Source organism: Melitaea cinxia, chromosome 10 (genome assembly GCF_905220565.1).
Source record: "Melitaea cinxia chromosome 10, ilMelCinx1.1, whole genome shotgun sequence".
Lineage (NCBI taxonomy): Eukaryota > Metazoa > Arthropoda > Insecta > Lepidoptera > Nymphalidae > Melitaea > Melitaea cinxia.
In genome coordinates this window covers 12,296,578-12,584,935 of record NC_059403.1, presented here as the reverse complement: position 1 = coordinate 12,584,935, position 288,358 = coordinate 12,296,578, and the positions used below count along the sequence as shown (strand labels likewise).

At 34.2% G+C, this 288,358-nt stretch overlaps 12 protein-coding genes and 3 long non-coding RNA genes across 17 annotated transcripts; 5 read left to right on the top strand and 10 right to left on the bottom strand.

Annotated features, from left to right (window-relative positions):
• Positions 1-80,836: 80,836 nt before the first annotated feature.
• LOC123657328 (facilitated trehalose transporter Tret1-like) lies at positions 80,837-89,442 on the bottom strand. The gene is made up of 8 exons (XM_045592896.1): positions 89,289-89,442; positions 88,707-88,804; positions 86,129-86,263; positions 85,811-85,894; positions 85,396-85,665; positions 84,189-84,309; positions 81,913-82,047; positions 80,837-81,646 (listed from the first exon to the last, which is right to left on the bottom strand). The coding sequence occupies exons 1-8, from the start codon at positions 89,329-89,331 to the stop codon at positions 81,063-81,065; spliced, it is 1,470 nt and encodes a 489-aa protein (XP_045448852.1). The 5' UTR covers positions 89,332-89,442; the 3' UTR covers positions 80,837-81,062.
• Positions 89,443-104,858: 15,416 nt separating this feature from the next.
• LOC123656835 (eukaryotic translation initiation factor 3 subunit D) lies at positions 104,859-112,387 on the top strand. The gene is made up of 10 exons (XM_045592454.1): positions 104,859-105,051; positions 105,192-105,382; positions 105,919-106,072; positions 106,859-106,968; positions 107,947-108,085; positions 108,616-108,776; positions 109,384-109,515; positions 109,962-110,168; positions 111,506-111,701; positions 112,108-112,387. The coding sequence occupies exons 1-10, from the start codon at positions 104,859-104,861 to the stop codon at positions 112,266-112,268; spliced, it is 1,644 nt and encodes a 547-aa protein (XP_045448410.1). The 3' UTR covers positions 112,269-112,387.
• Positions 112,388-134,150: 21,763 nt separating this feature from the next.
• On the bottom strand, positions 134,151-150,734 carry LOC123657432 (facilitated trehalose transporter Tret1-like). The gene is made up of 8 exons (XM_045592978.1): positions 150,686-150,734; positions 150,381-150,478; positions 142,377-142,511; positions 142,215-142,298; positions 141,667-141,945; positions 140,234-140,351; positions 136,974-137,105; positions 134,151-135,527 (listed from the first exon to the last, which is right to left on the bottom strand). The coding sequence occupies exons 1-8, from the start codon at positions 150,732-150,734 to the stop codon at positions 135,031-135,033; spliced, it is 1,392 nt and encodes a 463-aa protein (XP_045448934.1). The 3' UTR covers positions 134,151-135,030.
• Positions 150,735-156,827: 6,093 nt separating this feature from the next.
• On the bottom strand, positions 156,828-158,038 carry LOC123656886. The gene is made up of 2 exons (XM_045592502.1): positions 157,656-158,038; positions 156,828-157,337 (listed from the first exon to the last, which is right to left on the bottom strand). Exons 1-2 carry the CDS (start codon positions 157,811-157,813, stop codon positions 156,989-156,991), a joined length of 507 nt encoding a protein of 168 aa, XP_045448458.1. The 5' UTR covers positions 157,814-158,038; the 3' UTR covers positions 156,828-156,988.
• A 1,267-nt stretch (positions 158,039-159,305) lies between these two features.
• Positions 159,306-163,906, bottom strand: LOC123656915 (60S ribosomal protein L29). The gene is made up of 4 exons (XM_045592528.1): positions 163,802-163,906; positions 163,615-163,669; positions 163,438-163,502; positions 159,306-159,522 (listed from the first exon to the last, which is right to left on the bottom strand). The coding sequence occupies exons 2-4, from the start codon at positions 163,649-163,651 to the stop codon at positions 159,403-159,405; spliced, it is 222 nt and encodes a 73-aa protein (XP_045448484.1). The 5' UTR covers positions 163,652-163,669; positions 163,802-163,906; the 3' UTR covers positions 159,306-159,402.
• A 1,923-nt stretch (positions 163,907-165,829) lies between these two features.
• On the top strand, positions 165,830-171,635 carry LOC123657431 (signal recognition particle subunit SRP68). Its single transcript, XM_045592977.1, has 6 exons — positions 165,830-165,929; positions 166,920-167,041; positions 168,099-168,326; positions 169,333-169,521; positions 170,345-170,475; positions 170,564-171,635. The coding sequence occupies exons 1-6, from the start codon at positions 165,830-165,832 to the stop codon at positions 171,591-171,593; spliced, it is 1,800 nt and encodes a 599-aa protein (XP_045448933.1). The 3' UTR covers positions 171,594-171,635.
• A 2,376-nt stretch (positions 171,636-174,011) lies between these two features.
• On the bottom strand, positions 174,012-182,703 carry LOC123656874 (E3 ubiquitin-protein ligase ZNF598). Its single transcript, XM_045592487.1, has 10 exons — positions 182,595-182,703; positions 182,337-182,522; positions 181,689-181,937; positions 179,865-179,950; positions 179,253-179,491; positions 178,973-179,087; positions 178,136-178,278; positions 177,490-177,603; positions 175,233-175,429; positions 174,012-175,151 (listed from the first exon to the last, which is right to left on the bottom strand). Exons 2-10 carry the CDS (start codon positions 182,505-182,507, stop codon positions 174,012-174,014), a joined length of 2,454 nt encoding a protein of 817 aa, XP_045448443.1. The 5' UTR covers positions 182,508-182,522; positions 182,595-182,703.
• A 2,611-nt stretch (positions 182,704-185,314) lies between these two features.
• LOC123657291 lies at positions 185,315-187,666 on the bottom strand. The gene is made up of 2 exons (XR_006743678.1): positions 187,623-187,666; positions 185,315-185,909 (listed from the first exon to the last, which is right to left on the bottom strand). It is a non-coding gene; the product is annotated as an uncharacterized LOC123657291 (long non-coding RNA).
• Positions 187,667-187,766: 100 nt separating this feature from the next.
• LOC123657290 lies at positions 187,767-190,063 on the bottom strand. Of its 2 annotated transcripts, XR_006743676.1 has the most exons (4): positions 189,785-190,063; positions 189,508-189,621; positions 188,841-188,899; positions 187,767-187,963 (listed from the first exon to the last, which is right to left on the bottom strand). It is a non-coding gene; the product is annotated as an uncharacterized LOC123657290 (long non-coding RNA). The 2 variants fall into 2 exon arrangements; XR_006743677.1 differs by lacking the exons at positions 187,767-187,963; positions 188,841-188,899 and adding an exon at positions 189,267-189,294.
• A 1,042-nt stretch (positions 190,064-191,105) lies between these two features.
• Positions 191,106-194,274, top strand: LOC123657304. Its single transcript, XR_006743684.1, has 3 exons — positions 191,106-191,145; positions 192,314-192,388; positions 194,108-194,274. It is a non-coding gene; the product is annotated as an uncharacterized LOC123657304 (long non-coding RNA).
• A 7,264-nt stretch (positions 194,275-201,538) lies between these two features.
• Positions 201,539-212,333, top strand: LOC123657004 (protein abnormal spindle). The gene is made up of 8 exons (XM_045592607.1): positions 201,539-201,550; positions 201,633-201,830; positions 203,417-203,614; positions 203,747-209,506; positions 210,063-210,249; positions 211,042-211,223; positions 211,653-211,772; positions 211,851-212,333. Exons 1-8 carry the CDS (start codon positions 201,539-201,541, stop codon positions 212,160-212,162), a joined length of 6,969 nt encoding a protein of 2,322 aa, XP_045448563.1. The 3' UTR covers positions 212,163-212,333.
• A 2,838-nt stretch (positions 212,334-215,171) lies between these two features.
• On the bottom strand, positions 215,172-228,626 carry LOC123657002 (H(+)/Cl(-) exchange transporter 7). The gene is made up of 15 exons (XM_045592606.1): positions 228,120-228,626; positions 227,916-228,020; positions 227,613-227,811; positions 227,159-227,268; positions 226,430-226,573; positions 226,163-226,340; positions 224,750-224,899; positions 222,855-222,996; positions 222,093-222,231; positions 221,659-221,922; positions 220,277-220,453; positions 219,320-219,529; positions 217,925-218,095; positions 217,193-217,354; positions 215,172-215,764 (listed from the first exon to the last, which is right to left on the bottom strand). The coding sequence occupies exons 1-15, from the start codon at positions 228,249-228,251 to the stop codon at positions 215,663-215,665; spliced, it is 2,385 nt and encodes a 794-aa protein (XP_045448562.1). The 5' UTR covers positions 228,252-228,626; the 3' UTR covers positions 215,172-215,662.
• A 1,682-nt stretch (positions 228,627-230,308) lies between these two features.
• LOC123657281 (nitrogen regulatory protein NUT1) lies at positions 230,309-257,726 on the top strand. Its single transcript, XM_045592859.1, has 11 exons — positions 230,309-230,635; positions 231,296-231,448; positions 247,688-248,467; positions 251,754-251,865; positions 252,190-252,320; positions 254,556-254,638; positions 255,085-255,088; positions 255,891-256,197; positions 257,169-257,183; positions 257,220-257,368; positions 257,601-257,726. Exons 1-11 carry the CDS (start codon positions 230,483-230,485, stop codon positions 257,679-257,681), a joined length of 1,968 nt encoding a protein of 655 aa, XP_045448815.1. The 5' UTR covers positions 230,309-230,482; the 3' UTR covers positions 257,682-257,726.
• LOC123657282 (chondroadherin-like) lies at positions 231,454-247,516 on the bottom strand. Its single transcript, XM_045592860.1, has 8 exons — positions 247,480-247,516; positions 247,206-247,380; positions 246,502-246,684; positions 243,802-244,025; positions 242,672-242,870; positions 238,259-238,437; positions 231,998-232,167; positions 231,454-231,872 (listed from the first exon to the last, which is right to left on the bottom strand). The coding sequence occupies exons 1-8, from the start codon at positions 247,495-247,497 to the stop codon at positions 231,599-231,601; spliced, it is 1,422 nt and encodes a 473-aa protein (XP_045448816.1). The 5' UTR covers positions 247,498-247,516; the 3' UTR covers positions 231,454-231,598.
• Positions 257,727-264,295: 6,569 nt separating the features above from the next.
• Positions 264,296-288,129, bottom strand: LOC123657038 (WD repeat-containing protein 3). 2 transcript variants are annotated; one of them, XM_045592637.1, is made up of 17 exons: positions 287,829-288,129; positions 287,384-287,593; positions 286,483-286,680; positions 277,165-277,338; positions 276,742-276,938; positions 275,062-275,282; positions 274,477-274,597; positions 273,006-273,207; positions 272,114-272,203; positions 271,221-271,358; positions 270,206-270,307; positions 269,482-269,649; positions 268,560-268,724; positions 267,981-268,046; positions 267,238-267,383; positions 266,049-266,271; positions 264,296-264,490 (listed from the first exon to the last, which is right to left on the bottom strand). In XM_045592637.1, exons 1-17 carry the CDS (start codon positions 287,997-287,999, stop codon positions 264,332-264,334), a joined length of 2,751 nt encoding a protein of 916 aa, XP_045448593.1. In that variant the 5' UTR covers positions 288,000-288,129; the 3' UTR covers positions 264,296-264,331. The 2 variants fall into 2 exon arrangements, 1 of the variants encoding a protein (XP_045448593.1); XR_006743641.1 differs by lacking the exons at positions 266,049-266,271; positions 267,238-267,383; positions 267,981-268,046; ... (11 more) ...; positions 287,384-287,593; positions 287,829-288,129 and adding an exon at positions 264,747-264,866 and having other exon boundaries at positions 264,398-264,490.
• Positions 288,130-288,358: the final 229 nt, after the last annotated feature.

Genomic DNA, 288,358 nt, shown 5'->3' with positions numbered 1-288,358 from the left:
GATATCTTCATTCTTTGTTCGATTTCGATAACGATTAACGAATGAATAAAGAAAATTCTTTTCAAGTTTAATGCTCTGGATTTTTATCCTTTCGTAATAATTATTAAACGTCCGTTTTGTTCTCAAGGCTTTCAAAGTTTTGGTTAAACTTAAATTTATTTTCGTATAATAATTTGATAGTAGGTATTTATTTATTTATTTTATTTTATCAAAAGACCTATTTGAAATTGTATCTTAAAAGTCGAATATAATTCATAGTCAATAATTATAGGCGTTATATTTGTTGGTAATTTATTACTATTACATTGGTGTTTCCATTAGCTCTAGACTAATAATAGTAATAACTAATCATCTCTACTGTCCTTGCTGTGAAGTCTAATCCTTATGTTCTTAGTGAGACATAAAGGGGACAATTTGTATCTTCTGTAATTCTTTTTGTAATTGTTTCTGTATCGTTTTCCAAATAAATAAATAAACACTCAATAGCGTCATTACGTGATCATTATGGCTTACAGCGTCGTGTTATCGACCAGTCCGTACAATATCTACGTTAAACAGTCAAATACGATTTCAATTTTACTTTTTATAATGTGTACTTTTTTTAGGTTCTTCTTTTTATTTTTAGTTCTGTACTAGCACTGGAAGTTGATAATGTATTATTTTTTCTATTATGGTTAAAGAAAAATATAGGGGTACGAAGTTAGATAGACATAAATCACCTAAATGATCTAAAAATATATTTAGCTATATACCAGTCTGCTGTTACCTATAACACAAGCATTAAGCTGCTCACTTTAAAAAAGACGACCGTGTATGTATTGTGTATACTATATTTATTTATTTATTAATCTCTATGCGCATAACTTCCGTACAATCCGATGATTCATCTTTATTTTTAGTCTTCATTACTACTTACTTACTTTACTTCATTCACAGATATGGTTTGTACAAATGAAAATTAAAAAAATCAAGAAATTGCAAAAAATATATGTGACGGTTCAAAGTAGGCCAAGTCAGCTTGTACATTATATATAAATATATTTATCATAGTTTATTCACAATAGTCTGTACAGCAAAAAAAATTTACACATTTTCAGCATTATGTGTTATTATTATTTTTTATACTGCTATTCATAGTCAAATAAATTGACTTAGATTAATGATACTATATCTACTATACCTACTCATGGGACACTAAATTGTCCAATAAAATTGTGTCACGTAAGGACCCCCATCTAAGAGCTGTCACTAGTCCAATAAAAACGTGTCAATTAAGATGTTCTATTATTTTTCAAAGAAAATAGAAGTTGGAAAGTTTATACAAATGCTTGTTACATTTTATTTCAGTAAAAACATATAGTAAATTAATATGTTATTTTTGTCTCCGTAGTAAATTGGAATACAGCAGCAAAGTTGGCTATGCTTTAGATTAAAAACCATCGAATTATGGGGTTTTAGGGGGTGGAGGGCAGGAGGTGGAGAAGGAACTACACTAGTAACACTGCCATCATTCGGAAACCAATAGCTATGGAGATATCATGGTTAAAGTTTTGAGATTAGAGCAAGAATTTAAATTTATTATAATACCTTCGAGCTCCGCGTCTGACTCCACCTTAGCTCCAGCGCTGCTAGTAGTGCCACTCATGCTCCGTTCCGCAACTTTAATAAGTTATTTTCGAACAAGAGTACGTAAAAACGATCTCAACTCCAAGATCAACAAACGATACATCTTACGTTACTCATACTCCGTTCCGTAGCTTTCACATGCTATTTTCACATTTCGCACGTTATTTTCACATTTCACACGTTAATTTAACGTTTCCACGCGGTTTTTTAACAAACGATACAACTGATGTTTAACGACAGAGAGATAGATGCTTTAAAAAAATAGCGCGCTACTTATCGTTTCGCTCCAAAGCAATGTAAGCATAAATCCATTGTTTTAGTCTAAATAAACTGTAAAAGGCAAAGGTCTAAGACTATACAGCCTTATTTCATGTTGTGTTTTTTTTATTAAATATATTTTATTAGCTACTATATTAATTTATTTTATTAGCTCTGGCGTTATGGGGAGTGCCACCCATGCACCGTTTAAGGTGAAGTCAGACGTGGAGCTCAAAGGTATTATAACAGCTTTAAATTCTTCTTCTAACCTCAAAACTTTAACCATGGATATCTCCATAACTATGGGGTTTCGAAGTGTGACAGTGGTACCAGGGGTAGCGTTCCCCACCCTCCACCCCCCCTTCCCCCCACGGTTCCAAAATTCGGTTTTTCCTAGTCTAAAGCTTTACCTGATGATGATGATAATGATGAAATCTATTCGGTGGAGAAAATGAAGTGCGTCTCTGCTTGCTAACCGGCCGAAGTGCAGTGTGCTGTGCCAAGGTCGCTGAGAAGACTGTGGGTGATTACCAGGAATGCGCGTCCGCTGCATGCTGGTGGTCAGGATACCCGTAGTAGCCATAGATGCTGGCTGGCTATATGACTCGTTGTTCAAAAGCTTGAGAAAATGATGATGACGTCACGATGATGTAGCTTGCAAAGGCTGCGCCGATGTTCAAATTAGGAGAGCGTGAAGAATTACGTCGGGGTCACCAGTTTGGGGGTGCGATGGACAGGGTGTTAAGTTACTCATACCCCATTGAAAAGGGAGGATCCTCCGACCAGACGGGTGTTGTGTCTGGTGGGCTAACGCCCCCACGATTGTTGTCGGGTTCTTGTATAATATACTCAATCGCTCTAATAACTTTGATATTGCGATGTAGGATACGTCAATTCTTAGTTAGGTAGTTCGTATGTCCCGCGATAGATGTCGCCACAATCAAATATGTATTCGTAAGGATTTGCGATAGGCAGGAAATTTAGCTGATTGCCCTGAAAACTCTGATTACTTGTATTAACATTTTTATCACAATATTCAATCATATATTCAGTCAGATTTTATAATATTTTTTTGTGATGAGTGCGGGATCCCGCACGGGATTGAGCAATCCTGCGTTTCAATTACGTGGGATTGAATGAGCTACGGGATTGTAATTCTTACATGAGATAGATTGGATAGGAGACGACAAAAATTGGTTGTTTTATTATTACACAAGTTACTTAAGATCGACAGCTCATTTCTGCTGAATAGAAACAACTTTTTCAAAAAACACTCCGCAACAATAGAACAAACAGTTCCCCCACTCATCGTAATAATATCAAAAAATAATTATCAATTGTCCAAAATGACTAGACAATACATTAAGTTGCTCAGATATCATGATTTAAATATAATACGCAATAAAGTTTAAAAAGTTACTTGTCTCAGAGTAACTCTGAGGATCTATTTTGTAAATGAGATTTGTGTGTTTAAAACATTCTAAATCTTGTTATGAAAGTTTACACTTTTTCGCACGACAGCATAAAAAGTAACAAAAATTTAATCAAGTAAACAAAAATATAATTCATTTCTTTCTTTTTTTTAAAATTGAAGTCGTGTGTCGTCTTTTAAAGTGATGTATTTTCCGTTGCTGATTCTTATTCAGTAAATATTTTACGACAATTTGACGAGACGTTGGCACAGCGGTACTGACCGTTGCACTGGCGGTCGCGGATTTGATCCCCGCTCACGGATATTTGTATTGGCCATATAGATGTTTTTCGTGGTCTGGGCGTTTGTGCTTGTGTATTGTGTGTTTCCGGACCCCTGACACAGAATAAAATCCTACTGGGGGCCATTGAGTGTGAAGCGTTAATTTATTTATTTATTTATGTATTTAAATATCCTTTTTCTAAAATTTTGAGCGTTTATCACAAATCGATATCATATCATAAATAGATAGCTATTTATATAACACAACAAACACTGGACTCGCCGACAAAAATAACTCAAAAAATGTTAGCTTGTTATTAGAGAAACGGTGAAATCACTGAATTTATCATCTGGGAATATTCGAGATTGTTTCACGAGAAAACCTCTTATATTCTGGGTACTGTTTTTTCCACCCGCTTAAGTTCGTTCATAAAGTATGATACAACGATTTATATGAGTCTTTCATCTCGAAATGTTTTATGAGGAGACACTAAAAGTAACCGCAATCTCTTAGTAATGGTGATAACAAAAATTGGCTCTAATTGAACACTCAGTCTGAAAGTCGTTTAAATTCAAAACCACATAACCTCGTTACTATCCTTACTAATATACTTTTTCCACTTATGTAATCTTATTTACAAACATAAAATAATTGTGTTTGCAGGCAAACGAAAAAAAACCGACTTCAATTATATCGACAAGTAATACAACGTAGGTAGACGAAAGTAATCAAGTAAATACGCATTATCAAAGATTACTCCAAAAGTTGTAATCAGATTTCAATGAAATTTAAATGTAACCACATAATAAACATCGGCTTTCCTTTAAATTAAAAATTATCAAAATCGGTACCCCCAGTAAAAAGTTATGCGGATTTTCGAGTTTCCCTCGATTTCCTATCATTAGATCCTCGTTTCCTTATCATGGCACTACACCAGGGATATCTCCTTTCCAACAAAAAAAAGAATTATCAAAATCGGTTCATAAGCGACGAAGTTATCCTCGAACATACATAAGATATATATATATATATAAACATATTAAAAAGTTTACATTACTTTTAGTAACAAAAAATCAGTACAAGTAAGAGGCAATTTCTCGATTTTGTCACTATACACATTATTTTTCTACAACTCGGTAGTCAAACAAGCGTACGGCTCATCTGATGGTAAGCGATTGCCATAGCTCATAGATGCCTGCAACACCAGAATCATCACAAACACACTGCCGACCCTACCCCTAATCCCTCTAGAAGCTCTTATCGCCTTACTCACCACATGAACCAACACTGCTTGAAATCTATTATGTTATGGCTATGATCTTCTCTAAAGTTGAGGTACTTCCTTATTCGGACTGCTCCAGATTCTGAACAGTAAAACATTATCTATATATTAATATGTGAAGCAAAAACTTTGTACCCTTTTTCTCTAATTTATTTTTTCTTCTTTTTTTTTTATTTATTTCACTTGTTAAACATAAAAATAAAATATAATTCCTATTCAGCATTAAAAAAAATGACCATTTTTTATAAACGAAATGACGAGGTTTATAATTTTATTTACCTAATGAATAAATAATGACGGTAGGCGAAAAAACAAGGTAGAAATAATTCATGGTATAAAATTTTTACTAAGTTTTATAGGTTTTAATATTAAACGAAATACGCGTTAAAAATAATAATAATCCTTCTTTGAATTTTTCTAAAATCACTTGGGTTCTTATTATAATATGTATATTTAATATTTTCATAGAATTTTTGTAAGTAAAGTGTTACACGTGCGTAGCTTGTATAGGCAAGTCAGAATAAATTAACATGTTTAGATCCAATTATTAACCGACTTCCAGAAAAGGAGGAGGTTCTCAATTCGATTATTTTTTTATGTATGTTACTTTACAACTTTTGAATGGTTGGGGCAATTTCTCTGAATTATTTTTTTTACGAAAGGTGTTGCGTGTCATTTTGTCTCATTTAAATTTAATTGAGATCTAAAAAGCACTTTTTGAGTTATATCTAATAAGTAAATATACTTGACTATTTTTTGTCGACCTACGTTATATCAAACCGTATAACTTTTTACTGGATTAACGGATTTTGATGATTCTTACTTTAATCAACAGCTAATGTTTATAATGTGGTGACATTTAAATTTCATCGAGATCTGATTACAACTTTTGGAGAAATCTTTGATAATGCAGATTTACTTGACTATTTTTTCGTCTACCTACATTGTATTACTTGTCTATGTAATTGAGGTCGGTTTTTTTTTCGTTTGCCGGCAAACACAATTATTTAAACTACTCTATATTATTTTATTACAGAAAAGCAACGGCTTCCACAAATATTATACTTCTGTAATGAAGAAAAATACATTTATGACAACACCTTAAGTAGTATCATTAATGCTATTAATTAAATATTTTCTATTAGCTCAAGTCACCTATCGACGTGAAATCGATTCAGTTTCTCTTTTATGTTATTATTTATTCCAACTACCTGAGGCTACTTGAAATATAAATTAGGATATCTTGGAACTTATAACCAGTATCGTAGAACTTTTAATAATAATCTAACTTAACCTACGTAACGTTTTAATTTTAATTATTAAATTAATTATAATTAAACTCTAAGGGTAAAATATGTCCAGTTCTGCAAGACACTGCCATCGTAAATTAACGTTGATAAATTTTGTCTGCTTTTGTTGACGACGTATTGGCGCAACGGTCACAGCACTGGTTTTTGGCTGTTACCCTGGCATATGCAGGTTCGATCCCCGCACATGACAAACATTTGTGTTGGCCATACAGATGTTTGCCGTGGTCTGGGTGTTTGTGCAGTCATTATAGGTCTCCCCACAGTGCCTTGTAGAGCACGTTAAGCCGTCGGTCCCGGTTAAGCTAATATATCTGCCAACCCGCATTAGAGTTGCGTGGTGGATTCAGCTCTGATCCTTCTCCTACATGGGGAAAGAGGCCTATGTCCAATAGTAGGATATTACAGGCTGAAACGGATAAATTGTTTACCCCAATAACGATAAAAATGCGATATCAATGTCAGTATTTATAAAACAAATCAATAAACAATCACTTTTATATTTATTGACACCGGGCAAAGATATAGATGTCTATCAAGGTTGAAGGGAACCCACCTTTGTATACCGTATATCCTTTCCAAATACCGCGGTCTTGTAAAGGATCAATTTCCTCTACCAAATGCCCTCCGACAACAAGCTTGCAAATAATCCCAGGTAGGTAAATAGTTTGATTATGACACGTGTGCCTTCGGAGTTTCGGAGTACCGCTTATCTTTGTATCAGTAATTTATTGTTCGACATTCACGTTTCAAAGGATTAATGTAATATAACATATATAGTAATGTAAATATATATAACCAAGCTTAAGATATTATATCTGAACACACAGATCTTTACAACCAGCAACTGACTAGATAATATTTTTATTGATTAGGTTATTTAATTAGGAAGGGAAATTAAGAAAAAGTAGTAAAGGTTGCGACTGACTGGACTAGGAAGGTAGTCATAACCATTAACTTGCATATATAGCTTGAATGGAATACAATAGCAACCCTTATCCCGCAATGAAATAATAAATTACTAAGTCTTCTACGTCATTATTTATTGATTCTAAACCACCATACTAAGGTAGTATAGTACGTTGCTAAGGGGGTGTTCATAAAATACGTAAGATGTTTAAGGGGGTGAGGGGATCGAGTCAAATCTCATCTTATCTTACGTTGGAGAGAGAGGGGGGCCTCGGCAAATATCACGTCATTTTTTCTGATTGAAAAGTATTATTTAAGTATTCTATTGTTAAATTTTTATTACACTTATAATTACACTCTCAGCAATATTGATTACTAGTCTTAACTAGTCGTAAATAAAAGCACGAAGCATTTTTTTTTTCTTTTTACAATAACAATCCAACGCGTTTACGTAAGAAACCCACATTTTGAAAAATCTCACATGAGATTGGGGCATAGGGGAGGGAGTTGAATAAAGTCTCACGACATCTCACCAGGGGGGGGAGGGACAGAAAATTTAAAAAAAACACCTCACGTAATTTATGGACGCCCCCTAAGTTCAAGTTACAACTTTCTCATTCATGTTATTCTCTTAACAACCACGCTGGTGTAACAACCGCTCTGGGTGCGTGTGCCGTTTCGGCGCTTACACACTTGAATTTGCGGGTTCAATGGACAAAGCTGATTTATTACAAGCTGAATTGTTATTCTTATAATATTTGTTACTTGTGATTAACCCGTTAATGAACATATTCATGTTTTTGGAGTACGTATAATGTATTTTACATACAAAATTATTATCAAATACTATTTTACACCGCATATTAAGATTACAGTTTAACAAGCAGATATAAATTTAAAATTTTTGTCTTTTTATATACGCCTCTAATTTTAAAATCGTTAAAAATGTGACGTGACAAAAAAGGTTGATAATCATTATTCATTATAATTGTCAATAGTTATATTACTTTACCAACCCACTAAATACAAATATTCATAAACAATATTAAGACACACAAAAATACAATTATTTGTTTAGTTTTATTTCATTACCTTATTACTTTTACTAATTAAATGGTTTGATGTTGACCCTCGTCCGCTCGAGGCGCCATTTGTACTTATTTGTCATCCTTATCCTGAGAGAAAAAGTTGTCAACACTAAACGTAAGAAGGAGTTTCCTGTAAAAGTTACAGAAGACATAAATTAAATAGAATAAATAATACTTAAAAAGACTCTTCACTGTTCATATATATATATATATATATATATATATATATATATATATATATATATATATATATATATATTTGTTAGGGGATCACTCCGTCGTTTATGAACCGATTTTGATAATTCTTTTTATTTTTTTTTGTTGGAAAGGAGATAGCCCTAGTTTGGTACCATGATAAAGAAACCAGGATCTGATGATGGGATCTCAGAGAAATCGAGGGAAACTCTCGAAAATACGCATAACTTTTTACTGGGTGTACCAATTTTGATGATTTTTAATTTAATCGAATGCCGGTGTTTATCATGTGGTCACATTTAAATTTTATCGAGATCTGATTACAACTTTTGGAGTAATCTTTGATAATGTGTATTTACTTGACTATTTTTTCGTCTACCTACGTTGTATTACTTGTCGATATAACTGAAGGCGGTTTTTCTTCGTTTGCCTGCAAACACAATTATTATATTACTTGCCGTTTTATTACACGACAAACAGAGTGATGCGTTTTTCTTTCCTTTACAATTTTGTTAATTAGACCCTTGTTTTAATCATGCCAAATTAAATGTTACCATAAATGTCACTTAACGTGGTAAGGAAAATAAAATATAATTTAATGCTCATTTTATGTTTTCACACAATCAATTTCGATAAAAATCGAAGCATTTTCTCAGGTCGTTATGGTGATGAAGCCGTTCAAATCAATTGAGCGAAATGTATTTGGAAAGTAATAAAATTATACACTGATAGGCGCTCTTTAAAAAACCATTTAAAGCCTGTTAAAGTAACGGTAATAAAAGTCAAAATGTACTTTTGATACATTACAGTACAACAAAAAAAACATCATTTAGTTTTTGACTTTCCACTTATATCGTGGTTTCCGTTCTAACGCCGAGTCTAGATGAAATATTAATCTATAATACACATATATGTATCATGTATTTATTACAAAAATGGAAATTAGTATTCCAGTCGGTTAGTACTTAAAACACAGGCACTTCAGCATTAAGGTGCCCGTCTTAAGAACACCGACCGTGCATTGTATATTAAAAACATTTTTTATTATCTCTAACTCATAATATTTTTTATTTGAATCATTATCCATTTATTTTTCGAAATGCCGACTAACGAAGACAATGTATCAAATGTAGACCTTTTTTAATTTCCTTTTTGATGTTACTAAAAAGTACAGTTGTAGCGTCGGTGTCGGTTAGACTAGGTAACGAACCGTCAGAATATTGGCAGTTCTAGCTTGAGTTTTCCTTTTCAAAAGCACCTTTACAAAGGTATACGCGAATGACCGTTGATAATGTAAAAACGTTTTAAAATTTCCGTTTCAAATCAGCATTCCATTTTCAAATTTGAATGTTCATTTTTCGAAATGTTACTAACGATTTTTCGTTAGTCAACAGTTCTAATTACTTCGACTCTAGCGATGTTAACCGTATGTCAAATTTATGGGGACGTTATCGGTTTTACATACTGTGTTTGGGTAAAAAGAAATGTCAAACGTATGAACGGCAAACGCTGATGTTTGAAAAATCTCTTTGAAACGGGACAACGATGTTAGATTTTTTATTGCTTCAAAAGCACTCAGTGATATTCTATGTGTATTCCTACCGTGTCTTGGTGAGCACTTAAACCTGACGGTCGGGGACGTTATTAGATACCTGACAGCGATCGTTACTCATGGTAGACCAACCTGCAGTGAAGCAGCTCGGAGAGTTAGTCACAATCCTTCTCCTAAATTAAGAGGATTTTTTGCCCCGCAGTAGGCCATTTACGTCCTTATTCGATTTAATTCAAATCAGATAATTTTTGTTTTCTTTTAAACCCACACACACATAAACACGATAAATTAAAATTACAAATTGAAGTAGGTTTTTAAGCTTTAAAAGCTGGGCTTCTTAATACGCTTTCGCTAACGTGAAAAATTATCCACTAAAAGAATGTCATCGTTTAGTGGATATAAAAATGGTCATTATGCATATCATGATCATTATACATATAATTTCATTGTTAAGTAATTACATGTCATTTGTGGCAAAAATTGACTTATTTTAATGTAAAAAGTATTTTACGCCCATTACTAAGCATGCCATTTTAAGCCGTATTTTATATAAGTTCGAAGATAAATTTTCCCTCAAAAAATGTTATTTTTAGACGCATAGTTTCCCACATATCATACACGATCATAGTATCCCACATTACCAGCACCGCTTCCCTTTACGGCAAATTACCGCCTAGCTAAATAGGCACGGGAAATGTTTTAAAAGTTTTATGACTAAAAGAATATTACAAAGAATGCAACAAAATAGGTATGATTTCATTTATTTTCTAAGAAATCTAGAACACTTTTTATTTGAAGAATAAGAAAATGTACGTTGATAAATTAGTCGATATATTTTACATTCATTTTTGTGCTTAAGATGTCAAAAGAATTCTCGACTAAACGGCCGCTAGCGCTACAAACGCCGAAAAATTCCTCTAAAAATCGTTTGAAGGAAAAATAACATCCGTCACACACATTTACCACATGTTCATATTTTTAAAGCCAAACTCAATTGGTGATGCTTTTTTTATAGGTTAGTATTACGCAAAAAAGAATCATTCAATTTAGTGTTGTCATTCGGAAGTTATGTGTATATACATAATATGTACATTTCGGCGATATATTCTAATATATAAAATTCTCGTGTCGCGGTGTTGTAGTTAAACTCCTCCGAAACGGCTTGACCGATTCTCATGAAATTTTGTGTGGATATTGGGTAGGTCTGAGAATCGAATAACATCTATTTTTCATCCCCCTAAATGCTAAGGGTAGTCCACAGCTAATTTTTTTTTTTTAATTTTTAGATACATTATTTTTTTTATTTTATTATGATTTGGCGTTGAAAAATACATACAACCGTAAATTTTCACCCTTCTACCACCAATCCCTATTTTTAAATAGCGTTTAGCGGCAAAACAACGTTTGCCGAGTCAGCTAGTCTAATATATAAAATTCTCGTGTCGCGGTGTTTGTAGTCAAACTCCTCCGAAACGTCTTAACCGATTCTCATAAAATTTTGGGTGCATATTGGGTAGGTCTGAGAATCAAACAACATATATTTTTCATACCGCGAAGTTATAAGGGGGGGGGGGGGGGGGGGGGGATTAAGGGGGTTAATAACATATATGGCAAAACAACGTTTGCGGGGACAGCTAGTATATTTATATAAATAAACACTATTTGAACATACCATAATTACAACTTTTTAATGGATAACTGAAAATTATACTTAGTATGAAAATTAAACTGTATGTTTTATAAAAAATAAAAACGGTAAAACGTGTTTCAAAGAGCCATTTTTTAAATATTTTAATATCAAAATCCGGATAGAAATGGTCTGTTTTATTTTGAAGAGACATGTTATTGAAGTTTTTGTATATTGAAAACGTAGTTGATTTGTTTATTCAGCCCGCGCCGCTGGGCGATTTATTTCAACTATGAAATCGGAAGTTATTTACAATAGTGACCATGTATAAATGAAAAACTCGGATTTTCGGATTCAGTTTCGATTAATGTATTTTTGAATATTCATCGTAAAACGCTGTGAGAAGCTGAGGCATAGCGTCGGGGGAAGCTTTGATAAGTGAGTCGTATGAAATGCTGAGTAGCTTTTTGTGGTGTCAGTGACAGGACACGAACCCAAGCAGAATCTCAGCAAGTCCGAATCATCCACGTCCCTGTCATCCATCCTGGATCTTACTACAACCGTGCCGCCGCGCAACTGCCAACATCTGAACTGTATTTGCGAAGAATACAGTGCAGCGAGCAATTGTCCAGCGCCTCAAAACAGAACCCAATCACTAGGGAAGATACCTAAAACAAATCGAGGTTACCTGCGCCAGCAGCCTAGGACACATCGGCCTAATCACCCGCTCTTCTAAAAGTAATGATTCAAGAAACAGAAACAGAGCGAAAACCGGATTGATCATTCACCGACGATCTTCGCATAAAATGACGGACGCGATTTTTCTTATGGAATATGCGAACGCTATCGAATGCCAGTGGACTAGCACAGTTGGAGATCGAAATAGTCAAGTTGCGCATACTCAGCCTAAGAGAAGTGCGAAGACATAGACTGGGGAGCTGAAAACTTCCAAGGGGTTAACTTTTCTCTTCTCCGGCAAGGAAGATGAGGAAGAAGTCCGTGAATACATTTTCGATTCGATTTCTCCTCTCTGACATTGCGAGGAAATGCCTCTTGGATTGGAAACCGATTTTAGATAGCATCAATACCGCTCATTTTAACTCTAGAGCACATAAGGCTTCAATAGTACAGTGTTACGTCTCACTAATGATTTCACTCAAGAGGATATAAGAGGAATTACTTAAAAAATTCTAAAATATGTGTCACGTACGTGCTGGGTATATTGCGTGTTATTTCTGTGTTTTAGCTATTGAGCTAATGGTACAAATAATTTTTTATGTAAATAGTCCGACTCGGTATCGGACCATCCTAGCAATTCTAGACACTTTTAGAACAGATAAACATGCTTTATAGAGCCTACTTCAAAAAACCTTGAAGAACATACACCTGCATGATATTATTATCATAATGGAGACCTCAATGTTGACTGTGAAAAATATATGGAGAAACATGGACTTGGAACAATCAATGCCTGAGGTTCCTCGAACTCTGCCAGAATAATAACCTGGCCATCGGAGGATCCCTTTTCTTGCATAAGGACATACACAAATACACCTGGACATCTCCCAACGTGTCTCTGACAGTCGTCAGCGACACGTAATAAATATGACGTTACATTGTATTTAGGACAAGTTGTATCATTTAGGTATATAAGCATAATTTCTATTTTATTTTATAAGTTGAATATAAATAAGCTGCTTCTAATAGTGTGATTGTTTTTGTACGTTCTCTTTACTCCAGCATTGTTCATTTTATTTTTAAAATCTTGTTAAATAATTACTACAAAAGTATAGTTTGTTAACTTCTAAAATATCGTAACCAAAACCAGCCAAAGCTATAATTTTTTTGTACAAATCGATTTCGATTCCTAGAATTTATACAGCACAGATATTAATAAAGTCTCTTTAAAATGGCGCAAAATACATGGCTAAAATTGTAACATTTTTACACAGACTAGTGACATCAAAGGCTGGTATTCATATAAAAATACTGAACAAAATTCTTACTTTTTAATAAAAAGCAACTAACGAAATCGGTTGAAATATTCAGGTAATGATCATACTGGTACGCGACATATAATTCACAGAATTTCAAATATAAATGTTGAAAAACACGATTAAATTACTAACTGACACGTTTATTCTTTATTCGAATATGTCGCATTTTCTTCAATTTTCTTTTATGCAAACCTTGTCATGAAAAAAACGAATATTAAAAAAATCCCATTATGCGCAGTCGTTCGGAAGTTGTGCGCTTGTATTTTGGCAATTCATTTTTATTTATATTATTTATTTATTATATTTTATTTATATACGAGTATAAATAAACGAGTATAAAATTTATTAAAATATATGTGGAGTCTATATTCAATTGCGCCATCTATAATCTAGAAATAGAAATACAACGCCATCTATCTGATATCTGTGCAACTTAGATGCCGAACCGTCATCTATTAGGATTTTATAGAACTAACCGATAAATAGACACTAAAATCGTATAATAAACTTTTAATTTGCAATAACAAATACTGAGATCAATAATTAAGATGTTTTTATCCAGCCAGAGGGTTATGTCAGACTTCCTACTGACTAAAAAACCACCACGTGGGAGCAGTTGTCCGCCTGGGTGTGCAAGATAGGGTCGCGCTAGCAGTCGCCACCTCGCCCCCGTGGTAGGCCCGGGCAAAGCTTCCGGGCCCCGGCACAAAACTTTTATATACCTAGTCCAGCCATAAGTTCAGTTACAAAAAAAATGCATTTTTTTTTAAATGAAGTAATATAATATTGTTAAAATTTATACCTACATATTTATTAACGTCTCGGCAAAAAATAAAAAATATTCTATTCGAAATGGCCACCTTTAGCTTTTATCTGCCGGCCTTTAATTTGGCCACGAATCTATGGATTTATGCACTGTTTCCAAGGGAAATTTCGCGACTGCTTGCTCCAAAGATTTTTTAAGAGACTCAATGTCACTATGTCGTTTAGAGCAGGCTATGTCCTCTAAAACTGACCATAATTTGAATTCTAAAGGGTTGAGGTCTGGGCTAGATGAGAGCCAGTCTTCAACTCTTATAAAGTCCGGAACGTTGGTTTCAAGCTAGGCTTGGGTAGTTCATCCCTGTGACCAGGTGGAGAGTCCTGCTGGAAAGTCAACGGTATATTTTTAAAGTGTAGAGCTGAGAGGTTTCACAACATGATCCAAGTTTGTATCTTGCTTCACACTTTGGCTGAAGTTTTCACTCCTTTTTCACAAAAATGTAGTTTTGTGACTCCTTGATAAGACACACCCCACCAAACCATCACTGACGCAGGATGATGACTACGTTGTACCTTTCCGACAACTTGAGCAGGTTCTTTAGAACTGTGAGCGTACACTTTATCATTTTGCTTATTGTAGTGTTCTTCAATCGTGAAAATTTTTTGATCGGTAAAAAGGATATTTCTGTGCCTTTCACCTGCGTACCGCGACAAAAGGCGTTTTGATCGATCCACTCTCTTTAATTGTAAAGATTGATTTAGGTCAGGTCCTGTATATCGGCGATAAGCACCGAGCTTCAGGTCTTGTTTTATAATACGTGACAGAGTCCTAGCGGGAATCTTCATTTCTCGCGATATGATTTTTTGCTTCCTAATGGGGTTTCGACGAATTCTGGCTTTAACAGCATTAACAACCTTTGTAGTTCTAACAACACGCGGCCACCCCGATCTTTTCTGGTCTTTGACAGACGAAGTGTTGCTGTATCTGTTGATAGTACGATATACGAATATACGGCTGATATCAAGCTTTAGAAGTGTCTGGAATATGATCGACGGCTCCATACCCACTTTGTGCAAGACGATCACTGCAATCCTATTTTCTTCAACACCCATTCTATTTTGTAATTTGATAATGAACACGAAGAAATATGTGAAATGGCGCAAAATCGAAATAAATTTTTAAAATAATATACGTGTTCCAATTTCAAACTTCAATTTCATACGTGTTCCAATTTTAAATTTCAAATTTCAAGTACTGTGTGACTACGGTACTAAATAATATAGCCACCCCCTCTCTTCCCGTGGGTTTCGTAAGAGGCGACTAAGGGATAACACAGTTCCACTACCACCTTGGAATTTATAAAGCCGACCGATGGCAGGATAACTATCCAACTACTGGTCTAGAAATACACGGGCCGAAGATGGACAGCAGCGTCTTCGGTGCGACAAAGTCAGCCCTGCGGTCACTAACCCGCCTGCCCAGCGCAGAGACAATGGGCAACACAGAGAGTTCACACCATTTTTGGCGCGAACTTGTGGAGGCCTATGTCCAGCAGTGGACTGTATAGGCTGTAATGATGATGATGATCCAATTTCAAAATAATTAAAAAGTAGAAAAAAAAAAGTTTTATGTAACAGTATTTATGGCCAGACTAGTTACAAAGATAATATTCAATTCATCCTATTTAAGCGAGATATTCAAGTTAGTTATGCGAATTTAATCAAATCATCAATTTTAATGATTCATGTCAGAAATATGTAATAATCATAGATTTAGATTTAATACAACAACTCTATAATTATTTCATAGAAAGAGAAACATTTGCTTCGGGCGTCATTATTATATTTTAATTGAAATATTGCTTTGGAACAAATCGAGGTAAATAATTTTGAAGTTGAATTAATATTTTATTTACTATATCTGTCACCTTTATTAATATTTATAGAGAATATGTTTTTATAGTATATAACGGTAACGGTATGATGCGAAGTTGTTGATTTTTGTTAAGTAAATCCGACTCCCTGAGCTCATACTAAAGGCCAAGAAAATCAAAAAATTTCCTTGAACCATTACTATTAGATTTTTACAAACCTTATAAGAAGCAGTTTAAAATAAGCAATTTAAGAATTTGTTTTGTTTTTTTTTTTTACTACATCATTTAGTCCGAGGTGAACTTACTATAATCACTGGACTAAAAGAGACAGAACATGTTTTGTATAGACTCCTATTTGTTGCAAGTTTCAAATACAATACAAATTGAAAATAAAGCCAAAACGAAAACAAGAAGAAGGAGAAACTATAACTTCTCCATTAGTACTCTGTAAAAAACGAGGTGAAAAGTTTGATTTTAAAAATCAATGTTTATTTTGTGACGAAGTTGCTGATGAGGCTGCAGAGGAAAAAAAATTTTACCACCTGCTCCAGAAGATTTACTAAATACAATTTTCTGCAACTGCAAGAGTGGTTGTAGTTCGCGATGCGGATGCAGGAAAGCGTGCTTGCTATGCTCTTTAGCTTGTGGCCAATGTAATGGATAAGCTTGTCTCAATGCTCTACCATATCAGAGCGACATTAACGAAGATGGAACCTTTGACCCCGAAATCATGGAAGAACTTGAGACAAATGTCGTTGAAGACGATAATGAAGACCAGTTTGAAATTTACCAGCAGCCGGAAGACGACGATGAAAAGAAAGAAGATGATTAAAATTATAAATTGTAGTTTTTGTACCCTTTATTCCATTTTTTACTTTTAATAAAAATAAATGTATTGAATGATATTTTTTCAATAAAAAGATTAATTCAGAATTTATTTGTTTTTTTTTCAACATGTAAAAAGTTATTAATATTAATTGGGTTAAAATTCAAACATAATTCCTATATTTTAATTAACAATTCTGCAATTACATGGGCAGGTAAGTGTTGTTAAATAAATTAATACTGAATAAAAAGTGGATAGGTTAGGAAAAAAATGATAAAATTTTTAATTAATGTTAAAATGTTAATAAAAATTGACAAATATTTATAATCATTGGTTTATCGATAGTTCATCAACTATATATGGCGCATTTTTGACCGGAGGCCCCGGTTGACCTGAAATGATGCTGTGACCGCGCGCTCTCCGCCCTCTATCTCGAAAACGGTTCACCGTATAAAAAAAAATTAAACAAAATTTGTAGAAAATTTTGTATTCAACAATACTGATAATAAATACAAATAGCAAAAAACCAATAGGAAATGAGATATTTACAAAAAAAGCGCAAAAAACCGATTTTTCTGACGTTTGACTTGACCTTGAAATTTAATAGTTGCGTATACCCTACCATAGGTTTGGAGACCACTTTTAGGGTGTCAATATACAAGTATTTACAGACTTACAGCTGGGTATCTCGAATTCCGAGGTGAACTTACTATAATGACTAAACTAAAAGACAGAACATGTTTTGTATAGACTTTATTTGTTACAAGTTTCAAATAGAATGCAAATTGAAAATAAAGCCAATGGCTTTCATAGTCACAAACACTGACATATTTGTTAAATTCACTAGGATTTACATCGATACAGCTCCTGCGAAACGTGGCCTATATTAACTCTAAACCCTCCGATCGCAATATCATCACGTTTTGGGTGCGATTCATATTTTAGTAAAATCTCGATATGGAAAAATCGTTAATTTTACTCTGAAAAATATATACTAATTGTACCCCACCAGAAACATTTCACATGGCTCACAAAGACACACATTTATCAGATCTCATGCGATGATTAAGCCAAGCTTCTAACTCTACACGCCCTAATTTCACGAATTAAATACCTTTGCCAAAATGTGTGACTTGGCGTCGCTTGATTTCGCTAGCGTGACATGGGTAAAAGGTGAAAAATTTATACACTATTGATTACTTTCCATGGATCATATTTTATTAATTTTGGGAATTCAACGCATTTTTAAATACATGTTCTATTTTTTTTTTTATGACACTAGGTCGGCAAACAAGCGTACGGCTCACCTGATGGTAAGCGATTACCGTAGCTTATAGACGCCTGCAACACCAGAAGCATCGCAAGCGCGTTGCCGACCCAATCCCCAATCCCCTCAGGAGCTCTGGTCACCTTACTCACCAACAGGAACACAATACTGCTTGAAAACAGTATTATTTTCCTGTGATCTTCTGTAAGGTCGAGGTACTACCCCAGTCGGGCTGCTCCATATTTTGAGCAGGAAATTCCTGCTGTGCCCTACCTCAGTTATCTTGACTGATATATGTTCAAAAGTCTCGAAAACCTGAAATGATCTCAAACTAGACGACTACTGAGTTTACGAAATAGTTTTTAAATCTAATATAAAGTAAATATAAATATAGGACGTTTACGTTCATTTTAATTTTTATTACGAAAATCGGAATTTAGTTAAGGGCGACATTAGTAAATATCTATTTTATTTTTTCAAAGAAGTAAATGTGACCAGTAAATACTATTTAAATCAAACTTAACATTTACACTACAATCAGGAATATGCATGATTTATTTATATCTCTAATCAATACATCATCATTTTCATCTTTATAATGTAGAAAAAAGAAAATAAATAGACTTAAAAATATTGACATTATTTTAAAACTGATATTTAAAAAATTTAATAAATTTGAGCCGTTCAAACGCGACATTTATTTATTTATTAGACATGTCCCGTGTTTGTTTACTTAAAACGACGAAGAAGCTAAAAACCTAACCTATAAGTATTGTCTACCGAAGTGCAAAAACACTATTACGAGTACAACCGATAAAGAATTGTTTGTATTCCAAACAATGTCAAAGTACGAAAACTTTAGAATAAGATGATAAAAAAGGATTATGTATTTCTAAGATGTGTTTATATTGTTGTGAAGATCATTTTAATAACACTCCAAGTAATAGCATAAGATTTCTTTCAGATATAATGCTCAGGTATGAATAGCATAAGATTTCTTTCAGACATAACGCTCGAGTATGATTTGAGTTTTAACCACACATATATTTCCATTTTTGTTGTGTGGTTAAGACAGTAAAGAATATAACAACTCCCTTTCTTCCCGTGGGTGTCGTAAGAAGCAAATTCAATTAAGGGATAGCACAGTTACACTACCAGCTTGGAACTTAAAAATCCGACCGATGGTGGGATAACCATCCAACTGCTTACTTTCAAATACACAGGCCGAAAACGGCAGCAGCGTCTTCGATGCGACAAAGCCAGACCTGCGGTCACCAACCCAGCGTGGTGACTATGGGCAAGACAAATGAGTTCGCGCTAATTTTGGCTACGTAAGTAGGTACTCAAAGAAAATTAAATTGCATTGAATCGGAATATCAACTTATTGTAATGATATAGGCGTAAAATAGGAGTTTCGGAGCAATCTTAATGACAAATTAAGCTTTGGTTATGTATTTGTACATTGTAAACTGTTGTGAAAATTGTGTGCTCGGGTCTAAAATATAGCATATAACATAATAATTACTCTGCAGGTGTCACTACTCTGCGCTGTAAAATCAAGATTTGATGCAAAATAGTATATCACCGAAAATGTATCTATTACCGGTAGATTATCCGACTGTACTTTGATAAAAACAATTTTATTCATCGTCCTCGATTGGTGATAAATCTAGATTTACTAGAGATAGGCACAGGAATACAGATTTAAACATTTTTTTTACCGATACTATTAACTTAGTATGAACATCGACTCCAATAAATCCAATATCGTGTCATCTGACGTCATGTTTCATTTCGACCAATAGTGAAGCGTTTTAAAAAATAGTTAGTTATATATATTTTGTTAATATTAATTAGTTATATTATTTAAACTACCAAAATATTTATAATAGTTATAAATATTTTGGTAGTTCAAATAATAACTGAATAAAAAATTACCTTTTAATTAAAAAGAATCGAGAATTTTTTTTGATATTTTTTTTTTTGCATATTATGTAAAAATACAAGTACCTTTAAGTTCACATATTAATTCGATTGAATTAATAAATGTACCTGTGTTGTCTAAAATTTGATAAATGAAAAAAAACCGTCATAATTGTTTTTAAGTAGAAGAATTGTCCTACTACGTGATGAATATTGTAAAGAGGAATACGGGAACCCCGACTATATTACTAAAAATATAGCAATTACTTAAATACAATTAACCAAATCACTTTAACTGTCTTCAATGCCTATATTATATTTATTCTTATAACACGTGGTTCAATAAGTCCCGAGACTAAGTACTAAAAAAAGGTCTTTTTTAAACGGTTTTATTTAGCTCACCCCGTTTGTTTTATTTTTTATTCTTGGGTCAAATTTAGTAATTCAAATTTCACCCTCTTCCTGTCAACCGATTAATCTGAAATTTTGTATACACTTTGGATTTTGGTGACAATACAATCATGTTTATTCATTATCATTATAAATTCAAGATGGCCGCCGCTACAAAATGGTGGATAATTTATGTTTTATTAATCCCATCAATATGGGTATCAAATGAAAGGGCTCAACAAGCAGAATACAATATACTATAAAAAATTGAAATCGAAGATGGCGGCCGCTACAAAATGGCGGATAACGTAGGTTTTATCAATCCCATCAATATGGGTATCAAATGAAAGGGCTCAACAAGCAGAATACAATATACTATAAAAAATTGAAATCTAAGCTGGCCGCCGCTACCAAATGTCTGATAACAATTTTTTATCAATCCCACCAATATGGGTATCAAATAAAAGGGCTTGACAAGAAGAATACAGTGCACTATACAACCTCAATATTTAAGATGGGCCTTGCAATAATGAAGCACTAAATGAATTAAACAGAATGTGAAATAAAAACTAAAAACTAGAAAATAAAAATAGGTAAAAAAACTTTTTAAGTTAAACGGTTTTATGTTAAACATACATTGCAATGTTTAAGATAAATGTACTAAAAACCAAAAAATAATAAAATAGATACAGTCGTGGGAATTATAAACATATGCATAGACTAGACTAAAATAAAACCGTGGGGCACGTCAATTGTCTACAAATTATCGACTTAATGTGCGATAGAAGAATCGTTTAATTCGTCGTTAAAATAGGCAGTTGGCCCGCAGACGGTGAGTAAATTACTTACTATTTTCTTGCTCATGGAAATTCCAATATTTATACTCTCCATGTAAATAAAAGAGATGTTTCAACTAGTTTATCGTTGGACATTCACACTGCTGGCTGGCGAGGAATCGTTTCACTGCTCGTAGTTTGTCTTTAATCGACAAAACATATGATAAAAGTACTACTCGCTCACCACTATGAAACCCTAAAACTCGCTTATAATCGAGCTTGCTAGCTTGTTTCCACATTCTAGCCCTACTTATCACACGTCCATCGTTGTCGGTTGAACAACTGCCTAATTATAGTGTAACATTACAAAACAAACATTTTAATCAACGATTGTAGACAATTGACGTGCCCCACGGTTTTATTTTAGTCTAGTCTATGCATATGTTTATAATTCCCACGACTGTATCTATTTTATTATTTTTTGGTTTTTAGTACATTTATCTTAAACATTGCAATGTATGTTTAACATAAAACCGTTTAACTTAAAAAGTTTTTTTACCTATTTTTATTATAAAATTAATTTTTATTCATCAACATAGTCTCCTCCAAGAGCGATACAGTCCCTCCAACGCTTTTCTAACTTTTCTATCCCAAGTGTGTAGAACGATTTGTCTTTGGCTTCAAAATAAGCCTCCGTTGCTGCGATAACTTCACTATTTGAGTCAAATTTCTTACTATACGGTTTTATATATATACGGTCGAATTTAGTAAGTTGAATTCGGTTAAAAATAATTATAATTTAAGACAATTTAAAACTTGAATCAATAAAAGCTCATTTCACTGTAATTGAAGTGAAACTGCGATATGTCCCATTATCAGAAAAAATTGAGTGCCATTAAAACCAACATGCTAGATAATGATGATAGCCATAGCGATTTCCCCCGATCGGGATTAAAAATCTAAGTGCATTTTAAATATAAACTTAATAGCGTGGTATTGTGCTATAAAATCTTAAATCTGTAAAACGCTTAGAGAAATAAGCTTGATGTTAAAGTGTTTATCATTACACAACGATAAATCGTCTCCAGTAAATTTTCGGTAATGTTATGTTTCACGATTTATCTGCAGTGTGTTTACTGTATGAATTATAAAATTATAAATAGACGTTTATTCTTACTGCTTAGTTTAAAGTATTTGATATTTTATTTTTCTTTATATAACTAGGTCAGCAAACAAGCGTACGACTGATAAGCGACTACCGGAGCTTATGGACGTCTGCAACACCAGAAGCATTACTAGCACGCTGCCGACCCTATCCTCAATTCCCCCCAGGAGCTCTGGTCATCTTACTCACTAGCAGGAACACAACACTGCTTGAAAGCAGTATTAATAATTTTCTTTTTGTGGATTGTTTAGCTTTTTATTCTCTACACTGTTCTATCTTTTTGTAAATGGAGACTTTTTTGGTTTGAATCTTATAATTAATTTATGGATAAAAATAAATTACGTTTCGTTTTCATAAATACAAAATATTAATCAAAAATAAATAAAGTCACGCAATGTCAGAACATCGACGATGATGTAATGACATGAAATTGTAACATATGTTATCAAGAGAGTCATAAAATAAAATTAACCTGATAAGATGATGAAGATAAATTCAATGATAATATAATCTAGAAAGAAAAAACCTTATTTGTACGTTATTGTAGCCAATAATCCGAGCAGTAATGATTTTTCGTTTATGAAAAATAACTCCAATGTACGATATTATTGAGTTTGATCGCAAACGAAAAAACTGATTTCAACTATTTGCATCAACAAGTTATACAACGTAGGTAGGCGTAAAAAACAGATACACATTCTTAGGGATAACTCTAACTATAACTATTCTCCTTCAAATGATATCACACGAAAAGCACTAGCTTTAGGTGTGATATCCCCTCAAAATCAGTACACCCAGAAAAAATTATAAGGCAAGACACAAAAATACAGTCGAATTGAGAAGATTCTCCTTTTTAACCACTTCCTAAAAATGAGGAGCTTCTCAATTCGATTATATTTTTTTTAAATCTATTACTTCAGAACTTTTGACTGGGTGGACCGATTTCGATAATAAAAAAATTATCGAAAGGTGGTGCGTGTCATTTAGTCCCATTTAAATTTATTTGAGATCTAACAACTACTTTTCGAGTTATATCTAATAATGAATTTTTACTTGACTATTTTTTTGTCAGCCTACGTTGTATTACACCGCATAACTTTTTTTATTGGATGTACCGATTTTGATGATTTTTAATTTAATCGAAAGCTGATTTTTATCGTGTGATCACATTTAACTTTTTGAGTAATCTTTGATAAGACGTAAACTTGTTTAGACGTAATTTTTTTATTTTATTTTTTTATTGATTGATGGTTTGCTACCTTGACTTTTTGTTATTTTTGGTGAGGTTTTATTTTGAATGTAATTTTTTTCAACGTTTGTTAAGTGGGTGTAGTTGCCTTATGGCAAAAAAAAATATGTTCATTTCATTATATTTCAAGGAACATAAAATAGAAATATTCTTAGTTTCATTTTCGTTGAATCCTTCAAATGCTTTCAGCAACTGAAAGCATTCTTGACAGTAGGAAGGTTCTACTTAAGCGTCTTGCTGACGTTTTTGTAATCAAGGTAACTGTTTCTACATGTTTCTAAGTCTACCCCTGTATTTAAACACTTCACCACCCCTTCTTCGCACCGCTCCATTACCGAAAGTACTCAAAAGCACCCTTTAATAAATACTTACCCTTCTTAGAATGTAATTAGAATATTGTATTGCGCTAATAGCCTATTCACGTTTTGAAATACTATAATAGTTAGTAAAGTAGAACATTTGTTTTAATTGTCTTTACAACAAACATTACGTTATTATATAAACTCATATAGGTTTGATAACTATTGTTTGTTGTATGTTGTTGACATTTAGCTATCGACTCAAACTTTCTCTTTGGATTTTTATCCAAAGGGTTCTTAAAGCTACGAATATTTTATATTTAAAATTAAAGAAATGAAACGTGAATCATGTACCCGATTCGGAGACTGTTATATTTCTGACTCCAATAAAATATATTAGTATATTCATGACTCTACAAAACAAATCAAAGAATTAATTAATATCTATGTTTTGACTCTGTATTTAATTCTATGAACTGCCCGATGGCAATGCTAAGTCAGCAGAACAGTAACATACTAATCTAAGACGAAGGGCTGGGATGCATGCATAACTATCCATCGTCATATACCTATTTATATCACAACCGACTTAAATTTAAATTGACAAGTACACTTCGGAGAGTGTGCGCAGGAACTCCACGACCTGATTCCTCCCAACCCCTTCCACCTTCGAACAACCAGACGCACTGCGTTACGCTACCCTTATATGGTTGATATACCTACTATACGCACTAAGCGATTCGCTAGTAAATTCTTGATGCGTACGGCTAAAGAATGGAACTGTCTACCAGCGTCTGTGTTTCCGGAAAACTATAACCTGGGGATCTTTAAGTCGCGAGTGAATAGGCTACTTCTAGGTAAGCGTGCTCCATCCTAGACCACATTCTCACTTAACATCAGGTGAAATAGTGGCCAAAGGCAAGCCTATCTAATTATAAAAAAAGACAAGTAATCGGAGTAGGTAGTCGAAAAATAATCAATAAATGGGCATTATTAGAAATAACTCAAAAAAAAAAAACTCGTCAGAATTCGAATTTAGAACGTCCTCCTTTTTAGTTGGGTTAAAAATCTGTTACTTAAGCACCATCGCTATGAATTCTATATAGGGAATATTAACCTTACATAACATTAACATTTATACGCACGGATATTATTAAAAAAATAAGTGAGAGCGTTACAAAAGTTCGTGAATATTACATTCGGTTGACCGCGGATAGTCCGAAGGGAAATTAGGATTCATTACTGCGAGATGAAGTCACTAAAAATTTCCTAGAAATAACCGTTATGAAGATTAGTTTTATTACTAACAAGCTCTCGACTTTTCACAATTACAACTCTCTCATTTTTAAATAATAAATAGTGTTATTTGTTAAAAGTCTAGACATTTGTGATCCTTATTAAGATACGGTATTGCTACGTAAAAAGTTTTGAAACATATTAATTGTACCATCATCTAATCAGCATCTAAATTACCTGTTATAGTTGAAAGCATCTTTTTAATATTTAATTTGATTATCTTATACAATTAATATATTACGTAACTAGCTGCGCTCACGACTTCGTTCGCGTAGAATTTAAGATAAAAGTTATTGTTCAATTCGCAGAGTTATAAAATAAATATATTTCTTAAATAGAATTAGCCTAAATTGCTCCTTATTACATCAGCTATCTGCCGGAAGCCGGAACAAATAAAAGGGACAGAATTTTTTTATGTTATATTGGTATTATGTATCGTGTATCCATATGCATTTAGTAAAAAGCGGTTCTTTAATACTACAAACAGACACTTCAATTTTATTTATTTTAATAGATGAAAGTAGAATGTCGTTCAACTCTGTGTAATTTAATAGTAATAAAAGTTTAATAACATATGAAATCCTTATCATGCGGCTTTGATATAATTCTATATTTATAATATTTTATTATAATATTATAAAAAACTGACTTTCGAAAAATTCTTTCGACTTCAATAGCCTATTTGTTAAAGAAAATTACAGGCAACACTTGATAGTACTAAATATCGTAGTAAAGGAACAAAATCAAAGACCATAAATCCTAAATTGGATTGGCTAGAGGACGGTTCTCTCCATTTTGATATCCCTCGGGATAATGATGTGCTTCCATTAGCGAAAAACTCAAATGCGAGAAATTAATGAGATATTACAACGTCCTCGGTAAGGTATACATTTTTAAAGCTACCCTACCCTTAATAGTCGTAAAAATGACGTTCGCGTCTAAAATAGACTGTAGAAAAATTAATAATTAACAAGTGTTTTTCAATTTTTGGAAACTGTTCTTGTTATGGTTTACTAAATATGTGCTATTTATAAAAATCAATTTATAAAAATATCATATTCTGTTTGTTTCCATGAAAATAAATAAATGAAAATCACACATATTATTTTATACATTTAAATTAAATTTAACTAAGTTAAGGATATTTTAATTAGATTTATGGCTTATTGATTTAGAGTCGTTGCAGAGATCATAATACCGAGAGTTTCAAAAGTCACGTATTTAGTTTGGGAAGCGTTGATTATGTTCGTAAAAATTTAAAAACTTGTATATAAATTAAAGATTAACGATAAGTTGATGTCGTTGTATTCAATTTATGTTACTCTTTCATCCTTGTAATATATAGTAAAGCTGTAAAATTGTTGACGAAATATATTTTCAATACTTAGTAATATCTGAGTTGCTTTCCAAACCACTAACCGTCTGTGTCTTACATGTTATACACCCTAAGAAAAAATCTTCTGCTAGCCTTATTAATATAATATCAAGGGAGTGGAAATTCTAAGATTTCAGAGCACCTGAAGTAATTAAAATGTATACTTATAAATATAAAAATAATTTCAACAAAGTTACAAGGATGTATTTTCGTATACTTCATTTCATATTTAATCCTGCGCTATGCCCCGAGACTTTCGTATTTATAATTCAAAAAGGACGAACTACAGACAAACTTTTCTCTTCTGATTATTGTATTCTACCGTCTCATTTTATATATGTTCCCGGTTTTTAAAAAATTCTCTCACTATCGCGGTTAACTAAAATGTTATCACACACTCCTAATTTTTGTTTACTTGTATATTATTAGTAGGTAGACAATAACATTTTAGACAAATATCTAACAAGAGTACTTACAGAATCATAATAACCAAAAAGATAATACCACAATGATAGACATGCACACTTTGAAGGAAATGTTATTTTAAAAATACCTGGTCAATAATAAAATATAGACGGCGCTTCAACCGAATATAAAAGTCATCATATCAAAAATTTCGATCTAGCGGGTACATCGTCTCATGGGTTAATTGGCTAGAGTGCCGATACGGTTAGTCGGAGACGCGGGTTCGATCCCCGCTGGAGCAGTCAATTTTTGATATGATATTTAAAAATGTTTAGAATACCTACCTGGTCAATTAAACAGACGGACAGACGACAGGACTGTCATGCGAACTATCGAACCCGTGGAGTTTAAATAATCGTATCATCGTCATCATTTCAGCCTATCACAGTCCATTGCTGGACATAAGCCTCCACAAGTTCGTGCAAAAAAATAGTGTAAACTCATGTGTTTTGCCCATTGTCACCACGTTGTTGAGGCGGGTTGGTGACCGCAGGGCTGGCTTTGTCGCACCGTAGACGCTGCTGCCCATCTTCGGCCTGTGTATTTCAAAATCAGCAGTTCAATGGTTATCCCACCATCCTACGACACCCACGGGAAGAGTGGGGGTGACTATATTCTTTACTGCCGTAGCCACACAACAGAATAATTGTATGTATACTGAAAATTTGTACCTTTTTTAAACTTTACTTTTTTTACATTTAAAAAAAATATATTCGAATTTGTAAAGCCCTTCTCGACTTTTTCGCTTAGCATTTGTATTGAGGTAGGGCACAGCAGGCTACTCAAAATCTGAAGCAGCCTGGCTGGGAAAGTAACTCAAACTTACAGAAAATCACAGCTTATACTGCATTGTATAGTGTTGTGTTCCTTTGGTGGGTAAGATGGCCAGAGCTCCTGAGGAGGGTGCTATGTGTGAGGTGTTGCAAGCGTCTATACGCCTTGGTAATTGCTAACCATCATGTGAGCCATACGCTTTTTTTTTTTGGTATCGCAAGGGAACCCATTTACGGGTGACATCCAGGACGCCCAAGTAGGCAGTCTTAGACCGTATGTTGACTTCAGCACTTGGAGTGCAATACCGACCAAATCCCTGCGGGTCCCGGATCTGCTGGCAACAGGATCCCTCCAGCGATTGTCGACCTAATCGTTTTAGTATAAAAAGTAATACGTTTAACAATATATATTTTTTTATTTGTATAAATTACGGGCGGAAATCGAGATCATAACTTCAATTTATTTTTATTTGATATCCAATATCAAATATGTTACATATTTTTAGCATGTAGATCAAACCGGTATCAAAAATTATAATAATACATGCTCAGTATCAAAGCTACAAAGGCGCTCCGTCGGTAACGATTATCGCTTCATCATTACAGCCTGTACAGTCCACTGCTGGACATAGGCCTCCACAAGTTTACGCCTAAAATAACGTGAACTCATGTGTTTTGCCCATAGTCACCACGCTGGGTAGGCGGGTTGGTGACCGAACGAATATCGCTTGTTAATCAACAAAAAGGAACTTTGGTCGTTTAAGCGGTTTCGAATAAAATCATTTTATGGTAGCTTTTCTCTTTGATCAGGACTTAGAAAGATAATCCATTTATATAAATTATAAAGTAGTAATACTTTCTTGGAGGATACGTTTTTTTCCCGCTGAGTCTTATGAGGATTGAAAATGTTTTCGATTTTTCCAATCGATAAAAAGGGGTTTAGGTGACTTAAAAGTTTTGTAAAATAATTGGAAAAATAAATTAAATGTTACTTTTTCAATATTATTATTAATTTGGTTACCGTTTTCAATAGAAAAAAAGAAAAAATCCTCTTGAAAAAATAAAAGTAATAAATAGTCTAACATTATAAAAGTAAAGAGTTCTAAGAATATTAAAACTGAAAACAAATTTCGTTGCCCCAATATTTATGTAACCTTCCTTTTTATTTTTGAAGATTAAGCTGTAGCGTATTATTAAAACCTTTGACCCCTTTTCTACAAAAACTTTTTTAAGAACAAGACAAATACTTAAAAACTCGGACAACAGACGCATTCATAATTATCTCGACGAAGAACTACAAAGTTCGCGAAATTAAAGAACATCAAAAAGTACCTATTGTAAAATTAGTAAGAACAACTGTCGTAATAGCCGCCAGAATCGTAAAATTAATGATACAGACACTTCTTAAATTTCCGAGATATGAAACTGGTTGAATCATTATTTTTATGTAAATATTGTACCGCGAAGCCTTATGATTTTTATCAGAAAATAGTTACCTCTACGTCTGTCGTACTATTCCGCGGAATATGGCAAGAAATAAAACATGAAATGAGAAATCTTTGTTCATTTTATTAAGATAAAAAAAAATTTATTTTCCAGTTATGAGAAAAAAGCGGTTCTTCGAAACTCGCTCTGTTTAATTTCATGTGATACATTATTTTATGAACTTATATTTATTTCTTGGTCATTGCCTGAAATATATTTACCACATTTCTTTTGTTAGACGATCGCTTTGATATAGTGGTACATAAAAGCGCCTAAGCACCGATGGTTGTGAATTCGATTCGTACTCGAGATTAACATTTGTACAAATATTTATTTCCGGTCTGGGTGGCTATCCTTGTGAGGTACCACAGAGAACACGTAAAGCCGTCGTTTCCTGTTATTATCATACCTGATAGCGATTGTTACTCATAGTAGGGAATATTTCAGCTAGCCCGTAGTGGAAAAATGTAGTGGATTAAGCTTCAACATTGTTGCGCTGGCTGTCGCGGGTTCGATCCCTTCGTCTGAATGTTTGTGCTTGTGTATTGTGTATGTTTCCGGTTCCCTTACACAGGAGGTAATCCTAGTGTACCGTTAAGTGTGAGGCGTTTATTAGAAACATATCTTGTACTTGTATATGAGTTGATGGAATTTTTATAACAATTTTTCTGACACAGTTTTATTTTATTGAAATAACAAAAAGTGTGGTCGAGATAAATATTATTTTTCATAAAACGAAAGTGGTTATCACTTAAAACAATGAACGTATAATACCTTTTCGTACTTTTTTCGAGGTTCATAAGGAAGTTATAAATTTATTTTTATGTGTCCCTTTTTTTAGCTTTTTAAATTACTTTTAGAAATATATATCGTATACAATCTCTCTACGGGTTTAAAGACTTTTTGTTTAAGCTTTTAACTACAATGCCATACAAGCTTGGAGAACTATTTTATTTTACGAAAGATCTCTAAAATGACATTTTTCTTATTCATAATATTTAATATGTAAGATGAAACACGAGTATTTCAGCGAAATCGAAATAGTCGCATAGTTTTATATTCGTGAAGTCAAATATAAAGCAGAAATGTTGTAAAAGGAAAATAGTAAGCTTTTGATAAATAGATAGATAAGTTGATTGTTTGAAAGGTTTAATGGCTTTCAGTTGTGACAGTGGAGCACGGTTGATTCCGAAATAAATCTTAGAGTGGAGAATACACGAAGATAGTTGATCGGTGTGACTGATATAACAGTCTTAATTTAGTTTTGAAAATAGTCGAAATAGTCAGGCTTTCATTGTTACATCATTACAGCCTATACAGTCCACTGCTGGACATAGGCCTCCACAAGTTTACGCCAAAAATAACGTGAACTCATGTGTTTTGCCCATAGTCACCACGCTGGGCAGGCGGGTTGGTGACCGCAGTACTGGCTTTGTCGCACCGAAGACGCTGCTGCCCGTCTTCGGCCTGTGTATTTCAAAGCCAGCAGTTGGATGGTTATCCCGCCATCGGTCGGCTTCTTAAGTTCCAAGGTGGTTGTGGAACCTTGTTATCCCTTAGTCGCCTCTTACGACACCCACGGAAAGAGAGGGGGTGGCTAAATTCTTTAGTGCCGTAGCCACACAGCACATTCATTCATTTCATTGTTACACTCTGACCTAATATGATATAATATGACTTCTATGTAGACGCAAATATACATATATGATTTAATAAAAATATACAATAACCGTTATTATGAGCGCTACAAGGATAGGACAGTTGAAACAATTATTGAATATTAAAATTTAAAAGACAGATTTACTGTAAAATGCTTTATAATAAATTATTGCCTATGGTTATATTCACTAAAATAATTTTAATTAAAATATTAATAATACACATTAACGCACAAATAAAATTGAAACTTAATAAATTTTCAGTACAACAAAATTTCGTATAGTTTTTTACCTATACCCATGTTCCAGCCTTCATTGCAGCGCTTGGAACTCATGTAAACAAATAAATCTTGAGCGCATCGATCAGTAGATACGGTCCCAATATACGCTTCAATATAACGTGAAACATGTCAAAATCAAATTTTGAACCACATTAAAAATGTTTCCATTAGATGCAGGTTCCATCCCCGCTGGAACGGTCGATTTTTGATATGATAATAAAAATGTTTAGAATCCACTCATGTGTGGGTACACAAAAAAAAATAGCACGATGTTACCAGTTGCTATAAATAGTAATTTGTAAAACTTTCAATTTTTTTTTGTGTCATTTAATACATTTTAATACATTTTGTTTTGTCAATATAATGATAATTATTACCTTAATAAATGAAACAATTTTATTGAATATAATATTATTATTTATTGCTTAACTCTTATGAAGCAATTTAATAGCAAAAAAAAAAAACATTAAATAAACTATAAAACTTTTTACAGAAGAAAAAGCCGTAATCATCAGTTAAAAAAACTTGAATAATTTCTGCTATCTGGCAATTTATTCTAATTACCTCCCATAAAATGTTTAATGTAGCAACTTTGAATATTTTTTATTTAGTCTTGCTTGCTTTTTTCCTCTTTGCATTGGCAATTTCTCCATCCTTTACATTTTTTTTTTAAACAAGCTTACGACTCACCTGATTTTAAGGGATTATCTTATAGACACCTGCATTGCAAGTGCTTTGCCGACCTTATCCCCAATTACCCCAGGAACTCTGGTTACCTTACTCACAACAGGAACACAACACTGTGATCGTCTGTAAGGTCAAGGTACTTCCCCAGTTAGGCTGCTCCAGATTTTAAGCAGGACATTTCCCGCTGTGCACTACCACAATTAATCTGCTTTCTGAATAAATGGATCACGTTCATCATCATGCCCTTATATAAGAGCTTAAACAATAATTACAATTAACATGTAATATTATTAAATAAATCGATTACTGCTATGTTTCTGGTAGCCTTCCAAAATCTTAATTATAGAATAAGCTGTTAAGTTGTTTTCATTGATCAAACGATGCTTCAGCGCTGTAGCCCACTTGGCGCAATTTCAACAAACTGGACAATGTGAAATATTGAGTATCACGCGTAACCCTGTTCATCCAATAAAGTGAATTGATGACTACATCCACTTAATTGCTAAGTGAATATGTCATATAATAATTAGTACTACACGATCATTTTGCTATAAAACAACTTTATAAACAAAAATAAAAACTTTTTTATTATATTAACTTTTATACAATACATTTTGGTTAAGTCTTCCCAGTGAGTAGTCGTAGACACTCGTTTGGGGAATAGCTCGCTAGTTTTCTTTGTTGTAACAAAGATATTGAGATTAAATAATATGCAATTATATATATAGAAAATTATAACATAATTAAATTATTTAAATATGTTCTCTTCTCGACGAGTTTAAGTACATATGTTTTTGACTGGCCCGTTACGGCTCGTGTATGTTAAATATTACAAAAAATTGGACTTATTTGATCTACAGTATTAGAACTTGATGATTTAATTTTATTAACCTAATAATACTTTGAAATAAATAAGAATAAGCTAATAGAGAAGCTAATAAAGCAAGACAAAGCCATGAAATAGTATTTTAACAAAGAATAATTGGGAACAAACTAGCATATTGGAATTGTAATTCGTAGCACGTTTTCTACGAAGCCAATGCATCGTTTGTAATTACGGTCTGCGAAAAACAACAAATGATCGCAATATTTGGAGCGATTTGATTGCCTTTTTCGTGATGTATATCACTAATCAATCTGCTATCATTTCACAGCCAAATCGTTAGTTACTCTTTTATTAAAACTATATCAATAAAAATGTAACACTGAAACGTATGTGATTTTCGAAACAAAGAACCGAATTGGATAATTTTTATGTGTTTTTTTTGTCAGAACTAAAAATAAATAAAAGAATAAAAATCGATACATCCAGGGGAAAAAAGATAGCTGTAATGTTATAAGTTCACCGGCTTAGCTCGTTAAACATAGTATGATGAAACGTGAATTTTATAACATAGAGAAAGATTTAAAAAATTAAGGAACAGTTACGAGCGGAATATTACAATGTTATTATTTATAATGCTTCACCAGGTATATTAGTTGATAAAAGAAATAATACATATATATAAATACACGAGCAATAATATTATTTTAAATTCAATCTATTTTTTTATCTTTTCTGTCCGCAGTAACATCAGTGTAAGTTTTTCTTTGGTAATATATAAACAAACATTACCAACAATCTTCAATTTTATTTAACCGAAATCCAAAGAAGGAGGAGGTTCTCAAATCGATTGTATTTTTAAAGTGAAAACTTCTTTAGCGGCGTTGTGCACCTTTTTTGTGATAGGTAAAAAATGACTAGCCCGTTGGCGCAGTTTGTAGTGGCCCTGCTTTCTGTTCTGCGGGTTGCGGTTTCACTTATTTTATTGTACTTAATCAAATTATTACTACGTACTTCCACGTTGCATAATATTTAACTTTAAACGATTAAACTCTTATAGTATTATTGTATAAATATTATTTGGAACTCAAACTTTAAGCTAATCTTACAAAATTTAATACAAATTGAAAACGCTACTATAATCAATCTTACAAAATAAACACTTTCATTGACGATTAAACTAGACCAGAGGGTACGTAAATGTGCCACAAGTATTCTGCCATCCCTTTGAACTCCTCGCACATTGTTTTAGATGACATACAAGCTATTTTCAAACTTAACGTATGCGAGATAAGATCTATAGTTCTGTTCGCAGTAATGTAGATGTGCAAAATGCAATGAACAGGTACATTAACCATCCCTCCGCAAACAATTCGGATGCAACATTGAACAGCGAAAATTAGGAGTGTAACTCTCTATACAGAGAGAAAAGTTATTTAAGGCGCTTACTGGTTTTAACCAACTTTAAAAAAAGGAGGAGCTTCTCAATTCAACTGTATTTTTATGAATGAAGTAGCATAATTTTTTACCGTGTGTATCTTAGTTTCCTTCTATATTTGCCTGTCGTGTGGTCTCATTTAAATTTGAACGAGATTTGACAAGTAGTTTTTGAGTTATCCATGATAATGTGCGTTATACTATTTGTTTGCCAATTAAAATTGAAGTTATTTTTTTTTTGTTTAAGAACAAATAAATTTATAATAATAATAATTAGTAATTATTAGTTAGAAAAACTACGAATAAAAATTTAAATATGTTGTATTTTATTTTTATTTTTCGAATTCTAATCGAAAAGTTTGCTAACAATACAAAGCAAATGCAATATTATTACTTTCTGTACCGACGTAGAATAACCAAAAGGTGTTCTTAGAAATATATTTAAACAATAGGTTGTTGTTTTGCTAGAAACAACAAAAAATAAAAGTTTACTTTTATCTGTATCCTAAATAAATTATCACGAATGTCAGCGTATTTTCCAGTTTAATTAGAAGGCTGTGGGCGCAAAAGGAAAGAGCGCTCCATTAATCTAATGGTAACGTTTAAATTGTTGACATTTTTCTAATTTTAACTTTAGCTTTTCACGAACTGCATCTTACTGTATTAGTAACCTCAATAGACGAAGCCCATCGGCCTCACAACAAGAGGTAATTCCGAATTAAAAATGCTTATATTAAAAAGATAGTCTGCTTAGTAACGTATACGATATTGAAGGAACACAGTGACTAAAATATATGTTAACTAGCTGTTTTGTGGTAGATTAGTATCTTATTGATACACTATAATATTTTTATAAGTATGGAGGCTTTAAGACGCAAGAGCTACCTAGTAGTCCGGTAAGATTGCTCGCAGTGCTCGATCTCGATAAAGCTTCAGAAAAAGAGTCTTCTCTTAAGTCTACTCTAGTCATTTCAAGTAATTTCATTAATACAGAAAATACCCCTTAAAAACGTTATATACTATTTTACCATCAAGAATTTCTGCAAACGCTGAAATATTTCTTTATTTCGTATGCAAATAAAACTTTCTATATAACAGAAAAACTTGTAAGATATTCTGTGACTTAAAAATTCAATTAAGAATATAATTTTAAAATCACTACAAAAATAAAGGACTGATATTCGGTATTTAAATGATGAAAAAAAATTTTGCAAATTATTTAACAGCGCTAAAACTTGTACATATAATTTTCACATGTTATTTACATGTATATAAAAATATAGATAAAGGTCACGAACAATAAAATACAAGAGCACTATCGATGCACCACGCTTTAGCTAACACCGCGCAAAACTCAACGAACCGAACAGTTTGAAATAAACGTCTAATTAGTTTACCCGGTAATGGGAATTTATGAGTGCATTAAGTAAATTACTGCAGTGACAATGTGTGATCGTTAGTTACAAGAATCGATCGACCCAAGACACCACTAAATCTGACTTTGTTTACCGATAAGAAAAACTTGATTGTGCGTCTTGTTTTTTAAAACGTCTAGAAACTTTATAAATATATATATATATAAAAAGGTTTTGTATTTTATATTATTTATTTATACAAATATAAAAGTTATACATACAGGAGCGTACAAATGGGGGGCAAGATGGTGCATTTTTCTCACCCTGTTTCGAAGTTAACAGACTTTTTAGATTTATAATTTATATTTAAGATATTCTCGAAATAATTATATAGTAAATAAAAAGAGCATTTTAAATTTTTACATAATTTGCTTCTGCCCTATCTTTACAAATTTCTGGCTACATACATAGAACATACAAAAATATATTTAAAAAACATATTTTATTTCACTTCAGCCTGTAATATCCCACTGCTGGGCATAGTCCTCTTTCCCCATGTAGGAGAAGGCGCTATCAGGTATACATGATAACAACCGGGACTGACCACTTAACGTAGAGCACGTGAAGCACGGTAAGGAAACCCACAAGGACTAACAATCAGACCGGATATAAATATTTGTCCAAACACAAATATTCACACCGAGCGGGAATCGAACCTGCAACCGCCGGTGTTTAGGCACCAGCGACATGGCTCACGCACCACTACACCAGAGAGGTCGTGTTTTGTGTCGTGTTTTATTTATTCATCTGTAATATGAAGTAAACAAAAGGCTCACGCCTGCTTACCGAGCGACAAAAAAAACAAAAATCAAATTACCATCTCTCGAATTCAAAAACAAAATCTTTATAGGGACTTCAATATTTTTGCCTATTTCAGGTATAACGAATCAAAGTTTTTGATTGGCTAAAAATACAGCGAACTCAAAGTGAGCAGAAAGCCCAAAGTAATTTGTAAGAAGTCTGTGAAAACGAAAGAAAAAGTTGTAGGACTAAATCAGAATAATAATGTGACTACGAAACCGCTACGTGCAGTCTCTTGGGTCGATCCAGATTGCGAGAGATAAATAACATTCTAGTTTTAGTAAACATTTAGCAAATTATATTCATATATATCAAATTAAAATTATGTTTAAATATTAAGAAAGTAAATTACATAGTACCACTAAAATACACACTTTTTTTGATTATAAGACAGAGTACTAATAAAAACTATATTGTTGCGAACAATCGAATTTGTTTCAATCACTTAAGCCTTTTAATTGACCTAGTTTTTACGGTTTAAGGGTAACTACGGCCAAGACACATGTGTGTGTGGTGTGTGAACAACTGACAAACTTATAATATAACCGTATATATCTATCTCCTTAACCTTACCTATACCCTTTTTTTGAAGTTTATAAATATAAACACACTCATCTAACTCTTACACAACAATTTACACTAACTCATATCTTATGGTGTCGCCTTGGCGAACCTAAAAACTTTTTAATCTCATTTATATTCATAGAACCGCACGAACAATGAATGATAACAGACCTTTGGGAAAACAATAAGGATACAAAAGAGATGAGCCTGTCGTTGGGATTTTAATTATGCGAAATTTTTGTATTTAATAAAAAATTTAAATTGAAGAAAATCCCTAAAAATAATATAGAGTATCGCACACATTGAAGTAAATAACAGAGTAGACGAAAAAAAATTTGATGATAAGATTTTAGACATGTGCTCGAGAGATTTACTCACTTGATTGACAGAAATACTATACATGTATTAGGCCATCACTCCATCGAAATTGAGATAAGATGAGAAGAGATGGAATATTTTTAAACAATAGCCCTGAGATATAATACCACTGACACCAGGGAAGTACTATACTTGTATGGCGTTATCGATGACAAGTAGTGAGATTTTTTGGTAAGAATAAAAAAAATTGTATAGCTTGTTTTATAATATTAACGGTGACGTATACGGTGTATAATAATAATACAATTTATTGTACACCAAAAATAGAAATATTTTATAGTAAAATAGACTTTTTTTTATATAAATAAAGTTATGTCCACAGGCTTAAAGTGCCCATGCTTTTGTTATTCCGATTTTTGGTTTTATAACTGATCGTTTACTTGTTACACTACTGCAGCTTACATTAAGAGAACTAATTATTCTGTCTTAGTATCCCTAATGCAGACGTGAGTCCACCGACCAAAATTATGCTAAACTTAATTGATATCTTACATGCAAAAAGACATAGAATTATATTGCGCCTTACTTTAATTATTGTTGTCTAATAGAACATAGTAAAATAGACTTAACACTTTCTAATTGTTATCCAGTATTCCCACGCTATCGGAAATTAGGCGGATGAAGCCGCGCGTTTCAGTTAGTGCTATATATAAATTGTGTGTAATTATGTGTTTATAGCAGGAAAAATTCTGCTCTAAGTTTAGACCAGTCCAACGGGGGAAGTACCTCGATCTTACAGAAGATCACAGCTTAATATTACTACTTTCAAATAGTGTTGTATTCCCGTAGTGAGTCGGGTGACCAGAACGCCTGAGGGAATTGAAGGTAGGATCGTCAACACGTTTGAGATGCTCCTGGTGACTTCTGCAGAGTCTATAAGCTACGGTTATTCACTTACTATCAACTAAGCCATACGCTTGTTTGCCGACATAATTGTATTTTTAAATTAACCTACGACGAACTGTTCGACGTATTGGCACTTTACTCAAAACTAATACTTCCCTTTTTATTTTATTTTATCTATAATCACTAGTAATGAACCACTAAACAAAAAGTCTACTTTTTGCGTTCATCTAACTTGTGTGAGTTGTTCCTCTAAAAGGATAAGAATATTACTAAAATAATAAAAAAACGAATGTGTTTTAGACAACAGGACTGAAGTTAAACTTACGAAACGTAACTCTTTTTCTATAGTCTTCGCTAAATTATAACTCTCCCTCAACTTCCGCTCGCCTGATCACACTTTTCGTAAAGCTCTTGTCACACATTCACCAGCTCACTCCCCAATTAAAATATGCGTAAAGAAATTCTACTTCAATAAGTCTCATCTACGGAAATAGTATCAAGATACAGGTCAACAAAATCGCCAAACAAAAATAGTTAACTAAACATACTAAACTAATTTTGATCCTACAACTAATATGATAAGGCAAAAAATTATAGAACAAAAAGATAAATAGCAGAAAAAGTCTAATATATATTATTAAGTAAACAGATACTTTTTACGTTAACGGTAGTAGTATTTGATTCGCTCATGTAATCAAAGCGCAAACGAACAACGGAACCCGGGGAGATATTTGCATAATAGCGTTTGATCTCAGCAAGAGAATGCATCAAAGACATTATCGACGATTGCCTTAAAGCTCCGAATTATGTCTTTTTATAAATTCGAGGATCCTTTGTTTTCAATTGTATTTAAAAAAGAAATGTGATTGATTTTTATTTTTTGTTTTTTTTTTTTAAGTTTTATAAGCTCTGTGATACAGAAACAAGATTTAGCTATCCACTAATCTATTAGATAAAAGCCTGATCGATTAAGCTCTAATTATTTTAGAATAAATAGTAAGGCTTTCTTTTACCCAGCAAGAATATATAAACATACTATTTAAATAGTTTATAAATATACAGTGTCATTTAACAAAGAAATAAGACTCAGATCTTTCTAAGAGTCTTTGTGGAATTAGAATTAAATTATATTGTCTCTTAGCATCGAGATAGACATGGCTTACCACCACCTGCACTCCGTCCCTTCTTTAATAAAACTCTGTCTTGAAGCAGCTGAGTTTTATGTTAAAGAAATTGTTTAATTTCAATAAACTTACGTATGCAAATACACTCCTTTGATTCAATTGCCACATATTAAACACTTTTTTAAAATGTCACAATATTATACAAAGTAAAATCTTTGTTTCTTTTGTAGTAATAATAATAAAATAGTTCTTACTCGATTGCTAAATCTTTAAGCTTGAATATATTTCTAGGCAAGTATTGTATTTATATTAGGTCATTTTAACTTACATTTGCTATTTTGTTAACTCAAGATATCAAAACCTGTTTTGCCACCAATACATTTAATAAAACACGTAATAAATACGGCAATTCTAGGAATATTCAAGTCCTTGATATTAACATTTAATGATACGACGGCATTTTTCTTTTAGGGTTAAAATATAATATCCAAAAGTAAGAGCGTTATCTTACGTTTTTTCTATACTTATATTACAAAGTGGAAAGATTTGATTTTTGTGTGTTTTATTGGATAAAATAAAAACTAGTGGATCGATTTTAAAAATTCATTCATCTGGTGAATGCTCCGTTATTACTGAATGTCATGGGCTATATTTTAATGACAAAAAATGGAACGACAAAATTATGTAATCCACGCGAATAGAACCGTGGACGGAAAGATAGTTCTATATAATATTAGATTACGTATACTTTATACATAGAAAATATTACTATTGTGAAGATAATATGCTCATAATTTTCAGTATACACAATGTAAATATTTAACTAAAAGAAAAACATTACATTATTATTTTTTTAATTGTACAAAGTAAACAGAAACCCGACAACTGTGAAAAACACTTTTTTATAAGACCTACATCTGTTACAAAGAAAAAAAAATTCTTTGTATTAAGTGCCTTTTAAAAATATGTTTCTATTTTTATGACTTGATCTTAATGTTAGAAATGACAAATGTTTCGATTCCAGAGAGTTAATTTGTAATTAAAGACAAAAGTCTTATGAAGTCTACTCACGTTTCAGCAAAAGGTTAAAATCATTAATTCTCCAACACGACATACGAAAATTTTCCATTTGAACGTTGAAAGAAGCAATGTTTAAATAATTGCCTAGTCGTACTTGAAACTGTAACTGCGTGATACATAATTCCATGCCTAAAATTACAGGGCAGCAATATAAATTTTGAACGTGAATGTATAACTTTAGCAAATAAGTAGATAATTGTTGAGAATTCTTAAGTAAAATGAGGAATGGTGTATAAAACTTTGTTTATTAGGTACACTTATTTTTATATTTGTTAACCATGTACATATGAATATAATTATGATATAAGCTGAAAACGTTTAATTAAATCACATGTTCTAATAATATATCCACATATATACAGACTTTTTATATAGAAATAATATAGAAACCTCATTTCATTTTTTATATATTTGATAAAAATATTTTTGATAGATGTCAAGAATTTGCATTTTGAATTCTTCTTTATAATTGATATTTTACATTGCATTAATTATATTTCATATTTTACAACGTGCACGTTGTTTTGGAATTCTATTGTACATTTTGCTACGTGAACATTGTTTTTTATATTATTATTTTTCTTTAATAAAAAGTCGGTGGAGATATATATCCGTTAAATAGCTCATTCGCTAAAATAGGTTTGACAACTAAAATGTAGCTGTTTCTGTAGATAACTTAGAAATGGTATGTAGTATAATAATGGTGTTTAAACTAATGCTTCTCTCTGGTATTTACCCTGTACAATATACGACTAAAAATTTGTTTATGAAAGACAAAAACTTGGTAAGTCTTTAGATGAAAAACCGTCGAATTATCTAAGCTTAAAATTAGACAGTTTATCGACATAACTTCATTACAAAAAAATAGCCCTACCCTATCTAACTTCAAAAGGACGGCTCTTAATCTAAAGACAGGCCGAAAAACCTTTATAATGACAATTTTTTAAACGATTTTACTACCTTGTCACTTTAGAATTTAAAATACTGTATTTTTTATTTGTAGTTTTCTAAAACAATTTAATAACAACTCAATGTCTTAAAGTAAATCTGAATTTTTTCTATCCGTTGTCGTATAAAAACTTTTCCGATTTCCAGTTTCCAATAATGCATTAGCGAGTCTCTTCCATTAGGATTATTCTGTAAAAACTGAAGTCATATAGACGTCTAGACTTTATGATCGCATTATTAATGTTTTATTACAAAATGTCTTGAAATTTCAATCTTATATCGTTAAATTGATAACCGAATTTTCAATCAAATTTATATATAATGAAAAATTCTGATGAATGAACTGAAAATGAACGTTAGGAATTTATAAGCAAATAGAATTATATATTACTCTATATTCTCAATAATAGAAATTCTTATTTAAACTTTTGCATTATATCTGATTCATGAACATATTTAACACATATAAGCTAAAAAGTTTTTTTTATATTTGTAATTTAGTTGTAATTTTTCGAAATTTGAAAATAAAATAAAATAAAAATATAACACATTTACCGATATTACAATCATGTCCAATCTGAGTAGAAACGTATAAAATCTTTTAAACGTTTTGGCCATGGCAATCCCACGATGCATTAGTTTGATTACATTTCGAATTCGATCTTGAAAGCGGTTGACACTTCTCTCTACGCTCTGTCGCTTAAATACTACATAATAACATTACATATAAATCATTTGTTTGCTTACGGAAATCTTCGAAAGAGAAAATATACATATAGTACCTAACATTGTAACAACATTACGTACGTGTTTCACTTATTTCTTATTCTATAAAGATTATAGCTCAATTCTTACACCACAGCGGATTTATAGATATGGTCATATATTTTTTATGTTGTGACCATGGTTGCTGTTTAAATTTAATGAATCGCGATAATATCCGAAAAAGTTGTTTCATTATAATGGTCATAAAATTTTCGCATGATATTAATTTTAAAATTAACATACTCAGCAATTCTAATCCTGATTTATAATATTTTATGGAGCAATACATAAGTACTTCGATACATGATGATTAGCTCCCTAGTGAGGCCTACGTCCAGCAGTGGACTGCGACAGGCTGAAGTGATGATGATGATGATGATGAAAAAACAGTCTCAAAGTACTAAGTCGGTGAACCTAAAGTTAAATTAATTTTATTTTATTTTTTATTCTGAATCTAAACGCTTTATTATAATCGATGTAAAATAGTATGTATTGTGTTCCTAATACAAAATCATCATCGTAGTTTTCTAAGACACAAATTTCAGAGACAATAATACAATCAGTGGTCTCGACGTATTTCCGAGAGTTAACGCGCATGCAGCGTAGCAATTGCGGTACTCAACTTTCAAGGAAACAATTCTCTGCGCAGAGCAGGTTGTAATTTTGAAACGAGAACTCAATTAAGATGACAATTTAACTATATTAATTCAAAGTTCTCTATATTATCATTAGTGTACTACGAATATGTTCTTTGAGCACACATATGACACCAAAACATTTGTCAACTACTATTTTATATAATTGTGTTTGCTAACAAACGAAAAAACACGACTTCAATTACATCGACAAGTTAAACCTTAGTAATACAGTGCTAATGATCCAGAACATATTTTAGTTAAACACGAAAACACGAAATAAAAATCGATATTATGTACAGTTTTTTATTAGTAATTACAATAATTTTGAAAATAAACAGATCACAGCATCGCCAGCATTGCGTAACTTTCACGACCGCCTGTGGTTACTCGGTGAAATAGAGCATGAAATTCAAAGGAAACGGCGCAGTGTTCTCCTTTGACAGCTCTAATATCAATAAATTAAACTTCCCCTTCAGAACCTGTAACTATTTGCCGCTCCTAGCTCTAGATTCACTTTTAATAAACATAATTACGTCAAACAGTTCTTTAAGTTAAGCCATGATCTCCATTTACATAAAACTACTGTTTCAAGTTAAACTTCTATCGAGTTAATAGGTACTCGGTTTTTACATTTACACAATGGTATGATCAACAATGAATGATTTGATAATTATCGAACAAAATCTGCGGCTAGCATCTTTCTTTCCTATCATCTTTCTTAACTATTCAACAGATTTTTACGCGATTTATATATGACTAGCCCGTTGGCGCAGTTTGTAGTGGCTCTGCTTTCTGTTCTGCGGGTTGCGGGTTCGATTCCCGCCTGAGTCTCGGTGTGTGTATCTGGGTGTATGTATGTGTGTCTGGGTATTTGTATTTATATATTTATATATGTATTATTTCTGTGTACGTTTATCAAAAACAAATATATAGTTCTAGCAGTTGGCTGTTACCTGTAACACAAGCATTAAGTTGCTTACCATAGGAACAGACGACAGTGTGTATGTTAAATCATATTTATATATATATATATAATTCGTTAAGGTTTTTTGTTAATTTATTGAAAGATGATGATAATTTTTAACAAGTATTAATAATTTAAGCCCTCTGACAGGTATCATTGAAAAAGCTGTATAAATTAAATGCTTCGCAAATAAATATTTAACTTATTTAAATCATAACGTCATATAATTACGTAAGTTATATAAAAGATTAAAACACAGCAATGTTAATAATTAGTTTGAAACTAATAATAATTAGTCTAATCTCAGATAGTTTAGACGTTAGGTACTTCACGATCATAAGATTCGATTAGAACTTACTCCGTTTAAATGCTAATACGATTATTTCAAGAGTTATGGCATTATGTGAGAATAAGCTACGTATAACATACGTCGGAATAAATTAAACAAAATAATCATAACTTCAGCCTATCGTGGTCTACTGCTGGACATAAGTCTCCCCAAGTTCGTGCCAGACATCCCGGTTTAAAAAAATGAAATAAATTTTATTTTAGTTTTAAAAATAATAATAAATAATATTATATTTTAACATTTGCTATTTCGTAATATATTTCTAGCGGTTTCACACGTGGTACTATTTCATATATAGGTAACAATTTTATGTATATGGTAACTAAGACAGAAAAAGTTTTCATTTTCACCTTTTTCAACACAAGCTTTGAAAAAACTATCAGACCAGTACTTTTATTTTTTCTTTTATTTTTTTTAGCTTTATTGATACGTTTTACCGCCGTTTTACATGTCTTGAAAGACCTTAAATGCCAAAATCATTGTCGATTGAGAATTTAATACATTAATCCAAGAAGAGATGTTATGTAAACTGTTTTAATAACAAACGGATGAAAGTCCTAAGTCGTTGTGATTTGAAACTTGATGAAAATAAATTGCGTCATGGTAAAGAAACAAATACATAAACGAATAGGAGAGAATAATAATAGAGTGAAAAATATTGTACCCAATGTACTCTAACATTACACAGTATTTTATATTTTCGATGAAAAAAATCTCTCATAGGCTAGCTAAGTTTCAGAAATTTCATTTATACTGTGTGTTCATTGCACACACACACACCCACACACACACACACACACACACACACACACTCACTTTACCCACACTTATTTTTCTTTATTAAAAGGTATATAGATAATTACACAAACATGAAGACATTTATTTCATAATAACAAAAATTTGTCGATAACAAAAGAACTAAAATTTCTAAATAATAAAGACATTTACGAGTTTGCCTCAAAAGCAGCCGCTACGCAAACCCAAAAGTCTTATTTTCTAGACTCATTCTCGAATATTCTCGAAATAATTCTAACTCTGCAATCTAATTTCACAAGCCTCTCTGATCCACAAAACGACATGAGCTCGATTCTCTTGAGAGCACTCAGTCTTCAGTGCTGAACACGCCAGAAGCGCCCCTTTTCAGAAAATCTGAAAAAATAATGTATTTGTTAGAAATTTCCAGAAAAAAGAAACTATATTTATACCAAAAAGATCGTCACGTCTTTCTGTTAATTACAGTAATATTATATTAATTTATATGAATGTTGTACTTATTTCGACAAAAACATAAAACGAAATATATAATTCTATTCTGTAATGTGAGAAATATTCATGAATAAGAAATCAACTACAGCTAACTTTCGAATTTTATTTTATTTTGAAGCAATAATTTTGATAATGATTTTTTTATTTATTAGATATCTTGCAATATGATACATGTGGTAAGTCATGCTTACCACGTGCATCAGAAGTAAAATAAGCAAGAAGGAAGTAAGCCAAGATTATTTCCAGTTCAAAGCAAATGCGTATATTCTTCTAAATGTAATTATTTTTTCTGGTAAAATCTTTTATTGTCGTATCATAACGTCTGACAAGACGTTCGATTTGACACACATACAAACGTCGAACTGATAATATTATAAATAGAATTTTAAAATATAGTTATCCTTGTTAGGCGACTTGTATGATACAAATATAAACACTATCTATATACAACCTAAACGCTAATTTTTCATTACTCAATCGCCTGTTTTGTTGCTACTCGTCGATGCTTGTGTGCATCCCCGAAACTCATGTCAAATGTGTTTGTTTCAAATGGTCATTAAGGCTGGGAAATTAAAAGAAAGTTAATTAAAAGGAAATTTAAAGAAAGCAGCAGCTTTCTTAGCAACTACTTACAAACGTCAATGTGTTCTCAAAGTTTCAAACTTTTTCCCTCAAATTTTATTTAGGATATTTTAAAAATTTCCGTACAATTTTTGACAAATTTTCTTTTACATAAACCTTATTCTGACAATACGAATACGAATAAAAAGAATTATCCAATTAAGTGCAGTTGTTCAAAAGTTATATGCGTACTTAAATTTCGACAATATTTAATTGTATATATATAGAAGTAGAGAAGATAGATATGTAGCACGTTAATTCCTTACTTTAGAACAAAGGCAAAACTATATATTCTTGTCGCCTTAATAAAAATAAATTTGTTTCTTTGCTTTATTTTTTTAACAAAAAAAAATCATTAAAGATGTTTTGATTTATTGCCTGATTTACGCGTTTCCTCCCAATTTCTTTAACAATAACGCCATACTGTTAATTAATAAGCCAGACGAGCTATTAATAAGTTAATTATAACTCAAGGGAAAAACAGTCACATAATACTGCACGCATATTACAGTTTTCCTGTAATTATAATAAATATTTATTACGAAATTCTCCCAAAATTTTTTTTTGCTTCTTCATTTTTTCCACGAAAAATATAATTTCTATCATTAATCTTAGTAAATAATTACACTATTATTTATTTTATGAAAATGGCGGACTTAAACAAAATATAAGTAACAAACATTAGTAAAAAAAAATAAATAAAAATCGATTGAAAGCAACAAGGAATATTATTTATATTTTTAAATTTTTGTTGTCACAAGCATAAATAAATTTAAACTTTGAAGAAAAGAAATGAAAACAAATAAAGATATTCAAACTATACTACATAGAATATTCAGGTAGGGCACAAAATCTTGAGCAGCCAGACTGGGGAGGCACCTCAACCTTACAGAAGACACGGCTGACTAAACTGTTTTTAAGTAATGTTGTGTTCCTGTGGCGAGTAAGCTAGCCAGAGCTCCTGGAAAGGAATAAGGTCGGCAACGCGTTTGCGATGCTTCTGGTGTTGCAGACGTGTATAAGCTACGGTAATCGCTTACCATCAGGGGTACGCTTATTTGCCGACCTAGTTGTATAAAGAATACTCTTCCTTTCCCTTATTTGACAATAATAAATATAATTGTATTAGCTCACAAACGAAAAAAAAACGACTTCAATTACATCGACGAGTAATACAACGTAGATCGGCGAAAAAAATAGTCAAGTAACTGCGCGTTATCAAAGATTACTCAAAAAGTAGTTATCAAATCTCGATAAAATTTATATGTGACTACATGATAAACATCAGCTTTTGATTAAATTAAAAATTATCAAAATCGGTACAACTAGTAAAAAGTTATTCCGGATTTTCGAGAGTTTGCCTCGATTTCTCTAAGATCCCATCATCAGATCCTAGTTTCCTTATCATGGTACTAAACTAGGGATATCCCCTTTCCAACAAAAAAAGAATTATCAAAATCGGTACATCCAGTAGAAAGCTATGCGGTATAATACAACGTAGGTCGACGAAAAAAGCGTCAAGTAAAAACGCATTATTAGATATAAATCGAAAAGTCATTGTTAGATCTCAAATAAAATTAAATGAGACCAAATGACACACACCACCTTTCGACCAAAAGAAAATTTGTCGAAATCGCTCCACCCAGTCAAAAGTTCTGAAGTAACATACATAAAAAAATACAGTCGAATTGAGAACCTCCTCCTTTTTTGGAAGTCAGTTAAAAAGACTAGACATAATGCAATAGATTGCATAATGCTCCTTTAAATTAAAATCCTAAAGGACATTTAAGCCTCCTGTTACAGAGGTACCTAGTTTAGGCCTCTTGCTTTGGAGTCCGTATACTTTAGACTTAACTTTAGGTATTCTATTTACCAAAGAATAATCCGTTCTTTGAGAGAGGAAATGCTAACAACTTATAAAAGACTTACGTTTTATTTAAAAACATTAAATAATTACAAAATCGTTAAAAACTAAAGAAAAAAGATTTCATGGAAAATTTTAATAAAAATAAGATCTAAATTAATTTTGCAATAAGTATTTTAAGAAATGCGATGCGGATTTTTGCACAGTGGTAAGAGAGTTGCTGTGAAGTAACAAACTTCATTCTAAATAGCCTTTAATTTAAATAATTTGACTTATAAGACTTTACCTAATAAATAAATAAGTAAAGTCTAAAACTTAACTGCTTCGATTATAAATTATTTTAAACTAGTGACCTACCCCGGCTTCGCACGGACACAGTGCTGATACTAATGATATAAAATAAATACTTGCAATGTTAGCACAAAAAACTGTGTTTATTTACGACATTATATGATATCTATTATGTTATGCATGTTTTATAAATAATTATACACCTTTCTCAAGAGTCACTTTATTAACTAAAGAAGACCGCATCAAAATCTGTTGTGTAGTTTTAAAGATCTAAACATAGAGACAGCGGGAAGCGAATTTGTTTTATACTATGTAGAGATGTATTATAGACTCACATAACTTTAATTCTTAATAATTCGCTCGCTTCATCCTGTAATGTGCCCATACCCATATAGGCCTCTTTCCCCATGTAGGAGAAGGATCAAAGCTTAAACCGATTTTTAAAATTTATTACTATTTCTTTTTTTTTTATATAAGTATATATATAAATTCAATGTTTGTTTATTTAACTTTTGCAGTAAAGTGTAAGAGAATGTATTGCGACAGTTGATTACTCTTTTGGTCATCACTATAGAAATAATTATTTTATAAGTAAGAAAAAAGTGTATATTTAGATAAACGCGATAATTCAATGAAACCTTCGCATCGGTTTATTAGTTTTATTGTGTTATATAACAAACTAGTAGGCTGCCCCCGGGACCAGCGGCGTAGGGTTGAACCCGATACTCCTTAAGGAGTATGATTTTTCACTTGTAAATTTATATACAATATCGAGTAAACAAAACTACTTTAGTAAAAACACGTTTTTTTATCGAAATACAGATCTTATATTATAAATATTTATTGCAAAATTTATTTTCAGACGCCGCGTTGGCGCAACGGTTACAGCCATGGATTGTGTCTGTTTCGCTGGCGGTTGTGGGTTCGATCCCCGCACATGACAAACATTTGTATTGGCCATACAGGTGTTTGCCGTGGTCTGGGTGTTTGTGCAGTCCTTGTGGGTCTCCCTACCGTGCCTCGGAGAGCTCGTTAAGCCGTCGGTCCCGGTTGTTATCATGTACAACTGATAGCGATCGTTACTAATAGTAGGGAATATATCCGCCAACCCGCATTGGAGCAGCATGGTAGATTAAGCTCTGATCCTTCTCCTACATGGGAAAAGAGGCCTATGCCCAGTAGTGGGATATTACAGGCTGAAGCGTAATTGCAAAATTTTTTTTTTATCCATTTTAATGAAGAAAAAAAATAACAATTAATTTTTAACGCAGCAATTATATAAAAAACCATTTAGAAAAACAGTTTCCAATGTTTAATTAGCTTATCACATCGTATGAGGAGTAGATAAAAAACCAACTACAATTTACATTCTTATGTAATACAATGTAATCAAAAAAATAATCAATTAAATACGCTTTCATTAAGAAAAACTCAAAAAGTACCTACTCGCCGTAGAGCTCAATCAATTTTTGATATTTTACATTCCTAGATGTTATTGATTTAAGGACCATTATGCAATGCAACTAAAACAATTTCTGAAATGTCTCCTATTACATTCCGCAATGAAATAATTTTAAAGTTTATTTAAATACTAGAAGTGAATTAAATACGTATTATTAACGATAACACAAAAAGTACTTACCAAATCTCGGTCAAATTTATATGGAAGCACATGACAAGAACCAGCGTTCCCTTAAAGAATGATCAAAATCAGATCATCCAATAAAAAATTATGAGATTACACGCATAAAAAATACAGTAGAAACAATAACCTTTGTATAATATTTATTGAATTTGGTAATGAGTTATATAATTTATAAAAATAAAGACTTACAATTAAAATAAATATTAATACCTGTTCGACAAACCTCTTTGATTAAGGTAGAAGCTAAAACACCAATAATACTTCCCCAGTCAAATTTAATTCCTTGAAAACTTTCGTACTATCGTAAAAATATAACAGATATATAACTGTTTAGTTATATATTTGTTATATTTTAAACACGAATAAATCAAATAAATCTTTCTGTACAAATTTATTATATTGAAATAAATCGAGGATGAATCAAAATATGCTTAGTGAGGATAAGATTTCGTCCTTTTTAACCGTCCCTAGCTTTTACTGAGATCGTAACTGAGTTTGTCGTAAATATTCGGAGATTGGATGTAAAAATGGTCGTAAAAGTAATATCGCTAAATCACTACGACCCCTAATACCTTCTATATAATATTACCATAAGCCTATGAATACGACTGAATACTCAAATTTAACTTTTATAAGGGGAACTTTAAATGATTGTTTACATAACGATTAACGGACAGACATAGAACACAGCGTCTGACAATGGTTTAGGATTTATAAAAATCTCATAGGAGAATTTTATGGCCTCCTTTTAATATTACGAGCTTTTAGAAGTCAAATCCGCAACTGTAAATCTTAAACAGTAGGTATTTATTGTTTGGACACTACCCAATCGTTGAATATATTATAAACTAGCTGTGCCTGCGACTTCGTCCGCATTTTGGGTATTTACATGTTCAACGTGATTTTTTAAATCAGCATAACTTTTTTATTAATTAACCGATTGACATGAAACAAACATTAAATATTAAGTAAAACTTACCATAATGTATTAGTGCAAACCACATCTAAATCGAATCAACCATTTCTGAAATTTGCGTGCACAAACGCACAAACAAAAAATTCTAACAATCATTGTTTTGGCTGCTATTTGCGTTGATTAAGTCCCAATAATATTTATTCTCATATATCTTCCATGTACAGACAGCGATCTGTTACATTTTTATTATATGTATTGATTAAACAACCGGACGCTTGAATATAATAATAATAAAACAATATAATAATACGTAATTTGCTTTCGGGTTGTTCCGCGCTTGCTAATACTGAGTATTTGCACAGACACAACCAAGTGGCCAAGATTCTCCACCAAGAGCTTGCTCTTATGTACGGTCTTCTGGAACAGAGGATGCCGTATTACCAATACTCACCGGTGCCAGTACTCGAACGCGACGGAGTCCGGCTCTACTGGGACCTGCCTATCGCCACAGACAGGACGATACTGGCGAACAAGCCTGATATCGTGGTGATGGACAGGGCACGGTCGAGGGTATTTTTAGTGAACATCACCGTCCCGCATGACGAGAACCTCGTGAAAGCCGAGACTGAGAAAAAACGTAAATATCTGGATCTGGCGCACGAGATTGTCGACATGTGGGGTGTGGGGTCCGCTGAAATAATCCCTATCGTAATATCTGCCAACGGTTTGATCCCGGTTAGCCTCGCTCACCATCTGAGGCAACTGGGGATCCGGGACGGTTCGCTCGCAGCCAGGATGCAGAAGGCGGTGTTACTTGACTCGGCTAGGATTGTCCGCCGGTTTCTCAGCCTACAGCCCTAACCCCCGGCCGTTTGATCTCCCTGCCGGAGCGTATTCCTCCACCCGTTTATATTTATATATGTAAGTATAAGTAAATTTACAATATTATTTATATAAGTAGTTATTATAATATATGTATCTATTATGTATTGGGCGGGCGGAGTGACATTCAGTGACATAATAATAATAATACTACAGTTCAATTTTTAACAGTACGGTTACCCCCTGCAGCTACTGTACTAGTTTAATTTGCGTAGTTTTGGTTAAATGGACAAGTTTCTTGTTGTAAAATTAAATCTGAAAGTTATATTCAGCTCCTTCAGCAACACGGTCGTTTATTCTTAAGGTTGGCAATTTAAAGCTTCTCAGAAATAACTTATTCATATATACATTATACAAAGACTATCAACTATTTTAACATGTAAAAATTTTTTTACCTACGAGTAATAATATAGTAATAATAATAGTATATACATTATAAACACTCGGTTATAGAGCTACCGAATCCCTTCCTTACATGTTCCTTACATGTCCAAAATTTCTACTAACCTTTTTATTTTAGATAAAAAAAAGTAATAAGCATGTAAAAAAATTAAAATCGTAATGTAAAATGCAAACTTTTAATTATCGAATATCCATTATCTTGAAGTTCAAAAGGCAAACGTTTGAAATAAAAAAACTATACCATTTATTTTTATAAATAAATCATATTTATTTTTAAATAACAGGCACTTGTGGAATTTAAAGCGTTTTAAGGGTCGGTTTCAACAGTTACAGCTAAAGTTATCCATCAAATAGATTACGAATAGATTTCAACAGCAGGAGGTTAAATCGTAGTCATTGGGACTTATCAATTAATAAACACTTAGATTAATATTTGCGAATAGAAATATCTTTCTACTACTAATATATAAATATTACGTTAGAAGGTTATGCAGCTAGCTCTAAAGAAGTTGGCATGGCATTCAGGTGTTACAGGTCCTTTTCATGACCAATTCGGCTGAATACGTCGCTAAAATATTCAGACCAGGATACCAATATCTCGCCGTGTACAGTAAAACACTGAGATCTGTCAATGGTGTAAATAGGTGAAGCTTTCTTCCTTTGCGTTCCGAATGTAGATATGAGACATTCAAAAAAATGCCAGTTTGCTTTGAATCAGCTGAAAGCCCCAATAAAAGCAGACAAACAAAATACAAGATTCTATGATTTTAATCGACCTCAAAAAAAATCTCAACTGCACTGTATTTTTGTGATGTACAATGTTTACCACAAGTTTACAGCAATTTAAGGTTAGTCACAATTTAAAGGTCGCTTCATATTTTTTATATTTTCACCATATGCCGAACATCTGCCAGAACTCGTATGAAGCGTAAGATGATGGCGCGACAGCTTTGTTCAGTTAACGAGCAATTAGTAAAAGTTTATTCAACTTGGGTATTGTTTGCAGAAAATTTGTTGTAGTTTCATTTACGTTATTATCACTAATATTCGTTTTTTGTTGGTTTACATAGCGTATGCTCCGAAGTATATGCAAGTTAGATCAACCTACAGTATAGGCTTTATTTAAACTCCTTTTTTATATATAACTAGGTCGGGAAACAAGCGTACGGCTCACCTGATGGTAAGCAGTTAGCGTAGCTTATAGACGTCTGCAACACTAGAAGCATCACAAACGCGTTGCCAACCCTATCCCCAATTCCCCTAGGAACTCTGGTCACCTTACTCACAAACAGGAACACAAGACTTCTTAAAAGCAGTATTATTTAGCTGTAATCTTCCCTAAGCTCGAGTTACTACCCTAGTCGGGCTGCTCCATATTTTTAGCAAGAAACTTCGTGCTGTGCCCTACCTCCACGTTTGGTGTAGTAAACTGTATATAATTTTTATTTTTACACAATAATGAGCGACGAATATAATAACTAATAACGATAGAACAAGAAAGCCTCTGACATGGTTCGCGAGTGTCGTGTCTCATTTCGCCTTCAATCGTATGCAAGCAAATTAAATTTTTACTACTGGCCATTAACAATAAGCTATAATATTTTTGATATTATTTTTCCATCTGACTTATCGCCTCGTATAAAACAGCAATAAAATATAAAGTAGATTTTATCTCTAAAGAGGAACTCGTCAACTTAATAATATCCTAATTTTATACAAATTAAAAAAAAAAAAAAACATAATTCAATACGGCGATACGATTTTACAATTCAACCTGTAACATCCCATTGCTGAGCATAGGCCTCTTTCTTCATTTAGGAGAAAACATTCTCCTAATACAATAAGTACAGAGCTAATTCATTTAAAGTACTTAAATTTTCACCTTCTTTCATATAATATTCACATACACTCCAGTTGTCAATTTATTTAAATATTGTATTAAAGAAAAAGAAAATTTCCTTGCAAGGGACATTTACTTACATTACGAGTTGAAGGGTTCATTTAACTTAGAAGATATCTTACTGAGGCTTAAGTGTTTCGTACCAACTGAATTCCCGCAGGTCCCCCATAACTTGTAACAAGCTTTTATTGAGCCACGCGCTGCTCGTTTGTTAAACAATTAAAACGTAATTCGTGCCACAAGGCAATACTATCGTTTGGTCTTAATTAATTAAAAACTTTTACAAAAAAAAACATTTATTGCTCAATAAATCTACTTGTAATTAGTCACGATTTTTAAAAATAAGGTATAAAAGTCCAGAGAAATTAATTATAAAACATTTTACAAAAACTGATAACTAATGTCGCATAATTGAAGACATTTTTTATCAAATCCTGTTAAGCTTAACACGCAAGCAAAGGTAAAACTTAAGGATAACTTGCAGTGCTCATAAAAAATATAAACTTTATATATATTCCCATAAACAATTTCAAAAGTGAATACTAAGTAATTTTTTCATAAAATAATGAGGATGGTCTAATGGAAGCTTTGCTACGTCCGTTCAAATAACTTACAATCTCTGTGCAGACTAAGAAAACAGACCAAGTAAACTTAAAAGCTTCAACGAACGACACTGATAATAAAATATAAAGTTTACGACCCACATGGACTTAATACGTAAACGTTTTATTAGGAATATTGTCATAACACAAATTTTTTTATGGCCCCCAAAAACAACAGACTAGTTAGAAAATAGACATAGCCTGAGGTCCTTTTACTTAAATAAAATTAAATGGTTCCCTATAATACTCTCAACATGGCTAATAAGCCTTTGATTTTCTCAATAAAATAATTACGTGAACAACGATGAAAATTAAACGCAATCGTACACTATTGGAATACACATTATATGAAGTTATGTAATATCCTTTCCATGGAGAAATAACTGCTTATTCGTTTTGTTATTTTAGATGTAGAATATTTCAAAAACTTGTTTGTGCCTTATACAAATAAATATTTTAACGAGCAGCTAGAGGTTATTCTCTTGTAACCATTATCTTTCGCAAACTTTGTTATTGTATTTTGTTACAAATATTAATATAATTTGCTTACAGTTAAATATAATACAGAAAAATATAAGATTAAAGGAATAATAAAGATTTTTTATTATGGCTTTTATTTGTCACACTAAGATTTTGATTATATACAATAACCGGTGACAACGTATTAAACGATATAAGACAGCAGAAATATGAATGAAACATGTAACAATTCACGAATATAATTAGAAACGCTACGATACGTGCTTAAAACAGAAACAGAAATCAGACGGCGAGACTAAACTCAGCAAATGCTACTACGAGAAAAGTCTTCAATACTTTCATATCTTCTTGCCTCATCTAAACCCTTCTATAAAAAGAAAATAATTGTGTTTGCTCACAAACAGAACAAAACCGACTTCAATTACATCGATCGTTGGCAGTGGGTAAAACAGTCAATTAGATACGCATTATTAGAAATAACTCAATAATTGTGTTTGCTCGCAAACGAAAAAAAAACCGACTTCAATTACATCGACGAGTAATACAACGTAGATCGACGAAAAAATAGTCAAGTAACTACGCGTTATCAAAGATTACTCAAAAAGTAGTTATCAGATCTCGATAAAATTTATATGTGACCACATGATAAATATCAGCTTTTGATTAAATTAAAAATTATCAAAATCGGTACACCCAGTAAAAAGTTATTGCGGATTTTCGAGTTTCCCTCGATTTCTCTGGGATCCCATCATCAGTGCCTAGTTTCTTTATCATGGTACCAAACTACGGATATCCCCTTTCCAACAAAAAAAGAATTATCAAAATCGGTACATCCAGTAGAAAGTTATGCGGTATAATACAACGTAGGTCGACGAAAAAAGCGTCAAGTAAAAACGCATTATTAGATATAACTCGAAAAGTAGTATAGTTAGATCTCAAATAAATTTCAATGGGACCAATTGGCACACACTATCTTTCGATTAAAAAAAAATTTGTTGAAATCGGTCCACCCGGTCAAAAGTTCTGATGTAACATAGATAAAAAAAAATAAAAAAATAAAAAATAAAAATACAGTCGAATTGAGAACTCCTCCTTTTTTGGAAGTCGGTTAAAAAGTACCCGTCAGATCTCAAACAAATTAACTCAAAAAGTACCCCTCAGACCTCAAACAAAAGATGTGTCTTTCAAGGACAGCAATGAAACAGATTGGAAGAATAACTTAAAATTAGACTTCAGATTTCAGACGGGATGTTAGAGATAGTGTTGTTATAGATAGATAAATAAAAAAATACAATCGAATCGAATCGAATTAAGAAACTTCTCTTTTTTTTAGTTCAGTCGACAAACTCTGATAATAATTTTCATTTAATTATCTATCAAATAAAACAATATTTTTAAAACAAGAATAAAAATAATATTCTAGCGCTTTTTTCTCAACACTTGGTCTGTATTTGTTCGACATGGAAAGATGCGACGCCCCATTCAAGTTACAAAGATTTTCATCTTTATTTTATTACTAGACAGAGAGCTATGATGTTTTCGTTGAGATTATATTTAACATAATTTTAGAAATAACCTAAAACACTAATAATGATAATTGTGTTTGCTCGCAAATGAAACAAAATGACTTCAATTACATCGACAAGTAACGTAAGTAGACGAAATAAATTAACAAACGCACTAGTCATCACCACGATATTCAAGGGTTTCCCTCGATTTCTCTGGAATCCCATCATCAGATCCTGGATCCGTTTTTGTATCACTTTCATATTTCAATTATTAATTTCAATAATTAATTTACCTTATATATGTAGAAATTAATTAAAATGTTAATTGATTGCTATTTAAAAACATTTAGTTTCTCTGTAGGTATTAAAATTCAACTAATGTATATAAATTGACAAAATGTGCCAAATAATTAGTAAAATTAACGCAAATATGAACACCGTTCTATGCATGAATGCCTACTTAAAACACTTTTATATCGGTTTATAAATAAGTATATTAAATAATTAATATATTACAATTTATTTTAGTCAATTATTTAATTTCATTAAGGATTTCTTTTAGTTTTTTAATTGAATTTATATACGAAACAATTATGATTTGTAAGAAAATGAAAAGTAAGCAAATCAACAAAGATACCCTTAACTTTGTCTTAGCCAACGAAAATTTTCTAGAATATGTTAAGTAAAGCAGCAAGAAGTCAAATTTAATCTCCCAGATGGGTTGAGAGCCATATTACAAACATTTATCTATCAATGATAACAAATACAAATAATAAATTTAGATACAATTTCTTACCTAACAAGCCTCACCAAAATATAACAGGCAACATAACACTGAAAAATGTCAGTTAATTTCACGGGCAAACTACAGAAGCCGTTTTCTTATATCACAACAATAAAATGATGTCCAGTCGACTCGGAAAGTATTGAAACGGCAAACGGCCACTTATTGGAAAATCAAATTTTATCTTCTCGACAACGACGTCTACGACAAAAATTTTAAATTCAAGAATGCTTACATTTTTACGACTGGCAATATTTTTCAAAGGATGTCAGTTTGATAGTAATTTTCCAAGAAATATTTTTTACATATTTTTATGAGTAATCAAAGTCAATAATTATAGAAAATACATACAACAAATATGTATTTCTACGTGACATTGGCGAAATCATCTGTGCTCATTGGCACTATCGAAAGCCATTTTAACCTGAAGAAGAACAAATATGTATAGGAACATATATGTAAATTTTAAGGATAGAGTTAAAATGAATGTAAGTAGAATTGAATATTTTACTCTTTAATACATATTACAAATTTGCCTTATTTTTATTTTATCATATCATATTACTTTGTATTAAAAGAGTGAAAGTGAGAGAGTGTTATCTATCGCTCGCTTCAGCCTGTAATATCCCACTACTGGGCATAGGACTCTTTCCCCATGTAGGAGAAGGATCAGAGCTTAATCCACCATGCTGCTCCAATGCGGGTTGGTGGATATATTCCCTACTATGAGTAACGATCGCAATCAGGTGTACACGATAACAACCAGGACCGACGGCTTACGTGCTCTCCGAGGCACAGTGGGGAGACCTACAAGAACTACACATACACCCAAACCACGGCAAACACCTGTATGGCCAATACAAATGTTTGTCATGTGCGGGGATCGAACCCGCAACCGCCAGCGCAAGCGGCACAATCCATGGCTTTGACCGTTGCGCTAACGCGGCGTCTAGAGTTATCTATACAAATAAATAAAATTGACGATTTTGACGGGACTTTCCCTGGCAGATATCTGATGTTATAAGGTGTAACTAAGGCTATTTTATTTAAAAAATATTTATTTTATAACTCTGCGAACTAATCAATAACTTTTTTGCCAAATTACACGCAGACGAAGTCGCGGGCACAGCTAATCATTAACTAAAAATCATCATTGATGATGTTAGGGCAACAAGAATTATTATGCGTACGTAGAAACACGTTATATCAATTGTCTTTAACCGAAGTTACTCACTGTCTACCAAATTTTCCTTTGCTTTTACGTTGAAGAAAAAACCGATCCCATCTCACATCAATATCATGCATTGAAGAACAAGTCTACCATGTGTCCATACAGACCGATGTTCGCACTCAGCCGAGCGCGTAACTCCCTTTGTTACGTACCAAGTTGAACATCTCGCTTGAGAAATCATATTGCTTGTCCGACAAGCTGTCCTTCCGAACACTGAAAGATTTAATAATAGTCTTACATTACGTAAACACATTTTTTACTATTTCATTTCTTTCCAGAGCGAATAGAATAAAATGAGATATGTCTGAAAAATTCAAACATGTAAGCGTGTTGTTCTCAAACTAAAAGAAAAACGATTTCGATTTACATCAAAAATTCATAATATGAGAACGTCATCAACGTAGATGAAGTGAATTAAATACGCATTATTAGCCAAACATCAAAACGATTTGTCAAATTTAGCTCAAAATTCCCCTAATTTACGAATAAAGAAGAATCGTCAAAATGGGTATAGTATGCTTCAGCCTGTAATATCTTGTATATGTTCATTGCGGGTTGGTGAATACATTCCCTACTATGAGTAACGATCGCTATCAGGTGTACATGATAACCGGGCCCGACGGCTTAACGTGCTCTCTGAAGCACGATGGAAAGGACTGCACAAACACCCAGACCACAGCAAACATCTGTATGGCCAAAACAAATTTTTGTCATGTGCGGGGATCGAACCCTTAACCCCTACGCAACAGCCACAAACCAGTGCTGTGACCGTCGTGCCAACGCGTCGTCAAAACGGGTACAACTCGTAAAATGTTAAGAAGAAACACACAAAAAGTACAGTACTTTTTTGAAGTCGGTTTAAAAAATGTAGCTTTAACGTAATATTCTGTAAATCATACTTATCAAATCTCCTTTTTTAATACAAAAAATCAGTAAAGATTAAAACTTTTCGATGAATTGAAAACTTTATTCATTTTAATAGGTCTTTTATTTTGTAGAAAGTTCTGCTTCAGTAATTGTTGCTGGATGTTTATTATCAATACAGGAAGACTATAATGGGTGACCCCATTATATTCGTATTAGTATTTATATTGAAAAATGTATTCAATACAATGCAAAACAGTAATTACTGCCGAAGTTACCACAAGTGATTTTAAATATTGACCTAAAAGTAAACGTTATTTTAATAAATTGTACGACAATGTACATAATATAAAAATAATGATTAACGATTCAGCCTGTAATATCCTTAGGCCTCTTTCTCTATGTAGGAGCAAAGATCGAAGCTTAGTTCATCACGCTGCTCCAATGCGTATTACTACTATGACTAACAATCGCTATCAGGTGTATATAATAACGTTTAGGACCAGCAGCAGTCAGCGTAAGGCGCTCTTCGAGGTCCAGTGAAGAAACCCACAAGAACAGACATCCAAACAGCAAACAAATATTTGTACAAATACATACATTTATTTCAAACAGGAATTGAACCCGCAATTTCTACTAACTACTTGATTAATGGAATGTATCAACTGCACGCTGTTTCGGCGTACTTCATACTGTCATATCATACACACCAGGACCATAACAGCACGTAGGTGACCCAGCCCCTGACCGTCTCTGATAGGAACGCTGGCTACCTTCTTCACCACAATAACGTAACACTATTTGAGAGTACTATTATTTAACTGTGATCTTCTATAAGGTTAAAATACTTCCCCAGAGAGTCTGGTCCAGATTTTGTGCAGGATATATCCTGCTATATATACTATACCTCAAAAGTTGATGAACATAGCAATTTCTTTTTTCTTTTAAGCAAACAAAAAAATAAGAATAATTATCCAATTTGGTGCTATCGTTTGGAAGTTATTTGCGTACATACATTTTGAGGATTCGTTTTTATTTATAATGATGATATATCAATTTGCTGTGTGGTTACGGCAGTTAAGAATATAGCCACCCCCTTCCTTCCCGTGGGTGTCGTAAGAGGCGACTACGGGATAACGCAGTTTCACTTTCACCTTGGAACTTATAAAGTAGTTTTAACTGAGGTAGGGCACAGCAGGAATTCCCTGCTCAAATATGGAGCAGCCCGACTGGGGAAGTACCTCGACCTTACAGAAGATCACAGCAAAATAATACTGTTTTCGAACAGTATTGTGTTCCTGTTGGTGAGTAAGGTGACCAGAGCTCCTGGGGGGGATTGGGGATTGGATTGGGGATTGGGTCGGCAACGCGCTTGCGATGCTTCTGGTGTTGCAGGTGTCTATAAGCTACGGTAATCGCTTACCATTAGGTGAGCCGTACGCTTGTTTGCCGACCTAGTGATATAAAAAAAATAAAGTCGACCGATGGCGGGGTAACCATCCAACTACTGGCTTTTAAATACACAGGCCGAAGACGGGCAGCAGCGTCTTTGGTGCGACCCAGCGTGGTGACTATGGGCAAAACACATAAGTTCACTCCTTGTCTGCGTTGCCTTGCGCGAGGCCTATGTCCAACAGTGGAATGCAATAGGCTAAAGTGATGATAATATAATAGATACTACTTAAAAAAAAAATATTAACTGACTCATCAGATTTTTTATAATTAATACCGAAGTAAAAAATTCATTTTCAATCACAATATGTAAATTAAAGCTGAAAATTATTACCTATAAACAATTCTTAGCGTAAAGCACGGGAAATTCCCTAATCAATTTAACAAACTTCAGAAGAAAATTTGAATTGCAGACGAAATGAATGATTTCATCTCGACACGGTTACGGAGAAATTATGAAACGCGAATTAACCTAAGGTACGTAGATACTCGTGTAACTCACTTACAAGTTCACTTTACAAACATTTCCTTTCCTGGTTTTACATTATGCGGTAGGTACATATTTCAATTTATTTTCAAAATATTTCAAAAAAGGAAGAGGATCTCAATTCGACTGGTTTTTTTTTTTTGTATGTTGCCTCAGAACTTACTGGCCAGAGGTTATTCTTTTTTTAATCAAAAGGTGGTACGTGTGATGTAGTCCTATTTAAACTTAATTGAGATCTAACAAGTGTTTTATGAGTTAACTCTAATAATGCATATTTACTTGACTATTTTTTCGATGACCTACAATGTATTATACTGCATAACTTTTTATTGTTTTAATCATAAGCAGATGCAGTTATTTGCTGAGTATCATAAAGCTCATTTTAACTAATTTTAGAACTCAAAATCTCATTTACTACAAACACAAAAATTACTTCCTTTTTATCCTGTCATTGCCTCAAGATAAAAGGCAATCCCTTCGTAAACAAACTTACCGATAATAAAGTATGGGATCAGCATCCGCTAACAACGTAGCTTTGAATAATGAAAATATCTCTCGCTGGATAAAAAAAATGATTGAACACGCATATTATTATTATATATTGTAATTCAGTTAAATCAAATTTCTCTAATGTGATTTCCTAGCTTCTGTGGCCTGGAAGCACTTTAAAGATGCCTCAACATCAAATACTGTAGAAAATACCAAAAAACTTATAATTTGAATCTTTATAAAAAAAAAAATTATTTTTTGGGCACTATAGCCTAATCGAAAGAAAAGTGAATGTATTTTTTAGAGTTTACTGCTTAAGGAACAAAATAAGGAGCGGAGTGAATTTGTGTAACAACAAAATCTATCTAATACTATTAAACGAGTAATTCTTGTATATATATAATCTGAATCTCGGAAACGGCTTCAACGATTGTGATGAAATTTAGTATGCAGGGAATTTCGGGGGCAAAAAATCGATATAACTAGGATTCATTTTTAGAAAATGTCGTTTTATCCCTGTTTTTAGACAATGAAAAAATGGCTACAATATCGTTAGAATACGAAGGTAAATTTCGCATTTGTCAATAAAGTTGTAATAGCTCAGGCAGGAAATCGACCGATCTGGATCGACCGTCAAGACCCCAGTTCAAATCTCTAAAATCGATAATTTTTTCTTTTTTTTCTAATTGCACTCATGATTTTTTATTTAAATAACCAGTTCATATTTTTTATGATTATGTCGGTAGAATCTGAAAATATTAAAATTAAATATTTTATCTAAAATTAAAATATGATATCCAAAAAACACGATTTACTAAAAATACCGAGGTACGATCGGTCACCCAGGTACTAACAGCTGATGCAACGGACGACGCTGAGATTACATTTTACGATTTACAGTGCTTTTAGCAGTAGCGAGTTATAACGGTATACCAGTATTTACTGTACCAATAAATACGAACGGCAAGCGTCAATTTATGTTTTGATTTAAGAGTTTTATTGTTTCAATTAGTTAAAACTTGATTCATCTAATAACACATTTATTTATTTTTAATTAAGTTATTAATTATTAAGGAGTACACTCCATTTGGATGTCGAGTCTGAGCTGTTACAAACATTTTTTTTCACTTTCGTCATCACCTTAGACTAGTTTTGTTATATGTAACTGGATAGTTTTCATCCGATAATTCAACACGATTTCCTGAGATATTAAATTAGAGTTTAAATACCTCCTTTAGTTGTAATTCATTCTTTTCTATTAGAAAGAAAATGTTTTAAAGATTGTTACGTAATTATTTCTAAGTGTTGATTTGTTATTTCAGAAATTATAGACAAAACCTGCATCACTTAAAACCGGCAAAATACAAAAATCCTTGAACGTAAAACTCGTCTCAAGCGATCCAGCTAAATGTGATCTGTTATCTGTATATCGTATATAAACATGATATACACACATATATCCATATTTAATATCGATATCTTAAGTGTACCTTTGCATATTGTGTTTTACCGCAAATATACTTACGTAAAATATGTAAAACGAGGATATAAAAGGGATACCAGTGGTCAGGATAAATGACAATCTTTCCGATTACATTCCGCTGTCCCCACTAACGTATGGTGCTAGCGTCTCTCCGACATTACTTATACACACTCGACATGTTTCTGATGTGAGGAGGAATGTTATTTTATCCAAAACATTCCAAATTCATACTGAGGTTTTGTTACTATCCCGAACAAAATATGTAACGAAAAAAATGCCTTCTTATTTTTCATTTGCGAAATAAAGACCGTCTTTCATGTTTGAATCAATTTTTAGTCTTATAAATCGTTTATATTTTGTCCTCTCAGGCCTAGATCATCAAAATATAAACATTTTTTGTAACAATTTTATGATTAATTACAGGTTTTACAATGTAGTTTCTAAATATATTAAAATACCGAATCGGTGTAAAAACCTTTTATGACTATAACAAATTATTCTACTATTTCACGTATTAAGGACATACAATTTAGAAATATCAAAGCTAGGTCTGCGCCTAGGTTTGCTGTCTTTGTATAAACTCGTATTTTGTCGTAAAGGTGGTTTCGATAATTAAAATCGATTTTTAGAATGTTTATATTTCACTAGCTAACTAGCATCTTTCACGTATACTAACTTTGTCCTAACAATAACAAAAACAAAAAAAAATTATCCTATTACCTACTCCTACTTTTTGCTGATTTATTTTATGATATCAGATAGATAGAAATGATAATCTGTAATGCGTATTAATAAATTTTAGAATAATGATAGTTCAAAAGGTTTATTTGCATGTACCTTCTACGTGAAACAGTTCCGCGAACAACTGATTGCTTAATATATTCAATATACAAAACTTTCACTAATATGTAAAAAATTTACTACTTCACACACTTGAGAGAAATAACACAACATGAAACCAACCTGAAAAATATTTATATATACATGTAGATATTTATTTTTAACTTTCTAACTTAGAGAAAGCTAAAACGTTACACGGTTGGTCGGCTCTTGTGAGAAAATTTTATCTATTCAAAGGCACTTAGAAAGTTCTCATCAGAGAAATTAGACTAAAATCCGACCTTAACATGATCTTCACCCACATGCTTAATGGTAAAAATTATTTTATATCTACTTTAGTATGTTAAAGATAAATCGTGAAAGAATTTTTGGAAAATTCCTGCTCAGGCTATATTATATTCGTCAACCGCCAATCAAACCAAATTTTCAGCAGACAACCCTAGGTATGTCATCATATTCGCAATGAAGCAGTGCACATTTTGATGTAAGATTTTTTTTATTAAGCATGTGAGTGAAAGTAACTTGTATCAATGTATTAAATAATTATATCTGTTTATACCTGCTAAACCAGTAGTTATTCCAGGAAAATAATAGACGATCCTATTATTATTATTAAAGGCTTCTTACTGTCGGTAGGTATTAAATAATGTATTCTTTAAATTCGTAGGGGCATTTTTAATTATTTTTTTCTAGTATAGTAAAATAAATATAAAATAATTTTCATCAATTAAGCAGATGAATGAAGTTCGTCTCTAGTTCGGATCTCCTCCTATAAGTACAAGTATATTACATTGCTTAAGAACTTTAGAACTTAACGAAAGTTACTTAGTTTAGAATATCTACACTGAAATTAATAATATTACTTCTTGTAAATGTATAACAAATTATAAAATAATCCAATAACAAAATGAAAACATTAACATTTTATTAATTAAAATTATTGTTGCATTTTTAACTATATTGAAGGGAAAAACATTTCGCCGAAAACCAGCCAGCCAGCACAATTGAATTAATGTCGAGGTTTTGTGTTTCGAGATCACCGTATAATTATTGAGTGAATAAATAATAAAATCAATTAAATAATTTATAATTACCTGTGAAATGAAATTCCATCCTCTTTTTTTGTTTTTGGGAACAACTTTTACAATGTTTAATAACACAAGACGGCATTTTTTGACAAAAATAAAGAATCACTCGAGACGTTTAAACAATACGACGCTATTTTTAGCACTGTTGCGACTTTGTATTCGCTTTTGAATTTGTATTCGCTTTGGTAGCTTCACTCGCATGTTCGGCGCGCTCCATCTGCCTTTTGTCTATTAATCTGAGATCAAAGCATTAACATTTTATTAATTAGAATTATTGTTGCATTTATAACTATGGTTGCACACAGTCACATAAAATATATCTACAAGTAGCTCATGAGAATAACCAACTCCATTTCGTAGAAGGTTCTATTGATACAACAAAGATAGATTCAATTGATATTTTTTAAAGTAATTTAAAAATTAATTCGCTATTGATGGAGATGTTTTGGTGACTATTAATTGCGTTATATAACTGATTAATTACATCGCCATGCAATTACTGTATCAAACACGCTACGCGTTGTCTTAGACTGGCCGTAAGGCATTATACTCATCGGACTGTAACCACAACCATATCAACTGTTTGATGAAAGCCTATACAATGCACAGATGTGGTCGCCTGTCAATGGTATATATAATTAATAATTACTATTACTAAAGCATTGATTCTACCACAATGACTCTGATGTAAAGTCTAGAGAGCAAACACTACGACGTCAAGGGGTCGTTTCAAATTTATTACCAGTATGAATGTTGCAAAGGCAATATCAAAAGCAATATTAATAAAATAGAAAGCCTAAATAGTATCTAACAGTAAAGAGGGATGTTTTCCGCTTGAGAAATGAAAATGCATTACAACTCTGCAGTAATAAAAGCGTAATGTACTGTAATTTACATTTAATTTAATTTTGTGAATGTAACTCTAGCAACTTTGTAAAGATATTTCTTTCCAGTCTGGCTATTTGTCCTTGTTGGTCTTACTCATAATAGGAAATATACCCGCCAATCTGCAATGGACTAGCGTGGTGGGTAAAGCTCGGTCCTTCTTCTACAAGGAGAAAAAGGCCTATATTCAGCAGTGGGGTGTTATAGACTGGATCGATCGATCGACTACTGGTAATACTTACTAATATTAAGTTCTACTTGCATTAACTATAAACTAATCTCGTACTATCATTTTTCATTAATATCAAGAATCACATAATCGACACCAACAATTTATACTACGCCAATTCGACTTTTCGATAAGTTTGTTTTTTAAATGCGAACTTGATAAAATGTGTTTTTATATGTAATAAAAAAATTGTGAAATTGCAATGTAATCATTTAATTTAATAATTAACTATTAAAGATACCAAATTTCAAAAAGGTTTCTTAATTATTATAAAAGGTATCACGTTTTTCCCTTTTATAAGCCTCTATTGTAAAGTTCACTTTTAAGAGTTAGCTTAGTATAAATTGCTGGTGTCGATATAGAGTTAATAAATAAACGACTCACACTCAACGGCCTTCAGTAGGTTTTCGACTTCGATTTTTTGATATGTATTTTAGAGCCCAGTGTTAGGAGCCCTAAAATACATATCACATAGAGACAAACACCCAAAAAACGAGTACTAGAAAATTTTATCAAGTAAATACGTAATAAATTAACTGCGTCGTTGAAATTTCAAAAGTTTATCAAACGTAACAGATCTCATCGTCATCACAGCAGCCTTTTGCAGTCCACTACTGGACTTAGTCCTCTACAAGTTCACGCCAATAATGGCTTGAACTCATGTGTTTTGCCCATAGTCACCACGCTGGGCAGGCGGGTTGGTGACCGCAGAACTGGCTTTGTCGCACCGAAGACGCCCTTCTCCCCTGCTGCCCGTCTCCGGTCTGTGTATTTCAAAGACAGCAGTTGGATGGTTATCCCGCCATCGATCGGCTTTTTAAGTTCCAAGGTGGTAGTGGAACTGTGTTATCCCTTAGTCGCCTCTTACGACACTCACAGGAAGAGAGGGGGTGTCTATGTTCTTTGATGCCGTAACCACACAGCATAACAGCATAACAGATCTAATCACATTTAATTATATGTACAATAACTTTTATAAAATATCATTGTCAAATAGTACGCTTAATACTAATTACGATTATTTCAATTCGACTGTAACTCTGTTATATACTGCCGAATGGGCCTATTCTAATTTTCTCAAAAGTAAAAAATAAAGTTGAAAAAGGACTCCTGATGTACCCACGCAATGTCATTGTACTCTTTAATCGGAGCTAATGGGATATTAGGATAACAAACCGCAAAAACATGAATGTGAACGTAATTCCTTTTATGCCCCTCGTTTTAGAGCTTTGAAACGTTTCATGGTTTACCGAATCCACCGAGGAAAATGGCAGCTATTTAAGTCGCTCAGAATCTGAATTGAAGATAAGACCCTAATTGCTGACGCTTTAATGCATTTCCGATGTTGGCATTAGTCTAGGTACAAAAATGTTAGTGATTTTTTTATTAATACTTAAGGTACATTAATTTATAATTAACCGACTTCCAAAAAAGGAGGAGGGTCTCAATTCGACTGTATTTTTTTTTTTTTTTTATGTATGTTACATCAGAACTTTTGCCCGTGTGGACCGATTTCGACAAATTTTGTTTTAATCGAAAGGTTTTGTGTGCCAATTGGTCCCATTTAAATTTATTTGAGATCTAACAACTACTTTTCAAGTTATATCTAATAATGCGTTTTTACTTGACGCTTTTTTCGTCGACCTACGTTGTATTATACCGCATAACTTTCTACGGGATGTACCGATTTTGATAATTCTTTTTTTGTTGGAAAGAGGATATCTCTAGTTTGGTACCATGATAACGAAACTAGGATCTGATGATGGGATCCCAGAGAAATCGAGGGAAACTCTCGAAAATCCGCAATAACTTTTTACTGGGTGTACCGATTTTAATAATTTTTAATTTAATCGAAAGCTGATGTTTGTCATGTGGTCACATATAAATTTTAATGAGATCTGATAACTACTTTTTGAGTAATCTTTGATAACGCGTAGTTACTTGACTATTTTGTCGTCGATCTACGTTGTATTACTCGTCGATGTAATTGAAGTCGGTTTTTTTTTCGTTTGCGAGCAAACACAATTATTTCAGAAAGTTGTTTTTATATTGTATATTCGTAAAAATATCAGTTAGAACTAATGAAGTGAAGGCTCATTTGGTTCATTTTTATGATTTATTTTGAGGGAACACCCGTCACAGTCTAGATTTTGGTTTATATTAGATATTATTTAGTTGGATACATAATGTGTACCCAGTATTTAAAATGCTATTTAAATATTTCATTTTTTTACTTTTAACCCTTTACAGAAATCATCGAATCGTCCGAAACATATTATTTTCAAATAAAATTATTTATTTTCATTATTTAACTTTTTTTGTTACTTTTTCGCCTTATTGCCTACGCTGATAACAAGGTATTTGTACTATTTCTGATCTGATTTTGGAGGAGTCTATAGTCTAAGGTAAACGCTTACCATCAGGTTGGCTATATGCTTGTGTGCAAACCTACTCTAAAAAAAATTATAAATTAAACTTTTTTTCAAAATGTATTTTTTCAACTTTTAGAACAGTTACCAACAAAACAACATATAATAATTAAATATCAAGTATACATATTATAATACATATACACACGGTGGTTTGTTCGTATGGTAAGCAAATTCATGCATATTTTTTTTTTTTTTTTTTTTTAACAAGTCTTATACATCCACGGGCTTATGAACCCATGTCCTTTTTTACTCTTTTTTTTTTTAATTTAAATTTTAACATCCATAGGCTCTTGAGTGCCCATGCCATTTTTTATTTAAAACCTTTTTTTTTCCTTTTTTACTCTAATACATGCAAATTTTTTTTTTTTTTTTTTATTTTTTTTTTTTTTTTTTTTTTTTCTCTATTTCAAGGTAGGCGTTTGTCAACAACATCGCTGTTCAAGTCAGACTATATTTGTTTTTAATGTCTCCAAAAGAGACGTGAGTCCACCGACCGGTTCTTAATCTAATCTATGGTACATTTTTTTTTTGTATTATTATTATTTCCTTATAATACTATACTTATATCTAGCTAAATCTTACATTATTTAGAAATATATTTTTTAATATTGTCTATATTACTACCAAACTTACTCCTCCCAAGCAAAGCAACCTATTCGAATTTTATTTTGACATCTCGAGAATACTCCCAACGACGGCGGTGTCTCTATTATGAATCGCCATCTTGAGACCATGCTCGAGGATGTCTTTTTCCGTAGCCTCCGCCGCCCTCCCGACGAAACGACAGATCGCGTCATCTCTGTAGTCGGTGTAGTAGACACAGGCCTTGGTGTGTCTAGTCACCGCGACTATCGCGTGCGAAACGCTGTCATGTATTCGCATCCTCCCACTCCTCGTCTGGATGACGATGACACTCTCACTCGTCTGGCCCTGCGCCTCGTGGATAGTCAAGACACGCGACCCCTCCCCTTTCCCGTATCCCCGGTCCACCAGCAACTTCTTCTCTTCCTGCGTGAAGACCAGGTATAGGGTCCAGTTCTGTCTTGCAGAGATTTGCGCGCCCGTGAAACTTTCCACGCGCAGGGAACGGATTATTGGGCTTGAGCTATAAATATCTTGTAATTCATGCATATTCGATGTTATAGGTAACAGCCGACTGTTATAATTTTTTTTTTTTGATAAATTACATAGAAATAATACATATATAAATACATATATTACACCCAGACACAAGCGGGAATCGAACCTGCAACCCGAACAGAAAGCAGGGCCACTACAATTAGGCGGGCTAGTCAAACAGACAGATATATTAGAATATATAAACATAGATAAATAATATATGGCACCTCACTAAAGGTGTATCAGAAAACACAACTGATTTGAATTTGCATCTGTTCGGCTGGTTATTTTTCTTGACGGAGCTTTTGCCAATGACCTAACTGATTCTGGCGAGAACATATTAGAGACGGCATAATGGGGATGACTTTGGACTGTAAACGTTGATGCAACAGTAGTATGGCATTGTTATTCAGAGCTAATTCACCTCTTAACAAAACCTCTTCAAAGGCTTTTGTATATATAAATTGTAGATTTATACACTGGCAGTTCCTTTATTAATCTTTCGTTTAAAGTGATTTGGTATTATGAAATCATAAAATGAGCCAGTCAGCATACAACATGCACACACCACAAGATCAAATGTTTTTATCGAAAATACCTTTTTGAAACAAGCTTTTATTGCACACTGTACTCAAGATTTATCAGATATTGTGATTTATTAGATTGTGTTCAAGGTTTTGCCTCAGTATTCTAATAAAAAACGGAAAAACAAACATTCTCAATTTAAATAAAAGCATCGTTGAAATAACTTAGCGACAAAATTAAGTCAAATATGAGAGTTGTGACAAACTGTCACAATTATGCTAGGTCCTCAAAATGACTACTTGGTCCGTATAACAATTCATTCTAGTCATCGCCTAGTGGTCGAAATACGACCATAATTAATTTAATTTATAAGTTTGAACGCAAGATTCTTAAGATTCTGTGATATAAAATCAGTCAAAATTTTGAAGAGATACTTTTCATATTTTCCCGCTTCTCCTGTAGAGGCAGCGACTATTGAGTCGAGTAGTGCAACTCCAAAGCAACAAACGAGCTGTGTCGCTATCGCACTTATTATCATAGTAGGAAGAAATCGTCTTTGTCACAACTCTCCGAGGTCTCTTACTTAACGAAAATATTATATGCTATCAAACCCTATTATTATCACAAACATGTCGCATAACAAATCAACATAAGCTTGAACTAAGTAGGTACAGTACGAACGAATTTCGAAAAAATTACGATATTGTTTTGAGAAGGAGTGCAGTTGTTTGATAAGCTACCGATTGCTATTAAAGAATGTAATAACATCAAGATATTTAAGCGTAAACTCAAGGACTATGTACAATGTAACAAATTCCAACATTTTGGAGACTGGCCGTAGTAGAGCAGTGTGGATGGTGATTTGTTTCTACCCTTTTCCTATGGAGGAGGTAAAACGTACCTCTAGGAAATAAAAACAAAATATACTACTACCTATACTGTAATAAAATGTAAGCAGCCACTTTAGCTGTTAAAGAAAATGTTGGAAATCACCACCCGAATCTTATTCACTTTAGATTAGCTTATGAGGAAGACAGTACTGTGTCTATATGGAAGCATATATTTAAAATTGAATAAAACAAATGATTGGTCTAAATAATATCTAAGATTTTATTTATTTTTTTTTTTTTTGTGTTACCCACATTAGGAATTCTAAACATTTTTGAGTATCATATCAAAAATTGACCGCTCCAGCGGGGTTCGAACCCGCGCCTCCGACATACCGTGTCGGCGCTCTAGCCAATTAAGCTATGGAACGATGCACCCGCTCGAGCGAAATTTTCGATATGATAATTTTTAATTTCGGTTTAAGCGAACCGTGGCGCCGTCTATAGTGAGCTCTTTACAGAAACCCGTAACTATTAAAAGTTTCATATTACAATGAAAATCTTTGACAGGAGACGACACCGTGCTATTTTTAATATCTAAGATTTATTTTTTTTTTGTGTTACCCACATTACAACATGAAACGCCAAAGAAATAATCGATAAAATAATATTTATCGTTAATCTTCCGTATAACAGATCAATGTCAACTGTATTGAAAAGTTGTTTATTCATTCCAAATGGCTGCTTTTGGGAATAAGGCAAGTAATATATATTTCTTCTTTGCCCAAGTGTAATAAAGCAGTGAAACGATTTTATGTCAATGTTTAACGAATAAACGCTTTTGTATAAATAATAAAAAATCTTTTGTCTTTTAAACCGGAAAATATTTAAGAAAAATAATTATAAAGAATGGACTGAATGCTTCGCTAAATATAATTTTAATTCTTTGAGATTTTTCCGATTCGCAATCACAAATTAGTTTCAATGTTTAAACAAAATTGTTAATTTTATTTTAGTAAATTGCTTTGCATTTTTTAATAATTCTATTTATGAAATAACAATCTGAGATTTTAACAAATCTAGCCTTTGAGATTGCTAGCTCCTTTCTGTTGGATAGTCTGGAAGAGATCACATATTATAGTGATAAGACCGCCCATTGCACTCTGTGTATTTAATATTAAGGTTTGCTATGTAATCTAGTTTTAGTGCAATAAAGTTGTTTATCTAATACTATTAAACGAGTAAATACCAAAAATCCCAACTTTTGTGAATTATGAAAATAAAAGAAAACTCATAATTTGAATATTTATACGTAATCGACAGAAAAGTGAATGTATTTTTTAACCGACTTCCAAAAAAGGAGGAGGTTCTCAATTCGACTGTATTTTTTTTTTTTATGTATGTTACATCAGAACTTTTGACCGGGTAGACCGATTTCGACAAATTTTGTTTTAATCGAAAGGTGGTGTGTGCCAATTGGTCCCATTTAAATTTATTTGAGATCTAACAACTACTTTTCGAGTTATATCTAATAATGCGTTTTTACTTGACGCTTTTTTTGTCGACCTACGTTGTATTATACCGCATAACTTTCTACTGGATGTATTGATTTTGATAATTCTTTTTTTTTTGGAAAGGGTATATCCCTAGTTTGGTACCGTGATAAGGAAACCAGGATCTGATGATGGGATCCCAGAGGAATCGAGGGAAACTCTCGAAAATCCGTAATAACTTTTTACTGGGTGTACCGATTTTGATAATTTTTAATTTAATCGAAAGCTGGTGTTTATCATGTGGTCACATATAAATTTTATCACATATAAATTTTATCTAATAACTACTTTTTGAGTAATCTTTGATAACGCGTAGTTGCTTGACTATTTTTTCGTCGATCTACGTTGTATTACTTGTCGATGTAATTGAAGTCGGTTTTTTTTTTTCGTTTGCGAGCAAACACAATTATTATTAGAGTTTACTGTTTAAGGAACAATATAAGGAGCGCGGTATGAAAAAAATATGGAGAGTGAATTGGTGTAACAACGAAATTTAATACTATTAAACGAGCAATTCTTGTATATATATATATATATATATATATATATATATATATATATATATATATATATATATATATATATAATTATATATATATATATATATATATATACAATCTGAATCTCGGAAACGGCTCCAATGATTTTCATGAAAGGACCCCGCACAATTTGTATGGAAAATGGCTCTCGGCTAAATTGGCTGAAATTTTGCATAGGGGTAGTTTTCAACATGCTGATCAAAACTCTCAAGGTACAAACCCCCAAATTCAACCCACGACCCTCTACAACCCCCAAACCCCTCAAAATGCACTTTGCAATAATCGACTGCAGTTTTGCGAAGAGATAGGCACCAACATGCTTAACATAACTCTAAACTATACCCCCTCAAAATAGACCCCCGACCACCTACAGCTCGACCCCCCACTCCCACCAACCCCCACACACCCTCCCTTAATTCACTTTGCAAGAATTAGCTTAAGTTTTTAAAAGAGATGGATATCAACATGCTGGTCGAAATTCTCAATCGACACCCCCCCCCCTAAAATCAACCCCGACCCCGCACACAAACCCCCAACCACCCTAAAATTGAGTAAAGACTCGTGAATGTACCAACTGTAAAGCTATTCACAGAGAATACTGCTATTCTAAAAATAATTTTCTTAGGGTGCGCAGAATACGGTGATTCAGCAGTCCTTTTCAGGATAGTAGACCCGATCTTCATCACTTTTGCGAACTTACCAAACCCTAATGAATATGGTTGAGGAGATAGCCATTCTTGTCTAAATGATGACCACAACTGCGAACATTATCCAGCACAAAAATATTTCTTTTTACGAATTGCATTGCATAGACAATCTCTGGATGTTATTTTGTTCGTTACAAATAACGCACGAACGCGATGCTGTTTGCATTAGAACGTTCAATCGCAAACAACTCGGATCGTCGTTAATTAAACTTATTTCATCTATTATCGATCTATTGCAGTTGATGCAAAGTCTTGAATTTTCATTAAGAACTAGGGGTGGATGGCCATGATCATCCCTTTTAGTAATCGCAAGTTGACGTTTATCAGCATTGTCATCACCGTTCATAAATGCCAACTGTCGCACGTTGAATTCTCCATTAAAACCGTAACACCGCATTTTTGTAAAAAAGTTTGTTTAAAACTGGAAAGGACTGCCTCGCGAACACGAACTAAAGTTCGCAAAAGTGATGAAGATCGGGTCTACTATCCTGAAAAGGACTGTTGAATCACCGTATTCTGCGCACCCTTAGAAAATTATTTTTAGAATAGCAGTATTCTCTGTGAATAGCTTTACAGTTGGTACATTCACGAGTCTTTACTCAATTTTAGGGTGGTTGGGGGTTTGTGTGCGGGGTCGGGGTTGATTTTAGGGGGGGGGGGGGGGTGTCGATTGAGAATTTCGACCAGCATGTTGATATCCATCTCTTTTAAAAACTTAAGCTAATTCTTGCAAAGTGAATTAAGGGAGGGTGTGTGGGGGTTGGTGGGAGTGGGGGGTCGAGCTGTAGGTGGTCGGGGGTCTATTTTGAGGGGGTATAGTTTAGAGTTATGTTAAGCATGTTGGTGCCTATCTCTTCGCAAAACTGCAGTCGATTATTGCAAAGTGCAATTTGGGGGGTTTGAGGGGTCGTAGAGGGTCGTGGGTTGAACTTGGGGGTTTGTGCCCCTTGAGACTTTTGATCAGCATGTTGAAAACTACCCCTATGCAAAATTTCAGCCAATTTAGCCGAGAGCCATTTTCCATACAAATTGTGCGGGGTCCTAATTCGATATAGCTAGAATTAATTTTTAGAAAATTGCTAAAATATCGTAATTATAATATACAATAAGGTAAATTTCGCAATCGTCAATAAAGTTGTAATAGCTCAAGTGGGAAATCGGCCGGTCGGGATCGATCAAGAAGACCACGGTTCAAATCCCCATGTCTCCAGATCAATATTCGTTCCTGTTTTTCTAATTGCACTCATGATTTTTTATTTAAATAACCAGTTCATATTTTTTATTATTATGTCGGTAAAATCGTAAAATATGATTCATATTTTATCAATATGTAATTAGTATTTAAATATGATTTCCGAAAAACACGATTTACTAAAAATACCGAGCTAAGCTCGGTCCCCTGGTACTTATTATTATTTTTAAATAATGTACATCGAAAATATTTTAATATCTTACATTCATCCAAATCTATAACTAACTCTGAGAGTCTACGATTAGTGTTTACTAAACCCCTCTAATGCCTAAACGCCTCTGATGATTAGGTCCCGACTGTGGCCAACATTTGCTCTGCAGACTGATCGGATTCTTAATACTTCAATACTAACATTTTATGCAATTTTAAATGTAACGTAAATTAAACTAAACAATAGTTATAATAGAGTTAACACTTAAAATTTCATAAGCTGTTAAGATTAAAAAAAAATGTCTTGTTATTTTATAACAAAATTGATAGAGCTTTGCGTGTGCAATATATACATAAGAAACATTAGACAGAGCTTTCGTTAAATTCCACGCGGATGAAGTCGCAAGCACAGCTAGTAAAATCGATAAATTTCTTATTACATCAGCTATCTGCGAGCTATTAGCCGGAAAAAACAGATAGACAGACAGAAAGACAAAAATTGTAAAAAATGTTATTTTGGTATACGTATGTACCGTGTCTACATCTATATGCATTTAGTAAAAAGCGGTTATTTAAATATTACAAACAGACACTCCAATTTTATTTATTTGTATAGATGTTAGCAAAAATGCTATATCTGTAGATGTATATTATTGCAATCAAAAAATAAAATTATTTTAAAGGCTATCTTTCTGGTCTGGACTTCGTTAAGTTTTTATTTCACCTGAAAGTAACGAAAGGTTTCTGTATTTTTTATTATAGTTTTAAAGTCAGTGAAAGCGCTGATAGTTAATTTCTCTTCTTTTATCGCACCACTTTAAAATTACAAATTTGTTTTTTTTTTTCTTTTCCTTTTTACAACTTTTAAGAATACCTTAAGGCTGTATATATATATGTATATGATAATGAATACAAATGGAGATATTAAGGCCATAATTTAGAGTCAATCCGAATTGAATATGTATGCATGAAGTTGGGGTAAAACCTAATTAAACATATGCTTCTAAAATGATATGCCTTCATTCCGAAATTCGTACTTTCTACTAGTACTTAATATAAAAAAAATTTTGCTCTGTCACTCTAATATAAAATAAATCGTCCGTTCATCACAAAATCATCGTATCATTTCATTATAATAACACTTGCAGCAATATAAGGATATTACTCAATCAAGGAAAAATGCAAAGATAGCGAGAAAGTAAATAAACAAGCAAATAAAAGAACAATATTTTCGACGTATATAAACGATTATCTGGTCACGATAATTGGATTCTGAAAGATTATTCAGAAGAAGAATCTTGGCGACAATATCCGGCATGTCGTAAAGTTGAGGTAAAATAAACATGTGCGTAGACGGAATATTTTTGATGTTGTTTTCAATATATATAATCACTGCTGTAAAATATCAATCTATAAAAGTAAAGTCGGCTGCAACAAAATAGACATTTATTTTGTTATTATCAGTACAATCCATGACATAGTATAAAACAAAGTTGTTTCCCGCTGTCTATAGTATGTTTAATCTTTAACACTACGCAATGGATTTTGAAGCGGTTTGCTTTAGTAAATAGAGTGATTCCAGAGGAAGGTTTATATGTATAATACATGAGTAATATAGTAGAGGAACACTGATAGTTTTTGCAACTGAGCGAACCCGGGGTGGGTCGCTAGTGTTCTATAAAAAAAGTATATATTCACGTAAAAAATGACGGTACGAAGTTTGCCGAGTTAGCTTGCTATAGTGTAAAAAGAAACGGTTTTGTAAAAACAAAATGTTAAGTTGCAATTTCGTTTCTTAGTCTAGTTAGTTTTTGCATCGTTCGATAGTCACCTACCCTCACTCATTATATTACTCGAGTTATGTGATGAGTATATGTGATTTATTAGAACGGGGCAACCGTGGCTAAGGCAGTCTTGGCTCTGGCTTGGCACGGTGCACTTGTACTATCCTGCTAGTAGCGTAACCTAGACTCTTTTAATAATTAATTTGTGAAAACGAGTTAATTGTTACATAATGATCTATAATTTGGCTAGGCAGGGCGGACAACTCGAGCAGTGAAGGTGAGCGTTGATGCGGGTTTTTTTTTAATAAATATTTACGTAGATATCGATATTGGTCTCACAATAAGGGATTTGTTAAGTAATTTGTAAATTAAAATATATTTTACGACTGTTTATGTTCCACATAAACACAACAAAAAAAGTAATAATGGGGTGGTATATAATAAAAAGAAAAAAATATAATAACATTTTAATGTATAATTTTACAAAATTACTAATCTTAAAAAAATATAATAAGTAGGTATTTTAAAAACCACAACTGACCGATGCTATAAAGTTGAACAGGTTATTGCTTAAACTCAGGTAGATCTACGCGTAAGTCATTGAAAGTTGGATCACTCGGATCCGTGCCACCGTAAGAAATCGAGGCGGCCAATTGAACGATGTTATATTCCATACTGAATGAAATACATAGGCCTTTCAATTAAAAAAAGAATTTTGTTAATGCCTTACACACAGCTTGTTTTATTTCATATTAACATCTACTGGCCCTTATAGGAAAACCCTAAACAACGACAAAGATTCTTAAGAATCGTATATTCAATAGTAATTCCACTCTAACTAAGGAACATATAGCAAAAACGTATTGCATTCCTACGTTCCTGATATGTATTTATTAAGTTTTTTTTCCATTACTGCCTGTATCTGGGAATAAAAATGATCAACTAAAGAAAATTCAAACGTTCAGTAAATCAAATAAATTCTAAATGCTTGTGATTTATTTATGTGAATATTAATAATTTAGTCCTTTCTTCCGTGTTATGCGTAATTAAAGCTCTAATACCTGTCTTCATCGGGCATCAGCGTCCAGTATAATCCTTTAAGGTAATATAATAAGGGGATTAAAACATCGTAACACGAATCAACGAGAGCCGACACGGCTCTCACGGTCTTGCTAAAAATAATATATGTGGCCTGTATTATTGTGTATGTAAAAACGTCGTCTTGTATAAAAATAAAATTGTCTTCTTCGTTGGAGAAAAATAGTATAATAAAAAATTGAAGTATTTTATTTGTGGAATGAAATAAACTATGAAATACGACACTCAAATGTTGTAAAGATTTGTTAATTAAATTTTTTGAACTAGAAACTTAGGAGAAGATCATTACAAAGTATTACACTTCAAAGAAATATACTTTCACAAAATACTCGAGATCATAATCTATACATATAGTAAATTTGTATTAATACTTAATTAATAAAATAATAGGGCGACTATTTTATACGATATTTTTTTGTGACATTCACGAAATATTTTTCCACTTGACAAGAATACACTATATAGATATAAATATAGAGTCATACAATTATAACATTAGAAAGTAGCTACAAGGAACACTGTTACATATTACATATTTGTACTAACTGTGTAAAAATAGCTCTTTTTTATTCTCTTAATTAATCAGTCGACCAACTTTACTTTTTAACCGATTCATAAGAAATTGTTATATGAAACTAATATCCTCATTTAAGTCTTAAAATTAACATTCGGCTTCTACTCAGTAGAATCGCATACAACATTAATAATTCAGTATACAATGACTAAATACTATACAAACTATAAACTATACAATCAATAAATTTGTTAAAAACATAAACAAACAAAACATTGTTTTTAAAGTTTGAAAAATAAAATTAATTAGACCTTATTTTCTCGACCTCGACCTTACAGATGATCACAGCTAAATAATACTGCTTTCATGCAGTGTTGTGTTGCTATTGGTGAATAAGGTGACTTCGGGATAGGGTCGGCACCGCGCTTGCGATGCTTCAGGTGTTGCAGACGTCTATAAGCTACGGTAATCGCTTACTATTAGGTGAGGCATACGCTTGTTTGCCGACCTAGTTATATAAAAATAAAAAAATTATTTATAAACTACTCAATAGTATAATCCGAAACAATGTTTACACATTAATTGTGGTTTTTTTTTTCTTAATTTGACACGACATTTAACACTTTTCGTCAGTGGTTTCAGTTCTATGCATAATATATAATAATACACATGTAAAAAATTATTCATTCATTCATAGTTAATTTGGTTAGATTGATTTCAAATGTGCAAAAATAATATTAATTACTTCACTAATGTCACGTAGAAAGTAGAAAGCACAAATTTGGTATGGTCGAGATTACAAACTGATTCCTTTATTATTGTATTTATCAAAGAGGTGACAGTAATAACTTTCTGCAAAACTAACCAATTGCCTTTCTATTAAGATTTACTTTGTAATCCGTTAATTCTAAATTCTATATATCTTTTATTAAGATTATTTAGAGGTAAAGAGAACCATCTCTCTGTATGTAAAAGTGTCCGTTAAAATGCGCTTAATCAATAGCGCTTCTATCACAGATAAATTTAAGTTTAATTGCTTAATAACTATTATATAATAACAAAAAATAAAATGTACGGAAGGAACCCTAAAATCAGAAAAAAAATCACTATCGAAAATAATCATCACAAAAGCTATATGATGTATTTACTAAATAATTTGAGCTACGTAAATCATTACGGTTCTGTATTCTACCGCTTAGTAACAACTTTAATCACTGAAAACATTAAATTTTTTCAACCTGCACTTTTGTCGTCTGTATATACTAAATGCTCTTGCAGCCACTGTACTGCTATGCCACTGTGGGCAGACTTTGAACTACTATTTGTTCCTTACAACTGAACAGTTTTTCAACTAGTCCCTCATACCAGATAATTCTCGTTACCTCCTTCTATAAACTAGATGTTTAAATTTTTTTTCTGTTTGTAACATTCAGAAAAGCTTACATCAAATTATGTTTACGTGCAAAAGCCCATAAACTTGTCCGCAAGTAACAGTCTCACACATTTTACATAAGACTTGTAATATATTGCTATAACATTTACAAACTACAGTGGTTACAAAAAACATATTTATACTACGCTTAGATAATTTTTGCTAAACAAAGTTTTGCGTCTACCCTACTTATTAAAAATAGTTTCTTCTTTATTAATTAAACAATACTATCATCGACGGTATGGTCACAAAAACGATTACAAAAAACATACGGGTGTAAGCGAGATAGTTAATTTGTTTTTATTTTTACTTAAAATGTCTTTTTAATATCTGGATGATACTTAAGAGATAAGAAAATAGACATTGATCTGTCAAAATATTGAGTAAGCTTTTTCCTTAATATAAACTTTCTATGGCTTATATATTACAAGCTATTACAAAACTTCATGAGACGAAAATAACTCTAAATGATAAGTATCTAATTTAGAAGTCACTGTATTATTACATTCTTATTAACTCCTCTATAATTACCTAATATAAAGTTACAATTCTTACCTAATAGCTTCGAGAAAACACAGTGCTATAAAACCATAAAAATTAGTACTACACTTAATAAACTTTTGGTAAAAATTCTCAGTTCAAATTTAAATGCTTAATTATTTAGTTTACACTCGTATACTAAAAACGAGATCAATAACAAATTTTAATTTTTATTAACATCAGTCTCCTTTTGCAGTTGGTTTAACTCAATACGTTCTTCCTTCTCAATATTATTGTCATTAATTCTATTTTCTTCATCGAGCCCACTGTTGGCACCAAAATTTAACATATCTTGGATCTCACGCAAACTTTTACCTCTAGTTTCAGGTACAGTGAAATATGTAAATGCAGCACCAAAAATTGCTATCGAAGCAAATGTCCATAAAACACCATAAAGACCCGAAACATTTTTGATCGCTTGGTAACCTTTTGCGACTGTAAAACCTAAGAAACCTCCAAAAACGTTTAGAGATGTCATAGCGAGCGCTTTTACGTTTAAAGGGAAGATTTCCGCGTGTATTATTCCTATGATTGAACTGAAACCAACAGTTGATATAACATTAGAAAGGATTAAGGCAATAAAAGGAATGTATCCAAAAGAACGCAGTGATGATTGCTTAACGTGGGCAACCTCTTGTAAAAAGAAATATATGCCAGCAATGACCAAGGAAATTCCGGTCCCTAACAAAGAATATATGAGAAGAGGTCGACGACCAACTTTATCCACTAAAAAAGATGACATTATACCTGAAAAGAACAAAACTAATCAAAAAGCTAATCATAATTTTCTATAATACAATTCACTAACTGTCAAATTATTTTAGTGTGTTAAAAACTCAATAAACTACTAGGTTACTTAAAATTCTTTCTTTATTAGTTTAAAAACTTCACATTTAACAAAAATGAGACTTCAATGGATGTTCAATATTGATTTTGTTATTTATACCATTCAAAATTAAAAAAGAACATTATTTATTTATTAAATTAAGTTAGAAAAACTATGTACAACTTACCAACACTAAATTTAACCGCGCCAAATATAATAAGAAAGGTAGAGAGTTTCATGTCGGTGTTAATTTCTTGCATTATCCTTCCGAAGTATTGTTGAACTGTCGTGGTTCCTGTCATTATCTGCGTCACTTTTAACCCTTTAAAAAAACAGTACATTTTAACATTAAGTTATTATTTATATTACCGTAACTACCGACTTTTAATCATGAAAGTTTAGTAATATCCATAATATATGTTAAATTATTTACACTCCAGATATTTCCTTGATTATTGGTGAATCAAATCCTCTAACCCAAATACATTCATAATCGTATCTATAATTTAGGCTTCATATGGTTACATCCATTTAATAATGAATCGTTATGAAGCAGAGTTAGTTTTGCACGGTATATTATTCTATTATTATCAATGATCTCAACGAGATAGTCTGTGTTAGGTTCAACAAACACACACAAATCACCCTATAGGTATAATATCCAATACTACTGAAATCACAAATAAAAATTTGAATAATTAGGCAGCTCTAATTATTTAATTGTAGTTTTTCGAACTAAAAATAAACAAACTGACTCGGATCGAAACGAAAACGGGATAGTTGATTTTTGCGGAGGGTTGGCGAATATATTCTCTACTATGAGTAACGATCGCTGTCAGGTGTACATGATAACAACCGGGACCGACGGCTTAACGTGCTCTCCGAGGCACGGCGGGAGACCCACAAGGACTGCACAAACACCCAGACCACGACAAATACCTGTATGGCCAATACAAATGTTTGTCATGTGCGGGGATCGAACCCGCAACCGCCAGCGCAACAGATACAATCCATGGCTGTAACCGTTGCGCCAACGCGGCATCTAGTATATATATAGTAGTATATATTTATCTGCCAACACGCATTGGAGCAGCGTGGTGGATTAAGCTCTGATCCTTCTCCTACATGGGGAAAGAGACCTATACCCGCAGCGGGATATGAAATGATAGACAATATTACATTCAAATCAGAAACAATATTAGTACAAATACAAATATCCAATTCGGGCGAGAACAACCCTCAAACAACCGGTGTTTACGCAAATATGGCAATAACATTACTCAGAGCCGTTGTTTTAAACTATTGGAACGCTGTAATTTCGCAATCTGATGGACATTTTAGGATATCAATTTTTACGGCAAAAGCTCTATTAACCGACTTCAAAAAAGGAAGAGGTTACGCAAATATATATATATTTTTTTATGTATGTTCCGGAATAACTTCGTCTTTTATGAACCGATTTTGATAATTCTTTTTTTTTTGGAAAAAAGATATCCCAAGTGTAGTACCATGATAAGGAAACTAGGATCTTATGATGGAATCCCAGAAAAATCGAGGAAAACCCTCGACAATCGTAGTGATTGGTGCGTTTATAAATTTTTTTCGTCTACTTACGGTGTGTTACTCGTCGATGTAATTGAAATCGGTTTTTTTCGTTTGCGAGCAAACACAGTTATTAAGAAATATGGGCGTTAGAAAGCTTGAGTACAGAAGGTAAAAGTTGAATATTATAAAATATCAAACTTTAACTGAACCGCAGCTTTATAGAAGATCACAGATAAACAATATTGCTCTCAAGTAGTGTTGTTGTGCTCTTATCAATACTAATATTATAAAGCTGAAAATTTTGTTTGTTTGTTCGTTCGTTCGTTCGTTCGTTCGTTCGTTCGTTCGTTCGTTCGTTCGTTCGTCCGTTCGTTCGTTCGTTCGTTCGTTCGTTCGTTCGTTCGTTCGTTTGTTTGTTTGTTTGAACGCGCTAATCTCAGGAAGTACTGGTCCGATTTGAAACATTCTTTCAGTGTTAGATATAGATAGCCCATTTATCGAGGAAGGCTATAGCCCATTTATCGAGGAAGGATATAGGCCATATATCATGACGCTAAGACCAATAAAAGCGTAGCACCAATGAAGAATGTTTCAAATTCGTTTTTTTTCCTTTTGAGAACTTCCGCTGCGTGCTTGGAAAAATTACGTATGACAGAATCGTTCCTATTCCACGCAGACGAAGTCGCGGGCAGAAGCTAATGGTGAATAAAGAAGCCGAAAAGAGCTCCTGGAGAGGGTCGAAGGCAGGACAAAAAAACACTTGTGATGTACTTGATGACACGTCCATCCTAAGCTACGATTTCCCCTTATCATCAGGGTGACCGCACGCTTATTTGGCACGCTAGTGTAGTAGATATATATACAGAGCCAAAACATAATAAACAGAATCAGAGGTTATCATCTAGTTAAACAGTATACCTGCAGCTATGATAATTGGTCGTCTATATTGTGCACCCGTAAAGAGCTCCTTGGCCGAGCTCGAATTTTTCATCTCCTTAGACACATCCTGTTTCAACAATTCTAACTCGTTTTCAATATTCTGCAACAATATATTATTTACTTTGTATTTGAAGGCATATTTTTTGATAATTATTTTACGACGCGTTAGCGCAACGATCACAGCGCTGGATTACGGCTGTCATTGGTTGCCACATTTGTATTGGCCAAACAGATGTTTGTCGTGGTCTGGGCTTTTGTGCTTGTGTATTATGTGTTTCCGGAAGAAGACATAATACACAATATAAGAAAAAATCTTAGTGGGGGCCGTTATTATTAACTATTATTATTTATTTCGAGAAAATGTAGAATTTAGCCTTGAGTGAGTTAAACACAAAAAAATACATAAATAATAATACATAAATCAAAAATCAAAATGAGAGTTTAGGTGTACTGAAGCAGAACAAATTGGTATAAATAAATATTAAACATTAATGAATATCACACTAGAACACATTTTCTTTTTTTGTATTTGTACAAATATTTCTTTCAGGTTTGGATGTATGCTCTTGTGGGACTCTCCACAGTCCCTCGGAAAGCTCGTTAAGCTGTTCGTTCCGGTTGTTATCATAAATACTCGATAGCGATCGTTATTCATAGTAGGGATTAATTTACCAAAAAAAAAAAATGTTATTTTGGTATATGTAGCATTTATACATACATATGAATTTGGTTAAAAACGGTCATTTTGATATTACTAACGGACACTCTAACTTTATTTATTTGTATAGATTTGACAGCCAACGAAATACGTATTATCGTGTACTGAATAGTAAAAAATATCGTACAATCAAAGGAAAGTTACTTCTACATGTATAAATTAGATAAAAATGATGAAGATTAGATAAAATAGATAAATTAATATGATTTTTACAATCAGTTATAATTTTTAATCCTATTGCGACAAAAAGAGCGAAATATGTTTGACGTTTTTTTGTTTTTTATATTTATGACATCTGTTTTGCGGTCCAAATACCTTGTGTATTGAAAATAGTTAAAATTTAAAAAAAAAATCTGTCAAAATAACATTAAATATCAACTACGAGTATCAAAATTAAACACTTATGAAACCGTTAAGAAACTCTAGCTAATGATTAATTTAGATTTAAAAAAAAACTACATATCTTACCTCATGATTTTTCAATCGTAACAAAGATTTTCTAGCATTTTCTACTTTGCCCTCCTTCAGATAATAGTAAGGCGACTCCGGTACCCACAGACAGACCGTAAAGAAAATGAATGGTAGCACTAATATGGTGTAATTCAGAACTTCATAGGACAAAAAGGGCCCAACAGATATCATTATAAGATTCCCGAAGTTAAACATAAATCTTGTGCCCACTGAGAGAGTACCACGTAGATCCTTATCCGATATTTCAGCGAGATATATCGTCGCCACCTGAAATTATTAAAATACCTTTATAATTTTTAGCGAACGGAAGAATATTAAGTATCAAACTGTTTCGAAAACTACTAAAATTTAAATAAATATTTTTTTTATGAAATCTTAAATTTAGTTAATTAAATTCAAATAAAATACGTACGGAGGAAACCATTCCCGTCCCGAAACCCCATAGAAATTTCATAATATACAGTAGCCAAGGTACCTTCGCTGTTGCAGCGATAAACTGAAAAATAGGATACAATATTTGAATGAGCTTATATAATACTACATAAAAAATAATATATTTTTAAATATCTTGCTCGAATTGCGAATGCCTTGTTTTCATTTACGTTCGTGCTCCGCAAAATGAAAATAAAAAACATGGTATATCTCCCGTTTTTGAATAGTTTTAGTAATAGAAGTAACCATATTAATCTATAATCTTATATTTCTAATTAGTAGATACAAAAATATATACCGTTCCACATGCAAAAGGAACTGCGCTAGCGAGAACCGTTGATCGCCTTCCCATCATGTCTGCAATAAACCTCGTGGCGAGACTGCCAACTACAAAACCAGGAGCAGACATAGCTAGCATTGTTGATATCTGATCCTGTAAAAGTGAGTTGTAAAAATAAGTAAAAGTAAATATATACAAATGTAATTTTTTGATAGTAACACTTATAAATGTGCTTAACAGAGAAACCAGTGTGTTGGATTTTTTTAATAGTTACGTAAATAGTAACTGTTGAGTATATTTCGCACATGATATAAAATAATAATAATAAAATAGTATAAGAGAGATGATGGGTGATAAACTCCGGCTAGACTGAGTAAGAGGGATAGAAGTAAATTGTAAGACTAAGATTTGTAAAAGAAGAAAAAGACGAGTATGTACAATTAGTAGCTCCGGTGGGAGTCTTAGGATGAAGTGATGAATAGCTACGGGAAATAGTAGCCTGTAATTTGATACAGTGGACTCTCACCACTTATCCTAGACAACGCCTATGATGAAGTGGTGATGTGTTACTTTAAACATCCAAAACGTATCATATGTTTTGGATGTTTAAAGTAACAAAATACACAAATAAGAAATAAATCCACAAAATGTGGTGATTAGTCCTAATGGCACTATGGCAGCACTTGTTATTGTAATAAATTCAATTTTTTGTCTATTTTTGAACAGCGAAAATATTATAGCTTGACTCCGAAAACAAAACTTCAAATCAAACACCATTTGAATTAATGACATACTGAATTTTATCGAAGATTATACGACGGCACATCCCAAAAAACTTTTAATTAATTCACTCACTACTAGCACTCACCAAAGTAACCCAAGAGAAGGGCTAATCAAAGAATTTAATGAAAGATTAGACCTTATCACCCAGGAATTCTTAATTTTAGTAACGAAAACAAGCTTTTTATTCCTACTATACGCACTAAGCGATTCGCTAGTACATTCTTAATGCGTACGGCCAAAGAATTGAACTCTCTACCAGCGTCTGTGTTTCCGGAAAACTATAACCTGGAGATCTTTAAGTCGCGAGTGTATAGGTTTCTTCTAAGTAAACGTACTCCATACTAGACCGCATTTTCACTTAACATCAGGTGAAATAGTGGTCAAATGCAAACCTATCATTGCATAAAAAAAACTTAATATAAGTTAAATTTAGCCTTATGTAAGATAGGCTAAATAGGTAAAGTAGTGCCTACTGTAGTTACCTGCTTGGTAGCTACAAACTCCTGACAAACCTTGCTTTATCACGCTACAGCCGAAGCTCTATTAACTATGAAGCAATTTAATATCAAGTTTTAGTTATGTACACGATTTTGAGTTTATTTTTATTTTGCAACATACTCTCCTCTGAGCTCAAAACACTTTTTCCATCGACCCGGTAAGGCTTCGATACCCGTTTTAAAAAAATCTTCGTCTAACTCCTCAAAATAAGCGTCCACGGCGGCTATGACCTCTTCATTTGTAAAAAAATGTTTACCACTAAAATTTTTTTCAACGTCAAGTCGGACGGTGCTAAATCCGGTGAATATGGGGGATGAGGTAACAATTCAAAGCTACATTGATGGATTTCTGCCATGGATTGCACAGAGGTGTGAACGCGCGCATTGTCCTGATGAAACAAGACTTTTCTTCTCAATAAACCTGGACGTTTTTCTTTGATTTCTTCTCTCAAACGACGCAACAGGTTACAATAGTAATCGGAGTTTTTTGTTTCACCCTTTTTTAAATAATCTTTTGCATCCCAAAAAACGGATGCCATGACTTTGCCCGCCGATAAAACCACCTTTGCCTTCTTTAGGGTGGGCAATCCTGCTCTTTTCCATTATTTCGACTGTTCTTTTGTCTCGGGTGTTTTGTGGTGAACCCAGGTTTCATCCATGGTTACAAATCTTTCAACAAATTCTATTGGTTCAGCTTCATATAACTCTAAACAGTCGCGAGAAGTTGTGAGTCGGTTGCGTTTTTGTTCCACTGAAAGCAGTTGCGGTACCCACCGCGCAGACACCTTAGAGAATCCAAGTTCAGTAGTAATTATATGATGTGGTCACTCAGATGAGATGCCTACAGTCTTAGCTATCTCCTCGACAGTCAATCTTCGATCAGATAAAATTAAATCACAGATTTTTTCTTTGTTTTGATCAGTGGTAGCAGTCGAAGGCCGGTAACTACGGAGCTCATCTTGAATGGTCTCACGACCACGTTTAAACTCTGCCACCCAGTTTTTAATAGTTGCATATGAAGGAGCGGACTCACCCAAAGTAGCAGACATGTCTTCATGTATAGCTTTTGGAGTTAAACCTTTCAAATTCAGGTATTTTATCACTGCACGATGTTCTATTTTATCCATTTTCAAAAATAGCTCTGACTTGACTTACGGTATCACGTGTAAACGAACAATGAGTTACTGTAAATAAACTAAACTGTGCATACTTGTTGCTAAATAATGTAACTCCAAAATGAGGATAGTTATAAAAAACCAATGACTTTAACCATGTTAGGCTAAGAACTTTTCAAATGACCCTCGACTCCTACTTACCTCTGTTATATTCAAGCTCGTCTCATTGCTGTAGAGTTTTGGTATGACAGGGGTTGGCCACGCTGATGATACTCCCATTGTAGCCGTTGCCAAGGACACTAGAAGTAAATTTTCATGTCACACAATAATTATAATATATATTGTGTTTATGCGACAGCTTTTTCGGACAATTTAATAAATATGCTGTATATAACTAGCTGACTTGGCAACTTCGCACCGTCATATATTTTCATTTTTGGTGAATATATTGTGAGTTAAATTTGTTACAAAATTAAAATTCATTTTTTTTTTTTCATTTAAGCGCATTAAAATGTTGTTTAATTTACTCTTTATTTTATAAAGCTAGGTCAGGTACTTTTGAAGATATTGAAGATTTTCTAACCCACCCTTTTTCTTTGCGGTCCAGTGTATATATATTTTATGTGCTCTTTTTTAATTTTTATACAAACTTTGTTTGTTGTTTTGTGTTTGTAATTTTGCGCAATTGTGAGGAATGCGCGTCCATACATTGCAACATTTCCTTTTTATTTATAGGTACAGATTTACGGGACACAAATCAAATAGACAGAACTTAAAACTTACGAGCAAATGCCGCAAAGTATTGCACACCTCGGCCTGTCTCCATCGTCTGAAACAATGAAATATCATTAATTTAAAAAACAAACATTTACTAATAATCATGTTAAATATGTCGGCACCTGTGCTGTCGTAGGCAGTTAGCAAGAGATTTATAAACAACACATGTAGCGATCACGCCACCTAGCACATCGTTCGATAGTCACCTACCCTCACTCATTCTATTACTCGAGTCATTCTGACGAGTATAAAACGATCGGTGCAACCGCTGCTTAGGCAGTCTTGGCTCTAAATTGGCACTGTGCACTTGTTGTATCCTGCTAGGAGCTTAACCAAGACTCTTTTAATAATTAATGTGTTCAAACAAATTAACTGTTACATATTATATTACGATCTATAATTTGGCTAGGCAGGGCGGACAACTCAAGCAGTGAAGGTCAACGTTGAGCGATGTACATCTCATAGGGGATCTCCTTAAACCTACACCTAAGTCGCAGGTCCTAGGAACTGCTCTGGGTTTCTCCCTCTGCCACACCATGGACCCAGCACCCGCACGGTGAATCCATCGAATGCTAAGAAGTTCGTATCCCCCGTTAACTAATAACTATCTTGTGTTACCTTACATTTTAATTAACCATTTTTACCTCTTTCCTACAAATACTTTATTTGTGTAACACCAAAATTGAGTTAAATATCCTTATTTAACAATACTGTGTGGCTACGGCAATAAAGAATATAACTATCCCCTCTTATCACTTCAACCTATCGCAGTTTACTGCTGGACATAACCCTCCACAAGTTCGCGCAAAAATGGCGTAAACTCATGTGTGTTGCCCATAGTCACCACGCAGGACAGGTGGGTTGGTGACCGCAGGGCTGGCTTTGTCGCATCGAAGATACTGTTGCCTGTCTTCGGCCTATGTATTTCAAAGCCAGCAGTTGGATGGTTATCCCGACATCGATCGGCTTTTTAAATTCCAAGGTGGTAGTGGAACTGTGTTATCCCTTAGTCACCTCTTACGACATCCACGGGAAGAGAAAGGGTGGCTATATTCTTTACTGTCGTAAACAGACACACAGCACTTGAACTTAATTATTAAAGATTAAAGATTCTACCCTAACAAACATTCATGCATACTTACATACATTACACGTAAAACAAAAGCTTTAAGAAAATACACAAAATGGCTAATGATTTGTCTGATATTTTTTGCGATTTTCAATGTTTTGTAATTTTTATGTTTGTTTGTTGATGCATGTGTATGTTTCTCTTTTATGTCCGCCATTTTGTTTACGTTGGTATGATTAAAAATATGATAAAGTGTATAAGGAGTATAAATTAATATTAAATATAGGTATCCTTTCTTCGGTGTGTAAAAATTGAAGAATCTTTGTTTGTGCGGGATGACGATTTGCAATCTCATTTTAATTGCTTACAAATTAAAATAAATACGCATCAGCCCTAAAAATCGTGTCCCAAGCTACTAATTCGGGTGGCACCAGCGTATGCAGCTCGAAATCGCCTACCTTCATCTCACCCCTTCCACGATTGGGCAATCGTGCAGGGTGTGAAGTGTTTGTTTCACAGGTGATCTGTGGTTTGTTTAAACAGTTTCATTGCACGACTGTGTAGAGTTGTAGACCGTGCTAATACTCTCACAAAGTCAGCCTTTTTTATTGTTTTTGTAGACATTGACAGATTATTAAGATTTATATAAACATTTTTTTGACAAGCTCGATAGCACAGTATGCAGTGACTCCGTGGATTCATTTGTTTCTCCTCCCTAATATGGGTGTATTATTGTTATATTATTCGATATTATTATTAGCTCGCTATTTTTAGTAAATCGTGAAGGATTAGTAGAAGAGAGAGCCTTTGCTGCCGGTTTGGATGAAGTCTTTTTTAATAATGAATTAACGCACGATGTGTAACAAAAACAATGTATAACATAAAAATAAAAAATAACGGTAAATTAAAAATTGATATAAATTACAAATATACAAGACTGAAAGTAACTGCTTCTCAAAAACTGATAGGCGCTCCAATAAATCGTATTTTTTGAAAACATTTTTATATACGAATTACATATTTATAAAATATGAATAATATTTTTTGCCAACGACAATAATAAAAAATATAAATAAATATAAAAGATCAAAAATAAAAATATATAATTAAAAAAAATAATGATAAAATATGAATAATATTTTTCGATTTTACCGACATAATAATAAAAAATAAGAACTGGCTAATTAAATAAAAAATAACGAGTGCAATTAGAAAAAAAAAAAGAAAAAATAATAATCGCAATTTGAGGATTTGAATCGTGCCGATTTCCCACCTGAGCTATTACAACTTTATTACAGATGCAAAATTTACCTTCGTATTCTAACGATATTGTAGCCAGTTTTTCATTGTCTAAAAACTGGGATAAGACGACATTTTACTAAAAATGAAACCTAGCTAGATTTATTATCTACCCCGAAATCCCCTGCATACTAAATTTCATGAAAACCGTTGGAGCCGTTTCCGAGATTCAGATTATATATATACAAGAATTGCTCGTTTAATAGTATTAGATTTACACTTTACATATGAAAATATTTATCGAAAAAAAATGTAGCTCTATCATTCGATTTCGGTCCGTATCGGTCATTGTTACCTACATACAAGAATTAAGTTGTTTATCTTAGGATCAGGCGACCGTGTGTGTACGTCAAATATATTTATTTGATAAATACTCATTATGGATTTTGACCTTTTTTTGATTTAGGAGTGGTTACTGTTTCAAGTCAACAAGTTTTAAAATTAAGTGCAGCTTATTAATCGATCGTCGTTTATTAACCGATTTTGATAATTCTTTTTTTGTTGGGAAGGAGATATCCCAAGGGTGGTACCATAATATAGAAACTAGGATCTGATGATGGAATACAGAGAAACCCTCGAAAATCGTAGTGACAACTCGTGCGCTTGTTATTTTTTTTTTTTCGTCTACTTACTAGTCGATGTAATTGAAGTCGGTTCTTTTTCGTTTGCGAGCAAACATAATTATTGAAGTTACACTTCTTTTGGCGCGTTAGATAAAAATTATGAGAATTAATTTCAACAATGCGCGCGCGCACCCACACCGTCACAAAATACCGACACCCTGAAGTTAGTTAGTTAATGAAGAGTTAGTAATGTAGAATTAGCTAGCCAATGAAGTGCGTATTGTGTTACGTTATTAGGCAAAGGCTTATGCGCCGGTCGTTGTGTCAAGTTTTTGATAAAACTGCGTACGTAAAATAATCGTTACATTCGTGGTTATTAGCTTCGTAACTAGAGACTAAAACCGATTACGTTAAATAACGCCCAACGCTACAATGAAGTATACCTTCTTAAGTGCGTGTATATAAGTACACACAAACTTTATTTTATTAACCGACTTCCAAAAAAGGAGGAGGTTCTCAATTCGACTGAATTTATTATGTATGTTACATCAGAACTTTTGACCGGGTAGACCGATTTCGACAAATTTTGTTTTAATCGAAAGGTGGTGTGTGTCAATTGGTCCCATTTAAATTTATTTGAGATCTAACAACTACTTTTCGAGTTATATCTAATAATGCGTTTTTACTTGACGCTTTTTTCGTCGACCTACGTTGTATTATACCGTATAACTTTTTACTGGGTGTACCGATTTTGATAATTCTTTTTTTGTTGGAAAGGGGATATCCCAAGTTTGGAACCATGATAAGGAAACCAGGATCTGATGATGGGATCCCAGAGAAATCGAGGAAAACTCTCGAAAATCCGCAATAACTTTTTACTGGGTGTACCGATTTTGATAATTTTTAATTTAATCGAAAGCTGATGTTTATCATGTGGTCAAATATAAATTTTATCGAGATCTGATAACTACTTTTTGAGTAATCTTTGATAACGCGTAGTTACTTGACTATTTTTTCTTCGATCTACGTTGTATTACTCTTCGATGTAATTGAAGTCGATTTTTTTTTCGTTTGCGAGCAAACACAATTAATTGTCGATCGACGTTGAATTACTCGTCGATGTAATTAAAGTCGGTTTTTTTTTCGTTTGCGAGCAAACACAATTATTTTATAACTATCTATTTAATTATAATAATAAATTAAAATTTCGGAGAATGCATGGATATATAAATTAATAAATGTTTATAATTGGTGTTCTTACTCATTCACGCAAAAAGTTTAGTAAACACATACCTATAATGTATAACTATATTTTATTATACGTATATTTAATTTGAAATATTTATTTTCATATCTCTATCTATACATCAGGGAGATCTAAGTAAATAAACCTAGAGTAAAATATATATTTATTTTTTCTTGTAAGTAATTTTTGACAAAAAATATAATAACTTAGAAACGATCTGTAATTTTAAAAAGTTATTAACAACAATACAATACTGATGGCGATTTAATAGTATTAAGATATTAATTTATTAAAAGTAAAATAAGAAATATAAACAAACACATTGCTTATATTGTTAAAGCATTGTGTTTATTATAGTTTGTAAATTATAAAAAAGCCCTTCATTACACGTACTTATGATTAATAAATGCTGTTTTATAAATACATATCTTAAGACAGACTTAAATAATTATATTTTATAACAATTCAATACAAGTACTTACGATTCACAGATGTATCACGTTTCACTAAATTCGCACAATCTTATCAGTGTAATCGCGATTAACAAAGAAGAACTAAAATGATACAAGTAACAATATATTTTACCATGTTTATATGATATTATTTTAAAAGTAACGACATTGTATTAGAATTTATTAGTATGTATGAATAAGCACGTCATTTCTGTACCGGGGTCTGCACACTACTGGCGTCTCCGTCTGGCCATGGCCAGTAAATATATAGGTATGTAATAAGTATTAAGTACTATCTATGCAACTGGATGTGCGTATATATACCCACACGCCATAATACCTACATTTTGTTACTAACTGACTAACTGACTGACTCATTTACTGTAACATATGAGCTAGCTGATATCTTTAATAATGCTCATTTCGACATCTCTAAAACAACTAAGCTCCGACAGACGTAAAGAGCAAGTTTTTTTATTATTATTATTTTGATTGGATAATAGTGACTTGGGGACTATAGTATATATTTAACTGGTTTACTCGTTAAACTTCGTACCGCCACAAAATTAGCTAATTTGTCAAAGTTCAGTAACCAAAAATTAACAGAAACTCAAAAAATTTACGTAATTACATTCTCTATAAAAATACATACAAATGTCAATTTTCATTTAGTCCCCTATAAAAGTAGTAAATAACACAATGGAAATTTATGAAATATTAAATATGTGCCCTACATTAACCGTACGTTAAAATTTGTTTGTTGACAAATGTTTCATTTCACGTGGGCTGTTTTTTTTTTTAATGCTGGATTGAATGCATCCTGTTTGACAGGTACGTACAGTTTGTTGGGAAAACAAAATCGATGCCTTTAATACTTTCTTTGCAATTTATTTTTACTTTCTGACCTTTTAAGCTCAAGGAGTGGGTTGCTATAAATATTTCTAAACCAAAATTAATGAATCAAAATTACTTAATTTTTTTATATTGAGTTACGCTAGTCTAACTGCTCCCTAGCTCTTGTAACGATGGGTTTGGTGGAAGCTCTTATCTAATGTTAATGTTTACAATTGCCCACACATGCACCAATAAATCTACATAATATAACGATGATTAAATATATTTTAATCGTATTTACTAACGAGATTGAATTATTTTTGACTACGAAACACTTCACTTTTTGTATAAAAAATTAAGTGTTACTAGTTGACCCAGCGACCTTTGTACAGCCATTTCCCTTTTTACGTAAAACCTTTAACTAACTTCAAAAAAAGGAGGAGATTCTCATATCTACTATTTTATGTACATATAGGTACGTTAACTCAGAACTTTTGACTGGGTGGACTGATTTCGTTGTTTTTTTTTTTTTTTTAATCCAAAGGTGATGCGTGCCATGTAACCTATTTTAATTTAATAGATCTGACTAGTGCTTTTCGAATTATCGCTAATAATGCATATTTACTTGACTATTTTTACGTCGATCTACATTGTACTTATACCTCATAACTTTTGCTGGGTGGATTGATTTTGGTAATCTTTTTTTAATCGACAGTCGGTGCTTGTAGATAGAGCAGTAGATAGTTACATCCTTGAAACTTATCGATACTGCTTCACCGAATTTGCAGATAAATATATTTATTTGTTTATTATTGACTTTACGTGGCCGCATAAGCTTCTATCAACTTAATGGATAAGGAGGCTTTTATTCACCAGGGGGATATTTATTGCAACAATAAAGTATAGGTCGCGGTACATAAGTTGAACAAAAATGTCTGTCGTTTGCACAGGTACAAGGTGAATGCTCCACGAACCTTTACGTATCCCCGAGATATTCAAAATACATTATAAAATATATTCTAGTGTAAATTTGTCAACACAGTGGGATAGGTACTCTATTCCAAGTAAATAGCTTTGGGAGCGATATTAGATGTATATAGGATATTAGGTTTTATTACTGTAGCACTTGAATTGTGTCCATCTTTCAAGGTTAAGGATTTCATTATTTGAACTTCAAGTTCAAGCATACGCTTGACCTTCACAAACATGTCTGTCTATTTATTTATTCTCTCTTAGTTACTAAATGAAGATATCGATCACGAAATTTTGTATTTTGATTCATTAGACTCATTTTGGATTTGAACTGCAATTCGAACATAAATTCGAACTACTATTGTAACTTTTATAAGCCAGTACGATTATTTTTTTTAAACAAATAAAGATGTTACTGTAGTTTGACTTCTTAACTATTACAAATTATATAATAATAGAATATGTTGTGTCATGGGACACCAGGTAGGAACGAAATTCCTTCGGATAGTATAGAAGCAACACAATTTGAAAAAAAATGTTGATTTTTATATATATATTCTAGTTATTGACTTTTTTTTTAAATTTTGTTGATTGGTTTTTTAATTAAGTACATAAAAGTATTTAGGAAATTAAGTATTTTAGAAAATAACAAATACCGTAAAATAAAATAAAGCAAACAAAATAATAATAATAATAATAATAATTCAAACTATTAAGTGAAATAAATAAACATATGTCTTTATTTATTTTTGTCTACAGTATAAAATTATATAAATAGTTAAAAAAAAGTTTAATTTTAATATTTTAGTTTTACAAACGTCATATTATATTACAGTCGTGTGACTGATATTACGTCACTTCCGTTATATATTTTTCTTACGGTTTTAGTATCACATTTTTTCAGTTCGGTCGCCCAGCCAAACGTCAAGCCTGCCGTAAGGAACTTCGTTCCAATAAAAATAAAATATTGTGTAACAGGACATAATATCTCAAAAAATATAATATTTTACGAAGTTTTGTATTTTTAAATTCATATTTTATGTGTGTTTTGCCTTAAAAGCAACCTTTCAAAGCACTGATGTAGACAGTGCTACATGAAATGTAGATTGACTATATAATGAACATCGTGTAATAATTAATAATAAAGAAACTCTCGGTTATATTATTTTCTTTTGTAAAATATGTAAAGATATCAAATATCATTTTTCTTTTTGTCGATTTAAAGTTGGATGAAGTTGAGGCATTATTTTAACACAAAAGTAAGTTGTCAATGAAATAGTCAAGCAAGTCAAAACTTTCTCCTTTTTTTCCTCTCGATTTCTCTGGGATACCATCATGAAATCCTGGTTTTCTTATCATGGTATTGGAATATCTCCTTTCCAACAAAAAAGAACTATCAAAATCAGAACGACGAAGTTATTCGCTAATATACATAAAAAGTATATATATACAGTCGAATTAAAAAACCTTCTCATTTTTTGAAGTCGCTTAAAAATAAAAAAAATAATAAGAAGAAGAAGATTATTATGGAATACTGTACTGTGTTACTCGCTAATACTTCTAAGAACTAAGATAATCTATGAACAAATACATTGTCAGTAACAAAAACTTTATGAAGCTTGAATTTTATATAACAAACACATTACTATTTTCAACAATTAATCTTTGTTATAATCGATTGTAGTCAAAACATTCTGACTCTTCTGAGAATTATATTTTCAAGCATATTATATTACGTTTGTTTTGTTTATTACAGTTTAGAGTTCCGTAAAGTTGACAAGAAAAGAGTACGAACAAGATAAGAGGACGTCACATCATTGAATATGCAGTTCACATTATGGTGGAATGTGTCCGAAATGAAGATATTCGAAATCATATGCTGCAAATAACTCAAAATTTTAAAGAGGTTGGAGGTTGTAATTCAATTTTGGCGTATCCTCTCTCAGAACCGGCTAAACTATTGTACAAGATTGTAAACATTGGTATGAGACGACGACCTCATTAATTTCTTGTATATAAATGTGTGATGTTCCTATGGAGTGGCGTAGTCCTTATAGACTAAAACTCCTTAATTAAAGGAAAAAAAAAAAAACAAAAAGGTTGGTAGAGTTTTCGTAGTTTGTACAGTTGTTAGGTGGCATCCAACTATTTTTCCCCCGATTATCCCCCCCTCGGTTTAAATTTCAGAGATTTAGTGAGATTTCATTGACCCCCCTCCCCATTTTGAGTTCACGTAAGTAATGGATGCCCCCTTAAGTAGTAATGGCTGTTAAATTAAATGCATATATATAAGGTTACCAAAGACGATTTCATACAAAGTTTTCTCTCAGTCTTCAAGTCGATTTTATAATACGCAACATAATGCTTCGGAACACTGTGTATGCGTCCGATTTACACTTGGCGGTTTTTTAGTTGCGAGCTCACAAACAATGTTAATGGTCCTATAAGTGAGGCCTTATGTCTATTTAAGAAGCTACTTAAAGATTTTTACCTAAATTGTTAGTGAAAAGCTGGTCTGTGTTAGTAAGTTTACTCGTAGTTATTCGTAAATGTGCTGTCGATAATTATTCAATTATATATATATATATATATATATTGTTTAATATTATATGTATTATTTGATTTTAGGATCTACTTTGTTTTTGATTTTCTGTTTTGCCTTTTAATAACCCTAGTCTTTTTATTTTAAAATCTCCTCTACCCCATGGTTGTCTGGAAGAAATCGCTTACCTAGCGATAAGACCGCCTTTGTGCATAATATTGTTTTGCAAATTTTATTTTTAAAGATGTATGTTATGTTAGCTTGTAATATGCACAATAAAGTATATTTCTTCTTCTTCTTCTTATGTCTAAATTAGCAAGGAAAGTCTCGATTGTAGGGCTCTGTGCAAACATTCAACTTTATAACAACATTAATTTAATTCTAACCACAAGAATTTGTGAGTATTAGTGGTGAAGTAATAAGAAATCTTTTGACGTGATAACGTCTTATACTTAAATCGATGAACACCAGCTGCACGCACGAAAACGTGCCACATTCCGCCGGAGCCTGAGCGTGCCAGCTAGAGCGCGGAACAAGCGATAGAGAGGCACGATCGGTCCAAGCGTTGGCTTTTAACACATTTCTCTCTTCTCGCGTGACGTTAGAGCTATCAGTTCAAAATAATTCAATTCAATTCATAAAAGTATGCAATTTTTCATCAATGTTTCTTTGTGACGTTATCACATAAAACTACCGTTCGTACACTGACTTTACAGACAACCAATCTTTTTAAATATTTTTTTATTTACAACACTGAATGATATTACTGAGAGAAAAAGGTCAATCGCGAAAGACGCTTGAACTCAATATCTCTCCCAATAACTTCCCTAATTATCAGGTTTTTTTTTTGTTATTCCTCCTATAATTACTAATCACTAGATATAAGTAAGTGTTGATACTGGGTGGGCACAGTTAGTCCAAAAGTCAACTTCATTAATCCTTAAACAGTTAACTAAAAAGTTAACTTTGATAATCTTTAAAGGGTTAAATTTTCGAAATTTTAACGCCAGTTAAAGTTAACCGTTAAAAGTTAACCCTCCAAACATAGCTAAGTAAATAATACAAAAACAACAAAGGACCAGGACAAAAAAGGAAGAAGAATTAAACACCTTTATTTATTTTTTTGAAATCTTTTATTAATTTTAACCTTTTAATTATTATTATAAATCTTAATCTTGCATTAGGTGTATGTTCCCCTTCATGAAAATAAGCATATTAAAATTATCATCCGCCAGCAATGATCGTTTAGCCCGGAAAATATCTTTGCCTGTAGAAGAAAGACGCTCTACTGCAGTCTGCAGCACTGGATGAGATCGTAGTGTTATATTTAATAAAAAGATTTAATAGAGCTGGTTCACCTAGAAAATCCGCATCTGTAAAAGATTCTTTTGACTTTGTGTCTAGCCAAGTTATAATCAAATTCTGAGCTTTGGTTTTCAGGCATCTTGGCTTTGGCTTCTACTAGACCTATTTTCTTCACACTGGGTAACAGTGCTGTAAAAATCATTTCCTTCTTCTTCATTATTACTGCTACAACTGATACTAATTATCCTATAATAGTCCCTTTCTTTAATTAGAGCCTCCTCGACTTTTGCTTTCATATGCTTCTTTACGTTATGGATGAGTCTGCTGTCATACTTCTGCAGCCACACTAGTCGAAACTTAGGATGGGAGGCCGCAGCCAGCTTGCATGCTTCATCTTTCAAATCTTTTTTTTAATTATTATTATTCCTGATAACAGGGAATGCCCTGTACACAAGAATGCACCTGCTGGCCAAGCTCTTGTAGTTTGATCATAGTTATAGCAATTGTTGGCTGCAAGATACCAAGGAATGCCTGAACGTTACCTTGTATTAAATAGAGTTCCCTAGCAATTACGATTAGTATAGAGTAGGTAAAGTAAATGGTTGAATTGGCTAAATAAAAAAATGTCACGAAGTTAAGTTTAAGTAAATTATGTTATATGGATATTTACCTTTATAATATATTCCTTCATGAAAGTAATGTTTGACTCGTCCTCGCCGAACCATAGCTGTATAGTGTGGAGCATAATTCAAACAAAAAAAAATGACGATATAAACAAACGACTAATGTAACCGAACTAATGGACTAAGTTAAAGAAAGTTCAATTTAACAGAAGTTAACAAAAACGTTAACATTTTTTGAAGTTAACTTAAAAGTTAAGCCGTTAAGCAACGACGAGTTAATGCTCACCTTTGGTGTTGATATAGTTAATATATGTGTAAACATTCCTTATTTGGATTTGCACAATAGTAAAGATCATTTATATTTCCTAAATAATAGCTTACAACTGCTCAATTTAATAGTTTTTTACACACCTTAATTAAATGGATTTCATAATTTTATTAATGTTCGTATTTTCCTTTTTATAGTAAATTAAACAGCGAATAAAATTGTGCGGGTCTACATTTTGTCCAAAGTATAGTACCTATCTGCTCTCTAGTCTATCTATGTTTATATAAATCTATATTTAGTAACGCCTACATAATAAAGCTAAACCTATTTACGTATTTTATCTGTAGTCGCGTTTTTTTTTCTCGTACTCTGTAGTTTTTACCTACTGCACCCCAGCCTGCAAAATAATGATATTTGTAATGAAAAAATAGGTTTTCAATCATTCGTCACTGTTTGTGTGTATGCGCAGCTCTCACTTATTATATAAACGTTAAGTTTGAACCAATTTAACGTTTATATAATAGAATTATTTATATGTATTTAATAATTAAGGAAAGTGGAACCGTTCTTGAGCAATTTTAAATGCAACTTGAGTAGTTTTCAATACTGAGCAATTTAAAATATTGTATACATATATCAAAAGATATAGGAGTTTGAAAGTATTAATAAATTATTTCTTTTTCAACAACTTTATTGAATTTAAATTAAATAATTTAAGGTAAACAATTTTAAAGGACAGCGTAGTTGAATTAAGCTATTGAAAATCTATCGATTAGTATTTTTTTTTTTTTTTTTTATTACAAAATATTATTTTGCAGGCTGGGGTGTCTTGGTCTTGCAGTCATTCTGATCGTTTAGTGGAACGCACCCAAAAGCGTAATTTTGTAGCACAGACAAGTAGCCTAGTTGACAATTTGACAATTAAAATTTGTAAGGACACGGTAGAAAGTGATCCTATCCTTCTCTCTCTCATTCTAAGCTCCCCACCACTTTCCACTACAGTCCCTTCCCTTAAAAAGTATAAACTCCACAATCCAGACTGGCATTCTTATGCCGCATCTGTTGATAGCATGTTAGATTGTCTTCCGGATTTTGTAGATGATAAAAATATCTTTTTTTATTACAACCATTTCTATAATGCTCTCATTTCTTCAGCTGACAAATATTTTAACAAAATTAATTTTAATAAAAAAATTTACTACCCTTCCACTCCCTGGTGGGATGAGGAATGTAGCTTTTTGATAAGGGAAAGAACAGAAGCAGAACAAGCGTACACACTATCTATGACTGTTGAAAATTTCATCAAATATCGTCATATCGAGGCAAAGTGTAAAAAGGTTTTCCGTAAGAAGAAAAAAAGTAGCTGGATTAAGTTCTGTGAGTCCCTTTCCCCCAGATCTCCCGCACATATAGTTTGGTTGAATCTTAAGAAATTTCGTCGATCCATTAATTGCGCTAATCCCACATCCAATGATCCAGTGGCATGGCTTAACGATTTCACAGACAAACTCGCCCCTCCTTATGTTCCTTTCAAGGACAGCTTTCCAACTCCCATAATTCCGTCTGTTTCTAATACTATGGACGCACCATTTTCTTTCGCTGAATTAGAATGCGCATTGAACGGCCTTAAAGACTCTACTCCTGGGGAAGATGGTGTTCCCTATTCATTCGTATTAAATTTAAATGATAAAGCTAAACAAAATTTTCTGAATATCATTAATGCTTGTTTCACGACAGGAATCGTCCCGCAACCTTGGAAGTCACAAATAATTATTCCAATTCTGAAACCAGGCAAAGACCCACTAAATTCTAATTCATATAGACCCATTGCTTTATCATCCACTTTGTGCAAAATTACTGAACATCTTATCAAAAATCGACTGGAATGGATAGTGGAAAGCAGAAAAATTCTCTCGCCCTTTCAATTTGGCTTTAGAAAGGGTTTGAGCACCATAGATAGTTTGAGTATTCTATCAACAGACATTCGAACTGCTTTTGCAAAAGGTGAGTTCCTGGTAGGTATTTTTCTTGACATCACTTCTGCATATGACAATGTACTGCTTCCGGTGCTCAGGCAGAAAATGCTACAACTGAGTATTCCTCCGAGGATAGTGCATTTCATTTACAGCCTGTTGTCTTGCAGAACCATAGTGGTTAAACACCAAAACCACTCTTTACTCCCCAGACTTGTCTGGAAAGGTCTACCCCAGGGCTCAGTCCTTAGTCCTCTGCTGTACAGCATTTACACTCACGATCTTGAACTGTCTGTTAATAGTTTTTGTAATATCCTTCAATACGCGGACGATATTGTCCTGTATCGTAGATCAAATTCCCAGGATGATACTACTTTTCGGCTAAATTCTGCTTTGCACTATCTTGACCAGTGGCTTTCAAACCATGGCTTATCCCTTTCCGTCCCTAAAAGCCACGGAGTGGTGTTCACAAAAAAGAGGAATATCCCGTCCTTTGATTTGTATATTAGGGGTCAAAGCATTCACTTCACGGATAAGGTCAAATTCTTAGGCATTGTTCTCGATTTCAGACTGAGCGGATTTTCTCATGTAGACTACATTATTAAAAAATGCGAAAGAAACATTAATTCCCTTAGAGCAGTATCAGGTGTTTGGTGGGGTGCCCACCCTTACACTTTAAAATTAATTTACAATGCAATAGTACGAAGTCATCTAGATTATGGAACATTTATCTTAGACCCCTTTAACAAAAGTGACTCAGAAAAGTTAAATAGAATTCAATATAAATGTCTAAGAATTATTGTTGGTGCAATGAAATCTACACCAACAAATGCCTTACAAGTAGAGTGCGTTGACCCTCCTTTACATCTCAGAAGGAAATATCTGTGCGATCGTTATGTCATTAAAACTCTCCAAATTTCTTCCCATCCCTTATGGTCTCGACTAAACGAGCTTTCCCTTCTTTGCTCCAATAGTATGAGAACCCTCCCATCCTGCCTATTAGACAGCTTTCTTAAATTCACCAGATTACCCCATCCTCTAGCATCATATCCCTCTAACCCTATTTTTAATACTTCCTATCAAGCTTTAGTATATCCCCCTCCCGTCATCACAGATCTTGGTCTAGTTAAAGGTGCATCTGATACAAAAACAAAGTTTCAAGAAAAGACGTATCAAAATTGGTCAGACTATCTTCACATCTATACAGATGCATCAAAGCTCTCCCCAGATAGTTGTGTTGGTGCTGCCTGCTGGATTCCTAAATATAAAATTGTCCTACAATTCAAATGTCCTCCTCATTCGTCAGTATTCACAGGAGAAGCTGTGGCACTGTTGGAGGCAATTTTATTTACACTTTCTCATAATATTCCAAAATCTGTAATTTTTAGTGACTCACTAAGTTCCCTGTTAGCGATTAAAGCTAACCCGTTTCGTAGTAAATTAAGAATTTCTATCGTTTTAAAGATAAGGGAGGCTTTACTCTCATGCTATCATAAAGGCTTAGAAGTTTTACTGGTATGGATCCCTGGCCATTCTGGTATTCCAGGTAATGAGACTGCAGACTCTTGTGCCAAGTCAGCGGTTCAACTTGGCTCATTAGAACATTTTTGTAACTCAAGTCAAGACCTGCGATCGTTGGCGAAAACTCATCTGGACAAATCCTGGACTTCATCATGGGTTGAGTCAACATCGGTTAAGGGAAAACACTACTCTGTCATTCAGCCTAATATTCCAAGGCGCCCTTGGTTTTTTCTTCATAGACATGCCGACCGCTGGGTAACATCAACAATTTGTCGCTTGCGCCTTGGTCACTCATGTACTCCAGTGCATTTAGCAAAAATTAGGGTGCGTGATCACTCACTGTGCGAATGTGGCCTCGACGAAGGTTCAGCATCCCATATCCTTTTCAACTGTCCCAAACTCCTTTACCCTATTTATGATGTCCTTCCCCCTGAAATCCCCCGTCCTGTAAATATTGTTTGCTTATTGATGCTTGTATTTAGTCCTCATTGTACATTCTTGTGTAGATATATCAAACGTAATAGAATTAAATTGTAATTAAATTAGGTGATTGTTCTATTATTTAATTGTTTATAGTGTAGATGTAAATAAATTATTAAAATATTCTTGTTTATGTATATAGTATATTTAGTGCTTGTGTTGTTTTAGGTTCATAGTTTGATATATAATACCTACTATTTTGGCAGTCTTCAAAATTCTACTGAGGTTGCTACCTCTAATTCACCGACCAATCTCCGTCGTGTCTTCTCCATCTTACGTGACATTGGCGAAATCATCTGTGCTATTCGGCACTAGTGAAAGCCATTAATTCTAAATTCATTCATTCATTCGGTAGAAAGTGTCGTGTGGCATGTTAAAAATTATTTGATGTAGAAATAGTTTAAAATAGTATTTTGATATATTGTAGTGATGTCAGAACACGTATTACCGGCAGAAGAGCCGATACGATTTGTTGCCCCAATTATTCAGGATAATCCAACAGGATGGGGACCGTGCGAAATGCCGGAACAATTTAGGGACATGCCCTATCAGCCATTCAGTAAAGGCGACCGCTTAGGCAAAATTAGCGATTGGACTGTCGTACAAGACAAGAAGTATCAAAGTAAGAAAAATTTGCTTTGCTTGTAGTCGACTGTTTGTTAACATATTTTTTTATTTGAGGTTATGACTTTCATTCAATGTTGATTTATACTCAAGCTAGTTTTTATGTACTCTACAATTTATTAATTTATTATTCTCTAGATAAGTATGCCTCACCGTTTGGCGCTGGTTCGTCATACGCTTACTTCCACGATGAAGACGAAAGTACGTTCCATCTGGTGGACTCGACAAGAGAGCAGAAGCCACCGTACCAACGCGGTCGCGCTCGAGGCCAGCGAAGCCGTGGTGCGAGAGGTGCTCGTACTCCGGGTGGCATGACCACCCTGAATAAGGTGAATCAATAGAAATCATACAACTAAGATGGATCACTCAAAATCATAAAACTAAGCTAACTAAACTGAGGTAAGGCAGAGCAGGAAATTTTCTGCTCAAAAAATGGAGCAGCCCTACGGGGGTAACCTAGACCTTATAGAAGACCACAACTAAATAATACGTTGTGTTCCTGTTGGTGAGTAAGATGACCAGTGCTCCTAGGGGAAATTGGGGATGTGGTTGGCAACACCCTTGCAATGCTTCTGGTTTTGCAAACATAATAAGCTACAGTAATCGCTTACCATCAGGTGACCCGTACGCTTGATTGCCGACCTAGTTATAATAAAAAAAAGCTAGGGACTTCCTTCCTGCTTTGCTTTTTCTAAAATGATGTCTGGAACAGATTGTTTCTCTATTATATATTGTTATTTTGTTTATTATATAGAACACAGAGTTTTAATATTATTTTAAATTGATAAACTTCACATGAAACTGCTATTCTGTCACTAGTGCTGAATTATTGATGTTAAACTGTGTAAATAATTTTGTTCAACAGCAACGTGACCGTAAACTAGGCAAGAGATGGGGCCCAAGAGGAGCACCTATGAAAATTCGTGATGCTTCGGTTACTGTGAGACCAACTTGGGTCACGATAGAAGATATGGACTTTCCACGTTTGGCTAAGTTATCCTTACCAGGAATTAAAGAAGGTACTGTTTATAAGGCTTATTTTCCAGGGTAATTTTTACTACCTAATATTTACATTCTAAAAGGTGTATGATTAAGTAAAAATTCTTATATGATTAAGTATTTTTTTTTTTTTTTGTGGAGCTGATTCACATGGTATTAGTTATTGAAATAAGGTTTTCATGTAAATGTAAAAACAAATATACAAAAGAACAGCACAGTATATTATGCTCCAACCCATGGACTGTAATGGAGAAACACCAATGTGGGAATTTGCATGCTTTTTATATACGACGAGGGTAGCAAACAAGCCTATGACTCATATGGTAAGCCTTTACCACAACTTCAAGTGCCTGCTATACCAGAAGAATCTCAAGAATGTTGCCAATCCTACCCCCAACTCTCCCTAACTATGACTGCCTTACTCACCACAGGAACACAACACTACTCGAGAGCAAAATTATTTGGCAGCAATTTGACTAGCCCGTTGGCACAGTTTGCAGTGGCCCTGCTTTCTGTGCCGCGGGTTGCGAGTTCGATTCTCGCCTGAGTAAGGGTGTAATATTTGTATTCATATATTTATATATCTATTATTTCTATGTATGTTTATAAAAAATATATATATATATAGTTATAACAGTCGGCTGTTACCTGTAACACAAGCATTAAGTTGCTTACCATAGGAACAGATGACCGTATGTAAAAAAAAAATTCTGAAAGGTTGAAGTACCTGCATATTCGGGATACTCAAGATTAGTAGCACCTGCAAGTTGATAGCTCATATTGTGATTATGTTTTATTATGTTTAGGTGAAGACATTGTGTGCTGCGGTACACTGGAATACTATGACAAGGGCTATGACCGTGTCAATGTGAAGCATGAGAAGCCTCTTCAACGAATTGACCGCATTTTCCATACGGTAATTTGTTTAATATAATATTTGAATATTTTATAATGAGTTAAGATTTAGAAAAGTTTAGTTGTACTTAACTACTACATAAAACTAACTACTACATATGATTATACTAAACATTAGGTGGCGTTAGGTGTATTCCTATATTATTTTTATAAAAACTAACAGTACTGTAGTTTCAATGGAAATATATGATATTTATTTGTTTTTTAATTTTTGTCTAACTTGGGCTAGCTACAACAAGTTTTATTCAACTTGTATACTTTATTATCCTTTTGTGATATTTGGCTTATCATTAAAAAAAAAGTAAAACAGTTGCAATATATTGACTGAATGTTACAACATATTTCGGTTCGAATATCAACCGCTCTGGTGTAGAGGTGAATGTAGTCGCCTAAAACACCGATGGTTTGCAGGTTTGATCCCCACTTGGGATGGATATTTGTATTTGTACAAATATTTCTTGTCCAGTCGGGAAGACTATCCTTGTGGGTCTCCCCACCGTGTTTCGGAGAGCTCATTAAGCTGTCGTCCTAGGGAACATATCCACCAACCTGCAGTGGAGCAGCGTAATAGATTAAGCTCCAATCCTTCTCCTACATGGAGAAAGAGGCCTATGCCCAGCAGTGGGGTGTTACAGGCTGAATACAGAATATCACAAAAAAATAAATACTCACTATACATTTTGTTATGTAATATGAGACATTTTAGTTATAGTTTTAGTTGCATTGTCAAAAAAACAGAATATAGTAACCGCAAAACTATGCAATTACATAATATATGTTTTAAATATCCTAATCTGTACATCAAGGAATATAAAATGTCAATAAATTATTAAACATTTTTATTTTAACATATTGCACTGAGTATTTTCAACTAATACTATTGATTTATTTTGATGATCGATACACATCATCAATTGAAAAAATAATAATATTTATTGAAAACATACAGTATAATTACAATAAGTCGTAACTTTATCAGGTCACAACCACTGATGATCCTGTAATCCGTCGTCTCAGTAAGACTACTGGTACAGTCTATGCAACTGACGCCATCTTGGCAACTATAATGTGTTGCACTCGCTCTAACTACTCATGGGATATTGTCATTGAGAAAATTGGTAAGTAGACATTGACTTTTTATTTAAGTAGTAACAGGCATGTGCCCACTTCACTGTAACACTACATACTTTTGCTGAAAATTTTGCAAATTTTTATTCAATTTGCTTAGGGCTAAAATTATTGTAGAAAGAGTTTTTTCTCTGACTTGTTTTACGTATCTCTGTCTGAAAAATTATTATTACAATAATAAAATATACCCAATAATACTCGGGAATAGTGTATCTTTTTATTGGAGAAAGAATTTTCTAATTGGTGCAGTAGTTCTAGAGATAGTTCCTAACACCTACAAAATCACAACATTTACTACTTTTCGTTAATGCAGTTTGTAGTGGCCCTGCTATCTGTTCCGCAGATTGCAGGTTCGATTCCCATATGAGTCTGGGTGTAATATTTCTATTTATATACATATTATTTTTATGTCTATCTGTCAAAAAATATATTTACCTATAACAGTCGCCTGTTATCTATCTACACAAGCATAAGGTTGCGGTTGTTAAAAGATATTTATTTCTTTATCTAAATTTTGTAGGTGATAAGCTGTTCCTTGACAAGCGTGACAATACTGAGTTTGATCTACTGACTGTCAACGAGACGTCAGTAGAGCCTCCAGCAGATGATGGAAACTCCATCAACTCACCGCGCAACTTGGCCCTAGAAGCTACCTTCATCAATCATAACTTCAGCCAGCAGGTTTGTAAATAATTTAAAAGTGATGTTTAACAACAATGACAAGAGTAAATTACATTTGCAGTCAGGTTAAAAAAAAAATCATTATTAATTATTTATTAATTACATCATCACTTCAGCCTATCGCAGTCCACTGCTGGATATAGGCCTCCACGGGTTCGCGCCAAAAATGGCGTGAACTCATGTGTGTTGCCCATAGTCACCATGCGGGGCATTCGGGTTGGTGACCACAGAGCTGGCTTTGTCGCACGGAAGACTGCTTTAGTCGAAGTGGGACTAAAGATTAATCAAAATAATATTACAATTAATAAACTTAGAAATTAAAACAATGGTGCATTGAAAGGCTAATACGGGAAACTTGTAAGGTGGTCGCCTGGGAAGCTCCCATCAGTTTGGTACGTCAGCATATTCGCGGTATTAGGTTTATGTAACTAGTACTACTTACGTTATTTGTAGATATTGACGATTTTAATATCCAGAGTTATAATATTTTTAAACAAATTATGGAAAAATGATAAAGATTAATTCTAAAAACTATACTTTTGGGTCAAGCTTGTTCAACTAAAGTACTTAGAGCGATTTAGCAGAATCTTTTTTTTGTGTTATATAGGTACTGAAATCTGGTCCAAATGAACCCAAGTACAAGTTCCCAGAACCAAATCCATTTGTGTCTGAAGAAGAAGAAGGCGAAGTGGCGTCGGTCGGCTACCGATACCGCAAGTGGAACCTCAACAATGGTGTTGTAAGTATAAGTTGTATTTATGATGAACATGCTGCTGTATCGAGACAAAAACGAATGCTAAATATTAATTCAATAATAATCAATGATTGAGTCTTTCCTAATATTACACAATAATATGACATTTTCATCAATTTCTACATTTATACATCACAGCCTCTTGTTTTATAGTCATTAGCTTTTTAAAACAAAGAAATTTTTTTAATAAATTTCGCAGTATCCATGCCTGTTCAAAAACATATTCTGTCTCCATCACAGGCACCTGCTTAGTAAAATTGTGTAGTGTGTTAAATCAGTACTTGGCTTTCTATAAATTAATAATAATAATAATACACTATTGTACACCAAAAAATTATATTGTTTACAAATATACTACTTTATATGTACGCATATCTGACAGGATTTTTATAAAGTAAATATTTCATATTTTCTTATGTAACAATAAACAGGTGCTAGTAGCTCGCTGTGAACATGATGCAGTGATGCAAGGTCCTCAAAATGAAACTCAATTCCTGAGCATCAAGGCTCTGAACGAGTGGGACTCAAAGCTCGCGAACGGAGTGGAGTGGCGTCAAAAGCTCGACACTCAACGTGGAGCGGTGCTTGCTAATGAACTCAGGAACAACTCTTGCAAGCTTGCAAAGTGGACCGTTCAGGTATACATTACTTTATTTAACTACGTTTTAAATTTTTCTCATCATCACATATTAAATATTGATATTCTTAATACAATTTATATGACCTTGATAAACAAGATTTTTTTATAATTATTTTTATAATAAGAACTGTAAAGACCCGAAATTGGCTTTGTGTAATTATAATTCTACTACATATAAAGTAGTTAAAAAAAATCGCAACTTTAGTATGATATATCAAACTTCTAAAGAATACACTACTAGACCACAATACTGTTTCTGGTGTCACAAATTAACATCAGGTGTATAATTGCATCTGTTTCTGGTATTTTAAATTTTAAAAATATTTTCATATTTTATTAATAATATAAAATCATACAGAATCGTGACTTTTTTTTAAATCTTAACAACAATATCTCTAATTGAATTTATTTTCTAAGATACCTTTTAGATAATGATAACCAATATAATGCATCTATATAATTACAAGCTTCGCCTTACGCGTTTTATCCCTAAATAGTTTTTCTATCTTTTGGTCATATATCTATATACAAAATTTTAGTCAGATTTATTCCGCCGTAATAACGTAATTTGGTACACTTCAGTCTGTACCTCACTCCTGGGCATAGGCCTTTTTCCCCACGTAGGAGAAGGATCAGAGCTTAATCCACCACGCTGCTCCAATGCGGGTTGGCGGATATATTACCTACTATGAGTAACAATCGCTATCAGGTGTAACAACCGGGACCAACGGCTTAACGTGCTCCTCAAAGCACGGTGGGGAGACCCACAAGGACTGCACAAACACCCAGGCCACGGCAAACATCTGTAAGGCCAACACAAATGTTCGTCATGTGCAGGGATTAAACTCAAAATAGACACACAAGCCAGTGCTGTGACCGTTGCGCCAATGCGTCGTAATTTAGTAACGAACATCAAAACTTTTTAATGTTTAATGTTTGTAAGTGGTCCATTAATCATGTGAGGCTCGAATCGGTATAAAATAGCAAAATATTACAAGGAGAGGGGAAGAGGTAATGAGATATCATGTGCATTAATTTTTCGTTAAACGTTCGATTTGTAAACAAAAAAATACCAATACACTGCAACCTTAATGTCTATTTAGAAATTTGTATCATGATACTTACTATATCAAAATTTAATCAGATTATACCTACCGATTTAAAAGACAATTTCTTGGAAATTTCAATTTACTGTGCGCAAAAATATACATGTGATTTTTGGGTTTGGGTGGGAGTAGTCTAAAACCTCATCACAAATGTGGGTAGGGGCCTAAAAAGTTGCTAATAAACATGACGTGATTAGTAAAGCACTAACAACGTTGTCGAACGCTACAGGCGCTGCTGGCGGGCTCGGACCAGATCAAGTTCGGCTACGTGTCGCGCGCGCAGGTGCGCGACAACTCGCGCCACGTCATCCTCGGCACGCAGCAGTTCAAGCCGCACGAGTTCGCGGCGCAGATCAACCTGTCCATGGACAATGCCTGGGGCATCCTGCGCTGCATCATCGACATCTGCATGAAGCAGAAGGACGGTGAGATGTTCTCGCTTTATGTCTTGGTTCTGGTTGACTTCAAAAAACCTCTCCGTTCTCCCAGTGGAAAAAATCTCATAAACCTCATAAAAACACAGACAAATGCTGAGTTATGAATGAGATTTCATAACTCGGTATATTTTTTATTTTTTGTGTTACCTCACAAATTTTTAGTTGATGTACTGATTTTAATGATTTTTAACGTCATTTAGCTTCATTAAAATTTGAATGAGATCTGTTTTTAAAGAGGAGTTTTAAAATTTTCTCTGTGTATTCTTAATGTGTATTGTACTACACTTGTTGATGTAAATTTAAATCTTTTTTATTTATTTATGGTATATAAATATTTTATATTTAAGGGTTTTCAATGGTTATTTGACTTACGTCATTATATATTTGATTTCAGGTAAATATTTGATTATGAAGGATCCAAACAAGCCTCTGATTCGTTTGTATGATATTCCTGACAATACATTCGAGTCTGACGGCTCAGAGGAGAGTGGGGATGAGCCTGTTGAGACGCCGTTTGCACCGCTGTACTCTTACGGAAACAATAAGAGGATTTAGTACCACAACCACAAATTCAGTACTACAATACTGGTATAATTATACTTTCCTGTAGCTCTTCTCTTAAGTAATCAGTATGTATTCCATATTTTTCAGAAAATACAACCATTTTTAGTAAATTTATGTTTTTTATTTAACAAACTTCAAACACACAAACTGTATCGCTATAAAAGAAAGGTAAAAAATATGATTTATATGAAAGTTATTAAGAAAATGATCACAATTTTCTCAATGTCAAATCATTGAAAATAATGTTATTCTAAAAGTGCTTTACAATAATTATATCATAAATTTATTTATAATCTATCGGTTTATCGGCATAAGGCGTTTAACCGATTGATGTGTGAAGATGATTATATAAATTTAATAGATGCTCTGATAGTAGAGAGATGTACTTCAGCATTAAGTCGAATATGTACCTAGTGACCTGTTGATAATATCGACAACACTTGAAGTCCAGTTAAACTCGAATTAGTATATGTGGCAAGATGATTATTAGTAATTGTAATTTATACTCTTTCGTGTATCTTAATAAAGTAAATAAACTAGTATTGTTTAAATACAAACATATTATCGCCAATCAACTCTGTTAAGCATTTAAATAAAATTTATTTAAACATCAGCAACCAATTGTTCTGTTTCACCGGTTAATAAAAACAACAGGCTTTCTTCACCGGGACAGTTTGCTTCCGGGGTCACATTATTTTGGCCTGATGGACCAGGGTCCTGTGACTTTTAAGGTTTACGTCTGGGTATAGCCTTCCCACCGTCAGGTCATTCCCCGCCAGGTGGTCCCTCGCTTGTTCACAGTGGCGTCGTCGGAATGTCCTCCCCCGCGCAGTCCAGATCGTCGCCATCGCTGTCCGCTCTAGGCTCGGCGGTGACTGCAGGAGCTCACGGGGTAGAAGACGCCCTTCCGGCGGTCCCGCTTGGAGCGAAGCAATCCCGTGGAGGTGTACGCACGCACCGTCGTCCGCGCGAGGGAAAATAGCGCGCGCTATTCTGCGGACATACACCTCCACGGTGGGCGTCCTGGTGTCCCGGCGGATAATGTCGTTTATCACGTACCACGGAGCTCCTACAATCGAGCGCAGGCATCGGTGCTGCTGGACTTGCAATTTTCTAGCCCGGTACGCCGAGTAGAGCGCGTTGGTACGCGGCCTGGTGGCCGGGGCCGCATACGGGCCAGGGGCAGTCTCGACATACCTATTTTACGCACGATAATTGCGACGACTACAAGCCAAAAGAATTAAGTTATAACCAATGACGTGGATGGCGATGCAAACCAATGCGTTCGATGACGTTTTTAGCCGTTCAGTAGCTTTATTCATAATTGAAGAAGCTTTAGGATAATGAAATCAATAATGAATTTAAAACCACTTAATTAAATTTAATTAAAGATAATAATTTCCCAAATACTTTATAATAAGGCTTATACAATCTATACTTAGCAATACTCCTCTTCGTATTGACAGTAATATTGAACTTAATGAAGACATATACCATCAAGTAATGACAAATCATCTGATTTGGCAAGATGGTATTGATAAATGGCAAGTCCTTGCTATTTTTTTTTAAAAAATTTAACTTGATATACTTGTCTAGCCATATTATTAAAAAAAATATTTTAAGGGTAAACGTTAGAATCTTAATTTTTAGACTAGTAGCACATATCTCTATACTTAAGGAATGAAATATTCTATAAATTCTATAAATTGGTTTTTTTTCAGTAGAATCTTTATCCTTTAACATTTTAAGTCAGCTGCATTGCGCGTCGGGTACAACAATATATAGGTATATACAACAACATATCAGAGTACTTTAGTTAATTTGCCGATCAACTTTTGTTTTAGAGCATGACTTCAACGTGGTTAAAAAACTGATCTAAAACCTATTCTCAGTACTTTCATAGTAAGATACAAGAGATTCGGGTCAAATATTGTGTGATGGTTGAATGTGAACTATCATGACTATTAATTTTATTGATGATAAGTCGAGTTACTTATCTTAATTACTGAGGCGAAGAACCCTGCCATGTATTTATTAATTCATTTATTTAATTCATCATTTTCATAGATCTTCCATCATAGTGACTTATTGCATTTCATCTTCAATGCGCTTAATAATTTTATGTTATATCTACCTTATTTTTAGAGCATTAAGAAAACGCATAGTACAAATAATATCAATGGGAGCTATTATTTTAGTCAATAGTGTTCTACTTGTCAAACTTTTGTTATTTATTATAGCAAAATTAATTACTATTTATTCGCTTGAAAGTGTATTAGTCTGATTTTAGGAACCAGATGTGGAATCAAAATAAATAATTGTGTTTGCTCGCAAACGAAAAAAAACCGACTTCAATTACATCGAAGTAATAATAATACAACGTAGTTCGACGAAAAAATAGTCAAGTAACTACTCGTTATCAAAGATTACTCAAAAAGTAGTTATCAGATCTCAATAAAATTTATATGTGACCAGATGATAAACATCAGCTTTCGATTAAATTAAAAATTATCAAAATCGATACACTCAGTAAAAAGTTATTGCGGATTTTCGCGAGTTTCCCTCGATTTATCTGGGATCCCATCATCAGATCCTGGTTTCCTTATCATGGTAGCAAACTAGGGATATCCCCTTTCCAACAAAAAAAGAATTGTCAATATCGGTACATCCAGTAGAAAGTTATGCGGTATAATACAACGTAGGTCGACGAAAAAAGCGTCAAGTAAAAACGCATTATTAGATATAACTCGAAAAGTGGTTATTAGATCTCAAATAAATTTAAATGGGACCAATTGACACACACCACCTTTCGATTAAAAATTTTTTTGTCGAAATCGGTTCACCCGGTCAGAAGTTCTGATGTAACATGCATTAAAAAAAAAATACAGTCGAATTGAGAACCTGTTTCTTTTTTGGAAGTCGGTTAAAAATACAGCAATTAATACTTACAAGCTTACAAGCTTTTATCGGAAGTCTAAACAAAATGTGTTACAAAAATAAAAGAGTGCTAACGTCTAAATAATTTTAAGGAATACTACTAAATTACAAAAATAGGCAGATTGACTCTCCAAACGGACAAGGATTTCCCTTATACTACACGAAACACGTTTACAGTTCACGAAGTTCGTCTCCAGTAATTCAAAAATAGTCATACAAACTAACGCCATATCTTGGACGAGGAGGGTGAGTTCGGTGTGATATATTAATGTGTCGAAAATAGATGGCAGTAGCAGCAGTAGAGTCGAGAATTTTCGCAAATATAATTAATTTAAATAATCATTCAAACATGTTTTGTATGATTCATAGGTATAAAAAGATAATATAATAAGAAAATATAAATATATTTTAATTTGTATCGTATATCGTTCGTTAGTCGGCCATATTTGAATTTTGAATTACTCCTCGTTTTTCTGTTTAGTAACTAATACTTAATCTGTGGTACTCTCTACCGAGAGGCCAAAGAGTAAAATAACTTGCTTACGAGAGGCTCCAAGGATGGCCTTTTGAATGGCGATGGCCTATGCCCTTTGGTGGCGTTCATTAATTAGTAGATAACTAGATACAGTAGCTAAGGCTTGAGGTTTTATACACGATCAACAAAAATTCAAATAAAACATGCCACTTATACAAACTACTACTTACGCCTCGCGATCTCAGCTACATAATTTCAGATCCCGTGAGAATGTCGGGATATTAAGTACTGGGACACTTGCCCAGGTAGCAGAGATGCTCCAGTCTGATTATATCATTTAAATATTTGCGCTATTTAGTTTGCTGAATGTCTAGCAAGAAAAAAAGATTTTTAATATTTTAACATTTTCCCGACAAATATAAAGATTAAGCAATAAGTTTCTAATCATTTGGGTTAATAAATTAATAAGTATAGTTTTAGGATCGCAGTGTGATTCAATAATAAGTATGATTTCACATTTTTCTGTAATCACGTGCTAAAGTGAGGAAGGCGAAGTTAGGTTAGACTTGAACTATGATTGGTGCGGGAGACATGATCAGTGGTTTAACAGCCCCTCGGATAAGTTTTACAGAAAGTTTATTATTATATTATATATCATAACTAGCTGAGTCTGCGACTTCGTCTGCGTGGAATTAAAAAAAATTGTTCAATTCAGTAATAGAAACTTCGTAAATAATGTATTATTTTCAATTAAACTCGATTACCGTGAAAAAAGTTATAATTATAAATATACACTAGCTACTGTATTGTGTAGTGTTAGTACAGTAGTACTAAGTAGTCATGGTAGGTAATTAAAATACGTCTGTTTAGCTCGTAAGGGTAAAATTTTTTTTTATTAAATAAATTTTTTTAAACATATGCACTTAGTTAAAAGAATAGAAATTAAAATTAAAAGCTATTCCTTATACAATTTTGTTCTATTTTTATGAACAATTACAGTTTTTCCATTCATGTTTATTTTTAGATTAGGACCCAAATCTTCAATTACAACATATGGTCCTAAGTACAAAGTATCTAATTTACTGCCGGTTTCATTTTTCTATAGTAAGAAATCACCTGGCTTGTATACAATTGGATTAATTGACTTATCGTACTTATTTTTTCTAGTCTCTTTACTTTTAATTAAATAATTTTTGCATCAATTTGAGCTTTTTGCAATCGATACTTAAATTCAAATACATAATTATCGAAATTATACAAAGGTTCCACTTTTTGAAATAAATTGCTTGGTATTCTACATAAATGTCCAAAAACTAACTCGTATGGAGTATATTTCGTTTCGCATTTAGTATTATATGAAAAACTCCAATATGGTAACCATGAACTCCAACATGACGGGTGATTACTTGTTTGTAAATAAGAACCCAACACTTTATGTGTACTCTCTAAAGCTCCGATACTTTGATGATGATAGGCTGATACTATTGTTTGTTTTATATTCAAAAGGATACATATCTCTGAAATTACCTTAGAAACAAACTCTGTACCTCTATCACTAGCTACTTCTCTTGGGATTCCGTACCGTCTTTAACAATAATATTTTTTAACATTATTAAGCATTCTTCTCACACCTACGTGACCACTACTAGGTAATAAATGAAAATCATTCATCACCACTTTCTTTTCGTCTTCTGTGAATATTCTTTGAACGTCTTTTACAATACATATTCTAGGTATATTCTTTTCTTTATTTTTAGCAATATATTTAGCCAACCATTCAATAAATGCTTTATTTTTACGCGTTTTCATTAATACTATTTCTTTTATTTCTAAGTCTTTGCACAAAATTGCCAGTTCTTTCAATAAATCGTCTCGAGAGTTTATTGATAAAAAAGATTAAATTTACGGTAATAATTACTAAATGCAATAAAGCGCTTGACGTCATCCGCACATTCCGGTGTCGGGTAACGTTCAATTACGCAAATCTTTTCAGGATCCGGTAACATGCCTTATGCATTATTTTAAATTTACTTTTCGTAGTCTGGAAAATACATAAATAGTCATTAGGTTTTTTATTATGTTCGATTAGGTTTCTACCGAATATTATTAAATCGTCCATATAAACAATACATTTTTCATAGTTTAGGCCTGATATTGCTATAGTCATTAATCTACGAAAAGCTGAAGGGCTGATTTTTAATCCCACAGGTATATGTCACAATCATAATTAACGTGTGTAGGTAAATATTTTATTACTTCACATCGCGGTCCGATTGTTAAATTATGATGATAGTAATGCATTGGTAAAGATACCTCGTTTTGACCTACTCTTAAAGATAGTATAGACCTATATTTATTTTAAAAAAAATTTTGACCTAATATCCCTTTACATGGACCTATAGCTTTACATGGTAGATTCCTAAATTCGTAGAACTTATGATTAAAATTAAATCCGTCCCACTTTAATGTCAAATAGACAAAACCTTCGGATTTTAAACTACCACCTATGCCATTTATACTTAATTCACTCTTATGTAAAGCTACGTTAGTTAAGGCTCCATCCGATACTCAAGGAGCAAAATATTATACCAGAACACCAGTTTGGATTTCGCGCGCATCATGGGACCATAGAACAGATACAATGAGTGGCTTCTACGGTCCGCCAAGCATTGGAACGAAAAGAATACTGTTCTGCTGTATTCCTCGACGTGCAACAAGCTTTTGGCCGTGTGTGGCATAAGGATCTCGAATGCAAAGCAAAACTTTGCTTTCCCAACACTTATACACTCTTAAGATCCTACTTACAGGACCGCATGTTCCAAGTAAAAACAGAAGGTTCAATGTCACCTATTTGTGACATTAAAGCTGGGGTTCCCCAGGGATCTGTACTCGGTCCAGTATTGTATACAGTTTTTACTGCCGACTTACCCTCTTCCAATAACGTCTTAATTGCTACCTACGCAGATGACGCGGCAGTACTATCTTGCCATAGGGATCCCTGCATAGCATCGGAAAACCTCCAAAGGCACCTAGAAAAGGTTGGATCATGATTGAGGAAATAGAGAAATAAAGCAAGTGCTGCAAAATCTACCCTCGTTACTTTTACATTAAAAAGAGGTGACTGTCCACCAGTGACACTTGATCAAACTGTCCTACCTCAGAATACTACAGTCAAATACCTAGGGATGCACCTTGACAAGAGGCTTACCTGGAAGGACCACATAAAGGCCAAAAGAGATCAAGTAAACTTTAAGCTACAAAACCTGTACTGGCTAATTGGAAGACAGTCCTCACTCAGTTTAGAAAACAAACTTTTGATCTATAAATGTATTATAAAACCAGTATGGATGTATGGAATTGAACTATGGGGATCGGCCAGCAACTCCAATATTGAGATTCTTCAACGGTTTCAAAATAAAGCCTTAAAAACTTTAAGTAATGCTCCCTGGTTTACACAAAATAAAGAAATACACAGATACTTAGAAATATCCACAATCAAGGAGGAGATTGATATTTTCTGTAAAGCGTACAAATATAAATTAGACCGGCACGAAAACCAACTGGCTAGAACTCTAATGAATACTGATAATAGTATATTTTGACTTAAGAGATCAAGACTAGCTTCCTTTTGAAGTTAAATTAATGAGGGATAACACATCGTAGGATGTGCTGATTCCGAAAAGTCCAAGAAAAGTTCAACAGATTTAATTAAAGCTAAGGGGTTGATTGTAAATAGATGGAAGGTTTAAAAAAATCTGTGCTCTTAAAAAAGTATCTAATAAAAATGGCGTCGCAGGTGACATGGACACATGGACACGGGATTTGATAAATAAATTACTAACAGAAAACGAAAAACATTCGTGCTTGTGGGATCCATACAGTGAAACTTATAAAAACAAAATCCTTAGAGATAATGCATATGCATTATCTGTGATGTCTACATATGTAGACATCACAGATTAGTTACTACGTAAGTTGACATCGACACAGTTGAAAATGATAAATGTAATTTAATTTTCCACTCCTGTTATAAAGCACGGAATTTATAGCAAATGTAAGCCAACCTTATCATCGCAAATCGCGGATCGCAATCGTAGTCGGTTCGAAGTTCCATTGAGTGTCGTGCGAGGTTTGAACAAAAATTTTACCCTCTTGTTTCGCATTTGTTATTATTATTTGTACTTTTGAAGGTGTGAAGGACGTTTTGAATAACGATAGCGCCTGGGGCCGTGAAAATAACGAAAGCGCCTGGGGCCGTGAAAATAACGATAGCGCCTGGGGCCGTAAAAATAACGATTGCGCCTGGGGCCGTGAAAATAACAATAGCGCCTGGGGCCGTGAAAATAACGATGCGCTATTTATAACGATGCGCTATTTATAACGATGCGCTATTTATAACGACGCGCTATTTATAACGACGCGCTATTTATAACGATAGCGCTACTTATAACGATGCGCTATTTATAACGACGCGCTATTTATAACGATGCGCTATTTATAACGAGGCGCTATTTATAACGGCAGCGCTATTTATAACGATGCGCTATTTATAACGATGCGCTATTTATAACGACGCGCTATTTATAACGATGCGCTATTTATAACGACGCGCTATTTATAACGATAGCGCTACTTATAACGATGCGCTATTTATAACGACGCGCTATTTATAACGATGCGCTATTTATAACGAGGCGCTATTTATAACGACGCGCTATTTATAACGACGCGCTATTTATAACGATAGCGCTACTTATAACGATGCGCTATTTATAACGACGCGCTATTTATAACGATGCGCTATTTATAACGATGCGCTATTTATAACGACGCGCTATTTATAACGATGAGCTATTTATAACGATGCGCTATTTATAACAATGCGCTATTTATAACGACGCGCTATTTATAACGATAGCGCTACTTATAACGATGCGCTATTTATAACGACGCGCTATTTATCACGATGCGCTATTTATAACGAGGCGCTATTTATAACGGCAGCGCTATTTATAACGATGCGCTATTTATAACGATGCGCTATTTATAACGATGCGCTATTTATAACGATGCGCTATTTATAACGATGCGCTATTTATAACGATGCGCTATTTATAACGATGCGCTATTTATAATGATGCGCTATTTATAACGATGCGCTATTTATAACGATGCGCTATTTATAACGAGGCGCTATTTATAACGGCAGCGCTATTTATAACGATGCGCTATTTATAACGATGCGCTATTTATAACGACGCGCTATTTATAACGATGCGCTATTTATAACGACGCGCTATTTATAACGATAGCGCTACTTATAACGATGCGCTATTTATAACGACGCGCTATTTATAACGATGCGCTATTTATAACGAGGCGCTATTTATAACGACGCGCTATTTATAACGACGCGCTATTTATAACGATAGCGCTACTTATAACGATGCGCTATTTATAACGACGCGCTATTTATAACGATGCGCTATTTATAACGATGCGCTATTTATAACGACGCGCTATTTATAACGATGAGCTATTTATAACGATGCGCTATTTATAACGATGCGCTATTTATAACGACGCGCTATTTATAACGATAGCGCTACTTATAACGATGCGCTATTTATAACGACGCGCTATTTATCACGATGCGCTATTTATAACGAGGCGCTATTTATAACGGCAGCGCTATTTATAACGATGCGCTATTTATAACGATGCGCTATTTATAACGATGCGCTATTTATAACGATGCGCTATTTATAACGATGCGCTATTTATAACGATGCGCTATTTATAACGATGCGCTATTTATAATGATGCGCTATTTATAACGATGCGCTATTTATAACGATGCGCTATTTATAACGATGCGCTATTTATAACGATGCGCTATTTATAACGATGCGCTATTTATAATGATGCGCTATTTATAACGATGCGCTATTTATAACGATGCGCTATTTATAACGATGCGCTATTTATAACGACGCGCTATTTATAACGATAGCGCTATTATATATATATATATCGTAACCACTTAATAAAGTATGTTTTAATATTATAGATCATCATCATCATCATCATCATCATCATCATCGTTACAGCCTATCACAGTCCACTGTTGGACATAGGCCTCTTCAAGTTTACGCCAAAAATGGTGTGAACTCATGTGTTTTGCCCATAGTCACCACGCTGGGCAAGGGGGTTGATGACCACAGGGCTGGATTTGTCGCACGGGAAGAGAGGGGGTTAATTAACTGATATATTAAATTAATTTAATTTTTTTTAAGGTTTTTAGTTTTAGGTTCATTTAAATCCTATTTATAATTTTGTTGCAACTTGTGATGCAGTAAGGACAGTTCAGTTCATCTCCAATACCGATCTTTCAGCTCGATCTCGTTCCTAGTCTGAGGTTTTGATAAATTTTATTAAATTGTTGGCCTATAGACGACTTTAGACTTCAAAGCCACTATTTTGGCCAATTTCGTCTTCTTTCTCTTTTTTTATCTTCTTCTTCATTTCAGCCTATTGCAGTTCACTGCTCATGTGTTTTGCCCATAGCCACCACGCAAGGCGGTAGTGGAACTGTGTTATATGTGTTAGTCACCTCTAACGACACCCACTATCTTCTTCTTAGGTAGACTAAAAATACATATCGCGCCCAGGACAAGCACGATATGCAAACCTCTAAATCTACAAAGATTTCGCTTTTATACCTCAAAAAAAAAAACTGAGTGCATTTCCATTCCTTATCTGCTCGTCAGTTTTACCATGTTTCCCTGCCTGCTGTGTTCCACTGCCCGTATTTACATGAAAAATTTTTAATCATCAAACTTTAAGCTTTGAGCCTCAAACAGTGTCACACTCATTGTAACGACAATTATTTACAATAAAACGTGTATGAATTATGCGTAACAGTGAGAATAAAGTGCATAGATCACAGATTGCGTTAAAAATAAGCATTGGCACGAAGAAATACTCACTCAGTCACTGATGATAGTATTGATACTCATGTGAGAGAGTTCTTATACACATTATAGTAGGCTACCTCAACCACCGGTTTGCCTTATTCCTATTCATGAGATAGCAGATGGAATATAATTATAAATGATGGCAATCACTTTTGTATTCCGTGAGCGATGATTCGGAATTGTTCGTTAAGAACAGTGACTTGCTATTTTAAACCTTATAATTTTATGTAGAGCGAAGGAACACAAAAATTGATTAGGTTCTACAAGTTTTTATGGTATTAGATTTTCCGGTAAAAAAGGGGTGACGTTAAAGCATTGGTTCATAATAATACTAGCGACCCGCTCCGGCTTCGCACGGATATAAAATATTCACTGAAAAAATACATTTTTTTGGTTTAACTATAAATAAGTGGATAGTTTGTTTTCATTTAGGTATATAGGTTATCTGCTGCGGGTTGGTGACCGGCAGGGCTGGCTTTGTCGCACCTAAGACGCTGCTGCCCGTCTTCGGCCTGTGTGTTTCAAAACCAGCGGTTAGATGGTTATCCCGCCATCGTTCGGCTTCTTAAGTTCCAAGGTAGTAGTGGAACCTTGTTATCCCTTAGTCGCCTCTTACGACACCTACGGGAAGAGAGAGGTTGACTATATTCTTTGGTGCCGTAGCCACACAGCACGATATATATATATATATATCGTGCTGTTTTCGCGTTTATATATATATATATATAATATATATAAACGCGAAAGGTCATTCATCACGAAATCTCCGAAACTATAACACCTACGAACTTGAAATTTGGCAGGTAGACTTTTTATAGGCTGTCGACATCCGCTAAGAACGGATTTTACGAAACTCGACCCTTAAGGGGGTAAAACGGGGGTTGAAAGTTTGTATGAAAGTCCTATGTTTTTGAACTAAGAGACTTGAAAATTAAAATGTATGCTCTATATAAGATGAGAAGGTGTCCAAATAATTTATCTTTAGAAATCAACTCCCTTTTGGGGTTAAAACGGGGAATGGTAGGTTGATTCAGTTATCACGAAATCTCCGAAACTATAACAGCTACAAATTTAAAATCTACAAGCAGGTTCCTTATAGGGCGTAAACATCCCTAACAATGGATTTTACAAAACTCAATCCCTAAGAGGGTAAAACGGGGGTTGGTAGTTTGTATGAAAGTTCTATGTTTTTGAAGAAACAGACTTGAAATTTGAACAAAACTAAACAGAATAAAGTATAAAATAGAATAGAACAGAACTGAATAGAATAGAACAGAACAGAACAAAATAGAATATAACAGAATAGAATAGAACAGAATAAGAACAGAACAGAATAGAATAGAATAAAATAGAACAGAATAAGAGCAGAACAGAATAGAACAGAAAAGAACAGAACAGAATAGAATAGAATAGAACAGAATAAGAACAGAACAGTATAGAATAGAATAAGAACAGAATAGAACAGAACAGAATAGTAGAGAACAGAATAGAACAAAACTAAACAGAATAGAGAACAAAATAGGATAGAACAGAACAGAACAGAATAGAACAGAACATAATAGAACAGAATAGAACAGCATAGAACCGAAAAGAACAGAATAGAATAGAAGAGAACAGAATAGAACAGAACAGAATAGAACAGAACAGAAAAGAACAGAATAGAATAGAATAAGAACAGAACAGAATAGTAGAGAACAGAATAGTAGAGAACAGAAAAGAACAAAACTAAACAGAATAGAGAACAAAATAGGATAGAACAGAACAGAACAGAATAGAACAGAACAGAACAGCATAGAACAGCATAGAACAGAATAGAAAAGAAAAGAACAGAAGAGAACAGAAGAGAACAGAATAGAACATAACAAAACAGAATTGAACAGAACAGAATAGAACAGAATAGAATAGAATAGAACAGAATAAGTACAGAACAGAGTAGAACAGAATTAAATAGAATAAGAACAGAATCGAACAGAACAGAACAAAAATAAAACAGAATAGAGAACAAAATAGAATAGAACAGAATAAAACAGAACAGAATAAGAACAAAACAGAATAGAACAGAATAGAACAGAAAAGAATAGAATAGAACAGAATAAGAACAGAACAGAATAGAATAAGAACAGAATAGAACAGAACAGAATAGTAGAGAACAGAAAAGAACAAAACTAAACAGAATAGAGAACAAAATAGAACAGAACAGAACAGAATAGAACAGAACAGAATAGAATAGAACAGAATAGAACAGCATAGAACAGAATAGAACAGAATAGAAAAGAAAAGAACAGAATAAGAACAGAACAGAATAGAAAAGAAAAGAATAGAATAGAATAGAACAGAATAAGAACAGAACAGAGTAGAACAGAACAGATTAGAATAGAATAAGAACAGAATAGAACTTCTGTTCTAAATTTGAAATTTATATTCTATAGATGGTGAAAAGGTATCCAAATAATGTATTTTTAGAAAACAAATGGAAATTAAAATATTTTTAAATTTCAAGTCTCTTACTTCAAAAACATAGGACTTTTATACAAATTTCCAACCCCCGTTTTACCCCCTTAAGGGTCGAGTTTGGTAAAATCCGTTCTTAGAGGATGTCTACGTCCTATAAGAGCCTACCTGCCAAATTTCAAGTTTGTAGGTGTTATAGTCTCGGAGATTTCGTGATGAGTGACCTTCGGTATATATATAATAGAAAGGTCACTGACTCACTCATCACGAGAACTCAAAAACCGCTGGATGATCCATCCATCTAGGATGGACAAAGATGAAATTTAGCAGTGAGGTAGATTATAGTTAGTAGACTTCCGCTAAGAACGGATTTTGCGATATTCCACCGCTAAGGGGGAATTGGGATTGATAGTTTGTATGAAACATATACAGCAGCTATAAGTTCGCCTGATACGTTATTTATACTCCAGCCTGAAAATAAAACTAAAAATGTGGTGTATAGATAGATAGATTTTATAAAAAATAACTATTAAATTATAGTAAATTGTGCCTTTTAAAAAGCTACTCAGTGTGATATAAGCATTTCAAGTGACTGAAATAAAAAAAATTGCATTAAGCATCTTAATAGCAATACATATCTTTATAACCACGCGGACGTAGTCGCGGGCAACAGTTAGTGTATTATAAAACAAAGTCCCCAAAAATGTATGTGAACGATTCCCTCAAAATCTACTAGACGAATTGTCATGCGGTTTCACCAATAATAAATAAATAATAAATAATAAATAGTTTTTATTTGCTCAAATTATGTAGTTTACAATATCAAGAAGCCCTGCGACCCGTGCTAGCTTAATAAAGCTGTGTTACAGGCCACAGTGTCTTCCCCAAAAATTAGTTTATTGTTACATAATCAGAATTTGCGTTCAGATACCGAATACATAAATAATACTAATCTGTATACAAAGATGACAAGACAATAAAAAACAAGGATTATAAATACAAAATTTGGAAAAAACAAAAAAGGTTGACAATTATTAAAGTTTGGAAATATTTACCATCAAAACAATTTTTTAAAAATAAGTTTTTTTTTATTCTTAATATTAACGAATATTTTATTAAGTATAAGCGAAGTGAGAGTAAGTACTCGCATGCTGTTTTGTGTGTGTCTGTGTGTGTGTGTGTGTGTGTGTGTGTGTGTGTGTGTGTATGTGTGTGTGTGGGTGGGTGTGTGTGTACTTTTGTCTATAATGGATAGCTGATTGTGCAAGTTTTTTACAGTAATGATTAGTTTTACTTTAGCAATTTTAAGTGCAGATAAGATTTTCAGTATCATCATAAGATAAGCTCAAAAAATAGTTAAAAATTTTTGTTTTACATATTTTACTATTGTCAGAAGAAACTTTCAACATTTTATTAATTTTGTTATAGATAAAAGGTCCCAAGTAACAATAAAATTTACGAATAAACGCAGTTCGAAACTTTTGATTGTTGGAACATATTGTATAATTTCGGCGCTTATTTAATATTTTCTTGGTATATTTATATAGCTCTGAATGTTGTTTCAAGATAATATGAAGTAAAAATAACTGTCGAACTGTGAGGACCTCACAATATTTATATATTTCATTCGTTGGATAAAGAAGTGGTTTGAAAGTACTAACTTTAAGTACCGCGCGTTGAGCTATCTCAAGAGATTTTAAAGTTGTTTTTGATGCTCCACCCCAAGATACAATGCAATATGAAATGATAGATTGACATAAAGCTAAGTATATTCTTTTTAAAATAATTGGTTCAACAACGTCTCGAAGATTTCTAAAAATGTAAGTTAACTTTCGAATTTTACTTGATAAATCATAAATATGCCGTTTAAAGTTAAGGTTACAGTCTATGGTAATACCTAAATATTTGATAAAATCCACTCGCCCAATAAAAGGGCAAGCGCAGTTTGAGCCTCGACCACAGGAATGACATATCAATTTGTAGATCTCACCCGGCCCATTAATGTTGCGAATCAAATGCACCATATACTTGGTCTTTTCAATATTTATTGTTAATTTGTTATTTTGAAGCCATTCAATTACAACATCAAAACCATCCTGCGCAGCTGCAAAAACCTCAGACCATGTATCACCGACGAATACTAATGCAGTATCATCAGCATACGATATCAATTTACCTTGTGAAAAAAGCAAGGAAGAGAGGTTATTGATATAAATCAAAAACAGTGTAGGACCTAGAATACTACCCTGTGGAACGCCATACTCGACCTGAAGACAATTACTAACATAATTATCGACACGTATACATTGTGTACGTTCCGAAAGGTAGCTTTTAAACAACTCTAGTTGTTTACCTCTAACTCCCAATACCTCTAATTTAGAAATCAATTTGGGTACCGAAATAGTGTCAAAGGCTTTCGCCAAGTCCAAAAAAATGGATAATACTTTTTTTCCTTTATCTAAATTTTGACTTATATAATCAGTTAGTGTAAATACTGCATCATCTGTTGATTTCCCCCTACGAAAACCAAACTGAGTTGACGAAATAATATTATTATTTTCTAAATAAACAGTGAGCCTATTATTTATAATTTTTTCCAAAATTTTTGACAATGAGGGCAAAATAGATATAGGTCTATAGTTCGCAGGTAATTTTTTGTCTCCCTTTTTGTGAATCGGGTGTATCTCCGATTTTTTGAGAATTGTGGGAAAAATTCCCATATTCAAACATAAATTAAAAATATGTGTTAATGGCGGAATTAAAAACTCTTTATGTTCCTTGATAAATATGTTAGAAATACCATCCCAACCAACAGTGGCAGAATTTTTCAAGCTGCCTATACATTGACTTATTTCATCCTGAGTTGTGTCTAACAAAACAAAAGAACTCAATCGCGATTCATTATTCTGCACCGATGATGAACAGTTATTTTGTTTATTTTGGCGAATGTAGGATTTTTCTGCTAATGTTTTACCAACTGTAATGAAATAGTTGTTAATTTCGTTTAGTGAGCTTAATGACGAATCTGAAATATTTAACAACTCAATAGATGAATTACTATTTCTGTTTGAAGTATTTAACCTATTTTTTATTAATTTCCACAACTTTCTGTTATCATTTTTAGCATTACTTATTTCATTTTTTTCATAATTATTTTTTACCTTTTTTAATAGTGCATTACAGAAGTTTCGGTATCTGCTATAAGATATTTTTAGGATTAAATTAAGAGGGAAAAGTTTAGTTTTTTTATGTAATTTGTCTCTATGTTTTATACAACGTAATAGGCCCGGCGTTATCCAGGGTTTTAATATTCTCTTTCGTGATGACAAAGTGATGGAGACAGTATTTTTATAAATAACCTCTTTAATCACATTAACAAAATATTCAATAGCATGGTTAGGATCATTAGAAGCAAAAATAGGCATAAGATTAATTTTTAACAAATCAATTTTAATATTAGGCGTGTTAACTTTGCTATAACTCGTGGTACTATAGACACGATCTACATTCATATTTACTGATATCATAACAGGAAAGTGGTCAGTTATTCTTGCCTGCGGAACAATAATTAAAGATGGGAAATTAGTCCTTATCAAAAAGTGATCCAAACAAGAATCGCTTACTTCGCGGGTTGTAAGATTATGACCAAGAAAAAGTCCGTGATAAGCAGCTAATGTTAGATATCTATCACTAATTAAATCCGTTTTTTTAATATCAATGTTTATATCACCTGTCAAAAAAATATTTTTAAAGGAATGCAACTTTTGAAGAATTATGTTTAACGATGTTAGAAATAAATCAATGTTATGATACGACGGCGATCTGTAAATAGATATAATTGCAATATCGTTTCCATGTGTCGCAATTAAACAGTTGCCTTCTTGAAATGAAGGTTCCTCTACAGAAAAAGACAAATTATCCTTGATATAAAGAGCAACGCCATCATTTTGTTTCTTGTTGTTTTGAGTTTTAAATGAGTTATAATTATTAAGTCCAGGTATAAAGAGAGATTTACCGTGCCAACTTTCAGTAAGAACCATCACATCAAAATCAATCCCCAACCTATGAATCAAAACCTCAAAATCGGACATATTTTTATAAATGCTACGTATATTTTGCGTGAGAATCTTAAAACTATTAGGGGAGTTCCCCACTAATTTATTACATTCATCAATATCGCATGCATAAACCTTAGAAATGGAAATATCTTCAATTTCTTCCGAAATTTTTATTAAATTATCGAATTAAAGAATATACTACGTATAAGTTCCATTAATAGTACGGGTAAACCCTTGACTAATAGTAGTAGGAAATGCCATTTATTATAGTAACTGCACTTAGAATGTGAAAGTTTACTGTTGTTAATTGTGTAATTGTAAATGTTAATGTGTGTAGACTGTGAAATAATTATAAAAAAAACATCTTACAAACAAAAAATAAGTGAAAATTGATAACTTACGATTAACTAAGGTATACAAAAATAAGTTGTTTATTACAAAATCTAGTCATATTGAACTTTTTAATCTATTAATATCTGCTTCCGTATTTATACGAATTTGTGGTGAATTTTCATCCTTACGGAGGTAAATAACGCCATGTGAAGTCCAGCAGTAAGTGAAACCGTGACTTTTTTGGAACGTCCTTGCCAGGTAAAATAGTTTTTGAGTCCTAGTCGTTAGTGTCTCCGTCACGAAAATAGGATTTACAGGTTGATTAAATTGTAAGTGTGATGTATTCAATTTTTCTTCTTTTTTCTTAGACTTATTAAAGGTCTTGATGTTTTGCAATATTTTATCCTTCAGTAAAACTGTATTAAACTCCACAATAATTGGTTTGTGCAATTTATCTTTTTTAGGATTAGTTCTGTATATATCCTTAATACTGTTAGAATTAACATCCAAATTTAATACTTTACCGAGATTTTTTACCACATTACAGAGTTTTTCTTTTGTTTCGTTCTCCAATTTAGGGACATTTTTAATTTCAAGACCAGTTGATCTAGATTTACGCTCCAAGTAATCTATTCTGTCCTCAAGGTGCGTTATAGTTTTTTTATCCTCATTTTTTTGCTGTTCAAGATTTTTAATTTGTATCAAAAATTCATCATATTTACCAGACATTAGTTCTATACTTTTCTTCAATTCCGCATTCTGCTCGTTCAGTCCCTCAATAACAGCCCTAAGTTGCGCAATGGAGAGAGAGCTTCAAGAGAAAGGTTTACGGAACGGCTAAGCCGATTTTGATGAGAGTTTCACTGGAAGTTTGCCGGGAAAACTTTGTAACACACTGGTTTCAACGCGGGCGAAGCCGCGGGCACAGCTAGTATATATATATATATCTATAATATAAAAATGAGTCGCTGAATGTGTTGCTAAGCTCAAAACTCGAGAACGGTTGGACCGATTTCGTTAATTCTTTTTTTAAAATATTCCTTGAAGTACGAGGATGGTTTTTACGGAGAGAAAAATTCTAAAAAAAAAAAAAAATTTTAATTTTCTGAAAAAGTCTAAAAACAACACTTTTCTATACCCCCATACAAAAGATTTGTGATAATACTTAAAAGTCACTGTTAGGCGATACGAAGTTCGCCGGGTCAGCTAGTATATATATATATATATATATATATATATATATATATATATATATATATATATATATATATCCTGTACTTATGATGAATGTGTTTCATTTGACCCCAATCACTGGTTCAACCGATCCCGGTGATCCCAACCTTGAACGGTAATTCATTTTTTTTGCTAGGCAATGTCTGGTTTTTCTGGGAAGATCTGAAAAACTTTACGATCCTGATAATGGTAACTTTATAAAGCTGGTTGAATATACCTCTAATTTTGATAATGTGCTTACGGAACACATTGCCCTTATTCAAAAGTCCGAGTCACGCCTAACTTATTATCTTGGCCATAATATTCAGAATAAAATAATACAATTAATTATTATTAGGAGAAAAAATAAAAAAGCTATTGTTTTGGAATTGACACAATCCAAATATTTTTAAATTATTTTAGATTGCACTCCAGATATTGCTCACGAAGAACAAATATCGGTTGTCGTGCGGTACGTTCTTTTAAATGCAAGCAACAACAAGGCTGAAGTAAAAGAACACTTTCTGGGTTTTTTTCCTATTGCAGACTAGTGTCTGTGTCTACTGGCCTGCGCTTAACTAATTTTTCTTAGATTTTTTAATTTCAAGTGAAATTGACATACAAGATATGCGTGTTCAAGCTTACGATAGTGGTGCAAACGTGAAAAATATAGGTCTATAAAAACGAATTTTAGATTTAAACCCGCGCGCATTTTATGTACCTTGTGCGATACACAGCCTAAATTTGTTAGTGAATGGCGCAGCTCAAAGTTCATTAGAAATTGTAAATTTCTTTTTTATTGTACAAGAAATTTATGTTTTTTTCTGCGTCAACAGCACGTTGGCAAATACTTGCTAAAGAATTTTAAGTCTAAAACCACTCTCAAATACTCGATGGGAGAGCAGGGTTGAAGCAGTAAAAGCTCTACGTTTTGAATTGAGAAAAGTGTATGATGCCTTGTTTACCATATATTCCGATAGGAGCAAAGATTCGGAGTCAATAAATATGGCAAAATCACTGGCAAAAATTAAGTCGTTTAAATTCATTTGCTCTCTGCTTATTTGGTTTGAAATTTTAAGCAAGATAAATGTAGTTAGCAAGGCACTTCAAAAGTCAGACGATGTATTGTCAGAAGCGTTGAAAATGATTGACAATTCAAAAATAAGTTTGTCTGAATTCCGTAATGAGTCCGCTTTTGAGGAGCTTCTTAACAGCCCGAAAACTGTAACGGAAGAATTCGAGGGAATAACAGAAATTCCCACACATACACGCCCTTGCGCTCGTAAAAGGTTTTTTAATTAGAAGGCGGAGGATGAACCGATAACAGACGCGAAAATACATTTTAAAGCTTATATTATATTTTTACTACTATTTATTAGACACCGCAATTACTAAGTTCGACGAACGGTTCGAACTTTTGAATCAAAATAATGTAAATTTTTCATTTCTTCAAAAATTTATACACTGAAAGGATTTCGACTCGGATACAAAAAAAACCACATTGTTCTAATTTACAAAATAAACTTTGCCATGCTGGCTCTTCAGATGTGGAAAAGTTCAAGCTCTTTAGTGAAATCAAATTATTACCGATGTTTATTGATGATTCCACTACGCCGTTTGATATTTTAAATTACTTGTATAAGAATAAATTAATTTTAGTATCCTCACAGCACTGAGGATGTACCTGACACTTCCAGTCACTGTAGCACACAGCGAAAGATTATTTTCTAAACTAAAAATAATTAAAAATTACAACATTGTCACAAAATACATTGACAAATTTATCGTTAATAAGTATTGAACATCAAATCAAAATTGAAGTCAGTGACATTGTTAAAGATTTCGCTAATGCAAAAGCACGAAAAGTAACTTTTTTGTAAATACAGTTTTATGTGTGTGTATGTGTGTATATATATATATTTGTCTGTGCGAGCGTCCTGTAATATAAAAGTTTTTAATTAAATATTTTTAAAAGAACTTCAAAGTTGTGATTTCTTATTGTCGTTACCCCCTCCTTCCTAAAAAACAATTTTTGCTTCCCGACATCATTTAAAATTGCACTCTTTGCACCCGAATTTCCGTTTGAAAATATAACTGTAAGTATTCCATTTTGACCCCGCGCCTACTAGAGGGCGCCAGGGTACTGGTTGCACACGGGCGACACAAGGGCTAGAGCCGCCTCTGGATGAAATCCGGGAATGTTAGTTTCTAACCAAGATTGAGTAGATCGAGCTTTATGGCCCGGCGCCGAGTCTTGCTGAAAGGACCATACTTGGTTATTAAACATAGTGTTGTTATGTGGCTTAACTACCTTTTCAAAATGGTATCTTGATACACTTGTGCCGATGTTTTTGATAACTTTTTTACAAAAATAAGGCTCAGTCACTTCTTCATAGCTAACACCCCACCAAACCATCACTGAAGTCGAATAATGCCCACTTTGTACTCTGTTGACTAATCGGAAGGTTTCTTAGAGCATAAATACGGTCATTTTATTTGCTAAAATATTGCACAATTGTAAAAAAAATCGCTTTCGTAAACAAAATTTTTCTGTAACCTCTAACTTAAGAAATGACAAGTCAATGACGTCTCTTATAGGCTGCAAGTCCTAAGTCATCTTTTAAAATACGCGATCTGGTTCTAGGTGCTATCTTTATCTCCCGAGAAAAAATCTTTTGCTTTTGGACAGGATTTCATCGAATTTTTTCCCTAACTGCTTTGATCGCCTTTATTGTACGAACACTACGTGGATAGCCAGATCTGTTTCTGTCACAAACAGATGAAGTTTCATTGTAGTTTTCAATAGCTCGGTACACAAACATTTGAGTAATACCAAGCATATGGAGAGTTTTAAAAATTGTATTTGACTCCATACCTACTTTGTGTAATGCTAATGTTGTATTGATTACAAATATATTACTTTATATGTACATAAGCTACGCATATGCGACAGGACTCTTTATAAAAGTAAATGTTTTAATATTTTTTTAATGTGGCAATAAACAAGCACTAGTAGCTCGTTGTGAACATGATGCTGTGATGCAAGGTCCTCAAAATGAAACTCAATTCCTGAGCATCAAGACTCTGAACGAGTAGGACTCGAAGCTCACAAACGGAGTGGAGTCGCGTCAAACTCTCACGTGGAGTGGTGCTTGCTAATGAACTCAGGAACAACTCTTGCAAGCTTGCGAAGTGGACCGTTCAGGAATACATTATTTAGGGGATGGGAATCTCACAAACCTCATAAAAACACGGACAAACGCAGACCAAATTCTCATAGATCTCAAAATATGGGATAAGAATTTAGTCTGCATTTATTCAAGTTTTTATAAGAATTATGAGTTTTGCAATAATGGTATAATTATACTTTTCTGTAGCCCTTCTCTTAAGTAATCAGTATGTATTGCATAATTTTCAGAAAATACAACCATTTTAAGTAAATGTATGTTTTTTATTTAACAAACTTCAAACACAAAACCTGTATCGCTATAAAAGAAAGGTATAAAATATGATTTATATGAAAGTTATTAAAAAATGATCATAAGTTTCTCAAACTCAGTAAGTAGTAATCAATGAAAATAGTATTACACTAAAAATGCTTTACAATAATTATATCATAAATAATTATAAATTAAATTAAACTGGTTGGTCGGTCTATTGGCATACAACGTAAAAACAACAGCAACCAGTGGATCTGCTTCACTGGTTACTAATAAAATTATAAATAAAAACAACAGCAACCAGTGGTTCTGCTTCACTGGTTGCTAATAAAATTGTAAATAAAAACAAATACAACCAGTGGTTCTGGATTCACCGGTTGCTAATAAAATTATAAACAAAAACAAAAGCGACCAGTGGTTCTACTTCACCGGTTGCTAATAAAAGTATAAATAAAAACAACAGCAACTAGCGGTTCTGCTTAACCGGTTGCTAACAAAATTGATTTCGTTTATAAATTACACATAGTTATCATTTTGAAGAGGTAGAAAAATTGAGAATAGAAGTATTTGACTTAAGTGTGTGATAGTGAAAAATACTAATATATCAAAAACTATGTTCTATTGAATACCATTATATAACTTTCCATTTTTACAACAAACATAACCTTATAAAACTTTAACTTTTGGGGACGTTTTATAGTTCGGTCAGAACTATTAAACTACTTGTGGCAGTCTGTGTCAAATACGTCAATTTATTTACCTAGAAAATATAAAACTTAATTTACATTCAAACATATTTACATTTATCAAAAAAGTGAATATTTCGAATTTATCAAAATCACAACTACCACAAAAAAAATTCCACTCGTATCATTTATTGAGTCTTTCCACTTCATCGCTCTGTATATTATCCTGAACTTCCTCCAAAGTCTTTCCCTTTGTTTCAGGCACAAAGAAATATGTGAAGAACACACCTATATAAGCCACACTCGCGAATAACCAAAACACTGTATACAGACCAAAAGCATCTTTAACACTCTGATACAATTTAGTAACTATAAAGTTAAATATACAAGCCATCATTGTTGCTATGCTAGATGCTAGACTCTTAACGTTTATAGGGAACAATTCTGCTTGCAATATGTATGGTATGTTTCCCAAACCGACTGCATATAATATATTAAAACTTAGAACACCAATAATGGGTAACAGCCACAGAGATTTCATGATTTCGGAATTTACTTCAAGTGACGATAGTAAGAAGAAATACACGCCTACTAGAGTTAAGGAAATTGCAACTCCAAATGTTGATATGAATAGGAGTATTCTCCTACCAAAATATCTGCAAAGAAATGTTGCTGTTATACCTGGAAAATAAAAAAAAATAATGTTACGTATTAAGTATCTAATACTATAATGTATTCCAAACTATTGTATCTTATATTTTTACATTTGGTATGATTTGGCACTACCCTCAATGTAGTTAATTAGAAAAAATATTGCCAAATGCTTATGTGTAGGTCGATGTAAGTGTAAATGTGTAATGTTTTTTTTTTTTTTTTTTTTTATTACAGAATCTGTCCGCAACTTTTACGGGTAGAATTTTATTAAATTTCCCTCCCTACAAAATAACCTATAACTACATTTTCTATTAAAATACGATTAGCTTAAGGTAACTCAAGCATTTTATGGAGGTATGTTGTGATATTTATTTACGTCATATAATTAAAATTAATATCTTAGACAATATTGCCGAATAAATAAAAGACGTGACTTGTACCTATCCGCCAACCCGCATTGGATTAGCGTCGTGGCATAAGCTCTGATCCTTCTCCTACATGGGGAAAGAGGCTTATGCCCAGGAGTGGGATATTAGGAGCTGAAGCGTGACTTGCTTGATGCTACCACGTCACACCACAACCCTCGCTGTCAGTAACATTGTATACTACCCATGCGAAGCCGGGGCGAGTCGCTAGTAAGTAGATAATAATGATAACTTTTATAAAACAGACGAAAATATAAAAACTAACATTTATTCAGTTTAATCGTCACGAGACTGTGCCATTTCAAAATATCGCTTCCTTATTTACCCACGATTTTCACATTGAAAAAGATTATGAGTATTAAATATCATTTATAATAATTATGTTGAAAATGATGTTTAATATATGTCGGAGTACGGTTCAAAGTCCTTTGGAGAGTTATCTTTTACCTTTTAAGAGATAAAATTGAAACTGTTACTACCTTATTTAAAAGGTTTTAAATACATTTTTCTTAAAAATTCCTTATCTTATCTAATACTAATGGTCTCCGACTGATACAAAGCAGCCTTATAAAATATTTATTACCTCAACATGCAACAATAAATTCAAGGACTTTTTATATTTAGAATACATTTAGATTAAGAATTTAGACCAGTAAATATAATTGCTTCACTTCAGCCTGTAATATCCCACAGCTGGGCATAGGCCTCTTTCCCCGTGTAGGGAAAGGATCAGAGCTTAATCCACCACGCTGCTCCAATGCGGGTTGGCCACGATAAACATCTATATGGCCACTTCAAAATTACAAATGTTTATCATGTGCGGGGATCTAACCTGCAACCGCCAGCGCAACAGCCACAAACCACCATTATAAGTGCTACTTTAAGTATAATGAAAAACTTAAATATAATTAAGTTACGGCTACCCTCAATTTAAAAAGTTTGTTCTTGAAAGTCTGATTCCAATAAATCAATTAATACAGTTTGTTCTACTGAATGATTTATTTGTTAGTTAAATAATATTTTATTAATATTAAATTACAATAATTACCTGCTCCAAGTTGAACAATTCCATACAATATACTGACTAGAGGTCCCGATATCCCAGTGTTACGTCTAAATATCATTTCGACATACGACTGTATCGCCAAACTACCAGTCATGTATTGTAAAACTTTGAGTCCTGTAAGAATTACTTTATTTCGGGATGTAATTTTTGTAGAATGATCTCTCCAAATTAAAATTATTCAGATACAGAGGATAGAGATTTTTTATTATTAGAGAACGAGATCTCGCGAAATTTCGACCTTTTTTAGCGAGATATCAATCTCGGACGACAAAAGGGCGAGATCTCGCGAGTTTAACGAGCTTGCAATCGAGAATAAAAAAGTCATATTCGAAGTGCGAACTGACACGGATGGGGCTGCGATTTGTCGGTTTATCTGGCCAACAAAATAAGAAGCCGTTTAGCAGACAATTCTTTGGACACTCTGTGCTTCTTAAGGGGCTACTTTCTAAATAATTCGTAATAATGACTTGTGATTTGAACTGAATAAATCTTTTATTTGATTGGTATATTTTGTTAATTAATCTGTAATATCTAATGCATCTACTGAGTAGATATACCTAGTTTTATTTGATTGATAATAATATCTCAGTTTAATAGTCAACTCAACTTAGTTAACAATTTTTTTTTTTTTGACTTGTCGATGTTTTGTTTGTTATAAAAGAATTGTTTTATTACTAAAATAATTTTGTTTGATATTGGAAAAGAAAACTGGTTGTTTCTTTCATTTGTTATTTGATAGCTATACGCTATACGTACGTCAATGTTTACTACTTAGTAGTTAGTTCTTTTTGCTTAATGGCTTTTAGTTGCTTAGAAGTTTATTAAAAAATGATACTTAGGCAGATACGTCAAAAATTGTTTGTTGAAGTCTATTGAAAAAATTCGTGAAAATAAATCTTTATCTTATAATACTTATCATTTTTATTTTATTTTTTCTAATTTATTCAAATGTTGTGATTATTTGCAATAAAAAAACCACAGAAAACTGCCAATCTCTTGATATCTCGAAATTGGCGAGATCTCGCAGTATTGTTATATAGAGTAAGTATATCAATCAAAAATCGAGATTACCAATTTAATTTCTTTCAAACCAAATCTAATGTAAATTGCTACAAAAATATAAATTCCCTGACAAAAAATAATTTGTCGAAAGTTTTTGTAGACGGAATTCCACAAAAATGGAATGAAATTATAAAAAAAAATAGCTCTTGATGTTTACTAATAGGTTGAGGAAAATTGTTTTCGTATTTTCTAATAAAAAATTTCAATAAAATCTGTTTGGTTCTATTGTTTCTAACTGGCTGGTTTTGATACCATAAAAAGGTAACATTTAAAAAATGAAATTAAAAAATAAAAAACAGTTTCCCACCATGCACTCTTCATTAGTTTTTATTAAATTTGGTTTAAGCGTTTTTAGTCAGGAAATTTTGATATCAAAGATGCATTTAGCTCTAGTCGCCCAGTTATGGATAATCATGACGACGTTTTTGAAACAGCGGAGCTAATCGACATTTGAGTAGTTACGATATAGCTGAAGATCTGAGACTTGGCCATAAAACAGTTCTGACTCATTTGAAAAAGGCTGGCTATACAAAAAGGGCTCGGTATATTGGTACCACATGAACTCCCTGAAAGATATCTAATGGACCGTGTGGGTGTGATTCTCACTTAAGACTTAATTATATCTAACTATTTTTGAATAGATACATAACATCGAAATAAATAATCTACGAAAAATTGTATTTGATATTCTGGACAGTAATTAATTATACATAAAGATAGCGAAATTAAATCTTAACTGTGAATAAATAAGGACAATTTAATCTTGAACATAAATATATATATATATATATATATATATATATATATATATATATATATATATATATATATATATATATATATATAAATTTTAATCTAATAATTTTCAACATCAGTTGATGACGAAAATTATTAGATTAAAATTTAGTTATTAAAAACCGTCAATTTGTATTTGACAAACTTACTATACTAGAATGGCGTGCGATAATATTATTATAATGATTTTATTAATCTAAAAAATATAAGGAAAAGTCGCATTATAAACGTGAACAATGATCATTCATTGCTTAATTACGTCATATTTACAATGCTCAGGATGGCCTGTACTATGTTTATTTGCTGACCTTCAAATTCATACTGTTTACAAGATGTAATGTGAGTGAATGCCACTATCTATATCTACATAATAATACGCTAATGTTAAAAAGAGGAAATATTTGTTTTTTTGTTTGTTTGTAATGGATACATTCATCAAATTTGTAGTGGACCGATTTTAAAATATATTTCTCCAGGAGAATGCTCCGTTGTCCAGGACAATGAGTGACATAGGCTATACTTTAAGTAAAGAAAACGGAACAGCAGAAATCTAAGCCAAGCCAGTAAATTATAAGTAATTAAGCTAGTAGAAGCTAGTAAATTATAAATTGAAGCAGAATATGTAGCTACTTATCTAAAGGTCGTCTGGAAGAGATAGCGATTGAGAACTTGCAATAAAGTATACTCTATTCTACTTATTTTTGAAAGTCATTTATGTGAATGAATGCATTAAACTATGCACTAGATATTTTTTAAGATGGAAAGATACCAAATCATTAAACTCTAAGACCTGCAACGAAATGCAAACAAACTACCTATGCAAGCAACAATTTTCACTGTCTGATGTTAATTATAAGTCTTTGAGATAAGATAGCGACTGATTCTATATTAGATTTCCCTATATGTAAATATCACGGGTACATCGTTACGAACCAGTATTATACCCTACCTTATTTCGACTGTTTGTCCGACAAGTGAAAAAAGATCTATCTATTAATTGTATTACTAATTAATGGCTTATTGAACAATACATAATTAAATTTTATGTACATAAGGTGGGATTAATGCTAAAAACATTCCTTAACACCAATTTACCACAGTCAACCAGCCAAACTTAGGAGGAAAACCGATTTGAATGTGTGCAATATCAGAAACTCAGAAGTCATATTTTTCGAGCAAATGTATATTTCTTCATGATAAAGAACTGAGTACATATATAAAAGTTAGCACGTCACGCTGCTTAACTGCCAAATAGCAGATGTAACATTTGAAAAATATTCTGTAATATGCAGGTTTTTAGCGATATTTACCTTCCATCAAATAAAATATGGACTTTCCAGGCTTGAATTCGCGAGCTGTTTTCGGGACTAACTGTTTCTACTAACCTGCTATTATATAAATTGTCTTTCTGTACTTCATCTTTGTTAGCTCCATTAAAGTAGTTTTATTTTCCATATTCTCTTGTACGTGTGCGCGTATTACATCAACTTGTTCGTTGGCCCACTGAAAATATGTTTAAAAGAAATATTACCGTTTTTTTATTGACAACTATTCTGAAGAATACAGAAATACATAGTTTGGAATATAGCGAGAGGCGTTAAATTAAACCACATATATAAAATTCTATTTCTACGCTACAAGCAAAAAAAAATAATCATACAATAGCAGAAGTTTCTGCGCAAGATAGATATAACATATCAGTGAAATATCTAAAAAAGTACATTATTCATTTCATTCACTAAAAAATCTCCAATACTTTCTTCCCAGTAAAACTAAAACTATTCTTGTTCAATCACTTTTACTTCCTCTCCTTGACTATGCTGATGCTTGTTATCTAGATGCTACTGAAAAACAACTCAATAAACTAGAGAGACTACAGAACTCATGCATTCGTTTTATTTTTGGACTTCGTAAGTTTGACCACGTCTCTAAGTTTCGAAGTGAGCTCAAATGGCTTCCCATTAGGCTTCGCAGGAATACTCATATTCTTTGTCTCCTTTATAACATTTTATTTAATCCCTTGTCACCTAATTACCTTCGCGAGCGTTTTGAATTTTTACATCCTCCTGGTTCCTCGTGCCGATCCAACGTACAACTACTGTTGCGTATTCCTTCACACTCTTCTGGTTTCTATACTAATTCCTATACTGTCCACGCAGCTAGGCTGTGGAATTCATTGCCGTCATCAATTCGCACTTGCACGTCTATATATACATTTAAGAAAAAATTAAAAGAGCATTATCTTTCCTTATCATAATTTTAACTATGTGGGTATAATATATTTATATTTGAATATTATTATTTTGTGTGTCAGCTATATGTATTTTTTGTATGAGTATATATGTATATGGACTGTGTGAGTATATGTTTGCGCGTGTGCATGTCCATATGTGTCTGTATGTGTGTGTGTGTATGTGTGTATATATATGTATGTGTGTGTGTGCGCGCGTATATGTGTGTATATATATATCAATTATTTAATATTTTCTTTTGTACGTCTGTCTACCTACTTTAATTTCTGTCTGTAATCGTTCCTTTTTGGGTGTGCTGGAAGAAATCTCTCACAGGGATAAGCACACCCATTATACGTGAGTCTCCATGACAAAATATTGTGTATAATCTTGTACGTATAAAAAATTGTTAAATAAATAAATAAATAAATAAATAACTGAGCTTTATCTACTGCTCTTATTTGACTGATTTTTTATACTTATATGAGATATGGCATATATGTGGTTTAATTTAATGTCTCTGTATAATTATGTTTGTTATATATTTTGCATAAATTTTAGTTTTCATTAAGATAAAGTTCACAAACCGTTTCATTTTTAGTACCCTTTATTATCATAAATTGTTTCTTCGCCTCCGCTAATCTTCCGTTCACCAAATGATAATATGGAGTTTCCGGTATCCACAAGCAGATAATAGCGAAAAATAGGGAAAATGACAAAACTATCAAGTTAAGACTGGTGTAGGAGACAAACGGTCCCACACTATAGACAACTAGACTGCCCGTATTATTCATGACTTGCACAAACATGCCTAGAGATCCTCGTATCTCTTTGTCAGCTATTTCGGTTAAATATATCATCGTTACCTGTAAAATATAATCACAATAGTTACTGAAAAATGTTTAAAATATAATACTTTATTTATACACTTCATTGACCGACAATTTAAAGTAAACCTGTTACAACAAAAGGTTGACTGAACCCTCCTTTCTCTCCCAGTCAACCTTTAACAGAACAGCCTTCCTAACAGAAAAAACAGTAATAAATTCGCTTGTTACATTTGTGGTATTACAAATTATAAAAATTGCTAAAACAGCATCAAGACTTGTTAGAAAAGTAATAAATATATTCTTACAACTGCTGTAATTCCATTTCCAATACCCATTAGGACCCTCGCGATGCACATCAATATTGGATTCTTTGTTACCAAAATGATTACCTAAAATTTATATTATGTAAAACATAGTATAATTTTGTTTAAAATCAATAGGTTACAGGGTCGAGGTTAATGACATACTGCACCCAAAAATCCAGGAAGAGATGCGCTTAAAACAGTGAGTCGTCGACCCGCCCGGTCGCTCAGTTCCTTGCCAATGTAGCATCCTGGTAGTGCCCCCAGAGCGGCCAATGAAACTACCCAGGAGCTTTGTTCCTAAATAACATAATACTTAGCATCAATTAACTTACTGTAGTCTATATAGCAACTTGTATAAATTACCATATAGGCTAATAAATAATGCAAATCCAGTTTCGCATAGTCTAAGGAATCTTTAAACATATTCATTTGTAAACAAACTATAAGTAACTACCTCCAATATATTTTTTTTTTTTTTACATTTTTTGATTGTACGTAACTGCCCCTTTTTATGTTTAAACTTTAATTGTTTCTTATAAAAGTGAATTGTGTTTTTCTTAACCCGATTATGATATTAACTAATTAGCTAACTCCACTCATTAATAATGATGTGGTAACCTTGACTTCCACATTCAAATAAAAAATATCTACGACTAAGCCGAAAATCAGTTTATCCCATACCTGAATTTAAAAATAAAGGCGCGATATTTTTTTTCACTCTAACAACGAAAGTTCTTCAGCTCATTTCAACTCCTAAGCCAAATTTGATTCAACTATGCAGCGGCACTTGCGATTAGCTATATGCGGGTCATAAATGACTATACAGACCACACTGCGTAAAAGAAATTCCTTTAAAGTGAATTTTTAGAACTGATTGGTAAAAGAGTGAAGTCCGAAATTATATCAACCGCAAAATATCGAAATATTATTCTATAAAGCTTACTACTGTTACAGACAATATAATCATAATACCGTTAATTTATGACGATAAAATATTAGGTACAGATGAAAGCGCATTTGATAGAATTGATATATGTCAATGAGTCCACTGGTAGACTGGTAGACAGACTGTAGTGTAGTTATTTTTGCTTTTTTATATAAAAACGGACATGAATTGAACGATTATAATCATAAATCGTCATCAGATATAACAACCGAGTCAACGTAAAATGTTGTATTCACTGACACCTGATTACAATCGTTACTCCTGGTACTCCGCCAAAACCCGCAGCGAAATGGTTTCGCCGATTAAGCTCTGACTCAACAGGCATATAAGATGACTGGCTAAATCACAAAAAATGCATTCGCAGTCAACGATATCTTATTCATTCATCTAAATATGAAGCACGTCAATGATTATAATGATTTTGTTGTAATTTAAAATGATTTTGTTATAATTTGAAATATTTTATACACTTTTTATAAAAATATTTTTACAATAAATAGTGATTTTGACTATTTTTGTGCTATGGATCTGTGTTTACTTTTTAATGAATTGTTTGTAAATTTATTTTGTATTTACATTTTATTTTATTTTTTCATACTTATGTAAGCAAATAATTAATTGAGAAGATTGCCTTTTTATATGTTAAATACGGATTGTCAAAAACATTTGTTTCCGGTCGTTGGCTATAAATAGTTTGTTGACTTTTTATAGGGATGTCAACTTAGGCGTTTTCCCCATATAGATGTTTGTCGTGGTCTGGGCGTTTGTGCTTGTGTATTATGTGTTTCCGAAACCCCGGCACAGGAGAAAATCCTAATGGTGTTGAGAATGAAGCTATTATTTATTCATTATTTATTTATTTGCAAAAAAAAAAGTAAAAAACGGTTGTTTTGTCTAACTGAAGCTAATAAGGTTAGAAACGTAGAAATTGGATAGTCCTGTATGTGACGTCAAATGAATTTTGTGAAAAATTCTTTGACGGGAGTCCGAAAATACGTAATACAAATACAAGCAGGCAATGATATGATATTATGAAGACCAAAAGCTGTATGATTTACATTTTACATCATAGGTTCCCAACCTTTTATGGACTACCAAGAAATTCCAAGGCCCCATTCACATAATAATTAATTATACCAATTTTATATTCTATCTTTTACCTATTAATAATGACAAGTAAAAAAAATAGTCTCCCTTTCTCTCTCTAAATCGTGCTGCTCGTGATTGTCGTTGAGGGTCGTCATTATTAATTATTAAAAATACCAAAACATGTTGTAATAAAAACATTTAATTTAGACAAAGACCATGAAAAGTGTTATGAACAAAATTATAATTTAACCAACAAATGCAAAACATTAACAAGGCTTGACTACCCGCGCTGGAGCACTGCACAAAGACAAGACGATTAATGAAAATGATTAAAATAATATAAAATAAACAATATAAAAAAAAAACAATATTCAATAAGAAACATAAACATCAATGAGACGGTTGATGTTGGTGGAGTTTTAACAATTTGTTAATGTCACAAATGCTCACAAAACTCACGCTCAGCCAAAGATGATGAAGGAAACGCAATAATAAATTTCTGTACTTTTCGAACGATCCAGGGTGGAGAGTTGATATTGATTTTTGAAACCAGAAATTTACTTTTAATTCTTCATTACTTGTGAGTTCTATCATTTTTTCTTCTCATCATCATTTCATCATTTCAGCCTACTACAAGCCACTGCTAGCCATAGGCCTACACAAGTTTGCGCCAAAAATGGCATAAACTCATGGGTGCCCATAGTCACCACGCTGGGCAGGCGGGTTGGTGACCGCATGGATGGCATTGTTACACCAAAGACGCTGCTACCCGTCTTCGGCCTCTGTATTTCAAAGCCAGCAGTTGGATGGTTATCCCGCCATCGGTCGACTTTATGAGTTCCAAGGGGGTAGTGGAACTATGACATCCCTTAGTCGCCTCTTACGACACCCTCGGGAAGAGAGATGGTGGCTATATTCTTTAATGCCGTAGCCACACAGTTTTCTTTCGTATTTCTTATTCTAAATTTGATTATTCTGTTGTATCTTTATGAATCGGACGTAAGCCAAAAGTAGTGCCTCGTTATTTGGTAAATTTGATTCATTGAGTTGAATGCAAAATTTGAAACTCTTTAAGTAATAACATAATGATAGTTCAACGCCTTTAGCAATTTCATCGATTCTTCTTTGCACTGTATTATTTATTACTCAAAGGAATTTTTTGATGATATCTTATAGTGTCTTATGATGAAGAACAGTTTTTATTACCTCTTTGGCTGACCTCAGTCGTAGTCCATCGTTTTCTTGTTTAGGACACGACTAAAAAAGTTTTAAAGTTAGCTGTTTTAAATATTTATTTTCATAAGTCCTTGAAAATAGGATAAATCTTTGACCTTTTTATCAGCATGTCTTAGTAGAAGGCTTCATAGATTCATTTTAAAATACTTTTTGGCAAATTAAACACATTCGTAATAGTGATGTATGAATATTCGCATTCACACATACGTATCCGCGAATATTCGCCATTTTACAATATTCGCATTTGCATTCGCGCGAAACGATACAAATATTTGGCGAATGTTTTTATTTTATTTTACTATGATGGATATGGTATCATAATACTACTAAGATTTACATTTTTTATCTATACTAATATTACAAAGAGGTAAAGTTCATAACTTTGTTTGTATGTAGGGGGTAATCTTTGCAAATACTTATCCGATCATGAAAATTCTTTCACTAACAGAAAGCTACACTATTTAGGAGTGACATAGGCTATATTTTATTGTAATTGAACAAAAAATTCAGTAAATAAGAAAAAGATTAAAATATAATATCAAAATGGTAAATAAACTAGCGCCATCTATCGCTATTAGAAAACAATTTATTAGTCTTTCGACGTTATTAATTTAGTCTTATTTTAGTCTATCGACGACGTTCTCTCGATTTTTGATAGATGGCGTTGGAGCAACATATTATTTATTTAAGTGCTATAAAATTTGTTCTTTAAAGTATGTTATTTGGTTCTGTAATTTAAAATAATAAATACACGGGAGCAACATATTATTTATTTAAGTGCTATAAAACTTGTTCTTTAAGGTATGTTATTTGGTTAATATAATAATAATTAACGCCCAACGAAGTGAGCATGGGTCGGCTAGTTTACTTATATTTCAATAAAACTAACCTAACCCTGAGTTTGATCAATATTTGCACCTATTTGTATGAATATTTTTTTCCGGTCAAGATGTCTTATCTTTGTGCATTTTTCCACTGTGCCCAGGAGAATTACACACATAGAGAAAAAATTATTTATTTAGATAAAAAGCCTATGCTCAGCAGTGAGATGGTGCAGGCTAGAACACACTCTAGACTGATCAACTCTCACTGGGCCACCACCATTGAAAGTAAGAGCACAGCATCAATATTGCTGTCGACAGTGTGATTTTAAACCATGCCTGTTAACGCTGAAGTTCCTCATGGTTCATCAAGCAATCTCTCACTCATACTGTTTATTACTACTAGGACTAGATATCTTTGATATCGACTGGATCTTCTCGCTCATTTTTTTCACGCACGTACAAACTATAGAATGATCTTTTTCCTGAGGTTTTCCATGAGACATATTTTCTTTAAAGCGCATTCACCGAAAATAAAGTCACATAATATCTCATTACAGCCTCCCCCCTCCTTGTGATATTTTGCTATTTTATACCGATTCGAACCCCCCCCCCCACATTCGAGCCTCACGTAATTCATGGACCACTTACTAACATTAAAAATTAAATTTTTTTTATGTTCGTTACCAAATTTAATATAATTAAATATAATATATTTATTTAATTTTAACTGAGGTAGGGCACAGCAGGAATTTCCTGCTCAAAATATGGAGCAGCCCGACTGGGGTAGTACCTCGACCTTACAGAAGATCACAGCAAAATAATACTGTTTTCAAGCAGTATTGTGTTCCTGTTGGTGAGTAAGGTGACCAGAGCTCCTGGGGGATTGGGGATTGGGTCGGCAACGCGCTTGCGATGCTTCTGGTGTTGCAGGTGTAGCTACGGTAATCGCTTACCATCAGGTGAGCCGTACGCTTGTTTGCCGACATAGTGACATAAAAAAAAATTACGACACGTTGGCGCAACGGTCATAGCACTGGTTTGTCTGTTGCGCTGGTGATTGCGGGTTCGGTTTTTTTGCGGTTTAGGTTTCCCCTGTAGGCCTATCCACTAACTGTCATGACAATTTTAGGATAATTTAAGGGCACAATAACCGGCAAGTTTTAGATATTACCTGTATTTATATTCATTATTAATATTGCTATTGATTATTGGGTAAACTATTGTTTTGATTTCTTTAGATATTTTAATTAGATGCATACTCTTGAAAGTCTACTTCAACAGTCATGTCTTCTTCGATTTCTTCTTCCTCCTCTTCCTCTTGCTGGATGTTCATAAATTGTTCAAATGTGGCTGAACAATTGGTCTCTTCATTAAAATCACAGGAATCTTCCTCTATTGTACTCAACTGAACATTTTAGCAAGACTGACCTTGGCAATTAGTACACGCTGGAAAACATGGCAACCCAACATTTTTACAGCGGCATTTGGCACTACAACCTTATTTTGCACGTCACACGCACGCACGCACGCACGCACGCACGCACGCCCTCTCGCCCGTAGCCAATAGCAAAAAATAGTGTTGAGGAGTTTTCTAAAGCAGGTGGAAGTAAAGTTTGAATCGGTTCTAGATCTATCAATTTCTAACCCCACTCTTCTGGGTTCAGTTGATTGCCTAGCCATGTTTGAACTTGATGGAATACTCGATACATGTGTTGAATAGCAGATACCGATGTTGGAGGAAAACATGATAGTTGTACTTGTTTCTTGTTTCGCGTTTTTTTTTTTTACAAAAGTTAAGTATCGGTATTTATCAATGCAAGTAATTTTTTTTTTTTTTTTTTGGAGCTCAAGAGACACAAATGATTATGTATATACTCGTACGTGACTTATATGTACATATCATGTGTAATGTGACTCTTAGAATCGTGATATCTCAGGAATGGTAACTCTTAGGATAAAAATTAATGGAAACATTTTTGTAGAGAATTTTAAGATCTACAACTTTGATCTGTGGTTTTTTTCTTTTATAAAACATACTGTTTTCGAGAAAAATCCAAAAATAAACCTAAATCCAAATTTTGACCTTTAATTCCGAATAACTTTTGTAACACACATAGGATTGATGGAGACTATCAAAACTTTATTTGTAATGGTAAACCCCAGCTCTCTACGAATATTTGGCTCTGTGGGATTTTTCGTTATTTGCCCACTATTTTTATGTCTAAATTGACCGGACTATTCTTTACTTTATCAGTCACGTACGAGTATTGATCACGGCAAAGCAAACAAAACCAAAAAGACATTAGAAAAACTATCCCTGCCTTTTAAAGATTTAATTTCGAGGACGCAACAACTTGTATACTTTTGTTTGTTTGCGGTGCCCCGGTGCACTTGCTCGAATTTTTGTCGAAACATGCTTGATTGCGTAAATCACGTTTTTGTTTAACAACTTGCATAGACGTGTAACTGACAATCATAAACGAAATCATTTAGTTAGTTTATAGTTACACTACATAGTATAGTTAGTTTATGTTATTTAAAATTGACATAATTATTACTAAAATAATAAGATAAACATCTTGGACAAGTAGACAAAATGTTTTTGTCATCAAAAAAGATGGATATTGTGAGTATTTTTTAACCGACTTCCAAAAAAGAAGGAGGTTCCCAATTCGCCTGTATTTTTTTTTGTATGTTACATCAGAACTTTTGACCGTGTGGACCGATTTCGACAATTTTTTTTAATCGAAAGGTGGTGTGTGCCAATTGGTCCCATTTAAATTTATTTGAGATCTAACAACTACTTTTCGAGTTATATCTAATAATGCGTTTTTACTTGACGCTTTTTTCGTCGACCTACGTTGTATTATACCGCATAACTTTCTACTGGGTGTACCGATTTTGATAATTCTTTTTTTGTTGGAAAGGAGATATCCCTAGTTTAGTACTATGATAAGGAAACCAGGATCTGATGATGGGATTCCAGAGAAATCGAGGGTAACTTTTGAAAATCCGCAATAACTTTTTACTGGGTGTACCGATTTTGATAATTCTTTTTTTGTTGGAAAGAAGATATCCCTAGTTTAGTACCATAATAAGGAAACCAGGATCTGATGATGGTATCCCAGAGAAATCGAGGGAAACTCTTGAAAATCCGCAATAACTTTTTACTGGGTGTACCGATTTTAATAATTTCGAAAGCTGATGTTTGTCATGTGGTCACATACAAATTTTATTGAGATCTGATAACTACTTTTTGAGTAATCTTTGATAACGTGTAGTTACTTAACTATTTTTTCGTCGATCTACGTTACGTTGATTTACTCGTCGATGTAATTGAAGTCGGTTTTTTTTCGTTTGCGAGCAAACACAATTATTTTATTACTTTCAATGAACTAACGTTTGTCCGATTGCGGAAAGTACCTCAACCTGGCTGAAAATTCCAGCCTAGCGTACTACTCTTAATTATTATTATGTTCATGTGGTAAGTAATGTCGCAAAGCTCCCGGTTAGTGTCGAGAGTCGTGTCAGCAATACGCTTGTAATGAACCCGTTGTTGCAGGCGTACATAGGTTGCGGTAGCCGCTTACAATTAGAAAAGCTTAAAGCTTGTTTGTCAAAACTTTATAATAATTATGTATCTATAAACTTTACAGGTTGCTATGGTAATGCTAAATTAGATAGTCAAATTTCAAACTTAACGAGGATATTAAAGAATGCGTATCGCTAATATGTAAAAATATCAAGATTCATCTCATTTAAATAAAAATTCCTATGCTTGTATTATGCTTATATTCTTTCCTATAAGATATACCTATTTATAATTTGACTGTATGCTAGGAAGGGACGCCGGGTCTTCAAACCTAGTAGCCGGAAAGAAAAGCCAATATGCCCGGATATTTGGTTAAAAACGCCGGCAAAGAAGCGTACGGCTCACCTGATAGTAAGCGATTTTGTGTCTTTTTGTGAAAAGTTAAACTATGTTCAGCTTTATCCGGATGCCTGGCTACCTTAATGCAGAGGTCACAGCAACTGACCCCCAGTTCGATAGCAAATTCTGTATAAACTTACATCAGTAATATTTATGCCTGTATCTCCGTAAATAAACTTTGGTAATGCAGGAGAAGGCCACGATATAACTGCTCCAGTAAATGTGAATGCAAAGGAAACTGTCAATAAAAAAAATACCTTGTTATTAGAAAATTCACATGCAAAATCAATTATTTTAATTGAATAAAAATTAAATTTTCATTTTAAAATAAAAACAATTATTTTTGTATCATTGAGTAATGACTGAGTGTGTGACCGGATGTTATTATAAAAAGTATTGTAGGTAATTTAAATAAATTAAACATTATTCAATATTATCCACTTACCACATAAACCCGCCAAATATTGCACTTTTCTACTCTTTGGTTGAGACATGTTTTATGATTTATATTGACATTATTAATTTTAAAATTAAATAGTTTGTATACAAATAATTTACGTAAAAAGTAACAAAAATTTGTTACACTTTGAAATAACAATCGTATTATCACGCGTCGAGTAATAGTAATATCTTCACTGTTAATAAATAATTTTATCTGTTATTGCCGTCACTTATCGTTCGTCTTCATTTCTAATTATCTATGACTGTTGACTACAAAATGTCAATCGTAGTGACCATGTAATATTATATTTTCGTCACAATAAAAATAAAAATGAATGAAAACAACCTCATATAACAAAAGTCGCCTCTAGAATGGTTGGTGTTTGATGATTATTCTTTCAATACGGCGATTGGTAACATTTACTTATAAAATAATCCACAGTTTAAAATAGAAATTCATATTAAAATTAACAAAATGTTGTCAGATACATGATTTAAATTTGCTTAGAATACAAAAAATATACAAAAATTTATTTAAATAATGTCGTATATATTTTTGTAATTATTACTTACTTTAGAAATTTGTTTTTAATTTACCTATGTAGATAAACACGTAAATTGGTTTTCATTTTTTAAAATTTAAAACTAAGTAAATAATATAAAAGTAGTGAAATTCGCGAGTCGCGACAAACATTTATCTATACAAATAAATAAGATTGGAGTGTCTGTTTGTAATATAAAATAACCACTTAACTAAATGCATATGAATGTAACACGGTACAATAGAGACTTAAGGTTAAACAAGTCGCTCATCTTTCCATACAAACGTATAACAGTACCTACTACAATGTTTGACGTTGACCATTCAAAATTAAGGATAATATCAATTGATCTCGTCATTACCTAAGTATATATGTACCCAAAACCGTAAAAAAAGTGTACATTTAAAAATACAAGCTTCTAAACTTTCGTATTTCAACACTGATTTTAGCCCAACTTTGGGCGAAAATAAATAGTATACGGAGAAAGAAAACCCTAAAATAAAGCCCATACCGATATAGTTTAGTTATTCAAAAGTGGAAATAAATTTATTTCGAAAAGATACATTTAGTAGTTTTTCTATAATAACTGTTATGCTAAAAGTCTATTCACATTTTTTTACGCGGTCGTTTTAGGAATGAATCTATCTGCCTTTCAACCTACGCGCGGGGAGTGGGAGAGAAGGAAAGCGCCGCGCCATCCGCGCGCGCGCTGGTACATTATTATTAAACAATGTCATAAGTTCTGCTGCCTGTCTTATTATTACTTTGAATTCACGAATTGAAGCACCACGAATTTCAGCCTTTTGTTGCTCTCGTGATTCTTGCAAAGCACCACTAATTTCAGCCTTTTGTTGCTCTTGTGATTCTTGCAAAGCACGAATTTCAGCCCTTTGTAGCTCCATTAATTTAATTATACTTCCTCATTGAAGAGCCACTTGAGAGTCTGTAGAAGCTACGGTGTCGCTGGTGGGCGTGGTATGGGCGGATCCAGTGGGCGGGGCTTGAGACAAAGTGGGCGGGGCCTGAGCCTGAGTAGGCGGGGCCTGAGCCCGAGTGGGCGGTGCCTGAGCCCGAGTGGGCGGAGCCTGTGCCTGAGTGGCCGGGGAATAAGCCCGAGTGGGCGGGGCCTGAGTCCAAGTAGGCGGGGCCTGGGGCGTGGCCAGTGGGCGGGGCATGATAGGCGGGGTCAGTGGGCGGGGCTTGGCCCGCGGTGGGCGGAGCTTGGTCCCCTGTGGGTGTGGCCTCCGCAGCTCGTTGTGCCCTTGTCCTGACGCCCTCCTTGAAGTCTTCTCTCGGAGTCAATGGTATCTCCAAATCTCACTTCCGACACCAGTTGTTACGTGTTAGGGTTCGGAGGATTTGGAAAGAAAGACCTGCTGACTCTTTAGGAGACTTTATTCACTAGCACTAGGTCCAACACAAAGCACTAGGTTCAAACACTAAGCACTAACGATGTCCTAAGTCGTAGCCAATGCGTAGGTTTTGCTGGTACTTTACTCTTGATCACTAGTTTTCACTTTGAAGTCGCCTCGAAGATCGCTCAAACTGAACTGAACTCGCACACTTCCCTGCGGCTATTTATATCGGCCGAGACGAGGCCCAGACCATTCTGGAAAGTTCGCGCATGTACACGGTTTTCGAGACTATACTTCTATATAGTTCTACAGTAGTTCCTCTAACGCCATCTAGTATTGAGTAGAGAGTTTCATGCGGTCTCTGTCTTTGTGTGGTTTCAATGATTGGCGCTAGTTTTTTTGTGTGTTCGTAACAATATCAGTAGTTCGGCTGGAACTGAAATCTCGAAATCTACCTATCAGATCTGACAAATGCAATACCTACAATACAATTAATCTTTATTGCAAACTAAGTAAAACAGATACACAGAATAGGATAAGACCAATAAAGATAAATAATACTAATACAGATTACGTTGTACAAAAAATTTTTCCTTTGTTTTTTCCTACTCCTCAAATCACATAAATCAACTTCAACTATCACCAATTAGTAGGTAAGTAATATTTTATACATTACTAGCGACCCGCCCCGGCTTCGCACGGGTGCAATGCTGATACTAAATATACTACAGAATGTCTTTATAGGTATACAACGTTCACAGCTTTTTAAACGACTTCCAAAAAAGGTGGAGGTTCTCAATTTGATTATATTTTTTTTTATGTATGTTACTTCAGAATTTTTGTCTGGTCGGACCGATTTTTTTTAATTGAAAAGTGTTGCGTGTCATGTGGTCCCATTTAAATTTAATTGAGATTTGACTTCCTAAGGGTGTCTCTTAGCGAGATCATACCTCGGCTTAGAAAAAAGTCGGTGTGGTGGGCAAAGCGCGGCCTTCGATGCGCTATTATTTTTATTATTATTTATTTAGGCACGCCCCGACGGCTGTCCGGCCGTAGTACCGCCGCAACCGTTATGTCCCTGCAATTTAAATTTGTAATATCTTCGAAAATATTCATTTAAATTACATGCTCTAAAGAGCTATATTGATCTATATTAAATGCACAGTGTATTTAAGATACTTAATGGGACAAGGATTAATGCTGTATAGCTTAAAATTGCTTCGTAAATAAGACATTATTTCTCGTAAAAAGTAAAGGATAAGAAATGATTTATTGTGGGTTATCCCTAAGAGATAGACATATACCATCGCGGACTTTTTTGTAGATCTTTTTAAGATGTACAATACTGTAGTACAATATTTTGATCCATCTCGTAGGGTTCAGCCAGCGCGAGCGTTTGCAATGTAAGCGCAAAAAAATGTGTTTATTAACGACATCACATTAGAAACCTCTAAAATTATCAGTGTTTCTCTACTATATTATGCATGTATTATACATATAAACCTTCCTCTTGAATCATCCTATGTAGTAAAATAAAATCGCATCAAAATCCGTTGCGTAGTTTTAAAGATCTAAGTATACAAACAGAGAGCGCTAAGCGGCTTTGTTGTATACTGTAAAAGTGATAGCTCATATCTCAAAAATATCTTGAAAAGAAATAGGTAAGTAAGTATTCTAAAAAATGAGCCGCGCCGATGCCGACGCGCGCTTTATACCTACATATATCTATCTACCTACCGTTGCGCCCCAAGTTAGTTATCTTATGATTTTTATTTTATTGTCATTGTGTTCAAAAAAAAAATCATCTAAAGTAAGCAGTCTTGGTATGGGTTACCATGTAGCGATTTAATGCTAATAATGTGATTGGTTGTTTGATGTTTTTTGAGATTGAATTGAGATTATTTCAGTAATGTTATTGTTAGGTATTGATTATTTATTTCTCTATGATAATACGTACTAATTTATTTCATTTCATTTATTTATATTATGATATCTTTATATAAATAAAAATGAAATGCCAAAATGTACACGCAATTTTTTTTCAGTTATATACTAATAATAATAAAATATCTACATATCTAAGATTTTATTTTTGTGTTACCCACATTACGCTTAAACCGAAATTAAAAAAGTATCATATCGAAAATTTCGCTCGAGCGGGTGCATCGTTCCATAGCTTAATTGGCTAGAGCGCCGACACGGTAAGTCGGAGACGCGGGTTCGAACCCCGCTGGAGCGGTCAATTTTTGATATGATATTCAAAATGTTTAGAATTCCTAATGTGGGTAACACAAAAATAAAATCTTAGATATTAAAAATAGCACGGTGTCGTCTCCTGTCAAAGATTTTCATTGTAATATGAAACTTTGAATAGTTACGGGTTTCTGTAAAGAGCTCACTATAGACGGCGCCACGGTTCGCTTAAACCGAAATTAAAAAAGTATCATATCGAAAATTTCGCTCGAGCGGGTGCATCGTTCCATAGCTTAATTGGCTAGAGCGCCGACACGGTAAGTCGGAGACGCGGGTTCGAACCCCGCTGGAGCGGTCAATTTTTGATATGATATTCAAAATGTTTAAAATATCTACATATTAACTTGGGGGGATTCCCAGACTCGGAACTCATGAGACTCATAGTGGTTGCGGCTTAGCCACCGCGCTACGGAGGTCGTCAATGAAATCGTACACGCATTTGCTAGCTTGTCACATGTGTGTGTGTGTGTGTGTGTGTAGTATCTACTACATGCACGCGCGCAATATTTTCTCACTGCTCTTCTCGGAGTCTTTCCCGTTCGCACACTATGTCAGGTGAAATAGCATTAATTTAGGCCTCGCCTACCAACGAGTTCGCGCCGTAGCCTTGTTGACCCTTAATAACCTAATAGTGTTCTCCGCATAACTTTGATAGCGTAATGTAACTGAAGTCTGCGCCATCTAGTGACAAGTGCATAACTTAACAATATCAATATTTTTTCAATAAGGTTTATTACAGCTTGTTTTAAAAAAGTTTTATATTTAATTTATTTTATTATAGTTTTAAACCTAAAATTTTATCGAAATCAAGACAAAAACCTAAGCCAGGATTTTTTTTTTCACGTTCATTGAAAAAATATTCTTTTTAGCTAATAATTATTACTTCAAAATAAAATTTTCAACACAAAAAAACAAATGGCAGTATGTTTCAGCATTCATGCATTTATTTAGATGCGTGGCTTTATTTACCTAAATATTCGGTTTTAAGAGCCAAGAACACATATTCCACCAGTTCTCCAGGCGGAGCGGGTGGCTAGTAACGATTTAAAAAGTTATGTTCGTGGGTTACGGTAACCACTTACCATCAGGTGGTTTATCTGTTGGGGGCCTGTGGTGGGCCTGTTTGCCATCCTTAAGCGTATAAAACACTTCTCTAATATAGATATAATATATCCTCAATAATACAGTACCTATATTCCTTTTTTTAATTAAATAGTTCTGACGCTTCAGTGTGTCTGTCTGTAGTATCGTAGGTAACTTATGAATGTAACAATTATAATCGTGATGAATATGATTATCATGAGTTTTTTTTTTTTTTTCAAGGTTAACGTAGAGATTGTTCTTAACTGAAAATTTACGAAGACCTGATCAGGTGTTTCAAGGTCATCACCTCTCTTTCTTTTAGCTAGGGTAGGAAACCAAGGACCTCCCACACTTGATATTCACTGGTTGGGTAGATGTGTGATCTAACATTTGAAACGACCATGTATAGGTAGGTGTATGGTGTTACCACAGAGTTACTCTGACCGACGATCCCTGGATTACTTATTAGAACACATAATTGTCGTCTGGGATTATTATGACTCATCACTTCATAGCCTATCGTAGTGCACTGCACGACATTAGGCCTCCCCAAATTCGCGCCAAAAATGGCACGAACTCGTGTGTTATGCCTATAGTCACCACACTGGGCAGGCAAGTTGGTGACTGCAGGACTGACTTTGTCGCACCGAAGACGCTGCCGTCCCCGGCCGTCTTCGGCCTGCGTATTTTAAAGACAGCAGTTGGATAGTTATCCCACCATTGGTCGACTTTTTAAGTTCCAAGGTGGTAGTGAAACTGTATTATCCCTTAGTCGCCTTTTACGACACCCGTGGGAAGAGGGGGTGGCTATATTCTTTACTACCGTAGCCACACAGCGAAGGCTTAACAGGAAGTAAGGCTTAGTTATTTAATTTTAAATATTTATTGTTTTAATGTGAAAAGAAATAATTCATAATATACATTTGTTGTTTTTAATGAGTAGAAGTTGTATTAGTTTTCTTTCATCAAAATCAAACATATGACACTCTACACTTATACTACAAAATATCAGGAAAATAATTATCAAAATAGTTTATGAAACTAGTGATACAAAATTAACATAATTACACCTAATCAAGTACATTGAAAGTTTTCAGGCATTTTCTTCATAAGATTCATCACTTGCATAGCAACTATAGGATTATCAGTACATATATCACTTATATTATATGGAGGTAAAATAACTAAGTTCCCAAATATTATATTGTCTTCAGATTCAGTCACCGGTAGTAAGTTCTGTTTAAGCCATGATATTAATTTTTGCTTCTTTTCAATAATACAGTCTTCTGTTGGAGATGTGGATTTTACTTTTCTTGGAGGTGATATGTTTAGTCCTGTATCCACCTCCGATACATTCATTATTGCATGACCTGGAACCACGGTTGTTAGGAACTTTTCATTGTGATGTTCTAATATAATAATGCTGAAATTTAAAAATATATTTAATGAATTTTAACACGATAACTTACTAATATTATTAAAAATATATGTAATAAGTCACAATAATGCAGGAAGCAATTTTTAAAACGAGTCAAGTGCACTTTTCTACACTTCCAACTACATTTGAAAGAAAGCTTTTGTGTTATTTAAATAGGGTTTTAAGAATTATGATAATACTACATTTGGTTTGAAAGAAATTAAACAAATTACAATCCTTACTAAGAAGCCTTTGAAACACAAATTTAAAAATTAAATTTGTTAATCACCATTTTCGAAAATAACCTCCTAATTATCAGCTCACCTGTATTCGATAGGATCTATAGAATGAACAAAACCATGTATAGTTACGTTTTTAATAAGTTCAAGCTTCACATATTTATTAATGAGCGAAAGCAAATATAGAGGATTTTCTTTGAGGGCACTGTAAGTAGTTTCTGATTCCGAGTCGGTGTTTTGCATTATTTTAGTAAATCAATTTGCCTTCAAATTTATCTAAATAAAAATTAGCTACTTTACTGAATTTATTCTGCAGTTATTACAGGAAAATATAACTAAACAAACGTACAGCAAATAATTAAATTAAAACTTCCAGTCTCTACTTGTACTCAGTACCAAACTAAGATACCAAACAAACACAGAACACATAGGTAACCCTGACGGACAAACAAATTTATGAGTTCTGCTTCTGACTTCTGGGTTTTTTGCACAGAATACCTAATAATATAAAGTAGAAAGTTAGGTTATCAATTAACGGTATAAAATACCGGAAAATAGTTTATTTTCCGGTAACTTTTATACCGTTAATATTTTTAACGGTAAATAGCGAAAATGTTTTGTAGTAGACTTGGGTAACTCATGAGTGAGTGATACAAATGAAACATATCTTTTCAAGTGAGCTAGTCTCTCATCATCTCGCTTACGTTTCAAATATATCTCCAGCTCAATAATTCATTTTCGAGAGACTGACGTACTGAGCGAGAATAGACAAGACTGTGCTAGTGAGCCACTCTCGGACTAAGAATCAGGGAATCAATCATCTTTGATTCTTAGTCCGAGGAGCCACTCGATCGGACGATGGCGTTTATTATGCGAAAGAGAGAGATAGTTAGCTATGGCTCTGTATCTTTTCGATTCATATTTCATAAGGTCATAGACTCAATCGTCTTGCTTTGAACAATCGAAAAAGTATTTTTTTACGACAACATAAGGTAGGTTAATTTTGGTTGCATTATAAAATTGATTCACTGAGCTAAATGAGTGATATATTATATCCTAAGAACAAAATGATATATATCTCTCTTTTCTTTTCAGTGATATAAACTTCGCATGGCTATTTTGTAGCATAGAGCAACACGGAGGAGAGTAGCCATGCACAGACGTCCAACAAAACTAGTTGCAGCCGCACTGATCACTAGACTAAATCTAGTTTCGCGATTGAATCAACGTCCTTCAAAAAATGCCGAATCGTTCTGTTTTTTGCTGCAAAAAGAGATCTGCCTTTTGATCTGTAGATTTTTTTTTTGTCGAATAGGTATTGATATCACATACTTATTTATGTGCTTTATACGTATTTTTATAAATAATATTTTATTTTACGATTAAATAAAAATGAAAGTATGAAGCCTTATTTTTTACTGTCACAACTCTCAAAAAACCTTTAAGTTTTGGCCTCTAAGTGATGATTATTAATTTTTATATAATAAAACAATAATTATCAATAAGTAAAAAATAAAATCATCGAATTTTTTCCTAGAAAATCGGGAATTTTTTGAAAAATATTTTAAAAAAAATAACTCCAGAACCATTGTTTTTGGATGGGGTATTCCATACATAGATAGATAGGGCATGAGCTATACTGTAGCCCCTCCAGATCTTTTACTCCTATTACCTTTCACACAAAGTGATATATGCAATAATTGATTGTTTAAAAGTATTAATAGATAAACAATACTAAATTTTGACAAATACAATTGTTTTTCGTAAGTATATAAGAGTAATAAAAAAAAAACGAACTTTTTTTACTGTTTTATTGACTTATAACTAGATGTTCATTTTTTAGCCTTAGCTTCTCTTGCAGCTTTCCTTACTGCAGCACGGGCTAGCTGTTTAGCAGGCTTCAGGTTGCCTTTCTTGCAGAACCGCTGATTTCTTAAGAATTTTGGGTCCATCTAAACAAGATTATTATAATTATTTCATTAGTGTAAAAATAATAACAGGAACTATATCAGTTAATAATCCGTGCTTAACAGTGTTGGTATTACGCTACGTACTGTTTGTTTATATACTTTTTTTTTTTTTTTTTATGTCACTAGGTCGGCAAACAAGCGTACGGCTCACCTGATGGTAAGCGATTACCGTAGCTTATAGACGCCTGCAATACCAGAAGCATCGCAAGCGCGTTACCGACCCAATCCCCAATCCCCCAGGAGCTCTGGTCACCTTACTCACCAACAGGAACACAATACTGCTTGAAAACAGTATTATTTTGCTGTGATCTTCTGTAAGGTCGAGGTACTACCCCAGTCGGGCTGCTCCATATTTTGAGCAGGAAATTCCTGCTGTGCCCTACCTCAGTTGAAATTGTTTTATACCTGTCGTAATACTGTTTGTTTTTACCCAAATAAAGAGAACAAAAAAAAGTATGGGCTTTTCAATACAGTTTTAGCAACATTTAGTTTACGCTTCAGCCTGTAACATCCCACTACTGGGCATAGGCCTCTTTCCTGATGTAGGAGAAGGATCAGAGCTTAATTAGTCCGGTCAATTTAGACATTCGAAGTTACCTAAATTCCCACCAAGCTGAAAATCGGTAAGATTGTTTGAAATATCATTAAAAACAAAATTTGAAAGTTCCCCATCTTTCCCCTGTAAGGAAAAAATTTTATTCAAGGTCAAAGGTAAAAAAAAATGAGTTTTTCGCGATTTTCAGCAAAACGGTAAGTTTTTTCATAAAAATATTTCAAACAAAAATTGTAGATCATAAAATTATCTACAAAAAATTAACTGATACTTTTTTTCTACGAGCCGCCGTTTTTGAGATATAATGATTCAAAAAGTTGTAAAAGTTGTAATCGTCATAATAGGCATGAGTACATTTAATTGAAAATTTAAAATTTAATTGTATGTGCTGAAGTTTTTAAAAATAGTAGTTCTACTCGACAAGAAATTATTACTAACGGCATTCGCTTTCTTCTTTCTATGTACGGAGCTCCTAAAAAACTAACTACTGCTGTATAAGTTTCATACAAACTATCAACCCTAATTCAACCCCCTTAGCGGTGGAATATCGCAAAATCCGTTCTTAGCGGACGTCTATTAATTATAATCTACCTCCCTGCCAAATTTCATCTTTGTCCATCCTGGATGAATGGACCATCCAGCAGTTTTTGAGTTCTAGTGATGAGTGAGTCAGTGATCTTTCTCTTTTATATATATAGATTACAATGCATTATTTGAACACCTCCTCACCATGTATAGAGCATACATTTTAAATTTCAAGTCTCTTACTTCAAAAACATAGGACTTTTATATAAACTTCCAAGCCCCGTTTTACCCTTTTAAGGGTAGAGTTTCGTAAAATTAGTTCTTAGCAGATGTCTACGCCTTATAAGAAACCTACCTGACAAATTTTAAGTTTATAACTGTTATAGTTTCGGAGATTTCGTGATGAGTGAGTCAACCTACCATCCCCCGTTTTAACCCCAAAAAGGAGTTGATTTCTAAAGATACATTATTTGGATACCTTTTTACTATCTATACATACATTTTAAATTTCAAATCTCTTACTTCAAAAACATAGGACTTTCATACAAAGTTCCAACCCCCGTTTTACCCCTTTAAGGGTCGAGTTACGTTAAATCAGTTCTTAGCATATGACTAAGCTTTATATGGAACCTACCTGCCAAATGTAAAATTTGTAGCTGTTATAGTTTCGGAGATTTCGTGATGAGTGGGTCAACGTAACATCCCCCGTTTTAACCCCAAAACGAAGTTGATTTCTAAGAAACATTATTTGGGCACCTTGTTACCATCTATAGAGCATACATTTTAAATTTCAAGTCTCTTACGTCAAAAACACGGGACTCTCATACAAACTTCCTACCCCCATTTTACCCCCTTAGGGGTTGAGTTTCGTAAAATCCGTTCTTAGCGGATGTCTACTTCCTATAAGGAGCCTACCTGCCAAATTTCAAGTGTGTAGGTGTTATAGTTTCGGAGATTTCGTGATGAATGACCTTTCGCGTTTATATATATTATAGATTATAGATATAGATTATAGATATATATTATTATTAAATTTATAAATTTTTTTGTTCAGTCATTAGCAAGCTTTATAAATTAATTTATATCCTTTAACATAATTATTTACATTATAAAGAATTGTTCTTTTAGAATTTATTTAAATTAAAGTCCCACAAAATTTTCCTGTGAACTACAGAAAACTTTTTTGTCAGTGCTGTGTGTTATACTTTCATATTATAAGGGATAGTGTTAAAAAATGTTCAGGGTGAAATTGATATTCAAAAATATTCATGATATAAAATAAAACCTTTGCAATAAACACTTTACCATAAAAGATTGACGTTTGTAGTATGTAAAAATATAATGACCATATCCCTATTTGCCTTATAAAAAATTGATATTGAAATGACATATTAAAATAATATCAATTACATGTCCTCTCGATATTTATATTTTAATAGTTTTTATTGGTTTTTATGTATTTAAATGATAAATTGATATTTGTTTTTAATTAAATAAATAGTAAATGGAGTTTTACAAATGTCCATAAGCTAATGTGTTGTAAAACTAAGTGATAAATGCGCAAAAAACGTGAATTACATTTTGACAGGGTTTGTTTACTAAATAGGACACTTCTAAAATAATTGTTTGCTCGCAAACGAAAAAAAAAACCGACTTCAATTACATCGACGAGTAGTACAACGTCGACGAAAAAATAGTCAAGCAACTACGCACTATCAAAGATTACTCAAAAAGTAGTTATCAGATCTCGATAAAATTTATATGTGACCACATGATAAACATCAGCTTTCGATTAAATTAAAAAATTTTAAAATCGTTACACCCAGTAAAAAGTTATTGCGGATTTTCAAGAGTTTCCCTCGATTTCTCTGGGATCCCATCATTAGATCCTGGTTTCCTTATCATGGTACTAAACTAGGGATATCCCCTTTCCAACAAAAAAAGAATTATCAAAATCGGTACATCTAGTAGAAAGTTATGTGGTATAATACAACATAGGTCGACGAAAAAAGCGTCAAGTAAAAACCCATTATTACATATAACTCGAAAAGTAGTTGTTAGATCGCAAATAATTTTAAATGGGACCAATTGACACACACCACCTTTCGATTAAAAAAGGATTTGTCGAAATCGGTCTACCCGGTCAAAAGTTCTGATGTAACATACATAAAAAAAATATATATATATACAGTCGAATTGAGAACCTCCTCCTTTTTTGGAAGTCGGTTAAAAATGGACTATACAATTTACATATATCATCAAATGCATTTAACTTATACAAACTAGCTTAACAGAAATCATTATGAGCAACTGTATGAAAATGTAGTTATCACTAAATACATAAACTTTCTAACCTTAATATTAGAGGTACTAATCTTAATATTAGAAATTTAATAGAAAAAGAACCAAAAATAATTTAAATCATACACCATGTGAAACAAAGTACTACCCACTAACTAAATTAATAAAAACTAAGTTATATTACTGGCTCTATTTAAGTTTGATAAATATGTAAATGAAAATGGTAGAAGGGTGAAAATTTAGGGGTTATATGTATTTTTCAACGCCAAATCATATTAAAATAAAGAATGAATAATTTATCTAAAAAGTAAAAAAAAATTAGGGTTGGACTACACTTAATATTTAGGGGGATGAAATATAGATGTTGTTCGATTCTCAGACCTACCCGATATGCACACAAAATTTCATGAGAATCGGTCAAGCCGTTTCGGAGGAGTTTAACTACAAACACCGCGACACGAGAATTTTGTATATTAGATGTTATAATGAAATTATAATTACAAAGAAAAAAAACTTACACCAAGGGTAGATTCGTGCCTGAACTTGGTGGGCTTTTTAATGCCATTCCTGTGAGCTTTGCGATCTGAAATAATAAATTAACCCCATTTTAACAAACCGTCCTAAATAATAATTTGTTTCGTATTTCGTTCTTTTAAAGGTATACATCACTATTATTCTTCACAATATTTACTCACTTTGGTTATGATTTGTGTGATTCTTTGACTTTGCCATTTTATCTAAATTGCAATTCTGTAAAAAAATTATATGTTTTGTAAATAATTAGGAACAAAAACTTCCACTAAACATTTCACAATACAACAAAATATTAATGATTAATTTGATAATTTCAGAATTAAATTCAAAGAATTGTAAAGTTCTAACCTACACAAGAAGCAGAACTTGAAAGGAAAAGACAGATAAGACAAAATGTTTATTCTAATATGTGACAGCCAAGTGTAGGAACTAGGAAATCAGGTGTGTGACATTGACATAAATCGAATGATTTTTTACCCGACTGCCAAGGAAGGGTTATGTTTTTCGCGCGTATCTTGTATGTATGTATATTTGTATGTAATATTCTTTACTACCTCATATTTCCAGAACCACTGAACGGATTTACATAATTGAGGTATCGTTAGGTTCGTCTTAGCTGCCCAAGTGTTCTTAGATAGGCGACATTTAAAAAAATCAAACATGGCGGCTGCGCGACGCCATTGTAGTTAATAAAAAAAAAAAAAATCTCAATACTACAATATGGGTATCAAATTGAAGGGCACAATACAAAGATTTTAAAAAGGTATATCATGATTATTATTTAAGGAGTGTGTAGATCCAATAATTTTACAGTCCTTTAGTATGGTAAAAAAATTAATTACAGGGTTCATATTGTTGAACTAACGAGATATTATTAATACTTCTGTAGACAACTCAAGGAATGAAATTCAAGGTGATTTAGATGATTAAAGAAAAACATCAATTAAATGAAATATTAACTAAGGTCGCTTTTTGCACGGGTAGTAAATTATCATAATGTTCTTGGCAAATAAGCCAGCAGTAACCAAATGTTTTTTCCAATGATTAATATTATTACGTCGAGTTAACGCTCGCTACGACCACGCGCCTTAGGTGGAACGATGTAGGGCTTTATAATCGTTGCGCTCGTTCCGTGGAACGCTCCCTTAGGGTGACGTCACTATTCGCGACCACATCGCGCTCACTTCGCCATCATAAGGACGCGCTCTACCTAAGGCCCACAACGCTATCGACCGCGACTAGTCGACTACGGAAATTGCCGTTCCACTAGCTTAAAAAACGCCGCGGACGTTGTGGGCTAATTTTATTAGTGGAATGCATATTTGGGCGCTGTCAGGTGTCAGCTGTGTGCTCGCAATATGGTGGCATCATGAAAATATGCAACTGTGGGGGTTATGAGTGAATCTTTTGCAAGGGTTGGAGTAAAACTTAATTCAACATGGATTCTCGGGAATTAATCGTTACGTTTTTGCAGTATCGAATGAGAGATAACATTCACAATTTGACATTGACAGTTGTTTTTTTTTAAATTCCCGCCACATTTTGATGAAAGTCAATAACGGACCGTCTCCGGACTTATACACTTTCAGTACTTGTCATTGGCAAAATCATCAGCGAAAAGCTAATGGAGCCATAGTCTTTAAAGAAGAAGAAGATGAAAGCCAAATCTGACCCACTTATATTTTGTGGGCGAAATGGGTGCTATGTGGTTGAGAACAGCTCGTGACGACTACGGGCCTCAGGTGGAACGATAGAATGGGTGTTGCAGACATTGCAGTCGAATAATGGAACGCGGCCAACCAGGTGGGAATTTGAAAAAAACAGCTGTCAGTGTCAAATTGTGAACATCATCAGAACTTGTTGAACGTCCGAATCATTTTCTCTCATTTGTTTCGTCAAAAGCGCAACGATAATTTCACGGGAATCTATCTGAATCAAGATTTACTCCTCCATGTGGCGAAATATTTGCTCACAGCCCCTACAGCTGCATGTTTTTATCTTGCCACCATATTACATGCACATAGTGCTCAAATTTGCTCTTCACCTACAAAATTCACCTAAAACGCCCGCGACATTTATACGTTCTTGAAACGGCAGTTTTAGCGGTCGTCCGTTGGGGTCGATGGCGTTGCGGGCCTGAAGTGGAACGTAGCCAATAATTACATATCACACAAAACTGTCATAAGCTCACAGCTCACAGCTAAAAAGTGACATTGACTTGACAAATTCATATAAATTTTCATAAACTTCGTGACGTGTGCTGATTTGTTATATACATTTATATAGGTACTCCTTGGTCCTGTATCCGTGTATATACCGAGATAATAGATTTTCGTAACAGTTTAAATATTTAAAATAGAATAAAAAGGATCAATTATGGTTGTTTTGGAATCAGAAAGTGGAGACGCGCAGCCACTAAATCTGGACGATGAAACGAAACAAAATATAAAAATTCCAAATACTTTATCATTAGAAAGTATCCTTTTTGAAAGAATGGTGTAATATTTTTACATGATCATTAGGTTAAGATATTTTATATATGTCAACTATATTTTAAAAGAGTAGTAACAAGAATATAAAGAAATAAGAATATAATTTAAAATTTATAATTAAACTTTAATTATTAAGATTATAGTAATTTATAAGTAAATTATATCAACTTCATGTGTTTGACTTTTAAACATCAAACATATTTACAATTCACAACTTAAGAATTAAATATCCATACTAATATTATAAAGCTGAAGAGTTTGTTTGTCTGAATGCGCTAATCTCAGGAACTACCTACTTGTTCGATTTGAAAAATACTTTTAGTGCTAGATAAGCCCATTTATCGAAAAAGGCTATAGGATATATATCATCACACTAAGATCAATAGGAGCGAAGCACTAATGACGAATGTTTCAAAAACGTGGGGTTTTTTTTTCAAGTAACTATTTCACACGGATGAAGTTGCGGGCAGAAACTATTGTACTATATATTTTTAGTTAATTATTAACTTAAATATAAATTATAATGTTTTTCTTGACCAAAATATTACTTAATTTGCCTTTTTAACTGAGATATCTTATATATACATTAAATGTAGATATTTTTAAATGAAAAATAAAACAAAACGGAAACAATGGTATTTAGCTATATTCAGGTTTTATATAAAAAAATTATGTATGATATGAAATGAATACATAGTTGTCAATCACAAAATAATCTGCTGTTAAAGGATGTTAATTTTTAAAGAAGGAAAATCCCATAGGCCAATAGTTAGTTACTAAAAATAATTATTACAAATTGAGGGAGACCACAATTATTATACATTACTTTTAAATTTTTTATTATTGTAACAACTAATAATTTTAATTTACTGTTTGTTTTACAAAATTATTTATGTAATATGAAATTTATATAATTAAACAATTGCGGCATAAAAATGGAAGTAAAAGACTTACTTTCCTTACAAACCCTTCAGTATTTCGTCTAATCAAGGATGCTCAACAGCAGCATGGACTCCGTCATGGAGACTATCAACGCTATCGAGGGTACTGCTCTCGTCGTATTAGACGTTTACGTAAAGTGCTCAAAATTCCCCAGGTAGGTAACATTTACATATCTTATAAATAAATTTGGCTAACTCAAGGATTGTTTACTGGATGAACAAAGTAATTAATATAATTACTTTGCTTATAAGTATTACAATGCAATGAATCTTGATCCAAAAATCTAATCAACAATTTGTTCTTAAAAGTATTCTTCAATAGCACTTTGAAGTAAGACTTAGTAGCTAACTCTCAGTAGTCTGCATTTGCAGAAACAATTAAAATGTTTCTCTTAATGTTACAAATTAGCTGACCATTAATTATAGCTAGTAGACATTGGCCATACTTTAATTGTTAAGTGGTTTAAATATAAATAATTGTTATTTTAAGTATTAGAAAAAACAAGCTTTACTGTATGAGTAAAGTTTTACAACAGTATTCTATTCAGTCCTGAAATACAGTACTTGTAAGTATTGGTCTAGCAGTTCTAGAGTGTTATGCTTAGCAACACAATTATCAATTCATTTTTATTTGTATAAACTATAGTAAACTAGCGACCCGCCCCGGCTTCGCACAGTAGCAAAAATGTCATTGTTTATCTACTATATTATACATATAAATCTACCTCTAATGAAATGAAATGAAAACATTTATTTCGTCATAAGGTGATATACACACTTAACGAAAGTCAAAATAACGTCATTTACAAAAATATTAATACAAATTAAAAAAAAAAACGACAATAATAAAAGAAAATTTATATCTTAACATTGGGTACATTACAAACTTGATAATATATCCAGTGTTATGTCCAACCTTAACTTAACTTAGTCAAAATAACCAAAATATTAAGTTACTTTAAATTTCTAATGTCTCGCCGAGGACATAATAGGAAGGTAATGTCTACACATTACCTTCCTATTATGTCCTCGGCTTTATTAAATGGTACAATAAATAAGATAAACTAATGAAAACTCTTCCTCTAAACTTCGTAGAAAACTGCATCAAAATCCGTTGCGTAGTTTTAAAGATCTAAGCCTACAGACAGCGGGAAGTGACTTTGTTTTATACTATGTAATGATTACGACTATATGTTGTCATTATACTTGCAGGGTGATAGACGTCATTACCGTCGTAAAGATGTGACTGCTACGCACTTAACCAGTACAAATGCTGAGAATCGATTGCTCTGTGTACCATTGTTACAAGCGGAGCGAGCCTGGGCTCATGCCATGCAGTTGCGTCAAGAAGCTAATACTGAACCTAGAAAGAAGTTCCATCTTGTCTCGCGATTGAAAAAGGCATGTGCCCATGCCCATATGCTGCTACAACTTTGTGAGGTAAGTTCTTAATGATCATATTATATACTAGCTGTGCTCGCGACTTCGTCAGCGTGGAATTTAACAAAAAAGGAAAATAATTTAAATAAATTTCTAAAATAAAAGTAGCCTATGTTACTCATGGTTACATCAGCTATCTACCAATGAAAGTCCCGTTAAAATCGGTAGAGCCGTTTCGGAGATTAGTCGGAACAAACAGACAGACAAAAATTATAAAAAAAATATATTTTTTGGTATATGTACCGTGTATACGTCCATAAGCATTTAGTAATATAAAAGCGTTTATTTTAATATTACAAACAGACACTCCAACTTCATTTATTTTTATACCTAATAAAATTTATAATAAGAAATCATTTCCAATTTCAAATTCTTATAAACGGAGACTGTAAGCATATAGCATGCACTTCCATTATACGATGCGTTGTCGCAACGGTCACAGCACTGCTTTGTGGTTGTTGCGCTGGCGGTTGCGGGTTCGATCCTCGCACATGACAAACATTGGTACTTGTCTGGGTGTTTGTGCAGTCCTTGTGGATCTTCCCACCGTGCCTCGGAGAGCAAGTTAAGCCGCCAGTCCCGGTTGTTGTCATGTACACCTGATAGCGATCGTTACTATATTTAGGGAATATGTCCGGCAACCCGCAATGGAGCAGCGTGGTGGATTAAGCTCTGATCCTTCTGCTACATGGGGAATGACGCCTATGCTCAGCTGTGGAATATTATAAGGCAGAAGCGTTCTATTGTATATACACAAAAGTTTTCAAGCTTTCACAAGGCAAACAGGTTTTATTTTTTCCTAAGCAACTTAATACTTGTAATATAGGTAACAGCCGACTGATATAGCTATGTACACATATACTACATACAGACTCAGACGGGTATCGAACCCGCGGAGGAGAAATCAGTAGTAGTAACAAACGGACTAGTGAAAGTTTTGGTTGAGTTAGAGCACGTTCAATTTCGTCGAGCTATCATGACATAGTCTGCGGTCCCCGCTGTGCAGCAGAGCGGCGCGTGCGACGCGCGCACGCAGCTGGAGGCGGGCGCGTACGCGGCGTGGCTGAGCGGCGCGCTGCTGCTGGAGCTGCAGCAGTGGCGCCCCGCCGCCGAGAGCCTGCAGCGCGCCCAGCTCGTGCTGGAGAACCTCAGCGCCGCCCTGCCCGAGGACGAGCGCCTCGTCTACAAGCAGAAGGTATTTTTTTTTTGACGCTGGAAAATGCTTTTACACACTAACCCCGCCGTCAACGCAGACCAGTGTAGGACGGTAAGGGATGCGGGGCTCCCGACACGCTCAGTACCTACGTGCTAGACCACCCATTAAAAGCCAGCAGTGCTGTTGTTGTCATAGGGGTGGGCCGCGGGATCTCTAACACATTCAACCATGACGAAAGTTGTGATTATACTGGGGTTTGAACTCTCGACCAGCAAGGTATGTCAGCACCTCTGCCATACCTACTTTTCTATAGTAGCACTAACCATGCCCTTATATTCTAGTCGACTAACTCGAGCTTGTGCTTAAATTTGCTTTAGTTATTTTGGATCTGCAATTAAATTCATTAAATTGAGACCGGTATTTAACCCTGAAAGAGTAAGCGGTATCCATCCACACTAAGATTTTTTTTCTTTTTTCCTACATCACACAAAAACTGCATAAATGTGGTCATACTTTTAAATGTATTGCTTCTGGTACGACCCGTCCACCCATCTAAAATTGAGTTATTCGTATAATAATATAGATTGTAAATGTATTGTAATGCTAATTGTTTTATAAATTCGAGAAAGAAGAGGTTAGCTTTTGCTAATACAAAAATTTATGTTAAATATTATTTATGTATCCACAAAAATATTATATAACATTTGTTAATCTACCTTTACTTTCACATAGAGTATAATTAAAGTAATTACATTTGTACTATACATTTCTTCACATCTCTCACATAAATCTTAAGATTAAGTTTTTTATATTTTAGCATTTTGACTAGGCTTAGGAATATTAAGTATCAATGTTTACTCAGGTAGACGAATTAAAACCGAGTCTACGTTACTGCGCGTATAACATCGGCGACGAGTCTGCTGCAGGAGATCTTGTTGCTATGCGAGGACAAGGGCTTATTGAAAATTTAGACACCCTCATGGCTCAAGCTAAGTATGTCGTTATAAATTATGTATTTACTCATAAAACTAAAACTATACATAAAATCAATAAATATAAATATCATTTTAAATTATTGCAGGGAGTCTCGTTCTGGAGTCATGCATGAAGTGGAATGGCGCGGTCGTCGTGTTACCGTTCGTCCGGAAAAAGTTCGCCTTTTCCTCATCGCCATGCAAGACTTGGATAAATCTGTCGCTAATGCACAAACAACTCAAGCCAAGATAGATATCCTCGAGAATATTCTTATGGATTGCAAGGATGCTATATCGGCGATCAAGGACGAAATCAAAAATGATCCCAAATTGAAAGTGTCATCTGAATCGCAACAAATGTCCGGCATTAATTACTTGCTGTCGTACTTGATGTACTTACGTCTCGTTCGCACCATCGAGCGAAACAATCTCCTCGTTCAACAAGCGGAGGAGGCTCGTAAGAAAAATATAGCGATCGACGGTAAAAAGGTTCGTCCTCAAGATTTGACGAGGCTGTACGAGATCATCTTGCAAAATTACACCGAACTGCAGCAACTGCCCGGATTTGAAACTGACGCGGCCTATCAGAACGAAATTGAAACGGAGTTGAAGGCGTATAAGGCCTTCCGTTGCTATTATATAGCCCAAGTTCTGACTGGACTGAGACGTTTCAGAGAGGCACTCGCAATGTTGGAACGGTGCGGCACGTATACGAGCGAAGCGCTCGCCAGCAAACTACAGGACAAGTGGCTTGTGCAGAAATTGAAAACATTGCAGAAGGACATCGAAACGTGCAAATTTGAAGTTCACGCTGACTCCGTGTTGGAAGACGAGGAAGACGACGAAGACACAAAGTATACGAGTGGAAAGTCGTACAAAGATAAAAAGCCGCTAGTCGACCGCTTGGATGATTATCGGGAAGAGACACAAATGCTTACGAAGAATCCGAATATATTCAAAATGCCTCCCCCGATGGAAGCCGTTCCTTGCAAACCGCTATTCTTTGACTTGGCCTGCAACTTCATAGAGTTTCCCAATCTCGATGATAAAACGGGTGCAGCAAATGCAAAGAAACAAGGTGCTGGTATCACTGGATTGGTTAAAGGTTTCTTGGGATGGGGTAAAAGCGACAAATAATTTTATAAGTTGATACATATATAAAAAAAAATTGTGTTCTTAGTCTTGTTTTTTTTTTTCAATTATATTTTGAACAAATGGTTAAATATACAAAAACATATTAATATAGATTGATTTCTTTTTAATTTTGTTTTCTACGTCTCTCTTTCTCTGTTATTGTTTTGGATATCCCACTCCTCTCCAGTCTTCCACCAAAATGATTCATAATGCGATCTTGTACAGCCTTTTCTTCAGCTTATCGCAGTCCACTGCTGGACATAGGCCTCCACAAGTTCGCACCAAAAATGGCTAACTTCTAATACTCGATTTTGCACACCTACAAACCTCTGCTCTTGTACGTCCTAAGGTTGGCTGGTAGAGGATGCTTTTAGCATTAAGCCCGCCTTTTGTACAATTCTTTAATTTATTGTGCAATAAAGTATTAATTAATTAATAAAATATGGAGCAGCCCGACTGAGGTGGGACCTCGATCTTCAGAAAATCACAGCCCAGCTTTTCAAGCAATGTTGTGTTCCTGTTGGTGAATAAGGTGACCAGAGCTTCTAAGGGGATTGAGGATGGGGTCGTCAACACGCTTTGGATGCTTTTGGTGTTGCAGTCGTCTATAAACTACGGCAATCGCTTACCATCAGGTGAGCCGTACGCTTGTTTTCCGATCTAGTCATATAAAAAAAAAATTGTTTTATTATATGTATAGATTGTCAAGGGTTTAGGTACATACTACTGAATAAAACAAAATAGTTTGTTATTAACAAAAATATTTAAAATAAACAAGACGTGTTTAGTTAAAAGTACAAAATATAATAAATTGAAAACAATATATTGTACACTGTGTAACATTTACATTCTATATTAATTTCAATAGCGAACCTGTAATAATTTACAATATAAAGAACAAACTACCCTTTTTATTATTTATAAATCTAAACTTTTAAGCTATATTTTCAATCACAAAATTAGCTTAACGTCAAGAAATTAAGTGGGAACGCCAAATTAGAAAATAAATATAATAAGTGTGAAACTAATACAATTGTACCACCTTTTTATTCTGCAATTAGGGAACACAACTGGGTTGATGAATCAAAAAAGCTTAATGATTATTTTAATGTATTTTAAACTTGAACGCAAATTGTATAAATAGTCGAAGCGAAACACTCTTAATATTTTCTAAGTTAAGAGGCAAGGAAACCGGCTTTCTCCATACAAACGTAGTCGACTGTTTTCTCCCTGGATAATGTCACTAGATCAAATATTTTTGTAACAAACAACCTTTAACTGCCATGACCATGCCCCTATGACTTGGTTTTTTTCATATTCTTATTATAATAGGAATTAGGAGTCCTCAAAGACCAGAAATATTGCCTAATTTTTCATACATTTTAGACAAAGAAAAATTACGCATATTTACAAAAAAAAAAGAACATAGCTGAAGTTTTTTTGCTTGCTTTAAAAAAATTAAAAAAATAGCATGTTTTGGAGAGAAAATAGTCGACTACGAAATGCTGTTTTGGTCAATAATTATCTACCTAAAACGGCCTGAACTGCAGTTGTTACTTTTTTGTCTCGGGGCGCGGCGGCAGCATACAGCGAGACAGGAACATTTATTTTTATTCAAATACCTATTTTTCAAAAGTCCCAGGTACCCTTTCCTCTTAATAATAAAAATAAAAGGGAACCACGTGACTACGAACACGCCATAATCATTTGTGACGTCATAATGTTAAAGTATTTTCACGATAACAATGTTAACAGCTCAAAAGTCAATACACTATCAACTATGTGCTACAATAAATAAAACTTAACATTGTTACGTCACACCCGCTTGGGTTTATTCGGGAACTATTGGCGTCAAAAGCCAGTCAGTATTGGAGTTGAAAGTTTATTATTAATTTCATATGACTTTTAAATTAAAGCAAAAAAAAATAGTTTAATTACAAAACTTATATAATTATGATCTTCCCATTTATAACGAAATATTCTTTCTTTCAAAAACCTAATTTAGCAATAGTAATTACGACAATTTGGTGAAATTAAAACATTAATCGGCACAAATCAACGTCATACGAACAACTTTTAAACGCTTGGTTTCTTTCACATACTTATCATATTTATCGGAATAGATGCAGTCGTACATTCGTATACAGAAATAAGAAAATTACTGACTCCTGAATCTATACGTTAAGCTAGTGCAAGACTGTCTCAAACATTAATTGTATTTTCGTATATTTACAGTAAGAATATAAACGTTTCTAATCACGTCTCAGGTTAGACGATGGGGTAAAAAAAATAACGAGCACTTCGAGCAAAGTCTACACATACTGTAACGTACCGCGAGACCGGTCCCGAACGTTTACTACGATATACACGGAGACGGGAACACGTAGCTCGTCGTCGCAAGCGGCACGGCGCCAGAACGCCTCAGCGCGAGGCGAGCGGCGGCCAGTGCTGGGCGTCGTGCGGCGCGCGGTCGGGCGCGGCCAGCAGCTGGCCGCACGCGCCGCACACGAGCAGCGCGCCCGCGCCGCGCCCCAGCACCAGCTCCTGCTGCTTGCCGATGTCGGGCAGCAGCGCCACCAGCTCCGGGAACACCTCCTCCAGCTGCGCGCCCAGCGCCGACTCGCAGTGCCGGTAGAACTCGTCGGCGCCGATGAGGCCGTCGCGGAAGGCCCGCGAGGCCACCTTGAAGTCCTCGACGGCGGCGGCCCCGCCGAGCGCGACGGCGAACTTCTTCACGAGCGTCCGGTTGCGCTGCTCGAAGTCGGGCGGCGGGATGTAGGTGTGCACGGGCGCGGGGAACGTCTGGCCGGCAGAGTTCGTGAAGGTCATGCCGTCGCACGGCGGCCGCTTCTTGAAGCCGGGCGGCACGCTGCCGTTCTGCACGATCCGCTGCGAGTAGTTCTCCGGGCGCGGCGCGGGCTGCCGGCTCTCGACTCGCTGGGGACCGTGCTCGGCGCGCTTGTTCAGCGGCGGGTACTCCTTGAGAGTCAGCGAGAAGTCGCCGTTGCCCGAGTTCTTCTGCTCGTTCTTCGAGGGCGTCTCGCTGATCGTCTTAATCTTCTTGTCGGTCTCGACGCTGTTGTTGTTGTTGTTGACGCTCGCGTTGATGTACTCGTTTTTTATTTTTACGTCGTTAATTCTATCGACGATATTTAAATCCGCAGAGACGTCCTTCAGGTTTGAGTTTTGCTTCTTTTTGTCCTTTTTATTTTTAGTGTTTTCAGTAGAAACGTTATTATTTTGGATTTTAGTTTGTGGTTGGGTTTGTGGTTGAGTTTGCGATTTTTTAGCTTTCGATTTAGTGCTAATGGGTAGAGTTGGAAAATCTGCCGCGGGATTGAAACTAGGTTCTCGCGGAGTAGGAGGTGGTTCTGGTTTTTGCTTAGACTTCTCTTTCGATTTTGATACAGTGATCCACTGAGGCGGCGCACTCGGCACCGATGACGATGACAGAGCCGGAAACGCTTCCGAGTTTAAACTAGCTTTTTTAGATTCAGAACTCCTTTGAATCTTTTGATTATTCTTTAATGCTCCTAACTCCTCACTGTTAATCATAGTAACCTTAAAAACAAAAACACCACCATTAAAATACAAAACAAACATTTATCTATAAAAGTTTCCCTCATTTTTTTTTAAAGTTACCTTTGGCGGTTGAACCGTTCCAGCTCCAATACTGGGATGGTCGTCTCTCGCGATACCAAGCGAGGGGAAATCATCATCAGAGAGCGGCGGTTTCTTTTGCGAAGGGATAGATATACGGTTTCCGCTTGTCTGCGTCAACCGGAAGTTGCTTGCACTCGGCTGGCTGTGCAGTTGTATGGAGACACTCGGCTTCGAGGCTTAAATTAAATCATTTCATTACATCGATTATTTTTAAAATTTAATTTTATGTGTGGGGTAAAGTGTAAAAGATATTCTACATATAATTATGTAAAAAAGATTTAAAAAAAAACTGTATAATATGTTGGATTCCTACATAAATAAACAAGTAAGTTTAGAACAAAAAAATATAGGCTGCAAGTCCATGTGGAACTGACAAACATTATTATTTTATATGACAAATACACTTTATATACAGCATGACTGTTTGACTACCATCGATACTTGAGGACGTAATATATGACGAACATTTATGACAAAAAAATATACATGTAACATAAATATTAATAAATTTCTTTTTTAAAAGTAAAGTTAACCAACAGTTATCTAATTAATAACATGTCGTCTGGAAACCCTAGCTGCGCTATCGACAAAAACTGGTATGTAGGTACTTAGTTAGGTATATTTAGTTATCGCGCGGTAGTTTACCTACGTCCAAACGCCGCCACGTCTTAATAAGGTTGAAGGCTACCTTTGATAAACAGGTATGATCCAATCCCCCTTCATACTTTAATCCTGGCTTAGGATAGGCAAAAATACCGAGATATTTCACTCGTTTAAGCATCTTTGTTGACTAGGTAAATGATGTGAACTTTGGATAAAAATGAATATGAACTGTTTAGGGGCCACTCATTTATTACGTAAGACGAATTTTGCTAGTTTTCGAACCCCTATCTCTATTACAAAAAAAAATAAGAATAGGTCGACCCCCTCCCCCCTGTTTAATATTATTATTGCGTAAGAATCGAAAGAAAGTGAATACACGTTTGGCAGTGGCGTAGCTATCATAGGGCCAGGTGGTGCAGTGCACCAGGGCCCCGGAGCTCAGGGGGCCCTCTAACCTCAGCTTTGAAAAAAAAATAATAATAAAATAAAATAAATTAAAAAAAAAGGCCAATACAAGTTCAAACAACGCGGAAAGAGGGGAGGAGGGCCCGATTCTTTCCCTATGCACCAGGGCCCTTGTCCCCCTAGCTACGCCACTGACGTTTGGTTGTTTTAATGATTATTTTTCATAGTAACAATTTATAGAAATGTTAATTTGTACCTAAAAAGGTACTATTTTTATTTTTTGGTATTAATAAACTTTGGTTTTAATTATTCATCTTTACCGACATGAGATTTTCAGTCCAGGGGTTCAATAAAAGAAACTATTCACACACTTCAATAATTAAATTACTATGATGAGTGGTATTTAACGTTGACCGCGCTTTTTCAAAGTATACTGTTAACTTTGCTTATTTTTGTAATCATACGTAAGAACTCATTACGTAAGTACTCGAAACAAACAATACATAGAACGATTCGTTGTCCAAGGGCAGGTAGAGGGCAAGCGGTCACACGGCGATCACCTGCGCGTTTGACAGGCCTGATCAAAGCTGCGACACGTTCGGCACGTTTACGCATATTGACTTTTTTACGATTTAACACGAATTGGTCACTTTTAAGTACTCTGCATTTGTGTATTGATAAGTCATACCTAATAACTAATGACGGGTCACACTCACACGACAGTGGTTAGGTGTACACGTAAGATCGATCGCTAGGCGCGCGCGCGGGAAGACGGACGTACTCCGACGTACGAAACTTACGGCGGCGCTCGCTCTACACACCTAGTAACCTAATTATCGATTTAGCGGGAATTAGAATTAGCCATGGGGAGGGGGTTGCGGGTGGCGGATGGCAAGCGGCACAGTACAACACCACGCCGCACGCGCCACCGGCATGGCTGCCAGCCATGAATTAATGTGTTCATACTTAATTTATTTAAATTTATGGAAATTTGGTCAAAAATTGAGTACCTTTTTTTCACAATTCGAATGAGAATCACGTATTTTCCTTATATATTGATAGTAATTCACCAGTCATCCTGTATATGTAATTATTTATTATATATTATTTATTTTTTATCAATTATATTATATAGACTCAGGACGGTAGATTCGCCTACCATCCCCAAAGCAGAAGCTAGGTGGCAATGGGCTAGATGTGAAGGCGGTGTAGAGGGCGCTGCACTCACCGTTCCGCAGCACGGCGGCGGCGCGGGGCGCGGGGGCGGGCGGCGCGGGCGGGCGCGCCGGCGAGCCGTCCAGCGCCGGGAAGTTGCGGTCGTTGCGCACGAGCCGGTCGCCACCTGGGCACCAGGGCAGGGTTAGCGCCCCCACTGTGCGGTTCACTCTCAAACCTTACGCTAAACAATTTTTCTACTACACACAGTACTGGGGAGATTGGACACATTTTTATAAAACGTGGTAAATGTTTAAATCACTTTCTAGACTTGTAGACAAATGAGATTGATAATAATCATTTAAGACATTTTATCAGTCGCAACTTGTTAGTGCAATCAGAGAAAAATTAAAATGGTGTACAGAATATGTAAATTGGTTGTAAATTAATATTACATACAAAAAAATGAAATAGTTACCTGTGATTAAACATAAAATCTTCATTGAAGGACATTTGATACGAAGAGAGGGTTTACCTCTTTTTATCTCTAGTTATTATCTCAGGCTTCTCTAGGCTTCTTGTTTAATCCATCAAACTAATTCTTCCAGACGGTAAGTTAGCTTAAGTTAATAGAAATAATCACAACTTATTACGGCACTGGATCATTGGAGTGAACCCCTAGCAAGCATCTGCAATGAGGTAACTCCGCTGGAGGTTACCTTGAAAGACACGCGACGGTGCCGCTAACAAAGGGGTGGGCGCGGGCGGCGCGGCGGACAGGCGCGGGAATTGCTCGTCACTACGCGGGTCGATGGGCGTGGCCACCGGGGTGGGCGGGGCCGGCGGGGGCTCTACCCGCTCTCTGCAAGGGGAATGTTGACCCTTAATAAAGAGATCACAATTCAACCTGTAAAATTCCATTGCTGGCCATGGACCTCTTTTTCCATGGTGGTGAAATGATCGGGCCTTAACCCACCGCGCTACTCCACTGCGGGTTGGCGGATATAATCCCTACAAAGAGTAATGATCGCTATCTGGTGTTCATGATATCAACCAGGAACGAAAGCTTAACGTGGTCTCCGAGGCACGGAGGAGACATCCGCTAAGACAATCAGACCGGAAATAAATATTTGTATAAGCACAAATAACCAGTGAGACCGGAAATCAAACTCGCGACCGCCGGTGTTTAGGTGCCTACATCGGACATGCACCATTACACCAGAGGGGTCGTCACTAACAAAATAATTTAATTATTTTTTAATTAATAGCTATCACTAGTTCCAAAATAACATAGATGATTTCTCCAATGTAACGAAGATACGCGATAAACCTGGCTTTGTTAAAACGAACAATATTCAATTTTAATAAAAGATTCATACCCATCAATTGTATGTGAGAAGGCATAAAGCTACCTCCTGAGTATTTAGTTAATTGCACATATTAGCAAGGGATTGAATGTTCTTTACAAAGTAATGATTAAATGCGTGTACCATAACGTTTGTAATAACCAACCACACTATATATATGCAGATGTTTAATAAAAATTAAATATGTACCTAGGGGCCCTCTGTACGACGGCATGCGGAGTTATATTGAACTGTAATTCCAATGTGCGCGCTTGTCTAGCGGCGCCGCGCGGCATCCCACGGCCGTGCACAGTCGCTTTGTGGGCTGGAATCGAATTAAACGTAAATTTAATTTACCTACAAATTATTATTTACACGAGTAAAATTAACTTTAAAAAACCCTTTTTAAAACAGTTTATATTTATTATTATCACATACATTGATGTATTTGAAAAAAATACAAAACATGAATAGTACTAATTCAACGAGCCTTTTAGATCAATTTCGCTTCGAAACACAGCTGTGAGATGCTGTCCTGCACACTCGCCATCCTCACACAGATAGTGCTCGTTACGAAAATGATGCGCAAGCGCAGAGTGCGTCGCGTAGTACAGGTTGCGACCATCGGCATCACATAGGTGACAATAAAGATGCTCCTTCCGCAGGTGACGGTACAATTCATCTGCATCCATAAACCGATCCTCACAAAATTCACAAAGTGGATGACCCCTGCATAACGTTATTGAATAGTATAAAATATTTTTGATTATCATTGTTATAATGTTTTATTAAAAGTATTAATATTACTTTATAATACTGATAAATATTTATCATATAATAAAATAAAAGGAGGATAATAAAATTTAAAGTTTTGTAAATTCGTTTTAAAATTAAGATTATAATCACTTAATATCAATGAACATTGTCGTAGGCTAAAAATAATCTACAGTAATAAAATTAGAAATCATTAATAATCATTACTTTCTCAACAATTACAAAATAATTAGCTAGAAAACTAATTAATTATGTTTATATTAGATGAATATTTATTTTACCAAATAAAAAAATATATATATTTAATATACCATGAGATGTGTCATACCTATGAGATGTGTCATCTAAATCTCCTTTCCGTCGATGGTGAGCAAGTTCTTGTCGGGTATAACATTTTCTTTCACTGGTAAATATCTAAAATTGATTATAAAATAAATACAAGTTTTGTGTACTGGAACGGCTTACTGTCCCTGCTCATTAACCAAAGTCGAATTTGTGCTATGGCACATTTCTAACAAAAATGCAGAGTAAATGCATATCAGTCTTGCCATAAATATTGTTTCAAAGAAAAAAACATTTTTTCTATTGCACATAACATTTATTACTATTACCACGATTCCATTTATTAAGATTGTTTTAGGGACTCCAAATTATTATGACATTTAAAGCAAGCCATGCTCTGTAAATCTGACCATAAATTATAATCCAGCGGATTAATATGGGAACTAGATGACGGCCAGTCTTCAGCTCTGATGAAGAACGGAACGTTGGTTTCTAACCAAGATTGAGTGGATCAAGCTTTATGACTCGGCAAGAGTCTTACTAAAAGGACCATTCTTGGTTATTGAGCATGGCGTTGTTAATGGGCTTAATTACAATCTTAAGAATGATAGTTGATGCACTTGTGCCTATGTTTTGATACCTTTTTCAAAAAAATATGACTCAGTCACTCATTCATAGCTAACACCCTATCAAACCGTCACTGAAGTTGGATAATGCCCACATTGTACTCTGTTGACTGATTGGGAAGCTTCCTTAGAGCTTTGAGCATAAATACTGTCAATTTGCTTGTTAAAATATTGCTCAATTTTAAAAATTGTCTCATCCGTATACAAAATTTTTCAGTGACCTCCCTTTGCGTACCGCTAAAGTAGATGTTATGATTTTACCACCCTATTCTTTTTTAAATTATTAGTTAAGACCAGTGCGTCTCTTATAGGCTTCAAATCCTGTCATTTTTTAAAATATGCAACATGGTTCTTCTCCTGAGATAAAATCTTTGAAGGAAATGGACTGATGGCATGTCGCCAGACTGCAAGACGAGAGGTGGCCATAGCCAGTAACAAGAGAGGCCTGGAAGAGGCCTTCACCTGATAGAGGATTCTGGTGCATAAACAACTACTTCTAATTAATAGATGTAATTGTTTCCATTTTTACCAACAGCAATTAGTTTTTTTACCAAAACTTGAAATTAATTTCTGCACAGAAAACCAGAAATAAAAGGCTTTTATATTTATTTTAATATGCATATGTTGCTTGTTAAACCAATCAATAAGATTGTGATTTAAAGTACTTAATAATTAGCAAGTACCACTACACCAAATAAACTTATGGTATTATATGTGTTTTTAATTGTATATTAAATTAAAAGTGTAATTTCCTTTTAAATATTGGGAAACAACACAAAAGCATTTAGTTCCTACCTGGAATTTTGCAAATATAGAATTGATGGTAACTGAACCAAATGAAATAAGAAACAAAGCTTCTATTGTTTTTGCCGAGACTTATTTCTATGTCGTTTTTTTAAAGTAATTGTTACTATCATAAAACATTGGCAAATTTATCAGTAAATTTAAGTTAACAAGTAGACAGAATAGAACTTTTATTGATTGGATTTTCACTATATAAGGTAAGCATTGTAAAGCAGCTGTTGCCATTACAATCTGTTACAATTTGATTGATTTGTAGATCATATAAATGACTACCCTAGTTTCTATAAAGATATAAAACTATAATTACATTTATATGATTTATACAATTCTACTAATATTTTTCTAGATATAACAAGATGTTAATTGAAAAGTTTAAAACATATATGTATCACCACATAATAATATCTAAAATATTAGAAGACAGTAACAAGATTAAATACCTTCAAATGTTTAACACAAAGGTCACAGTAATAAAGCTCGTGAACTTTTCTCATATGATCGTTGAGCATACTGAAAGTACGGAATGGAGTATTATCACAGATCTTGCAGTGGTTGGCAAGTAGACTCTCATAGGCATTTTTAATTTCTTCACTACAGAACCCTATCTTAAACTGCCTTTCAAATAGTCTATCTGAGAAGACTCTATTTCTTAATTCCTTGTAGGGTTGAATGGTATCAGTAAAGACGACCTGCAAAGACACAAATTACTGTTAAATAAAAGCAACATTTATGTTGCACAACTGTAAAGTAAAATCAATTACTTTGCATGTATAATTCTCTCGTTTGTTCTCTGATTTTAAATACTATGTATAAAAATATAATCATATAAAATTTTTGGAATTAGCATTCATTAGAGTAGATGAAATAATGATAGTTATATCATAAGATTTAATTAACAAATGTTGCAACACATCATACATTAATAAGATAATTACTTAATTTTCTGTAAGACATTTGCTGAAGTTTAATTCACTATTTTCAGTAAATAGGAAAATAAATACTTATCAAGGATAGAAAACACTGTGAAAAATGATTTATCTACTAGCTTCTCTTTAGTATAATGTCATAGAAAACTCATAAGAACGTACCCTTAGGAGATCCTTTCGGCAGATCGGGCATTCGTTTTGCAAGCAAAGAACTCTCATGCGTGTCGAACACTCAAAACACACAGGATGGTCACATTCGCCAATTGAGAAATACACGACATTTTTGAAACACACTACGCAAGTGGTGTTGTCGTTCAATTGAGATTCGGCCATGATCCAGGTGGATATCTAAAAAAATTTTTGGTGTTAATATAAAATAATAATTTACACAAGAATATAAGATAAAGGATTAATACATACCACAAAATTCTTGGATCACAGATGTTAGGAGCGGACGGGTGAAGGCGAAAATAAGGCAAATCTGAAGTGCTGTAGTGACAACTTGTTAGTGACAAACCAAAGTGACAGTCTGACAGCCTGACAATAAGCCATTGTTGCAGGGTTGGCGACAGGGCCAGTAGGGCGACACTTTTTTTGCTATACTTTGTATACCAAACTTGAATTTTTATATAAATTGGCAAAATTGTACGTCAAAATGAAAAAATTTAAACGTCGGAAACGTCGTAATTGTCAAATTTTGACTCGAACAATTATTTCCTAACCGCCATCAAAGAGTATATAAGTAAAGAGGTGTCACTCCATAGACACGGTCGAGCTCCGGGTTCAAGGTTTTGCTATACTTCAAGTACCAACTTTGTGGTTGAGCTCTATTTTTTTCGTTAAATTGGTAATAATGAAGCATAGTGTTGTTAGTTATCCTACCGGAAATCGATAATAGTGTGGAAAAAGGTCGATAAATTGGTCGATAAAATTATCGATACTTTTTGAGCATAGGGTTCTTAATTTTATAAATTTTATTTAAAATAAAAGGTTTTTTTGTATATATATAATATATATTTAAAACTTCTTGGTATATACTACACTACTACTAAATTTCTTGGTACTACTACACTTAACCAGCGAAAAAAAATCTACATTTTAAACAAAAATGAAGGTAATTGTTACAATTAAACATTACAAACAAATTATTTTGCCCTTTTCACTAGTGTCTCGGTAGACATCACCTATCTATTATGTCATCGGCTTTATAAAATAAATATTACAACAAATTATTTAACCTAATGTTCCTAGTGTAGGCCGAGAGGAAAAAAAGCCGGACAAAACTCTCGGTAGTCTTTTCAAATTTAAAGTTGTTATACAAAAAAGTTACATTATTGAAGGCATGTCGATCACAACAGCTAACAAACAAATTTTATATTTTCGTAAACATAATGCGATACATCCCACAGCTCTCAGCACATTCTAGGCCTCTTTCTTCAAGTAGGAGAAGGATCGGAGCTTAATCCACCATTACAAAACAAATTAAATAATAACAACTATTAATTATCAAACAATAACAAACAAAATGATTTAAAACATAAAAAACATGTTAACAAAACAAATTCTTAATTATTGAGATATTAATTAATATTTAATTATAACATAGATGATTTACAAACATAACATAAACTTCTTTATAAATCAAATTAAAATAAATAAATATAATATCTTATAACATAGATGATTTACAAGCATAAACTTATTTACAAAACAAATTAAAATAAATAAATATAATATAATATCTTATAACATAGATGATTTACAAGCATAACATAAACTTATTTATAAAACAAATTAAAATCAATAAATATGAATAAATATAATATAAATCTTATAACATAGATGATTTACAAACATAACAAACTTCTTTATAAAACAAATTAAGATAAATAAATATAAATAAATAAATATCTTTTTTTTTTTTCTTTTTCTTTGATATTTATTATTTCTGTTTTTGGTGTACAATAAAGTGTATTATTATTATTATTATCTTATAACATACACACAGTCATATATTCCTATGTTAAGCAACTTAATGCTTGTGTTACAGGTAACAACTGACTGTACATTTTTTGAAATAAATAAACAGAAATAATATATATATATAAATATATAAATACACGTAGTACATTCAATCTCAGGCGGGAATCGAACCTGCAACCCGTGGAACAGTAAGTAACAATAACAAAAAAGATGATTTAAAAGCATAACAAACATTTACAAAACAAATTAAATAGTTTCTAATAGTAATTGTCAGCCAATAACAAAAAAGATGATTTTAAAGCATAAAAAAAATATTAACAAAACAACTTAAATAGTAACAAATAGTAATTATCAAAAATTAACAAACAACATGATTTAACACTTAACGTAGCATAGTCACAAAAAAATCAACTCTTAAAAAGTGATACAAATGAAATGATCTCGCAAAACAGTAATTATCAATCAATAACAACCAAGACGATGAATTTGACCCATAACATATTCACAAAAATCTAAAATTTTTAAACGTTACATATGTAACGATCCGACATACAGTAAATAACAAACAAACATAACGTAAACATATTTACAGATATTATCTAAGTAAAAACAATTCTGAAAAGCGTTATATAATGATCCTAGGCATACAGATAAAAAACATAATGATTTACAAACATAATAAGAACATATTTAGAGTAATCTTCTAAATTCTTATTTTTGTATTATTAAATGTTTGTAGTAGGTAATTCCATAAAGTACTACCGATTTTAAAAATTCTTTCACGGGATGCTACAATTCCATGTACGCCATTTAATGGTATGTGGATAAACGAACAGCAGATTATGGGAGAAAACGAAATAGCGAAAATCGCGTAATCTATGTGGGCGAAGCCACAGCGGAATTTTTTTTTTTATTTCTAAGCTAAAATATACACATTTAAAAACTTGGAAAACAAAAAACATTGCAAAGACATTAGATGTCAAGAAGAACTGCCAATATGTATGTTTTCTACAAACATTGTTTAATAGTACTGACAATATAAATATAAATATTCAACAAGAATCTTAAAAATTGTTATCTAAGCTTTGTCTTGATCACATTATTCTAATTGTATATTTTTGTCTTAACATGATTTTCTAATGAATAATAAACAAAGATTATGAATTAATTGATTTGTTTTTTTCTATAAAATGCTCATTACTTAATTGCAAACTAGTCTACTGCTTTATATTTTTTATTTGTAAGTCCTGAGATATAATAGCTTTGAAATGAATTTGGCTCTTGTTTACAAAATGACATAAAGGTTTAGAAGGAAAGCACAATGAGCTTGAATCTTTCCACCATTTTTTAAAACTAATATAATTGTTTAAGTCGTCTACTGGTTTATCAACTTTTAACGAATCTTTACATTTCTGACATTTCGTTCTATCTAATAATTTTGCAGCTAAATAACCACTAACATATACTACTGGCTGCTCCAAAAAGTTACATAAATCATTTTCATATAAAAAGAAATCGATTTCATTGGGCAAAGACAAAACAGGATAAACTATCTCATCAACAACTTGAATGTCATCATTATTATTTCTATTAGGCATGTCAGTGCGGACCCTGCTAATATAGTTATAAGCTACAAACAATTTATTAGTGTCTTCCTCACAGTTCGCATTTCGACTGCCAAACGCTTTAAGCTTAATTTAGTTTGAGTCAAATGACTCAGCAGGATCTTCTCACGTTCAGTTAATGTAGAATCTGAAATTTAAAAAAAATCCTGTTATTATATATACATTTTTTTATTGAAAGTATGCAATATTATGTATAATGTGATCTATTCCTTTAATTTCATAAATTTTTACTTAAATATAATATTATAAAATAATTTATTGCTTTTATTATATTAAGATACATTTATTATTTTTATTTCAATATTAAACAATGCTAATATTGATATATTTTATTAGTGATCGTTACAGTTTAATATGTATTTAATTTTGCTTTAAATAATAACACAAGTATACAACAAAGGAATGCCCATTGCATGATACAATTGGAATCATTGAATGTAATTATTATTTTTTTCCCTTTTTCTTCAATTTACTTGAAATATTATAACAATAAAATATACGTATTTGATTACTAAGGAAAGAGCTATATCTAAATAAATTATTTTGTCATTCTATTTTTTAAACTATACTATACTTTAATAGTATAATATCGAAATATATATATATAAATGTATAAAATATAGATAAATGAAACTGTTAAACATTAATGTTAATGCATATTTAACAAAACTAAGCAAACTTTTGATTTATAAAATGTAAATTATTGAAGCAGTATAATTAAAAATTGATTTGACTCTCATATGCTTGATATTAGTCAAATGTGTACCGGGCTATTCATAGGTATAATGAAATAAATAATTTTCCCATAGAAAGAGTGTGTGCTTCTATTAATAACTGGCCTCAACTTTTAAGTGTATTGCAGCCAATGGAGACCACTTCGGATTAGCTTTATTTTCATAGAATTATATTAATGTATTAAACTAACACACTGTAATAGTAATAAATGTTATGTGCAACAGAATAAATGTTTTTTTTTTTTCTTTATAACAATATTCAGGACATATATACATATATATTGGCATTATATATTGGCCTGCAGTGTATGTATATATATAATGGATAGATACTAACTACTACTATTTACATAGTCTACCACATAACTACATTAATAACTACCACAACTTAATCCCTTGTAGTTGAAGTTGTAAATTATGATTTGAAAATAATTTCAATAAAAATAATTTAAAAAGGAGTAGGCTACAAAGAACTATACTGAATTACGTTCTTTGCTACATTAAAAGATTGTTGAAAATTATACCTCTATTTCTATTAGGTTTTCCCACAATTATTTCATAGTTGCGAACAGGAACTTTAACATTTTCTACTGATTCATTCTGGGAAACTGTAATTACATTGATAAAAGTGAACAATAATAAATAAATATCTTTAACACATACACACGGTTGTCTTGTCCTAAGGTAAGCAACTTAACACTTGTTTTATAGACAACAACCAACATGCATATATATGTATATATATATATATATATAAATTATAACATAATTATGTATAGTAATACACCCAGACTCAGGCAGGAATCGAACCTACAACCCCCGGAGCAGAAAATAGAACCAGCACAACTGGAATAACAGGCTACTCATCTAAATGTATAAAATTCAATTTTGAGACAAATAAACATTAAAAAAAAAATTAATACATAAAAATGTTTTAGTTGCTTATATCTATGTAGTAACATATACAGTTAGAGAAATATTTTATATAATAAAGTGAACTTGTGTCATAAAATTAAATGCTAATTAGCTATATGCTTATAGTAGACATGTTACTTGTTAATGTTTTATGTAATAAAAAATGTGAAATTTTCATTTGTTATTCTTACCTAGTGTTTTTTCAAAAGTAAGTCCTTGTGGTGCCTGCGAAGTATCTGAAAAATAGTAGTACAATATCTAAATATATCTAGTATCTATTACTTGTTAATTTTTTTTTTTTACATTTTCCATTATTTACTCACACTTAAATTATCTGAATTTTATTTTCTACTAGCTTCTACCCGCAACTTTGTCCACGTGGAATAGTTACTTTGGGCTAGCTGGGGAAGGTCTCAGAAGGAAAAAATCCGATTTTGAAACATTCTTCATTAGTGGTCCACTCTTATTGGTCTTTGCGTGATAATATATAGCCTATAGCCCTAGCCTTCCTTGATAAATGGGCTATCAAATACTGAAAAATAATTCAAATTGGTCCAGTAAGTCCAGAGATTAGCGCGTTCAAGAAAACAAACTCTTCAGCTTTATACTAATAGTATAGATTTGATATGAAATTATTTTTATTTTAAAATTAAAGTTAATGATTACTTATCTTGTTATATAGAAGATGAAAATGATTATTTTCCGAAGGTGTTATTCATAATCATTTTATAGAAAAATAAAACTAAAAATCTTATACTGCATTGGATCATTTGTATCATATGTTGTGAATCGTTGCATATATGTGTTAAAAGATATTAAAGATTCTCAGAAAGTGTTTTACATATATCTCTCATTTTATCAGCGATATGTATATCAATCAGCCTTAGATATCTGATATCTAAGGGCCAATATTATCTAGGTAAATGTATATATAATAAATTAAATATATGTCAGATGATTTTTAGAACATTGACTAACAATAATCTATTATATGATATTTATTACAACTGAGATTGTACTGCCATTATCAGTACAAAATATATTTAAAAATTATCTTTTTCTATACAGTACAATTGTGAACATTTGTATGACTTTTATATAATCTCATCTTTATTTTTTTTTAAATTTCCAGTACATACTTAGTAAGACAGAGTTTTTGAAACAACAATACATTGTTTTCAAGAAAACTTTTTGTCACTTATTAAAAATGTATAAGACTTGCAACAGCAAGTTATTAAAATTATAAGTAAGTTCATTTAATTAACAATAAAAATCTTAATTTTATCCATCATTAAAAATATATTACATAACCAAACATAAACTAACAAGATGCTGTACCTCTTAAAAACACTTGTTACTTCTAACAACATAACATAAATAAATATAATATAATAAAGTAGTTTACTCACTTTTAGATAAAATATTTTCATTCCATTGCACACTCTCTGAATTTGTTATATCTTGAAAACTAGAAAATAAAAAAGAATTTATCATAAACATCAATTAGCATATTATGAACCAGAAATAAGGCTAGACAAATAGCTAAACAAGAACATCGAGAAAAAATAATTGTAATGTAATTTATAATTATCATAAACATATAAAAAAAATTTGCACCTTTCAAGACTTGAGATTTTTCTTTTCCTTCACCATATCAAGGAAAATCTACCAAAAGACTGTCATCCAATAGTTGTGGCAAATTTGATTTTGGAATAGCATTTTTAATTAATCTATTGCCATTTGTATTAAAATACTTTTTTTCAAAGTGATATCCACACAAATATTTAATTTCATGCAATTTTTTAACGGGTATGTAAGCAGTCTTCATGTTCATTCCCAACTGCTTTGACCCAAGAACGACACCTGAGAGTAGAATTTTAATCGTCAATTTAAATTAAAAGTTTAAATTTTACATAGTCTACAACTAGTTTTCTAGTATACATAAGTATGTATAATACTTTAATGTTACTTTATTACTACAGTTAGCTATTTACTATTATAAAATTTTTAAGTAGAATTTAAATATTGTATTGTTCTATTGTTAACACCACAGAGCATAGTAATATTTACACTAACCGATCTGGATCAAGTGGAAACTTCTTCAAAAATACATTGGCTCCAGTCCAGGGGTCCTCTTTAGACCACAAATAGTACATTTTTGATATCTCACATTACGTTTCACTGTATTTTCTAAAGGAATGAAAACAGAAAAATATAGTATAAGTAATAAAAATATAGGTATAACTATAAAATACTGTTATTTTCTGTTGATATAGATATTAAGAACTTATTTTCAAAAGCAAAATTACTTCGTTCGACCAAAAAGACCAATGATTCAGGTTCAAATACAAACCCATAGTAAATCCCTAGAAGCGACGAATAATATTCTCACAATAAAGTATTAGGGCTCAGAAAATATATATGCAGAAAAAAACTAAAAATCCAAAATTCCGGGCGTGGTTACTCGGTGGTTGCAATATAATATGGCGGTTAGGAAATAATTGTTCGAGTCAAAATTTGACAATTACGACGTTTCCGACGTTTAAATTTTTTCATTTTGACGTACAATTTTGCCAATTTATATAAAAATTCAAGTTTGGTATACAAAGTATAGCAAAAAAAGTGTCGCCCTACTGACCGCCATATTATATTGCAACCACCGAGTAACCACGCCCGGAATTGTGGATTTTTAGTTTTTTCTGCATATATATTTTCTGAGCCTTAATACTTTATTGTGAGAATATTATTCGTCGCTTCTAGGGATTTACTATGGGTTTTATTTGACCCTGAATCATTGGTCTTTTTGGTCGAACGAAGTAATTTTGCTTTTGAAAATAAGTTCTTAATATCTATATCAACAGAAAATAATAGTATTTTATAGTTATACCTATATTTTTATTACTTATACTATATTTTTCTGTTTTCATTCCTTTAGAAAATACAGTGAAACGTAATGTGAGATATCAAAAATGTACTATTTGTGGTCTAAAGGGGACCCCTGGACTGGAGCCAATGTATTTTTGAAGAAGTTTCCACTTGATCCAGATCGGTTAGTGTAAATATTACTATGCTCTGTGGTGTTAACAATAGAACAATACAATATTTAAATAAATTCTACTTAAAATCTTTATAATAGTAAATAGCTAACTGTAGTAATAAAGTAACATTAAAGTATTATACATACTTATGTATACTAGAAAACTAGTTGTAGACTATGTAAAATTTAAACTTTTAATTTAAATTGACGATTAAAATTCTACTCTCAGGTGTCGTTCTTGGGTCAAAGCAGTTGGGAATGAAGACTGCTTACATACCCGTTAAAAAATTGCATGAAATTAAATATTTGTGTGGATATCACTTTGAAAAAAAGTATTTTAATACAAAGGGCAATAGATTAATTAAAAATGCTTTTCCAACATTAAATTTGCCACAACCATTGGATGACAGTCTTTTGGTAGATTTTCCTTTATATGGTGAAGAAAAAGAAAAATCTCAAGTCTTGAAAGGTGCAAATTTTTTTTATATGTTTATGATAATTATAAATTACATTACAATTATTTTTTCTCGATGTTCTTGTTTAGCTATTTGTCTAGCCTTATTTCTGGTTCATAATATGTTAATTGATGTTTATGATAAATTCTTTTTTATTTTCTAGTTTTCAAGATATAACAAATTCAGAGAATGTGCAATGGAATGAAAATATTTTATCTAAAAGTGAGTAAACTACTTTATTATATTATATTTATTTGTTATGTTGTTAGAAGTAACAAGTGTTTTTAAGAGGTACAGCATCTTGTTAGTTCATGTTTGGTTATGTAATATATTTTTAATGATGGATAAAATTAAGATTTTTATTGTTAATTAAATGAACTTACTTATAATTTTAATAACTTGCTGTTGCAAGTCTTATACATTTTTAATAAATGACAAAAAGTTTTCTTGAAAACAATGTCTTGTTTCCAAAACTCTGTCTTACTAAGTATGTACTGAAAATTAAAAAAATAAATAAAGATGAGATTATATAAAAGTCATACAAATGTTCACAATTGTACTGTATAGAAAAAGATAATTTTTAAATATATTTTGTACTGATAATGGCAGTACAATCTCAGTTGTAATAAATATCATATAATAGATTATTGTTAGTCAATGTTCTAAAAAATCATCTGACATATATTTAATTTATTATTTATACATTTACCTAAATAATATTGGCCCTTAGATATCAGATATCTAAGTCTGATTGATATACATATCGCTGATAAAATGAGAGATATATGTAAAACACTTTCTGAGAATCTTTAATATCTTTTAACACATATATGCAACGATTCACAACATATGATACAAATGATCCAATGCAGTATAAGATTTTTAGTTTTATTTTTCTATAAAATGATTATGAATAACACCTTCGGAAAATAATCATTTTCATCTTCTATATAACAAGATAAGTAATCATTAACTTTAATTTTAAAATAAAAATAATTTCATATCAAATTTATACTATTAGTATAAAGCTGAAGAGTTTGTTTTCTTGAACGCGCTAATCTCTGGACTTACTGGACCAATTTGAATTTTTTTTCAGTATTTGATAGCCCATTTATCAAGGAAGGCTAGGGCTATAGGCTATATATTATCACGCAAAGACCAATAAGAGTGGAGCACCAATGAAGAATGTTTCAAAATCGGATTTTTTCCTTCTGAGACCTTCCCCAGCTAGCCCAAAGTAACTATTCCACGCGGACAAAGTTGCGGGTAGAAGCTAGTAGAAAATAAAATTCAAATAATTTAAGTGTGAGTAAATAATGGAAAATGTAAAAAAAAAATTAACAAGTAATAGATACTAGATATATTTAGATATTGTACTACTATTTTTCAGATGCTGAATACAGCTTTCTCCCTTTGCCCTCTACTTCGCAGGCACCACAAGGACTTACTTTTGAAAAAACACTAGGTAAGAATAACAAATGAAAATTTCACATTTTTGAGTACATAAAACATCAACAAGTAACATGTCTACTATAAGCATATAGCTAACTAGCATTTAATTTTATGACACAAGTTCACTTTATTATATAAAATATTTCTCTAACTGTATATGTTACTACATAGATAATTATAAGCAACTAAAACATTTATATGTATTAATTTTTTTTTAAATGTTTATTTGTTTCAAAATTGAATTTTATACATTTAGATGAGTAGCCTGTTATTCCAGTTGTGCTGGTTCTATTTTCTGCTCCGGGGGTTGTAGGTTCGATTCCTGCCTGAGTCTGGGTGTATTACTATACATAATTATGTTATAATTTATATATATATATGCATGTTGGTTGTTGTCTATAAAACAAGTGTTAAGTTGCTTACCTTAGGAAAAGACAACCGTGTGTATGTGTTAAAGATATTTATTTATTATTGTTCACTTTTATCAATGTAATTACAGTTTCCCAGAATGAATCAGTAGAAAATGTTAAAGTTCCTGTTCGCAACTATGAAAGAATTGTGGGAAAACCTAATAGAAATAGAGGTATAATTTTCAACAATCTTTTAATGTAGCAAAGAACGTAATTCAGTATAGTTCTTTGTAGCCTACTCCTTTTTAAATTATTTTTATTGAAATTATTTTCAAATCATAATTTACAACTTCAACTACAAGGGATTAAGTTGTGGTAGTTTTTAATGTAGTTATGTGGTAGACTATGTAAATAGTAGTAGTTAGTATCTATCCATAATATATATATATATATATATACACTGCAGGCCAATATATAATGCCAATATATATGTATATATGCCCTGAATATTGTTATAAAGAAAAAAAAAACATTTATTCTGTTGCACATAACATTTATTACTATTACAGTGTGTTAGTTTAATACATTAATATTATTCTATGAAAATAAAGCTAATCCGAAGTGGTCTCCATTGGCTGCAATACACTTAAAAGTTGAGGCCAGTTATTAATAGAAGCACACACTCTTTCTATGGGAAAATTATTTATTTCATTATACCTATGAATAGCCCGGTACACATTTGACTATTATCAAGCATATGAGAGTCAAATCAATTTTTAATTATACTGCTTCAATAATTTACATTTTATAAATCAAAAGTTTGCTTAGTTTTGTTAAATATGCATTAACATTAATGTTTAACAGTTTCATTTATCTATATTTTATACATTTATATTTATACATTTATATATATTTCGATATTATACTATTAAAGTATGGTATAGTTTAAAAAAAAGAATGACAAAATAATTTATTTAGATATAGCTCTTTCCTTAGTAATCAAATACGTATATTTTATTGTTATAATATTTCAAGTAAATTGAAGAAAAAGGAAAAAAAATAATAATTACATTCAATGATTCCAATTGTATCATGCAATGGGCATTCCTTTGTCGTATACTTGTGTTATTATTTAAAGCAAAATTAAATACATATTAAACTGTAACGATCACTAATAAAATATATCAATATTAGCGTTGTTTAATATTGAAATAAAAATAATAAATGTATCTTAATATAATAAAAGCAATAAATTATTTTATAATATTATATTTAAGTAAAAATTTATGAAATTAAAGGAATAGATCACATTATACATAATATTGTATACTTTCAACACAAAAAAATGTATATATAATAACAGGATTTTTTTTAAATTTCAGATTCTACATTAACTGAACGTGAGAAGATCCTGCTGAGTCATTTGACTCAAACTTAATTAAGCTTAAAGCGTTTGGCAGTCGAAATGCGAACTGTGAGGAAGACACTAATAAATTGTTTGTAGCTTATAACGATATTAGCGGGGTCCGCACTGACATGCCTAATAGAAATAATAATTATGACATTCAAGTTGTTGATGAGATAGTTTATCCTGTTTTGTCTTTGCCCAATGAAATCGATTTCTTTTTATATGAAAATGATTTATGTAACTTTTTGGAGCAGCCAGTATTATATGTTAGTGGTTATTTAGCTGCAAAATTATTAGATAGAACGAAATGTCAGAAATGTAAAGATTCGTTAAAAGTTGATAAACCAGTAGACAACTTAAACAATTATATTAGTTTTAAAGAATGGTGGAAAGATTCGAGCTCATTGTGCTTGCCTTCTGAACCTTTATGTCATTTTGTAAACAAGAGCCAAATTCATTTCAAAGCTATTATATCTCAGGACTTACAAATTAAAAATATAAAGCAGTAGACTAGTTTGCAATTAAGTAATGAGCATTTTATAGAAAAAAACAAATCAATTAATTCATAATCTTTGTTTATTATTCATTAGAAAATCATGTAAAGACAAAAATATACAATTAGAATAATGTGATCAAGACAAAGCTTAGATAACAATTTTTAAGATTCTTGTTGAATATTTATATTTATATTGTCTGTACTATAAAACAATGTTTGTAGAAAACATACATATTGGCAGTTCTTCTTGACATCTAATGTCTTTGCAATGTTTTTCGTTTTCCAAGTTTTTAAATGTGTATATTTTACCTTAGAAACAAAAAAAAAATTTCCGCTGTGGCTTCGCCCACATAGATTACGCGATTTTCGCTATTTCGTTTTCTCCCATAATCCGCTGTTCGTTTATCCACATACCATTAAATGGCGTACATGGAATTGTAGCATCCCGTGAAAGAATTTTTAAAATCGGTAGTACTTTATGGAATTACCTACTACAAACATTTAATAATACAAAAATAAGAATTTAGAAGATTACTCTAAATATGTTCTTATTATGTTTGTAAATCATTATGTTTTTTATCTGTATGCCTAGGATCATTATATAACGCTTTTCAGAATTGTTTTTACTTAGACAATATCTGTAAATATGTTTATGTTATGTTTGTTTGTTATTTACTGTATGTCGGATCGTTACATATGTAACGTTTAAAAATTTTAGATTTTTGTGAATATGTTATGAGTCAAATTCATCGTCTTGGTTGTTATTGATTGATAATTACTGTTTTGCGAGATCATTTCATTTGTATCACTTTTTAAGAGTTGATTTTTTTGTGACTATGCTACGTTAAGTGTTAAATCATGTTGTTTGTTAATTTTTGATAATTACTATTTGTTACTATTTAAGTTGTTTTGTTAATATTTTTTTTATGCTTTAAAATCACCTTTTTTGTTATTGGCTGACAATTACTATTAGAAACTATTTAATTTGTTTTGTAAATGTTTGTTATGCTTTTAAATCATCTTTTTTGTTATTGTTACTTACTGTTCCGCGGGTTGCAGGTTCGATTCCCGCCTGAGATTGAATGTACTACGTGTATTTATATATATATATATATATATATATATATATATATATATATACACTATCAAATACCGGCAAATAATGTTAATTTTTTTTTCGATATAAATATTAATTGGCTAATGAGCTAGCAGACCTATTTATTGATAAAAAATAATTATGATTTTTTTTTAAATAAATTATAATACTGAAAAATCTCTTATTATTTTTTTAGTCAACGTTAATATTTTTTTAACAACTTAAAAACTGCATAGCTATGACATGAAGATTATGTGCTAGGAATTTGAATAAAAATGATGCCACGCCCTATGGTCGCTCTTATCAATCCATCGCGTGGCTTGACACAGTGCGGGAATTCCCGCGCGTCGAGTTGAAATTTTTTTGTTCATATTGGCAAACTCTAAAAGGTGTCAGTAAAAACATATTTATTTAGTGGCGTCAGAGGTAACGTTATCGGTATGTAATATAATGTAAACAGTGTAGGCAACATACTCGTAACTGAACCTTGGCGAACTCCAACGATAATGGGCATGGTACTAATTCATCACATCACAACGTATTATTATATTAAATATTTATCAACGATATTAAACAATATTTGTCTCATTCTTACACCCTGCTTTTCGAAGGCAATAAATTATTTGAATGATAAATAATGAGAGAATTGATCGAAAATTATTTGAGTGATAAATAATGAGAGTGATGCTAGTAAACTACAAGATGATTTGTTGAGTTTAGATAATTACTGTCTTTTAAATAAATTTAACGTTAATATATCTACTTACTTTACCATTAGTTTTACTCGTAAAACCCAGCTTTATAGTTCTAATTATTTTATTATTAGTAATCAAAAGTTACCTTTTAGTTATAATACAAGTGATTTAGAAATAGTAATGATAGTGAACTTGTTTTCGATAAACATGTAACCAATATCATAAGCAAAGCACCTGAAGCCCTAGGCTTTGTAATCCTTATGTCCAAGTTCTTAGTAACTTTAGAAATCAACTCCCTTTTGGGGTTAAAACGGGAGATGGTAGGTTGACTCACTCATTATGAAATCTCCGAACTATAACAGCTACAAAGTTGAAATTTGGCACGTAGGTTCGTTATAGGCATAGACATTCGCTAAGAACGGATTTTATGAAACTCTACCCCTAAGGGCATAAAACGGGGGTTGGAAGTTTGTATGAAAGTCCGATGTTTTTAAAGTAAGAGACTAAAAATTTAAAATGTATGCTCTTTATATGGTGAGAAGGTATTCGGATAATGTATCTTTAGAAATCAAAATGCTTTTGGAGTTAAAACGGGGGATGGTAGGTTGACTCACTGATCACGAAATCTCCGAAACTATAACAGCTACAAACTTGAAATTTGGCAAGTAGGTTTCTTATAGGGCGTAGACATCCGTTAAGAACGGATTTTATGAAACTCGACCCCTAAGGGGATAAAACGGGGGTTGGAAGTTTGTATGAAAGTCCTATGTTTTTGAAGTAAGAGACTCGAAATTTAAAATGTATGTTCTATAGATGGTGAGGAGGTGTCCAAATAATGCATCGTAATCTATATATATATAAAAGAGAAAGGTCATTAACTCACTCATCACGAGAACTCAAAAACCGCTGGATGGTCCATTCATCTAGGATGAACAAAGATGAAATTTGGCAGGGAGGTAGATTATAGTTAGTAGACGTCCGCTAAGAACGGATTTTGCGATATTCCACCGCTAAGGGGGTTTAATTGGGGTTGATAGTTTGTATGAAACATATACAGCAGCTATAAGTTCGCCTGATAGGTTATTTATACTGCAGCCTGAAAATAAAACTAAAAATGTGGTGTATAGAGAGGTTTTATAAAAATGACTATTAAATTATACTAAATTGTGCCTTGCAAAAAGTTACTCAGTGTGATAAGCATTTCAAGTGACTGAAATGAAAAAATAATTTGCGTTAAACATCTTAATAGTAATTCATGTCTTCATAACCAAGCGGACGTAGTCGCGGGCAACAGTTAGTGTATTATAAAACCAAGTCCTCAAAAGTGTATGTGATCGATTCCCTCAAAATCTACTGAACGGATTTTTATGCGGTTTCACCAATGGGGAGATGGCTTCAAGGGGAAGGTTTACGGATCGGCTAAGCCGATTTCGATGAGAGTTTCACTGGAAGTTTGCCGGGAAAGCTTTGTGACACACTGATTTCAACGCGGGCGAAGCCGCGGGCACAGCTAGTAACATATAAACCTTCCTCTGGAATCACTCTATTGACTAAAGAAAACGTCATCAAAATCATACAGACAGCGGGACACGAATTTGTTTTATACTATGTAGTGATTATAAACAAAATTAACTATATAATAAAAATTAAACAACCATACCATGTTACATAAAAAGATATAAATACACTTTTTTTTTTTTTTTTTTTTTTAACAAGTCTTATACATCCACGGGCTTATGAACCCATGTCCTTTTTTACTCTAATACATGCAAATTTTTATTTTTATTTTTTCTCTATTTCAAGGAGGCGTTAGTCAATAACATCGCTGTTCAAGTCAGACTATGTTTGTTTTTAATGTCTCCAAAAGAGACGTGAGTCCACCGACCGGTTCTTAATCTAATCTATGGTACAATTTTTTTTTTTTTTTTTTTTTTTTTTAATTTTTTGTTATTATTATTATTTCCTTATAATACTATACTTATATCTAGCTAAACATTATTTACATGCGTGATAATAGTTTTCTTAAATATATATATATTTTTAATATTATCTATATTACTACCAACGAGGAGTACTCCCAAGCCAAGCAACCTATTCCAATTTTATTTTGACATCTCGAGAATACTCTCAACGACGGCGGTGTCTCTATTATGAATCGCCATCTTGAGACTATGCTCGAGGATGTCTTTTTCCGTAGCCTCCGCCGCCCTCCCGACGAAACGACAGATCGCGTCATCTCTGTAGTCGGTGTAGTAGACACAGGCCTTGGTGTGTCTAGTCACCGCGACTATCGCGTGCGAAACGCTGTCATGTATTCGCAGCCTCCCACTCCTCGTCTGGATGACGATGACACTCTCACTCGTCTGGCCCTGCGCCTCGTGGATAGTCAAGACACGCGACCCCTCCCCTTTCCCGTATCCCCGGTCCACCAGCAACTTCTTCTCTTCCTGCGTGAAGACCAGGTATAGGGTCCAGTTCTGTCTTGCAAAGATTTGCGCGCCCGTGAAGCTTTCCACGCGCAGGGAATGGATTATTGGGCTTGAGCTATAAATATCTTTGTAGACCTCGCTGATGGCGAAGGCGACATCCTTGGGGTTTCGGTGCGTACAAGACAGCTCCCACGATATGCCTGTTATCAGGGTTGGTCTGCTGTACCGCATCTTGAACAGGTTTTCCCTGTCGATGTACGGCAGCTGGTTAATATCTCCGATGAGGACCACCTTCTTGGCCCCTGATAGTCGGGCTGCCATCACTATGGCCCCGAAGTGGTTCATGAGGGCTTCATCTACCGTAAGACGGCTGATTTTTGCGCCCCCTCGAAAACCATTGACCAGTACGGAGGCCATAGTGCGCACCTTAGATTTGGCTTTAACGCCATAGCGGTGTGCCAGCTTCTCCTTAAGTTCTTTGGCAGCCTCGACTGTGGTCGTAATGACGACTTCCTCGTCCTCATCGAATTCCCCGACTGTGCGAGTTGTCTTGCCACATCCTGGAACCCCATTTATCCATTCCAGTGAAGGTAGCCCCCAGACCACGGAAGAATCATCGGCGTCACGGTCCCCCGTGATGGTTTGAGCCATCCGGAGTATCCGATCATCCAGCATTACTCTCGTGCATCTGGCCACTACCACCACCGGGTCCCCTGGTGGTGTATTGAAGATCTGAGGCTCTTGTTCCTGCCCCTCAGACTCGACCGCGCTCACGAAGCCTGCTGTGATGTTATATGCAGCCATATACCTCCCCGACATATTTCCTTTGAGTATCTGTCGAGTGTCGTTGTTGTAAATGGCTGCTTCGGCTTCTTCGAGTTCCACCTCCAGTAACTTTAGGTTGTTGTACTGGTAGGTCTGCATGATCTTATTGCATGTGGCCAGGTTCACCTCTCGGTTTGCCTTTGTTATGGCCAGGAACTCGGTAAGGGCATTTTGCGCGTGTTCAGATGGTGTGGACGCTGGTCGAAGTTTTGGTGGTGTTACTTGCCCCATATCGGCCCTTGTTCGAACAGTTGGTGGCGCCTCCGGGTGCTTCGAACTTTCGTCCTCGGTGAACCTTTCCAACGCCTTAATTTGCCGCTCTCTTGTATCGACCTTCTTCCGAGTCTTGTTTAGCTTTTTATGTAGATTATTCTTTCTAGAAATATTCAGCATTGTTGCGTTTTTGTTTAATATCAATTTGTGGTGGCTTTTGAAGTAAAAGTTCTTTACGCACGCTTGACTTAGGGCGTAAGCTAGTGAATGCATGTCGAGAGTGTTACGAAAAGTTTTATCGGGCGAGGTGAAAGGAAGTTGAGAGGAAGGTATAAGTTAGTGAAGATAGAGAGAAAGAGAGAAGGACAGAGTGATACAGATAAAGTCAGAACCAAATAGAATTTGGCTTTATTCAACAATAAAATAAGATATAGTAAATAATTAGGTATTGATAATTTGACAGAATAACACTGATGACAGTGTCATAATATTATCTAATATTATAAAGAAGGTAATTAAATAACATGTAACCTTCATGCTTAACAAGGAGATCACATCACAGAGAGACGGAGAGAGAGAGAGAGTTACGTATCATATATTACTAAAGAAGGTAAAGAAGTTTTACTTCGTGTGGTCTAAAGCGCACTCGTTTTTTGTTTCTATTATCTATAGTTATATAAGATGTAAGCTATCCAAATAAAAAAAGGAACAAACTATACTGCACTCCTAGCAAATATATGCAGAGACATTTAAAAGTGATTATACTTAGTCCTTGCATACTTGGTTCGCTTTAGCCTGTAATAGCCCACTACTGGGCATAGGCCTCTTTTCCTATGTAGGAGAATGATATAGGATATAACATATACAAATATAAAAACCGGAACCGGCTTAACGTGCTCTCCTGTGACCGTTGCGACAACGCGGCGGTTGCACAGTTTGTTGGAATTTCTTTAAAGCCCTGTGTAGACAGGTAACATTTTCTCGCGTAAATTGTATAGGAAAAGGTTTAAGATTTACTAAATAATAAATTTTACTCTTTTAGTGCAAGTTAAAATACCTCTGCCAATTTAAAGAAGTCGCAAACAGGGGTAACCCGTGGGAGTAAATAGTTGTGAAAGATTGATTACGATGGGAACTCAGCATTGTATATCATTAGTTAAGAAAAAGACAAAAAAAAGAAAAAAAACCGTTGAACAAAATATTTTAAGTGCAAAAATTAAGCTTAAAATTAAAACTATAACAAATTAATATAAATTCTTCAGTATTTTGAATAAGTATGACTGTATGATGTAATATATAAGTTAGTAAATGAAGAGTAGTGAGTCTAGTGACCATCTAGTGACTATAAATAATGAAGTTTGTCTTTATGATTTTATTTTTATGTTAAGTGCAAGTTAAGTGGACTGTGGACAAAGAAGTTGCTGGCAACACAACTTTACCATTTTTATGCATATAAGTTGACACAACATTAAAAAACAGTTTAACGGCTTTATTTTGAATAGTCCTCTTTGAAGTTGTGTGCTTTCAATTAATTTGAATGGTTTTTAAAAATACTATTGTTGGAATTATTGTAAAATTATTAATAAGTGATATATAATGTAGAATTGAGAAGTTTATGTATAATATAAGACCTAGTAGACTTAACGTAATCATGTATTTTGAGGTGCGTTTCTCATTTTAACTACTATTGCTTTACTTTTTTTGAATCCTTTTATTACTTTGTTTTAATCATTTATATTTATTAGATTGAAAATACTCCCGAGCATTTGAAAAGGGCTAGGAAAAAGGAAATTGCTCAAAAGGCGTCTCCTAAGGAAGAATGTCCAAGACTCGTTCTGGCTCCTTTTTCAAGACCTCCTCAAGTTGTTTTTGATAACGTTTTAATTGGAACGACGTGTGAAAAGAACTTGGAGATATTTAACCCTACAAAAAATTTTCAACTGGTCTGTATTTTTACATTAGGTCTTAAGATATCATTACCAATTGCTGATTAGGCTGTCTGACAAATATTTATATTGTATAAATAAAAGCGTAATATATATTTCTCTTTTTACTACAGAACTCTATTACAACATTCGGAAATTTCAATTTACAATAAAAAAAACAACAGATTCACAGGAATCCAAATGTTGTAGTTGAGATGAAATAGCTCATAAGCTCATAAGCTCATATGATTAGTTATACCTCTGCTGATAAAATCCGTACATATGGAGAGTTAAACTGACAGCACTGCAATCTGTCGCCACAGGAACATCAGTGGGTGGGGTTGAATAAATTGTAATTGGCAGCAACTGGTGAAACAGGTTCCTGGGGGTTTATGTTTACTCTTTTTCTGCTTTATTAAACATTAAGATGCTTATTATGGCCGATTCATCCAGGCCAATGACCCAGATCTAAGCATACTTATGCTATAAAAGATTTCTTAATTACTAGACACGAACAAGCATAAAAGTATAAAATCCTTACTGGTTGTCCTAAACTATTTTTAACTTTAACTAAATTTGAAATAATTTCTGCGTAAACCAATTTTAAGATTTTAAATTTAGTTATTGGAATAATTTTTAACCAACTTCCATAAAAGGAGGATGTACTCAATTCGATTGTAATTATGTAATTTATGTTGCCTCAAAACTATTGACTGGGTGGACCAATTTCGATTATATTTTTTTAATCGAAAGGTGGCGTGTCTCATGTGACTCCATTTAAATAGATCCAACAAGTACTTTCGAGCTATATCTAATAATGTGTATTTTACTTGACAATTATTATAACTTTTCACTAAGTGTACCGATGAGTCTTGTTTAGGAATGAAACATCTTTTTCGAATTTTATCGCAGTTCAGGGGTTCTCCTTTATTAATCACGTGAGGCTTGAAAGGGAGGGGAGAGGGTTCCAGAAAATAATTAAGGATCACGAGGGGCTGTAATGGGATATTACATGTCTTTTTTTTTACTAATCTAAAAAACAAGTAACAAACACCTAGCAAAAAGTACAGAATATTTATTTGGGAAGGGGTTGGGTCAAAAGTCTCATCACATATAACCTAGGGGACCGTCTTACTGGTGATATGTGGGGTTGGTGGTTGTTGGGTAAGTTGCTAAAAACATCTAGTGATTAATAGACGACCCCTTATAAAGTTTTTTAAATGCCCGACACTTCACTTTACAGCAACCATGGTCACGGGAGGACCGGAGGAGTCCAAAATTTAATAAACCGCAATAACATCGAAAAATTTGTTTCATTATAATTAGTCAAAATTGCGTAAACAGAAAAAGTTTCTTGTTTTAATCGAAAGCTGATGCTTGTCATGTGGTCCCGTTTAAATTTGATCGAGATCTAATGACTACTTTTTGAGTAATCCTTAATAACGCATATTTACTTGTATATTTTATCATGTACTTATGTTGTATTTATCAGACAAGAATCAGAAGACAGTTTTATTCACTTGCAACCGAACACAACTGCGAATCTATATATTTTTTGGTCATTTTTTTTTAGCATCATACAATAGTTTTATTAAATATTCTAGATAACTCTTGGTAAATCATTGCCTCCGGGACTTGTTATACAATTGCCTGGAGAATGTCTGGAAGTAGAACCGGAAACGTGCTACTGCATCACAATGCTGTGGACACCGACACAACCAACGGCACTACGTGAAACAATTCGTTTCACTAATGACAACAGAGGCAGATATGACGTCATAATTGTTCTCAAATCTGTCATGGTAATATTGTTTTTCACAGTTAATGTTCATAAGATTTTTTAAGCAAATGATTGAAAATTATTATTATACATTCATCTAAAAGAAATGAATATATTACATAATTTTATTAATTCTGATAATTATTCCTTTTAGAATGTCAAAGTTAAAAATAACAATCCAAAATTTAAGATATCTCCTGGTAAAATTAAAAAGAAAACTGGAAAGAAGTCTCCTGTTGCAATTTATAAGAAAAAGGTTGAAGCTATTTACAACACCACAACAAAAGTTAGGAAAACAGTAAATCTTGTTCAATCTACTCATTATAAAGTCATCAACCCAATGGATAAAGAGAATGTATCTTACAATGATTGTTCAGTAGATTCAAACTTTAAAAAGTGTCCTTTTGACTCACCAACTAGTTTAGACTTAAATTTTAATACATCTGAAATATTCTCAAATGTCCAGAGAGATAATAGAGATATGCTTCATGAAACTTATGAAAAATCTTACCCTGTTTGTAATGAGAAATTTAATAGTGACAAAAATATTTTAAAGCCTTCAAACAAACAAAATTGTGAGTCCTCTGTCTCTGATGTCTTTGATAATATAACATTTACACCACTTAAAAGTGTAGCTTCAAAGAATGATAAACTAGATAAAGGACCAAAAATAATATTTAGTGTAAACTCTGAAAGTGATTTTGATGATAGCTTAGATGTTCTAACTGGTAATAAAGAAAATGAGACACATTCTATCATATGTATAGCATCATCACAACCACCAAATAAATGGTTAACTGTTAACCACCATACACAGTATGAAAGTAATAATCAATGTACTGAAACTCCTGCATTACAAAATAAAAAAATTCCCAATACATCTTCACCGAAAGAGTTAAACAGTCCTAATTTCTCGATAAACACAGATTTTTCTCGAATAAGTGATCTCTCTTTTTTCCCACAAAGGTTTTCAACAGAAAAGAAAATTATACCAAGAGTATATAACGAAACTAATGATATTGTTGATAATGATATTGATTCAAATATGAAGATTAGTTCTGATACATATACAAAAGAGTCACCAAATACCCCTATGTATCATTATCCTAATCAGATGTACATGGATTCAAGACAGCCAAATCCACCTAAAGAATCACATTCTAAAGTTTGTCGACAAGCTTTATTTAAGGAATATTTACAGTCTAATGAAAAACATTATTTAGCTCGCCCTGAACACTTCCTTTGGAACAATGACTTGAGAGCCGAAATAAAATCGCCACCGAGGTCTCTTACTCCACCTTTGCAGTCTATTCCTGAAGAAAGCATTCAGTTATCAGAAACGCAGGTGTTAGACAAGACAGATCAACAAATGGCAACTTTTACCATAAATCGAACTTTTGATAAAGCAGGTGATAAATCTTCGATATCGTCATTTAATCGTCAATCAACATGGTCTAAGAAAGCAGTAAGAGCAGAGCCAGAACTATGGAAAATGCCCACTCCATTACCAAGGAAATCTATGAAATCAAAAACACATAATATACAAACTGTTACCAAATCTAAGGACTCCTTAAGCGGAAGAGTTAATCAATCTTTTGATACAAATGAAAGTAAAAACCAGAACATTTCGCTGAATCATATAGGAAATGTTTACTCACAGTCATTTACAGTTGATCCATTCCTTTCATCAACATACTTTTATGATGAGGAAGCTGTTGACAAATTTGAAAATGAATTTAAAAGATGGCTTAATTACATTTTGACTCCTCCTGCAGATTTAGACAGCAATGTAGAACAAAAAATTGATGTAGGTAAAGCATGGATAGAGAACAGAAATAAGGAAGTACCTGCAGCTCCAACTAAAGAGCAAGTTTGTAGTGCATATCACAACAGTCACAGGCTAGACAGCTTACGAAGAACAGCAAAAGCCTTGTTGTTGAGCCCAGAAATATCACAGGTTCTCATTAAATTAAATCTCCAGATTGAAAAGAAGTTGATTGCCATAAGGTCTGACCGAAATCTACATTTAGATATTGGTTTACAGAAAATTATAATGGAGATTCTTCTCTCTTACAATCCATTATGGCTTCGAATCGGCTTGGAGACAATTTACGGACTTATTTTGCCTCTTAAGTCTAACAGTGATGTTGAAGGACTTACTACATTTATTATTCACCGTATGTTCAAAAATCCTCATCTTAAGAACAAACATTCCAAATCAACTGCACCGAATATGCTCTTGCCTGCGTATATGGAGGCTATAAAGAAATTTACTCTGAAAAAGTTTTTTATGCTCGTATTTTTCTTAGATCAAGCAAAACAGAAGAAAATAATACCTCACGATCCTTGCCTATTTTGCAGAAATGCTGTATGTAAAGAAAGTAGAGAAATTATTTTACGCTTCACAAGAGAACTTATCGCAGGTATCGGAGATATTACGAAGCATCTTAGACCACTGGGTTATATTGTCTGTCATAAACAATCTTACCTTGATGAATACAAGTATGCTGTTCACAACATAGCAGTTGATATAAGAGATGGAATCCGATTAACTAAAGTAATGGAAATTATTTTGATGAAAAATGGTTTGGTGAATCAATTACGGGCACCAGCAATATCGCGTTTGCAAAAGATACACAACGTGCAGGTTGCGTTGAATGCATTGAAAGAAGTTAATTTTACTATAGTAGGAGATATATCTGCAACCGATATTGCTGATGGTCACAGAGAAAAGACATTGTCACTTTTATGGCAACTCATACACGTATTTAGAGCGCCGTTATTTGAAAAAGCTGCAAACGTTATTCAGATGTGGTGGCGGAAAAAATATGCGATTATTCTAGAAAAAAGAAGAGAAGAGGAAAAAATCTTAGCTCAGCGTAAGACTGCAGCCAGTATCATTCAGTATTGGTGGCGTAGGATACAGTATAATCGTATGGTAGAACACAAAATGCATCAAGTTACAACTGCAACTATCGTTATACAGAAATATTGGCGCATGTGGATTTGTCGAACTCGTTTAAGGAAGCAAAAGTTGAGTGCTGTAAAAATTGCCACATGGTATAAAGGTGTAAAAATGATTAAACAGTCAAAAGAATTGTTGCAGACGTTGCGATTACAAAGAGAAAAAATAAGACATGAATCGGCTGTCTTGATTCAAGTACATGTCCGGCGTTGGTTATGCATGAGGAAATATCGTATGATTAAAAATAAAATCATATGCATACAGAGTATCATTCGACAATATTTGGTCCGAAAATGGTACACCAAGTTGCTAAAATCTGTTATTATCATTCAACAAAAGTACAGAGCCAAATTATTAATGAGAAAAGAAATTGAGAATTATATTGAGAAAAAGCAAAGTGCTATAACTATACAGAGTTACTTTAGAATGGCTAGACAGCGAAAATGTTTCAAAGCGCTAAAAATGTCTGTTCAAACTATAGAAAGATATTATAAAGCAAAGCTTTTGATGAGAAATGACCGAACAAACTATGTTAAATTAAGACAGGCTGTGATTAAAATGCAGTCTCTCTATAAATGTAAAAAAATACGACGTAATTATCTTCGGGACCGCGATTTAATTATTTATATACAAAGGAAATATATCGCTAATAAGATAATGAAACAAGAAAGATCACAATATTTACAAATTCGAAATGCAACTATTGTTCTTCAAAGGCAATTTAAATCATATTTAAAGATGAAAGTAACGAGAGAACGGTACATTACACTTAGAGTGGCTGCTATCAAAATTCAGAATATCTTCCGATCTTACTTACAAATGAAAACGCAAAGACAAAGGTACCTTGAATTAAGAAAATCGGCAATAGTAATACAAACATATTACCGTAGTTTGTTAGTAATGCGACGTGATAGAACTACTTACTTGAATCTCAAAAAGTCCGTTTTGGCCGTGCAGTTGAGGTACAGATCACTGATTTTAATGAGAAAAAACAGACAAAATTACCTAGAATTAAGAAGTGCCGCTATTACATTACAAAATAGATATAAAGCATTATTAACAATGCGAAAAGAAAGAGCTAATTATGCTAAAATAAAGTCATCGTGTATTCTAATACAAAATGTATATAGAGCGCATATATTACGAAAATATCAACGCCAACAATTTCTTTTACAAAAAGATGCAGCCATTAAAATTCAAAAATGGATAAGATGTTTGCAAAAAGGTAAAGAAATAAAAAAACAATATGAGCAAACTAAAAAAGCATGCTTGGTTATACAACATGCGTATAGGGCTTATATTATTGGAAAGAAACAAAGACAGGAATACCTAAAAATGAGAACTGCGATAATTTGCATTCAACGGCATGCTAGAAGCTATTTATTGACAAAAACAATACGACGTAACTTTATTAAACTGAAAACTTCCACAATTACTATTCAAAGGTTCTACAGATCGTACTTGGAAACGAAACGACAGAGGCATTCATACTTATCAATGAAACAGGCGGCGATCGCAATCCAGAGTTTTTACAGACGATACCAAGAAAGTAAAACCATAAGACAGAAATATTGCCAATTGAGAAGTGCAACACTTTTTGTACAAAAGAAATACAGAAGTATTTTGGATATGAGATATCATAGAGTCAGATATTTAAGCTTAAAACGCTCAGTTATAGTTGTTCAAAGACGATATAGGGCTTTGTTGTCAATGAGGAAAGAAAGGCAAGCGTACCTTAAAAAAATGTCCGCGACTATATGTTTGCAAAAGAAGTTTAGAGCTAAATGTCTTATGAAAGAGGAAAGAAATAAATATTTAAAAATACTAGAAGCATGTAGAAAGATTCAAGCTTCTTATAGAGCTTACAAAATGGGTATTTCACAACGAAAACAATTTTTAAAATTACGTCACTCAGCAATTATACTACAGCAAAGATACAGGGCAACGGTTGTGATGCGAAATGAAAGGAAATATTACTTAGAAATAAAATTTGTGACCTTGAATATACAAAGGAGATTTAGAGCTAATCGAATGATGTTAGAAGCAAAAACAAAGTATTCAAATATATTAAAATCGTGTCTTACAATTCAAAGATTTTACAGAGCGTACGTGATTGGTCGAAAACAGAGAGAAAAGTATATTATGTTAAAAACGGCTGTCATAACAATTCAAAAACGGTTTAGAGAAATAATGCACGGTAAAAAGATAAGAAATCATTTTATTAATTTAAGAAATACTGTTATTCATATTCAGCGTTATGTTAGAGCTAGAAATGAGAAACGTGAGCTAGCTCGGAGGAGAGCCGTTGAAAAAATACAGTCTTGGTACCTATCTATCAAACAACGTAATCAATGTAGATCTCAATTTATAAATGTTAGACAAAAAATAATAACTGTACAGTCTATTCTTCGCATGCACATTAATCGCAAACATTTCCTTGCTATGCGAACTGCAGCCATAACTATACAAAGGTATTATCGTTCATATTGCTTAGTAAAAAGAGAAAGAGTAAAGTATGAGCAATTCAGGATTAACGTAATTAAACTGCAGGCTTATGTACGGTGTTTCATTGAAAGGAAACGTTACTTGCGCTTACGTGCTAGTGTCCTAGTATTACAAGCCATGTGTAGATTAAAAGCACACAGAAAATCTTTAATGAGACAAAGGGAAACTGCTGCTATTTGTATACAAAAAAATATTCGAACATACTTGACTCGATCTTGGTATATACAGTATCGTATGCAAGTGATATTTGTACAGAAGCAATGGAGAGGGAAGATTTTAACAAGACTGTTACGTATGAAATTTTTGGCAATGAGAAAGACTATTGTGAAATTACAAGCTCTTGTTAGGGGTCACATTGTCCGGAAAGCAGTTGCACATAAGAAAGAAAACTTACTACGTTTGAAAGAAGAAAAGCGGCAGAATTGGGCAGCTTCAAAAATTCAGGTTAGTGACTTATTTTGGTTGTTTTTATTTCGTAAAATATAAATTTAAAAGCCAATCGATTTATAATTATATACGTACGTAATAATATAAATAGGATCTTATACACACACGGTCGTCCGTTCATACGGTAAGCAACTTGTGTTTTAGGTAACAGTCGGCTGTTATAGCTATTTATTTGACGTGACAACGTCTAATAAATCGATGAACGCTCGCGGCATGTCTCTTTACGCTCAGTGATAATAGGTATATGGAATATAGATAGATGCGGTGCAAGCTTATCTTCCATATACGCAAATACTCGATTGGCGTCCGGTCCACTTCGATAGGCTTCGATCCACGTCCGAGGAGATGTTTTGTTATGACGTTGTCACGTACTATCTTATACTATCGTCCGTAAACAAATTTTACAGGCAACCATTTTTTTTAAGATACATTATACATATATAACTAAATAAACACAAATATTTCACCTATATTGAAGTGGAAATCGAACCAACGGGCTAGTCGCTATGTATATTTCCCCTAAAAGATAAATTAGTACCTTATGCATTTATAGGCACTGTTTCGGGGAAACAAAGCTCGTATGGCAAGCGGCAGACACGCATATGAGTTGCGTCGACGCTGGCGCGAAGGAGCTCTACACTCAACTCAGGAGTCGTTAAAGGAACGGAATGAGGAAGCGATGGAGGTCCTTCGAAACATGTCGGACATCGAAACTGTGATACGAGCCTTTAGGTCTCTTGGTAAGTTTTACTCAGATTTGCATTTCTTGATTATTTTTAAATATGCTTTGAAATAAAGCTATGGGTGGTCTATTTGCGTTAAAAAATAGTAATTCATCTTACTGTTCTACTTGTCACTTACTGTCAGCTAGCTTAGCTATAGGACATTTAATACGCCTAACCGTGAGCAATAAAATCATAAATTAATAAATTGGAAAGCCTGTCTGAAAGGTACTAATACCTCATATTCAACTAGGCAATTTGAACATGGCGTTATAATTTATTGTTATTTGTTGTCAAGGGGTGTGGCTAAGCTAAATGATAATAATGACTCACTTTTTTCTTAACGCAAATGGACTATAAGTCAAATTATATCAACCTTAAAAAGTTGTATTAAAAATATTCTGTAACAACTGTTCTGATCAGAATAGTTTTCGAAAATTAAATCAAGCACTCCAAATATACAGTCAGCTAGTCAGTCAGTTCAGCCTCCACCACGTGTGAGCAGTCGTCCGCCTAGGTGGGGCGAGATGGGGTCGCGCTAGCATTCGCCACCTCGCCCCGGCGGTAGGCCCGGACGAAACCTCCGTGCACACAACAAGGCCACCCCTCAGACATGTGGGGTCGTGTCGTCCGGCCGACCGAAGTCCCCCGACAGTTCAGCCTATCGCAGTCCACTGCTAGGCATAGGTCTCCCCGAGCTTGCGCCAGACATCCTGGTTTTCCGCAATCCTCATCGAGCCTCCACCGACAAACTTCCGTAAATCGTCGGTCCAGCTTCGCTTATCAATATTGAAACATTTTTTCTTTCAGAACTTCTTACTGAAGTACACCCGGTATTGTATAATTCAAACGCCGCGGCAGTTGTGCGCCGTGTATACATGTACATGTCGGTAACAAACAGATCTATATCTAGTGTGGAAGTGCTAAAATCGGCGGCATCACTGCTTGTTAACTTGACCAGATACAAAATAACGGGACCTAAAATATATGCGGTAAGATACAAAAATATGTATAACAGCTTAATTCCATAGGGTTACGTAGAACATTAAAAGTAATAGAGCTATTTTATACTGTATTGAACCGAAATAGCTGGAAAAAATGGCTAAGTTTATTCCGCCATGCTATTCCACTGTAAGGTAACGGTTTATTATCTATCGTGAGTTTTAAATCATAAGTCGATGATAACAATTGAGATTGATTAGACCTGACCTCGCTTGCTCTACCAGGCACAGTGAAGCACTCCACGAGAGTATGCACTCAAGACCTAAAACAAATATCCGTATATATTCAAATATCTACAAAAGCGAAAATCGAAGTGGCGGTCGTTCTTATAGTAACAACTTCACGCACCACTACAATTGCTGATATTAACTTAAATTATTAAATTTTTTATTTTATTTTCTTTTTTTTTTTTTTTGTAGAGAGAAAGAATTCCGCCAGTATTGAAATTTATGTGGCGATTCAGTAACAGTGAAACGCATCTATTTTGTATACTGTCAACTTACCTCTGGCTGTTCTCCAAGTATGACGACGTTAAGAAAGTAAGTAGCTGTTGCTATACAGTTTGCACTCGTATTTTTTTTTATCAGAGCAAGTTAAAATGTCATGTTCGTTTTCAGGATTTAACAGAGTTTCTACATGAAACCGAAAACCAAAAAATACTAGTGACAATAAAAGGAAATGTTGTGCGGATGAAGAGAATGGCAAACAATGCTTTGAGAAATAAATTCAGTACTCCGCAACCTTCTAAATATGGTTCCCACTCATTAAACCAATCTTTGCGAGATTTAAATCATAGTATTAGCAGTAATAAAGCCTATTTATTGCCGGCTCTAGAACCCGACTATGGTATTATTAGACCCGATAAGCCGCGTTATTTCCAGGACCCCCAACAAGCCATCTGCTGTCTCTTTGAAACTTATGGATTATAATTTTATTATTTTTATTTTATGGCCTCATTTATGTTAGTGAAATGTATATTATAGACAATAATCGTTGGTGTAAACATTATTAATATATTTGACTAATTGTGTTATAATTATGTAATACACATTCTGTTAAAATAGTTATTCTAATTTACTTATTAAAGCTTTTAAAAATAACTATTTGTTTTCATATTTATTTACCTTTTATTAAATAGTAATGAACAATATAATTTTACTATGTTATCATAATACTTAAGAGCTTGGAGGAAATAATAAAGATTAAGTATGTGCCTACAACTTCGCTAACAAAGAGTATTATCACCAATAAATATTAAATAATTGTGCAGGCAAACGAAGAAAAACCGACTTCAATTACATCGACAAGTAATACAACGCAGGTAGACGAAAAAATTATCAAGTAAATACGCATTATCAAAGATTACTCCAAAAGTTGTAATCAGATCTCGATGAAATTTAAATGTGACCACATGATAAATATCGGCTTTCGATTAAATTAAAAAACATCAAAATCGGTACACTCAGTAAAAAGTTATGCGGATTTCCGAGAGTTTCCCTCGATTTCTCTGGGATTCCATCAGCAGATCCTGGTTTCCTTATCAAGGTTCCACACCAGGGATATCTCCTTTCCAACAAAAAAAAATTTATTGAAATCGGTTTATAAACGATGAAGTTATCCCCGAACATACATAAAATATATATATACGGTCGAATTGAGTAACCAACTCCTTTTTTTGAAGTCGGTTAAAAGGACGAATAGTAAATTAGTGTTATGTGTTTCCGGATAGCTACAATCTGGGGATCTCTAAGTCGCGAGTGAAAAGGCTACTTCTAGGTAAGCGTGCTCCACCCTAGACCACATTCTCACTTAACATCAGGTGAAATAGTGGTCAAACGTAAGCCTATCTATTTGTAGCAACATCTATCTCGTGACATACATAGTAGAGAAAACTGACGTACCCTACATCGCGATATCACAGTTATCAGACTATATATATATAATGTACTGTGTGGCTACGGTACTAAAGAATATAGCCACCCCCTCTCTTCCCGTGGGTGTCGTAAGAGGCGACTAAGGGATAACATAGTTCCACTACCACCTTGGAACTTAAAAAGCCGACCGGTGGCGGGATAACCATCCAACTGCTGGCTTTGAAATACACAGGCCGAAGACGGGCAGCAGCGTTTTCGGTGCGACAAAGCCAGTACTGCGATCACCAACCCGCCTGCCCAGCGTGGTGACTATGGGCATCACACATGAGTTCACGCTATTTTTAGCGTAAACTTGTGGAGGCCTATGTCCAGCAGTGGACTGTATAGGCTGTAATGGTGATATATATATATATATATCACAACATCCGTCTGGTCGGAGAATCCTCCCTTTGCGATGGTGGATGAGGGACTTCACACCCTGTTTCTCACACCTCAAAACTGGTGACCCCGATGTGATTTCTCACTCCTCCCACCCTCCAAACTGGTAACCCCGACGTGATGAACGTCAGCGCAACCTTTATCGTCATCATCACTTCCTCGAGCAGCTAGTAGCATCTAGCATCTACGGCTTCAGCCAGCCAGCACCTACGGCTACTACGGGTATCCTGACCACCAGCATGCAGTGGACGCGCATTCCTGGTCATCACCCACAGCCTTCTCAGCGACTTTGGCACAGCACACTGCACTTCGACCGGGCAACAAACAGAGACGCACTTGGTCGACGCAGCAACCAGCCACTACTCAGCAAAGCACAACTCCGACTCACTGGAGCATATGCAGCATCAACGCAGACAGTTCCGACTCGTCGTGAACTATGCAGCATCTGGTTCAGACTCACTGGAACATTCCACTGGCCCGGCTAGCATCAAAATATCTATGGACGACTCAACCTGCTGTCGACCTCCGGTCTCGGAGGGGAGTGATGTGAGACATCTATCTCGCTACATATTAAAAAAAACTAGAGAAAACTGACGTATCCTACATCTCGCTATCAAAGTTATCAGAGTGATTGAGTATACGAGTATATACAAGAACTTAGTAAGAAGAATCGGGACAACAACCGTCGGAGCAGTAGCCCGCCAGACACAACACCCGTCTGGTTGAAGAATCCTCCCGTTGCGGCGGCGGACGAGGAACTTAACACCCCGATCCTCGCACCCCCCAATCTGGTGACACCGACGTGATACCCACACACTTCCAAATAATTTAAAAAAAAGGGTTGAAACAGCCATAAACAATATTTTTCATTTTAATTTTTTTTGACTTTTGGTGTCAAGTCACTAGACTTAGATGTTAGTGCTTCCAAGAAAATGCACTTGGGAAACTGAAAATCTGCATGTTGTATTAATAGTGCATAAAATTACTTTTTGAATTGGGCCATGCAATTATTTATTAGTTGTAACTAGTTTCAATATGAATATTAACTATGGTAATACTAGAATTTATTTTATATGTCATTTCATTTTGACAATTGATATTGACGTTTGTTTAGTATAGTAGCCCGTAAAGCTGAATTAGGATTGATAATACATACTATTTTCGTGTATTTTCAAAATTTAACTAAATTTTTAAGTTTGTATTCTCAAATCCACCGAAAAAATAACAATCTTCTTCGTGTGTTCTCCATCCCACGTGACATTGGCGAAATGATATGTGTCAAACTGACACAATTAAAACCCATTAAGCAAAAAACTGAACTAGGATTGATACCAAAAAACTTCAATGGACGAGTTTGTTAATTACATATTACTTATATTAGTAATCCTACCGGTGATATTGTTTATTAATCTGTGGGCTGGTATAGGATGGGAATTATTTGTAAATAATTGAAAATGGAAAACAAAACGCTAACTCGCCTTTCATAGTGGTAAAATTAAAAAATTGTGATTGTAATTATTAGTGTATAGAGGAGCTAAAGCGCGTCAGCAGCATCTTTATTCATAAATTGGTAATCCTGCATGAGTGAAGTACTATGTTTACATTAGATAGAAAATAATAATAAAATTTTAATGTCTCATAACGTTTATTATTCTTTGATAACACCGATTTTTACAATGAATAAATAACATTTATAAAACATTAATATAGTTCATTTTAATAAACATTTATAAATAATTGTGTCATATAACATCTCGGCTTTGGTAAACATTTTCACTTGCATTCATCACATAAGTACATAATTGATGTGCTTAATTTAATAAATTCATCTTACATTTGAATTTACATAGAATGTTTTCATACAAAGAATATAATCATAGCTGAAGTTAGACATTACCAATATCTTTATTTGTACATAAATGAAATTTGTCTAGTAGTAAAAAACTAACTACATCTGGGAGATTAGAAGGTACTTTTACTAACAATATTTGAAATTCATTATATGTACTATGATATTATTTAAATTTTACTACTTATAAATATATTCTCCAACTGTATGGCTCCCACATTTTTATTTACATTAGACTTTGTAATATCACATCTTGGTTGTATATTCATCAAATTTCATTAGATAATAACAGTTCTTCCATCCCCATGTGGCCTCGATGTCTCCACACTCTGTACCTTGCTATATCTTTCCTTGTCACCATACCCACAACCTAAACAAAGACACAATAAATAAAAAATATTAACCAATAAAAGCCTCATACCATAATAACCACAACTAAGTTGAACTCCTGTGTCGAAACTTACACACATAACATACATAAGCAAAGTACCAAGACAACAAATAAATATCTGTATATCTATAAAAATAAATAAAATTGGTGTCATTTTGTAATATTAAACTAACTGCTTTTTACTAAACGTATATGGATGTATACACGGTACATATACCAAAATAACATTTTTTACAATTTTTGTCTGTCTGTTCTGGCTAATCTCTGAAATGGCTGAACCGATTTTGACGGGGCTTTCACTGGCAGATAGCTGATGTAGTAAGAAGTAATTTAGGCTAGTTTTATTTTAGAAATTTATTTATTTTATAACTCTGCAAAGTGAACGATAACTTTTTAGTATCGTCCAAATACTTAATGGATTATAAATAAAAGTCCTAAAAAAGTTGTAGTTTATTAATAAACAGGTCAAACGACAAGGACTAACAGGTCGGCCATTCATTAATTACGTACCTAGGAGAAGTGGGTTTGGAAAAATCTCTACATACCTTACTTTATAGCTGGCAATTATTTTACGAAGACTGAATAGTGACGCCACGTTTGCGCAACGATCACAGCACTGGTTTGTGGCTGTTGCGCTGGCGGTTGCGAGTTCGATCCCCGCACATGACAAACATTTGTATTGGCCATACAGGTGTTTGCCGTGGTCTGGGTATTTGTGCAGTCCTTGTGGGTCTCCCCACCGTACCTTGGAGAGCACGTTAAGCCGTCGGTCCCGGTTGTTATCATGTACACCTAATAGCGATCCTTACTCATAGTAGGGAATATATCCGCCAATACTACTACTACTACGGGACTATACTACCTCCTGCTGTTAAAGTCTATTATGCAGGATAATTAATATCTCTTGTGCAGGATAAACTTTATTCACAACCGGTGCAACAGGTCCTTAATCAATTTATATAAAAAATCTATATGACCATGATCACATATAGCTGATAAAAAACTAATTATATAATAAATATGGTTAGCAATAAATATCTAGTAATGTGACACCGCTCTGGTGTGATGGTGCGTGTAGTGTAGGTTCTTAAACACAGGCCAATGCGGGTTTAATGTCTATTTGTCTTTGAACAAATATTTGTTTCTGGTCTGGGTGATTGTACTCGTGGGTGTCAATACCGTGTCTCGGAGAGTGTCAAGCAGTCAATCCCAGTTGTTATCATAGGTGCATGATAGTAATCATTACTCATAGTAGGGATTATATTCATCAACCCGCTGTGGAGCAGTGCGGTGCTCTGAATAAGCTCTGATTCTTCTCCTACATGGAGAAATAGGCCCAGCAGTGGGCTGTTACGGGCCCAATCTTTCAAATAATTTCATCTAGTAGTGCATTAGAAAGGAAATCACTTCGTTATGGTCGTTCACAATGGGTAGATGTCGCAGCCCAAGAGCTCTGAACAGTCTGAAGAGTCGCGGCAGTGAGGCCCGGTGTGGAAGAGTGTATGGCGAGGGATTCATGAATGGTCGCAGGTCTATTGTATATGTCTTTTCCCACTCCGAAATTTTCAGCTGTGAAAAATAAAAATTTTTATTTTTATTTTTCTATTTATGTATTGCCTATGCTATTGTTATAGTTAATACTTGTATTTAGAATTAACGTAATAGTAAAATATATTTAACTAAATACACAGCGAAAAAACGTATAAAAGTTGTACTAAACAAAATGATAACATTTCAGTCATAAATTTTCTACACATAAGATACAAAAAAATAATAAAAAAGACATCACATCATCATCATCATCATCACAGCAGCCTTTCGCAGTCCACTACTGGACATAGGCCTCCATAAGTTCACGCCAAAAATGGCGTGAACTCATGTGTGTTGACCATAGTCACCACGCTGGGCAGGCGGGTTGGTGACCGCAGGGCTGGCTTTGTCGCAGCGAAGACGCTGCTGCCCGTCTTCGGCCTGTGTATTTCAAAGCCAACAGTTGGATGGTTATCCCGCCATCGGTCGGCTTTTTAATTAAATAAAAATACAATTCAACTAATTAATTACTGAATATTCACCAATTTTTTTTATTTTAATATATGAGTAATATAACTTTAATTGTATAATTAAATACATTTTGCTCACCTCATCTATGGACGGATATCGTGGGTACTCCTTTCTAAACATATTCATATCAACATTGAAGTTGGACCACGTCGTGTTCGCATTCTCGTTGAAAATCTTATTTTGTAACAAAACAATCAGTTGAGACCTCAAAATAAGTCCACGAAGTCGTTTATATGTCGGCACTTCCGTCTGTAAAAATGAACACTAACTTTACATTTTTTGTTCCATATTCTTCAATACATTTTAAATTAGTTGATATAATTCTTATTATTTCCTTCTTAATATATAGCTCAATCTATGCTGTATTGAAGCCAATAAATTTTATCAATTAATAAAAAAGTAAACATGACTGGGTAGCCACCGAGATTATCGGAATAAAAGAAAGTATTTATTCAATTTTATTATAATAAATCAATAAAACCGGAGTTTATAGAGACTTTGTTGTTGATGTTAAGTACCATAGCAATGTCTTAAAATGATCTCTGATAAACAGGCATAACACATTTTTTTAAACCTAACTAGTAGGTAAAATAAAGGCTTCAAATACAAAGCTACCATATTTGCCCAGACACTAGTCTATTCGCGTTAAGAAAATAATCAGTCATCACTGTCACTTAGTTCATACGTTATTCACGTTACTTGACAATATTAAATCGTAATAAATAGCAACGCCTGTCTAAAAGGAAAGAAAGAAAGAAACACGTTTAAGGCTTACTTTAATTGGTCTTTCTATAATTGTGTTTGCTGGCAAACTAAGAAAAACCGACTACAATTATGTCGACAAGTAATACAATGTAGGTAGACGAAAAAATAGTCAAGTAAATACGCATTATCAAAGATTACTCCAAAAGTTGTAATTAGATCTCGATGAAATTTTAATATGACCACATGATAAATATCGGCTTTCGATTAAATTAAAAATCATTAAAATCGGTACACCCAGTAAAAAGTTATGCAGATTTTCGAGAGTTTCCCTCGATTTCTCTCGGATCCCATCATCAGATCCTGGTTTCATTATTTTTTTCATTATCTGTCAATTTTTAATCACACACACAGATACGCACGATAGGGACACAGATACGGACGGACGTAGCACGCACGCACGCACACACGCACGTACACAGGCACACGACTCGCACTCTACTCTCACAAAACGCACACTAATCACACAAAACGCACACTACTCTCACAAAACGCACACTACTCTCAAAAAAACGCACACTACTCTCACAAAACGTACACTACTCTCACAAAACGCACACTACTCTCACAAAACGCACACTACTCTCACAAAACGCACAGCAAGCGCACGCGAGCGCATTCGCACTCAAGTAAACACGAAGTGCGCCATAACCTCAAAAGCGTACACGTTGTGTTAATGTTACTGTGTGTGTACTGTGTAGTGGTACTCACGTCGTCGGCGAGCGGCGGGTCAACGACGGGGAAGCCGTTGTAGGAGACCAGGCGCAGGATCTCGACGATGTGGCCGACATTCTCCACCGTGCGTAGCGTGAACACGGGGTGCGACATCACCTCGGACGCGTACACGTTGTGTGCCAGCGGCGGCGGCTCCCACGGCAGCAGCGGCACGCCGGCCAGCTGGATGTGGATGTCGTAGATGCCCTGCAATTATGCAATACATTAGCTGAAAGACCAATTGGTTTTACGAATAGCAAACATAAAATTTAGTTTATTGTATCTTGACAATTTCTATAAATATTTTTTTTTTAAAAATAAATGTTAAGTTTTTATTTATATTATTCATATTCCAATAAAATGCTTCGATTGCATGACGACAGGGCGGAAAAATTAGTGAACTATGGTCTATCTGTCTATAGTCTATTATTGTCTACATTTAGACCTTTCTGGTCTCCCTTCCTTTTTCTGCTTCGATATAAGCACTTAGTACATTCATCCTCGCAATATATTATGTAGTATTTGTGTATGTAGGATATATGGTGTATGTATGAAGTAATGTATATGTAGTGTTTATATAAATGTATAATTATGTGTATATATATATATACATATATGTATTATATGTAGTATATTTACTTATTTTTATATCATATAGCTTGTAAACTCCATGCCAATTCTTTATCAACTATTTGTACACTTCCCTACCGCTTCTCATTTTATATGCCCTGTCCTATACCCTAAGGTTGTCTGGAAGAAATCGCTCTTAGCGATAAGACCGCCTTTGTACATCTTTCTTCGTATGTATCCCTTTTTGTAACATTTCTTTGTAGTGTACAATAAAGAGTATTTATTATTATTATTATTACTTTGTCTCCATCAACTATTTACATGGTTAAATGTTCAAGTATCAATATAATAGGATTGATGATAGTGTAGACAATAAGCGGTCACCTCATTAAAGAAGTCACCGGTCCACTTGGCGACGACGAGCGTGATGATGATGGGCAGCGCGTTGGAGATCTGGCCGGTAGTCTCGATGATGATGACGGTGAGCGAGATGGTCATGCGCACCACGCCGCCCAGCTGCGCCGCCGCGCCCACCAGCGCGTACTTCGCCGGGTTTATTGTCTACGGGCGACCGAAAGTATTAAACTGATTTGTTTGAGTGGTATGTTTAGGTGGGATAGATAGCGTTAACAGAACTAGAAATATATTACTATACTAACTATAATTTATTTATTTATTAAAGGATAACCAACAAAGATATATTAATTTCATGAGCTTACAATAGGATGTCCTATTGTAAGCTCATGTGTAAGTTCTAAAATTGAATTTCTTCATATGAAGGGCATGAAGGGGAAAGATATCTATGACGAGTTAAAGAATGTTTTGGGTGAATTTGCTCCTTCTTATGCCACAGTAAAAAACTGCGTGACTGAGTTTAAACGCGGTCGTACATGTGTCCAAGATGAAGCCCACTCCGGACATACATACAAGATATGGTTTTAGCAGATCGAAGATTGAAGTTATCTGAAATAGCTGACACTACAGGTATCTCAAAAGAACGAGTACATCATATCCTAAGTTAGGAATTAAATATCGGCCCGTTTGGGTGCCGCGATTGCTTACGCACGATCGAAAAAGGATTCGGGTGCAAAACTCAAAAGAATGTCTGGACCGTTTTCAGAGTAATAAGGCCGATTTTTTTACGTCGATTTGTAACAAAAGTTGAGACATGGGTTCATCATTACACGCCAGAATCAAAAATTCAATTAAAACCGTGGACTCAATCGGGATGCCCGGCTCCAAAAAAAGCCATGGCTGTGTAGCGAATCACGCGGCATATAAACTAGAGAAAACTGACGTATCCTACATCGCGCTATCAAAGTTATCAGAGTGATTGAGTATATATACAAGAACCCGACAACAACCGTCGGGGCGTTAACCCACCAGACACAACATCTGTCTGGTCAAAAGAAATCATTTTATGGAAGACATTACTGCTTTAGAACGAAGATAGAATAAGTGCGTAGAGGTTCACGGAGACTATGTCGAAAAATAAAATTAATTTTATCAAGAAAAATTAAATGTTTTCTTATAAGGCTAGTTACTTATCATCCCACCCTCGTATATAGCAGACAAATCAGATAATACTTACATATATTTTAAGTGAAATGGAACATTGCATTCTTTTTTCTATATATAAAAAAAAAAAAACTATTTGTATGCTAATGTAGTAACTTGATCAGTTCATGTTTAATTTATATGACTTTTTTTTATTATGAATTATACTGAATTACTGATGTTTTAATTTAGTAAATAAGTAAACTTACATTCTGAGGCAGCATAAACTGTATGAAAATAGCCAGCAGCCTTCCCCACGCAGCGCCGGTGAGCAGGTTGGGTATGAATAGGCCGCTGGAGACTGCGAGGCCAAAAGTCCACGTTGATAGCAAGAAGTAGCACACCACGAAGAACATCAGCGACAGTGGCTTGTACGAGCCCATCGGATCGTGGAGGAAGGAACGCACCGATGCCTCGGGCGTTTGAAACCAAATCGCAGCCAGGGTGTTGTACTCGCCGTCCGCGCAGAAGAGCTATTGAATTTTATTTTATAATTTAAAATGGAATTTTGTGACAGTAACTAAGCTTAATGTTTAAAAGGAAGGATAATACCCATTAATCATTAAAAAAAACTTAGGAGAGATGCAAGAGATTAGTATTATTTTTACTACCGATGATGCTTTATCACGCTACTCGCACGTACCTGCAGCGGAACCTTGGTGGGGTCCTCGCCGAGCGGGCGGCAGTCGTCGAGCAGGAACATCATGAGGAAGCCGCACGTGGCGCTGACGGCCGCCACCAGGCACGCCTCCACCACTCGCAGCCAGGCTGCGCTCACGTACCTATCAACACCCGTCACATATCACTCCATTTTTCAAAATACTTATTCATTCCATAACTACAAAACTCTACAGCAAAGCACAGAAAATTAAAAAAACTTAACTGAGGTAGAGCACAGAAGGAAATATCCTACTCAAAATCTGGAGCAGCCTAACTGGGGAAGTATGTCTCAACTTTACAGAAGATCACAGCTAAATAATACTTCTCTCAAGCAGTGTTGTGTTCCTGTGGTGAGTAAGGTGACCAGAGCTCCTGGGCGGCGGATTGGACGCAGATTGCAGTGCTTCTAGTGTCGCAAACGTCTAAAGGCTACGGTAATCGCTTACGAGCAGGTGAGCCATACTTTTGTTTGCCGACCTAGTTGTATAAAAAAATAATACTAATGTTGGCGTCTATTCTTACATCATTGCCAACAATATCTAACTCCTCTCATATTTTAGTGTTGAAAGATCGTGCACTATGGATGTCTCTTAGAACTTACCACTGCTACACTAGAACATAAATAAGACTGACAACGAATTGACAAAAATGATTTTAGTATTTTTTAGTTAATTTTTTTTTACATAAATATTATTTAAATAAGCAATACTAATAATCATAATACTGGCAAAGCAGTAGTTAGTACCTTATACGAAACACAGATAATTTGTAATTAATATGGTTCCATAGAGCCCCTAAGGCGCCTCCAACTACTCCAAAGAGCATAAAAACTGGTAATTCATAGAACTGGAATGGAAATGGCTCCATTTTTCCGAGATTTAATAGCCCTGAAAAAAAAAACTTTAAGTTGTAAGAAAAGTACTAACAAAACATAAATAATCATGATGAGTATTTGTCATTGATGTTAAGTATTTAAAGTTAGAAATGGCTCTATGAATGTGAAGAAAATAATTGTAAAGATAAAATATCATTATCATCATTATCATTATTATATATAATAAAACTAAGTTGATAAAATGTGCGTGTCGATAAAACTTAAAAAGTAGTCCCGGCACGATAAAGGGGCTTATATAGTGTGATAGGCCTTTTTTTGAACTTCATTCAGAACAACGATAATTTGGGTTACATTTCGAAAGACACCGCGAGCAATTCAAGCATGTGTAGTAATGGCGCGAAATTTAAAATTCCAATTTCAATAAAGTCTTAACTAACGGCTACGGCACTAAAGAATTTAGCCACCCCCTCTCTTCCCGTGGGTGTCGTAAGAGGCGACTAAGGGATAACAAGGTTCCACAACCACCTTGGAACTTAAGAAGCCGACCGATGGCGGGATAACCATCCAACTGCTGGCTTTGAAATACACAGGCCGAAGACGGGCAGCAGCGTCTTCGGTGCGACAAAGCCAGTACTGCGGTCACCAACCCGCCTGCCCAGCGTGGTGACTATGGGCAAAACACATGAGTTTACGTTATTTTTGGCGTAAACTTGTGGAGGCCTATGTCCAGCAGTGGACTGTATAGGCTGTAATGATGAATAAAGTCTTAAATTACATTTGTTACTATAATAAAGTTATTAAATTTTATGTTTTTATACAGTAGTAGCTAACTTATATTTTGGAGTAAGCGACATAAGTTTTTATTTCGCGCCTTTACTACGTATGCGATAGCTGCAGAACCTATTGTTACGGCGGACGATAATGTCGAGAACATTCTAGAAGGTGTGAGAAAGAAAATATTCTCAAAGTTTCTCGAATATCCTAGAGCCTAGCTCTCTGAATATATAAGAGCCCGGTGTCGCCCGCCAGAGTTAGTTCGATTTGAACAGCGAAACAAGCGATTTCGAAACGAAAAGAAGTTATTTAAAAAAGAATTAGGGATTGGAAATTTTTGTTAAATACCCATGCGAAGCCGGAGCGGGAAGCTAGTATATTATTAAACTAGCTGTGCTCGCGACTTCGTCCGCGTGAAATAGTGAATACATGTTTAATGAGATTCTTTAAATTGGCATTACTTTACTACATGAATGTTAAGTGAAGCTTACCACAATAAATTTGTGAAAACCATATCTAAATCGGATAAGCCTTTTCTGAGATTAGCATGCACAAACGCACAGACAAACCGACAATATTTCTAACAATCATTGTTTTGGATGCTATTTGCGTTGATAAAGGTACATATAGGTATAAAGGATTGATACAGGTACAAGGGGCACAGGCCTCCACAAGTTCTCGCCAAAAATGGCGTATTTCAAAGCCAGTGGATGGATGGTTATCCCGCCATCAGTCGGCTTTCTAAGTTCCAAGGTGCTAGTGGAACTGTGTTATCCCTTAATCGCCTTTTACGACACACACGGAAAGAGAAGGGTTGGCTATATTCGTTACTGCAATAACAGCAGCTTTACTGCCGTAACCACACAGCAGTTTTACTGCCGTAACCACACAGTATCTTTCTTGTACAGACAGCGATTTGTTAAATTTTTATTATATGTATTGATTGAGGAAAATAATTGACCCAAAAATAATTATTACCATTATTGGCAACACATTTTATTAACAAAAATTCTTTTTTAATGAAATCTCACCTGGATAACTCAATTCTCCTGGATGGCCATGATAAGCGGACAAGGCAAAATTGAGTGTAAAAGTAGACACTACAGTACCGAAAAAGGTACGCCATGTCAATGCTTGATTCCAGAAACTTGTACCTTCTTCAAGTGAAAATAATACTCCTCCTAAAAAATTAGATATATTGTTATGGTATTGTGATGAATATAGTTTCATTTTCTTTAAAGGTCGATATATCAATTCTAGCTTGAGGTAGATGTTTGCATATGAGCTGGCGAATGCTAGCGCGACCCCATCTCGCCCCACCCAGGCGGACGACTGCTCACACGTGGTGGTTTTTTAGTCAATAGGTGACTGACATAACCCTCTGGCATCCATGATGGATTTTCCCCACGTAAAAAAAAAGATGTTTGCATTTATAGAAATATTACTTTGTGGTCTAAAATCAGTCATGTTTTTGTTAATTGTCAATGAAATTTGGCAGTGATTTACTATTTAATCTACAAACCTATGCTTATTTGCAGAGGCAGACATGCACACCAGATGATTAAAGTATATTGCAATTCCGCATTAATATTGCCTAAAGCATAATAAAAAATTGTGGGTTTTATTTAAAATATTTTTTTAATTAACTATATGGGGACCATGCATAAAACGCGTCACACGAAATTTGACCATTTCAGATCCTTCCCTCAGCCCCTTCATCACACTAAGTCACACGTTCAGGGACCCCCTAACAAATATTGTCACAACAGCTGTAGCTCCTCTTAGTAGCCTTCCTGACATTTTTTTGAAAGTTTAGACAGTTAGTAGTCACACAGTTCAGCTTATTGCAGTCCACTGCTGGACATAGGCGTCCCCAAGTTCGCGCCAGATATACCGGTTTTCCGCAATCCTCATCCAGCCTACACCGGCAATGTTACAGAGCTCGTCGATCCAGCGGGCTGGAGAACGTCCTACACTGCCTTTGCCAAGACGCAGTTTCCACTCTAGGACCCGTCTGCTCCAACGGCCATCGGTCCTGCGATACAGATGCAGCAGCCCACTGCCACTTCAACTTGCTAATTCTGTGGGTTATGTCGGCTATTTTCGTTCTCTCGCGAATAGTCTCATTTCTAATTCTATCTTTGAGAGAAACCCCAAGCATAGCCTGTTCCATTGCACGCTGAGCGACTTTAAGCTTGTGGGCTAGTCCCTTCGTCAGTTTCCACGTTTCGGCTCCACATGTTAACACAGGCAGGACGCATTGCTCGAAGACTTTCGTTTTCAAGTTTTAAACATTGTTTAGTTATGATTTTCATAGTTTAGTTTTTATTTACTTCAACCTCCCCTCCACCATTATTATACTTCATCATGTTAAGCAAAGCCATCTTTCCCCTGTTTATGAATGTATTTTAAGGATAGCCCCTATGTACTATATGTTTTTATACCGATAGGTGCTCCAAAAGCAGCAGATACACCAGCGGCTGCTCCTCCCGAAACAAAATCTCGCTTTTCATGGTCCTCTCGAAAGTACTGTAATATTTTGAAGTCTTTGTTGAAAGTGGTACTTTTGCCTTGTGATATACCCGCTGCCACTACAGCTCCGCTGTGTATCATAGGTCCTTCCTGTAAGATGCATTTAGAAGAAAGATATACTTTAATATTATACATTGCAGATTAATGTGTTTCAAAATAACATTTAATAAACAACATACTTTTCCTCCAGCCAATCCTCCAACAACTGCTGATATCACACCAACAGCCTTCACAAAAAGTGTTTTGATCCTCACTACTCTAGGCACTTTTACACCATTCAAGTAGCACTTTACTTGTGGAATACCACTGCCGGCGGCGACAGGCTAAAAATGAATAACATACATATTATAATACATGTTTTATTTTTTATCATTAGATATATCAATTACTTATGGGCCCCGCGGTTTCACCTACATTAATTTAGGAAAAAAGAGGTATAAATAAATAAATAAATAGATAAATAAATAAATAAATAGCCTTCCTCAATAAATGGGCTATCTAACACTGAACAAATTTTTCAAATTGCACCAGTAGCTCCTGAGATTAGCGCGTTAAGGCAAACAAACAAACAAACTCTTCAGCTTTATAATATTAGTATGGGTAGAATCAAGATGTCAATTGTCAAAGATGAAAAAAAATGTCTTGGCAAATGTAACAAACTAGCAACTTTAAACCAATCAATCAGCAACTTTAAAGTTACCGATGTTAACTTCCGTAGAACATAGTAAAGACTTTTACCAATACATACCACATTTTAATACTGAGACTAGACATTCGAAAAATCTAGGCATAGATAATAATAAAAGATAAATTTAATTAAGTCTACCAAAAATCATGTCTTTTGACATTTTAAAGTCATTGGTAAGTATGTACATGGAATAGAAATGCATTAGAAAAGATTAACTTACCTCAACATATGCCACTAACATTGATCCAATAAAGACAATACAAATATTTGTCAATACCCAAAGCAAGTATGGAATGTAAAGTTTATCCAAAAGGACATATTTGTCAACAGCTAAATTGATGGTTTAAGGAAAAACATTAGTGTGTGTAAATTGATGTCATTAAAGTAATAATTTACCATCACATATTCAAATTCTGTAACCATATTATTTAATGAGTTTCAACAAAAAGACTTCTTACATTAGAAAAACTTAATAGCGTTGTGTATGTAATTAACTTTGAAAATATCTCAAATTCATTGGAATACTGTTAAAAGCTAGAATAAAATAAATGCAAAAACCCCAATATTAAAAATTTCCTTTTCTTATTAAAATTGGTATATAGAATTATTGTAGGGTTCACAACACCAATATACAAGTTACAACATTAAATTATTTCAGTTATTGCAAAGGATACATTTTTTCAATTGTACATATTTAATTTTAGAGAATTCTTCTATACATATGTCTATGGTGAAAGCAATAAGTGCAGTCACTACACCAATTAGTAAAACAATTATCCATCTTGCTATATCCTTCCACACAATAAACGGATAGCCTCTTTTTCTTTCTTCGTCTAATAATAAGTGATTTTCGCAAGTATCATAATCTAAGCTCTGAAATAAAATATAAAAAATCATTTCATTAATACAATGTTATGTATAACTAATGAAACTTATGTATGATGCATACATCCTAAAATTATTTTAAAATTATTTACCTCATACTTTGCTGAAAGAATATTTAGAGAACCAGGGTCAATTTTCTGTACCGGTTGCCTTCTTCTAATCCCGTGACTTCCATGTATGTCATCTTCTGTTGAATCCTAGACAACACACACAAGGATAATATTATCAGGTCGTTTAGGAACTAGTCTTAACTATTTTTTTTTAATTTAAAATTTTATATAACAAGATTAACATACTAGTAGGTCGGAAGATCTATTGAACTGTGTAAAATTAGATGAGCTTGCTTCTGGTTCCTCATTGCTAACTAGTTGCGCTGTATCCGAGGTTGTTACACTGACTGTCTCTTCGATTAATTGTGAAGAGTTCATTTTAAAAAGATTTTAATTATAAATTTACAAACGAATTTAAAACATGATTCAATATGATGAAAGTGTAAAGATTCCTATAAAATGGAAATAAAATTTTATTTTTGAGTACAGTTCAATTTATGACGGTAATATAATTATGCACTTGTATTTCAATACGTATCACATTGTTATATGTATACAAAAATAATAAATAAAACAGTGCGTATTCACTCAACACAGCAATTTGTTAAAATAACAAAAGAGCAAAGACAAAGAGTAACTCTAATTTTCCAACACAGATGATTATTTTGATAGTTTGTCATAGCTAGTCCAAAGCTAGTCAGTCAGTGACCGTGGTCAGCGAAAACGAACAGAGCCAAACAGAGCAATCAGCAGAGATATAGGGTGCGTTCCACTAAGCCCCTTTCAGAGGTGAGGGATTAATACGATAATGTCATAACTTTTCGTTTGCGTTAATGCCGCTCTAAGTCACCTACTATCGATTTATGCGGTCACCTAGTAGTAGTTGAGTCACGCTTCATCTTAATTGGTTATATTGAGTGGTGATTTATGATAATTGGATATATTTTAAAACAAAAATGTATTACGTGTGATAGAAGAAGAGACAGAATGCTATTCTGTCTTCGTTGCACAGCACACCCATCGATCGTCATGCCTCTGGTGGCTGTAAACCATTAAGCCGACGAACCCCCACTACTGTAACTAAATACTTATATAAGACCGCGCTTGATGAATTTTCCGAAGACTTTCCGAGTCATTATCTCTTATTCGTTTTGTCAAAAACACAGCGATAAATTCACGGGAATCCATATTGAATTAAGTTTTATTTCAATCCATGCGAAATATTTACTCACAACCCCTACAGCTGTATGTTTTTATCATGCCACCATATTGCGAGCACACGGCGCTCAGATATGCGTTCACCTACAAAATTCATGGGAATTTCAGCGATGTTGTCAATGGCATAGCGGGCCTTAAGTGGAACATAGCCATCGAATAGATCAGCATACAATAAAAATGAGTAATAAGTACTAGTATTTACCATTTACTTTTGTTATTCATCATTAATGGAATGCTTCGTTAGATAAATAATTCTGAGCCGAATTTATACTTACTTAGGTTATATTGGCGTAATAAAAATAATTTATAATTGTATAGGTACAATTGCAGCATATTTATTTGACTGTTTCGTTAACTTATTCAAAGAGTAGGTATATAAAGGTATTTTGAAACGTGTAGGTGTGCACTAATATTGTCATTCATTTCATCTATATTTTCAGTGTTCTTATAATAAGTTTATGAAGACTGAAAATATTCGTATTTCGGCGTGTATATATGTCTATATCGATTATAATCTTTTGATATTACATAGCGTTAATTAATAAAGTACTAGGATTTAAGATAAAAATATCGTAATTAATTAATTTCATACGATTTTGTAGTCAATACAAAATTATGTTAAATTATATATTTAAAAAAATTGAAAAAAAAAAATATATTATATACTGACATAATATATAAAAAATTACAATTAAGTATTAGTAGCAAAAGAAAATCACTAAGGTTTTATTTTGAAAAAGTAAAATTAAAAGGGGAATTTTTAAAATTCAGAGATTTTCAAATTATATTTCTTCTTATTTTCACTTCGAACTTTCACAAAATCAGTTTACGATACTATTTTAATTAAATTAATATTTGTTTTTATATTTATTTTTATTTCAATAAAGTATGCACTTTTTTATTATTGCATTGTTAAAATCGATGTTAGAACTTTACATTAAAAACATATTAAAAAGTATTATTTGTAACTTCACAAAAATATTTCACGCTAAATTCTTCAATAGCTTAATATGTGCATAAATATATTAAATTCATGTTTTTTTAGATAATTCAACACATAAGACAACAAAATCTTTGTATTAGTGATTAAATGATAGCAGAAATCACTTGACAACGTTATCATTTTATCAGTATGTCAACTGTTGAACCACTAGCGCCACAATCTAGCGCATACACGCGCAATAATCAGCGTACCGTAAACAATGGTATATCTCTATGTGTGTGTAGCTTGCTCGTTCGTTTGGTTGACAATCGCGATGTGATGTATCCTACATCATCGCATGCTGAGTTATATTTTCAACAAATCTTTTTAATTTTTGTATTAGTTACAACATTTATTTCTAGATGTTTTCTTTCATTGTGGTCACGTTTCTCTGTTTTGATTTCTAAATATGTGTAATTTGCCGCCGAAGTTCCATTCAGTGTGTCGCCTTTGTTTATCATTCTGTGGCGATAATTGCAGTGATGTTAAACTACCAATATTCGATCGTGATAAGGATAAATCACGACTTTCCGAAATGATAATGACATATTTGTCAATAATGGTAAGTGATTTATTATATATTTTTTTTTGTTAATCTTGGTAAACCTTGGCTTTTTCTCGTGTGAAAGTTTAGCATAAGCGTAAGAGATTGTGGATACTGATAAGCGCCATTAACTTTCTCGCGGGTGTTGGGTATTTTCGCATTGTGATATCATATTACGGCCCACGCGTTGAGTGCTCGAACGTATGACTAATGTCGTTCGTGGAAATGATAGGCAAGGCGGGTGGAAGCACTCTGTATCAGGCGTGCGCTGATAACAAAGGAGCGCACTAGATAATCTTGGACGCAGCCTCTTGCACCTCAAACTTGGTCACTTTGCTGTTAATACCCTATGCATGTGTATTTCTGTCATGCTTTGTATAAACCTTTTCACAAACCAAAGTTTTTAATTACCATGCTATTTTAAGATTTAATATTATCTAAATATAGAACTGCAGTTAGTATAAGAGAGAAGTTAATTCCTTACATGTGGTATTTATTATCTCGGTGTAGTTATCTAGATTGTTTGATAAAATAAAAAGTTTACTTTTTATTTGTTATCAGATTACACATAGATGAATCATAATCTATGATTACACCACTAAAAGGTCACTGACCACATCATCTCTTAATGACAGATATATTGTGAAACAAAAGTTGATGCTGTTAATGTTATTTTAGGTTTCTCCAGAGGATATGCTGCCACAGGTGGTTTGTGGGAGCTGTGCACACAAACTTGATGAGTTCCACACATTTAGAGAATTATCACACAAATCTGAGCTACTTTTGCAACAATTTGTACAGTACGCAAATTCCCTGACTGGTGTGAAAGAGGTGGGTTATTAAATAGTGATTTATTTTTTGCTCAGTACAATAGAACAATTTTTATACAATAATTACAATTTTTAATATTAATATAATAATACGTTCTATAAAAACTTGTTTATATGAAAACTTTATTTATACATAGTAAACAAATGCTTTCTAAGCTAACTCATCGTTAATATTAACATATCTAATTGGTTCGTTTCTTATGGTCTTTTTGAAGAATGCCTTTATATAATTGACCATTAGTCCACAAATAATTCCAATCCCCACTACAGTACCAACACCAAGTATACACCAAAGAATCTGTTTTGGTCTTAAGTCTGAAAGAGAGAAGCCTTTCTTGGGTGCAAAAGTAGTATCGAATTGTGGGCAGAAAGATACTGTTATGTTTGTGATGTAAGCCCCACTCAGTCTCATTGGTGCTGCACAACTGAAATATATAAAAGTTATCTATATTGTTTCAAGATTAACATAACTTCATGTTTAATAAAATAAGGTACCACTCTGGTGAATGGTATTTTTTACAGCTAGTACAGATGCTTAAAATGTACTTACTAGGGTGTTTCACCAGGCTTAAATTTAATGCCAGCATGTTGTTTTGTGACAATATTAGCCAAGTCACAGTTACACAGCCAACTGTTTCCAGTCATGCCAAGTACCTTCAATTTGTCCCATGGCAATAAGTCTGTTGGTAGCTCGCTCAAGTTATTGTCATCGAGGTACACCTGTTGATTTAATGTAAGGGCATTATCTTCTTAATATATATAAATTACATGTCACCTTGTTTGTCCGTGATGGACTCCTAAACTACTAACTGGTTTTAATCAAATTTGCACACCATGTGCAGCTCAATCCAACTTGAAAGACCTACTACTTATATTGACTTGCTATATTTTATTTTTAACCGACTTCAAAAAAAGAGGAGGTTTCTCAATTTGACCGTATATATATATATATATATATATACACGGTACGGTATATATATATATATATATATTTTTTTTTATGTATGTTCGGGGATAACTTCATCGTACCGATTTTAATCATTCTTTTTTTGTTGGAAAGGAGATATCCCTGGTGTGGTACCATGATAAGAAAACCAGGATCTGATGATGGGATCCCAGAGAAATCGAGGGAAACACGAAAATCCGCTTAACTTTTTACTGGGTGTGCCGATTTCGATAATTTTTAATTTAATCGAAAGCCGATGTTTATCATGTGGTCAAATTAAAATATGATTGAGATCTGATTACAACTTTTGGAGTAATCTTTGATAATGCGTATTTACTTGACTAATTATTATATTTAAGAAAAAAAAATAAGGCGGTACGAAGTTCACCAGGTCAGCTAGTTAAATATATACAAGACAGCAAGTATGTTACGTTTTTAATCTATACTAATATTATAAAGAAGAATGATTAAATGTTTTGTTTTTTGTTTGTTTCTAATGGATAGATATAAAAAGTAATCGAGCAATTCTAAAAACTCTTTCAGCAGCAGAATGGTACGCTATCACTAATAAACATGGGTAATTTTTTAATATGAAAAAAAAATCAATTAAAATCTTGTAACCCACATAATCATTAAAATATTGATAAATATTTATTAAAAAAAATCATATATGTTACTAGCGACCCGCCCGCTTCGCACGGTTGCAAAAACTATCAGTGTTCCTCTACTATTTTACGCATGTATTATACATAGAAACCTTCCTATGGAATCACTCTATTTACTAAAGAAAACCGCATCAATATCCATTGCATAGTTTTAAAGATCTAAGCATACAGACAGCGGGGAGCGACTGTTTTATACTATGTAATGATAATGTAATTTAAGATTAATATTTCATTCTTTAAAATTAAAATAACAAAAAACAATAAACAACAATGAATTAGGTATAGATATATGTATTTTGCAATGCACTGTTATCACACATGAATAAAGTGATTGGTCAGCTGACCCAGTTATGTTATTGCCAAGTTGGAGAATATAACTGGAACAAACTAAAATGCAGTGACCTTTCTGTTTGGCTATTGTAATTTTTATTTAAATATATACAACTGTGCAGTTAAGTATAATTTAATTAAATTTAACATGTATTATTTTACCCTAAGGTCGCCTGGAAGATAATTGCTCTTTAAGGATAATGCTGCCTTTTGTACTTATTTCATCGCTCACAACAATCGCTCTGGTGTAGTTGTGCGTGTAGTCATCTACAACACCGACGGTTTGTGGGTTCGATTTCCGCTCGGGATGGATATTTTTTTTTATGTATAAATATTTCTTTCCGGTTTGGATGTCTATCCATGTGGGTATTCCCACATATGCCTCGGAGACCACTTTCCTTCAGTCTCGGTTGTTATCATAAATACATATCATAGTAAGGAACATATCCACCAATCCTCAGTGGAGCAAGCTTAACTGAGGTAAAGGATAGCAGTAAATATACTGCTCAAATACAGATTTGCCGCCCGACTTGGGAAGTACCTCGACCTTACAGAAGATCATAGCTAGGTGAACAGAGCTCATGAGGGGTATTAGGGGTTGCAGGTGTCGATAAGCTGCGGTAATCGCATCACGTGAGCCGTATGCTTGTTTGGCAACCTAGTTGTATAAAAAAAGATAAACGGCGTGGTAGATTAAGTTCGAATCCTTCTCCTACATGAAAAAAGAGTTATGCCCAGCATTTGGATGTTACAGGCTGAATCGTGATAATGAAATCGTGCAATAAAGAATTATTATTATATATTAATCTGTTAGCAATAACAATACCTCGGAATTCATAACTTTTCTTAAAAATGAAATATCTAAAAAATAGACGTTTTTCATTCGTAAACATTTATAATAGTGTGATGGCCTTGTGGCTTTAATCGAATTGAGCTTAGATACTTTACATAATTATTTCTAGATTGTAGTTTACTTATGTTGAAAGAATTACCATGGATTTACCTCAACTTTTTACTAAGCCTAAGGTCCTTATCGTGTAGTCCCTTTTAAATTTGGCTGAGATCTGACAAATACTTTTTGATTTATCTCTAATAATCCGTATTTGATTGATTACTTTTTCGACTACCTACGTTGTTACTTGTCCTTGTAAATTGAAGTCGGTTTTTTTTTCGGTTCCGAGCAAACACAATTATATTATTTGTAGAGAGTAGTTGCTACCCTGTGATGATGATGATGAGATGAGAATGGAGATGTTCATCAAATAAACGACTTTGTAGAGAGAATATTGCTGTAGCCTAAGTCCTTATAACAGTAGGTATCGGTTCAATCATCAATCATTACAGCCTATACAGTCCACTGCTGGACATAGGCCTCCACAAGTTTACGCCAAAAATAACGTGAACTCATGTGTTTTGCCCATAGTCACCACGCTGGGCAGGCGGGTTGGTGACCGCAGTACTGGCTTTGTCGCACCGAAGACGCTGCTGCCCGTCTTATAGGTTTTAGGTAGGTTAGGTATCGGTTAGTGAATCAAAATTATTTCTATTTAAGGAACAAACAGAAAGGCAACTTTTTCTTTTAAGAGCGATAAATAGTTGTATATGCATTTTGTAACAAGCTGTAGAATTCATTTATTTTCATACATGATTATGTATGTTTATTGTAATTTATATTTTATTGGTACTATCATAATGTTAGCTGTGTGGATCAACAATAAAGAATATAGACACCCCCTCTCTTCTCGTGGGTGTCGTAAGACGCGATTAAGAGATAATACATCTCCAATACCACCTTGGAACTTAAAAAGCCGACCAATGGCGGGATAACCATCCAACTGCTGGCTTTGAAATACACAGGCCGAAGACAGGCAGCATCGTCTTCGGTGCGACAAAGCCAGCCCTGCAGTCACCAACCCGCCTGCCCAGCGAGGTGACTATGGGAAACACACATGAGTGCACGCCATTTTTGGTGAGAACTTGTGGAGGTCTATGTCCAGCAGTGGACTGCAATAGGCTGAAATGATGATGATGATTATAATTATAATGTATTATATTTATATGTTTACGCATCCTAAATACTACTAAACTACTAAATAATGTATAAACAATTTAACTTATGTTAGTTTTCCTGTGATTAAATAATTGTTCCAGGTAATTCAATTATTTAATTATTATTATCCTATCCTATATTATATTACTAGCTGCGCCTCGCGATTTCTTCCGCATAATTTTCGCTTCTGTGGGAATATTTGGTTAAAAAGTAGACTATGTATTATTCTGGATTTCCAGCTATCTATGTACTAAACTACATTACAATTGCTTCTGTAGTTTTTGTGTAAAATAAAGTTCCATTAATCCATCCTCACGGACTTTCGCATTTGTAATATTAGTAGGATTGAACAACATGTAATTTTTTACTCGCGCCCTAAAAATAGCGATTGGTTTCGTATGATATTATGTAAGGACTGATTATATCGATATTTTGGTGAAAGGATTTATTTGTTGTTAATTTCAAGGACAAATTTATGTTTGTATCACTTCTTTCATACACACCTATGCGCGCGTTCACGCGTATAAATATAATTTATGTTGTCCGTGGATTTGCGTTCCAAAAGTATAATAAATCGTGGTTTTATTCGACTTTATCGTATTTACTACCTAGCAAACTTCATACCGCTATATATATTTTTTCGTGAATCTTTTTTACAATCATTGTTCTGACAATTTGGTAAATTCCTTCGAAAGTTATGTGTGTAGCTACATATATTCAGGAAATTCGCTTTATTTATATGCAAATGTATATATTTCAAAGACCCAGAGATTTTATAGAAATCAAGCACTACTTATTTATAAATTAGCAAGGGCCGGTTCCACCGGTTGAGGGTAAATTTTATCCTACAAATAAATTACGATAAACTTTAACAACAGGAGGTAGAATGGACCTTTAGGATTAGGGCCTGTTTCTTCTCAAATAATAAACTATAATATATTTAATTATTAGATTCGTATTTGCGAATAGAATTTTTTCATAAATATACTTTTAACCTTTTATTTGCGTTTTCATCGGTTGTGAAAAGGGACCTAAGACGCAAAGTTCTCGTTTATTGTTCATTTTTCTTCGGATTGAGGTTTGTAACGCTACTTAAGTAATTTATTTGTAGATAATCCTGATCATCTAAGATAGTATATAAAAGTTTTATAATTACGGCTTAAGAAGTGTCTATATTCCTCAAAAAAAATAAATAATACTAATCATTTTGTACGACTCACAAACGAAAAGTAATTTATGCCAAATGACAATAAAATCATTAAGGTAATTTCACATAACATGCATTTACTTTTAAAATTGAATCGTCAGAATAAATAATTTATTTTTATACCCAACTTACTTTGAAAAATCAAACGATTGCTTCTAGAATCGATTAATAGTAACGAATGTAAATTTTTGATAGTCGTTAATAAGGAAAAAAGATTTTATGTTTTTATCGTGTGTCGACAAAACGTTAGTATAATAATATGGTAATGGGGCCCGATATATTATTTTTTTTATATCTAAGAACATTTATATCGAACGTAACCAAAAACGATTTGTTTTCGAAAGCACTAATATATAGTTTTTTTAGTACATGACGTATACCTTACTGTAGTTTTTTTTTTACTAGCACGTTGGCGCAGTTTGTAGTGACCCTGCTTTTTGCTCCGAGGGTTGTTTGTTCGATTCCCACCCCGAGTCTGGGTGTAATATATATCTATTTATTTATATATTCACATATGTATTATTTATAAGTATGTATATCAAAAAAAATGTAGCTATACCAGTTGGCTGTTACCTATAACACAAGCATTAAGTTGCTTACTTTAGGAACAGACGACCGTGTGTGTATTGTGTAGATATTTATTTATTTGTTATTTATTTTTAGTACATGTATATTACTGAAGTAAAATTTCTTTACACACGCTTGACTTAGGGAGTAAGTTGTTGAATGCGTGACGAAAGCGTTACGAAAAGTGTGATCGGGCGTGGCGAACGGAGCAAAAGGGAGAGGTGCGAGCACACATTTTCTTTTTCTCTTTCTCACATAGCCAGTTACGTTTTGTATATCTAAGACAGTAAAAGCCTATTGTGCAGAAGTTTTACTTCAGTCGTGTGGTCTAAAGCACACTCGTTTTTTTGAAACGTATAATTGAAACATAAAAATATAATTTGTTGACAGTAGCAATTTTAAAATAACAAAATATTTGATCGATCACATATCAAAAAGCATTGTTGTAATTTATTCCTTTTGCGTAAAACAGCTGTTTATATACCTAGTAAGGCCTCATGTATCTCACTCTCACTACTACACATATTGTAGAACTATAAATGCTTATTGAAACGAGTGGAATTACAAGGAATGAGAGAGTTTAATAAGATATTCTATGTGAACTGCGATGTTTGTCTAATGGTTGACCGTTTCATAATTATGTAATAACTTTAATATCTAATACGCAAGTCGCTATAAACTTAATTTATCTTTCGTCAACACCATCAATCATTTTTGTGATCTACAACACTTATAATGCGTATTATGTACCTACTACGGGTTTTTTTATTTATTTGAAAACTAAAATGCATGTAGTTTATTTGGGAGCAGACAATTGAATCACGTGCTCGTGTAACGAAATATTATGTAGACTTTTAGGAATTGTTTGAACGAAACTTCCAAAAAAGGAGGAGATTCTCGATTTATTTTTATGGATTAGATTTTTTTTAAATGTATAACATTTGACTAGATTGACCGATTTTGATGTTTTTTTTCTTCATCGAAAGGCGTTGTGTGTCATATGGTCCCATTTTTTTAAAACTTAAATAGATAAACAGGATATTTACCTCTTCTAAAGTCCACTTCTCTTTTATCCCCCTGAATGCATTATGGCTTATATACTTTAGCTTCCTATTATGGCACAAATGTAGAACTCTCAGGCTTTTCAAAGGCGTAAAAGTACTGCGTTTCACTTCTTCCAGATAGTTGTTCTCCCCGACTTCCAGTTCAATAAGATTACTCAAACCTGATAACAGAGCAATAATATATATATACTTATATGTATTATAATTATTTTGTTGTAGCTCGCTGATCTCTCGATATACAATTTAAGGCTTATTCGCTGGTTTTTGATTAAGTTATCTGATGTATAACGGTATTTAACAGACAAAAGATTTTAGTTACATACCCTTAAAGTATACTTAAATCGGAATCGGTAATGTGGATAGGCTTAATTGAAGCTCTCTACGTTGAGTCTGAACTGAAAAAAACAAATGTAAAACTGCCTATAAAAGGCAATTGATAGGCAAAGGCCTTCCTTATATAAGCTTCCCTATTTGGGAAGGGTTTGAGCTTAATCTGCCACTTTTTATTCTGCGGTTTGACTAATAGTTTCGCTTCCAAGATCAAATGCGTTGTCATTTGTTACTTGTTACCTACCTAAATGATTACACACTCGCTTGTGAATCACTATAAAAATATGTTTTTTTATTAGAAGTGGTTCAACAACTTCGCCTATTTATTTTGTTGATATCTGCGAGTTGATAAACATTTCGATTTATCATAATAAAATTTTTTTTAAAGATGTCTCGCCCACAATAGTTTATCTCGCTTCTAAAGTAAATGTTCGGTCGTATCTTGTTTATCTTCCGTTACACGTTATCATGTGGTGTTTGCAGTCAGTGAAAGCGTACCAAGCCCCTTATCAGTGACTATCATCAATCAATAATGTTTAGGTATCAAAAATGTCTTGCGTTTGATCTTGTGATCGACGACGGAATATAAAATCTTAGATATACAGCTTTTCTATATAGTATTGTATTTCTAACATAAAGGCAACATTCTAAAAATCATTGTTTTGTATTCTACTGCATTAATAAAGCTCCCAAAAAGTATATTTATTTCAACGTATTTACAAGCTAATTCCGTCTCTCTCTCGATATAGAAGAAGGGTTCGATGATTATTTTTTAACTATTTGGGCAATTGACATTTCGGGCTCAATTGTGCGAACCAGAATATGAATCTGAACCGTTCTTGAAAACTTAACATCTGTGTTCTATCATTATGTTCTGAATAATTTCGCTTTAAGATAATATTCATATGTTTAGAGTAATAATTTATAAAAAGAGTATAATTTAAACTCGGTAGAATCCAACTTCAATAATTTGCTTCTGTTTGCTTGTTTTTAAAAATATACTTGATCAGAAGCAAATAAATATTTATTTATATACTTAAATTATTTCTTCTATATTTATTTTAAAACTCTGTAAATTTCCCACGCTTAAGAAATTTTGTTTTCTTGTAAACTAATTAATTTCGTAATGAATTATTCAGTATTTGAATAAAATATTGTAACTACCTTTTTATCATAGGTATAAAGTTTATGCTACGTAACTTATTTATCTTGTTACTCTTTGTTTGATTGTTAAAGTTTACGCGATTAAAATCTATACACATAAATAAAATTGGAGATTCTGTTTGTAATATTTAAATAACCGCTTTTTACTAAATGCATATGGATGGTATACACGGTACATATACCAAAATAACATTTTCTAGAATTTTCGTCTGTCTGTTTGTTTCGGCTAATCTCTGAAACGGCTGGACCGATTTTGACGGGGCTTTCATTGGCAGACAGTTGATGTAGTAAGGAGTAACTTAGGCTACTTTAGTTTTAGTTTTTTTTATTTTTTTTTTATTTTGTGACTCTGCAAACTGAACAATAATTTTTTTTGTTAAATTCCACGCGGACGAAGTCGCGGGCACAGCTAGTAACGAATAAACATGTATTAAAGTTTATCATATAATAGTAATGCACATTGCATATCGTTAAAATGTCGTTCCAGAATCTTATTATTAGAAATAATTTATAAGTACAGTTTTTTAAGTTAAATTTATTAAGTTAAAGAAGTACAGTTTTTCGTTAGTTCCATTTATTGTTTTTAAGAATAAACTTATTGAAAAGTAGTCGATATAATTCTTTTAGTAAGTCTTATTCTTTAAGTAAGTATCGATACGAAACTTTCGCCGAGAAAATAGAAAGCTTTCGTCATCCACACACAATTTTTAATGCACCTACTTATGTAATGAGTATCAAAATTCCTCAAACAACTTATTAGTCACGTCGCACTGTTATCGCACACTAGAAAACTACGGTTCTAGTGCTTTCACCGTATTCGTATAGACATGTCAAGTTATTAGTTGAAATAATATCTTTCTAATGAAGCATCTATAGCTAGTAATGTGCCGAGTCGATGTTTTATTATTACTGTAACTTAGAACACGAATCCTAGTCCGAGAATCGAGCCCAGGATTCGAATCTGAGACTCGAGGCAAGGATTCGAATACTTGACTATACGAGTCCAAAGCAGGAATCGAGTCTGAGTCGAATCAAGCCGTACTCGGCACATCACTAATATATACTGATTTTACACAGCTGAAGAGTTTGTTTCGTTGATCGTGCAAATTACAGAAACGACCGGTTCGAATTGAAAAAAAAATTAAGAGTTGGATAGCCTATTTGTCGAGGATGGCTTATAGGATATATATTACACCACTTTACGATCGACAACATCGCAACATCATTAGAAAATATTACAAAATAAGTAATAATAATAATTTAGTAAATTTAGTCATATGAGTATTCATAAAATTAAATATTCAAAATACAGCACAAAATTAATTTATTCAAGTAAACTTCAAAAGCACACTTGAATCGTCATTTTACAAACTAAAATTATGTTTGTTTTAATTAAGTATAGTTAAAAGTGAAGCTACTATCAATTCGGAATTATGGTGCTGTAGAAAAGAAAGAGAAAAAACTCCGCAGTTGCTCTTTTTAAAGAAAAAAAAAAAACCGTATTTTATTATATGATTGGCAATATCTTGCATGGAGTACAGCGCCACTAAATCCACCCATCTTTATTATTAATAGTTTAATACATTCTGGAATCCGAATGATTATTTTAGTTATTAAATTATTTTTAATATAAACTAAATTAATTTTCTGGAAATTGTAAAATCGTTATATTATATTCATTGAGTAATTGTCAAAATTAAAATTACCGCGAGATACAATGCAATATGTGCATGAATCGGCCCTGCATAGAGCGGGTCGGATCGAGTGATTTTTGAACAAAAATCGACGTTTATCCGCCCGCTCAAAATAAATTTAAAAATTATCTGATGTAATAAGGAGTAATTTAGGCTACTTTTATTTTAGAAATTTATATATTTTATAACTCTGCGAACTGAACAATTTTTTTTTTAATTCCACGTGGACGAAGTCGCGGGCACAGCTAGTACTATATACAGATGATTGAAATTATATTTTTAAATCGTATATAGATTGTACACGCCGCTAAAAGATATGTTTAGGGTAAGATAGGTATATAAAAATGGCCATTCCAGTTTAGTAAAAACGAATTGTCATTAACACCACCGGTCATAGATACGACTCCTGCTTGGAGTCAGGGGATATATTTGTATTTTTGTTTAGTCTTAGGTTTCATCTTTTTCGTTCTTCCGACCATTCCTCGAAGAAAAGCCGTCGGTTGTGATTCTTTAGCTTTAAACATTTGCTATATTGTAAGCCTTATTAACCGACTTCAAAAAAGGAGGAGGTTACTCAAATCGACCGTATATATACTTATATATATTTTTTTATGTATGTTCGGGGATAACTTCGTCGTTTATGAACCGATATTGATAATTCTTTTTTTGTTGGAAAGGAGATATCCCAAGGGTGGAGCCATGATAAGGAAACCAGGATCTGATGATGCAATCCCAGAGAAATCGAGGAAATCCCTCAAAAATCGTAGTAACGACTAGTTCGTTTGTTAATTTTTTTAACAAAGTTTACTTTTACAAGACTTCTTAATTCAGTTTAAGCAAATTTCTGTGATCCATGAGGATTAATAATACCTACAAAAAATGCTGCCAGCGATTTAATTCCCATAAGAATTTTCACGGTACCATGTTATGCTGTCAAATGTACAATTTTTTCCCGTTTTTGTAAAATTTTCTACCGATGCTGCGATGCTGTCTAGGATTCGAATCCTGGACTCGAGTAATCTTAAGAATAATAAGCTTTAAACTAAATCTCAGGTAATACCAAAATTTTTTGTGGGATTTACTAGACGTAAATAAAATAACCTTTTTGGGTTATCTCTCTTATCTCTTTTATAAAATTAGTATAACAAATTAATTTATAAAAGTATCAAATTGAAATAATTGAAATAATTAGTGTAGATATTCTTACCTAAAAAGCTATCGTCGTTAAGCTCAACTAGCGGGTTGTTATTGAATGTAAGGTACTGTAGAGTGCTCCCCACGAGGCTCAAGCTCTCCGGCACGGTGACGAATTTGTTTCCGGAAAGGTCTAACTGCTTCAAATTGACTAATCCTCGAAAAGTCTCTAACGGTACGGCGTCGATATCAGTTTTAGACAAGTCGAGAACCTGGAAAATAATGTTGTTTGGTGCAAAATTGATAAAAAAAGTTAATCATTATCTTCTATATACCAATATATTAATACGTAAAGCAAAAACTTTGTACCCCTTTTTAAGAAAATTGCGAGGACAGAGGAGTATGAAATTTCGCACACTTATAGTTTATATAGAGATGGAGTGCAGAATGCTAATTTTTTTTTAAATATGCATAAAAATACATTACATAAATATAAAAAAAAACATACACACACTAACATTTCACACACTTTTGTTTCTTATTATAGAAGTATAGTCTTTGACAACAGAACCTTAATAATGTTCAGTTATAATTTAAATTAACTATGGTCCAATTTCGACCACTGGGCGACTACTAGTTTATTATATTAAGTTGTAGATTTTTGTCTTTTTGATGTATAAACCGATGAAATTTCTGTAAAATCATTTGTTAATATAGTTATAGCTATATTTTTTAAAGATAATTTGTAGGCTAAAACTACTAGAAAAGTAATTTTGCGATAATTTATTGTAAGTCACCTTAAATAACAAAACGATTCCGTTTTGAGTTGAATGATGTGAAATATTATTAAAAAGGCTCGTACCTACATATATGACATCCACGAGATAACGTATAGTAACGAAAAACAATATTGAAGCTTGGTTGATTATATATTCTTTTTATATAATAATCTTGTTACTTTGAAAAACAAAGTTAAAATATACTTAGCATTTATCATTACACATGATCTATTTTATTATTCATAAAGTAGCCAACTTAAAGCTTGTGTCTCGGACAACCGCCGCTGATATACCTACAATGACTTTTTTTTTTTTTGAGACGGGGCGGGAGTAACAGACTGCCCTAGAAAGGAAAACAAACTAACTGCGCAAACGAGGCCGTAATTTATTAAGTTTCTATATAACTACATAATAAAAGTGTTACCTTCAAATTTGTCGCGCTTGAGATGGCGAGTATAGTGACATGGTCGAGTATTTCAATAGGGTTGTTGTTCAAATAGAGCCTAGTTAAATTAGGCGTATACTGGAATAAGTATCTGTCCAAGGAATGTATCTGGTTGTAACCTAAATTAAGTGTTTCCAAAGCAATTTCGCTGTAAACTCCATTTTTGTAGGGCCCTTGGAATATTTCGCTCCTTAATACGTCACCTAAAGCATAAAAATGTAAATTGAAATAGCCTTAATTTAAAGCGGTTATAATGAATTAATTTACTTAAATTTACTGATTATTAAGTTAAATATCTTATTAGTAATTACATTAAAGAAACTCATACACTAGGTTCGTTTATATATGGTTCGAAGAAAACTAGTAAGCAATATTTTTCAAAAACAGCTAAGAATAATTAGTTACTTAGATAATAAAATGATGTACCCTTCTTTCCACTAGGATATATGAGGTGAAATAATTGTGTTTGCTCGCAAACGAAAAAAAAACGACTTCAATTACATCGAAGAGTAAAACAACGTAGATCGACGAAAAAATAGTCAAGTAACTACGCGTTATCAAAGATTACTCAAAAAGTAGTTATCAGATAAACACCAGCTTTTCATTAAATTAAAAAATATCAATATCGGTACACCCAGTAAAAAGTTATTGCGAATTTTCGAGAGTTTCCCTCGATTTCTCTTCTCTGGGATTCCATCATCTGATCCTGGTTTCCTTATCATGGTACCAAACTAGGGATATCCCCTTTCCAACAAAAAAAGAATTATCAAAATCGGTACATCCAGTAAAAAGTTATGCGGTATAATACAACGTAGGTCGACGAAAAAAGCGTCAAGTAAAAACGCATTATTAGTTAGATATAACTCGAAAAGTAGTTGTTAGATCTCAAATAAATTGAAATGGGACCAATTGGCACACACCACCTTTCGATTAAAACAAAATTTGTCGAAATCGGTCTACCCGGTCAAAAGTTCTGATGTAACATACATTAAAAAAAAAACTTTTTTGGAAGTCGGTTAAAAATATTAATCAAATTTTCTATAATGCCTATGCCGTTTTCTGGAAGAGCCGTCCTATATTTTTAAAATAATAAACGAAAATCATTTATTTACTTGTTTATTTGAATAAACCCGACGAAACCGTTCCTGAATTTCGGGATAAAAGTATCCAGTGTCGTAGCATGTAGTTTGAACTCATATATGCGTAATGCACGGTCAAGATCCAGAGAGATGATAGTATGACACAAATAAATGTCAAAAATAAAGTTTGATCTTAGTATCGATATTTGTAAATAAAATACGTCGTATAAGTAACATATATCTATACATCTATACAAATAAATAAAATTGGAGTGTCTGTTTGTAATATTAAAATAATAATAATAAAATGGTTCCTACCAAAACTGTACATTGATATTTTTTAAAGAATACTTGGGGTGTGATGTTCAATCGATACCGAAGCCAAAAATATAGTTTTTAGAATTGTTGTCTGTTTGTCTGTATGTATGTCTGGGATAAATTCAAATAGTTCTGCATGGATTTACTTCAAATTTCGCACGAATATTATTAAGAAGTCGGGTCAACATATAGGCTACATATTATCACGCTATCACCTACGGGGAACGAGCAGTGAACCTTTATTTCTTCAACGCATTCTGTAACAACGTAATCTAACGACGCATATTTGAATGTTGTTTTTATTATGTTAAAAACCATGTCATAAGCTAGCTTCACACTATAAATAAAAACATTCTGTAGTATATTTAGTATCAGCATTGCACCCGTGCGAAGCCGGGACGGGTCGCTAGTATAAAAATAACCGCTTTTTACTAAATGCATATGTACCTACACACGGTACACATACCAAAATAACATTTTCTAGAATTTTTCTGTGTCTGTCTGTTTGTTCCGGCTAATCTCTAGAATGGCTGGACCGATTTTAACGGGACTTTCATTGGCAGATAGCTGATATAATAAGGGGTAACTTAGGCTACTTTTATTTTAAAAATCTATTTATTTTGAACTCTGCGAACTTAACAACATTTTTTTAATGCCACGCGAACGAAGTCCCGGGCACAGCTAGTTATAAATATAGATAAAGAACTGCTGTGTGGTTACGGCATCAAAGAATATAGCCACCCCCTCCCTTCCCGTGGGTGTCGCAAGAGGCGACTAAGGGATAACACAGTTCCACTACCACCTTGGAACTTAAAAAGCCGACCGATGGCGGGATAACCATCCAACTGCTGGCTTTGAAATACACGGGCCGAAAACGGGCAGTAGCGTCTTCGGTGTGACAAAGCCAGCCTTGCGGTCACCAACCCGCCTGCCCAGCGTGGTGACTATGGGCAAAACATATGAGTTCACGCCATTTTTGGCGTGAACTTGTACAGGCCTATGTTCAGTAGTGGACTGCAAAAGGCTGCTGTGATGAAAGAAATGTCAGTTACAACGACAAAGACACGTTAAGATTCCATTCAACACATTGCCAAAGTGGTGTAACTTAACAAATTTAAGTTAATTTTAATCATAAGTTAATTTGAAATTGTTATCTCTAAATCTATCAAAATTCAACATAATATCTATTTCTTGGCTAAGAGGTTATACAAATATACATACAACGCGTTAGTCTTGTTCTTGGAGACTTATCAACTTATCAGTAATCAGAAAACAAATATACCTGATAGACGGTTATTGCTCAGATCTAAATATACCAAGCGGCGTATATTATTAAAAGCATCCTCCTCAATTTCCTTGATACGGTTCGATTTGAAACTAATAGCTATCCTATTTCCCGGCACGGCGCCCAGTTCTGTGACGTTAGTTATGCTGTTGTTGAAGAAAGTTATCCGAACGCATGCATCTGAAATATATCATGGAATCATGTTTGATACAATACATTATGCTTCCTATCTTCAGTAAAATACTAACTTTATGATTTGCATCTCAACATATGACTAAATTATAATAATTGAGAATTGAAATTGTCCCTCAACGTCACGGACGAATTGAAAATCTTTAGACGACCAAAAATTAATGAGATTATAAATGTATTGTAATGTATTATTCAATCAATTTTTTGACATTTTCCCACTTTGTTTTCTTAATTTTTATATTTATAGGTAGGATAAATATTCTTCAATACCTAAAAAAGGAAAATAACTATATTTTTGCTTTTAAATAGTTTTTAAAGTATATTATATTTATTTTTCGTTACAAATAGTTGATTCTTAACACATTATTTTCTCAACTCTTGAGTAATAGTAGCTAGTGATAAGAAATATAATTAGCTAACTATGTATCAGTGTGAAAGTTAGACATTTGCCAACCTACTTAAAGAACTATTATTAATTTACTCAATTTTTTTTACGTCACTGGTATTACCTTTGCCTGTGGCTTTGTTTATTTCCTCCGGCCAAGCGGGTATTCTGTCAATATTCCGTCTCGAACAATTTAACGTGATATCGTTGATATCTTGTAAGAAAATATCACAAGGTCTGTTGTTTTCGTCTTCTTGAGCTCGACTCGCGGAAAATAGGGCATATAACAACACTAACACCTACAACAAAGAGACACCGTAACTAATATTGTCACACAATAATGCACGTAAACCGACGCTGCTCGAGTACGACCAGATATGCACTTTTGTTCTACTCACTCCTCGTAGAAAGTACATCTTCCTCGAAATCAGAAAGGACACTGCTCGATCACCTGATAAAGATGCGTTTTTATCTTATCGGCTTCTTGCCGAGCGATATCACGAAGTGTGATGAAGTGATCGAGCTCCTCATTGGTTAATGTTTGTTTCTATTATCTCTATTAATATTGAGCAGCCTTTGTTTTTAACAATGCTATTTTATTTGTAGGATATCCTGAATATAACGGCGGACAAATTAGAAGAAATAATCAGGCCACTCAACGATAGTGAATACGACGATGAGGGTAAACACAAGTACTCAGAGATAGGATCCCCCGACTCCACGGAGGAAATGAAAAACTTAGAGAGCCGTCAGGCTGCGGTTACACTGCTTCAAATAAAAAACTACGATCCGTCTAAATACGCTGTCAAGACTGAGGAAAGTCCTCACATAATGTTCAACAGCGTTCCGAGTTTACCGCCTTCCGATAGAGCGAGAGAGGTTATGCATTGTAATGCCGTCATCGATATTATAAGCAAGGCTGTCGCGGTCGCGCAGCGAGAAAATGAAGAATCTCATAACTTCTCGCCTAACTACACAAGTGTCATTGACAGGACGCATGCACCCAGTGCAACCGAAGTGACATATGCGCAGGAGTACTCCGAGGACCAGTACACATACAATGCTCCGCAGAGCGCGACCAGCCCCGGCAGCAACGACGGCCATGATCACAAAGAAATGGACCTATCTCTATACGGCTCGATCAAGAGTGAGTCTGTGGAACAGTGCGAGCAAACGGATCGAGACGTATCCGGGGGTTACCTACAGAAAACGATAGCAAGCAATAAAACGACAAGCTTCGCAGATGAGTACAAACAGCATGTCTTTGGTCGTTCAAGTAACAAAGCGAAACAGACACAAGATAACTCAGCATATGAAGAATGCAGTCAAAGCAGTAGTGGTTCAGATCCGGACAGATTACAGATGGATATTTCTGAGGTGTCCCAGGTAAGTTCTGCTTCCATTTTGTTTTTCTTTTAAAATCCATACAATATTTTGTATATAATAATTATATTTAAACAGATAATAGACAACAAGAAATATGACATTAGTTAATCTATGTAACTAACGACATACCATTCTAGTTATTGTACCTGTCATAAGAATATCACATTTTAGACTGGTAATAAAGCATAATTGTTTCCTTTGCCATAAGTCACGCAAATGTGAATAAAAAAAGCAACATTACTATATGATTATGACTACAATGTTAATGTTAGAAATAAACAAGTTCTTAAATTGACGAGTTCACCAAATCGGCGGGGTCGTGCTATATTGATTATTATTTGAATCAATATTTTGTAGTCTTTGTAAATGACCCAAAGTCGATATTGAAAAATCACTTTCTTATTCCCGTTTAATACAATACAATACAATACAAATATACTTTATTGTACAACAAGAAACAATATTACATCACAATGACATCTCAAGTAATTTTATAATTTTTCTTTATCCTTTTAAAGATGGTATGGTACAATCAAATTGACCCTTACCTTTATGAAAATATGACGCGTAGACCTGTTTAGAATTTTTGAGATGAGACTCCCTGTAAATGTTTTTAATTAGCCCTTTAAGGTGTTGAACATTTAACGTACTAGCTGACTTAATGGCTAATCAAAGTAGTGGAAAAAAACCTCAAGCTTACACTTAGCATATATATTGTAGTACTGGATGTAGTCTAGTGTCTTGGCTCGGAATCTTTTACTAATGGAATTTGGTAAGAATCAAACATTCTCACTGTATAAGCTGAGTTTTAAAGTTCTTACTATTAAAAGTTTCGCCTGAATGATTTGCTGAATATGACAAGCCTGAAAACTGACAACCTGATTTATTTACGAGCGATTTAGATATTTTTATTAGGTGTTCAAACACTATTCTATTACTTCTATACTTATGTCAAACTAGCAGCCCGCCCCAGCTTCGCACGGGTGCAAACACTATCAGTGCTCCTTTACTACATTATATATATATATATATATATATATATATATATATATATATATATATATATATATATATATATATATATATATATAATCTGAATCTCGGAAACGGCTCCAACGATTTTCATGAAATTTAGTATGTAAGGGATTTCGGGGTTGATAAATCGATATAGCTAGGATTCATTTTTAGAAAATGTCATTTTATCCCTGTTTTTAGGTCAAGAAAATGGCTACAATATTGTTAGAATACGAAGGTAAATTTCGCAAGTGTTAATAGAGTTGTAATAGCTCAGGTGGGAAATCGGCCGATCGAGATCGACCGAGAAGACCACGGTTCCAATCCCATGTCTCCAGATCTATATTTTCCTTTTTTTTTAATTGCACCCATGTTTTTTTTTTTTATTTAAAAAACCAGTTATTACCATATTTTTTATTATTATGTCAGTAAAATCGGAAAATATTATTCATATTTTATCAATATGTAATTCTTATTTAAATATGATATCCAAAAAACATGATTTACTAAAAATACTGAGCTTAGCTCAGTCACCTAGGTGAGAGTGATAAAACCAGTCAGAAATGTTATCCTAAAATGTTTATTTTTGTGAATACCTACATTTAAGTAGGTAGATAAAGTATGAATTAAAAAAGTATTATGCTCTTTGAAATATATTATATTAAACTCTTTAAAACAATTAATAAAAAAATAAACTACTATGTAGTAAATACGTCGCAAGTATTTTGCGTACTGCAACGGTTCACAGCTTAGGTTTCTACATTTGCAAACTCCACTACCCTTAATTACACCTTCATTAGCATTCCATTGTCCAGCCTTTCCTTTTATCTAGTGTTCCTCGAACACCGCCCCGTCTTTGCCGCTCTTATCTATTACTGATTGTACGTCCTGCTTATCAGTGCTACTTTATTATAATTCTTTGTTCGTAACTACCACACTATTCTGATTCAGAAATAAAACACATTCCTTCATTTTGTTACAATTTTTATTTCGAAAATGTTATTGCTTATTATATGTATAAAATAAGAGCGAAACATCTCTTCCACTAAAATATCGTTGTACAAAGTGTTCCTTGTAAATATGCTCGTAAAACTATGCAATGAACATCCCTGAAACTTATATAGCAAATACTGTAAGCAGTATTCGCCACAAACCGAAGTCTGAATCATGTCAACATTCCAGTCCCATCTTTTACAATTCCTTTTTAAAAACTCTAGATAATATCGTGCAGGTGATCGTCCGTATGATTCAAAATATTGACCGATGCCATTCGTATCGATATATAAAGCTACCCAATGTGCGCCTGGTTTATCATCTGTATCCAACTTGGATATTATATACGTTGGTACGTGAGTATACATGGGCAGTCTATGAGCAGCATAAACTTTATTTTCTAGACTGGGGTGCATCTTTTTCAGATGTTGTTGTACATCTAGTGTATCTATGATATAACTGTTATTAGTAGATTATTACTGTACCAATCTATTCAATGTTTAACATAGGAATGATCAATTATTTATGAATATTAAATCGCATTCTTTTTACTAACTAAAAGTTATAGTTTATTAATTAAGTGAAACACCACAAGTTTCACGAGAACTCGCTTCAGCCTGTAATATCCTACTACTGGGCATAGGCCTCTTTCTCCATGTAGGAGAAGGATCAGATATTGTTTTCTAATGTTTACGCGAATTTTACTCATTTAAAGAAGGATCAGAGCTTAATCCACCACGCTGCTCCAATGCGGGTTGGCGGATATATTACTTACTATGAGTAACAAACGCTATCAGGTTGTACATGATAACAACCGGGACCGACGGCTTAACGTGCTCCGAGGCACGGTGAGGAGACCCACAAGGACTGCACAAACACCCAGACCACAGCAAACACCTATATGGCCAATACAAATGTTTGTCATCTGCGGGGATCGAACCCGCAACCGCCGACGCCACAGGTACAATCCATGGCTGTAACCGTTGCGCCAACGCGGCGCCACGCAGAACTAGTGATTAGCTATTTATACAACTACAATATTATACAGACTATTATACTATATTATACTGGCAATATTTTTTCGACAAAATTATGTTATATAATTAAATCGAGCAGATATTAAATTGTGAATAGAGTTAAGTTTATTCTTCAGTTCAAATAATTTAAGCACATCGATATAAATTCGACGTTATTAAAAAAATATATATTAAGTAATAAAACTTAAGTCACACAAACTGAGTATATAGAAGTTAAAAACATTTTTCTATAATATTTAAAGGATGACCCAGAAGAGACCCAGTCGGTGCCATCTGCCCAGTCATCGCCAAAACCTCCACATGAAAACGACGGTGATAAAGATACTCTATGGCAGGCTCTTTACAGACAAAATGGTAAGTTAGTTTTACTCTACAAAATTCACTTAATTTTTTTTTCCACATACATCCGACCAAGCAAACCAACTTAAGGAAAATCATAACCAAATATTATTTATATCAAGTAATGTTATATTCCAAGATAGCCAGAACTCCTGGGCATGCTCTATTATAAATATGCAAACCAAACAGGTCTTGATATATTATACTGTTTGAACATTCTTGTTAATGCAGAATTTAAATTTTGCATGAAACTTTAGAGACTAGTCTTCCTTTGTGAAATTAAATGTGACAAAATCATTTAGTTGTACATAAAGCTGTAATTTTCAATGTATATTTCAGGTCGCGGCGGAGAAGCGACGCAACTACTAAGGCGGTTGATCAACAGCAAGCACCTCGGTATGACGGTGTCACCACTGCGCGGTACCACGTCACCATCACCTGCACCCACGGCAAACGGGGCAGTTTCACCGGTTAGTGTGACCATTGTTGTGAGTGTCTATATTTTGTTAAAAAGTCGACATGGATAACAACAATTGAGGTAGTGCACAGGAGGATATATCCCGCTCAAATCTGGAGCAGCCCGTCGTCAGCGTGCTTGTGATGCTTATGGTGTTCTAGATGTCTATAGGCTACGGTAACCGCCTACTATCAGCATGGCTATTCTGTAAATAACAATTTCGATATCGAGCTTCACCTGAGTGACAGCGCTCACTTCGAAAGCGAACCCACTTCACCTTGGTTTGGAATTCTGTAAACATTCCGTACGCACAAGCGATGTGAAGTGAGTGTCGAATCGAAGAGCGGCAATTTAGAGCTGGGTTTATTTTATCGATATTCTTTTCTTATGACTTTATTTTAGAATATGTGCATGAAGTCAAGTGTCGAATCAAGTCTCGAATTTTGATGTGTGAAGCGGTAAATCCCCTTACAGAATACCGAATTCATACTATTAAATATCAACGCTCTCACGCAACAGGGTTCGACTCGTCGCCGCACTCACAAGTGTGGCGCTACGGGACTGTCGAGTTTTAATGAATACGAATTTGATATCTCACCGCGGATTCCGCTGTCGAGACACGAATTTGTTCTTACAGAATAGCACTACAGGGCCGTACGCTTGTTTGCCTACTCTTGTTTACTAGTCGATACATTTAGTTTCATTCCCTCTCTTGTATAGAAGAAAACTGAAATAATAGTTAAATTTTCATAGACTGTATATAAATAATGTTACACTTGTGCTGGCCCTAACGAAAGATTTTCTAACTCAAGATTATGTGTTTCTGTATTTGAGTTGTTTCTAATATATTTTGCGGTAAGCGCTTTTAGACGTCGCGGTTTTAATTAACCGTGTGGTTTTTATGTAAATATTCATCTTTATTTTTTTTTAAACAATGTGAAGATAAAAATTACATTCACGAAATTGTCAAATAATATTTTAGTGGCTTATAAAGATCTTAAGATGCTACTGTCCTACTTAATCGTTCTTTTGACCCTGGAACTTAATCCCTATATCGTGTATAATCTCGACATAACGCCAGTCTTATTTCATCTTATCATGTTTAATATTTTATTTACATATTTATGTATAAGAGAAAAACCGTTTTTAAGCACGAGGAGGATATATTACAAATTCGACCAACATTACTATTTTAAATTTTTAAATATTTTAATGTCAAAAAATTGTATAAACTTATTTTCACGGTCCCTGATAACCTGTAATGTCAGTCACTAAGAAAAGAACAGTTTCCTTAAAACACTTAAGTTTAATATTTTATGCGTGCGGCTGTCTTAATAAGTGTATTATCCTCCACATAACGACTCTACGTCAATCTTGCCTTGCTTGATATTCATCGTTCTTGAAACGTGATTGCATTGAACAATACTAAACTTTTATAGTTCCGGAAAACAATATGTATTATATCCGTATATTTATAGTCTTTATTTTTTAATCTTTTAAACCTACTACGAAGTCCGCCGAGTTAGCTAGTCATATGATAAAGGTGTAATAAAAACAAGACGAACTAATTATCTGCTAGGATTCCCTAATATTATAACGAAAGATGAGTTTTAATTTCATTTGCTCTAAAGTCTTTACACTAAAAAAGGTTTATAACAAACATAATATAAGATTTAGATAGTAATGTTGAATAATGTTTTTTTTTCAAAGTAAATAAGATAAGATAAAGTATTAATCTTTTATAGAATCTTAGTAATTCTGATTGAAGAATTTCACCGTTTAAACATTGTAATGTCATGAGATTCGCTTCAACCCAACGATTCCAACCCTTCGATTTATTGCTTTTTTTATCTATAATCTCACTTTTTAACAAGCTAAAATGTTAACACCTTGTATTAAGTATTCATATTAGCTCTACACTACAAGATCAAAAGATGAAAGGCAGTGACCAGAAAATGATTCGGGTTGATAGAGTTAGTTATTTATCGGCTGCAATCAATAAGGCCGCAGTTAGGTTCAGCTCTTATAACCTGGCTAGCCTGTCGGCGCACTTTCTAGTCGCCCTGCTTTCTACTCCCGGGGTTGTGGGTTTTATTCCTGCTTTAGTGTGGATGTAATATATGTTTTTTGTCGTTGTCGGCTATTACCCATAACTCATGCGTTAGGTCGGTTACCGTAGGAACAGACGACCGTGCGTGTATGTTGTAAAGCGCCAGTTGAAGTGAACGGTGTATTTGTTGTGCGGCAGAACGGCGAGTGGGCGAGCGGGCGCGGCGCGGGCGCGGGCGGCACGGCGCGCAGGAAGCAGAGCTGCCCGGCGCGCGCGCACCCGCCCCACGCGCCCCACCCACCGCACGCCCCGCCCACCGCGCCCGAGCCGGCCGCCTGGCCCGCCGCGCACGACCCCGTGAGTCAATTACTTGCTTATCGTTCATTACAACCATTACAATGCATATGAAGGCGGGCACAGATCTGCGAAATGTAGCTTGCAATATATATTGAAAGGAGCATTTCACAAGTGTGGACGCAGGGCGCGCACGAACCGAGCATGTGCGTACTCGTATCTGTTTCCGGCATGCGCGCGGCGAACATAGCTCAGTCTATATTCGACTGTAGCCTCTACCGTAGCTGTGTTTTCTTCCATGGTTAACGCGCGTTCCGCAATACAGACAACCCGTCCACACTGGCGCTCCGTACACACTGCGCGCCCCGTTCGGCAAAAAAACCGACAAATGACGGATCGCGACGCGCATGAGTTGAAATGCACTGTTCGTGAGTGTAGTGAGCACGGTTCGTGCGCGCAACCAGTCCACGCTATGGGAATTTTGTTACATTGCATGCTACATTGCGACAATATGGACGGCAAATTCTTAAATTGCGTGTTACATTGCATGCTACATTTAGCAGATCTGTACCCGCTTTTATAATATTAATTCATCTCATAGCGATTACATTGTACTAGTGTATTGTGTGTTTCCGGACCCCCGACACAGGAGATAATCCTAGTAGATCCTGTTGAGAGTGAGGCGTTTATTTGTTTATCACTTACACCAATTAACACGTTAAAAATTATAAAAATACAGTAAAATTAGAATGACATGATAGAGATTAGATAGATAGATAGAGATGTCATATATAGAGACACCTAGGCCGCAGAGTAGTGTAACGCAGAGAGAGCTCCTACTGTCATGTCACCGCCGATCAAGTCCACCGCATCAATGGTGGATGTAGGCACCGATGGTATATCAAAGGCATGTTCTATTACTGGGGTGTTTCACCCATAAGGACTTGACATCCACAAGGGCTTAACAACTGGGCCAAAAATACTCAGACCAGACAGACAGACAGGAAAGATAACATTAAGTTCGCATAATAGTTTCGATAGAGGCGGTAAAATAAGCTTTATGGTACGGGTAAAAGTTATTAAATTTTATTTAAACCTCGTACCTATGCTCAAAAAATGATTTGTATTGCTCACGAACCGTTCAATTTTGAACGTGTGTCCGAAAGTCAGTTCGTAAATAAAACAATGAGTTTTTTGAATATAAGTACCGAGCTTTAAAGAATTAATACCCTCGAGTAGTCACAGACTAAAGATCTCAAAAGCGACGTTCTTCAACAGGAGGCGTCAGAGGGTGGGGCGACAGCAGTGGGCGGAGCGGGTGGCGGGGGCGGGGCGCGCGCCGTGCCGCGCGTGGAGCTGTCGTGCAGCAACTGCGGCACGCACACCACCACCATCTGGCGGCGCGACGCGCGCGGCGAGATGGTGTGCAACGCGTGCGGCCTGTACTACAAGCTGCACGGCGTGCCGCGCCCCACCGCCATGCGCCGCGACACCATCCACACGCGCCGCCGCCGCCCGCGCCACGACGGCAAGCACGCGCGCAGCAGTACGTACACCGTGCACCGCGCACTGGCGGCTGACTCACTTGTTGTTTATTGTTGACTTAAACTTGAGGACTGTCCTTCCGTGTCCTTTCCGTGGCGTGGTTGCTGTAAAGTATCCGAAACGTCGGCCATTTAAAAAACTTAATAATCCGCGATGAAATCTGAAAATGTTGTTTAATTATAACACGCCGATTATGTTATACTTCTACTATCAGTTGTGTATAGTTGTCGTCGGAGAGGGTGACGATATACAGTTACTATGGATGTTTAATTTATTATAGAAAAAAATTCTTAGTTTTGTTAAGTACATAATTGTGTTTCCAGGCAAACGAAAAAAAACCGACTTCAATTATACCGACAAATAATACATCGTAGGTAGACGAAAAATTAGTCAAGTAAATACGCATTATCAAAAATTACTCCAAAAGTTGTAATCAGATCTCGATCAAATTTAAATGTGACTACATGATAAACATCGGCTTTCGATTAAATTAAAAATTATCAAAATCGGCACACACAGTAAAAAGTATTGCGGATTTTCGAGATTCCCTCGATTTCTCTGGGATCCCATCATCTGACCCTGGTTTCCTTATCATGGTACCACACCAGAAATATCTTCTTTCTAACAAAAAAAGAATGATCAAAATCATAAACGACGAAGTTATCCCCTTATAAAAGTTATACATAAAAAAAATATGTGGTCGAATTGAGTAACCTCTTCCTTTTTAGAAATCGGTTAAAAATGAAACTAGTTATTTTAATCTTATATTACCTTACATTTAATACGCGATATGGATCTAGTAGCACACAAGATCCACTTTTTATCTATAATATATAATATGTCGACACTTAAATACCATAGGGCAGCGACCGCCAAAACGATTTAAAACATCTTTGACAGTTAAGAGATAATTAACGCGATCATTTTTTATCGTGAGGAAGTAGTCTGTATGTGTCTGCGTTTCCATTTTAGAATCTCGACGCAGCGGTAGCGGTGGCGAAGTGGGCTCTGGCAGGGTGGAAGGCGGGGCGAGTACGGGCGTGCCGGTGGGCGCGGCGACAGGCGGGGCGGGGTCGGAGGGCGCGGAGGAGGCGGTGCTGGTGGCGCTGCGGCGCCAGCTGCAGCCGCACCTGCTGGCCGCGCTGCACGCGCACGCGCCGCGCCCCGCGCAGGTACGCACACACACGCACCCACCTTAGTAAGTCGGTTACCGAATCACTCGTTACGCGTCTAAATTATTAGAATGCAGAGACTGTGTATGGACGGAATTTTTTTGACGGCTTAAAGAAATTCGGACCTACTTCATTATCGTTAAATTACGAGCCTTAAAAACCTGTCGAGACGGCGAATGCAGATACATTCGGCGGTTCTTGCGAAACCAACCGAGTGTCGCTCCGGTTGCAGGTGGGGCGCAGCATGTCGGAGTACGACGAGGCGCCGCTCAACCTCGTGGCCGGCCACGTGGGCGCCGAGGAGACGCACTGACTGCGACCGCCGCCCGAGCCTCTCGCGGACTCTGCACTCATTATCTAAAGCTGGTATGCGACAGTGAAATTTAGCTGTAAAGATTGTTAAAACAATTAGTAATCGAAACAAAACATGACCAACCTCTTCTATTTAGTGATGCGTATGCAGTCACGCGAGATCGATTGGATCGTGCAGCATGCGCCAGCTTTAGGTAATAGACCTGGACGAGTACTGGGTACTGAGCTCATGTTCCAATTTTTAAACCGCGTTTCAAATGACGGCCAGTTGAATACCATAGACGATTTCTAATTCCGCCAAAGTTTTAACTGTCTGAAAATATGAGATTAATATTTGTTATTCAAGAAATTGAAGCACAGCCACAAATCAGATAAAAAGTTTTAATAACTGTTTACAAAATTTCGATCACTTAGCTCGAAATTATTTCCTCGTTGATGTTAAATTTCATAATTATATATTTTCGTAATTAATACGAAAAGTCACAGACGTTAACGGAATCTAAATTTGAACTAAGCATATTTTCACTTAAATAAAATAGAAATAACTATTATTATAGATAAATAATACAATTATATATATTTTTTTACATTAATGTATATTTCAAATATTTTTCTCTCTATAAGAATTAAACAGTATAAATAATAATTGTTAATTACGGGACACTTGTTTAAATTTAGGTTCCTCTAAATCTCGTCTCAGATCTGATTTATAAATTGTGGTTACTATGTAATTAAAAAAAAAAAACTATGCTCAGGGCATTGAAACGAAGCAATATGTGGCGCGGTCATAAGTAATTCTTAGTGCCTATCGTAGGTCTAAAGGTACCAATAATAAACAGAGATTCGAGTATTTTTCCCCTACATTGTGATATATAAGCGATAAATTATGAATGTTGTGAACGATTATTAAATATGTGAATATTTAAAAGTTTTCGTTGTATTTAGTTTTTGTAACTTAAACAGATTGAACAGGAACGTACTGCGTTGTACTTTCGAAACCTTGCCTTAAATGCTCTCTTGATATTGATGAAATTATATTTACGGTTACCTATTGCAGGAAGCAAGTATTCATTTAGGATTAGGTCCAGTATAAGGATATTGTAAATTTTTTTTATCATATACTTAGTTTTAATGACGATTCGTAAAATATATAGTTATTTATTTCTCATTTCGGTCAGTATTTAAATGTAAGTATTTTGTTTTCAATCCAGACGAGTGTCCGCTTATAAATGTAAGGTACGAGGCGGTCTGTGTCAGAACAATAATAATGAGTCTCGTTATACAATAGTGTAAGCGAAATTGATGTAGTTATTTTCAAAAGTTTAGTATACATAAGATGATGATGATAATAAGCAATAATATGTAAAACTCTTCCCATAATACATTTTTACTATAATTATATTCTATATATCTATTAGGTAGCATTGCACATTTTTAATCTGCATGATACCGTCATAATTGATATACATTTTTTGTATTACCTATAGTATTTAGTTTTAGTTGTTGGGAAAATAAGGAACGAATTTTGAATATTCCATTAGGTTGAATGTTACGCATTTTGGCTAAGCATTCGTAATAAAACTCACAACCAAATCGTCGTGGCATTATCTTTTTAACGGAATCACCTCATTATGGTCAGTGTTTTGTATATAATTGTGTTGAAAGCGGAAAGCATTTAAATACCTTCTAATTAATACGGGGCTGTTTAGTTGTCGACCCTCTGTCTTGACTCATTCGATCGCCGTCCTTCACTTAACGTCTCTACTTAATTTAGCGTTAATTTATTTATTGTATGAATCCCCACGGGCCAGTAAAATAAATCAGTCTATGAGACATTGTGATATCTTTAGCTAGACCTTGCTTACCTTTTTTTACGTTTTTACGGTCGAACTACGTAGCTTCTGTTGCAGCTAATATTTATATGTATTATCACGCGTATGTGAATATTATTGTATTTGAAAAGCTTTAAAAATTGAGATTATTTATCCTTCTTATTCGGGATCACTGTATAGATGGAGATGCTGTAATATTTATACTTGGCATCGCTTTTTCTTATTCCGAGTATGAAACTGTAAATTACCTTGACAATAAAAATATTGACCTTATAGCGAATAATTTATCGTATTAAAATAATCTCTTAAATTTTGCTCTCTATAATAATCCTGCTCTCTTTCTCTTAACAATATGCAATCGTTAACGGCATTATGATATGAGTATTAAAGTGTTTGAATATAATTTAAATAGATAAATAATTAATTAGCTTTTTATTTTATAATCGGATTAGGATATATTTATTTTCGTCGATATAAATTCAGTGAATATTTGCGATCGAGTAGTTTTCGGTCGTCGTAATCGTGCGCGTAGCTGACGTCCTCCAGTAACATTGCTGCTAGCAGTTGTGACACAGTATTATTTTTATTCATTATTACTCTGTACATTTTATTAGTTGTATTACGTTTTTAGTTATATCTAGTTTACTCTCGAATCTGGTTAGACGATTGGTTGAATCTCTTACAAAAAAACCTCATAGCGATATTTATTATTTATATACATGTGACCAGTTACATTTTTCAATGTAATATTCTTAAATTTTCGTCCTCGTTATCGAGAGCGGTCGCGGTATACTGAAGCAATTTGGTTATTTATGTTTTAGGTTTAATATAATTAACGGATTACGGTATTAAGATACGAAGAACAATGTATATCGTTACTAACAAACAGGTTGTGTCGTGTGTGCTTACGTCTAACAAGCATGTGTTTGTGATTTTTGTTTTGTCTCGTCTGTGCCGTGCGCGGACAGGGTAGCACCTCTATTTTGTTATATTATAATTTATGCTGAAATATTGGCTATTGATGTATTTGTAATAATTCCACGATGTAAAAATATTATGATAAGACTGACGGTCAATCTCTAAAAATGTCTTCTGTTTTATTTTATACGTAACATTGTAATCTACTTTATTCCTCCGCGATGGAGCCTGTATTATCGATGAAGTATTCAAATCGATATGTGATATGTGTTAAAGTGCGTGTTTCCGATAAGCAATAACATTGTGATACGTAGCGATGAGCAATTGAATGCATTAAACTGAACTTATTCCGCATAATTTAAAGTTAATATTGTCAATTAGAATGATATATGTGCTTGATATTAAATCTTACAATTGCTAGACGTGGTAAAACGGTGAAATACTTTCATTTTTTTTATAATAATTATTTTTCAATAGTCTAGAAATTGTAAGTTTTATTAAGCTGTGAATGATTCCATGTAAAAAAGTAGGTATTAAATTTAATAAGATCTTCCGTGACAGTTCGCTCTAACAAAAAATTTGTTCTGTACTATATGTCGTCCGTTTTTCTTTCGAATTGTATAATTTATACATTTTTTGTAATATTCTACTTTCCAGTTACATTAAAGGACCAGTAAATTTGTTGATTATGTCAAATAACGTATACTCATTTCAACGTAAGTTTCAGCATAAATTATCAGTAAGTGATATTCTTGAGATGCGTTGCTGGAATACTCATTGTGAAACATTAATTATTGTTGTATAGATGATAAATAATGTGACTTACGCAGGGATGGATACTTAAATTATTAAATTTTAACTGATATATTGGCTATGTAGTGAGTAGAATATTTTTTTACAAATAAAATATAGCAGCTATACTTTTGTTATTTTATTTTCTCCCTTCTTTCTATATGCTTACAATGAAGATATAAAAAAAACTTTAACTGTATGATTTGGTTAAAAAAAATAAAGGAAACCATATTCTTTACAAAATTGAAGATATACTTCAGCAATATGGCATCAAAGTTTTTTGACTACGCCATATCATCCCGAACTTAATCCTATTGAAAATATTTGGGGAATTTAAAAAAAAATATATTTCTTCTCACAATGTCGAACAAAATGTGACGGTGAAATAATAAAATTGATTAATAAATATTTGTGATATTGATACAGAAACCTGGCGTAATACTTGTCGACATGTAAAATAATTGTGTTTGCTCGCAAACGAAAAAAAAAACCGACTTCAATTACATCGACGAGTAATACAACGTAGATTGACGAAAAAATAGTCAAGTAACTACGCGTTATCAAAGATTACTCAAAAAGTAATTATCAGATTTCGAAAAAATTTGAATGTGACCACATTATAAACATCAGCTTTTGATAACATTAAAAATTATCAAAATCGGTACGCTTAGTAAAAAGTTATTACGGATTTTTGAGAGTTTCCCTAGATTTCTCTGGGGTCCTATCATCAGATCCTGGCTTCCTTATCATGGTACCAAACTAGGGATATCTTCTTTCCATCAAAAAAAGAATTATCAAAATCAGTACATCCAGTAGAAAGTTATGCGGTATAATACAACGTAGGTCGACGAAAAAAGCGTCAAGTAAAAACGCATGCACCGTCAACAACGACCTTGATGTTCCTGTCTGCCAAAAAATTGGTGATCTATTTACATAATTTCTCGGGAAGCAGATAAGATGGTAGCTGTGTTAGAAGTGCTTTATGCCACACCCGATCAAAGGCCTTCACTATGTTCAAACTAACCGCCAGCGCTTCTCCCTTGCTTTCAACTGCCTTAGCCCATTGCTGAGTTAAGAATATTAGAAGATCACAAGACGAGCGACTCCGTTGAAAGCCATATTGGATTCCATAAACTTAGAGAACAAAGAAGATAGAAGATGGACGGATCTGAAAGGTCCCCTTAGGGATCGGGTGCACTAAAGTTATCTTCTACGAGCGCGGGATGACGCCTAATGAATAAGTTCTGGAAAAGACGCGTAAGGACAGGTGCCAACTCGGGATCACAAGTTCGTAACTAACGGAGGGACGCCATTGGGCCCGCTCGATTTATTGATGTCCAACGAAAAGAGGGCTTTGCGTATGGAGCTCTGTCGAAAAATTATTTCCGGCACTAATGTATCACACCGAGGGTTCGTCATTAGTTTTTGTGTCTTACTTCTCTGACTTGTGAACAGACTAAGCTGCACACCACGAACCAGAAGTATAGCAGATAACTTTACAAAAACTTTTACAGTGTTCAAAAGTACAGCTAATATATTTTTGTGATCGAATTTAGTAACAATACAGTCAGTCAATGAATAAGAATATCTGCTACCTAAGCCTCTATAATTATAATAAAAAATTGATTTGATTGAGACTTTTAGAAATTATAAGAGATGAGAATAAGCTACAGTTTATTTATTTATTTGATGAAATGAATAGATAGTAATAAATGCCTTATTAATATTCCCTTAACTGTAAGTTAGTAATTGATCATTTTTATTTCGTAATGGTTCCATTAGAATTCCATTAGACGAATCCCAGTCTATATTCTATTTTTTTGGAATAGTCTTAAATATTAAACAAATATGGCGTACTTCCGACCACAGACGATAGAGTAATATTGTAAGTATAGTAAAGTGACACAAAGAGCAAATGAATGAACATGATATTAATAAGCCATAGACGAATATAAAATTCATTTTATGTTCAAATATTTAACGCTAACATATTGCTAAAATTATTTCAAAACCTAATAATGTATTAAATATTTTTGCTAAGAATTAGTTACGAAAAAAAATATTAATCGAGCATCTAGCATAAAAGGCAACAAATTTATATTTCGTTTATGTGAAGACGTCAAAAATAAAATTTACAACAAAATGTCCTACTTTCGCCTGTGTCTAGAAAAAAAAAGTCGACCCTATTAATATTATTGTCACATTTTTTGTATTTACTATGATAAAAAACCTTGCGCCGGCGGCACACTCTCTAACATCTAAAAAAAGGACTAAAATAACATTGTTCTCCACGAAGCTCTCATTGGGTAATTCTAAGTCTCATCCTAGTCTCAAAAAAATGTCCTGTGACCTATAGTAAACTTTTATGCCATTGCTATGTGGTATACTTTAATATTATATGGGATAGCGTTAAAAATGTTCAGGGTGAAATTGATATTCAGAAATATTCATAATATAAAATAAAACCTTTACAATGTTTTGCCATAAAAGATTGACATTTGCAATATTTTGTATTTCTTTTTGCACTCAACATAAAAAAAATAGAAAAAAAAACAATTAATAACAAAAAACAAATTATTAACAAATCGTTTTACGGTAACATTATTTATAAAATCATAATTCGTGAAAATTTAAAATATAGGTAAAGAACATGGCCTATTTTATCGCTCATGCTGTTCATTCACTTATACTCATTCGCCTCTAAAAATATTATGACCACATCCCTATTTGCCTTTTAAATAAATATATTGAAATGTCATATTCAAAAATATTAGTTATCTGTACGCTCGGAATTCGTATTTTAGTTGTTTTTGTGTGTTTTAAATGATAAATTGATATTTGTTTTAGGTGAAATAAATAGTAAATGGAGTTTTACAAATGTCCATAAACTAATGTGTTGTGAAAGTGAGTGATAAACGCGGAAAAAACGTGAATTACGATTGACAGCGGTTTGTTTACCAAATAAGACTCTTCCAAAAAAATAACGGAATATAAGTAATATAATTTTATACTTGTATTTTTTACGTATTCACACACACACTTTTTTGGGAGAACAGAAATAAAACAAAATACAGATAAATATATTATTTATTGCGATACATCAGTGGTGTCACGTGACCGTGACGATGGGTCGCTTGATGGCACGTCGGCCGCGTGTGCGTTTGTCGCGTTGTTGTCTCGTCGCTTCGCGGAACAATTGCTCGCCCTGCGCCGCCTCCGTGTCGCGCTGCAACCACTGCATTGCGTGTAGGTTGAAACCCACCATGTCCTGGGCAAAGGAACTTCTATTACATTCAAACATTTTGCTAGGTTCGACGATTATTCCACTGATATATAGAACGTTCTTAAAGTGACAATTTATACTTCATTTGTATCCTCACTCACATTTATTTCAATTTAGCGAAGTAATTAAGAAAAGTGGCTACCAAGCACTCATAAATAAAGATCGCTCAACAAGCAGCAGGAACAGCGCGAGGCGGCACAGCAGCGCGGCGTGCAGGTATGGAAGTGAAGAGGGCACTCACCCGCAGCTCGGTGAGGCGTACGGTGGCCTTGGCCTGGATCTGTATGAGGTGCTTGCGCAGGGCGCGCGCGTGCGCGAGCGGCGCGCGGTGCACGCGCAGCAGGAACAGCGCGAGGCGGCACAGCAGGCGGCGTGCAGGTATGGAAGTGAAGAGGGCACTCACCCGCAGCTCGGTGAGGCGCACGGTGGCCTTGGCCTGGATCTGTATGAGGTGCTTGCGCAGGGCGCGCGCGTGCGCGAGCGGCGCGCGGTGCACGCGCAGCAGGAACAGCGCGAGGCGGCACAGCAGGCGGCGTGCAGGTATGGAAGTGAAGAGGGCACTCACCCGCAGCTCGGTGAGGCGCACGGTGGCCTTGGCCTGGATCTGTATGAGGTGCTTGCGCAGGGCGCGCGCGTGCGCGAGCGGCGCGCGGTGCACGCGCAGCAGGAACAGCGCGAGGCGGCACAGCAGCGCGGCGTGCAGGTATGGAAGTGAAGAGGGCACTCACCCGCAGCTCGGTGAGGCGCACGGTGGCCTTGGCCTGGATCTGTATGAGGTGCTTGCGCAGGGCGCGCGCGTGCGCGAGCGGCGCGCGGTGCACGCGCAGCAGGAACAGCGCGAGGCGGCACAGCAGCGCGGCGTGCAGGTATGGAAGTGAAGAGGGCACTCACCCGCAGCTCGGTGAGGCGCACGGTGGCCTTGGCCTGGATCTGTATGAGGTGCTTGCGCAGGGCGCGCGCGTGCGCGAGCGGCGCGCGGTGCACGCGCAGCAGGAACAGCGCGAGGCGGCACAGCAGCGCGTCGTGCAGGTATGGAAGTGAAGAGGGCACTCACCCGCAGCTCGGTGAGGCGCACGGTGGCCTTGGCCTGGATCTGTATGAGGTGCTTGCGCAGGGCGCGCGCGTGCGCGAGCGGCGCGCGGTGCACGCGCAGCAGGAACAGCGCGAGGCGGCACAGCAGCGCGGCGTGCAGGTATGGAAGTGAAGAGGGCACTCACCCGCAGCTCGGTGAGGCGCACGGTGGCCTTGGCCTGGATCTGTATGAGGTGCTTGCGCAGGGCGCGCGCGTGCGCGAGCGGCGCGCGGTGCACGCGCAGCAGGAACAGCGCGAGGCGGCACAGCAGCGCGGCGTGCAGGTATGGAAGTGAAGAGGGCACTCACCCGCAGCTCGGTGAGGCGCACGGTGGCCTTGGCCTGGATCTGTATGAGGTGCTTGCGCAGGGCGCGCGCGTGCGCGAGCGGCGCGCGGTGCACGCGCAGCAGGAACAGCGCGAGGCGGCACAGCAGCGCGGCGTGCAGGTATGGAAGTGAAGAGGGCACTCACCCGCAGCTCGGTGAGGCGCACGGTGGCCTTGGCCTGGATCTGTATGAGGTGCTTGCGCAGGGCGCGCGCGTGCGCGAGCGGCGCGCGGTGCACGCGCAGCAGGAACAGCGCGAGGCGGCACAGCAGCTCGGCGTGCGCGCGCCGCTCCAGCAGCGCCGGCAGCAGGCGCACCACCGAGCACGCCGCGCCGAACGGCAGCAGCAGCAGCGCCTCCTCCAGCTCGCTGGCGGGCGTTCGACGAGTTTTATTAGCACAGGTCAGGAGCTCAAATGTAAACGAAGACTGATATTACGGACAATTTAAGTAGTGCCAAATTTGTAAAATTTATCTTCAAGTGTAATGATAGGGTCCGGAAGCTAGTGACAGACTTTCATGACCAACTTCCTCCCGATCGAAACTTCGTATAATGCATAAGGGATTTTTATTATGAATATTCGCGACTGTCAGCTGCGACTTCGTGGGTAGGGTGGGAGCCTCCCCACGCATGGAGAAATTTTTTTTTGTCTTTCCTCTTACCTCAAAATTTGTCGGATTATAATTTACCTAATATCTTGAAGGAAAAAAGCAGCCCGCTGACATATAATCCACCATGCTATGGTCAGCTGACATTACTTGAGAGGAAATGACGAAAAAAAACTTTTTGTTACATGTTTCAAGGTACCAGCTGACAAACTTTCCACCGAGATAAAGCCAGCTGACATTAATTTTCTTTTATAGTAACATGTAAACTATCGCCAAGTAAAGTTGTAGTTGAGAGGAAGTCATAGTAATTATTATTTTTTTTTTAATAATTGATCCACCCCACCAACGGAGTCGCAGCTGACAGTCGCGAATATTCATAATAAAAATCCCTTATTCATTTTACGAAGTTTCGATTGGGAGGAAATGATTGACAGAATTTGTACCTGGCTCCCGGACCAATAGGACAGACTTGCCTACAGACCGCCGGATATTAATAAATGATGTTGCAGTCTTGATTTATTAATAAATATGTATTTTTAAATGTGAACATGCCAGTTTTAGATAATTTATAGAGACGTCTCTTGTGCCTGTAAAATAAATTTCTCGAAAAATTAACTCCATATTAAAAATGATTATTACTTAATAAAAGCAAGTTTAAAATCGATTCTCAAACGATAAGAAAGTAATATGTACACGATTGTAACGTACAAAAGTAGCGCTAGCTCACCTGGAGCGGATCCTGCGCACGGTCTCGAGCAGGAAGTCCTCGGGCGTGTCGCAGCCGTAGGCCGCCATGAGCGCGGGCGGCGGCGCGCCCGGCCCGGCCGCCGCGTGCGCCTCGCACAGCGACACGCACTCCGCCAGCGCGTCCGCCTGCAGCACACGGGGCGTTTTGAAGACGGAACAGTAGGAGTCGTTTCGGATCGAACACTGTTGTAGCTTATGATGCAAACTTAGTTAATTTCGGCTAATCGATCGATGCATCATCAATTCAGTAGAGTATACTGTAAGACGGATTCCGGGTTCGATGAATCGGGTATGTCGTTCGATAAACATCGTTCAATCGAACGTACTGATCCTATTTTAGTTTATAGCTGGTCCATAGCCGCAAATAGAATTTATCTGATACTTACAAATGCCTGTTCATTCAAATTTTTATTAGACACATTGAATTAAAGGTCAATTATGACCCTGCTGTGTTTACGCCAGTAAAGAATATAGCAATCCCCTCTCTTTCCGTGGGTGTCGTAAGAGGTGAAAAGGGATAACATAGTTCCGCTGCCACCTTAAAACTTAAAAAATCGACTGATGGCGTGATTACCATCCAACTGCTGGCTTTGATACACAGGACGAAGACGAGCAGCAGCGTCTTCGGTGCGACAAAACCAACCCGCCTGCCCAGCGGGCAAAACACATGAGTTCACGCCCGCACGATATGATCCCATACATAATATTGTCAAGTATACTTACAGCTTTTTCAGCGCCAATGGTTTTCTTAGTCGGCATGTTGAGGCCTGGCAAACCGGGAACTGGCGCCTGTTAAAACAAACATTGTTTACAATTGAAAAACAATCAAGATTAATTTTTTTAACCGACTTGCAAAAAGGAGGAGGTAACTCGATTCGACTGTGTATATATATATATATATATATATATATATATATATATAATGTTTGTTCGGTGATAACTTCGTCGTTCTTCTTTTTTCGGTGTACCGATTTTGATGATTTAATCGAAAGCCGATATTTATGGTGTGATCATGTTAAAATTTCATCGAGATCTGATTACAGGTTTTGGAGTAATCTTTGATAATGCGTTTTTACTTGACAATTTTGTCGTCTACCTACGTTGTATGTACTTGTCGATGTAATTGAGGTCCGTTTTTTTTCGTTTGCCAGCAAACACAATTATTAATGCTCTCTACCAGCATTTATTTAGACACTTAGTACAAAATTATAATGTAAATAATTCTTTCTCCAGCATGCGGTCACAGACAGCTCGTGTGAGTGCAGTGTAATGTGTATGTCTCGCCAGGCGGTCGCCACTCACGCGCCGCTCGCCCGAGGCCAGCCCCTCGTCCCGCTCGTCGCGGTCGCCCAGCACCAGCGGCTCGGCGGAGCGCGCCAGCAGCCGCAGCGCGCCGTCCGCGCCGCACGACACGGCCGCCAGCCCGCCCGGCCCCACCGCCAGCGCCGCGCAGCCGCCCGCGTGCCCCTGCGACCGCCACTGTCTCAGCCCGACTCGCTTTCGAACGGTATTACCGGAGCGCATATTCACCCGAACGCACGGTATTGCCGGAGCGCACGTTCACATTGCGCGTCGGCGCAGCGGTCACAGCTATGACAAACATTTGTATTGGCCATACAGGTGTTTGCCGTGGTCTGGGTGTTTGCGCAGTCCTTGTGGGTCTCCCCACCGTGCCTCGGAGAGCAAGTTAAGCCGTCGGTCCCGGTTATTATCGTGTACACCTGATAGCTATCGTTACTCATAGTAGGGAATATATCCGCCAACCCGCATTGGAGCAGCGTGATGGATGATCTGATCCTTCTCCTACAGGGGCCTATGCCCAATAGTGGAATATTACAGGCTGAAGCATAAGCGTACATTCACATTTGTCTTTAATACTAATCGTTCTTAATTTACTTAAACTGAAGCTCTACTTTACTTCATCTTGCCCATTGCCTGATCAGTTATCTTTTATTATTGTCATCGCCTCATATGTTTTAAACCAATAAAACTATTATTAAATTGCATGCTATGTTGATTGTAATAAGAATGAACATTGTACACCTTTCAAAGTGTGACAAACATAATCATTCTTATATTGTATCATTCAATTTATGAACCTAATTTAAAAAAAAATAATAATAATTACTAAACAAGCTAGCTGAAGCAGCCAAATCTAATAGCTGTAGTAGCAGTTGTACTGCACGGCCACATAACCATTCTACCACACTTGCACGCCACTCACATCAAACGTGATGATGTTGTCGTAGGTGTCGGCGTCCCACTGCTTGATGCGTCCGTCGCGGGAGGCGGTGAAGAAGTAGTGCGTGCCCGGCACGAACTGCAGCGCCGTCACCGAGTCGTTGTGCGCGAATATCGACTTGTGGCAGTCGCCGAAGTCCACGCCCCAGATCTACACATTAAAATGTTATTATTTTGTTATGTTCACTGCTGTTGGGCATGGTTAGTCTAATTCTTAGGGCATAGTTAGATATGATCTTAAGGTGTTATGATGTTAGATCATCCAAATGCTTTTTAAAGTTACAATAAAATATTATTTTGTAGAACGCAGTACACAATAATGGTCTAAGATGCGAACTAGACGTGATCTTTACCCATCTGCTTAATGGATAAAAATAAAATAATTATCTTCGTTAGTATGTTAAAAATAACTCACGAAAGGATTGGCAGAAAAACCCTTGACCAGGCTATATTATATTAATCAACAGTAGTTTAATTTTTTTCTAATATACTAAAATAAATATAAAATCTTTTTAATCCATCAAGCAGATTGGTGAAGTTCGTTTCTAGTTCGGATCTCCTACTAAGAGCAACTGCAAACTGAACTACTAGTTTTACAAGACAATAAGTAGTAAACATTCTGTAGAATTTTTGTAAGAGTTTTCTCGTCAATAAAAACTAACTAATAAATAGTGTCCATATATGTTTTCACACAAAATTAGACGCACCTTGACGTTTCGGTCGGCTGACCCAGTCGCTATAATTGTGGAGTCGTAGCTGAAGTCTAAGCAATGTACTGGCAACTTGTGGCCATATAGCGACAAATAGAACTGGAAATAAAAAACAATATTTTACACACACGTTAAAACATTGTTTATTAAAAAATAGTACAGAGAAGAAAAAAAATCTTTATCTCGTCAAGTTGTAAATAATTAAATTTTACAGTTACGAATAGCTCACAAACATAAGACGTCCACAAAAATATGACGACGTATGTACATCACACCATAACTATTACATGTATCAAAAAAATAAATAAATAATAGACAACCAGTGACCGAGCTAGCCGATTTCTAACTCGTTCAGAAGTAACAGTAACTACTACTACTTGGCTTATCCAAACCCAAGTATGTAGACAAAATATATAACAAATAGTTGACCCGGAGCCGCCATTATTTTATTTGTAAATATATATATTTTTTTCTTTTATGCAAACCTTGTTCTGACAATAGCGAACACAACAAAATAATAACCATCCAGTTTGGTGCAGTGATTCGGACGATCTCTTTGAAGTAAAACTTTTTTACGCACGCTTGATTTGGAGAGTAAGCTGGTGAATGCGTAACAAGAGCGTTACGACAATTGTGATCGGGCGAGGTGAACGGAAGCTGAGCGGGAGCATAAGTTAGTGAAGATAGAAAGAGAAGACTTACATTTTGTATTACTGTATGAGCTTAAGAAGTTTTACTTCAATCGTGTGGACTATACTAGTTTTTTTTTATTAACTTTTATTTACATACTAGCTGCCCGGACAGACTTCGTTCTGTAAATAGTTAGTAGTAAAAAATTTTTTTTTTTTTTTAATTATTATTATAACCTTCCGTGGGCTTTAAGGAACATACAAAAAATAAATTAGCCGAATTGGTCGAGCCATTCTCGATGTATGCGTTTAACAACATTCATTTTCATTTATATAGATATAGATAGATATAGATATAAACACTGTGGGGGGGAGGTGCTGACCTTGAAGGTGTCGAGGAAGAAGAGTCGCACGGTGGAGTCCAGCAGCGCCACGGCCACGAAGCGGCTGTCGGGGCTCACGCGCGCCGCCGTCACCGCCTCGTCCAGCTGCAGCGTGCGCGTGTGCAGCAGCGACAGCACCTGCGCCAGGGCTGTCGTGTACGTGGTGCACTCATCGGCGCGGATATGGACGATAAACTTCAACTTCATTGCGACATTTTATGGATATCGATGTTTAGGAATGAGTACTTACTCAATGCTTTTTATTTATTTGTATATTTGTACTGAACAAAACTATTCTCTGTTTGCGATCCCTGCAAGGTTTGCAAAAGCACTCACACTCGCACAAATAGCCGTTCTGTGCCAATGCCTATAGTAAAGACTGTACATACGCCTCTTTTGTAGTGTTACCTAAACTCGGATGGATATTTGTAATTGTACAATATTTGTAACCGGTCTGAGCACAAAGCCATGACGTCGATATTTAATCCACATATGTTTTATTTAAACTAGCCAATCATTTTGTGCAAGTGTTACCCGCTCGTCCAGCGCATTACGACAATGTCGGCAAATTCGAAATTGAAGAAAATGTTCGATATGCGGTATCTATTGGAGGTTATCTGTACGGTCTCGGTGTTTGTCCTTGTGGGTTTCCCTACTGTACTGTACTGTATAGCTATCGGTTACTATAGTCGGTAATACATACACTAACCCGTAATGGAGCAGGGTGGTGAATTAAGGTCTGATCTATCTACTACATAACTACATACTTATTTCTACATAAACTTCATTTATGGCATAATAATTTTTATATAATTTAGGAATCGTATGTTATTTTAGCAAGTACTTTATGTACTAATACATTATATAATATAGTAAGGTGAAAGATCACACACCTTGGCTTTAGAATCACTTGTAGTGTCCGGTATAAGTTCAAACTGCCAGAACTTAACAGTCTTATCGGCTCCGCCGGTGTAACACCCACGCTATAATTATAAGAATATAAAAATTATTATCAATATAACAATTACTCTTAAGTCTCACATTAGAGTCACAGTTTATACATCAATATCATCATTAATATTAGTCGCTTCCTGCTGTCTGTATTCTTAGATCTTTAAAAGAATGCAACGGATTATGATGCGGTTTTCTTTAGTAAATAAAGTTATTCCAGAGGAAGTTAAGTTTATTAAGATTTTTTTTATATAAGCAGAAAGACGTCATCCGCATCAGGCAAACAGCAATTTCGTAAGAAATAGCCTTAATTAGAGAAGGTTATTAGTTTGCAAGACAATCACATTGCTGAATGTGCGGCAACCCGTGCAATTGAATTTCGAACGGGTAGTGAAGTCGAAGCGAAAATAATCGTTTTGGAATGTAGGAATCGATCATAATCTGCTGCATAGTGTTGTTTAGGATACCGTCACGTGCATCTCGTAACAATACTTATAAGCCGTTTATTATTCCATCCTCAGGTACAAACTACCGACAGAATAGTGTACTTATTAGAGCTTGTCGGGCCTGTAATAATATTAATGTTGATATCGACTTATTCCATGGGAGTATCAGTACCATAAAAATGGCGATTGTTAAATCTATGATGGAATCTGTGCACACTGGTAACTAACTATTCTTATTTAGCATTATATAGATTTTTTAGTTTCTATATGTGATAGCTTGTTATTAGCTTTTTTTTTATTCATATTCTGTATGAGTTATAGTTATAATAAGCTGTAAGCTATCCAAATAAAAAGAAAAAAAAAAAAAATAAGAGGGGAGACGGGGTACCAGGTCGGGCGTGAGGCCCACGGCGGCCACGGCGGCTGCGTGCGCGGGCACGGCCTCCAGCAGGCGCGCGGCGGGCGCGTCCAGCAGCAGCAGGCGGCCGTCCGCCGCGCCCAGCAGCGCGTGCCGGTCGCCGGGCGCGAACGCGGCGCACGCGGGCCGCGAGCCGGCCGCGCCCAGCGTGTGCAGGCACGCCTGGCTCGACCTGTGCCGCGGCACACGGACTTTCAATATCTATATATTCATGCGTGAAGCACAAACTTTCTATTCTTTTTTTTACGAAAATTGCGCGGATGGAGAGATGGAGTTTGAAATTTCGTACACTTATAGTTTATATAGAGACCAGGGCTATATGTACAATATAGGTAGATTATTTTATCGGAGGTTAAATTTTTGTTATTTCTGACTCTACCTTAATTCCGGTGCTGCGTATGTACAATATAGGTAGATTATTTTATCGGAGGTTAAATTTTTGTTATTTCTGACTCTACCTTAATTCCGGTGCTGCGGTAAGTGTACTCGTGCTCCGTACTGCGACTATCACGCGTTATTTTCGAACAAATTTACGTAAAAACGATCTTTACTGCAAGATCAAAATACGATACGAACTGACCTTTAACGACTGACAAATAGACACTTTTAAACAAAATAACGCGTCAGACGTAATATTCTAATAAAATTAGTAACATTGCGTGCTAGAATATAGGTTTAAAAATTCGAAAAATACCCAAAACTGAATCGGAGCACCCCACTGTCCACGTGGTCTTGGTCTGCCCTACCCCTAGTGTTTTTTTTAAGCCGGAGGCGCAGAGGGAGGGCAACCCTCGCCCGCCGTGCGAAAGCGCGCGAACGAACGCGTAGAGGAGCGAATCGTCGTGTTCTGCATTCCCTCGACGTCAAGAAGTCCAGTGATCCTGATAATATCCCCACCACCTGGATGCATAGTTTGCAACCAATATGCGAGCTTCACGCGCATTCTTTCTGCGTACATTTAAACTGTGGAATGACCTTCCTCAATGAGGTTTTCCCTGAGCGCTAAAATTTGGGAGTTTTCAAGCGTCGAGAGTATAATTTTTTGCTCTAAAGGCCCTGGGCGATGGTAGCCGTTATACATCAGATGGCTTCGTCTGCTCGTTTGCCCCCATTCAGATTAATTCATGTTTCATAATGATTAACTGAATCCCGTAATAAACGATACAGAATGTTATCAACTTTTGGGCGCCAGCTTACCTCGGAAAAAAGAGGATTGCTTTTTGACTTTTGTCATTTCTGAAGTGAAAACCTATAGGCATGTTTTTTTTAATGTTTTTTTTTTCAGGATAAATTTAATTGACATTGTGGATAACATTTTACTAATTTTTGCTTACACTCGTTAGCCCTGTAGTAAGTAGCCGTATCATTGATACGGCTAATACGGCGGTAGCTACGCCCCTGAGCAATGTAGGAAATGTTAAGGAAAAAAAGCCTAATATACCTATTCCAAATTTTGATGGAGTCAGCAGAGGCGGAGAGTATGGCCAAGTTGTCAGAACTTATAGCGACACAACGCGGCTCCCTTTGATGGCCAGGTTGAGTTATCTGCTTCAAGCACCTAACTGCAAATTAAATCTCAATATTAGTGTCATTCAAATAAACATTGAAAAAAATAACTTTTATAGTTCTTTAATTATTATTTTTTTCTTTATCTATAAACTTATTCTTTATATTATTTTATCTTTATCTATAAACTTATTTTCTACAACAGATACACTTGGAAAAAATACTTATTATTGCATTAGAAATTCTTTTAGAATTTTTTAAGGAAGTTGTAGAGGATGTTATATTTGAATAACACATATAGAAACATAAACACACACATATATATATACATATATAAACAAATCATTAGAGACATAACTTTTAAATACTTCTTAAAGCTGTAGACAGGCTTCATAGAACATAATGTTGCTTCATGAGCGGATAAAATCAAATTCTCGAAACTGGCTGCTCCAAATTTTAAGCAAGATATTTCCCGCTGTGCTACCTCAATAAAATTACTTATGACGCCTTCAAATCTTACCTTCATTTCCTTCTGCTATATTCAAACTATGCAGCTCGACGGTGTTGGTGGCCAAGGTGACACCCACACGTAGCTCGCCCGTGGTCCCCAGCAAAAGGCAGGATGATTTTATCTTGGCAGACAGTTTTACAGAGCTTAGTCGACGCACTTCGTCAGATAAAGTGAGGATTTCTGACACATCTACTGCTTCGGGATCAATTTCACCGCTTTCTTTCTGTTTACTGTAAATGGATAAATCAAAGATATTTTTTTTTAATTTTTAAAATTAAAAAATATGTACCTATATATATTCCAAAGTTTTCATTGAAACTATTCAGCTTTATTTTACAGGCAATATAGGCGTAATTTAACTGAGTTAGGGCACAGCAACAAATGTCCTGCTCTAAATCTGAAGCAGCCTGACTTGGGAAGTACCTGGATCTTACAAAAAGAAGATCACAGCTAAATAATATTGCTCTCAAGCAGTTTGTGTTCCTGGGGCGAGTAAGGTGACCAGAGCTCCTGGGCGGATTAGGGGTATGGTCGGAAACGCGTTTGTGTTGCTTCTGTTGTTGCAGTAATTTATAGGCTATGGTAACCACTTACCATCAGGTGAGTCGTATGTTTGTTTGGTTGACCTAGTACTATAAAAAGGCTTATACAGTAGTAGAAACATTGACAATAATAAATAAAACAATGTAAAATACATTCTTATGTGTTGCGTTGTTAGCAAAAAATTATACAAAGAATGCATAGTGAAATAAGCAGACAAATAAAAAAAAAGTATAAATATACTGAACGAATATTACAATTTTTACAGGGCCTAATTTTTGAAAACACATAGATATTGTTACGTGTTAGGGTTCGAAGGATTTAGAGAGAAAGACCTACTGACTCTTTTAGAGACTTTATTTACTAGCACTAGGTCCAACACGAAGCAATTTAAGGAACACTACTTAAGACTTTGAAATTACTGTCGTCCACTTCGTCATTAGTCACTGCTATTTGGATAATATATTGATATACACTTATTTGTTCTACTACTGTAGTAGTGTATAGTTATGTATAATATTATGTATATATATGTGTATATGAGTATGTATGTTTGTATGTGTATATGTTTATATGTATTTATGTGTGTAGTGTATTTATAAATTTTTATATAATACGTTCTGTAATTTTTAGTATAGTTAATACTGTTTGTAGTATGTAGTATGTGTATATGTATGCATCTATGTGTGTATATTTGATTTTATTCTTGTTTTCTTTTATTTTAAGTCTGTACACCCTTTCCGCTTGTTTCACATTATCTCCTCCAAGCTGGTTGTCTGGAAGAGATCGCTGTTTAGCGATAAGACCGCCTGTTGTACATTTCTTTTCTTGAATAGTTTAATAAATTGTAAACTTCTTTTTATATGTACAATAAAGAATAAATTATTATTATTATTATTATTATTATTATTATTATTAAAGCACTAGGTTCAACCACTAAGCATTAACGATGTCCTAAGTCGTAGCCAATGTCGTAGCAAAAATATTGTCTATTAAAGTGGTATATCATTTCGTTAGTATAGTAATGGTATATAATATATAATAGTGGTAGTTATAAAGAAAAATTTTAAGGTTTTAAATTACCAATTAAACAAAAATAGCTTAAATTTTTTAAATCACCCCAACAATTTCCAGTAACATATAACTTACTTCAATTTTTTCCTTTGCTTTTTAATTCTTTTATTCATCCTCACTTTGGCTTCCTCGTCTGAGCAAAATGCAAACAATTCTAAGAGTGAATCGACTCCAAAACACGCTAGTACGCTCTGTCCGGGGTCAGTCACTAGATCTACTACTCTGCCTTTTCCACCCCGGACTAGAGTACCAACTTGATGACATTGTAGGACCTGAATAACAAACAACAATTTTTGTTAAGATACATAATAAATCTAGTGATATATTGATTTTTCAAAAAACAATATACAACAATATACAAGATATCTGGCTTGCTGCATATGCAGTACGAGACATTATTTTGTAATAAACAATGAAGTATTAAAATTGTATTTATTTTATATTCACAAAAGGGATTATAAATAATGCCTGAAACAAAAACTACATGTCAATACTTACTGAGGTGTCTTCAGTATTATCTGCATCTTCGAGTTTAACAATTTCAAGCTGTTGTGTTATTTTATCTTCTTCTTTTACTTTTTCTGTCCAGTTTAGTTTCCACACTCTTAACTCTTGGTCCATACTGCCTGTTACCAAATATCTCTCTTCTTTCAGAAGTACTGCTGACCACACCTTAAATAAATTTTATTGGCTTTATACTAATACTAGCCGACCCGTGCCCACTTCGTTGGGCGTTAATTATTATTATACTAGCTGCCCGGACAGACTTCGTTCTGTCAATAGTAATTTTTTTTTTGTATTAACACCTTCCGTGGGCCTTAAGGAACATACAAAAAAATAAATTAGCCGAGCCATTCTCGAGTTATGCGCTTAACAACATTCATTTTTATTTATATAGATAGCTTCCGCCCGCAGCTTCGCCCGTGTGGATTTCGGACTTCAAAAATGGAGGAGGTTCTCAATTCGTAGGGATGTTTTTTAATATATGGTGCGTATGCAGGTGGTCCCATTGTCCAGTTAGGATCTGATGATGGGATCCTGGTGAAATCGCAGGAACTTCTTAAATATTATAGGCAAACCTATGACGATTTTGGTATTTTTATGTGTAACTTGTTTGTCTGTTTTTAAAAATACGATGATTAGGTATATCATATCATCGTCGAAACTCCCCAATAATGACTATGTTTCCCTATTACTTCGAGGCCAGTGTATCGACTTGGATAATTCTTATTATGTTTGAAAGAGTAAACATTGCAGCTGGTCCTATAGTAACCAGGTCAGGATGTGGTGATGGGAGCCTAGAGTAATTGAAATAACTCCTCGCATATTATAGACACATCCAGTGTTTTAGGTATAGATAAAGAAGTATATATGATGACAAAGATATCTACACATTGTTGATGATGAAGCTGTAAGGTAGGCACCGGATATTTAAAAGTGAATACTTTTTACTTGAAACGTTGTGTATAAGGAATATTTCTATTGAAATATTTCCTTATACACAACGTTCATTACTTCTGACGGATTGTTAGTAAACACAAACAGATTATTTTTACATGTCACCCTTGAAAGGGCAACATATAACTGGCCGTGAGAAAAACATTGATCAGTTAAATCTATTCCTGCAACTTTTAAAGTTTGGCCTTGTGCCTTATTAATAGTAATACCAAAGGCTAATTTGATTGGAAATTGCAGTCTTTTGAATTGGAAGGGTAATTCGGAGGGAATCATCGGTATTCTGGGAATTAAAACAGTATCACCAGTACCACAGCCAGTTAAAATAGTGCATTCGATTAGAAAGTTTTTTAATTTAACTATTTTGAGTCTTGTGCCATTACACAATTTTGGGGGATTTAAATTTCTAAGTAATATCACTGGTGAACCCACTTTTAATATTAACTTGTGTGGAGGAATTCCGGGAGGAACTAAAGAATTCAAAAATTCAGTTGGATAATGTACTGCCTCTGCGGTATCCAAAACTGTATCAACTGAATAGTATATCTGTGATGGTGCTTCAAACTTGGAAATAATTAAATGATTAATTTTATCAACCTGTTCATTAGTAGGTGCCAATATAGCCCTTTCCTTAAACCAACATAAAGTCTTTGTAGTTATATTAGTAATATCGGGATATACGGTCTCAACCAATTCTTCCACATTTTGAACCAAAGCACATAGGTTACTAAGATTGATTTTAACATTTCCGGATTGAAATGCACCATTACCTATTTGAAGTAAGTTATTTGAAAATTGTTTATTGTCTTCACTGGAGGACAAAATTCTCATATTTGTATTAAGTTCACATTTTGTAATATGTGGCCAAAGATAAGATCTTTTGAGTGATGCATTGACTTCGTCAGCTCTAGTCCCCCTTGCTATGACTGGCAAAATTTGACGAAAGTCTCCAGAAAACAAAACGGTGCAGCCACCCATTGGGCAATTTCTGTTGCGTAAATCGCGCATTGTCCTGTCTAATGCCTCAACTGATGCTTTATGGGACATGGAAGCTTCGTCCCAAATAATCAAGCTACAATCCTGCATTAATTTACCTGTTTTACTCTGTTTTGAGATGTTACAAACGCTAGAGACGTCGTCACTGCAAATTTTTAAAGGTAGTTTGAAAGTGGAATGTGCAGTTCGCCCGCCTTTCAAAAGTGTGGCTGCAATACCGGACGACGCCGCGGCAAGAGCAATTTTTCTGTCAGACCTTACTTTTGCTAATAATAAATTAATTATAAATGTTTTACCCGTGCCCCCGGGTGCATCTAGAAAGAACATTTTCCCTTCATTACTATTAACTGATGACAATATTTGGTCGTAAACAATTTTTTGTTCTGGATTTAAGCGATGTTCATCTTGAATTGTCTGTAAGAGTTGGGTGTAATCATAGTCAGTCTCTCGTAAATCCTCGATGTTGTTCATTGCATAAAGATTTGAATTTAACGGCAAGTTAAAACCAAAATCTTTTATACTTTTACCTGATAGAGATTCGACCTCTTTATTTAATTCATTTAAAGCTTCATCAAAAATATTTTGGTCGTACTCTAAATCATCTGATGACAGTTCTTGTCGTCTGCGTTGCAGTATATCTTCGGACATACTTTCCTGATAGTTTTGCCAAAGAAGATGCGGGTCCGTGATTTGGCAGAACGATATCATAATGGCAAAAAGGCACCTAAGTGATTTTGGTGAACAGCATATGGCTGCTTCAGAGAGCGTACTCTCCCAGTGACTGTCATCTTCGAGGAGGCCCATAGCTTTGCAAGCCCCGTGGAATGTGTCGTAAGTTACACCTTCAAAAGTGCGGAGACTTCTAAACGAAGTAGGGCCTTTTATAACGTGGAGTAACAACCGCAAATGAAAACATTCTGCATTATTAGGGTGTACCACGTACACCCTTCCAAGAGCATCTGTTTTTCTCACGCCAGGGTACCCGAGAACTACCGCCCCCTGCTTTCGTCGTTGGAATTTTTTCGTATTTTGATTCCAGGTATAATAGGCAGGCACCTTGTCGTAGGTCAGAGTTTTTGCGAAGTCGTCCTCTGCACATAGTTTGAAAAACGCTGTTAAAGTAGTATCTCTTGGATTATTCACAATGTCATTTACATTATTTTCAGTGAAATACACCCGCTGTCCGTTTTCTAAATGAACAGCGAGGTGTGTGACAGTTGGTGCTCTTTCATGAATATTGAAGGACATAATCCGCCATAGTGCTTCAGAACTACAAATGTAGCGGCCAGATTGAAATTGTTCTACTTCATTTGTAGAATGTAAACTAAACGTAGCCTGGTCACTTCCTTTATTGATGTATTTAGTGACATATTTTATTGATTTCACGGAACTGCAAAGTTCTACATTAACATGCGCCTCGAAAATTTTTAATAATAGTTTATTGTAAGGCACTACCCATCTGTTATCAATTTCGTAATTACGAATAGCAGCCTTGCGTCCTCCTTCCTCTGGTGATAATCTTCTATACTTTGGATAGCCATCATCACCAGTTGAAGTTTGACTCTGATATGGTTTTGGGAATTTTTTTGAACATTTTCCCTCATGCATGCATGGCGAGTTAGGGTTTAAAGCTCCACAGGGTCCGTGAATCATGTTCCTTACCACGATGTCATACAATGTTGGGTCTTCGTCTTGGTCTGGTAATTCTGCCGTTATAACTGTGTCAATTTGGTCGGGCCTGATTTTATTTGTCAGCCACAAAAGCAAATGTATATGTGGCAGCCCACGTTTTTGCCACTCCACCGTATACATGTGACAGCGTGTCGGACCAAATACGTTTACCTTATTTATTAAGTGTAATAGTTTTTGTACTTTTAAATGAAACACACGATTTAAAATGTCATATCGGTCTTGAGGTGTTGCGGTGGAATGCAGATTATCTTTTATTTCTTTCCAATTAGCATTACAGGTCATAGTAATGAAGAGGTCAGGTTTCCCGTAATTCCTGACATAGGTCATGGCATCTTGAGTTTTTTCGTGTAAGTATCTTGGTCCGCCAGTAAAAGATGACGGTAATATTACCAGCTGCCCAATATTGTTTGTCGTTTGTTCATTAGAATGTAAAGCATCCTGTAAGTGTATATAATTTTCTGCGCGTAATTGTGTTTGGTTATTTCGTATAAAAGCTAAACGTTCTGATTCTAGTTTAGCATACTGATCTACAACATATTGATTCAGTAACATTCCGTACCTTAGTAAAACATTATAATGATTATGGCGTTCCATTAAACGATAGCAATAATAATTCATACATGAAACTTTCTTCTGTACTCTGTCTCCTGTAGAAGGATTAACTTGGGGAATATCAATTGTGTATCCGTCTTCACCTCGACAAAACATCAATGGATATTGAAGACTGTCATATGAACGATGTAGTTCGGAAATTTTGTGGAGATTTTCGTCGCGGCTTCGAAGAACGATATCCCTTTTGTCAAATTGTTGTCCAGCAATGACAACTGCTACTTCACTGGTAGAAGGAGCATTATACCGTCCACGGTGTTCACCGTCAGGTGGTTCACCCTGCTGGCATGAATTACTACATTGTAATCTGGGACATCGAGAGAGATACTTTCCATTGCAGTTTTAAAAGATTGTACGTATCTATTATGCAAATGCAACATGTTTTGCAATGACCTGACTATAGAGTTATCAAGTGGTGTTCTTGAATTACTATTACTAATATTACATCGAGTCGTTGCTTGAACTTCAGGATCGGAAATAAAATATATCTGCAAAAACTTATGGTCGTCAGGAACTTGTGGAAGAAGACTACCTGCAAGGTGGTAAACCTGGCCCTGGACTTTAAATGTTGGCATGAAGCCGTTTTCAACTACTCGTTGACTTTTGAATGAAGTCATCTGGAACGCATTATTATACCGCCGAATATGACGCATAAATTCTGTATGCTTTGGATGACTTTCATCAAGTAGAGAATTTAAAGGTTCAGGTGGAGCACCTATTTCATCTAATTTTACCTTACCATTTGAACAACATAAACCTTTTGACTCATCTTTCCATCTCAGTGCCGAACAGTATTGACAAACAATGGAAGGAGAACCTATACAAACGATACGATAATTTTGATAATCAATTGTTGTACTGTAATTCATTGCCGAGTACTCTTTATTGGACCATCTATTATTATTTTGTGTTCCATTAGTTGGCATATTATTCCTAAAATTTATGTGCCGAATACGATCGTTTTGTAGTCGGAGTTGTCTTCTCTCAGATGTTTCAGTTTCCATTAAAGCATTGTGTCTATCACGATCTAAAGATAAACGTAGGTTACGTTCAGCAGAGGATTCGCGTAGCCTCTGAGAAACATGTCTTTCGCGATCTAACGACAAACGTAAATCACGTTCCGCCGAGGATTCGCGCAGTCTTTGCGAAACATACCTTTCACGGTCCAACTACAAACGTACGTTACGTTCAGCAGAGGATTCGCGCAGTCTTTGTGAAACATGTCTTTCACGGTCCAACGACAAACGTACGTTACGTTCAGCAGAGGATTCACGCAGTCTTTGTGAAACATGTCTTTCACGATCTAACGACAAACGTACATCACGTTCCGCCGAGGATTCGCGCAGTCTTTGCGAAACATACCTTTCACGATCCAACGACAAACGTACGTTACGTTCAGCAGAGGATTCGCGCAGTCTTTGTAAAACATGTCTTTCACGGTCCAACGACAAACGTACGTTACGTTCAGCAGAGGATTCACGCAGTTTTTGTGAAACATGTCTTTCACGATCCAACGACAAACGTAAATCACGTTCTGCCGAGGATTCACGCAGTCTTTGCGAAACATACCTTTCACGGTCCAACGACAAACGTACGTTACGTTCAGCAGAGGATTCGCGCAGTCTTTGTGAAACATGTCTTTTACGATCCAACGACAAACGTGCGTTACGTTCCGCAGAAGACTCTCGCAGTCTTTGCGAAATATGTCTTTCACGGTCCAATGATAAACGCAGTTCTCTCTCTTCATTATTTTCACTATTCCGATTCAAACGAAGTCTTTTAGCAGCAGACGTACTGCGTCCTATATTTGGCCTTCTTCTCGGCATGATTATCTACCTAAGTTTAATAAGAAATTGAATAAAGAGGTACTTAATAGAAACAGTTTAATGAATCTAAATAATATTTATTTACAACAACTTCCCTACAACACCCAAGTAACAAAAAAGTAATATACATGAACTTAAATAGACTCACGAAAATTATTTACAAAAATCTATTTATAACAACTAAGTACGGAAAAGTAAAGTACTTGGTTATTTAAAAAGTAACGAAAGAACCAAACGAAAAGAAGAAAGTAAACTGAAAGGTTTCTTACACCACCTACTAAGTATGAAAATAATTAATTAAGGAATATACATGAACTTAAATAGACTCACGAAAATTATTTACAAAAATCTATTTATAGCAACCAAGTACGGAAAAGTAAGGTACTTGGTTATTTAAAAAGTAACGAAATAACCAAACGAAAAGAAGAAAGTAAACTGAAAGGTTTCTTACACCACCTACTAAGTATGAAAATAATTAATTAAAACTAACAATAGCATAATAATAGGAACCAATAGCAAGATTTAATGCCGAACAGCAATACCCGTAGTAAGCCGATGACAGTCGATATACGCAATGCGTTCAGTTGCTACCAAAGTCTGTTTACTATGGCGGATCGCGCGCTACATCGCCCGGTTAATATAGCTTGAGCAGGCGGTCGAGCGATGCGGGGCAGAGGGGATGGACTCGCCGTAGGCATCTCAATGCTCGCCAAGCATTAAAAATGTTTCGCTACTAATTACTTCTAACAACGATATCTCAAAAACTATTCATCTGATTGATTTAGTGTTAAGAGCAATTTTAATCTGCATTAAATGACTAAGCTAACTAACATATTCATTTGGATAAGGATTAATACCGAACTAAAGAAAATAGCTTTGAAAATAACGTAATGTTTTTAATTAAAAATGTTAACATAAAAGTGGTTATTGTAAGTCAACCGTAAGAGATAGAGATATGCTATCGCGGACTTTTTTGTAGCATTTTTATAGATTTTGAATTCTCTAGTACATTACATAACTGTATCTTTGCTAGTTTACGCGGCGTTCGCGTGGAAACTTCCCATTTGGCGAGATTTTTTGCGACCTCTTCAACATTTGTCGCCGTATTTCAGCTAATTTACATAAAAGCATAATAAATTATATACCTAAACCTTCCTCAAGAATTACTCTTTCTATTGTTGAAAACCGTATAAAAATCCGTTCAGTAGTTTTCGAGTTTATCGCGTTCAGACAGACAGGAGGACAGACAGGAGGACAGAAAGACGCGGCCGGGGGACTTATTTTTATAATAAGTATAGATTAACCAAATAACATACTTTAAAGAACAAATTTTATAGCACTTAAATAAATAATATGTTGCTCCCGTGTATTTATTATTTTAAATTACAGAACCAAATAACATACTTTAAAGAACAAATTTTATAGCACTTAAAAAATAAATATTATGTTGCTCCAACGCCATCTATCAAAAATCGAGAAAACGTCGTCGATAGACTTAAAATAAGACTAAATTAATAACGTCTGTGGCGACATCTATCGCGCGAAATACGAACGACTACAAACTACGTAATTAGAGAAAACTGACGTATGCTACATCGCGCTATCAGAGTTTTCAAAGTGAATAAGTATATATACAAGATCCCGACAACAACCGTCGGGGCGTAGTAGCCCGCCAGACACAACACCCGTCTGGTGGAGGATCCTCCCTTTTCCTCGCGCTCCTAAACTGGTGACCCCGACGTGATTCTTCACACTACGTTTCACACGCATCCCTAAACTGGTGACCCCGAGCATGAACATCAGCGCAACCTTCATCGTCATCATCACTTCCTCAAGCTTTCGAGCAGCGAGTAGCATCCAGCATATCTACGGCTTCAGCCAGCCAGCATCTACGGCTACTACGGGTATCCTGACCACCAGCATGCAGCGGACGCGCATTCCTGGTCATCACCCACAGCCTTCTCAGCGACTTTGGCACAGCACACTGCACTTCGGCCGGTCAGCAAGCAGAGACGCACTTCTCTCCTGGTCGACGCAGCAGCAGCCACTACGCAGCACTGCACCACTCCGACTCACTGGAGCATATGCAGCATCACCGCAGACAGTTCCGACTCACCGTGAACTATGCGGCATCTGGTTCCGACTCACCGGAACATTCCACTGGCCCGGCAAGCATCACAAGATGAATGGACGACTTAACCTGCTATCGACCTCTGGTCTCGGAGGGGAGTGATGTGGCGACATCTATCGCGCGAAATACGAACGACTACAAACTACGTAATTAGAGAAAACTGACGTATGCTACATCGCGCTATCAGAGTTTTCAAAGTGAATAAGTATATATACAAGATCCCGACAACAACCGTCGGGGCGTAGTAGCCCGCCAGACACAACACCCGTCTGGTGGAGGATCCTCCCTTTTCCTCGCGCTCCTAAAACGTCGAAAGACTAATAAATAGAATTGTTTTCTAATAGCGATTGATGACGCTAGTTTATTTACCGTTTTGATATTATATTTTAATCTTTTTCTTATTTACTGAATTTTTTGTTCAATTACAATAAAATATAGCCTATGTCACTCCTGAATAGTGTAGCTTTCTGTTAGTGAAAGAATTTTCATGATCGGATCAGTATTTGCGAAGATTACCCCCTACATAGAAACAAGGTTATAAACTTTACCTCTTTATAATATTAGGATAGATATAATTTATAAAAATATATTTAAAATTTTAGCTTGACTATTGGTAATATTTTAATTTAAAGAAACTTTTAGAACAATGAAGGTGTTGAAGCATCAGGCTCAACTTCGCTTCAAGACGCGGTTGCTTTTATTTTTGGTAAGGCGTCAACTAAACGATAGTGATGGTGAGCAAAAATTATTTAATATATTGCTAGTTCTGCTCAAAGTAAGATCTCAGTCCTTTATTTTAATTTCCTTGGATTCCTGAATTTTTAAAACCCCCTGCACGCATAGAAGGTATATGGAAATTTTCATTTTAGAAGGTTATTTCTATTAATTTTTATTAAAAAAAATCTTTTATGTTAATTTCTGGAATTTAAATTTTGAACAAAACTAAATAAGTAATAACACATTATGGCGTAAATCTCTCATATGCTCAATAAGTTGTAACTTATTAGCTTTTTAATTTCTATTCAGTATTAGATAAAGTTGTAAGCCGTAATTTATCCAAATAAAATAAATTAAATGCATTTTCTGGGTAGGTAATTAGGCACTAACCTCCATTTGATGTCCACCAAGAGTCTTGAAACAATGCTTAGTTTCAATATCCCAAAATTTTATAAAAGTATCTTTGGAAGAACTTATAATACAATTTCTTCCGTTGATAAAAAGAACACTTGTAATCACACCCTTGTGTCCACTGAATCGTGCTTTGCCAGTCTCTGATACCACATCCCATAGAATAACTTCAGTGTCCTGAAAAAGTTGATAAATTTTTTAATACTTCTAAAGTAACTAGTAAAACCTAAATTACAAATCAGTGATTCATATTAATACATGGCACATGAAATAGATATCCATAGATTTTTATATATAAAAGAAATATGGGTTAATACTACCTTAGTAACACACTTTGTATATTTCAGTATAGTTTCAGTTTGTATTTTTGTTTATTCATGGCTTCTAACTACAAGAGCAGATATTGTATCAGACAAGTCCTAGTAGTGTTGTTGTCTTTACATATCAAATATGTTTAAAAACTAATATTAAAAAAGTTATTTATTTATTTATTTTATTTATTTATTCTTAATGTGCACCGAAATATAAGGAAAGATGCAATACAAGATGTAAAAAGGCAGTCTTATCGCTTAAGAGCGATTTCTTCCAGATAACTTTTAGTTGCAGGACAAGATACAGTAGCAGTGGTTAGAATTGTGTTAAAAATACAGTCTTAAATAACTATTAATAATCCCTACGTTTTGCAATACTATTTAGTAAGCCAGAATAATTTATATAAATAGAACTGATTTATTAAAATGTCTGTATACTGTAGAACTGTTGAACAACTGCACTAAATTATGTCATACTTTTTTTTTTATTAAAAAAATCTTTATGACAAAAAAAAAATATATTGGACCATGAAGTTTGCCAGATAGCCAGTATAATATAAAAAATTCACCTTTGAACCTGATACAATCCTATGTCCTTGCTCGTCATATTGCAAACAAGTAACGGCAGACTTGTGTCCCGCGAAAACACAAACAATTTCATTGTTTATTAACTCAAACACATTTATATTTCCATCGACATATCCTACTGCCACGTGGTTGCCGGTTGGACTAGCAGCTATCTGGGACACCATTACATTTTCTCCCGGTATTACTTGCGCCTAAAATGTCAAAAACCAATTAAATAATTAAACATATTTTTTTATATATTATCATCAAAATAAAAAAACTACAAAAAATATTTAGTAGTAATTTTGTAAATTATTACTCATCTATCAAACCAAAAACAATAGTTGGTGTGATTTGAATTAACTCAAAATCTATACAAACAGTACTACTAATTATTTTATGTAATTAGTTAAGCAAGGTTTAAGTTATATTTATAATTTGTTTAACCTTTTCTCCTAATCTCATGTCCCAAATAATAACATGTTCACATGCACCAACAGCAATATATCTTCCACTTATTCCATTTAAAGTAACATGAGCACTATTACAATCAGGACTTGCTATAACATTAAAAGTACCACTAGGAACATAGCGTAAGTATTGCTTGGTAAGACCCATTTTTAATAAATATTTTAACAGCAAAAAATTAACTCTTTGCAAAAGCTTTTAGATAACCAAAAAATGTGTAATAATATCTAAATATCACGTTGTTTCAACGTTGTTTTGTTTCTCTGACATTCCATAGTTGTCACCACAGATAGGGACACGATATCGAATCCGATACTTTACTCATATCGCTACCTTTTGATTCGATACTAGTATTCAGAAATTCGATACTTCCTTTCGATACTTAGTACTAATATCAGTACTTAGCATCAAGTATCGATTCCATAAAAAGAAAAAATAAACGAGCAACTAACTCATAAATACCAATTTAACGCCTCTGCTTAATAGGTTTTCTGAACTGAACGTAATTT

Bases quoted from the DNA above. Each gene is read 5' to 3' on its own strand.
- LOC123656886 (XM_045592502.1), bottom strand. From the start codon at position 157,813: ATGCAAAACACCGACTCGGAATCAGAAACTACTTACAGTGCCCTCAAA. The intron at 157,338-157,655 runs GTGAGCTGATAA...TTTAAATTTCAG, and splicing joins ATAGATCCTATCGAATACAG to CATTATTATATTAGAACATC.
- LOC123657432 (XM_045592978.1), bottom strand. From the start codon at position 150,734: ATGTCTCAACCAAAGAGTAGAAAAGTGCAATATTTGGCGGGTTTATGT. The intron at 150,479-150,685 runs GTAAGTGGATAA...TTTTATTGACAG, and splicing joins ATATTTGGCGGGTTTATGTG to TTTCCTTTGCATTCACATTT. The intron at 141,946-142,214 runs GTAAGAATATAT...TATATTTTACAG, and splicing joins GAAATGGAATTACAGCAGTT to GTAACGATGATATATTTAAC.
- LOC123657038 (XM_045592637.1), bottom strand. From the start codon at position 287,999: ATGGGTCTTACCAAGCAATACTTACGCTATGTTCCTAGTGGTACTTTT. The intron at 286,681-287,383 runs GTGAATTTTTTA...CAACTTTTTCAG, and splicing joins GGATTGTATCAGGTTCAAAG to GACACTGAAGTTATTCTATG. The intron at 277,339-286,482 runs GTTAGTGCCTAA...AATTTATTTAAG, and splicing joins TTGGTGGACATCAAATGGAG to GTGTGGTCAGCAGTACTTCT.
- LOC123657431 (XM_045592977.1), top strand. From the start codon at position 165,830: ATGGTTGTTTTGGAATCAGAAAGTGGAGACGCGCAGCCACTAAATCTG. The intron at 165,930-166,919 runs GTATCCTTTTTG...CAAACCCTTCAG, and splicing joins AAATACTTTATCATTAGAAA to TATTTCGTCTAATCAAGGAT. The intron at 169,522-170,344 runs GTATTTTTTTTT...ATGTTTACTCAG, and splicing joins GCCTCGTCTACAAGCAGAAG to GTAGACGAATTAAAACCGAG.
- LOC123657004 (XM_045592607.1), top strand. The intron at 203,615-203,746 runs GTAATATTGTTT...TATTCCTTTTAG, and splicing joins TTGTTCTCAAATCTGTCATG to AATGTCAAAGTTAAAAATAA. The intron at 209,507-210,062 runs GTTAGTGACTTA...ATGCATTTATAG, and splicing joins GGGCAGCTTCAAAAATTCAG to GCACTGTTTCGGGGAAACAA.
- LOC123656835 (XM_045592454.1), top strand. From the start codon at position 104,859: ATGTCAGAACACGTATTACCGGCAGAAGAGCCGATACGATTTGTTGCC. The intron at 106,969-107,946 runs GTAATTTGTTTA...TAACTTTATCAG, and splicing joins TTGACCGCATTTTCCATACG to GTCACAACCACTGATGATCC. The intron at 108,777-109,383 runs GTTTGTAAATAA...TGTGTTATATAG, and splicing joins ATCATAACTTCAGCCAGCAG to GTACTGAAATCTGGTCCAAA.
- LOC123657002 (XM_045592606.1), bottom strand. From the start codon at position 228,251: ATGAACTCTTCACAATTAATCGAAGAGACAGTCAGTGTAACAACCTCG. The intron at 228,021-228,119 runs GTATGTTAATCT...TGTGTTGTCTAG, and splicing joins ATAGATCTTCCGACCTACTA to GATTCAACAGAAGATGACAT. The intron at 218,096-219,319 runs GTGAGTACCACT...TCATTTTTACAG, and splicing joins ACCCGCCGCTCGCCGACGAC to ACGGAAGTGCCGACATATAA.
- LOC123656874 (XM_045592487.1), bottom strand. From the start codon at position 182,507: ATGGCCGAATCTCAATTGAACGACAACACCACTTGCGTAGTGTGTTTC. The intron at 181,938-182,336 runs GTACGTTCTTAT...GTGTCTTTGCAG, and splicing joins GCCGAAAGGATCTCCTAAGG to GTCGTCTTTACTGATACCAT. The intron at 175,152-175,232 runs GTAACTTTAAAA...TTTGTTTTTAAG, and splicing joins GAACGGTTCAACCGCCAAAG to GTTACTATGATTAACAGTGA.
- LOC123657282 (XM_045592860.1), bottom strand. The intron at 246,685-247,205 runs GTAATACCAGTG...GATATATTTCAG, and splicing joins AAACAAAGCCACAGGCAAAG to ATGCATGCGTTCGGATAACT. The intron at 244,026-246,501 runs GTATATTTGTTT...TTTATGCTTTAG, and splicing joins GAGCAATAACCGTCTATCAG to GTGACGTATTAAGGAGCGAA.
- LOC123657328 (XM_045592896.1), bottom strand. From the start codon at position 89,331: ATGGAGACAGGCCGAGGTGTGCAATACTTTGCGGCATTTGCTC. The intron at 88,805-89,288 runs GTAAGTTTTAAG...ATTTACTTCTAG, and splicing joins ATACTTTGCGGCATTTGCTC to TGTCCTTGGCAACGGCTACA. The intron at 85,666-85,810 runs GTACGTATTTTA...TAATAATTTCAG, and splicing joins GGACGGGAATGGTTTCCTCC to GTGGCGACGATATATCTCGC.
- LOC123656915 (XM_045592528.1), bottom strand. From the start codon at position 163,651: ATGGCAAAGTCAAAGAATCACACAAATCATAACCAAA. The intron at 163,503-163,614 runs GTGAGTAAATAT...TTATTATTTCAG, and splicing joins TCACACAAATCATAACCAAA to ATCGCAAAGCTCACAGGAAT. The intron at 159,523-163,437 runs GTAAGTTTTTTT...AATCTTGTTTAG, and splicing joins GGCACGAATCTACCCTTGGT to ATGGACCCAAAATTCTTAAG.
- LOC123657281 (XM_045592859.1), top strand. From the start codon at position 230,483: ATGTGTAATTTGCCGCCGAAGTTCCATTCAGTGTGTCGCCTTTGTTTA. The intron at 248,468-251,753 runs GTAAGTTCTGCT...TAATATTTAAAG, and splicing joins ATATTTCTGAGGTGTCCCAG to GATGACCCAGAAGAGACCCA. The intron at 251,866-252,189 runs GTAAGTTAGTTT...TGTATATTTCAG, and splicing joins GGCTCTTTACAGACAAAATG to GTCGCGGCGGAGAAGCGACG.